Source organism: Panonychus citri, unplaced genomic scaffold, assembly GCF_014898815.1.
Source record: "Panonychus citri isolate SS breed McGregor unplaced genomic scaffold, ASM1489881v1 Contig00136, whole genome shotgun sequence".
NCBI classification, from domain to species: Eukaryota; Metazoa; Arthropoda; class Arachnida; order Trombidiformes; family Tetranychidae; genus Panonychus; species Panonychus citri.
Genome location: NW_026515541.1, coordinates 1,061,722 through 1,340,042, shown reverse-complemented (window position 1 = coordinate 1,340,042; position 278,321 = coordinate 1,061,722). Strand labels below are relative to the sequence as shown.

The window sequence follows — 278,321 nt, the reverse complement described above, 5'->3', positions numbered from 1 at the left end:
AATTATTATCCAATTGATTACTGATTAACTAATTTAATTTGGGAAAAGGGGAAACCTTTTGATATTATCTTATGATATCTTGTAATTAAGTTGGTAATTTAATTTGTGGCTTTGATTGTTAACAATTAACTTACACTTAGAGAATTGTAAAATTAATTCAATAGATTGACATTAAATTGTTATTATCGTTTTCCAATTGATATTATAATGAAAATTAAACTTGAAACTATTGAAATTTAATCAATATTATTATCGGTACAATACCCTGAGGCTATTCAATTGATTTCCCGATGAAAAAGTGGACTGATCAAAGTTAATTATTGAATCAAAAGGCCACCAATGTATTGAATTAATCGCCCACACAAGCAATTGAATTAGTTACAAACAACGAGATGATTAACAATTTTGATTTCATTCAACACAAACTTAGTAATTAAATTGCAACTCAATTGATTTAGGTCAATCTAATCAAGTCTAACAATCAATGCTGATTATTTTGGTTAATCTTAAATTCATTGAATTATATTAAACCAATTAACATTTGCTAACAATATGATTTCTAGTTAATTGTTAACCCTTTCATTAACAAGAAACTGATTAGTGAATTAATTAACAATAAACAATTTGAATTGTAAATTTTTACTCCTCATTCATCGTTATTGTTACTCTTAATTGTAATAATCTAATTATGATTAATATTCACAATCAATCAATACTATTAAATTACTAATTAAATGAATTGAGATTTGTTCAATTATGTTGTTAAACTTCCGATTATTTTTGAAGAATTGACATCAGAGGTGGAAAGAAAAGCTTGGCAAGCAAGGAGAAAACCTAAGGAAACCTTCAATCGAACCATTGAATCGGAAACGGTTAAACTGGACAACAAAAATTACTTGAAACATTTCATCAAGAAAAAGTGACCAGCTCAATGATCAATTTTCCAATAATTTACTCTCTAATTGGATATTTGTAAAAATAATATTAGGTATTTATAAGAATCAAGTTTGTTAAATTAGTTGAAATCAACCAATTCAGTATGGTATATTGAATAATAGTATTTATGTTGACCATAAAAGTAAATTTTAAAACTAAGTCAATCTTTTTATTTACAAAAAAAAGTTGAAGGTTCTATTTATTTACAATTAACTTAATTTTTTCATCATTCGCCTCTGTTTGATTACTATCCTGTTCGTTTTCATTTACTGGACCAATCGCAGTTTCTGGTGCTCTTTGTTTAAAGATGATACTTAATTCCTTTATTTTGGGAATATGATATTGAAGAATTCGTATATATGAGAGAAGTGAATCTCTTGATGAAGTTCCGGTTGCCACTAATCCACAAATTGTTCCCTCTTCGGTTTTATGAAGACCCTCGATTCTTGCGATATGTTCACTTTTAGATAATCCACCGTAAGCGAATAAGGGTAAATCTCTCATGTCCTCGTAATCCTTTTCCTCTTTGACAATCTCTTTAGGAGCAGTGGTTTTCAGTACAAAGTAACTGGTCATATGATCTTTTAACCACATGATATGTGGACCATCGATGAATAAAGGTTCATTTAGACGATTAATTAGACTCTTTTGGACGGGTGACATTGAAGAAACGATCCAAGTTTTGTCGATCGAATCGGGAACACCTTCAGTCTGATGGAAGAAATTAAAAGAGAACAATTTAGAATTTGAAGATTTGAATGTTTGTAAAGTTGGTAAATTTGTAAAATCTTCTCACCGAATATACTGATATTTCAGAATTTAAGTCGAGGCTCATTCGTCGGAAACTGATCTTTGCTAATTCCTTTGGATCTAAGGGGAGGGTATTCGGCATTGGGTAAGGATCACTGTATCGAGCTTTTGTTGTCCAATAGATCATTGAGCCCATTTTCTCGAAAACATGGGAACGTTTACCGAAAATTGCAATGACGGAATCAACTGTTTCCTGATCGGGACAAACTAAATTATGTTCCATTTCTTCAAGTAAATCGATGGCACAAAATTGTTGCTTAGCATAATGAAGGAAACCCGCTTGAATAATATTCTCTGGAAGCATTTTCTCTTTCGGGAAAACATTTAAAAGTGCATTATAAGCACGAGTATCTTTATGTAATCCAAAATCTTTTAATCGTTTCAATGATCCATAGATAAATTCAACTTGACCAACTCTCATTCCAGATTTTCCTGGCTTCTTAAATTGTTCAATAATCTGCTTGTAACTTTCCCAATCCTTGGAATCAGTATCGTAAAAGGAAGCGACCATATTAACAGTTTGATAATCATAATCCTCATTAGATGAAGTAATGGCAATTCTAAAAACGAAACAAAAAAAAGAGAATAGAATAAAAATAAAATAGAATAGAATAGAATAGAACAAAAAAAAAGATAAATTGTTGGTAGAATTTCTTACCTATCAAGAGAATCTAATTGACTAGAATCAGTTGGCATATTTTTCGGTTTTCTTTCACCATAATTTGTTCGAAACCAATTAGTTAAACTTCCCTTATCAAGATCTTTCTTTTTCTTTGAAAATTTAAAAATATTTTCCTTTTCACTTTTAACCTCAACCTTAACCTCACTTTCTTTGATTGGGGTTATCTTTTTATTATTATCACCATCATTGGAACAAAATAAACGACAGGAATCAATCCTTTTACCAGTCAACAATTTGTAACCATTTACCTGCGAAACATTTAAATTACCACAAATACCATCACAACAATTAAGATGAACACAAAGTAATCTATGAACAACAGTTGATGTTGTTAACCTGAATGAGAATAAAAAAACAAACAAACAAACAAAACAACAATAAATTACTACTAAAAATACCCAAAGAGCAAACCAAAAGCAAGACAAGAGTAAAAATACTTACCTAAACATTTGAAAAGTGAATTTAAAAAACAAAACGAAACAATTAAACACAATCAACAGAAACAAACAATTAACAGAAATGTTGATCAATGAGACGAAAACAAATCCAATGGATTTTTTTTGGAAAAGAATCTGTGAGAATAGCACTTGGGCTATTCTAAGAGCAGAAAATGAGACGACCAACTTAACCTGTTGTGATGTGTCACAGACTTTTCAATGTGTTGAAAATGAATTTAAAAACATTAATTGTAGAAATTAATTATCTCACAATTGACAATTTTTTTAACCACAATTAACACTTTTTACCTGTAAATAAGTGTTCTCACCTTTGTAAACAAATCTTGTCTCCTGAATTTAACCTGTGAAATTTATATTGATCACTTTAAGGGAATGAGATGAATTTTTTTCCTAGAGAAAAACAAATTTCATTCATTTGATTTTCGGAATTTTTTTTTGTCTTTTTTTCTTCTTCTGTTAATTCTGTTCATTATTTTTCTTTCATCATGGATCATCATCATCATCATCATCAAGCAATTCCACCTTCAAGTGGTTATAGACCAACTTCAATTGGACCTAATCATCCACATCATCCACAATATTATTACCAACAACAACAACAACAACAAACAACAACAAAAGCATCAGCAGCAATTTTATCATCAAAATAGTCAACAATATTATTATGGTTCTTCCTCAAATCGTCTGGTTGATTGTAATTTACCTTCTATCGATGAATCAAGGGCAAGGTTAATTGTTATGGGTGAAGTTTCCAGGCTTGAGATTCATATTCGCAAAGCTTATTCGTTAAGTAATAATCTTCAAGCCTATGGTGGTGGTCGTCGTCTTTGGAGTAATAAAACAAGTAAACCCGTCATCTCCTCGATTACCAGTGAGACTGAGGAAGATGAAGATACCTTTGTTGATGATCTTGGTGGTTCATCGTCCAGTGGTTCTAATCAACAATTGACCAATTCAATAAGCGCAGCATATTATGGGTTAAAAAAGCTGAAAGAGAAATTGGTTCGAAATTTAAATCCTTTAACCGATGTTTCCTATCTTTTACCTTTTTGTGAGGTGATCAAAGATCCTGATATAAGTGGACCAATTACCGATTTAGCATTACAATCATTGATTAAATTTCTTCACAATGGTATAATTGATCCAACAGAGGAAATGGGATCAGCTCAATTAGTTGGTGATTCTATTATAAAGGCTCGTTTTGTGGCCACCGACACTGCCAATGATAAAATTGTTCTAATGAGGATACTTACCGCTCTTCGAGAAATAATTGTCAGAGGTTTCAAGTCGATTACCAATGATACCGTTTGTGAGATTATGCAATCGTGTTTCAGAATTGCTTTCGAGTCCCGATTAAGTGAACAATTACGTCGAACCTCCGAACAAGCTCTAATGGATATGTGTCGAGTTTTGTTCAGTCGAATCCATGAATTTGATGATATCTCTCCAGGGTATGGAACTGTTGTTAAAATTTCGGGTCCAGTTAAATTTCCAACACTTGCTACAAATCGTAAAATAGTCAACAAATCAAATGAACAACATCAAATTAAATCAACAACAACATCAACAGTTTCACAATCTCAACCAACACAATCAACAACATCTATTGCTCCATCTCCAGTAGCATCACCATCATCAGGAACAACAACAACACCACCACCACCAACAACAACAACAATACCAACATCATCATCATCACCCCCGTTAACAACAACAACAACAACCACTACGACAGAATCGGTTAATCAACCAACATCATCATCATCTGGTCATCAACAACCAGCAGGAACATCAGAGTTTGTTAATAGACATGGGATCAAATTTTCTGAAGATACTTCAATTCCAAGGGCTGGTGATATTTTCTCCCGTAAATTGGGACGTAAAAATTATGACCTTGTCTGTATTCACGAACTATTAACCTACCTAACATCATTAATCAATCCACTTCCCGAAAGTAACAATACCGATGCAAGTGTCAACGTTGGCCTTAATCTATTAACGGTTGCCTTTGAGACAGCGGTAGATGAGATAGGAAATAAACAATGTCTCCTTGCTATAGTTAAAAATGAATTATGTTGGAACCTTTTATTGGTAAGAAAATTAAACCCCAACGATTGACTTAATTTACCAATTATCCCAATCAATCAGAATAATCTAATTTATTTCTCTCTCTCTCTCTCTCTTCATTTAGCTTTTACAACATGATAAACATCTTACACCTTTCTATTCATCCATATGGTTATCATTTATAATATTTAAATATCACCGAATTCACTTGAAATATCAATTAGAGGCTTTAATTGTTCGTCTAATGGACATAATTGTTACCAGTAATTCACCAACTGAATTTAGGGAGATTGCATTGGACAGTTTATATTCATTCTTTCAACATATTCCCCACCTTTGTCATGAGATGTTCATCAATTTTGACTGTGATCCTTATGCATCCAATTTATTGGAAGATGTTCTTAACCTTTTATCGAAAAATTGTTTCACCCCTGCCCTAACCTACCCTGGAATGGGAGGTGGTGGTGGTGGAAGCGGTGGTAATCCCTTACAGCCCAATCCTGCAACTTTTTCCACCATCCAAAGGACTTCACTTTACACTCTCCTGGTCTGTTTACGAAGCTTACAAAGGGTCGAATTAAAATCAAATGAAATGGTCCTTAAATATGCCGATGTTGAGGTGTTACAATTTATTCGAGCAGTTTCAAGAGTAAACGAGCAAAAAATTATCCCCGGTGAACCAAGTGAGAGTATCGATATTGGCGATGTAAACTCAAATTCTCCCCAACATATTGACCTGGGAATCGTTAACTCGTTAAACACAATGGAAACAAACTCTTTCGAGGAACCATTAACTGAAATTGTAGTTGTCCGAGATGAGGGTGACCTTTCACCCGTTAAACCTTCACCACCATCTGAGAAAAATGAAGATCCAGAAGTAATTCCAGTGATCACCCGACGGAAACCAACAGTTTTATATCTTCCCAAAAGTATATCAGAAATTGAACAATTAAAACAGAAAAAGAAACTTCTTTGGATGGCATCGGAACAATTTAACGCTAAACCAATCAAAGGGATTAATTTTCTCCAAGAACATAAATTAATCACCGATGAGAAAGATATTGTCAACTTTATTAGAGACAATTCCCGACTCGATAAGAAACAAATCGGTGAATATTTGGCCAATAAGAAAAATCTTATCGTTCTCGAGGCTTTCGTCAAATCCTTTCAATTTAAAGATTTACGAATCGATGAAGCTCTCCGTCTCTATTTGGAATCATTCAGATTACCCGGTGAATCTCCGTTGATCTCTCTAGTTCTTGAACAATTTGCGCACCATTGGTTTGAATCAAATGATGAACCTTTTGTCGATGAAGACGCTGCCTTCAGTTTAGCTTATGCTATAATTATGTTAAACGTTGAACATCATAACGCAAATGCCAAAAAACAAAAGGAACCAATGACCTGCGAAGAGTTTATCAGTATGTTACGAAAGGTTAACGGTAAACAAGATTTTGACCCTAATCTACTTCGTGATATTTATATAACAATTAAAAACAATGAGATTGTTATGCCTGCCGAGCAGCATGGAATCGTCAGAGAAAAGTATCTCTGGAAATGTTTACTTCGTCGTAGTGAAACCGATTCAGGAACTTATTGGTTTGCAACTGAATTAAAAACAACAACAACAACATCATCATCATCTCAAGAAGGATTATCGTCAGATAATTCAATTATTCGGGATGAAGATCGATGTTTACAATTATCTTTAATGAATGGGCCAATTTTCAAGATCCTTTGGGGACCCGTTTTATCAGCGATGACCTTTGTTTTTGATAAGATTAACGTTCACCAAAATTCAGTTTTAACTCGTAAAATTTTAGGCCAAGGTTTCACCGTTTGTGCCCTGCTTTGTGCTAAATATGGACACCTTGATAATTTGATTAGTAGCCTGTGTAAATTTACAATTAACTCTGCCGGTGGACCGACAAGTCCCTTGGCCTCACAGAAAAGTCAACTAGCCGCTCAGTGTTTATTTAAAATTGCCCGTGATTATGTTAACGAGATACGATCAGCATGGATTGAGATTGTTAAAATGATATTGAATTGGTTTATTGCCAAATTTTTGGAGGAATCGTTGGAGTTTGAAGATTTTGCCCTCGGGGGTAAACGTATCGCCATGAAGAGGAAAGAAAAACCTAAACCGATAAATAAAAGTGCAAATGAGGGTTCATCTAATTTCCTATCATCTTTTTACTCTTATTTTGCTGGTAATCAAGAGGAAACAAGTAATCAATCAGATGGATATTCAACTGGATTTAATGGTTCAAATTTAAAAGATTCTGGTGATTATGATTGTGCCTCACAATCAATTGAAGTAATTAAATGTTACTGTAAACCATTGTCCATAATTGAGGAATCAAAATTTCTACACACTGATTCATTGGTTGAACTAATTAGAGCTTTAATTAACGCTGAAATTGAATTGGAAGATGAAGACGGTGATGATGTGGAAGCATTTAGACTTGAAATGTTATTACAAATTATCCTTTCTAATAGGTAATTTATCATTCGTAAATTGAACAATTTAACAACATTGTTCTCATCAATAATGAACAATCAAATTTTCTAATATTTTATATTTTATATTCAACATCGTTCTAGGGATCGAGCTTCCGTTTTTTGGCCTCATCTTCAATCTTACCTTCAAAGAATATCAAAAATCTGTAATCACAGTGAACTATTTGCTGAAAGATATATTTCAGCAATCTTCAGATTAGCAATTAGATTCAGTCCAAGACCGGATGCTTTCAGTGGACAAGTGAGTGATTTACAATCAATTAATGGTGATTTATGATACTAATTTGTGAATATTATCATTTCTTTCATCATTATTATTCCAATAGATTTATCAATTAATTCAGCTCATGTTAACAACCTTTGAGCCGAAAGTTTTCCAAAAATATTACACAGCGATGGCTTTGCATTCCTTTATTACCCATATTCATTCATCACTAGTCAATGTGGAAAGTTGGAGATTAATATTTGATACTTTACTCTATGTTGGTATTGGTTATAGACCTTCGGGATTAATTACAAGTAAAGGAGGAGTGGGATCAGTTGAATCGATTAATGTTCAAAGTGATAATGAGGAAATTAATCCACGTAATCTAATGAAAGAATCATCATCATCTTTATCTTCCCTTCCCGGTCGTGGTTATACTTCAGATTCTGAAATTAATTTACAAGCTTCGCATAAATCAGGTAGCTTAGAGTCAATTAATTCAGACGGAAGTGGAAGTGGTGGATTAGGATTAGGTGGAGGTAATCCATATAAACTGATGACTGGTGATTCGATAGGAACTGGTAAAGGAAGTGTTTACTCTATCATGGATTTAACAGCATATGAGAGATGTACCGAAATCTTAACTTTGATTATTCGTGAAATTTTACCCAAAAATTTGATTAAGTCAAATGGTCAAGAGATTGATGATTTTAGTGGTTCCGTTACTCAAATGGCCATTGATACATTGAGAAAATTTGTTGAAGCTTCGATTAAAATGAATTCTATTTATAATCATGGTCATCATTCCCATCATCATCATCATCATCATAATTTGAAACGAAGTACATCTTATCATAATAGTGGACAAAGAACTGGTCAATTATCATCATCATCACGATCTTCCAATCGATCTCTATCCAATCGTCGTAACACCTCAGCGATTGGTTCAAGTGGGGCTTATAGTGATTCAGATGAAGAGTTTAGCAATTTAATGGAGGGTATTTCAGAAGGAGAGGAGATTAATAAGCAAAAATTAACTTCATTTACTGAATCATGTTCATTAAAGTTACTTGATTTAATGCATCATCTTCATCTAAACGCTGGTATCGCCAGTGATCATGGTGCCAATGAGTATCTCTGGTCATCTGTTTGGTGTCCCCTTCTCCAAGGGATGGCACTACTTTGCTGTGATTCCCGTAGGCCGGTTCGTACCTGTGCACTTACCTTTCTTCAACGAGCCCTTCTAAATCACGATATGAGAATCCTAAATGCCCACCAGTGGGAAAGTTGCTTCAATAAGGTTCTATTTCCTTTGTTGGCCAAACTATTAGAACCATTAAATACCCGGGATCCTGTGGGCATGGATGAGACTCGAATGAGAGCAACTAATTTACTCTGTAAAGTTTTCCTTCAACATCTTCAACCTCTCCTGGATTTACCCACTTTCACAGCTCTTTGGTTGACCATCTTGGACTTTATGGATAAATACATGAAAGCCGAGATGCAAACTGACCTGGTTAAAGAGTCTATTCCCGAATCGTTGAAAAATATGCTTCTAGTTATGGACACAGCAAATTGTTTCAATTCTACTCGCATCGATCACATGGGATCGTATTCACTGTTTCTTACCCAATCTTAAAGAGGAAATCATGCCATCGCCACCACCGCCACCTCTTCCAGCACCAGAACCAGAAAATCCACCTCAACAAACCACACCCCACAACCACAACCACAACAGCATCAACAACAACAACAACAACAACAACAACAAAACCAACAATTTCCACCACAACAATTACATTCACCAACGTTGCAGCAACAACCACATCTTCCTACTCTACATCAGCCGATAGTTGAACAATAAACTCAGTTGATTTGTATAAAACAGAAAGAGTCTTATTCAATTTTCCTATTATTATTACCAATATAATTGTTATGGCTAAAAAACTAAAAAAAGTTCTTATTACATTACTATTAATGTAAAAGAAAATTAATATAAAAAAATCACAATTAAAGTGAGAAGATAAACGAAATGCGTTTCATTCCAATCGGAAGTTTGATCTACTCCAAGAAATTTGAATTTGTTTAAATAGAAAGAGATAAAATAAATGTACCAACGAAGTAGAATTGTAATTATATTTTTCGAAATTGTTTTATTCTTAAAAAAAGACAGAGAACACAACAACAGTTCTAAATGAAATGCATGGGAAGAGAAAACAGCAAAAGGTTGATGAAAATATCACACATTCAGAATCGAGTATTTGATCTGTTGCATTTCTTTTGGAATAAGAAAAAGAAAAGACTGAGAGAGAGAGAGATAGAGAACTCCAGAGATTGATGATTATTAACATGGTAATAAATAGATGTTGGTGATTAGGATACATGATTAAAGAGATTATATCAGGATGAAGAAACGAATTGTGAGTTTTTATCATTCGTTTCAATTTCTTTCAGTGGTAAAGTTGAAAATTTGGGGTGAATACCGAATAGCCTTTGAGCCCAACATTGGACGGTTAGAATTCACCCTGAAGTAGTTTCAAATTTTCCAGAATAAAAAATGAAATGGAAGCAGAACAAAAGTTGAATTTCCAATTTTGTTGACTAATTTTTCCTTTCCTATGGTGTAAAACTGTTAACATGGACCTTTGTGAATAACAAGAATATCAGTTTGATGGAGACATGAGGCTCTTTTCATTTGGCAATCTGATTGGTAAGTATTGGAATCTGAAGCACAGATAACTGAATAATCCATCAAATCATCATTGGAATCTCCCCCTGCCATGGTTGAATTTTTTCTACAATTAAAATCACAGATACATTGGGCTATATTTCCATTCTGGACACAAACTGCTCCATGAAAACAGGTAATATCATGACAGAATCCATTCCGAGGAAAAGCAATTGAACCTTTGTTTATCATGAAAAAATAATTCCAAAGAAAAAGATTAGTAAAACAGTTAATTACAATGGAGAGAGAGAGAGAGAGGGAGAGAAAATATTAATTTAATTATTCGATTGTTATTATTAAGATAAACCTATTCTACTGAATTTAGAATTGAATTCCTATGTTACATTTGAATCATGGAAAGTTCATTTCAATCACCATTGAATTTGAATGAATATTAATCTTCAACTGTAAAAGGAAAATGAATCAAAAATTCTGTACTGTAACATTGATTATTCATGAGAAATCTGAATGTTCATTACCAATGAACAATACAATAGGAAAACAGAAACAATAACAAAGTTAATTCATTGGTACAATTAATCTCATTGACCATGATGTTCATGATACACTAACTTTACAAGCAACTAATTAATAACAATTAAACCACCAACATGTAATTACCTTTAACCAATTTGCAATTGGACTCGTCTTGATTTTTTTTACTCGAAACAATCAAACCATTTGTTTATTCAGCATTAATGATATTTGTATGCAGATAATCATCATGATACACTTAATGATGATCATGATGATTATCGTCATGTCGATAGAATAACAATTGAGTGAGAAAATGCCCATTGAGAATGTAAAGAATTTCTCCTTTTCTTTATTTCATCTCCCATTGAATTTCATGGTTCATTGGACTTGGAACTTTCTCTCTCTCTCTCTCTCTCTCTCTCTCTCTTTCTCTTTCTTTCATCTCTTTCTACTGAATCATCATGTTATATATGTTGTCTTAAGTTACATGAGAATCTACAATGAGAAAAACATTGTCAAAATAACGATAATAGTTACATGATAATCCAACCTTATCCTTGGCCTTTGCCTGAATCGTCAATTCTGAAACCGATTCTGAACCATGAAGACAAAAGTTCCAAATGTTACCTTGCGAATTCAATTGAGTCTCAATTTTTTCAATTTCTCAGCAATTAAATCTTCAACTTGCAACGATGTTTTATTAACAATTCCAATGAAAAAAAGTTCTAATCTTATTTGTAGATTGTTTTCCAAACAAAAAAAAGAAAACACTTCTATTCTGGTTCATTGAAGTTCTCATAAGAAATTACCCTGAATCCATTGGAAAAAAAAGTAAAAAAAAGTAAAGAAATTGAAAGAAAAAGAGTAACATTGTTTATCTTTTTAAACTTTTCCTTTAAAAGGTAAATTATTCTGTTAAAACAATTCAGTGATTAACTTAATTGTTGAGAAAATAATTAACTTCATTTAAAATGCTTCTGTTATGATGGGTTTAAAATTGATTAAAGAAAATTGTTCATTTAATTGTATATAATTTAAATCGATAGATGAAGAAAAACAAAGGAAAAACACATTAGATGAAAAAAAAAGGAACAAGAAGAGAAAAAGGTAAATCAAGGAAACGGAACTGATGCTGTCAAAAAGTTTAACAATTAACTGATGATGGCGAATGACAAAACTGACGATAATTAGATTAATGAAAGTGATTAAAAATCAATTCAAGTGGAAACTGATTTTACAATTAATACTCAAGCTGTAAAGTTAATCACCATCATTTTGGATTATTCATCGATTTCATCAATTATCACAATCAACTCAATGATAATAAGGAAATGAATGGAAACGGAAGTTATCAATTTATAAGCTTAACCATTTAAATCATCACAATTTCATCTCAACTGCCACTTCCCAACACTCCAACCTTAATTTCATCTGATTTCCTATTTCAAGAGAAAAGCTTTTCTCCCAATTATTATTATTATCATTATTACTCCATAATATTAACCATTGAGTGAAAGTCACAATTTCGCCATTCCCATTGCATCTAGAAGCTCTGACGAACGTGAATAGAATCGTAATTGTCGCTTTAGGAAACTTAATCATCGATTGGAAATTGACATTTACTTTACTATTCATGGATATTATATAAAATCAACTCAACTGATCCGAGAATGGATTGACATGAAAATTTTTATCATCATGTTAGATGATTATGATGACGATGAAACAACGATAAGGAAAAATATATATATTTAAATGTGAACAAGTTCACGAATCAATGGTTCGATCAAGTAGTAAAACCAATACAATAATCAAAGCTACTTATCTTAAAGTTTATTGAGAATTCAAATATATGAAAAAAATTGTTCCATGTTAATATTTACCTTTACTATTCCATGTAAACAATTCATTGAGTATTTTCTTGTAACTTGTTTGTTTGTTTTTGTAACTTTTCGAACAGAAAAGTTCAATCTATTCATATGATTCCCTGTTATCTTAAAAGATGAAACTTACCATGAGTACAACCATGAAGTCCAAGAATTGTGGGCAAATATCACACTTTGGACCTTTGATACGGGAATACAAACACATTTACCTGTTGTTTGTTCACAATCACTTGAACTGAACCAAATTTATTACAGTTACAAGCTAAAGAAAAGGATAAAATGAGTTGAGGTGGAAGGGAAAAGTTCCAGAAGAAGAGGGAAAGTTTTTCTTTATGAAAATAAATTAACATGATCACAGGAGAATCAATTCAATTGAACGAAACGAATCACTGAACAAAAGTATTCATCTTATATTCAGATTTATCATGTTTACCTTTATTGTCAAACTTTATCTACAAAGTACCGTTACCTCATTTCTAAGATGAGAAGGTGAACTGAAAATTTTCCCATGAAAATCTAAAAATTTAGTTGTGTAGTTATCGAGTTCGAGTGAATTGATTAAGATTACAATCACAATTTACTGTTAACTCTAACTGAGAGTGGACAATTTATCTTCATTCACTCATCTTGGTGGAAGAGAATTTGTTAAATAAAACATATTAAGTATAAAGGAAGAGGTAAATGTTACCTGATGTTAGATTTTAGTTTGTATCTGTAGAGTAAATTCCAATTACTTGATTGTTGTATCATTTAGAATTGAATAAACAGTGAATTAGTTTAAGTAAAGGTGAGTGCAGGTAATTGAGAGAGAAACAAGTTGGTTGTAAACAAGAATCCAATAAGAGAAATGAAAAGGAGAAGGAAAATGTTTTCTATCAATGGAAATACAACTTTCGAGAAGTTCATCTCTTCCTTTAGACTATTATCCAATTTAGTTCTTCCATCATCTTCCTCAGCATCCTCATTATCATCATGCAATTGGAATTGAAAATAAAATTCTAATTGAAATTGGATAGACTTAAGTCACCTACTTATCCCCTCGTTAACTGTTACCTGTTCATCCGAATCATTTAAAATTTAGATCCGTTAATCATGAGCTAATTTCATGGGAAGATGATAAAAAATCCTCTGAAGTTTTCATCATCTCCATTGTGATGCTCTCGATTTATAAGATTTACTTTATTATCGTTTTACAATGGAAAAATTATCAACCTCTGAACTGAAATACCAACTTTTGGTTGTAATCATTTCCTTTTCCTTTACCTGTGGGTTGAAGTTTTCGTTGAATAAAATATGCAACTGAATTTCACAGAATTTAAACATTTCTCCCTGTCTAATACGCTTGATAAATGCTGATTGAGTATTTTGTTTTCTGAAACTTGATTCTTACTGCTGATTAAATACAAACTCAGAGACTGAACCGGAAGTGAAACGAAAATGGATAAACAAAAGGAGAAGATGAAAAAAAATAGATAAGTTGAAGGTCTTAAGTTACATCGGAAATCCGTTGAAATGTTACCATGTAAAAAGTGCTAACTATTTAGTGTTCAACATTTTTATTCTCATGATTAATATCATCTGATATTCAGTTGAAATTTTCAAGTATTGAAACTATTACAGAGAGAGAGAGAGAGAGAGAGAGAGAGAGAGAGAGAGAGAGAGAGAGAGAGAGAGGGTGGAACTGGGCTTAGAAATGATAATAATCTGAGACAAAGTAAAGGATTTTGGGAATTTATTATAACGGCAAACAAATATCATGTTATAATGATAGAAAACTTTAGTTACCTTAATGATAATTGATTAAATGAATGCTGAGTAATGAATATTATCACAACAAGTTACAGTTTGTTGATTAACGAGACTAAATCAATAAAAGTAAGTGATGCAAGAAAGAGAAAACAATGATGATGATGATGATAAAATAAAGACATCAACAAATATTAAACTAACACGAATCAATTCAACTGGAATATAATCAAGTTATATTATCATGGTTTGTTTTTTTCTGCTTCATGATTAACTCATATGTGTTCATGTATCTATTCAGTGATTGTGTCAGAACTTTCATTCATCCAATTTCAAAGATACTCCAATAGCTGTAATACTTACGTAAGCATCCGTCTTGACCTTGGCCATATGTAATCCCCAGAAATCGGCCTCACATCGGTTACATTTAAGGCCACCAATCCTGGTTTACATCGACATTGTCGAGTAACCGGATCACATTAGAACCAATGGAACCTCGACGATTACAGAAACATCGTTCTAATGGAAGAATAAAAGAAAAGAGAAAGAAATGTCAGAATTTCCAATGGAAATTTTAATGTAATAGTAATGAAAATTTTCAATTTATATTAACTTGAATTGAAAGTTATTCTTACAGTCTATTTATTCTGTTCATTAGTCTTACATCTTCAGTAAATATTTCTCTGTCAACTTAGAACTTTTTCTATCTCTTGTTATCATAAAGTCGATCGATTTTGAAATTTCACTTTTCACCTTTCTTTTATCCAACTCACCCTTAGGCATTTACAGAGTGTTACTATTAATGATAACAGATAAGCTTTCGTTATTAAGTATATATCATTTATATTAAGTTAAGGTATTGAATGAGTGACTAATTTCAGTTAGAACTCAAGGTTACCATGGTTACGTTCTAGTTTCTTCATTATTATTATTTAATAAAGAGAGAAAAAAATTTTCTCTTCTCATGTGGTTTCAATATTTTTTTTTTCATTCTCTTCCTGTTTTCATCTAATTAATATCATCTTGTCAGTTTCGACTGAGACAGAGAAATAGAGAGAAAGTTTTTTAAATAATTTACATGGAGAAAGAGGATTCAAGTTAATCAGATGATGATGATTCTAATCAACTGGACACTTACCTGGACAACCAAGATAATCAGAACCAAGGGCTTGTGTTTGTCCATCAAGGCAACAACCAAATTCACTTGATTCACACTTCATTTTGGTCTCATGATTAGTTCCTGGAGAAGGTGGAAGGAACAAATTAATTAACATTCATGAGATGAATATTTAAATCTTCATGTTGGTAAGTTGATTAAATTGGAGAAAATTTTCATTATTTTACTTTTTCTTGTCTCTCTTTGAATTTGCATTAGAAATTTGCTATTATAATTAATAATTTACTATTCTAATCAATTAACAATCAAATTAACTTCTCTATCCATCTGATTAATGTCAGGATATTCCATGATAATCAAAAGAAAACGAGAGTAAATGTTCAACTTTCGAAAAGTATGATTGACCCATTGACCATTTTTTTCTCATGTCCTTCAATCTAAACGCAATTAGTTGATTGTTATATTAGATATAAAGTTTAGAGATTAGAGTAATTGGAGAAGAAAAAAATTTTTTCGTTTTTTTTTGCTTCTTTATAGTAATAATAAAATCGATTAGCAAAATTATTTCTTCGATTTTTTCGTTCACCAAAAATTCTGACGCTCAGAGGGGAAATTAAAGTTCGTTTTTTCCTGAACTGTCCATACTCGAGCTGCAAACTTATGGTCATTATTAGCTTGACCTTGTTATCTGAAATCATTTTGGTTCCAAATTTTTTTCTCAACCATGTGAAAGGTGACAGCTCATTGAAACTCAATTGGAGTCAATTTAATCACTGATTTAGTTTAGATGAGATATTTTCAATGGTTTATCTCATTCCAAATCCTAATCAATAATATCATCTCTCTCTCTCTCTCTCTCTCTCTCTCTCTCTCTCTCTCTTAGCTTTTGTTGTTCATCATTTTGTTGAACAAATTTTCATCATGATCAATTCAGTGTCCAATCCTCCAATCAATTGAGTAGGAAAACTTGATAACAAATATTTCTTATTTCATCATCATCATCATGCTCTCAATTTGATGATAATGATGATCATTATTCTGATTCCTTTATCAGGAGAAAAAAAATCTTAACCACTTTCATTTTATCTTCCTCATTATCATTATCATCATTTTATCTTCATCCTCGATTCTTCTTTATCTAAATCGTTCAGAATCTAATTGGATAATGTTAATCCTTCTTTATGAATCTTATCCTAATAATTTCAGATAGCAGATAAGTTTATCATCTTGTACCAATCACTTCATCACAATCATTCATCACTTTTATCATCACAAATTTTCATCATGTTTCACACTCTCAGAGGCAAAACATTTAACCCAATAAATTTACTGTACCACCAAGACACCCACTGGCTTTTCCACCTTCAACCTCCTCCAACTAACTAATATCATTATCGAGTTCATTATGGTTCAACTATCTGATAAAATAATCAATAATCATGATGTATACCAACAATAATCCAAAAGTAATCGTCATTCAGTTCAGATAATTTATGAACTTTTATCTCCAATGAAAATCTACATTAGTACTACATCTTATCAATTCAATTCAATTCCAATAGTGGACAATAATAGCAGAGAGAGAGAGAGATTCAGATACATGAAACTGTAATCACGGAATCTCAATTTTCAGTGGTAATAGAAAATAGAAAAGTTCTAATCATCTTTAATCTCTGAATCAAATACATGGGATAAAAACAAATAGATATATGAATGAATCAGACCATGAAAATGGTTTAGATAATAGTAATTCATCATAACCACTGTGGGATAAAAAGTAAACATTTAGCTGAAGAACAACAATTCAATAGCTGTTGTTATTATTTCATGGAATGAGTTATATTCAGGATGGAAAGCATGATAATAATGATACATTTTCATGAACAATTCAATAGATGAAACAAATTATCATTTAACTTTCGGCTTAAAAATGAGTTGTTTCGTTCTCTTTATTTCACCCAATTTAATCTGGATTGATTGTTATTGTCAAATTTCAGATTCAAGTTGCATGATTACAATAGAGAGGTCATGAGAATGATGAAATTTCACCCTGAATTAAAAATTCTTCTGCAAATGTAACATTATCTCTTATTGTTTTCTATCATTTCAATGGTTCATTGAGTTCTCTGTTTACTCTGTTTTCTGTGTCAAGAACTTTGAAAACCATTAGAAAGGTGAAATCACATGAATCCGTCTATTATTCAGAATCATGATCATCACCAACGATTTCAATTCCATTCGATACTCAGGAAATATTCAATTGATCCATTTTCTTGTTGGTTTCAACCGCTCAGAGTAAATGGTTAAATGTATTACATGAAATCTACATGATTATATATTAATTCAATGAATATTTCCATCAGTTTGATGGACACAAAAGTTAATTAAATAATAGCTGGAAAATTGACAAAATTAAATTGGTTGATATTTTGATCGTTTAATCTGGTAAAAAGTTGATCGTCTATCATGAAATGAATTACTAATTTCCCATCAATGATGTTATTCATTCATGGACATGAGAGAGAAGTGGATTCTCATGAATAATATGTAATCTTTATTTACATATATAACTTTTAATTCATCTATTCAATCATCCTCATCATGATCAAAGCCTCAGGGGAATTCAATTTACATTCAACTATAAAGTTATATATATACTTTATCATATTCATTATGTTATCATATCCTCCCTGAAAATTTTGAGTTACCTTTTCCTGTTCTCAAATCTCAAATCTACTTCATCGTCCTACTCCGGATCTTGTCTACTGGTTAATTTCTCTCTCTCTCTCTCTCCTTTTACTCCTTCAAAGGTATTAGATAAGATTATTCTTAAAGAGATTGTAGTAAAAGTTCATCATGATGTTGAATTTTTATCATGAGATTCCATTAATTTCCTGAATGATTTCAAAGAGGGAGGAGAGAGAGAGAGTCAATTGTCTGTATAACGGAAGAACGGAACAAAATCTGAATCGAGATTAAATCATGATCATGAATTTTCAAGAGTCCATGGTGAATATTAGATGAAAACCAATTGATAAATTACTTTCTCATAATCTTGCATCTATCAACTTTTATTTCACTTTGATTATCAGATGATAAATTGCAAGAGGAGAAAAAAATTCATCAGATTCAGATAAGTTCATCCTTCATCATCAGGAAACACGATAAAACTATGAGCATATCAATTCAGGTAACAGGAAAATATTATTCAGACTCAGAATAATGATGAAATATATAAAGTAAAAGCAATTCAGTTTTTTTCTGATTTCTACTTCTTGTTGCATATTTTATTCATTATCATCATGATGCTTCTGGAGATGATCATCATCTTATCATGTATTATGTTTTCCACCTCCACTGTATATGTATACACATGTAACTGTAAATTCTGTTCATGATTTGTTCCGTTCTTCAGAATCAGCTTAGTACATTTTGCTTTCTTCACTTACAATTCAACGATAATCTTAATGGATTCAAGATTGAATTTTATCTACATCTTTTTATCTGACAGATAAATGATGAATATCATGGAAGAATATCTATAATATAATATTGAACAAAACGATTGATTCATGAAGGAGAAAAAAATGAATTGAAAAACATGGAAAAGGTGTTCAACTAGATTTACAGGGGAAGAAATAAAAAAGAATAAGAAAAAAATAATAAAATTCCAGGTAAAAAGATGAAGATAAAAAAATAGAATCCAAGTTAAATACTCTTTGAGTATTTGACTTTTTTTTTCCTCTTCTTCTCATGTATTATATGAATATGAGTGTTATTATTATCTCCTCATGCTGTCTGATGCAGTTTCAAAAGTGGGTGGTTATTGGTTATCATCATCACCATCATCATGATGATATCATGAAGGTTCAAGAGATAAAATCAGGAGAAAAAAGTTCTAAATCGAGAATAAAAAAAACAAAGAAGATGTTATAAAAAAAGGTTATAGATATTGGGAGGAAAAGTGAAAGTTATTGAGAGATGATGATGATTATTTTCATGGTGATGATGGTGAACTTATATGTAGTCTGAGAATCAGAACTATCGGAGTAAAGTTGAAAATGGAAAGGTGTGTTTGCCCTGGGGCATGAAATTCTGATTTACTTCAAGTGTTTTTCTCGAGGAGAAAACAATTCCAATAGGATTCCAATCAACTCCCAGTTCTCAAATGAAATGAGATAATATATTTTAGAATTTATTCTTTATTCTTTATTCTCTTGAATAAAAAATTCTCTTTCTTGTTCTTTCCAGCATCCTCATCATCTTTCATATCATAACATATATACCGTTAATATCTCTTGATGAACTCTAACAACTTGGAATAGTTAATTTGGTTAATTCTTTGTTATTATTTATTTACTCAAATTGATTCCGAATATTGTAATCTTAGCATTTGGAATTTAAATTCTGTTAGAAATATTTCCGCATGAAAATGATGAATGAATTCAATGAGAATTTATTATGAAAATTATCGTATTTATCTCATGATAGTTACTCAATTAATATGATGAGAGAGAAAAAGTTTTCATTTCTAAAATGAATCAATTATCATGAACATTTGAGATTCGTTGATTATCATGAACGAAAGTTTTCTTATTATAAATTGTAAGATTATTATAATGACTTACCATTAGAATTGGTTAACAATTTATTATCATCAGTATTTAACTGACTGAAACGGAGTTGATTGTTGCTCACAAAATTTATCATCAACAATTGAAATATCTTTCTGTTGGTTACATGATTCCTGTTTATTTGACATTCATTATCATAATATTGTCCATCAGAACCGCAGATTGATTCATGAAGAAGAGACAAAAATAAGTCTCTGATCATTTTCAAAAGCAGCGGAACCGGAAAGAGGAAGAGATGAAAGTGATGATTCATCAAAAGGATCACCTGGTAAGGGTGGGGACGATTGAATGGCTCAGCATCACAGTGAAAGGAGCAATGGCAATATGGATAATCAGATGAATTATATTGACATGAAGCACCGAAAAGGCATAAAAGGTTATCACATGTTGTTATTAAGGTCACTTTAGGATCGCTTATTTGGTTGGGATGATGGTCATTCGTTGATTGTGGTTGTTTGTGGGAGTGATGATGACGATTATGATGGTGATGATGTTGATGATGATGATGCTGGTTCGAGGTTGAAGTTTGATATGATTCTAATTGCGAGTCAATATTATCTAAATCATTGGTCCAATTGAATCAGCACCTTTGAATTCACAACCTGATCATGATTATCGTGATTATTTTTGGCACGATTGGCAGAATTAAGTAAATCATTGATATCATTTGAGTTTTGATTGACAATTGATGAAGATGGTGAAGTTATCGGATCAATGGTAATGGTGGAAGTTGTGATTAAACTAATCATCATTTGATCACATGTACCAAAATATAATTGTGATAATTTAAATTGCTTGCGACAAGATGATTGTCTTAATTCACATTGATTAGCATAGGTAATACCATCATCTCCACAAACTGGTTCAATTGGTTCAATTTGACAATTAAATTGATTGCAATCACAAGATTGACCTTCAAGGCATTTACCAGGTTCATCAACGGTTTTGCAATCAACTGATTTGCATAAACTGGAAACTGTTAGTATATTTTTTTGTTCATTCATCGCCATCATGTTTAAAAGTAAATACAATTTACAGTTAATGTCAATTTAATAACAGTCAAAGACTAAATAATGATGATGATTAACTTTTGGGCAAATAGGAAGTTCAATTGCAAAGGATTGAGGCATCATTATGACAACTTTGGGATGAGATGGTGGAGAAAAAATTGTTTGAATTAATTTCAACAATCAAATAGTAAATTACTACAATTTAGATAATGATGGAAACAATTTACCTCTGTGATCACAATTTAATTGAAATTTAATCATCATTTTATAGCTACGAGTTTCCATTGCTATTCATATGTAATTATAACTAAATCAAAGGTAAGAAATTAATAATTTCTCATCTAATTGATTTCGATTTATTAATAGCTTCAATTTAATTGGGACGAAATTAGAGAGAGAAAAGTTTGAGATGTTAAATCGTCAACATTATTTATTAATTAACTGTAACGTGATTAAAATAAATTTGAGGTTGAAAAGAGTTGTAATTGGAAATTTAATTGTTGACAATTACTTGATCATCTTTGTTTTATCAACCAGATCAATCCTTTGTTTGTATTAATATACATGGATTAGTTAATCAGGCTTATCTCCGAGCAAATTAAACTAACCTAATCATTAATTATCATCGTCATGATCAACAATTTAGTTATATCAGAGTTAATAATCATTTCTATGAATTATTATTATATAAGTTTTACTTTCGAGGAAATCAGATAAGGTTGAATCCAAGCTGAACTCAATCCTTTGGATTCATTATTGTAGCATATTCATTATGAACAAAATGGTTCTGTCTCCATGATCATGGTGATTATCATGATGATGAGCTTGTTTCAGATAATGTTCATGTTGTTGTTGTTGTTGTTTGTAATTTTGTTGTAGATGGTAAAGATAAAGATGAAGATGAAGTTGAGAAACAACAACAACTCCTACTACTGAGAAAAGAGCAACGAGAAAGTGAAAAGGAAAGGAGGAAGATTGGAAGAAGAAGATGATGATGATAATGATAATAATAGTAAATCTTCCCATGTTAGCCCCAAATAAAGTTGAGAGTAACATTGAACTTGGAAGATTTAACTCAGAACTTTTTCTTGCTCGTTTATTCAGAAAACTCTTATCGTTTTTTTTTGAAAAAAATTCATTTATTAGGAATCATCATCATCATGTCAGAATTGTTTTAAGTCAAAACAAAGATGATGAAGATAATAATAATAATAGATTTGATCATCATCATCATCAGCATCCGATATGAAACAATAGGCACCATGAACAAAGATAAGTCAATGGAAACAATTGAACTTTAATGAATCCACTTTTTTCATACTCGATTATCATGATGATGATCATCATTTGTTCAACATTATAATAGACATTTGAAGGCTCAACTTAATTGTCATCAGGTTGATCTATTAATAGGGATAATCATGATTACCAAGATGAGAAAGAAAAACTTTGGAGAAACAAAAGTTTCTCGAAAGAAAAGTTCTAATAAAAGTTTAATTCGATAAAGAAAATGATCAATTTACTTATCGTGATAATTTCTCATCATTAATAATTTGATTGTAATTTTATTTAAATTGTTCAATAATCTGAAAGGATCCGAAAATTTATTCCACTATTAATATTACAATTAAAATAGAACTCGAAACAAAAGTTTAATTGTTTTCTTCTAATCCATTTAATCTCATTTTCCTATTACAAAGTTAATTAATTCTGCAAAATGAGTTAATTGTGAATCATTTTTATCTGACACAACTAATTAAATAATTGTTACTATTGATTAGAATCAAATTAACTTATTAGACTAATTGAATAAGTATTAGGATGAGAATTAAGTTTCCAACAAGTAAATCATATCAAAAGTTTGATTGTTACTTTGATTGTTGTTGTTGCGAATGTGAATTAATTGTCAATACTAAATATTATTATCATCATCATATAGCTTCAAGCTAATTTCAGATAATTGTAATTGTTAATTAGCATCATATGAGAATTACAATTAATATTATTATCATAATGATAAACAATATTCAAATATCACTTGGAGGTCTTAATGACAAGTGTATGGTGAATTTAATATTAACTAATGAATCCGATGATTTATCATTGATTATCATTATCAGAATGAAGGAAAAGTGTCAATTGTGATAATAATAATTATCATCATCATCATCATTAGCTGATTGTGATTAGTTAATACAGATAATGATAATTATATCATGAGCTTTTTCTCATTGAAACATGAATAATAATCAACATTCATGTTAATGTTTACTTTTGATCAATCGAATCACTAATTATTATTATCATCAACATGATCATGATGATCATGATGATTATATAAGAGAGAGAGAGAGAGAGAGAGAGAGAGAGAGAGAGAGAGAGAGAAAAAAATTGTGATTAAGTCTTGTAATTGGTTGATTGTTAATGATGATTAAGGTGAAAGTGTCATTAAGGTGATGAGTTGAGTGGATTGGGGATATTGATTGATTTTAGGAATTGTATCTAATTTAATGATTCACATGGTGGGTTAAAGGGAAAGGGAAGGGAGGGAAAAAAAGTTCCATCAGATTAATGATTACGTGATTACTTACTACAAGAACCATGATGGACAATGGTCAAGTTAATTTTCTGGAGACATGAGGCCATCTGTAATTCACATTCACTCTCATAGTTACGGCCATTTGACCCACAAACGGGATTATCGTCACGAATACAAACTTTTGGACAAACACATTGAGGTTTACTGGTTTCCGGGTCAATCTCACAAACAGCATAATGGGAACAGGTTAAATTTGAGGTATCTGGATTAAAGGATTAAGACATTGAGAGAAGTTGATTAATTTTCCTTTTGCAAAATCTTTTCCTGTTTCTTGAGATAATGTCAAAGGAATTGGGGGAAATTTGAATGCAATCATTTGCATCTAAATGGATACGATAACATGACACGAAACATTGGACATTTAGTTACTCTCGATTCCAATTCTGTAGTATTATCTTTCAATTCATTGCTGGTCAGTTTTCCTATTGCGTGACCAGTGGAAAGTTTTCTTTGTTAATTAATTGAAAAAATATCCCTCAAGTTGAATAAATATACATGCGAATTGAAATCTGATTCTGATTTTCATTTACAATGTTGAAGGAAAATTTAGAAAATTATTCGTAATCAACTTCGTAAAGGGAGTTGGTGATAATATAAAAAGTTCTCGAAATAATAATCATCATGATAATAGATAGAAAAGGAATAATCATGATTCTGGTCGATTCATGGAAATGAACAGAGAGAGAAAAAAGTTACCATAGAAATCATATCAACCATAATTATCGCATCAGTTGCTTTTCGAAATATTTTTCATCTCATCATTTCTTTTCCTTCTTCTTCTTCACTCTCACAAAGATCTCCCTTTGTTGTTTAGGTTACCTTATTATTACCTTGTATTAGTTATTCATAAGTGAAAAGAGGAAGAAAAGTTGAGAGAATAAAATTCATATTGAATTTCATGATAACCTCTTGTTTCATATTTTCTATTCCTTTTCATGAGATCTTTTATCTTTTCTGTTTCTTTCAACGATCATCATCATCATTTATTCACTTTGCATGTTACCCTCAGAGAAAGAGGAAGATAAATCCAAATCTCTGAGTTTTTACTCTGACAAAAGTTCTGATTCTCAGTTTTAGATTCTTTCTTCATGATTGACAGGGTAAAATTTTGACGTTGAAATGTTAACAGAGTAGATTGTGAAAGATGAGGATGATTCAGTGTGAGTAGATTGTCTCATGTAAGATGGAATTGAAATGATATGAAATGTTGGATGAAAAAGAAACAAAAAGGAAAAAAATGGAAACAATAATAATCATGATAACTCTGAATTTCCATGGATGTCAAACGCCCAAAACGAGACCGATTGTAACATTTATGAATGAATTTTGATTCATGATCATCACAACTGTAATCAAAATATACATGAAAATAAATTAATAGTCTTCGTGACTTTCAAGGATAATCATAAAATCATGTCCAGAAGTTGAAATGGTCAATTTGGACAACGAGCATTTCAAAAAGTTCATTTTAATCATAAAACCAAAATTCATCAATCTCTAACAACCAGAGTCCAATTAATCAGCTTCAATTGACTGATCTGATTCAAGGAAATCATGAAAAGTCATTATCATTACATTCATGATGAATACACACACCTTTCAATTCAGAGTCACCATGATATAAGATATATAATATGATACAAAAGCATTCATACTCAACTATCACTTTCAACCATGATAATTTCAACCTGATTCATTGTAATTCATAATTCAACAATACAAATGAAAGAATGGTATTCAAGTATTTAGGTTACGATTCTTTCATTCATTCATCATCATGAATTCATCATGTTTCAAGATACAAACACTTGAAAGGTTGTATAACATTTTGTTGAGAGGAAGCTAAACTTTTCCTACATCACCACTACCACCATCCTCATCCTCATTATCCTCATCATGTTTATCACCACCACACCATGGTTATGATAATCATTCAGCAAGTTCTGATACACTAATTGTAGATTTATACAAATATAAAGTCATCTAAAGACATTGACATTAAACTTTGACCTGTAAACATTTATCTTCAGCTAATGACAATCATGATTGGGATGAAATGCTGAAAGTTATGAATAAATTTGGCAGGAAAAGTTCTTACAATCATCAAAGTATTCATAGCATGGTGATAAATATATGAAAATGTACCTTCAGTCAATATCATTACAAAATAAGAGATAAAATCAGCTATCATCATGATAATAAAAGTTATCTAAATTATTGGAATTTTCATTCACTGTAATTACCTTTTTGTTATCAATTTGATTGGAATCAATTTAAAACCGATTCCTTGAAAATTTTCAATTTCTTTTCTCATGTAATCATGAAATGAGATAATTTTTCTCTGTGGAAAATCAAAACAATATCATTAGAGACACTGGAGATTCTGGTGATGAATATTGAACTGTTGAAAATGAACACAATCTAATCTTAAATCTGATTGAATTAAAATCAAGATGAAACTCAACAATTGAGTGATTGTTAAATTGACAGTTTTAGACGATATCAGAATAAGAATGACTAAATTGTTTTCCAATTACTGATTAGATTATCTCAAATTACCTGAACCATTATCATCGAGAAATCAATCTAATCAACAAGACAAATTGATTGTAATCATTTTGATTGTCAAAAATTAGGTGAAAAAAATCAAGGATAAAATCAAATTGAGTAATCAAGTTAATTGGAAACGTTCAAACTGATTAGACTAACCCAGGCAAGGAAAAAAAAAACAATCAACTTTGAGACCAACAAGTTGTTTTCTTACTCATGATATTATCCAGGATCAGAATTTTTTTCCATGGAAAAAACTGAACTTGAAACTTTTCTCCTGAAAAAAAAGTTCAAGTATTTCAACAACCATCAGGGGATAGACACTTGAAGGACATCTCAAGGTTTGAAACTCTCAATGATGAGCAAATAAAACAGCCTTGTATTCATAATATCAGCTGATTGTTATACTTGATACTCACAACTTTAGCAACAATCAAGGTTAAGATTAATTCTGTAATAATATTTTCATGGTACGAAACAAGGTTAACTTTAAATGAATAGTTTGAAAATGTTCAAGATAATAACACAATCTTTGCATGTGAATATCATGAATGTAAAAAAAAGCGATAAGATAATCATTCATGGTGATGATGATTATCTTGAAACAGCTCCAAGGCTTCATGATTGTTCATGTTGATTGTGTTTATTTATTTCATAATCTATTCGATTATATTTGTAGTGTTTGTAAGAAATTGAAGCGATAAGAAAATAAAGAATAATATTAGTTTACATGAGAGAAAGAGACAACAACATGACTACAGAACTTACTCTCGAACTCCCAGTTCCAACATTTTTCAAAGTAATATCAACATAGAAAAAAAACTAATATAATTCAACGAAAGTGATAATATCTCATGGGTCCTATTCATTTCCATTATAATTTGTCCTTTAGTCTTTTCGTTATCATTATTATCATGTGAATGTCTCTGTCTAATCAAGAAAACGAAGAGCAGAGAGAGAGAGAGAGAGAGAGAGAGAGAGAGAGAGAGGTTCTAACCTTTAACTCTGTTTGAGAAGAAAACTACTAGATTATTCATTTTCTCTACTCAGTTTCAATTCCATTCAGAAAGATTCACAAATCATGCGAAAGTTTTTGCAGGCAGTAAAGAGAGAGAGAGAGAAGAAAACTTTTTATTTCCTGAAAGATAAATCTCAGAACTTGGATGAATCAAGGAAAGAAACATTTTATCTACTTCATGCCAGCATTTGAATGTTGAAGACAAATCTTGACCACTGCAAATGGTCAAGAGATTTGAAAAGTTTCATCAATACTTACGACATGGTCCTTCATATCTTGTGGTAATGTAACGTTTCTCTGTACACGAGGCAGTGGTCAGTGAACATTGACTTGTATAAGTGATTCCATCTGACCCACAAACACTTGACCCTGAGTCTTCACAGTAAGGGCATTGGCATAGATTGACATTGGTACTTTCATGGTGTTGATTGGAATCATCTGAGTTGGTTGGTTTAACAGGAGAACCGGTTGAATCATCTTTATACCTTTTCCATAAAGTTAAAGGTGACCCTTTAGGATTATTTTCACCTTCAAAAGTTGGCGGTATACAAACCGATCCATAATTACAGACGACATTGGCACAAGGGTCAATTGATGATCTATCGATTGGACTTACACAATGACCTCGGTGTTTAATTGAAATATCTAAATTGTTAAGGCACGATGAACGTTCAATATCACATTCAGAGAAATAGGTTTTATTATCAGAACCACAGATAATTTCTTGATTCATATCATGGGCTGAACAAACTCTACAGGTACAAAGAGGTGTCCCAGTAGTGTCGATGATACAATGTTGACGAAATGAGCACCTTAATGATTTCAAGGACCTTAAATTGAAATAAAAGAGAAAAGAAAAATTAACAATTAACTCAACTCAAATCAATTGAAACAAAAATGAGACAAACATTAACCCAATTGATTGATTGTCACATGAAAATGATAAACCCAAACCCGAATGATAAAAAAACTCTTGAATCTTAATCATCAGTGATAATTGTAATCAGGATCAATTGTCCAGGTTAATATTGAATCGATAAAGAAAATGACGAAATGAGCACCTTAATGATTCACAAGGACCTTAAATTGAAATAAAAAGAGAAAGAAAAATTAACAATTAACTCAACTCAAATCAATTGGAAACAAAAAAATGAGACACAAACATTAACCCAATTGATTGATTGTCACATGAAAAATGATAAACCCAAACCCGAATGATAAAAAAAAACTCTTGAATCTTAATCATCAGTGATAATTGTAATCAGGATCAATTGTCCAGGTTAATATTGAATCGATAAAGAAAAGCAATATTATATTGATGAAGATAACGGTAAATATAATGATAACAATAACAATGAAGCTTCATGATTATAATGAAAATAGCCAATGACCACTAAAAGACTTGACAGTTTTATGATAACTCTAATCAGTAAGGCAAAAATAAAGGTACTTGACCAATGGTACTTAAGTTTAACATTCAGATCATGATGCTGAAGATGATGATGATAATATTATTTCAAATATTATCGTTATCATCAAGGTAATCATACTTATCTCATGTTGTTATTATCACCATCACCTCGGTGAGTTAACTAAATAACTGAGATACAATACAATTTGGATGATAATGATTACTTGAAGATTAAATTGAGATTAAATTTACCATTTTATCCTCTTTGTCTAGTTTTTTATGATAAGAATCATCATCAATGAAAATTCAACTGAATTACAATAATCTCGAGCTACAATATTAAACTGTAACTTTTTGCTTCGTAACAATGTTTCATATTTACAGATCAACATCAACTGTCAACTTAATCATTATCAGAATTAAACATCAACAATTTATTCAATGATTTATCTGCTCATCTTTACACGAGAAAATCTTCACCATGATGATGATGATGATGAGAGTCATGATTGTGAGTTCTCTCAGCAAATGAAGTAATATTAATATGAAACATTAGATTATCATGAAAAGAAAATTTTTTTCCTTCTTCCAACTTGAAGTTATGTTCAATTACCATAATTTCATCATGTTGTTAGATAACTTCTTCATCTTCTCCCTGTTTTCTGAACATCTTTAACCTGATAATTCATGAGACATTGATTTCTCAGGATGTGTCATAATATTTATCGATTTTGTCTTGAGCAAGTTGGCAAAAGATGATAAGGTAAATGTTATAGTAAATCAGGATAAATTTACTTCATGGTGAAAAATTTTTCTTCCACCCTTGATGATAAACTTCATCTTCATCTTTAAATTTGGTGACTATCAACTTCACACCCTCATTAAAGAGTAACCAACAACAATATCCAGGTTCTAATTCTTGATTTTTCTTCATCATCTACATGGTAATCATGAGATATTGATCTGAAATGATCATCATCATAACTAAACAAGAATAATAAAAGTTGAATGAAATAAATTCATTGGAAGATAAAATAACCTGATAAGATACCAGTAACTTTCATGGTGGTAAATGTTGGTAATGATCATGAAGATAATGATGATAAATATTAGGAAAAGAATAACTTTTTTATCTTCTTCATATTTTCTGGTACCCTGAGGCGATTCTCTTACTATCTGGGAGTTTTTCCCTCTCTCATTCTAGAAGATCAAAGTAACATCATGTTCATCATGATTCTGTTATCATTAAATTTATCTTCAACTTTCTTGGTATAATATAATAATCTCGCTTGTGAGTATCCAGATGAATGTTATTACAATATCCAGATTCTAATTTTGATTTTTCTTCATCATCTACATGGTAATCATGAGATATTGATCTGAAAATATGATCATCATCATAACTAAACAAGAATAATAAAAGTTGAATGAAATAAATTCATTGGAAGATAAAATAACCTGATAAGATACCAGTAACTTTCATGGTGGTAAATGTTGGTAATGATCATGAAGATAATGATGATAAATATTAGGAAAAGAATAACTTTTTTATCTTCTTCATATTTTCTGGTACCCTGAGGCGATTCTCTTACTATCTGGGAGTTTTTCCCTCTCTCATTCTAGAAGATCAAAGTAACATCATGTTCATCATGATTCTGTTATCATTAAATTTATCTTCAACTTTCTTGGTATAATAATAATAATCTCGCTTGTGAGTATCCAGATGAATGTTATTATTAGTCACTTCTTTAGTTAAAGTCTAGAATTTATTTATTCTTTCCTTGATATAGTTACTCACTCGATGGATTATGTTCACTTTCGATATCATAGAAAAACAGATAAATAGGTTGAAAAAAAGTTCTATTACTTATTTGAATTGGAATTGAAAAGCTCATCTGATATTGAAATTCTGAGCCTTGATTATTATTTACATTTTTCAGTTCGAAGATGTTGATATTGTTATTCTTTCCATCATTTTCATGTAAATGACCATTAGAATGAGATCATGAATTGAGTAAAACATTTGAGAACTTTTGATATTAAGGAGTTAGAATCGAGAGAATGAACTTTTCAATGAGGTTTCATATTGAAACTCAATAGTTTCATCAATATTTCTCAGACTCTTTTATCATCAAAATTTAAGTGTAATAATAACGAACATCTTTTAATTAAAGTTAATTAGGCTACTTCGCTAGTGAATCTTTGTGATTCGATTTTTAATATTGTTTACTAATTAACATAAGTATCAACTTTCATGTGTGTAACAAATTGTTCTGATGTTTGGATTAAACTTATTTTGTTTCCATGTAATTTGATATATTAAGATAAATGTCACCAAAAATATTACCCAATCAACGATAATTATTCAATTTTACATAGATTTATGATGAATAAAAAACATTGACCTTTTATTAGTCATCATAAAATCGTAAGGAAAAACGGACTTTCATCTGGTTGGCCAAATTTCACAATATTTCCAAACAAGAACGAGAATAACTACAATATCTTTATAACTGAGTTGAAGGTGATAAGTTCGAAGGAACAGACACCCAAATCTCTATCAATGATCATTGGATAGAGATTAAAATACTCAGAAACTCGTTTTCTGGGTTAAATTAACTTTGAAAAATTTCCGCCACTAAATTTCAATAGTTAACCTTTAACCTGGTAGAAATGACTAAAGGGGCTCAGCTATTGTTGGGTTGAAAACGGAAACAGGAGATTGGCTTTTTAGACACAAGCTCGCGACTTGGTGGTATGAGTTTGAGCGTGACTCAATTGTCTTAGCAAAATCAAGGCCATTCAGGTCATTTCTAAAAGCGTTTCAAGATCATCTGAAGGTAATATCATTGTAACTATTTCAATTAACATCCAAGGAATGAAATTAAAACAATAAAGCATTTAATATTCAACTATTAACGGTTCTTTAACCATTATCATTAAGCTCATCGCCCTCTGTTAATAATATCAAAATACATTTTATCATTGGGTGATTATTATTATTCATAATGAACGTAACAATTGTAATTGCAACACTTTGTAATTTAATCATTGACCATGATGTTAACTTTTATTAATTCAACGTTAACCTCCTCTGGTCATTTATTTCATTCATCTTACACTTCTAGTACAGTATAAGATGATTCAAAGTAATTCATTTAATGCCAAATTTCCGTATACTGAAAATAACACCAAATGAATGAGACCATGAAAACAATCAACCGCAAATGGATGATACTTATTACCTCATGTAAAGTGATTGTAATAATAATAGTGAACCATTACTGAGATAAAACAACTTACACTGAAACACTTGAAGATGAAATTATCATGGTTTACACTTTACTTTTTTATCATCATCATCAACATCATGAGAATCTTCATGGTTTATTTAATTACTTGATATTCAACTTACAGGGTAGATGGAAAACACTTTGGAGGTGGAACAAAAAATAACATCTTGTTAAGGAGGTTAAAAGGCTTTTTCAAGCTTCAGGGTGGGAAAAGGATACTCAGGGTGGTGTATATATATACACACAAAACTAATACCCACCGACTCCAATCAAAAAAGATAATGAGAAGAGGAAGAGGAGGCGGAAAGGGAATGAAAGAAGTGGATGAGTGGGTGGAATTGAAGATGAAAAGTTTTAACACTGAAAAAAACTAAACGTTGAATACAAAAGACTCATTACATTTATATATTGTTAAGGTTTCCCTTCATGGGGAAAAAAGTATCATGAAAAAAAGGCAACCGATAATAATGATAATATGAACGTTAAGCCAATAAGGACATTTATTGTTATCACTTGAATAATGGTTCAGGTTATATTTTCTTTCTTACCATGAGATTTTCTTGTTCAAGAACTTTATTATTATTATTATTATTTTGTGAATAGTATGAAATAAATAGGTGATAGTGGAGGTGAAAAAGGAAGAGGAAAGTCACTTTGAAAGATGATAAAGTTTCTCATTTGATGATAATAATAGTATAATATATATAATAGTTGAGATAGTTAAATATGTTACTGAGTTTTTTCACCATCTTCATCGGCGGGTTTGGTTAAAACTGATTACTTTTTATTCATGGCGAAAGTTTCATGAGCTTTTGGTTGGTCAATAATTTTATCGTTAAAATTGATAAAATTGTTATAAGTAAAACAAGAGGTTCCATATTGGATTTCAATTGGAAATGTTTCCTTTGGATTGCAGGGGAATCAGAATAATCATCAAAATGTAAACAGTTTTCTTTTTGTTCATGAGAAGGGATTTAGAATCGGCTGGTTGGTGGTAATCATGATTACGATCATGATAATATTATAATGATAATCGTAAATGGTTATAATGTTGAAGGAGTCAATTTATTGTATTTATCACTTTTCTCTGTTTTCTAATTTTCTTTTATCATCTTTTCCAATCTCTTTCATGAGAATGATGATTACAACTGAATAGTATTCATGATGATTACTTTTTATTGTTATTATTATTTTCATCTGATCATTACAATTGAATCTTAATTAAAACCTTTTCCTTTCAGAAGGTAAGTTTGATTTTGTTATTCAAAAACAGTTAATCAATAAAACTTTTCAATTTCTTTTTATCTTATGAGTTTCATGTGTGTTTATCTGAAGAGAAGAATAAAACACAAATTTCTCCATCATTCTCTCTCTCTCTTATCATGTAATTCTCATTATATTGAGACTATTACAATCATCATCATGCTCAAGCAATCAGTTGATTAATTAATTAACTTAATGAATGTTGGCAAAAAAATTTTAGGGAAAAAATTACTGGGTAATCATTCATTTGGGTATTTGATTCAATGTTCTAAGGTAAAGTTGAAACTGTCATGATGATGAACATTTTTACATGATTAATTGGTCTCTTGAACTTTATATTTCCCCCTGAAATATTATCAAGATTCATCTACGATTGAAATTGCGTGATCATAATCAACGAGTGAAAAGTCATCATGCAAGAGGAGGAAATAAATTTCTTATTCTTGAGAAAGTTGAAAATTCAATAATTTAAAAACATTCACCAAGAATTCATTAGATGCTTGATTCTTGAATTATCATGAAACAGTTCTGATGATCAATGAATCAAAATCATGATGATCATGTAGCTTTAGATTGATCAATCATGAGAAAATATCATCATCATGAAATTGGAAATGCTGAATTGTTGATTAGATAGACAATATTCTGGTATAAATTTTCATCATCATGAAATCCATGATGGTGAGATGTTATTATCATTGATTTGTCCATGATAATACTAATAAGGTAACATTGTGATTCCCTTGTATGAATTATGGTATTAAAAAGGATAAGTCAAAAAGGATTATCAGAAGATCAGATTCATTTGGGAATTCATCTTATCTCAGTTAATCTGATTTACCTGGTATCATGTTTTTCCTCATGGAAAAACAAAATTCCCAACATCGAGTCAAACTCTTCATGATGATAACATGAGTGATATTATCTAAATGAAACTTTTAATCTCTTTGGGTTTTAAAAAAATTCAAATTGTATCTGAAATTATCACGAAAGCGGAAGAGCAAAGGTTAATTCAGAAGGAAAAAAGTTCGTCATGAACTTTTCTCATTCAGTTCATAATTTAATCTTCATGGTGAATATTTCATTTCGTTTTTGCTGCCTTTGTGTTAACTGCTCATTCCAATTTTCCTGCGGGTCTAATGTCTAAGTTAAAATTCATGAAATGAATTTTAATCAGTAAGAATTAACTAATTACATTATCATGTAAGTAACTTTCAGCCATTGAGATTTAATCTTAAGCCAGAACTTTTCTTTCTCAACAACTATTCAATTCTAATCTTCACTGAAGAAAACACTTCGAGATTTGTTTTTCCCAATTTTCTCATGAAATTAATCATTGAAAAGATTTTCTTAGAATCTAAACTTTTCAAACTTCGAACGAGACTCAACAAGTATCAACTGTTGGCTAGAATTTCAGTGACAACAATACTTTCTCTCTTTTCTCCATGTTACCTGATTCTCTTGCATGATAATTTCCTCTAATAGTTCAACTATATGTTGTCGAAAGTTTTACGATAAAATTAATTTAAATTTTTCCTCTTTCACCACAATCTTTTCTCCTCTTCCTCATCTTACCTTGTTCATCCACCATCCATCCCCTGATTGTGTATATACTCAACTTTGTTCATGGTTCAAATGGTTTTCTAAGATGTAACTCAATTAGCTTTACAGAATAAAAGGAAATCTTTTTTCAGAAAAAGTTCATTTCATTGAGATTCTTTTCTACTCACAACTCACTTTTTTTTCTTACTTCTTTCAGGCATCTCTTCATCTTCCACCTTCTCATCCTTATCCTCCTTCAGAATCCCAAAGTTACTCTAGTTATATCAACTTTACCCTCTCCTCTCCATGTAATTCCGATGGGAGCTTAATGGAAACTACTAGTATGTATTTTCTGGTTTTCAATTCAACAATGAAACCTATTTTTTGATATCTTGTTCATTGTCTTCATCATCATGATGACAATAGTAATGATAATGTTTATTTTCATTCAAAAATCTATTCACTCTTTCCAGCCCCTCGGTTCTGAAGTTTTATGAAAAATATTAAAATGATTCAATAATTCATACTTCAGATAAAACAATTGGTATATTACAATCTTATGTATACCTTGAACCAGCATGATTACTGATTTATAACCAATTGATCAAGATAACGGTGACTTTATTCATGGAGATTTTCATGATTCATTCACAGATTGAATATGAGATTTGAAATAAAAATGAATCTTTCATTGAGCTCATGACCAATAAGAAATCATTGAGAGACCTTTTTATTTTCAGGATAAATTCTGGTTCAGAAAACATGATCAATTTTCAAATGTTGAAAGATTTTCGTTTTCAATACCATGTAAATTTAAAGTCTCATGTGGTCAGTCAATGGAATCCACCAGATAACTGAATCTAAATGAATGAGAAGCTCAAGACTATCATCACGATCCATTGAATAACAGATTGACCTAATGATAAGATTTATAACTACAGGAAACGAGAAAAGTTCTGAGCATTATCACATGATAAATTCTGGAATATTCAGATTCATGAGTTTCAGTTTGGCTTATAACGAGTAAAAATAGAAACAAAGTGAAATATAAAAAATATAAACAAGAAAAACTTGAAATCTTATTAACAGAAACTAATCTGATTAACTTGGATTCTCTAATCAGTTAACAATTTAAGCTCATCACAGAATTAAACATGACTATTATCTATTATTATTTCGAACTCTGAACTTGAATTTCTCTCTCTCTCTCTCTCTCTCTCTCTCTCTCTCTCTCTCTCTCAGTTTCCTGAATAGTTATCATGGAAGAGTAAAAAGTGTTCTCACCAATATTAACTTTCTCTTACAGAATAAAAAGTTAACAATGTATTCATCCTGAAGATGATGCGGTTAAATATTATGATAATATAACGAATAGAAGCTGTAAGAAAATATTACCACCGGTGGAAAATTTTACCTCCATATTTTCATACTACTTAATCGTCCACACCATGTTAATATATTTACCCTGGAGCTGATTTTTTCAGTCTCATTTGAATTTTATTCGCTCATTATTTCATATCTTTAACTCTGATAATCGCAACCTACAGAAACCACCGGTGGTTCAGCTTGAATATCATGTTTACCTTTCTATTTAAACCTTCACTTTCATTGATATTAAATAGTAAACAGCAACATGATGATGAGAAAAACATATCTCAGGTAACTGAATTTGAACTTTAATTCCATGACTCAATCTTCAGATAAACATTTTTCTCTTTAATCTTTTCAATTGTTTGGTGTATTTCTTTTTCTTTCAGCTCATGTTGTTGAAACTTCATGATGAACACATGAAAATATCATCATCATTTCATGATGATTTCTGAGGGGATAAAACATGATTCCCATTGAGAATTTAATTGTAATGAAATGTTTTCTACTCCCATGAAAACTTATATTCATAGTGAATGTTGAATGAATAACCACCATCACCATGAAATTGCCATGAACAAAAACATGAATGAATATCATTTACATGATCAGATCAGCTTCAATCATGATTATTTAACAACAATTAGGTGAAAAACAAAGCACAAAGATTAACTTTAGTTGTATCAACGATTCCATGGGTTAACTATCATATTATCATAATCAATTGTTAATCAATCATTTGATAAGTCAAACAGTCAAGTATAATTAATGTAATCATTGCAACAATCAAATCAATCTATTAATCATTTAACTTGATTTGGTAACAATATCGATCTCAATTCAAGGTAAACATTTACTTTTTTTTCAATTCTGATATTACAACAATTCATCAAACCACAGATAAGATATCGTTAATTGAGGTCAATCAGTTGATTGTTTCAGTAAATAGTAAACAATTTAATCGTTATCATATATTTTTTCATCACTCAATTACAATGTTATCACAAAAATCAATATCATAATCATTATCATGATGTTTATTTATGATGAATGAGAGAGACAACAAATAACGGTAACAAATTTTGTTTTCCACTTCGATCAAAGTTCTGATATTGTTCAATGTTGTTTCATTGTTCCCATTATCATCTTCATCTTTATCTTTATCTTCATGCTGATGAAGGTGAAGAGAAATATTCGTTGGTAAAGAAAAGAAGAAGAAAAAACATTCTTTTCCTAGTTAATATTCTGGCATTTTCCTTCTCAAACTATTCTGATTAGATTATTGATTTTCCACGCTCCCTTTCCCCACTCACCCAATTCTCTCTCTCTCTCTCTCTCTCTCTCTCTCTCTCTCTCTCTGCTTCTTCAGTCTCTGAGACACACACATACTATTCTTCCTCTGAATACCTCAACCCATCTCTCTCTCTCTCTCTCTCTCTCTCTCTCTCTCTCTCTCTCTCTCTCTGTTCCTCTGTCGACGTCTTTCAGAAGTTCTGTAGAAAATAACGAGAATTCTGTTTATTTTTTTCTTCCTTTCCACCAAAAGCATTTTCTTTCAGGGTTAATTTTTTCTCTCTCTTCCAGTCTCACCTTTTCATCTTCTTCTTCCCTTTCACTCTGTTATCTTATCATTTAATTTTCTAACTGCTCCCAACAATACAGATCTTGAATTCAGGATGAGCATGAGGAAAAAAAATCCCTGTTTATATAACTCAATTGGTATTCAAACCCTGGTTTACATAAGAGTCTGACTGAAATGGCGGCGGGGTGGAGGTTTTTTCATACACTTTCATCAGGTATCGTTTAAAATTTGATTGACAAATTCAACCTGAACAGATTGTTCAATTAAACTTGAATGAAGCCAATTTAGTTGAATTGACTTTTAACATTCCAAGTTTAATATAATCCAATCTTCAATTGATTTATCTCATTGAAAATCATCGTCATCATCATTCTTATGATAGTTTATCATCTTGTTTATCTTTAAATTTTGCTTTTCTTTTATTCCAATATTAAAGTGATCAGCATCATCATCATCTCTTTCATCATCATCTCACTTGAACTAAACCTTTTATATTACCATGAAAAGGGACAAATTCATTTCATACATCCATGAAATCTTGATGGTTACAAGTTGAAGGAACTCTCAAAGTTTCAAATATATTTATTGATATCAACCTGTTGACTATTATCAGGAAAATTTATCAATTTAAGTTTGATTACAATTCTGTAGTCGTTATCATGGAGATTTATATTTACCTGGATATGTATTAAGTATGTGTTTATTTCATCATCTTCACATTATTATCGAGATTTAAAAATCAATATCATGAAGGTAAATGTTTCTCAATTGGAGACTGATTATTGGAACTGTTCTAATTATCTCAATTTCTGTTGAATTCTTAGTTTATCATGAAAGGTTTTTTTCTCTCATGAATATTTATTGCATTTCATGAAATATTCTTGGTGAGAGGTAAACAATTACTCAGTTATGGTTTTTTAGTGGGAATTTTTTGCTTCTTCTGGAGTATGATTATCATGAATGATGAACTCATGGTGAAATTGGATTAGTTGAAATAGTGGATTAAAGTGATTATTATATTCGTCATTATCTCGGTGGCTTTCTTGGGGTTTCTCTCAACGTTGAGATTATTTTACTTTCTGTCTGCTGTTTTTTCATTCCATGAGCTTCATATTCATCTTGTTTCCAGAAGTCAAGGTAGAGAAAATAATCCGGGCTTCGTAGGGAGAATTGGGAATTGGGGAGAGTTTTGGATTCAGAGGGAGAGAAAGAGAGAGAAATGCTGATGATGATGATGATGATGAAAGGATGATACAAGAAGATGATGAAACGATGAGCCTCATGGTGAGTATGACACGTAAAAGACAACAAGATGGGAGAGCTAAAAATGGCATAATCAAGATTGATGAAGTTCTAGTGACTGGAATTCAGTTTTACTCTCTCTCTCACTCTCACTTTTCATATCAATATCAATAAGAATTTATCTTCACCATCATCTTCTTCCATGTCTATTTCTCTTTCTTTTTTGAGAACATTTTTTTTCTTCATCTTCATTAACAGATGATAACAAGTTAATATATTACAACTACAAGCTAATCAACAGAATTGGATCAACATTGTAAATAGAGTAACTTATTCATGAATATTACAGTCTCATGATGATCATCTTGGTGATAATTTTTTCCCTCCTCTCATCTGATTACTTGATAATCTGTACATTGAAACAATTAATGTTAACACATATGTATATTAATGATATTTACCTGGACAGGTATCAAATGTTTATGATAATATAAAATTTTTACTCATTAATACAAACCGAGTAACATTTTATTTGCCATGAAAATTGAATGATAATTGTTACTTTCATCTGATCAAAAAGCTATGGTTACATTATCATTGAAGGTAAATATTAAATATTTACTCTTGATAATTAATTCTGGTACTCATGAGGAAATATGAATTATCACCGAGGAGAAAAAATATCAAGTTAGAATCAACAGTTTCCATCAAAATATCTGATATCATGAAATTATCCACAGGTTATCATGACTTGAGAATATAGCAGATGAATGGATAAACTTGGAGATCGTAACATTTTGACCAGAGGTTTTTGGGTGAAAACTGAGAGACACTGAATGGAGATAAAATTTTGAATTGATCGAATTGAACTTTCTCTTATACTCACTCATCATTAACATTGTTCTAAAATTTTGTTTCATTTTTATGGAAGAAAATTTCGAATATGAAAATCAAATAATGATCATGATCCCAATCTTGAAACCACAACAAAGCAGCAACGTGACAAGATTAACGAGAACCACTTACATGGTGAATTCTGGTTCTATCTCACCTTTAGAATTGGAATATATATTCACATGGAAGAAGAAAAAAAAAGTTTTCTCAAGTATTTTTTGCCTTCTTCTCTTCTCACCAACATAATATCATCATGATAATAAACCTTCAAGATTGAAACTAATAAATCAACTGAAGATGAAGATAAAATTTGATAGCTGATAGAAAGAGAAAAAAGAAAAGAAATGAAATGAAATATTGATGAAAAAAGAGAAAGTATAACGATTTCATCTTCAAATCATGAATTCAGTGGGTGGAGTAAGCTGACCAATCGTGGTGTTGGTCATCATATTTATGAAGAGAAAAGAAAAACTCTCACAATTCAATATCAACAGATAATTTCAATTTCCTCACAACAATGTTAATCTCAATGATATCATAAAATAGTTAACAATAATTTCATTCAATAAGCTAATTTTTCAATCAAACATCATGATAACTTAGATTGATTATCAAAAGTTCAAATTTAATGAGATATAAGAAGTGAATGAATTTAGAGATTGAAACTCATTCATTATTATTATCGTTTATCATGAACATCATATGCACCCTGTTGTGAGAGACAATACTTCGCTTTGAGATCATTTCTACAGAAATGTTCGTTTCAATCAGGTAAGAATTTAGTAAAGATCGACCTCAAAACGAAAATAATACCTTATCCAAGATTTGATGAATTTTTCATTTTCCTTTTTTATTCTTGATATTATCAACTCATCTTGGATTGAACCAGATTTTATATTCAGTTCAGCTATTGATAATTTCACCAAGATTTTTCTAGTTTAAAAAGACTCTTTTTAAAAGAGTAAATGACTAACTATGTAGTTAGTGATCTGAACTTTTCAAAATGTCACAATTAACATGATAGTCAACAGTTTCAACCAGTAGTTAAATAAAGACCTGTTCTGGGACAAACTGTCCGCTCTAGGACAAACATTCTGGGACAAAGTTTCGGTTAATGAATAAATGGAATCCTCTCTCTGCCAAAATTGGCAGTATTTTTCATGTTATGGAATCGTATCCAGCATTGGATGCTTCTGATAGGATTTTGCTTAAGCAAAATATTACGTTACAAATAAAACGACTTATTGACTCTGGTATCACCTCCAAAATGATTGGTTTTCGGGCTAAACTGTATGAGTTGTTTGACCAAATTGACCAAATAATTGCTTAATTTGATGATCTCAAAGAAGTCAATAATAATCTCGAAGAGGAAAACAAAATGTTAAAGGAATTTCTCAAGATCCAAGAAGGTCCAGAAGGCCAGAAAGAAGTTAAATTTATTGATTGGGCACTCAGAAGGCTAAATTTTAGACATGGAATAAAAAGGGAAAAGTTCCCAGCCTCTTCAAGGTCTTTTCAAAATCTAGCGGTCGTGAAAAAATATCACTAAAAAAACTCATCAAAAAAAGTTACCCCTGAAATTTTGTCACAGAGCGGACGGTTGTCCCAGAACAGGTCTTTATTAAACTAATTTAACTGGAAGTAGTTGCTGACTTGCTGACATTGCAAGAATCAATTCGGAGAACACTTTAAGAGCCAAGTTTATAAGAAAATTTTGTATCTCAGCTGCCTTTTGACGGAATATCATCAAACCTAAGACTTAAGTGTAACTTTTTGTGTTCTTTCACAAGAAGACCTAAAAATACACTTAAGACTTAAAATGACCTTTAAACGCTACCTTCGGAAAATGACCTCAATGACCAGAAGATGAATCAAAACAAAAGGTTAATATTCTTTTTCTTTTATTAAGCTTCTTAGCTTTTTTCTTTTAAGCTTTTTATTCTTCATATTTTTTTTATTTTTCTCCGTTTTTAAGTGATCATTTTTTTGTTTCATCTTTCTTTTTTGTTGGTGATTTTCGATTTGAAATTTAATACCTTTTTTATTTCATTATGTTACATGTATACAGCCACAATGTTCGTGGTGATGCGAATCATTGCCAAAACCCGATTAGTTTCTTAACAAGCCGAAGAAAACAATTCATTTGTGGATTTCAAGAAGTGGCTGCATCTTTTGTAGAGATGAAGTTAAATGGATTTGGTGCTTCACCACAGTTCGGCTCCACAAGAGGCTATGATTTGCCAAGAACTCATTGGTTTGGTTCAAACAGAACGGCGACGGCCCACAATATGAAAATATTAATTTCCGAAACAACCTTGTCTCCTCAAAAAGTTGATATTGGGCCGGAGTGTTTTTATAACGCTGCAATTTTTACTCTTGGTAAATTTAAATTAGGCAACATAAATACTTACCATAGGCCAGACCTTCTGTAATGTAATTATTACATGAATATTAAAAAAGGGGTTGAATTGATTCGAATTTAGCACAATTAATGATTGTTTTACTTTTTTGTATAATTTAACCTTTTAACTTTCACTGGTTATTGTAGATTTTTGAGACTCAGGTGAAATCCAGTCTTCACTGACTGAATTGATTCACCTGGTTAATCGATCAGTCTTCACTGACTGAATTGATTAACCACTGACACTTATTATTGGCCTTCACTGGCCGTTTAACTTTTTCACAATATAATTTGAATTTTACATAATTTAAAAACAAATTTAGTTTTATTTAATCACAATAAAATGATGAAGGGTAAAGTTTGACTTTGGTTTGATCTTCATTGATCAAACAAACGAATCAATCGATCTTCACTGATCAGACTTAATTAACAATGAAAAAATTGTTTTTATATTGATCATAATTTATCTATTTATGAATCTAATTGAGTACTTTGTTTTTTTTCTAATTGATTTTATCTTTGTTCATTTTCAACACTTGAGCTTGTTACTCAATATTGTAGCACCTTCCATGGTATGAATGGCTACCAAAAGTTCATGCAGGTCTCGATTTATTGACCTTTGGAGGTTACGACCAAAGAAACCTCGATATCAAACCAGTGAATGGTTTGATTTTGGTCGGCGACTTCAAATTGAAAATACGTTTTTTAGTGAAGATGGTGGTGCTCCGAATTCGAAGCGTTTAAACTTCATGTTAAGGGATTTCGGAATAATACACTACCTATCGACTCAATCGTAAGGTCGAGCGCTTCAATTCTGTGCAGTCCTCTGGTCAAGTCTGACATTCACATGAATTTTAGTTCTGGAGATATTCAGTGTCATACCCGTAGTGGATAAAAAAACGTTCTGTATTGGATATAAGATAAATATTGAAAATTCGGAATCACTCAAAAACACTGGGGTCAAGAAAAAAGTTAATATCGTTGAGTTGTTCATAAAAAGGTAAATATGGATTAGTAAATCGAATGAAAACATCGTAAAGAATATTACAACATATTATAACAATGATGAACTTAGAATGATTTTCTTTTTTCTTATTTTAATCTCCTGGTAGATGATCCAATCTGATACTGTCCCCAAAACCGACATCAAGATCAATTGTTAACTCCCAGACAATCAATGGGAATAAAAAATTTGTTAAAGGAAAAAGTCATTGTTTTGTGCGAAAACGATCATATCAATTACGAGATACGATCAATTTAATTTGGGCAGTTCACATCGGATCAAATTTCTTCCACTTATGGCCATAACAATTAAATCAACTAATTCACAGAATTAGAATAAATTTACAATCAAATCAAAACAAATCTAAATTCCAAATTAGTCTTTTGCGCGGATATACTTATTATCGTTCTATTTGTATTATTTAATTATATTTATGAAGAGCAAATATAAGTATTGAAAAACTGGAATTATTCAAAGACGCGATGTTCAAAAAAAGTTATTGGTATCATTGAGCTGTTCATGAAAACTAGGTCTAGAAAAACAGGTCTGATCGGTGCATCATATGGTCCCAAAGAAATGCCACCGCTAAGTTTAGTTTGTTTCAGGGAAAAAACGCGGAACTTTACAAGTAAACTGATTACACCGTTGAACTTGTCATAAAAAGTTGCATCTAAAAAATTGGGTCTGATTGGTACATCATGTTGTCCCAAAAAATTTATATTTAATCCCCAAGGGAAAAAGAACTTTTTTATTCTAATCAGACTGTTCCGCTTAGCTCACTGAGAGCTTTTGATTGATACCTATTTCATAAAATTCGGATTCATAGGCCATTCTGGCTATCATCCTTTGCAAGATTATCTCTCCTAACAATCAAATAAAATTTAATTACTAAGAAATAAGTTATAATAATATAAGTTGTTGATATTTGATATTATTGATTAATTGAGTGATTATATTAATCGTACTTGAAATATTGCAATCAATAAGTTAAATATTGAATCTAAAAATTATTTTTCTATTTAGCTAATCAATAGTAATCAAGTTAACAATTATCATAAAATTTTTGACTGTTTTTCGTTCAATAGTAATTGTTAGATATTTATTTTTGAGATAAAAAAAACTTTTCATCCTAACAATGAACTCATAATCATGAATTCATGTGTGCAATTCTGATAAAGATGAACTGGACTCGACAAAAAAAGGAGGAAACAAGAATAGGAAAGCCTCAAAGCAAAAAGTGCACAGGAAAATAACAAAATTAAACGTTACATTGAAAAAGATTATGTTTTCTGACTAAAATCAATTAACTGTTACCATAATTATGGTAGTTATTACTTACTTTACGATCAAGATGAACGTTTTGATAAAAAAAATCACAATAAAGCTGAGCGGGAGAAATGTTGATAAAGTTATCAAGTTTGTTTCGTTGATTCTAAAAATGAATCAACCTGAAATTATATTTATCAGATGTCAGGTCACATTCTGGTTCTAAGGTAGAGCTCATCTTGGTCTTGAAGAAGAGTAAATTTGATTTACTTTAAGACTTAAGTTTCCGTGAGTTTTAGGCTAATCGAACCTAATAATTTGTCTAATCTTTCTTTATCATTTGATTATCGAGTCTTTGCTCAATAAGTTAAGCCAATCAATCGTTGGGCTGATCTTTGTTTTAATTGTTGCAGTTAAAGAGGCCTTACCTTTATCTGATGACGATCCCGCTGATGTTAAATCATTTGAATCGTTTGCTGAAGCAATTGAATAAGCAGTATCTATAAATGAAAGAAGATACAAAGAAAAATGTTAAGTATTGAAATGAAATTCTAGTGAAATTTGAAGAAGTTCATTTGTGATAATTCAATGGAATTTAAATTGAAGGTTTCAACTTAATTGATTGTGATTCTGGGAAAGGTGAATATCTCTTGATGACAATAACCAAAGATTAGCCTGAAGGGTTATCATTGCTCGGTTGGAATCGCTAGAGAATTTTGAGTTTCCAAAGTTAATATTGAAGCGAAAGTTTCAATGAATATTTCATGATAAACTATGAAAATTATGAACTAACATGATTCATAATTTAAGGTACAAAATTTGGCTACCCTGCTTTTAGCATGTTTCATGTGAATATGATGGAAATTTTCATCAAGAAAATGAAACAACAAGAGATGAAATTAGGTCAAAGTTGAACAAGAAGAAAACGTATTGAAATAAATGATAACCCGGAATTCATGGGATGAAATTCAATTGAAAACAATGTGTATCAGAATGATTAAGTTTACATGATTTTGATCAACATGAAAAATTTTGTTTCTTTTCTTTATTCAATATCATTGTTTCTAAAATGTACTAACCATTATTATCATGATCATCATGGTGATTATGATGAATGAATGAGTTGGTTGAAAGTTGAGTTGGAAAAATATAATATAAAGAAACTTGTTATGAAGAAAAATAAAGTTCAGGAGTAAATAATAAATATCATGTTAGTTAAGGTCAAGTATTCACAATGGTCAAGAGTAACAGTTTTCTCATCCTATTATTGTCTATTTACCTTGAATGATACACATACAATGAAGATGACAAGAGGAACCATTAAATTTGACTGATTGATGATGAGCCAGAGAGAGAGAGAGAGAGAGAGAGTGGGAAATTCAATGAATGGATGTGAGTGGGTGGTGGTGGTTGAGGAGGTGGAAAAGGTCATCATGATAATTGAATGTGAATCTTTAACTGACCAAAGGGAAGGTCATTCTTACCTCTTGGACAATTGAAAATCTGAATCTTAAAAATCGGTTGAATTTTCTGATAAAATTATCGGATTAATTTACTTTCTGTTATTTTTACTTTACTTTACTTTTATCATTAGAGAGCTTGAAAATTGATTGTTAATCTGATAATGATCATGTTAATGATTTGATCATGTTGAACATCAACATGATGATAATTATTAGTTTTACTCTCGGCTGTAAATTGTTATTAATTGTTAACATTAATTGAAAATGATTATTATGTTATATATTTTGTTTTGTTTTTTCAACTTCTCTTTACAAAAGTTAAACACTTTAATCACGCAAATTTAAATCATCAAGATAATTAATTGCTAACCCATTAATTGTATTCACTATGATAATTATTTTATGATCAATTTTACCTTTGATTTGTAAATACTATTTATTATCATCTACAATCAATTAGACTGAGCAATTAACTTATATACATCTGTATCTGATAATTTTCATTGATTGAATTTTTAAATTGAAATTTGAAAAAAAGTTCATTCAGTTGAACTGATTTATCTTAATTGTAACAACAAAATTTTATTTATATAATTTATTTAATTTCCTCTTAAGTTGATCTTCAATTTGATATTTAGCATTCATATTGAAAAGTTTCATGGTGATTAACTGATCATTTCCAAAGCTGATGATTAAAGTCTATACCCTGATTGTTTATCATCATATGAATACTTAGCATGATGTTTTAAAATTCACTCCATCAGTCATTTCTCATGGGAAATTGAATGTATATTCAGAGTTGAAGTAAAAAAGGTTTACCTTCACTTTCAGTTGATCACAAATTTCAATTCAGTTCAGAACTTTTTTTCAGAACTTTCTCTTTCTCCTTTCCTTTTTATCTCTGTCAATTCATTGGGGGTTGATTGAACGGAAAAATGTTCATGCAATTCCGATGGATGAATGATTAAACTTCATGAGAGATAAAATTATTCATGAACCAAACTGAATATTTAAGTTGATATACAATGGAAACTGAATAACAACAACAACAAAAAATCAGAATTGAAATATATTTTTGATATGTAAATTTGAAAATCTGATAATCAGTTAATCAACTGAAGGTGTATATATATAAATTATTATTATCGTTACTAAATTATCTTTAGGTGATAATTAAACTAATGAAAAACTTTTCTAGCGAAAATTTCAATATCATGAGTTTATCTTTTCGGTCTAAAGATTCGTGATCTTTGTTTTTATACTATAACAATTTAAACTGATTAATCACTAATTCAATTGGTCAGATTGTTAATTCTATTACCGTCAATTGTTGTTATTTATTATTCATTGAATAATTGAATATAATGCTTCATCAAGATCATCATCATGAAATGAATGTGTTGTAATAATAATACCATGGAAATCATCACATGAAAACCTGAAACTTTGGTTAAGTTTAGTTTGATTAATTCAATCGGAAAACAACATTGCGGCTTAAATGATGATAACAGTTCATTTTCAATTGAATGAATTACTTTCAGGTTGATAGAAAATCAATTACCATTGGTGATAAGGTGATGAAGATGAAGATGAAGATGAGGATGAGGGTGAGGATGAGGATGAGGATGATATCTGTAAAATAGACTATGTTAAGGTTAAGAAAATGATGAAATATTGATTCCTCTGAGAGTTGAATTGTAAATAATCAGCTTAATCAGTGGAAGAATGAAAATGATTATCATGATATTTTTATCACCAATGGTCAGAATTTTTTGTTTATCTGGACAGTTGATTGTTAGTTGTTATTTTCTCAGCTGATTAATCAATTTCTTAGTGTATATATTGTTGATTGTGATAGTAATTTTTATCTGTCATCCTCCTCTTCATCTGATAATAATCAGTAAAAGGGGAAAAAGTGAAATGTTGATTGTTGTTGATTGAAAGCCCTTTGTTTCATATTGATTATAGTGATAATCATGATAATAATAATAAAGATAATCGTAACAATTAACAAGGAAACACGAGGAAACTTGATTCATGGTTTGCTGGTTCAATGAGTTTATCATATGTCTTTGTCTTTTTTTTGCTCTCAATTCTCAATGTTTGTGTATCATCATGATTACTCAATGATATTAACTCAACCAACCATGAATTCATTTTATTGGCTATGAATTAACAGTAATCAGCTGATTCTTTAATTGTGAGTTAATGGTTGGAGAGATTGGTTGTCTTGGCTTTCGTCTAATTTAATTGTTATATTAAAAGGAGACTGATTATTTGACCGATATGAAACTGGACAAGGAAATTTACTTGTTCAGGTGATCAGGAAAGTTTTGGTTCTGTGATAATTATTTAATTGAATGTAGAGCTTGATTTGTGTGAGTGTGTCTGTGTGTTGATTGTGTGATTGTGTGATTGTGTGATTGGATAATTGTTTACACAGTTAATTGTGACTCTTAATGATGCAATTAAAAGGCTTTTGGGTTTGTTGTGTGTAAATATTATGAAAGAAAAAGTTGATTTCATTTCAATGAATGGAATCGTCCACATTGAGTGACAGATATTTGTTGGTTTTTACGATTATTATGAAAGTGAAAATTAGCCAAAGGGTAAGATGAAATTGGTGAATGAAAGGGTAAAATAAACAGAGATTAAGAAAATGAATGAAATTGTTAATTCTGATTCATTGAGAGAGAGAGAGAGAGAGAGAGAGAAAGAGCAAAGAATTGTCTCAGTAAATGTCTGAGAATTTGTGAGATATCAACTGAATACTCAAAAAGAAATGAGGATGGACAAGAGAAAACAGAGACAACTAATAAACAAGGGAATCGGTCAGTTATTTGGAAGAGGATGAGGGTGATAAGGATGAAGATAATAGGAATTAAATATCAAGGTAGAATGATGATTACAGAGGAAAATACAGAAGATGAAACTCAAAAAGTTCTGAGGGTTGGATAAATTTTTCCAAGAATCAAATGTTCATGGGGAAGAAAATGATGATAATAATAAGAGAAGATCAGTTATCAGTTCTGGGAATTGAACAAAACTGAGCTTTTACTAATACAAACCTCTAAATGTATCATGATGATATTTATTTTCCCCTGCAAAGTATCTCGATAGATAATTCTGATCACATTGAAATCGGATTAAATTGACTCTTGATAATACTAATTAGAGATCAATGTTAATTATTGTGAACCTTTCGAAAATTAATTCAATAATTTTGTTATTATTTTTCTTTTGCAAAGTATTAACTATTACATTATACTGAGAAAAAAAATAGTTCTAATCACTTTGATAATAAACTTGTTGATTGGGTAAACTTTTTATTTGTATTAATTAAAAGTCAGACAATTTAATAAGTGACCAATGAACTTAAACTAATTAGAATCGGGCAATTAACTATTGATCAGTTGATGGAAAGCAAATGAAAAGGGAAAAACCTTGAGGGAATGAAAATGAATCGTAAATGCAATGAGTAAATAATAATGAATACAAGGTAAGTATTATTTTTATCCGTTCCAATGAATGATGATCATGAATTTATCATGATAATCACCACAAAACGAACAGTATTGAATTAAATTAACTATCATATTATAAGTAAACTTTGAGTAAAATGTTACAATGGTTAATACATATACTAAATAATAACAATAAAAAAAGAGTTCCAATTCATTAGGCTGAGAAATGAAGCTTAAAATAAACTCCCAACAATTTGAATTACAAGAGGAAGAAGAAAAAAACTTTCCCATTTAATTAATCAACATTAAATTAATTATTCTATTGCCTAATCATCATCACAATCAATTAAATTGTTTACCTTTCTATCAACAAAGATAAATAATACAAAGAAAAAGTTGAAGAGTAAAAAAAAAAGTTCCAATTTTTTTTTCTCTACAATTCCAAGTTGATTGTTATCTCCTCATGAAGGTAAATGCATGAAGATGAACATGATGATTATCATAAATTTACTCACCATTCTGATGTCCAATTGATAATGATTGTAATAGTAAAACGATAACAGTTATACCGAGAATGATGAAAATGATTATCAAACAAAGAGCGACATTATATTTAACATCCCAATGGAAAAGCCTTTTGTAAACTGAATTAGTATTATCGTTTTGATGATGAGGATGAAGATGAAGATGATTTTGTTGTTGTTGATGATGATGATTATTAGCATTATTATTGTTATTTGAATCTATTTGAACAAATTCTGAATACAATGGATAATGAATTGATCCAGTTGTTCCCATTGATTGAGATGATTTCATCATGATGGTGTTATTATTGTTACCATTATGAAGATGATGATGATTACCATTGAGTATCATGTTGGTATTTGCATTTGAATTTGATGTTATAAAACCAGCTTTATAATCAAGGGTAACATCATCATCATCCTCATCATCACCATCATCACAATCATCATCATCATCGTCATTGTTATTATCACCATTTGATGGTGATAAAAGTTGCTTATTTGTAATCATCATTCCTGATAATGATGATGATGTTGATTGACGTTGATTGTGATGGGGACGAGAGTGATTATTGGCATTTGATTGATAATGATTAACATGTTTAAGATGTTGGTGTTGTTGTTGTTGTTGATTAGGTTGATGATTAACAGGATGATTAGATGATGATGAATATGATGAATAATGATTTGAACAATTTCCATTAATTCGGATTACTGTTGATTGACTTGTTGAATTGTGACTTTTGTTGTTGTAAATTATGTTTCCATTGGTGTTAATTGTTGCTGATCGACCGGTGATATTGGGTCGGTATATTGTTCCCGATATTGGTGGGATTGGAGTTGAGGTTGGTGTTGGTGTTGATGATGATGATAATTTGTTTAAATTGTGATTTGATTGTTGATGAAGATGAGATGAAGATGATGTTGATATGATGAACTGATTTGGACTGATTATCCCACTCTCTTCAATTGAATACCCACCCTCAGTTTCAGTTGGTGTGTATGTAGATATTGTTGATGGTGGTTGATAATGTTGCCGATGGTGATGATGAGGTAAAGATGATGATAAATGATGATCAACATTTGATAATGAATTTAATAGTTGATTGGAAAAGTTTGACTCGATCAATTGATTGGAAAATAATAATTCATTGTCTCCATCTGAGTATTTGTCAGTTGTTGATTGTGGTGAGTAAATTTGATTGTTGGTTGAATTTTTGTATCGTAAATCAGTTGAATCAATGATAATATTATCTGATGGCATGGTGACAATTAGTTAATTGCTAAATGATTATAATTACACAGACAAACACTGATTAAAACACTAACATCAACACACAGAAAATAAAACAAACTTTTCCATTTCAATTGAACTAATTGTTGGGAGTTGAAATTATTTTTACTACTCTCGTTAATTGTTACAATCAAATGGTATAAATTGATGATTCTCGTTCAATCCTTTATTAACAATTAATGTAAATAATAACAATTTGATTTGATTAATTGATTGGGATTGGGAGACTTGATTGATTAACATTGATTGGAGTAAAATTAATTGTTGGCTGCAATTAACTCTATGAAAGCAATTGATTGTCAACAGTAATGATTGATTGTGAATATTTAATTGTTCTGGTAAATAAAGTATTCCCTTAATTGTGAACATAATTTGATTACTTATGTAACTGTCTTCTCATTAAAAGTCAATAAGTTTCTCAATGTATTGATATTTATTGTGAAAAAAAAGTTCTGATTGAAAATTTTTTATTTCAAATTTTTGTTTTTCTAATAAAAAAAAAGTTCTGATCTCATCAATTCTGTCTCAGTGTTTTTTCATGGTAATAGCATAGATCATGAAAATATCATGAAGATGTAAAAGTAATAATATAAATATACTTAAGAAGAACAAGAAGAAAATAAAGTTCAGTTACAGAATCGAGAAGTAACTGTTTCTTTCAGGTAAGAAAAGAAGAAAAAAAAAGTTCGAAAAGAAAAAAAAATCGATATTAGAAAAAGATAAACAAATGAAATTGAGAGTAACTCATGTGATTATATGAATTAAATTCTAGTTCCTATTCAGAGGAAGGAGGAAAGTGGGTGGATGGAGGTGGAGGTGATGGTAAATTGTGGTGGCAACGAAAACAATTTAATGATTGTTATCAAAACGATTTAGATTTAAATGGATTTAAATATCAACAGGCTTTCGGATTCTAATCCTTTCAAAGTTTCAATTCTAAACTGATGATTAGCTAATTACTAACTATTAGGTGACTATCATGTTATGTTGGTCGCTGATTTAAACATGATTATGATCAAATTAAATTGTCATTATCATTGAGATAATTGATTAAATTGTTGGTCATCTTTTTTTTTTGGTATTTTCGGTTTTTTTTCTTATTCCAATAAATCTGATTGAAGATTATCGTTAATTTGGTTATGTGTTAATTAGTATTTGCTGTTTGATTGTTTTGCTTGGTTACACTTGTAGTTAATCCACTTGATTGTATTGTTGATTAGGTTTTGATTGTGAACAATTAAAAACAAACATACACAGGAAATTAACTTGTATCAAAAATTAGGTTGGAATCATTTCCGTTTGGTTAACTTGAAATTGGATTAGTTTTTCATTTACTTGAAATCAAACAATTTAAATCACCAAACAATCAACTTGATTATGGTAATGACGTTGTACTGTTGATGTTGATGATGATGCACTTGTAATGTTAATCAGTTGAACAATTTAATTCAGACTCAGGAATTAAAAATAATCAAAATTCACAGTTTGATATTATGTTTATCGGAATAATAATCAATTGAATTTGTTGAAAGAAAACTTTTTTTATCGATTTTGTCGATTAAAGTTGTTCCAAGCAAATTGTTCTGATCAATTAGATATGTGTTGTGATTGCGGTGATTAACTGAGGAATCAATTAACATACAAGTTGATTTGATTTTCGCTTAAATAATGATAATGTTAACTGTTATCTTCTCAATGGCAAACTGTTTCACTCCAAGTGATAAACTAACCCGAGTTCAGATTATTTCAGAACTTACACTTGCGTGGTTAGAACTTTTTTTCATCAGAACTTTCTCTCTATCATCATCTCTATCATCATCTCTATCATCATCTCTATCATCATTTCTATCATCTTCATCTTCATTGTATTCCATTGACTCAGATCAAGTCGATTCATTAACCATCTTCATCATAGTCTTGGTTCATGGTTTCTTCAATTTTTTACTGATCTCAAGTTCATCATCATTATCATCTCTCTCTCTCTCTCTCTCTCTCTCTCTCTCTCTCTCTCTCTCTCTCTCTCTCTCTCTCTCTCTCTCTCTCTCTCTCTCTCTCTCTCTCTCTCTCTCTCTCTCGTCATTTCATCTTCGAAATCATTTATAATAACGATAAAAACTCGAGACGGGAGAAGAGTCTAAATGGTTTCCCAAAAGGTTCTAACTCGAAAGTTAGAACTTTTTTCTTAACCAGTTTTCCATCATTACCTTCAACTGTTGGTTAATTTATTTTCCTTAATTTTCCAGGTTGGTAGTTAATTTTTATGTTCATCTAACATGCTTTTTGTTTTAATCAATAATAATAATCATCATCAAGAGCTGATTATTAATGATAATTGGTTCAAGTTTACAGTCTAATTGTATAAACACCAGTGTTATTAATCAAAAACTAATCTAAATTGTTTGGGTTAATCGTTGGTTGGTTCTTGGTTCCTTTGATTATGGTTTGTTTTCAACACTGCTACTTGATTGATTAGTTTGATTGTTTAGACATGTATATGTAAGATCATACTGTTAGCTAAATTATTTACAAGATTAATTGTAACACTTGATTCCAAGCAATTTAACATCCTAATTGAACATTTAAGCAAATTATTACTGTGGTAAATGAATTTAATTCAATTACATTAATGTTTTGTTTGCAAATTTTAACAATTATTTGGCTCGAAAAAAATATTTTTCAATCATTTACACATAATTTTTGAATTATTATTAAATTTTTGTGAGCTGAGAAAATTTTGATTATTCAAAATTAAATTGTAGTTTTATACCAACGGAGGCCAATTCAGCGACAAGATAACGTAGGGAATAGGGGAGACTTAATGAACAAACGTGAGCATTTGTATTACAAGAAGTACAATACCAAACTTGATTACAAAGATTGTTCTGATTAGAATCAAAAAGATCCTTGGTAATCGGTGTCGTCGATATGATTGAGCCACATTTCGAGCATCCATAACACTGGGTTATAAAAGAAAGATAAACAATTAGTTGATTTAATGGAAAATCTCAATTATTGGAAAATTGAATGGTTACCTTTGTCTTATCTGATTGGGTGAAAAGACGATCATGAATCAAGAATGAAGCTCCATGAGCAAGTAAGGAATCTCGCTCCATCTCACCGAATCTAATACCACCGCACCTTTTACGACCTTTAACAGGTTGATGGGTTATTGGGTCAATAGGTCCAGTCGAACGGACTTGATACTTATCGCCAACCATGTGACGAAGTCTAATATAATAGATGACACCGATAAAAATATCAGCTCGAAGTGGACGACCATCGATTCCTGAGTACATCATTTCGGTACCGAAATGATTGTAACCCGCTTTGTTCAACATGTCAGCATAATATTCAGATGCTTTATTATTTTCACTGAAAATAAATGGTGTCGCTTCGTGGATTAAACCGTGACATGAGGCCGATTTACCGGCCATACTTTCCAACATCATACCGATGGTCATACGAGAGGGATAACCGTGAGGGTTGAAAATAACATCGGGCACTAGTCCATCGCCCGTGAAGGGCATATTTTCACAAGACCAAAGGAAACTACAAACTCCTTTTTGTCCGTGACGATTGGCAAACTTGTCACCGACCACCGGTCGACGGGGAATGTAAAATGATACGTGTATCTCTTGAAGAATACCTTTACCCTGAGAATTGCCACAAATTTTAACATCGGTAATAAAAGCGGTTTCCATTGAATGGTATTTCTCAAATTTAACCACTCCGGTGGACATATCGATGTAACTACAAATTGGATCATCGTATTCAACTTTAGCACCAATAATTGGTAAACCATCGTCGTCGATTTTATCTCGATGTCTATCATCGGCTGGATTACGGCCAAATATGTACAGTACTTCTGAAGATTCTTTGTCCAATTGACGCAGATCAATTTTCTGAGTTTTCGTTATTATACCAAACTTGAAACCTCTTTCTACCGAGTGTTTATTCAATATTAACGCATCTTCCATATCATAGCCGGTGTATGAAATAACGGCCACAACTGCATTGGTACCTATTGGATAATCGTCCATATGATAAATATCATGGGACTTTGGACGGACTAGAGGAGATTGAGGATAAAGTATGGAATACATTTTGTTATCGCTTCGATATTTTGATGTATGAGTTGCAGTTCCCATTGTTTGTTTGCCCATTTGACAGGCATACATGTTACGTGGACTTTGGTTAAAGTCGGGATAGGGTATGAATGAGGCTAAAATCGATAAGAACGAGGTTTGTTTGACCTCCTTGTGAGTCGTTTTCTCGTGTATTTCACCATCAACAAGAGCAATATCCATGTAACATTGTTCAAAAGTCCCGATAAGTTCAATTTTCTGAGCTTTCAGGTTTATCACAGGTCGTAACATTCGTGTTGGTGTTGTGAAAATGTATATTCCTGGATATTGAGTCGGTGCATCGGTTTTTGGTACGAAACCAATTTCCGTAACCGATGGGATACCAGATTCGGGATTAGTTTTCATAACTCTTATTGTCTCAACAAGTTTTCCTGCTTCACCATAATCAACATAACCAATTTCTTTACCATCAAACAGAACGGAATAGTAATCTGAATGGTCAATGTTAAATGGACAATCTTTTAAACGCATACCAAGTTTAACAAGGGTCGATAATAGTTTATCAACAGGCGGTTGAAAGTTAGATATGAAACAAGCATCGGCTAAGTGATTTAATAGACCACAAGGTGTACCATCGGGAGTATGAACTGGACACATAAATCCCCAGGCTTCTGGATAAAGTTTACGAGCTTCGGTGGTTCGTCGTTCAGTGAAAGCTGATCCTCTGTGGACACAACGAAAATGAGCCAGAAAACGCCAAAAGTTAATCTTTTCACCGACAATTGAAAGACCCGCTGTTTGCATTAATCCAGTTCCAGTTCGAGAGATTAAATTACCAGTACTTAACATGTAATCTAATGGTCGGGTCATTGAAGAATAAGTTGAGGCTAAAACCCGACGAATTGTGGTACTAGTTGGTTTATATTCTTTACCCGATTGAGCTGCTGAATCGATATTTTTCTTAATTATTCTACCGGTCATTTCAAGAAAATTGTCCATCCTCTCCAGAAGACAAGTGAAATAAATATGACCACTAAGATGAAGTTCATGAAACATTGGATTATCGGGATTCTCTGGGGCACAACCTCCTTTAACAAATTTGTACAATTTACGTGTCATATAAATTAGAAGATTAAATTTATCCATATCGTTTTCTAAATGAGTAGCAACACAATTTCTGTAGAAAAGGAGAAAAATGAAAACAAATTAACAATCAACACCAATGAATTTCAATGATGATAATTTACTCACTTTAAAACAAAATCGGTAACCTGTTCATCTGAATACCAATGAGGTAGATTAACTTTAATACGAAATCTTTCACCGATATATTGTTTAACGTGCTGCTGAGTAATTAGACCCTCATTTTGGACAAGTCGTAACATGTTAACGATACAACTTTGATAATAAGTATCATCTGTCCTTCCCTTAATCAATTCCTTGTAAATGTATTGGTCAGTGGAATCACATAAAGCTTTTAATATCATGACAATTGGTAGGAAGACAATTTGCCTCATGTAAATTAGTCGCAATCGAGCTGTACCATTATTGAGATAATGAAGAACCATATTCTAAATTGAGAATAATAATAATCGGTTAATAGTGAAAATTAGTTAAATTGTTGATTCCATTTGTTGGAAAGGGTAAACTGTTGATTTACTAACTGTTGCCATCTCATCTGATCGAACACATCTAACTAGAATACCATATTCGGTGAAAAGTTGACCACTGTCTTTCCATGTTGATCGTTTAATTGCCAATGGCTGAAAGAGATAATCAAGGGAACGATTAGTGATTAGTTATGATTATTTGTTTTCTTCAAGTTTTCTTCTTACATAATTACGTCGAGTTGCTATTAGAAAACGGAGTAATTTTTCATTTCCATTGATTACAAAGTAACCACCCAGTTCTTCAGAATCCTCGAAACGGGAAACCATTTGTTTTGGAGATAATCCATAGAGATTACATCTTTTCGACTGAAAGAATAAATATCAAGGAAATTATGAGAAAATCTTATCAATTCTAAAGAGAATTTTATGATCAAAGTAATAGGAGAATATGAAAAGAAAAATACTTTTAACATCATTGGAATTTCACCGACTATATCGGTAACCTCATCGATTAGTCTTCCGTTTAGTGTTAGAGAAAATGACACTTGTAATGGAGCCTTGTAACTGATTCCTCTCATTCGACACTGAATATGGCGGAGAAAAGAATAGAAAATCAATGATGACTGTTCATTTAAAATTCTGTCGAAATTGGAACTAGAAATTAAAGTCTACCTCTGCAGGGAAAAGCTGCTTCGTCCTGGCAACAGCATCTTTGTGGATCATAGGTTTTCCTACTTCGAATCTCTGAAAAAAAAGAAAGAAAAAATCGGAGAATTAATTGAAAACAAACATGAATTTGGAACGAAATTTACTTTGAATCAAGTCTACAGAAAAACCAGAATTTTATGTCTATTGGTTCAGCTTTTCGGTTCAAATTCACTACTTACGGTTATTTTAATGACGAGAATTTGACCACCGGGAAATTCCACCTCTGCTGGACGTAGATACTAAATCAAAATAAGAAACGAAAATTGAAACAATCAACAAAAAAGACAAATTAAAATACTAATTCCAAAATAATTAACCAAAAGTACTTACCTTTAGCCCATCAATCAATCCATGATCAATCATATAATCAAAAGAGTCAATATGAGCCTTAGAAATTTTTTGCATAACCTAAACAATCAAATAAATCAAAAAACACAGAAAAAAAAATAAATATCAACCACACAATTAAAACAAATAAAATTCCAAAAACTAATCTTACCTCATATTGTTCCTTAGATAGTTGGTGATAAGCTTTTGATTGAATTCGTTTCTGATCAACATTTACATCAAGAGATGCAAGTTTCTTGACAAGATCAATATCATTTTCCGATGAGATAGACATTCTTCATAACAGAAAAAAAAATTTAATCCAGTAAAGAGAGAAACAATTAAACTAATTAAAACCAAACGAGAAACAAAAAAAAATGTGAATCAAATCAACACGAGGAGAAAATGTTGTTTATATTTTTGATTTTTTTTCCATTTCGAGCGACATCTGTCGTTAGAATTATGAACTTTTCTCTGTTTTTTTTTCTCTCTTTGTTGTCAATTAAAAAGCTAAAAGTGATCGCATGTCTGGTGATGGTTCAAATTTTTAACTTAATTGTAATCAACTAATTAATTGATTTCTCTTTTCGATAAAACCTTAATTAGGTAAGTAAACGATTTCTCTGTTTGTCTTTTCATGTCGAACATTTTCAATAGTTAAATGGTTTAAACAATCGAAAAGGTTTCCCTATTTTCCTTAGTGAGAGTAGTTAGTTTTTCACATTGTGAGTGTATCTCCATTGCTCCTCCTTAGTATCAGAGATGATCTTCTTTCTCTCTCTTTCTTTTTCATTCTCTCTGTGCTTCTCTCTCTCTTTCTCTTTCCCTTTCCTGTAAATTCTGCCTTTATCTTTACCTTTATTCCACCATTATTATTTTTCTTCTCTTCCATCATTATCAATGTTACAAAGGTAATTTAGCTAATTGTTATGTTCATCTATTCGATATCACTTTCTCTCTCTCGTTTTTATTAAATTCTCTTTCTCTCTCTCTCACCGTGTCTTTCATTTACTCTCTCTCTCTCTCTCTCTCTCTCTCTCTCTCTCTCTCTCTATTTTGTTTCTGTGTCTGTATGTCTATGTTTTTCTTACTTTTATTCTCTTTCTTCTAATCTTTATATATTTTTTTCTCTCTCTATTTTTCTCTTATATTATCATTTGTCTTGAAGGAAGAAAAAAATTGTCTATGGTTCTTAAATTGATTGACATCCTTGACCAGTGATCTTGTTTTCCATCATCTAGATCAATAGTGAATCCTCTTGATTGGCTTATCTATCTTATTCTTAAAATCTGCTGGTAAAATTTTCAAGAAAAGTGATAAGTTAAATTAAAGAAGGAAAAAGCAAAGGAATTGATCTCAGAGGTTGGATTTCAATGGAGATTTAATGAGGGAGGAAGGTTAACTTAAAGATAAGTTTTAAATTGAAAACAAAATCGTACTTGTAATGTTATGGTGATGATGTATAATGTTCAGTTCCAGTAAATTAACCGAAGAACATCCTGGTTGCATGATGGTTCCACCACCGGTATCTCAACAGTTTTGTCTCAAATGGAATGACCATTCATATAATTTAGTGAAAACCTTTTCATCAATGGCTTATGATCAAAATTTTGTTGATGTTACCCTGGCATGTGAAGGATCATCAATTAAAGCTCATAAAGTCGTTCTATCTGCTTGTTCTAACTATTTTAAGGAGCTATTTCTATCTAATCCATGTAAACACCCAATTGTTATACTGAAAGATATGAAAATGGATGATTTAAAGGCGATCGTTGATTTCATGTATAAAGGAGAGATAAATGTTTTCCAACATCAGCTTGGTGCTCTTCTTAAAACAGCCGAGATACTTAAGGTTAAAGGTTTAACTGAGGCAAAGGATGACGATGATGAGAACAAATTAAACCAAGAGATGAGGGAAATGGATAAAGAAAATGAGCCGGTTAATAATGAATTACCCCGAACTGTTGTTGGTGATCATGCAACTATTTTGACAGAAAATGAATGCCATATGAACGGTGTCTCTTCCCAAGCACATTATCAACCACCAGCTCAACCCCCTCCACCTCAACATCCTATTCAACAAATCTCCCAACAGCAGCAGCAACAACAACAAGCACTCACCTTATCTCAGCCACTCGCGGTTTCATCAACAGTTCAAATTCAATCACAAGTTAATAATAATAGTAATAATAGTAATAATGTTCAACCTCAAATTAATCTGAATCAACAGCAACAATCCCAATCTCAGCCAGCACAACAACAACAACAACAACAACCACAACAACAACCCCAGCAAAATCACCAACAACCTCCTCTATCTCCAATCCAGAAACAACCTACACCGACATCAACACCAACTCCTATTATCCAACCTCAACCTCAACTTCAACTTCAACTTCAACCACAATCGCTCACTCCACCTCTGTCTCAACAATCACCTCCCCCTGCTCCCCTTGTTCCTCAGATTAAACAAGACATAGATGTGTCTCAACAAATTCATACTAATCAACTTGCTGCTCAACAGCAGCAGCAGCAACAACAACAACAACAACAACAACCATCTTTACCCCAAACGCTACATAAACAAACAATACAACCCCGTAAACGACGTCGTAGGAGGTCAAAAAGATCAGTTGATAGTTCTAGTGTTGAAGAAGGGTCTGGAAGTGATGAAGCCTCTGGATCCGCTTCAGGTGACGATGATTCTGTATCAGGTGATAATTCAATATCGAAAAGGTTAAAACCTCCAATACCTCCGCAACAAGGAAACAGTTCAAGTTTAGATCATTCAAATCATTCCTTGACTTCTCGAAGGCGACAACCTTTAGCCCTACCACCACCACCTCCACCGCCTGTAGTTTCATCTGGTTTACAATCTCACAGAGAATTAGTAAATAACAGTGATTATGGACATTTAGATGATGTAAGTGTAACCATATTGCACCAAAAAATAATATGCTTTTTGTAACCATCTCTCTCTCTCACACACACACACAATTTATACTAATAACTTTACTTTTCTCATTTGTCATATAATAATAATAGAGCTCCGAAACGTGGCAAGATGGTGAGCAAATGTCTATGAACAATCCAATGGGAGATGCATCGGAGGAATCAAATGGAATGATTGGTAATTAATTTAATTGCAGTTAATTTATTCTCTCCCTCTCTTTTAATTCTCTTTATCTTGGATTGATAATCAGTGATTTTATTTGCTTTACATTCTAATAATTTTATTTTCCTCTCCATCTCTTATTCACATCGATAGATATCAAACCAATTGTATCATTTGATGAAGGTTCGGTTGGTGCATCAATGAACAATATGTCAGTTTCATCGGAAAACATGATTGTTGCTCATATGGATTATCCTTCATTATCTCCAGGCTCAACGGGATCAACACCATCTAATGCATCCAACACAGGTACAGAACAATTAATGTCACCTGAACACCACTAATCCTATTAATCAATGTTTTTCATTTCTTTTTCTTTATAAATTCATTTCCTTTAGGCAAAATTTGTCGATGTCAACATTGTGGTTTAACATTTACAGCTTATAGTAGCTTAAGGAGGCATATGCAGCGCCACTTTGCTGATCGAGAGAGATATGTTTGTGACATTTGTCTTAAATCATATTCTCGTAAAGATTATCTGAAAGAACATAAAAAATTGAAACATCCAACGTGATAAAAACAAAACTGGGAAAGGAACATCATCATTTCTTTATCTTCCAAGTGGATGTGATTTTTTTGTCTCTCTCTCTCTCTCTTTTCCATTTTATCTTCTCTATATATACATATTATACATCTGAACACTTTTTTTGGAAGTTGTGTTAAAACAAAAAGCAAAGGCGAAACGTCAAGTCAATTTGAAGACAATTAAGGAAATCAATTGGATCTATAGAACTTACTATTTATGGAAGAAAAGACTTAAGAAGATATTACAAAGCAAATCGCATCTTTCATTCACTAAATTCTCTCATCTGATTGGTATGCAACCTGGTTTTCTGATATACGCTTTGCATGGACCTTTTTTTGTGACATGAATGTGCTCTCTTTCATTGAGAGAAGAAGGAGAAAAAAAGCAAAAGGAAAACCAAATGAACACCATCATCATTTCATCTTCAATTTTTCGATTTTTTGTCTGTCTCATTCATCATCTTCATCTCCATCATCATCTGCATTTGCTTTTTTTTCTCTCTCTCTCACTCTCTCTCTTTCTCATTGATTCTTATCACTGTTTTTTTCCTCTTCTTTCGTTCTTATACCACCATCACTACATTATTACAAAGATTTTTTTTCCACCAAGGAAGCAAAAAGATTCTATATATACATTAATTGGTGTTTTATTCAATTAATTATCACCATTTGACCAACGGATACACATACAGAGAGAGAGAGAGAGAGATCACTCTACACCAACGTACACAAAAATCAACAACACTTACATTAACCACATCATATTTATCAACTTAAATTCATAATTTCCATGGAAATCTGCCATGGTTCTATGAAACCTTTTTCATTTTGCTTTAAATTAATGTGGAAAATATTTATTCAAAGAACATGATCTATTCAAATACACACACATATACAACCAGAAGAAAAAGCCACCTTTCCATTTAGGATCCAATTTCATTGACAAGGCAATTTAATAAAACTATTTTGGTCAAATTAAAGTGGAAATTATACAAACGACAATAAGAGTGCATGTCAATCACAAAACTCTTGTAAAATTAACTCTCGGAGAAAGATTCATCATTATTTTTTGCTGTTCTCTTCCTCCTACTATACACACACACACAAACTCTCTCTCTCTCCCCTCCATCTCTTCCTATTACTTAGTCTCCCTCTAGTTAATTTGAAAAACTTCACTATCGATGATTAATTTAACAACTAATGAAAATTTCTTTGTTTATGTATTATAATGAAAAGAGCTCACTTTCATCATCCCTTATATAACAAGTGAATATATATCTCCCTCTCTTCACGAGAAGCTCTCTCATCCCCATTTTCTTTAGCTACCTGAGCCAAAACCTTTAATTATTTCTCCCTCTCCCTCTCCCTCTCTCTCTCCTTTCTTCAAGAAAACTGAACGATATTTTCATTGCGAGTTAAGTTACCAACCATCCGTGTATTTATTTAGCATGAACACCAAAAAGACACCAACACAATATACAACCAAACAAAGAAAGAAAAAGGAAGACGATGATGATTATGATGAACAAAATTCACAGGAAACCAATTATTCAATTGTAAACAATTCTCTTGATAATCTAATTACTCTCCTTCTCTTTACTTTTGTCGTTTCCCTTTAAAATTGAACCAAAGCATTGATTAGACAAATAATTACACAGCAAAAACAAAATGACATGATTATTGATGATCAGCTTAAATTGGTTTACAACAAGAGCAACAACAAATCATCTTAATCAATTTCTTACCCGGTTCATATTGTTACAATTATCATTTAGTCATTGTCGTTGCAACTTTTTCACTCTCACTGTAATACTGCCTTGACTTTAACAAAGAAAACACCGAAGGAAACACTTGATAATTAATTAACTATCAACACACAATTATCACGAAAATGTATCTCTCTTGGTATATTGGGTTTACATTGATTGATTTATTTCTCTATGATTATATTTTTTCAAATCTCTCTCTCTCTCTCTCTCTCTCTCTCTCTCTCTCTCTCTCTCTCTCTTTCTCTTAATCCTTTTTCCTTAATCCTCTTGAGTCAGAACACAAAACAACAACAACAACAATTTACTATCAAATAAATTAACTTGAATGAAGATGAAGAAAGAAATTGTTAATCAAATTTGTTTATTTTACATTTGGAATCCATATTTACACTAATCAACTTAAATCATTTACTCTGCGATAATTTAAATTGATTTGATTTACTTGAATCTTTATATTTAAGTTTATTAGATTCCAATGAATTAACTATTGATGATTTAGTATTTGGATTAGTTGATTGACCAATTGATTTTGATAAAATCGCTGGTGATGATTTAGTCTTTCCAATTGTATTAGTTGATTTGGCAATTACCTTAATCGATTGATTAATTGTTTTGGATAAATTTTGCTGTTGCTTAATTACTTTATCGACAACAATGTTAGTTAAATCTTGTGCGGTTGTTACTTTAATCGGTGATGATTTACCTGGTCGTTGAATTAATGATTCGGGAGGATTTTTAATCAATTTCCGGAAAAGTTGATCACAAAGGTAAAAGAAACAATTAGCAATTCCAATATAAAACAATACAACTACATGGAAATGAATTTCTTTGGAAAAATCAGCTTTAGATGGATTAACCTTGGAATCAACTGTAATTAGATTGGTATTGGATTAGTATTCTGGTCGATTGATTGGATTAATTGTCGTGTGATGATTAACTTGATACTTACGTAAGAAAATATAAGTCATCAGGAAAATTAAAGTCGATCCAAGCCAAAGGCAATTGATCACAATTAACGATATTAAAATGTATCGATGTTTCAATTTTTGATTAATTTCTCCCAAGATTAAACTGATTATGTGAAGTAAACTGATTAATCCCATGATTTGAAGGTGCAGTTTATTGTCGTAGAAAACTGTGGCCACCATGGACATAATTATCGATAGAATTGCGAATAAACTTAAAATTCGACCGCAGAAAATTATTTTCTCATATCGACCTTGGAGTTCGGGTATTATTTGGATTACGGTGAACAATGGATCAGTTGACAGTTTAATCGGTTTAACACCTTCTGAAATGGTTGATTTAATATCTCCAGGTAAATTTGTTCGTAATTTATCCATAACAAATTGTTCTTTGACAGTTAGAACTAAATTCCAGAACAATTCATCGAACTGATTTTCAAGTTCGAACAAGGTAACAAAACAAATTCTTTTCACTTTTCTACCAACATGTTAACCTTTTTTTCTACAACAACAGCCTTGCCAAAGACATACTCTTGGATTAGATTATTTCTCATTTCTTTTTTTCTCTCGTATCCTTCTAATTAATGGAAAAAACTAATTAATTATTTAGAAAGAAAAAAATCCAATTCAAAATGTTACTTTTCCAATCGAAAGATGGAGCCACTTTTTTCTCTTTTTTCTATTTCCAAGTTACTCCGATAGAGGAAAACAATTGAATTGATGTTATGATTTTAATTGAAGAATTTAATTTTTTTTCTTTGACAGTTAATTGTGATTACTTTTTAATTGTGACATTTTTTATTAAATTGTGACATCAACTCTGTTCGTCAATCATCTTATTTTAATTTGAATGATTTAGTGATTAGTTAAGGTAAGTAGAATATGAAGAATCTTTGAAGAGAATTCTTTTTTTCTATTAATAGAATTCAATGTTTTCTTTTTTTCTCCATGATCTTTTTTTTCTCTCTCTCTCTCGATTGAATGTGTTCTCTTTTTCATATTCTCACTCTCAATGTCCATTTAATCTGTAATTCACATTAACCCCATTCCATTGACCATTGCCTAGTATTATGTAAACCGTTTTCTCCAAATCAATTTCGTCTCGTTTTCGTTTTTCATCATGAAAACATTTCCAATAACATTACAATACAATCTCAATAGGTGACTCTGTTGGGAATGAATGAAAGTGTGTGTGTGTGTAAATACAATAACAACAGAAGTGATACTATTACTATTACTGGTTTATTTTTTTGTTGTCAAGTAACAAGTCACTTGGTTACTGGTAACCAAACTGAATACAACTCCATTTTTAATTATTATTGGTTTTCTTTCAGTCTATTGTGTTCATTGTCTTGTTTTTGTGTGTGTTGTATGTTTGTGACGTTCAATTTAAGTTTCGTCTCTTTCCCAATAACATTGTGATTCTCCTTAAATTGTTTTATTCCAATTTCATGTTTAATCAATTATCTTCTCCTTGTTTTCATTATTATATTATATGTTCTTCTTGTCTTTAATCTTCTTCTCTCATTCTAATTACATATATTTTATATATATTACATTCTGGATTATTATTTATTTTTGTAGCTATAATCGTTTTCACCTTTTCACCATTATCACTACCACCTCCATCTCGTCAAAATGACTGCAATGACGCAAGAAGATATCGTTGCAAATACCAAAACTGTGATCCAAGGACTTGATGCTCTGAGAAATGAAAATCTATCCATCCATAGTGGCTTATTATCATCATTAGAGGCTATTCAAAAATCAGAACATTGTGAAAATGATTCTAATCTTAGACTGATGGAAGAGAAGACAGCAATTGTCGATAAAATAATAGAAAGTATTGAACTTGGACTTTCTGAGGCTCAAGTTATGATCGCTTTAGCGGGTCACTTGCAAACCGTTGAAGCAGAGAAACAAAAATTACGAGCACAGGTTCGAAGGTTGTGTCAAGAGAATGCTTGGCTTCGCGATGAGTTGGCTAACACTCAACAAAATTTACAAATCTCTGAACAAAAAGTTGCTCACCTTGAGGAGGAGAAAAAACATCTCGAGTTTTTAAATTCCATTAAAAAGTATGACTTCGGTGAAGCCAGTGTACGTAAATTCATCTAATTTTTCTCTCTCTAGTGTACTCATGTTTTTCTTTCCACTTAGGCCATTAACCGGCATTCGGTTTATTTTAAGTTCTTGTTTACAAAATTGTCTAATTATTTTCCTTCCTTTCTCTCTTTCTCTATCCTCTCTCTCTTCTCTCTGTCTTTTTTTCTTTTCTGCCTATTTAGCCGACAGCCGATGATCCCATGGAAAAAAGTAAAACAGAAAGTGAAGCTCCTCTTGATCTTGGTTTTCCTGATGATGAAGAGGAACAACATCCCGAGGGCTTAACACCAACCCCACCTGGACAAATGGCAGCCGTAGCCAATGCTGGTTATGAGATTCCTGCTCGACTACGAACCCTTCACAATTTAGTCATTCAATATGCATCTCAGGGAAGGTACGAAGTGGCAGTACCATTGTGTAAACAAGCCCTGGAAGACTTGGAGAAAACAAGTGGCCATGATCATCCTGATGTGGCGACCATGTTAAATATCTTGGCACTTGTTTACCGTGATCAATATAAATATCGAGAAGCTGCAAACCTTTTAAACGATGCTCTGGCCATTCGAGAGAAAACCCTTGGAGAGAATCATCCAGCAGTAGCGGCAACATTAAACAATCTAGCGGTTCTTTATGGTAAAAGAGGACGTTACAAAGAAGCTGAACCACTTTGTATGAGAGCATTAGAAATTCGTGAACGTGTTTTGGGTAAAAATCATCCGGATGTTGCTAAACAGTTGAACAATTTAGCTCTCCTCTGTCAGAATCAAGGAAAATATGATGAAGTGGAAAAATATTATTTAAGAGCACTGGAAATCTATGAGAAAGTACTTGGACCTGATGATCCAAATGTAGCGAAAACGAAAAACAATCTTGCCTCTTCCTACCTTAAGCAAGGCAAATACAAGGAAGCCGAAATGTTGTACAAACAAGTCTTAACTCGAGCCCATGTTCGAGAATTTGGTAACATAGAAGGTGAAAACAAGCCAATATGGCAGATAGCAGAAGAAAGAGAAGAAAGTAAAAATAAGAATAAGGATAATACACCTTTCCCGAATGTAGATTCTGGTACCTGGTATAAAGCAGTCGATAAATGGTAAGATATAAAAGAAAATGTTCTGGACTAATTTTTTTCGTTATTTTCTCTCTCTCTCTCTCACACACTCACTAATCATTCTAATCTCTCTTACCTTATCCATTCCCATTCCAAATATATATATTAGTATTATTATTTATGATTCTCACATAATTCTGATATTAATCAACTAACCCAAAAACCTCAAGTGATTTATGATATTGAAACTATTTTTCTCAACATTGACAATTCAGACAATCAAACAATCAATTGAAACAACACTTTTTCTGGTCATGGTAATGGTTGTCATTGATTAACATTACATGTTAACTGTTATTGGTTGTGTTTTTAAATTTAAATTTCCATTTTAAAAACTATTATTTATTAATTGTTACTATTATTGTCCCTATATCACTAATACTATTATTATTATTTTAACGTTTATCATTATTATTATTATTATTATTATAATTTATCATCTATTTCATTTCATATTTTGTTCATTATTATCATTTGATTTAACTCTCATCCCATCACATAAAAAAAAGACTCAAGATGAACCAATTGAAATCTCGTAATCCACAAATTCAATCCTCAGCATGATTGAAATTTACAATTCAGGTTACTGATTGTACTTGTTACAGGGGTTGCAAAAAAAAGGACTATTAATGAAACAACAAGAAGAAGAACAAATTTTACTGAAAATGATCATTTAATTGAACAGCATCTCATTCATAAAAATATATATACACACATACATGAAGATGATAATGATGAAGATGCTAAAGATGAATCAACAAAAATTAAGAGGAAGAGATGAAATCGTTAACATGATATTAAGGAGGGTGTTTGTTGTTACTCTTATTAACCGTTATTTTTTGTTTTCTTTTTTCTTCTTGTCCAAACAGCGTTCACAATGGCTATTATTTGCTTCATCATCTTCATCTTTATATTCATCATCATATGAGAGAGAGGAACAATTTAAGAGCATTTAACACGGTCTCCAATTGCATGTTCCTGCTATTATTATACCTTTTAATTCATTGTGATCAACGAACCCAACCCAATTTTCATTCTGTTCATTTACCTGAATCTTTGATTAGGTCAACAGATTATGTTTTCAATCAGATGATATTTAAGGTGAATAGGAAGAGAAATGAGAGAGATAAAGATGAAGATGAGTTATCATGTGTTCTAATTGTTTATTATGATGATCCACAATTCTGATAATAGAAATCAGTGAAAAGTGAGATCAGCAATTTGTTTTATTCTTGTTGTTGTTTTTGTTTATCCTTCTAATTTGATTAATTGATAATCGAACTGAATTTTCTTTAGGTTAATTGTTTCCTCTCTTTCCTTAATTTTTGCTTCTCTCATTCCTTGTTGTTTCATTTAATTAATTTCTCGATTCATTTTCATGTTTTGTGGTTAATTGAAAATATAATCAATTAGTTGTTGTTGTTGTTGTTGTTTTCTGTAAGTTTTTATTTATATATTTATCATGATGATGATCAGGAACTTACAATTTACTGAACAACAATTAATTAACTAATGTTTTTTAATAATAAAACTATTTTTATGTTAATTGTAGTTTAACTTAACTGGATCATAAGTTTTTACTAAATGATTAAGATTAATCATTTTACTTTTTATGTAGGATGTTAAGCCTTTTCCTCCTTAACAATTTAATCATTTTCCTTAATTGTTTCCAATTAGGTGATTATAATTACTATTTACAGCTATTTGTCAATGACAATTTACGTTTGCTATATAACAATCAAGTAAATTATCAAGACAATTTACTTGTGATACTCAAATTATAACAATTAACAGGCAATAGTAATTTCCAATGTCTCTTGATTAATTAAATTTATATTTTTGTTTAATTAATTAAAAGACAAATTTTATCATCAACTAACCATTAAAATACAGATTAGGATGAGCAATTGTTTGGTGATTGTTTTAATTGTTCAACTGGAAAACCTTCATTAACCCCAACTATCCAAGTGCAAAGACTGTTGATCAAATAATTTTGATCAACAATCAAACTAAATTGTTGTTTGTTTTTAATCAGCTTCTCATGATTCGATGGGAATTTAATTCTTTGCCAATGATTTTAATTGAATTTTTTTTCTCCTCCTTCCCTACAGTCCCACCGTGGCTACAACCTTAAAAAATTTGGGTGCACTGTACAGGCGTCAAGGGAAATACGAAGCGGCGGTCACTCTGGAGGATTGTGCACTACGAGCTCGAAAGGAGGCCAATCTTAATATCAAAAGTGACCTGATTTAATTGGGTCAATATGAGAAAACTACAATGTCGATGATGGTTTTTATATCTACACTAAATTGACCGTATAAATATCACACTGGCTTAATCATTGTTCAAATCATTCCTTGAGATAATCAGTTGAGATGATCGATTATCGGATTAACATTGATTGGATTATCCCATTGATCCCTTTTCCTCATCCTCATCCTCATCTCTCTCTCTCTCTCTCTCTCACTCTCTCAATCTCTTTTATCTTCACATGGACATGATTTAAATCAATTTTATATTTACAATTAACGTTTCCAAATTGCAATTGTTTTCATCTTCTTCTTAATTTTTTCTTTCTTTCTTATGAAGATTGATAATTGATTCTGTAATCATCGCAATTTAACAACAATCAAAAGGTTTAAATCAACGGATCAAGTATCAACTCTTTGGGAATGGCAGATAAACTCAAACGAGAATTAAAATCAACAGAAGAAAAATTGTCTCTAACAATTAATAATAAATGATGATGGAAGGAATTGATTATTCTGATGATTGGTCTCTCTTTCACTCTCTTCATCCATTGGAAAAGTTAATTGTTATGATTAACTTTATTTTCACGTTAATTGTAAACTCGAAAACCACTTCATCTAACTTTTTACATTCACAATCAATAAATAGTCTCATATGTATGTTATAACTAATCAGTGTTTTGATTAAGTTTCCGAGCAATTTGCTGATTGTTTTTATCTCTTAATCTCATTGGATTATAATTGTTGATTGTTTACGCTTCGGTAATTAAATTGATTGGGAATCTCTCATCCTTTCGGTGTCTGATTAGTTGAAATTCACTTCTCTCCACCATGGAAATTGATTGTTCCTTTCAACTGTAGAAATTAATTTCTCTTGATGGTTGATATCCTCTCCATCACAAGTCAATGATTTGTATCTGGATCACTTGAGGTCTCATTGAGTTTACAGGTTGATTAACTTTAGATTATAACAATCAGTTGATTCTCACAGAGGTGCAAACGGAAATAATCAAAACACCAGGTAAGTTTCAAGGGGAAATCGAGATTGTAACGAGATAAACTCGATAGGAAATGATATGTTTCCCATTTCCATGTTAAAACTTTACAATGGACAAAAACTCTGACCTGTTTAAAGTTCATTCCGAGATTTATCATCTTGATCGGTTTAATTTCCAATCCCCTGCCATTGGCAATTTGTTAATTCGACAGGGTGAAAGTAATCATAATCTATTTACACCTTAATCCTTAATCTTTTTCATGGATAGTTGATTGTTGTTGTTTCTTTCAAAATGAATCATCATCTTGTTACTTTCTTTTAAACTTGAAAACTTTCCAGTTATCATTTCCTATCATCTTTTATCATCCTTAGCTCCCTCCTTCCTCCAACTCCTTCAAGGAATTTCTTATTATCTCCCTCTCTCTCTCTCCTATTTTACATTATCTCCACTCACTGAATATACATTTGAAGTGAATTTTCATCTCACTCGTGGCACAGAAACACAAAAAATTCAGTCAATCGAATCAGTTTAAGTTCTAGTTCAATGTGACAACTTTTGCCAATTTCAATTCAATATTATTCTAGCTGTTTGTTTAATCATCATCCTGATCACATCCTAGTAAACACCATCAACTAATTATCTCGGAATTAATTAAAAAGCGGTAAATTAACAATCTTTTTCTTCCCAGAATCAGGTGATACGTTTTTTTATCAAGAGAAACTCGTTTTCGTTCATCAATTAACATAATTATTTCACTCACTCACTTTCGTTTCTCTCTCTCTCTTTCTCTCCCTTTTCTCTATTGCTTTCAACTTAATTGTCGTATTTCATTTATAGTGTGTCCAGTTAATTGTCCAAGTTGATTTCCTTGTAAAGTGATGAGAAAATGGCTCCAGTAACTCAAACCAGCTTAGTAACAACACCAACATCTTCAGTGATTAATTCTGATGATAAATCATCGATAAAACCAATTGTCATGAAAATAGATGAATCAAAATGTTTAATTGAATTTCGTTCACTATTAACCTCTAAAACTAAATTACGAGATTATGATCTTGATGATGAAATTATCTTGAAGTTTCTGCGTTCTCGTGATTATGACCTTCGGGAATCTCATAAGGTTTTATCAGGTTTCATTTCAATTCTTGAAGATCGACCTGACATATTTGCCTGGAGCGATTCAATCAAAAAGGTCATCTCATCCGATATGTACTATCACTATCCGGTCAAAACACCAAATGGATGTAAATTGTTGATCAGTCATCCAGGTCGTTGGGACACCCGATCGTTCAACATTGAGACGATCATCACAACCACCCTGTTCTTTGACGAGGTTTCCCTTCTTGATAAACAGGTACAAGAAAATGGTTTCATCGGTATCATCGATATGAGAGGATTGGGCTGGTCACAGATCTACAATGTCGGCATTACCAACGCTAAACTGGCCTCCGATTTGACCGACAAGTATATTCCCTTCAAGTTGATTAATCTTCACGTTATTTACGAGAATCGACTCACCAATTTGGCCTATTCGCTGTTCAAACCGTTTCTTGATGAGAAATTAAAAAATCGTATCATCTTTCATGGTCACAATTTAACAAGTCTTTACAATTATGTCCCAAAATCTTGTTTACCCGCTTCGTTGGGTGGCACTAATATTGATTATCCTTGGGATCATTATAATCAACAATTAGAATCAAAAAAGGATCAGGTATTAGAGTTATGGGAATTAATGAAAAAGAAACGTATCAATAACAATTGATTGTTAACAATTAATTTCTCTTCCAAGGTGACAAATATTATATCAATTGCCAATCTCATATATAAATTTTTTTCTTCTCTTCTTGTTTATCTCTTATCAAGCAATTAAAATTAATTACTTTTCTTTTGTAACCATTGATATTAATTCGCAATTTAATCCGATTGAATGAATTAACATGTCAATCTGATTGTAATAATTGACATTAGATTTGTTGGTTGTTTTATGTTGAGATCGACTCATTTTTAGTCAACATTCAATAGGAACAAGCAAAAGTTGACATACAATTTGTGTCGATTAGGTTAGTGTTAATTGTCATTACATACTGATCACAGTTTGTTAATGGTTGTTTGTGATTTAAACGGGTTTTTGGAAAATTAACTCAACTTGATTATTTTTGATATACATAAATTGTTGAGTTGATTGTTGGTGAAAGCAAAAAAAAAAAGGGAGAAAAAAATTGATAAGAGTAAAAACCAAGAACAGGCTCTTATAAACACTCGAGTTAACATTTCATAAATAAATTAGCTCGTTGTGAACAATTAATTAATGGCTTTAAGTGTATAAATCATTGCTTTTCGAGAGTGTAGAGTAGATGATGCAAAAAGACAAGACTTTTGATACTGGTTGTGTTTGTGTTTGTGTGTCGATGAGTTTGATCTGGTCAAATGTTAAATGAATTCATTTATGGTCCAGTTGGTGGTTTAATGTAAAGATGTAATTTTCCTTTGATTGTTTGTTTATCTGGATTTAATTTCTTTAAAATATGAGCTATTGTTTGAACTAAATCGTGTCCTCTCAACGGAACCTTTCGTCCTTTGAATTTTTGTAAAAGTTCAGCAGCAGTCATTGGCTTCCTCATTAGATATCGTCGAACTGCCTCCTCGCTAATTGCTTCACCTCCAGAATCACTTGTCTTTGATTTTTTACTAATAACTGGACTATTTTCCGCCGAGGGGAATTTCCTCTTCACCGAAGACTTGGAATCTCCGTCATTATTACCAACAATAGAACTGGTACCACTTCCGTTACCATTTTCACCATTAGAATTAGTCTCTTTGTTGTTACCATTATTCGAGGTGCTATTGGATTGACCTGGTTGATCGGCCATGGGAGTACTCGACTTAGAGCTTGAAGATTTTTGCTCTGATTCTTTTTTATTTTTCGACGCAGCTTTCTTTTGTAAGAACATAGCACTTTGGAATTTGGAATCATCTAAATCTGAGTCATCTGAATCATCCGATGCAGAAGTATCAGAATCAGCTGAGGAAGAGAGAGAAAAAAAGAAATGAGAAAGAGAATGTTAAAATTACCGGTTATGTTTACGTTACATTTTTATAAATATTTCGGTTTATCAACTGAATATCAAAATTAACGCAAATACTTACAACTTTTTTCTTGTTTAACTTTAACTTTACCGTCTGAATCATTGCCCTTTGGGGCATCTTCTCCATTTCCTTTATTAGTACCGGCTACATCTTCTTTTGCTTTACCTTCTTCCTCTTCTTCGTCATCATCAGAAAGTACTAATTTTCTAAGAGCATCTTCATCTTCAACTCCTTTTAACTCTTTGTTCAACTTTTCTTCTAGATCTTCTGCTCCTGATTCAGACGAAGTGTCGGACATGTAATCAACTTCTCGAGCTTCATGGTCTCCCTCGTCACTTTCTTCGCCTGGTTCACTATCGTCATCATCATCATCTGATCCTTTTTTCTTCTTTTTTCCTCCTTTCTTTTTAGCGGCTCCTTTGGCTTTACCTTTACCATTCTTTTTGGTATCTCCATCTTCTCCTTCTTCATCACTACCTCCACCTGATTGATCAGAGTCAACCCAGTCATCAATATCAGTTACCTTGAAATCTTTCGATTTTTTAACATTCTTCTGTAATTTAGTCCCTGTTTGCTCGGCTTCACCACCTTCGGTGTTTTTCCTGGAGGCCATCACAGCGAAATGATTGAGAATCTTATCTCTCTCTTCGTATCTTTCCTCAGCTTCCTCAGAAGTTAATGGTTTGTATCTAGGAATTGCCGTGAAATTGTACCATTCACTGACCGGAAAGGCTTCAAACGCTCCATCATGGGCTTGAAAAAATACATAATACGAAGTATTCTCAGTGACACCTCCTTCACGGGTCCCTTTAAATCTAATGAGTAACACAAGAAATGTTTAGAAATAAACTAATGACCAACACCTCTTAATCTCTTTCAACTAACTTTTTTCCATTTTTACCACCAACTCTCAAAGTCCATGGACAATCATCTTTTTTCTTTGCATATTGTCCCCATCGTCTTCTTCTAGCCTCATCCTTAGCATCTTTACCATATTCCGAACCAAAGCCAAATTTAGGTGCCTCTTCAGTAACCGCCCTTTCAGCTTGTTTAACATTGTTTCGTTCTCTTTCCATTCGAGCACTCTTCCATTTGGTAACATCAACATTCAATGAGTTGGCAAATCGCATAACATTGAAACGTTTACTGTTTTCACTGTAGAAAACAAAAAGTGAGAGAAAAAAAAAGTTAAACATTAATAACCAAATATTCGAAAGATAAAATGAATGACAAACTACCAATCTCAACCGAAAGCTAATTACCGCCAAAGATCAAGTTATTAAAATCTCAGAGAGTGAAAGAGAAACGGATGAAAAGAAATACAAATAAAGAGATAGGACAAGAAGAAAATCATTAATAGAGATCACTTACTTTGGAGCTCTGACAACATATTCTTGTGAAGCACCAGCCATGATCAACAGATTTAATCGGTAATTGTCTCAAAAGAGACTCCAACACTTACTAATTAATTTATATACAGAAACAATTAGTAATTATAACAATTTAACACGATAACAAATAAATTTAGTTCCTTGATAAATTAACTCCGATTGAAGAAGTGAACAGTAGCTTATATAAGGAATCACCTGGTGGAGCTACTTGACTTTGTTTCTTTTCAAAACTCTGACACATGCGCAGTACCAATAGACGATTGAAAAAAATTAATTGTGATTAAGTTAAACTTTTTTCTGACAATTAAACTTAGATAACTTAAGTGATTACCTTCAATCAATTTATCTTGATTGAGTTCCATCATTGATCCAGAAGTGGTAAATAGTTTTAAAGGAAAAAAGTTTGAGCCAATTTTAGAAAACAAAATGTGAATTTTTGTTTCTGTGACAAGAAAATTTCAAATTTTGACACTTGGAAAATTTTTTCCAATCACCTTGACCATGTCATGAAACTAAACACTTAAAAATGACTTTATCTCGGTTGTAGAAGTAATTTAATTCAAACCAACACAGTGGTTGCAATTAAATTCTCGATGGTAATTAAATCATCTAAAGAGAGGAAGAAAAAAATCCAAAACAAAAGCGAATAGAAAACGAAAGTGTCGCCACCATCAGAACGCAAAGAGAATAGAATAAAATTTTATTCTTTTGTAGACAGAAAAGTAGACAGAGAAAAAGTAAGAAAAGATCAACTGTTGCTCGGCAACATAAAAAATTCTCTTTAATTTCGATTGTGAATTAAATCAACAACAATTTTTTTATTCTTCGTTCTTTTCTCTACTTCACCTTCTACATCTACTTGCAAATCGTTTACTTCTTCACCTTCATCGTTCATTTTCCTTTGCTGTTCGTGTTGGTCAAATGTTCTCACCTTTCTTCTTATCATCTCTATTCTTTCACCCAGTATTTGTGTTCAGGAGAAGACTTAATTTTATCGTTCAAAATGGAAGCCAAAGTAAGAACAGTTCGTTATTAAAGTGATTACAAAGATTCCATCTTATAATTTTGTTCTGTGAAACCAAAGGAAAAAAAGAGAGAAAAAAAGAGATATTCATCAACCATTAATTCTCTTGAAAACCCTTAACAACAGTCACATGTTTCCAAATTGAAAAATTGACTCAAATTAATGAGAATGCGCTGTCACTCTTAAGCCTAAGCGTAATTAGTGATTACAAGTTGACATCAGTCATAAACACTTAACAAATTCGGTGTGAAAATGATTCTAATTAATAATTTAATTAATCAATTAATATCCATCATTATCAGTGAACCTTATTATCTTCCGATACGTTTAAGAAAGTCCATAAGATAAAAGAAATTTCCAGTTTTTGTTTTATTTGCTCTCTATTTTTTTTGGTGCCATTGATAATCTTACTATTGGAATTGTCTGAATGATAATTGTTACTATATCTGTTTAAATGTTCAATTTTTTCTTTTCATCATTTTAATCTGATTCCTGCCATTCATTGTAATCCACGTTCATTATTTTCTTACTTCAATTGTTTTTATTTCACATTTTCTGCTGATATTTTGTTATCTTACTTTTGTTCTTTGCCACTGTTTGTTTTGAGTCATATTACTAAATTTTTAGTCGCTGTTAATGATGAATGGATCACCGACAATTTCTTCTTCATCTTCTACCTCATTATCCTCAACAACAACTACGCCTGCTACTAATTCTTTAGCAAGTTCATTTGGTGGAAAAAAAGGACCCAAAAGACTCATCGGTTCACTTGGTTTGGGTGCTAATGGTGGTGCATTCAATTGGGAGATTCCACCATTTCCAGGAGAATCAAAGGTTGAACCAAAGGTGGAGGAAGAATTTGAAGTAAAACTTTTATGCAATCGTTCAACCCAAGTTGAAGATCGAGATTGGGCTTTATTGGAAGTTGAGCAGAATGGGTTTGCTTTTGATTTAGGCGCTGATGAGATTGTATATCCAAGTGTATCTAAACCTGATCATGATGGTGGTTGGTGTAATGGTGTTGAGACAACTATAGACGACGATGGGATTGTTTTCTCAAAGGAATATCTTAGATCTCGATGTGATCCCAAGATTGATCGGGGTACATATTGTGAAGGATTTGCTGGTTATCTTGGTTACGATGAGAAGGTGGCTAAGCTTTCTTATGATTTCCCGCTTGCTGAATCAACCCACATTGAAGAAGTACTCAATGCCTGTCACGGTGATTATCAATGGGCCTTTAATTTGCTAAGTCAATTTAATGAACAACATTTCACCACGTCTTCTACAATGGGCAATCAGGTTAATGCTGCCAATTTTGATGAGAATATTCTAGAATCATCGTCTACAACTTCATCACCATCACCATCAGCTGAGGAGTTCAACTCTTGTCAATTGGAAAATGATGCGTTTGACATTGCAAATCAATTAGGTTTAGGAAATTTGGATCAACAATCTGCTCAATATTCTTTCTATCTTGATCCTGCGTTTGCTGTTGAATTGCAATCTTCATTCGGCCAAGTATTGAAAGAAGGCGAAATTGATGAGAAATACCTTAGAGTGAATTGTAGTAAAGAAGTGGCCCGATTGATTCACTATCTTTGGATCAATGCTTACAACTCACAATCAAAAGATAAACCCGCTCAATACGTTAACCCTTTCAGCTTTTTATCGTTTAACAAACCTTCGAGTGCCAAGGTAACCAACACTGTCAATACAAATAAAAAGGAATCTAAAGCAAATATAAGTAAAGAAGCGCCTATTGAGCCTAAAAGTGCCTTTCAAGAGATCATGGATCTAGAAATGGCCATCAGTCTTAGTCGGAAGGAATTTAATTCATCACAACCAAATCAAGCCAATTCTAAACATGCAATATCCACAAAGTTGAAGAGAGAAGCATTGAAACGTTCATTTCCAGGTTTGGACGAAAAAGCTTTGGAGGAATTGTTTGAAGCCAATGCTTACCGAATCAAGGAAACAATTGAATGCATTGAAGATACTTTAGGCATCCAGATTACCATAACTCCCGAAGTTGATGCCTTAATCAAGGAAGAAACTGGTTACGTTAATGATCATGGTGAAGCCACTTTTTACATCAATTCACAACGATCATCATCACCAAGTGGCTCCTTTAATGCTGGCGATGTGATCAGACAATTACGCGGTGAAATTACTCAATGTGTTGACAAAAAGAGGGAATTTTCTGAGAAAGGAAATACCGCCTTCCAAGCAAAAATGTACGCAGTTGCGAGTTATTATAAAGGACAAGCTCAGGAATTTGATCGTAAAATCTTACAACTACGAAGTCAAGTTATCGAGACTGTTGTTCGAGCTAATCCAGCAAATACTCTTGATCTACACGGAGTCCATACGAATGAAGTATTAACAACACTTGGTAGTTACTTGAGCAATAAACTTGACGAATTGAATCGACGTAAATTGAATCGACTTCGACTTTTAATCATCACTGGCCGAGGAGCTCATAGTGTTGCTGGTCCTCGATTAAAACCTTTGGTCATTAATTATCTTAAACAGAAACATTATCGTTATGAAATCATTAACCCTGGAGTAATTTCCGTGACACTTCCCTAACCAAACCTAAACATATCACTTCAATTTATACTTTTTTCTTTCTATTTCTGTAAATCTTCACATGTTAACATTAATTTAGCAAGACAAAAGAATATATTTTTAGTAACAAAGGTAATCAAAAATGAATCACAACTGATTTTGTTTTCATTTTCATCAACTTTTCAGATCAATTGTATGGCAAATATTTCCAGTATTAATCTTGATCGTGTTAATATTTATCTTTAGGTATCCATCCATTAGTTCCTGTTGATGATAACGAAAAGTAAAAATAACTTATGAATGTTTGACCAATTGAGATAATTAACCAATTCACAGGTACTTTTAACTTACATCTAATTGTGTGATTAACTTTTTGGCTGATTCATTTGATTCTGGTGAACACCAAGCAAGACTAGTATGGAAAGTGAACTCATCAGTTTCTGAGTTATCACTTATGAAACGTTCATCATCACCTGTTGATATTTTAACTGCACTTTTAAATTCATCCAATGTTTTCATAATCTTATCACGAACCAATCGAGAATTACGACAATTAGTTGAATCAATTTGTAATTTGGGCTCACAAAGGCACACGAAAGATCTGGTACCTTCATCATTGGTAAATAATTTGAAAGTAGATAAATAAACATCGAAAGATTGACAATTAGACAATCTATCTCGGAGAGATGATATAAAAGGAGTAATTTGATGAAAAGAGAGAGCATGATGACCTCTAATCAATGAAACATGAATATCATCAATTAGATCAATATTATCACCATAATCAGCGATATAATCAGTTAAATGAATGAGTGAATGACAAGGAACTAATAAGAGAAATAAACAAAACAATTATCCATTAGATTGAATAGAAAACGATTAAGTCACCAAATGGAAACAATGATTTACCTTCACTGTAGATGAATGTTGTCCATTGACCTCGAACATGAGGATAAGATCGGACTCGACCATCAGATGTAACAATAGATGAATCATCGGGTTGTTGTTTATTCTCATCATCAGAAATAAATTTAGGCAAAGGTAACCTGAAGAAAATGAGAAGAAAATACACACAAAATTAGTAAAAATTATTCGAATTTGAAAAATGAACAACCAAATATAGTTACCTTGACGATGTCATGATGATTAACACTTAATATTCAAAAAATAATCAAAATGTTAGAGAAAAGAAAACTATGACAACCGATTGAACAACTTGAAGTAAAAAAGAAACATGAGACTTTAGATTAACAGTAAACAGATTACTTGAAAGTTGATTAAATGCCAGACAAGAATAAGAAAATGATAAACAATTAACAATTAACAAGAGTCAATGATAAATTGTCTAAATCAAGAGATAACAAAAAAAAACACCAACAACAATTAGTCACTTCAACGATCGGTCATCAACATTAAAATCCTTTCCTTACAAAGATAAAAACAAACAAATCAATGACCTTTAAGATTAAGGAGATGATCGATCATCAATGTTAAACAAGTAATTAAATCACACAATTAGCAGAAATTAAGAAACATAAAAAAAAAACGAAAACGGGAAAAAACAACACAGTAGCTACAATCAAATTCTCAATCAATCATAATTAAATCATCAAAAGAAAGAAAAACAAAACCAAAACAAAAAAGAATAGAAAACGAAAGTGGCGCCACCATCAGAACGCAAAGAGAATAGAATAAAATTTTATTCTTTTGTAGACAGAAAAGTAGACAGAGAAAAAGAGAAAAATGAGATAAGAGGAAAGAGGAAAGAGGAGGAGTTTCAGTGTTAAGCTTCTTGTCAACCAACTGTCATCTAAACGGTAAGTCAAGTTAACCAATTTAATTAACCTTTTTCTTGGTGATTGACTAATTGTTATCCAATTAATTAAGTGAAACAATCAACTGTGTCCACTTAAATTGCATCGCTATCAACAATTTATTCTGCTGCCCCATTTCTCAGTGAATAACCTGATTAACTTTTTCTCTCTCTCTCTCTTTTTGTCTATGAGAACCTTGTTTATACCAACCTCAGAATATTTTTCTTCTCTCTCCTCTCTTCCAGTTTTCGCTTTTTTTAACCTTTTTCCCTCTCTCTTTTTTCTTTCTCTTTCTCTCTCCTGCTCTTTATTTTGCTTTTTCTCTTTCTCTAATATCTTTGGTTGATTCTCTGAGAGAATTTCTCTCTATTTTACCTCCTCTGTCCTTTCATTCTATTGTGTGAGAGTATCTAAGCATCTTGAATTACATAACTGCTGCTGTTGATTGTGTTTTCATCTTTCGCTCCCTCTCTTTTTTTCTGGTTCTCTCTTTCTTCTATCATCTTTGTTTTGATTCTCTTACTTTATTTGCCACTAGTGACCAATTGTGAACAATTTTATTACCTCTAGTGTTTACTGTTCTCACTCACTTTGTCTCTCTCGCTCAATATCTGCACTCAATCTCTGAGCAACATAAAAAATTCTCTTCAATTTTGGCTGATATTTCCTTTCCACTGTGAATTAAATCAACAACAATTTTTTTATTCTTCGTTCTTTTCTCTACTTAACCTTCAACATCTACTTGTAAATCGTTTACTTCTTCACCTTCATCGTTCATTTTCCTTTACTGTTCGTGTTGGTCAAATGTTCTCACCTTTCTTCTTATCATCTCTATTCTTTCACCCAGTATTTGTGTTCAGGAGAAGACTTAATTTTATCGTTCAAAATGGAAGCCAAAGTAAGAACAGTTCGTTATTAAAGTGATTACAAAGATTCCATCTTATAATTTTGTTCTGTGAAACCAAAGGAAAAAAAAGAGAGAAAAAAAGAGATATTCATCAACCATTCATTCTCACCTCTTGAAAACCCTTAACAACAGTCACACATACATTACAATATCCTTGTAACAACAACATAAAAAAAAGAGGGAAGAAAATGAAATTACTGGAAAGTACTAAATTTGAAGCTCTCAATTCAGCTTTGAGAATTCATACCGGACAATTTACTATTGTCGGACGAGTTGAAAGCTACTCTTGCAAACTTGCTGGTAATGATAAAAGATTATACAAAACAATGAGAGCCGAACCTGGAACAACCTTTGCAGATCTTCACGCTCTCTCTCCACCACAGAGTATACAATCTTTTTCCTTCAGTCCAGCCCGAAGTTTGAGCTACAGTGATGATGGTGGTGAAGGTAATGGTCACCTTTGTGATACAATATCTCGTAAAACCTTATTCTATCTCATCTCTACGTTGAATTCATCATTTCAACCTGATTATGATTTCAGTGATGCTAAAAGCGATGAATTTAGTAAGGAACCAAGTTTACGTTGGGTTATGAGTGCTGTTGATTCAAATTTTTTATCAACTTCGGCTCATCAAGCATTTGCTGCCATTCGAAGTCAACTTTGGTCTGCAATTGATGCAGAAATAAATTGCTCCGAGTGTGAAATTTACAGTTACAATCCTGATTTAAGTTCAGATCCTTACGCGGAAGATGGTAGCCTCTGGTCATTCAACTATTTTTTCCACAACAAAAAGTTGAAACGTATTGTTTTTTTCACATGTACGGCTTACCGAGAACTGAGCGGAAGTGAATCCGATGAAGAAGGGATTGAAGACATGCATACAATTGATTTAAGCGATTAGTTGGACAAGACCGACAGAAATTTCATCTACCTATGAGGGTAGTAATACATTAAACAATATCCAGTAGTCTATGGATACAATTTGGATGTGTGAACATAACTAATAGTTTCATCACCTGAACAAAAAGTAATCATTTTCTTGAAGGAAAGTCAACAAAAAAAAATTCGTCATAACAACAATAACAACAGAGATAAATTAACATTAATTGTTCCTCCAACTTGATACCCCATCACGATTCAATCTTTAAGGATAATTAAATGTTCAATGAAATTTACTCTTCACCTTCATACATCTTTAAAATATGCACAACATCAACAACAACATCAACCTTACGTAATAATAGTTTCTTATTTTTTAATCTCTAATGTTTAGTTTAACTTCAATCTCAGATTAAATTAACACAATTTATTTTTCTGATTTTCTTAAACTTCATATTGTATAACTCATACAACAACAACAACAACAAAAACAACAAAGACCAAAACATAATCTTCATTAATCAACATTTCAACAAACTCTCTCATATTACCCCTTCCCAATACACAAACATATTACTTATCTAACCAAAACAAAATCCAAATAATTTGTTTATTATCTTAATTAACCCGGTTGACAATAATTACAAATCCTGCAAACTCATATGTGTACCAATGTTGATTTAATTGTTAATCATCATCATGTTTATCATCAATATGTATACCCATTAATTTGCTTTCTCTGGTCTCATTTAACAAACGAAAAAAAAATAATGTTGATGTTTTATTTTATTCATTATTGTATTTACCTCTAGTATCAAATGATAATCATTAAAATGACAAATTCAAGAAAACAAAAAAAAATCGATTCATCGATTATTCAAGAATTCAATTAATCTCGAAAAAGTTTTTTTTCTCCCCATACTTTAGTTATCTGTTTACGGGACTTTCCAGAGTTCGAACCAGCGAATCGAGAAATGGACTCAGAGCGTACATGTAGGCCTTGGTTTCCCACATCCCGTTTACGATTTCGATATCATCGGTGACATTGAGCAGCAATTCCTCGGACATCGGTGGAGTTAAGCGGTAATAGGGAATGGACAACGAACTGCACCAAGCTTGAGCTCTTTTGTTGACATGACCATCGGTTTGAAGGGTCGTCGTAATCATCATGTGTACCAATTCTTGAAGAGAAAGAGCGGTTTTGAGCGCTTCTGGTAGAGTAAATATCGACGAGGCCATAATTGGTCCAATGTCAACAAGATGCGCTGGTAAAATCGGTGCTTTACCTGTTCCCATGGACAGAACAAGAGTTAATTGTTGAATTTCCGTTTTCTTGTTGACCGTTTCAAGAGCTCTATTGTATTGGAAAAATTCACACATCCCGTCAAGGGTCGGGTTATTGGATAAGACTCCACCGTCGATAAAAGGTCCAAAAGCGCTGAAATAACTCGGTGCAGCACCAGAGGCTCGACACGCATGCCAGATCAAATGATCTTTATAATTACAGGCTAAATTGGGTAAACTGGCATTTGATTTAGAGGACGAAGGCGATGATTTTGGAGGACTAACGGGCTCTTCGCCAGGATTCAATAGCTCAGTCGTCGACGGGATGTTACGGAACATGTAAAGTTCAGCCGGATTATGATGAGTCGTAACTGCCGTGATCAATAATCTTTTCCCGTCTTTGATGTCATCCATTTTCGTTGAAGGTCCCATCCGCTCCTTCATCAACTTTTCGAGAAGCTCCGAGTTGTATGGCCTCGGACCCGTGAAAATTTTGTCCTTCGTCTGATAGTACATTGATCTGATCTGATGTAAAGGTGTTCCGAGTACAATTAGCGAAGCAATCAACGCACCCGAAGATGTACCAACCCACCATTCAAAGTATTCTCGAAGTGGCTTTTTCAATCGACGTTCAATCTCAATTAGAGCGCAACAAGTAAATAAACCTCGAGTTCCACCGCCGTCAAGGCAAATCATTCGAGCGGGATTATTACATTTACTTAATTTCCTTTCGATTTCAGCTCCTCGAACGTTCATAAAATCTTCGTACGGTGATTCGTTTTCATAATTAACCCATTTTGGAAACGATGTACCAATACCTGAACGAATTGCGAAAGTAAATCAAACTTTAATTAGGTTGAATTACAGGTTTTGATTGTGATCAGTAAATTGTTTTCAAATTGGTAACAATTATCTAGTTAATTGGTTTTAATGATTCAAGGTAAAAGTATTTAATTGCTTTGTTTGTTGTCGAGGTTTTTTTATGCTCATTAACTGTTTGTTAATTGTTGCGCTTAATTGTTGACTAACCTTTCGCTTCGTGTGCACAATCATCTTTACACTTTTTCCTACCCGGAGGGCATCTTTTGGCTCCCACTCGGTGTAAAACATTAACTATAATACTTGACACAGCTGAACCTTTGGTTGCCGCGATGTGTCGAGGGGTTTGACGGCGATTGTTAAGGCCATTTATATCTGAATCGAAAGCGATCAAAGCTTGGACCATAGAAATATCCTCTTTTTGTACCGCTCGATGCATCGGAGTGTTACCTTTAGCATCTTGAGCGAGTACATCGACACCTCTTGATAATAAAATGACCGCACATTTTAACCGACGTCTTCGAGTCATCACATGAAGTGGAGTTTCTTGTTTAAAGTTGACCGCATCAAGCGGGATGTTGGTATTTTCGAGAAGGTTTTCCAATAAACGCCGAGTTTTGGCCCAATGGATCGGTGACCCGCCAAGCATCATCTCTGAAGGGTCAAGATCGGCGATCATCTCAGAAGTGAATACTATCTTTTCATCGTTCGCGATTGTCATACAGACCATAACATTACGCTCAGAACCAGAGGAACTTAAAGTACGCGAATAGTGACCTTGCTGAGCACCAGTCCCATGAGAAGTGTTAGTAACTTCCGATTCCTTGTAATTAATAATTCCAGTTAAGTCGTCACTTAGTGAGTTACATTTTTTGACCTTATTGTTGGATTTACTCTTAACTTGTGGTTCAAGGAGTAACAGGGATGACGGAAGTGACAGTCTAAGCAGATCACACATATTCTCAACGTGACCTGAGTAACAACACCAATGAAGCGGCAAATAACCTTTATTATTACGACGTCTTAACATACTAAGCAAATTGTGTTTCGATTTCACCCGATCCAATAAGTACTTAAATATAATATTATTCGATAAAGCGGCATAATGAAGAATTGAATCTGAACGAAAATCGGTCAGCAATAAACTGGCCCCAAGATCAACGAGCAGTTTAACAAGCACAAAGTTCTGAGATTGAATCGCAATCATTAAAGGCGTTTGTCCGATGGGCTCAACACGATCGTTAAGATGATCGATTACAAGTTTATTTTTAGCATTAAAAACTGGCATTAGTTGGAGCTTAGCGGCAACATGGGCTGAAGTGTAGTTCGGATTATCACAAGTGACTATTTTCATAATGTCAGTCAACATCCGAATCTCAGTCAGGTAAAGGTAAGGTTTGAGAAACGGTAAAAGTGCGTTGATAATTGAGGCCACTTGATCCCAGATTTGATTGACAATCGTCTCGTCCGAATCACGGAAAACCGTGTAAACGGCTCGTAATTTTCGGGCTGGAACATTAAGGTTGGACTTTGATCGACGGACAAGCACATGGTACATGGAATATTTAACCGAATGTCCAATGATCACAATTCCCTCTTCTCGAATAACATTCAACTCTTGATAAAACTCCCAAAGTCCAAGTCGAGAGACCGTTGAACCTTTCGAGTGTCTCCACGGGTAAATCGTCGATGTCACTAAAGGTCGAAATATTTTCCAGGTCGATCGGCAACATTTAAACACGCAAGATTTAGATACCGAATTAGATGACATTTTAAATTGCTCAAAGATAATTAGCTCTCCAATTAATCTAATCAAAGGATTCTAATAATCATTCACTTTCAAATTGAAACAATCAAAAGAAAAACTCAATTTAATATCACATAAAATGTTTACAATTAAAGTATCAAAACTTTTCATCATTAGTAAATCACTTGATCTCAAATTGAGACAATTAAACATGTTAATTAATAGACTCAATTGAAGGAATTGATTGTTAATCAATGGGAACCAACTCCATAATCGAGCCAATCTTGAACCTTTTTAGCAGCTTCTTCTGGTACAATCCTGTTGAACAATTAAAAGGATAACAATTAGTTTAATTTGATTGTCACATCAATTGATTAACTTACTTTTCTAATCTGTAAATTGCCATTGCTGATTGAGGAACTGTAATTAAGGAATCATTTTGAAGCATTGATTTAATTATGGTCGATGCAACATCTTCAGGTGAACAGATTGGCAATAATGAAGAGAAACGGGTTTTTGGCCTTTTGAACATTCCGGTGTTCATGATGAGCGGACAAACGGTTGTAAAATGGACATTGGCATTTGCTCCGCCAATATGCATCTCTTTCTCGAGAGCGGTCATTAGTCCGTTGACCGCAAACTTTGATGAACAATATTCAACCACATTCGGAGTGCCCAATAGTCCGGCGATTGATGAAATGGCCACAATGTGACCTTGATCCCGTTCAATCATCTCCGTTAGGACAGCAGATATTGTCCAGAAATGAGATAAAGTGTTCACCTCAAAGGTTTTCCTTATCTGTCCAGGTGAAAGGTCAACGAAAGGTGTACAATGTGTTATACCTGCGTTATTGATTAAAATATCAACAGGTCCAAGGTCACTTTTGATTGTCTCCATCACTTGTTTTACCATTGATTCATTGGTTACATCACATTTGTATGCGAAAGCTTGACCACCGGTCATCATAATTTCATCTTTAACTGAATCAATTCCAAATTGATTTATATCAATTAAAGCAACTTTAACACCTTTACGAGATAATTGTAGTGATAATTGTTTACCTAATCCATGTCCAGCTCCAGTGACTACTGCCACTTGACCAGATACATTTTTCTCAGGTTTACCAACAATTAAATGTATCAAACTTTTGATATAAATAACAAGTATTGAAACAATTAGTGTAACAATTTCAATCACAATCATTGTTACCTTTCTGATGATTTCATTCAACTTTGATGGTTCCAAGGGTTGACTCATTTTCAAGCCTCTTTTTTTTACCACAAACTTATTAATTATCTCTTTGGATTGATTGATTGTCCAGGATAAAACTGATCACAATTAAGAGAGGAAGTTGATTATTATCAGATGGGAAAACAAAACAATTACATATTTATTGTTGTTTTTTGTTTGGTACAATTTTCCTGGTCTTACAATTAACCAGGTTAACATTAAGTTTAATACAAAAATAGGTTGACCTGTTGAAGATGATGAAGATGAAGATGAAAATGAAGATGAATATGATGAGGATGAGGATGAGGATGAACTAAGGGCAAACTGGTATTAGAATCTGTTGACGTTGATCCTGTTATTTACTTGTAACAATTTAGTTTTTTCATTTGATAGTAAAACTTGATTTCAATAAAGTGAAAATCAACAATTAGCATCATAATTATTTGGAACGATGATTTTTAAGTCAGATTGTTGATTAAATGCTACAATTAACACATTGCTAAGCTAAAAAGTGATTTTCAGATTGACTTTACTGTCGATCTAGTGATTATTTAGATATTATATTAATGACTTATATGAAAAGATCACTATTGTTTATCACTCGAAATTTCATAAATGTTCACGAATTCAAATCAAATTTAACCAAAAGGGTCTCAAACTGAAAATCAATGCAACTCGATTTGATTTTTAAACTCTAATGGATTAATTAATTGAATTTGAAGTAAAGTTACTATAAATCAATTTATCAATTCTCTCCAAACTAAGTTAACGTAATCAGAGGTTTATTATTTTATTCAAGTCAAAACTAGTCGACTGGTCAGAAAATGATTGAAAATCAGCTGATTGATCAGAAAAATCGTTTCCTCGGATGTGATTATCATCTTCCTGTTATTGAAATTATTTAAATCGACCTTGAATTGATCAATGACAAGGAAAAACGACCTCTAATTAGAAAGGATCGTCCATTGAATGGGCGAAAAAATTAAATTCAAATATCCAGTAAGAAGGAAAAGTAAGGTCAGATTCGATAACGAAGTAAATTTGATCGTTATTAAGAAAGTTTCTGCTTAATTTTATTACAGTTAACACAATTAATTACAATCTTTCAAAGTATGTAATCATTTTTCTATGTTAACTGTGAATTTATCGATTTTATCAGATGAAAATCAACACATGTTATAATTTAATTAAAATTATCTAGTGAACCAGTTTTCTAATTCAATTGAATTAATCGAAGAAAATTAAGTTCCAACTTAATCATATCGCCCATTTCAAGCTTGTTGTTAGTTAACAATCAAGAGTTAGCATGTCGACAACCTGTATCTCTAGTGATTCAAATGAGAAAGTATTAATCGTCAATCAATTTTTGACCAATTTGCCGTTTACGGTGAAAATGTGACTGTTAATCTTGGTTCAACTTCGAGACCAAATTTTGTGCTTGATAAATTGTTCATCTCAATTCCTAAGGGTTGTATCTATGGACTGATTGGTCCATCAGGTTGTGGGAAGACCACTTTACAACGGACGATAATTGGCCTACAAAGACCAGATTATGGTTCGTTGAAAGTGTTTAATCAAACTCCCAATTCCAGAGGATCAAATGTTCCTGGTCCATTAATTGGTTATATGCCTCAAGAAATTGCTCTCGATGATGAATTAACTGTCAGTGAACAATTAACTTTCTTGGGTCGATTAGCTGGACTACCAATTGAAACAATTAACTCTCAGTGTTGTGAAATATTATCCATCATGTCGATTGATGATCCATCGAAAAGGTCAACACAATTTTCAATTGGACAACGAAGGAGAATCTCATTGGCCTGTTCGTTGATTCATTCACCTGAATTGTTACTTCTTGATGAACCAACCGTCGGCTCGGACATTGTCCTTGTCCATAAAATATGGACTTATTTGCGACAATTAAATGAAACTCTCGCGACAACAATTGTGATTACAACTCATTATCTTGAAGAGGTAACTAAAACTGATCATTTCGGTTTCATGGCAAACGGTCAGATTAAGTTCCAGGGTGAACCAAAAGAGTTCATGAGGTCAGTTGGTGCGATCACTTTTGAAGAAGCGATTCTGATTAAATATAATTTACGAAAGAAAGAGTATCAAAAAGATGAGAAAATCAGTGAAATTGATTACTATCAAGTCGAACAACAGTCAGAAAAATCTTCATCAGTTTCGTCATCACCGTTCACAGTCCCATCGATTTCCGTTTCATCGTCAACTTCATCGGAGCCAAAAGTGAACTTGACCAATAATAGTTTACAATTAGCTCTTCTATTGATGTGGCGATATTTACTCCGTTGGAAAGTGACCTTACTTGTACCTTTTATCATACTAGTTACATCGGTAATATTTGTCGGCTATTTTATGACCAATTTCATCGGCCGCCCAATGGTTGACCTTACATTGGCCTACGTTAACTTGGCCAATTCATCGGAATACATTTCCAAGTTAACTGATCATTTGACTGCTCATGATATTCATTTAGTTAATGTTTCCGATGAGATTATCGGACGGAAAATGGTTGAAAGTGGCCAAGCTTCCGCCTATTTTATTGTCCCACAAGAGTTTGACCTTGGACTTGAAACTCGAGTCACTTCTGCTCTCAGCTCAACAACCGATGAAGCTCTGCAACTGGCCGGGCGAATCACAATGTACCAAGATAACTCACATGCGATCATTTCGTCAACAGTAGTAAAAAAGATCTACGAAGCTTTAAATGATATTATGAATTCTATAGTCAAATCGAAAGGACTAATCGGTAATCGACTCGAGTTTATCAAAATTCAAGGAGTAATCAACCGAACCGATGACCCAGAACTGTTCGTTTCCATGCCCTTGTTTCTGATTCGTTTAGTGACCCTTTTTGTTGAAACTTACCCGATGTTATTAACAACCTATTGGATAACCAAGGAAACGCACGAACCCATGAACGAGCGACTGGCCTCTCTGGGTATACGACGATACCACCTACGAACCACCGCTCTAACTTTGGCCACTTTAATCGTAGTTCCCGCTTACTATTTGGTGTATGCAATTTTCATCCCCATTTTCAATATTCCATACAAAGGTCATTTAATATCAATTCTGCCGATGATATTTGGCTGTGTCGTTTGTGGCCTTTGTAAGGGAATCCTATTGGGGTCGCTAATCAAATCCGATGTGACCTGTTTCATAATCAACTTGTTTTACTCTGCGACAACTTATGCCTATGGTTGCATCTCTTGGCCTTACGAATCGGTCGTTTATTTCATTCAGCCATTGACCTACTTAACTCCTTGTTTCATTCCGTCTGAGGCCATAATCAGAATCATCATGTATGCAGATGACATCTCTCATCCAATCGTTTTCACAGGCTATTCATATATAACCATCATGGTTTTCATTCATATCATTCTGGTCTTGATGGTAAATCGTTGAATTTATAATCACAATAATTGTTATTCAATGTTAAATATCAAGATTATTAATGTTAATAACTTTAACTTTCTTGCACAAAGAAAATCAATTTAATCTGATCAGGAAAAACTTTTTTTTCCTTCTAATTATATGTTATCCTTAATTCAAAAATCCTTGAGTTTTATTATTATCAAAATCGGTTTCATTTACATGAACATATTGAACACCTGATGAATCGCCTCGGGCAATGTTCATTTTTTATACAATGTTAACACTAACCAACTTTCATTGACTGGAGTAAATTTTTAACCTTAAGATTTAAATTTTACTTGGATTTTAAGGATTAATTAATTGGTTACATCACACTTAAAGCTTGACCATTGGTCATCATAAATTAAATCCAAATGATTGACACAATTAAATTAACAGTTACAATCAGAATAAATTTTCTCGTCATTTCGTTTAAACCATTTACGATCTTCTTTTAGTTGTCTCTTTGGATTGATTGATTGTCCAGGATAAAACTGATCACAATTAAGAGAGGAAGTTGATTATTATTAGATGGGAAAACAAAACAATTACATATTTATTGTTGTTTTTTGTTTGGTACAATTTTCCTGGTCTTACAATTAACCAGGTTAACATTAAGTTTAATACAAAAATAGGTTGACCTGTTGAAGATGATGAAGATGAAGATGAAGATGAAGATGACGAGGATGAGGATAAACGCAAAACTGTTTTCAAGGTCAATCGTTGGTCATGTTATTTACTAGTAACAATTTAGTTTTGCATTTGGTGGCAAAAGATAGAGTAACAATTAGCATCATGATTAGTTGAGATGATGATTTCAAGTTGAATCGTTGATTTGATACAATTAACACAATTGATAAACTATTAATATTAATAGAAATTGAATCTTTGGATTTGTGGGGAGAAAATAATTTGAATTAATCTACCAGAATAAAAGTCTTTGAGAAAGTTTTATAACAATTAGAGGGAATTTGTCAGTTTGTACTTGATCGTGTATAATAATTTTAACTAATTACATGTAATAATTAATAATTTCAAGAGTATAATAGGAAGGGTAAGTGTTGAGGTGCTTGAATTGTCATTAAATGGAAAATCTAATTCCTGATTGTTTGCAATTTCGTTTAATGAATTTTGATAATTGGAGATAATTGTATAGTTGATTAGTAATTGTTGAAAGTGTTAATTGTAAGTCATCAAGTCGATTAAAGTTGAGATTCAGTAGAAAGCACACCAACCAATGTACATCCTGTTGAGATTAGTTTCATTCGTTGCTTCCTGGAAAAGAAAAAAGTAAACAGCAATTAATTAATCAATTAGAAGAAAATTAAATCAATGATTAGCTTACGTCAATTAGGTATTGCACTTGACCTGAAACAGATAACGAAGAAGTAGTTTTAACGCTTCCCTTGAGACGATTCGCAATTAAATCGAGATACTCAACAGCCTAAAAAATATAAACAACAATTAAAATGACTAATAAATAGAAATTGAAAATAGTCAACAATTAAAGAGAAATAGATAATCAATTTTACCAAAACGTTTGTCGTTTCAACGGTTTCTTTGTCATTGGTCGATCCACTTCGAGCGGTCGAATTTCGAGTTCTGGGTTGAGGTTTTTTCCATTCGCAAAGTGGATCATAAACGAATGGTTGTAAGACACTCATAAGCGCTTCTTTCTTTTCTCTCATCAATTTTAAAGTGACCTCACAGGTTCGTCGGAAAGCACCTTCATAACCGGTCACTCCCATCGCGGCGATCATATTATGGGTCAATCTGAATGGTACTCGCTCGGGAACTTCTAGTTTCTCACCGATATTGAACAACATGTTAAAATCAACATGTAATACTTCACCGTTACTCGAGTCGAGTAATAAATTTTCAGAGTGTCGATCACCAAGTCCAATGATATAACCGACAACACTCATTACCGCTGCTGATCGGGTGAAAGCAACTCTTGCCATGTACCATGAAGTTGGATCGGGAAACGTTTGAACATAATAATCGCCCATAATTGGTGGACTGAAAAGTTTCATTACATCGCGAAAATTTTTCACACGAGTTTCCTCTGGACCTTCTTTGGTTATCTTTGGATGCATTACATTTGCGGCCAAATATTGGACATTTGGATAAGGACTCTTTGGGTGACGGAAGATACGAGCAAGGTCAATGGAGTCTTTCAAACTTCTAGTATTATTTACCCATTCGATGAGGCCACAATCATTGTCCAACGGCACAACGGTATAAGTGCGAATGTGAAGACGCCGTTTACGAGTTTCGGGATCTCTCTTTAAAAGTCGATTAATAAGATTGTTAAACTCCATAGTTCGAGCATCTTTACGAAGGTCATCTTTCGGTTTACACATTACCACGTACTTTTTACCATCCGAACAATGGATGATAACTTTTTTCGGCTTCGCTTGAGAAGAAAGTACCTCACCAACGGGGTCGAATTTCAAAATGTAAACCGCATCACTGGGAAATGGTCGAAATGATCCTGGTGATTCGTATTTGTTATTCATACGTACACTCATGGAGGATTGATAAGGTAACATAATTTTACCTAGTTGACCTTTGGTAAGTCTATCATTTAATTCGGGCACCACTTTGTTAACATGAAATGATCGGGCGTTAGGAGGAACTTCATGGTGACACAATTTGATCAACAATTTAGCAAAATATTGCATTCTATGGGTCAAATCTGCTAGTTTCTTGGAACCCGTTACACTTTTCTCGATTTCAGCGATCGCTCTACGGATTATTTGTGAACATTTCTCGGCACGAACTTTATTTTTACCATTCATAAGAACTCCCATCAACATCCACATCGATTGATTTGGATATTCTTGCAGTAAACTCGAGAGTATGTTCATAAGCACTTCACTAATTGCCAAATTGCTGTGACAAATACGAGATAAAATCTGAGCAAATGCAGTGTAGAAAAGGTGTATGGGTATTGACCCTCTCGTTTTACCCATGAACTCGGTCAAATCATTACAGTATTTTGTGTAATCATTTCGTAATGTTTCATTGGCCTTTGCCTTTGAAATTTCTGCATTAGAAGAGCCCAAATCAAACCATATTGATAATAGACGAGGCATCGATTCGTAAACATGTTTCGATCCAAATCTTAATGAAGTGAAATAATATTTCGCTACTTTCATCATTAAAGATGGCCGCTTAGGATTCTTCAGCTCCATGGCCTTCATTAAACTGTCCATGTACCGGGCCACACAGAAATACGGCTCTTCAGAGACCGATTTCAAGTTACGCATGTCATTAATTATATCTTTGTACTTGTCAATTAAAGCATCAGTTTCAAGATTAGCTAAATGCTCAGAAAATTTTGAGAACAATAATTTAATTTTGGTCAGTTTTCCACGATCAAAACCTGGCGAATCACTTATATCTTGAAACTTATCGAGAGCTTTTTTAAGACCTTTATAACAGCGTTCTCTTGATTCTTGGTCCCCTTTACTCCAATTAAATTTGGCCATTTCAATTTCCGAGTGCATAGCAAGGGCAATCGGCAATTTAGCGGCTTTGATTAAATCTTTACTTTCTACAAGATGAGTGTACGCTCGTTGTAAATTTTGGCTTTTTCGTGCAAGTTTAGCGCTCGCCAAGGAAAAGGTCGCGCGTTCATAGCTGGTTTGAACAGGTAGTACGTCTTTCAGTGAAAGTAAAACGCGTTGAAGGTTAAATACTTGTTCTTGACATCGAAGTGAAGATTGGACAAGATCATTACGACGCTGCCAGTCACGAATGAGATTTTGAAAGTCAATGAGACTTTGATCGTTTTTTCTAACATTTTCCGTATCGTTTTCTAAATCAATTTCTAGATCGATTTCCATTCCGTTTTCTTGATAATTTGTTGAACAACCTGGTCTATTAAGATGCTTGAAAACAAATTGAGAAAACATTTCTACATCGGTCAACATGTGAAGTCGTAAAACATGTTGATAACCCCGAATGTAAGCTCCTTGTTCCAATGCACATCCAGATAACGGGTCCATCTCACGTTTACGCATCTCCTTTAACATAAGATTAAAGTTAATCTGATCTTGTTTACGAATCAAATCAATCAGATGTCCAATACTAACACCTAATGAATCACATTGTATTGTTTGATTTTCTTTAAGTATTCCACTTAAATCATCCCAACTATTCAATTTCCATGAAGCTTCAACTGCAAATGGATAAATCGCCTCAAGCCATTCTTTTTTTCGCTTCATTATACCAGTAGCATAATTCAAAGCTGTCGCTTGTTGATCAAGATTCATCAAACATCTTAATAACATTTGAGGATAAACAATATTATCTGGATCCTTTTTTATGGCAATTTCACAACATGATAGTGAATAATGAAGTTCACTATTGGCCTCATGGTTGATTATTGAGTCGACTAGTGAAGGTGGACTCTCCTGATTGCACTGATTCCTTCAACTCCGTCCGGTTCATCGAGAGCGAGAAAATAACTTTGAAAAGACGCGAGTGTTGATGATAACTCGAGAGCTGCACGATTTGAACCAATAAACTCTTCCAAATAAAGCAAGGCACGAGCTGATGCTTGACATTCAAAAGCCAATTCAGCTAATTCAGCTTTGTTTAAATTTTTTTCAAGTAATTCCATTTGTGATGTTGCTTCAATTTCATCCTTTGAGCTTGTTTTTACATTTTGAAACATTCTATGCTTCAATTGAGCAATACTGTCAAAAATAGCGAAAACTGTTCGAGCACATCGAAGTCTAGCCTTTGAGAATTCACTTTTATTCTGTTGTCCATCAGATCGAGGTAAAGATGTAACTGGATTTAGAGTGTCGTTGAAAATGAGTTGACAGTTTTGTGCGTCTTTAGGTCTTTGTTCATATATTGCATCTATTTCACCAACAATGAAAGATTTTATCTCGTCTTCATCGGAATCTAGTAAGGCCATCCAGAAAATGGTCGGTAAAACAAATCGAGCGATAGTTGTATTGTACTTTATAAAGGCTAGACAGGCTTCGAAGGCTCTTTTATGGGTTTGCCGTTTTATCACCTCAATCAGCGCAACTGACCAGCGGTAAACCCATTCCTCGTAAGTTATTTCAGCCTTGAAAACAGGAGATGTGACAGGTTCCCGTTCAACGAAAACATATTTAGTTGTCAAAAAGCGTTTAACATCACGCTGGACATCGGGTGGTAGCTTTTTCCAGATTTGATCGTTTTCGGTAACATCGTAACTTTTAAGCGTTTCTTGGATAGCGTAACAACCACAGTCACGAATTCGGGATTGGTCAATGGAATCCAATGAGTAGGCCAGTTTAGATAATAGAGTAATTGGAAGTTCGTCAAATTCAATCAATCCTCCGTCAACATTTTGACTAGCGGACAAGAGGTTAAGATCAAGACGACCTGGATCGATGGCACCGATTTCGCCAAGACACTCAGCAATTCGTGTCAATAGATTCGCATCTGAGATCTGTGAATTTGTGAGTAACTTTTTTATAATCAAAGTGATCATTTTATCAGTTGAAACTTCCTTATTGGGAACACAAAGGCAGGCCAAAGCTGTTTTACATTCGGTTAAAATTTGTCGCAATTTTTGACAGTGTAAAGCTTTTACATCGGGATTATTGATGTCGAGAAGTTCATCAAAGAAGCGAATATTTTCAACCAAATAATCTTGAGCTTCGACAACATCGCTCGGCGGTTTAGTGATTAGATATTTGTTGAGAACATCATGAATTTCTTTCATACATGGAAGATTAGGTAGAAAATGAAGTTCTTTGAAATGATCCTTCAAATGCTCTTCGTTGTCAATGATTATCTTTCCAAGTATTGAAGCAGTTATTCTGGAATCTACATCAAAATATGGAATCAAATCTTTACAAATGACAGATAGATGAGGACCGATATCATTTGGACCACAATTGTTGAGAAAAATTTGCCACACATTCAATAAAGCCTTTAGAACATCATTATTCCCATTTGCTTTATCAAAAGCGGTTAACAGGATTCCCATGATGTTCATTTTAGCGATTGAAATGGTTCGTGGTCCAAGAATAACGAGTATATCACCGAGACTTTCTATTGCGCACTTTTTGTCCTCATAAAAATCTCCTTGTTTAAGTAGAAATTTGTTCAATGAAACAATTAAAGGAACCAAATGATCTTCCAACTTTTGGATAAACTTTGAATCGATGAAAGTTTTCTTGAACGATCAACACTTTCTGAAATGTAAATTTTGTAGACAACATATGAAGTTACATTTGGATTACGATGATATTCAAGTAACATTGAATACAAGAAATCGCCTTTAAATATTGATGATAAGGATCGATTGTCTTGAATATTCTTTATGAAAGTTAAACTTTTCTCGATACTTTCGAGTGACCGAGTAACAAACTGACGGGGAAGTCGCCCGGTATTAGTCTCAAGTACTCTGTCCAAGTTAAGGTCTGTAGTCTCTTTAACCATAATCTCGAGAAGGGAGCGGGCATGATTATTTGCTCTAAGAATGATCGCTGTGACGAAATATTTCAAACATTCGGTGAACAGCGATGCAAGTTCACTTCGATCATCAAGAAATAGTACCAAGGCTTCTTGAAGGAGAAAAATGGATTCACGTAAATTACTTTCAGGTAGAATTTGATCCATTATCAGGTGGACAATTTTAGTACAAATTTCGGCTTTATTACGGTTGAATAAAGTTCGAGGTTCAATTTGACGGAAAGAGGAAATTGCAATCACTTGACCATGGATGTATTTCATCAACTGAGTATCAGACCAAAGTTTACAGAAAAAAGCAGCGAAAACATAAATGAGTTTACTTTCAGCCAAATGAGTTGCTAGATTGGTTATATTGGCGATTTCGGTTATTTCAATTGAGTAATTGATCTCAGGTCGAATTGTACAGAAAAATTTACTAAAAGTGCTGAAGAAAACCTCATTTTTCGGAACTCTCGAAGATCCACTGCTCATTGGCTTTATGATGAGCGGTAAAAAGACCGTTCGAAGAGCTTCAACAACTTCTTTGTCCTCGATTGAGAAAAGTTTGAAAAGTGAGGTGATGAAATATCGATCGAAGCCACAATGACGAAGAACTCGAGATGCGCTCCATTTGCCTAGAGTCGTTAGTAGATTTGACTCTTGGCTCTTAATTAGTTCGTGAAATATGTCCATTATTTTACATTCAGCGTCTTCCGACAATGATGTCTTTTGGTGCGACGAATCCCAATCAGCGCAACCATTACACTGAAAGGTTAGGTGACACCTTTCGAATGGACCTTTACAGGAAAAAGAAACATTTCTATCAGCTGAACTTAAGAAACATGTAACTAAACCGATACTTCGAGCAATAAATGGCATATTATCACGATCTTCGATAGCGGCGAAAACTTGATTAACCAATTGGTCATTTTTTAGAAGGACAAAGGTAAGTGTTTGATTAAACATGTAATCATCTCCTTTCCAACGACAAAGTTGAGTGATTAAAATACTGGAGATAAATTTGGACGTTGTTTGAGAATTAACCAAGGCCAATCCATGGACGGATAAAATATTAAGCTCTTCATTTGAGGAGAGATGTTTTTTTGTCCATTCTCGATTAATGGAGGAAAGAACCTCTTGTGGTGAGGTTTCAGAAACATGAGGTAATAGAAAAACCAATTGAATCTTTTGTTCCAAATCTTTAACATCGGTTGGAGCGAAATCTTTGATTGCTTTAAGAATTGTTATCAACAGGGACAGAATAAATTTGAACATTTTTTCATCCATCATATTGGTAACAACAGTATCACAAATCCAATTAGCTAATTTTAAAATTTGGACAAAATTCCCTTGATTTAAGAGGCAATGACCAACCATCCTAAGAGTGGCAATTGTTTCCCATTCGACTGTGTACATATTATGTAAACGACAAATTTCTTCAAGAGATTTGGATGAAGTTATCGATGAAATAATTTGAGTATTTTGAAGGCACAAATTGGTGAGGAAAGTTTCATGTTTACGACTTGAATTGGCCTCATCTTCGAGAAGCTCAATATCAGAGTCAATAACAAAACTATGAACAGAGGAAGAGTTAATTTCCAAATAATTTTTGGTATATAATCTTTTCATTAATGTTAACCAAACACTGTCATGGTTAATTGATGATGAAATTTTATCACAGAATAATGAATGAAGCTCGAAAACATTTATATCGGTAAGTTTTTGCTCCTTCAGATGACATAAATCGAGTAACTTATGAAGCACTTTGGCAATTGAATCAGGAACCAAGTTGGTTGTTCCAATTGGGCTCATTTTACTTAGACAACCAATAACAATTATTATTGCATCGAAATTTCCGTTTATATCGATTGTGTCCTCTCCTTTTTGTGCTTTTTGCAATTCCAGGTCGAAACGTTTTAATAACAAATCCCAACTTTTCTCAACGCAAACACAAAAATCTTTGTCTAAACTGGTTGATTTAAATAAGTGAACTGTGAGCCAACAGATATTATAGTAAAATCCAGCATTTGGATCAAGTTGAATACATTTGACTGGATAAAAAGTGTGAAAAAACTTGAGAGATGCAATAACCATTTTGGGACTTGCAAAGGAGATACAGATAGAGACCGCGTTGTACATCATTTGACAAGCATTTTTCAATCCAATGGAAACGATAACTGGTTTACCGGTAAGTATTAGAATTTCAATACAACTGATGAATAGAGATTCAACTTGATGAATATTTTCCAGAGAGAAATCAAATTCACGGGTTGGATCATAATGTTCTTCTGTTTCTCTCATTTTAGCAGTTAACAGGGCCAATTTTTTAGTCGTTAGATTAAGGATCTCGTATTTGTGGCCGATCCGATTTTGATCATAGAAGAGGCAGAGTTTAGAAACCAGATCTTCAAATTCTTTCATAAGATAATCGAAAAGTTCTCGTTTACTTTCACTAAGACGATTGAAAAATTTTCCAATCTGATCGATGAAAAGTCTAACTGTCTCATTTTCAGTGTATGGTGTTATATGGGAACAGATATGTAAAAGTAAACGAACTGCCCATTCGGTGAGACACGAAAATTCAAGCATAAGCTTATCAATTTGAGTAGATGCATGATCGTCATCTTTGAAATCTCCTCTGCCAAATCACCGAGAAAATTGAAAACAGGATGAGCTTTCTTAGCATGGCAACTAAGCACTGGATCATCGAAAACTTGACCAACTAAATAAATTGAAGGGAAAAGAAAAAGAAAAAGAATAAAAAAGAGAATAGAATAAAAACTACAAATTTTTAAAGAGAAAAGAAGAAAAAAAAAAGGTTTACCTTTCAACGGATTGTCAAAAATAAATTCAAAAAATGAATGCAAACAACTCGCACTCGCAGCCAACCTTTGGCGAATTTTGTCAACATTGTCACTCATCTGATCGAATGTAAATTAATCAACTACAAAAGAAAAAACACCAACATTAATTAACGAAAATGAGAAGAAGAAAAAAAATTAACACTAAACAATCAAAAACAAAATTTTTCTCCATATGATTCACTCGGATCAAAATAAGAACAAGAAAAAGCGGTAAAAATTTCGGTTACCATGACAACCTAAACCCGCTCAACTTGAATTGATATAAATTGTTTAAAAAAAAATGAAAGATTTTTGTGGATTTTATATAATTAATTACTGTCCAAATTGTTACTTGTTAACAATTAAGGATACAGTTAAATTGTTTAACCAGTTTGATTGGGATAGCAAAAAGAGAAACACTTTTTAAAATAATCAGTGAAAGGTGACACAATCAGTATGATTTGGTTGGGTTGTTAATTGTTAGTGGAAAACAGGTAACAATTATTAATTAGAGAAAAATGGAAAACTGTTAATTAGATTAAATTGTAGCCATTTTTCCAGACCATTGAAGCTTCAATAAAAAGAGAGAGAAATTCAATTCCCTGATGATCCAAATAATCCAAATCTATAATGTTGTTTGTAAGAAAATAACACAATTTATAGACAGAAGAGAAAATGAAAGGAACAAGAAAAAGAATGAAGAACAAAACAAAAAAAAAGGTAAACACACAATTAAAAAAGAGATAGAAAAGTAAATTAAATGGTAACTGTTACCATCCCAATCAATTAGATGAACAATTGAAATGAAAAAGAAAAAAAATCCAAGTGAACCCAAAGGCCTAAGGAAAAGCCCAAAGTGAACAACAACAAAACAACAATCCAAAAGTGTATTGATAGAAATGAACTTGATAGTTACACAATTATGGAATTGTAGTTAATCACTAGAAGAAGAAGATGATGATCAACAATTGGAGAAGAAGATAATTAAGACACTTGGAAGAAAAGAAAATGAAACAAATTGAAGAGAAGAAAAAAAGGAAAACCACCAAAGGAGAAAAGGTGAGAATTTGATGAGAAGCTTTTTGGTGGGCGATCGGTTGTTCCATAGAATTTGAAATAATATTCTGAGCCTTTTGGAGCGATTTTGCTGTTCTCATGATGAAAGAGAATAGAACATTTTCGAAAGAGAAGAAAAAAAGATGAAGAGAGAGAGAGAGAGAAGAAAAAGAGAGAGAAAGATTAAAGAGAAAATGTTGTTTAGAGTTTTTTTTTCTTTCGCCACTTTAAGTTTATCTTCGGTTGTGGAAACATCAAAATATCTTTTACCTTAAAGAGAGAAAAACATTTACATCAACTGTTTATTTCTCTTCTCCTTAATTGTAAGTGTTTTCAACTATCAACAATTAACTTTTCTCCACGTTTGATTGTCACAGAATTTTCACTAATTCAACAATCAATTAATTTCTTTTTGTTGTGTATTCGATTATAATTTGAAGAACAAATAATTGGATACAATAATTTTAGAAAAGAACATGGAACAAAAATGTTCTATTCTTTTTTCAATTTTTCTCTAATCTTTTCTTATGTTTTTACATCTTTACCTTTATTTTTTTTACCTTCTCTTCAACATTCTCACCTTACAGTGTGTGTCTTAAATCCACTTTTGATTAACCGTTAATCCAGATTAATATCACCATAACCATGGGTTGTTGTAGAGCTTTTGTTAAACATTTAGTTTGTATGTTGGCTTTTGCTACTTGGGTAAGTTATGGAAATTTATTCTTTTCTCATATTCTTCTCTCCTTTGTTTCCCTTTGATTGTGTGTGTAATTAACTAATTATGACTAATAAGTTTCTCTCAAAAAGTCATAATCCATATCTGTTTGCACCAATTTCTCCATTTTCCCCTTTATCTAAATCTTTCATTTCTATTTCTCTTTTCTAGTTCCTAGTTTTCTCTCTCTCTCTCTCCCTTTTCTTCCTCCATTATTATTTTTTCAAATTCTATTCTATTTTGCTTCTTCTTCCTTCCTTTATATCTCTCATTGGAATAAATAATGTGTTATATGTGTTATATATTCATATTGGTTAATATCTTTCTCTAAATGTTGTTAAATAACTAGTAACCATTTTTGGTAAAACAGTTTCTCTCTCTCTTTGTAATGTTAATCCATTGGGAAAATTGTGATTTACTTGTTGTCAAGATTGAATTTGTCATTTTCTTAATTTTCCAAAAGTAACAACAAATATACCATCTCAATGTCATTTCAATTAACTATCGACACAATTATGATTAGATTCTGAAATTGATAATATCCGTTTTCTATTTTCTATTTTATTCTATTCTTTTTCTCTTTCTTTCTTTTTCTCTTCGGCCTTTACCAAACCGTCAATGGACTTTTCGGCCATTTTTGTTTCTCTTGTTTCTTTTTCTTTTTCTTCTCCTTCTTTCCATCTCTTGTTCACCATATGAGCTTTTCCTTGTATCTCTTTTTATCCATTTCTACAGTTGCACATTCAAGTGTTTACGTTTATTTTCAACAGGTTTTCTTTTCTTTTTTTCTAACATCAAATTGACCAATTACATTTTTTTCTCTAATTTATTTCTGTTTAATTGATTTCTCACTTTTTCTCTCCGTTACAATTTCATATGTTGAACTTTTTTTTCCATCGGTAGATTTTCTGATTAGATTAGTAAGAACTTCTCATGCTTGTGTAGTTGTTGAGTTTGTTGGTTTGTTCAAGAAAACCGAATTAAGTGAAGTTATCGATACGAAAACGGTAAAAACAACAGCTATTAAACTTGGTCCTATTCCAAATGTAATCAACTGATCTGAGACCTTAATTCCAACAGGTAGATGAACAACTCTACTCATGAATAAGGTAGCCTGTAACGGAGATAGAAATTGAAATTAATCAAGATTAAGATGAAAATTATCATGAACGTAATTTAATCAAGGTAATCAGAGCAACAACCAGTTTCTATTTTGGCAATAATTGGAAAGAGAAACAAAATCAACACTAACCTCAGATTGTAATGAATCATTTTTACTGATTAACGTTAATCTATAAAGTGAATTCCAAATTTTCTCTGAATTCTGTGCAGATAAACTTAAATAATAGTTTAGAATTTGAATATGAATGAAGTAAATGGTAATATCAGCTACATGATATAACTTGAACTCCATTTGACTGAACATTATATCATAAATAACAGTTATCCCAATAGGAATAACTGTAAAATAGCTGATGAAAAGATAACTACTAAAAGTGGTATTGATAACATGGATCATTTCACTGAGCAATTCAAACGATTTCCGATAATCTTGAAGCCAAATTGATCCATTATAAGTAAATACTGTAAACAATTTGGGTTCACCTAAATTGTTAGTTTTTTTATCAACAGATTCTAATTGTTTTGCAATATAATTAAATCCTGAAGAGACGAAAATATTAATCACTAGTAAAATGTAAGTTAAATAGATTCGGTATAATTTACATAATTAGAATTATAATACGAAAAGGTAAAAATTAACGAATCAGGATTATTACTGAATGTTGGATAGATTAACTTGATTGCAATTCGAAATGAATATTCAGCTCCATAGCTTAGAGCAAGTATTAGTTTAGCTTTGATTAATTCGATCCGTTGCTCTTTGATTATCGTAGTGTTTTCTATGAACGGTAAATGAAACCAGAGTAAATCCAATGAGCTGAGAAGGAGAGGAAGATTAAGAGATAATCCGATCCAAATTGTTGATACATTGGCTGAATTTCTGAAAAAACTAGTGATCATCATGTTGGTCCTGTCATTCAATAAGTTTTGTCTCTTGATAAAAACTCCATTGAAAATATCATAACTTGTCCTTCCCATTCTCGTTGATGCGATGCTTATTGAGAGTAAATTAATCAATCGAAAGATAATCACACCGAAACGATTAACCTGAAGAAAAGTGATTAACCAACAACAATTAACACAAGTTTGTAACAATGAACGAGGTTTAAATTTACTTTTTTCACTTAATCCTCTTAATCTGATTCCAATGTTGACATTTGGATTAAGCCAAGTGGCTAATTTTGATTGCACCTTTAATTTCAACATTTAACTGTCTCCTTATGATTACCTTCACAATTTAACTGACCAATTGTTTAATCAATTTTTTTTTGTATTCTTGTCAAACACTTTGATTATCTCAATGATTAACTATTGACACAATAGTGACCATGGTGATGATTAAGTAAATATTTATCTCTTGTAATCAACTTGATTGATGGTCAATTGATTAATTTTTTTTACTGTTACAATACAATATCAAAGCTTCACTGTTTAGTTCTGATTTTGTTGATAGTTTTAAATTATTGATGCTTACAATTAGTCCCATCATCAGTTAATTTTTCAAGATTAATTATCATTTGGGAAGCTTTTAATTACCTCTGTAAAGGTTAACCACAAATACTTACTAATTATAAAATCTAATAGTTAATTATCATTATGATACAACTGATTGTTTTACCTAATTATACATAACAACAATTGAACTCTATCCAAATGATTAACAAAACTATTATTTCTTTAATGATTAAGGTAACCTTGTTATTAAAGTTAACGATCATTACAATTGCCGTAAGGCTTTTCAGTCTGATCTTATCTAGATATTGATTTAATTAGAGTATCATCACAATTAACAGTAGCCCAATGTAACCTATCAATTAGTTAATTGTTACTTTGACCAAAATGAAAAACAATCAAAAAGTGTAACCCAAGTCACAGTACCAGTTTAACTCATTGAAAGGTTACGCTCGACTATTCTCAGGCCAGTGTCGGTGTATCATTGTCGATACCCGGCCAAAAGCCGTTAATGACCTGGTTACTTGCAAATTCCAAGTTAACATACTACCGTGAATACGTTTTCTTTTATGCTCCAGGTATCAGGTAGAAGATGAAAGAAAAAAGGTAAAACCAGTTTCATCTTCTTATCGGGTAACTGACCTTTTCCTATTTAATTTTACTATGATTTTTTTACAGTAACCCGAGAAAAATCATCTTCTTTATCATCATCATCATCTTCATTGTTATTATCATTATTATTATTACAATTTAGAACAACAATCAACAATCATTTTCAGTTATATCACTAGAAGAAAAAAAAACTTTATCTCTTTTTGATGTTTCTTTCTGCTAATTGTTATTGTCCATTTTGATGATGTTTAATGACCATTAGTTAATGATGATTGTGATATTTATGATTAACTAGACATATTTAAACTTTTTCCATATAATTTACTTATAATTTATTCATCCAATTTGATTGTTGGTTATGGTTTTCAATATCAACTGTTAATTGTTCATATTATCATCTGTTTCTCACTTTTTTAATCAAAATCCTAAATCTAGATCAGTAAATTGTTTTATAACAATGCAAATGATTTTGCTCATCACCATCATCTGATTGCTGATTGTGAATGTTTAATTGTTGATTGTGATTTATTTTATATAACTTGTATAAATATAACATCATGATTTAACAGTTAACTTTATTGTTACCAAAATAGTTGTTAAATTTTTAGATTGAGCTGATATTCATCATGATGATGGTGATAACTGTTTTCTTACCTTTGATTGTCTGTGAATTGAACAACAATTAAGAAGATTTTTTAAACAAATAGAAACATTCAAGATGATGGATTCATCGATGATCATACTTAACTTTTGAATGAAATTTATGCTAAAAATTGTTAATTGTAATTTCAATTTATCACAACAATTAACTGGGTACTTATTATTTTATCAACAACAAATGATAAACAGTTAAAGTTAATCATGTTAACTTAAAATTTTCCCTTTCACTGATTTGAACATCATCCTGATTATTATTGATTAATTTAGTGAATCTGATATATTTACATCATCATCATGGTTATTCAGGCGATTGGAATTGTTTTGTCAATCGAACCGTTAAAATGGCCTTAACTTGATTTACTTTCAAATGACAATTTAAATCATTTCAATTTATAAACAATAAACTCTGATTATAAATAAAATTAGGTCACTCATTATCTTTGATGATTAACTTGAAATTTGAAGATTTGTTTAATTCAATCAACTCTCACAATCTCATGATAACTAAATCAACCAGGATATACACATACACATATACACACTTTTATTAATCAATCTAACAATATCTACACCCTGATTACAATTAACTATTAAATTTCGTTTGATTAACTCACCTTAATTGTTGAACCTCTTAAATTTTCAATCTAATTTTGTAATAACTTCTTAATTTTTTTCTTCTTCATCTCTTTTACTATTTTAGTTTCTTGGGAGCATCTTAATTGCGTTTACATTATGGATTCTGAGTACATCATCAACAGCCAAGAACTTTTTCAACGGGACAACGGTAAATAGATAATTAAATTATCATCAATCAATTAATTGGTTGTTAAATTTTCATTTGTAAAATTGTATCATCGTTTCGTTACAATTTGTTTAAATTGTTGTTGAAAATACAAATTTAAGGGCACATTGAATTGGACAAATGTAGGATGAATAATCAAAGTGTATCAAGATCAGGGTCATGATGATAATATGATGAACTGAATTGAAATTAACGATAACTTTGAATGAAACTATTAGTTGTATATAATATTTTAGCCTCTCTACGGGGTTTGGTGAGTTTAATGAGTTTTTAATTTACATGATTAACTTGAAACTTTTTACACCACAATTAGATCAACCTTGAATAGCAAATATCTTTCTCTCAATCCCGTTTCATACATAATTCAACTTTGATTATCATAAAACCGATAATAATAATAATGATATTCATATTTGACCCTCAGGTGAAAAGCCAGTCCTTTAAAATTAAGATAATCAACCATTAACAATTAGTTTTTTTTTCTCATTCTTAAACTGATTTGAATGGCTGAAAATACAAATCAAAGTGTATCAAAATTGATTACAATCAATTTCTTATAGATTTCAAGCTTTTTCATTTGATTAGTTAGACCCAAACAATCAACATTTCTCTTACCTTAACTGTTGTTGTAATATTATTTACCTTTGCAATTGTAAATATTAATTATATCTCTAAATACAAGATAACTTTTGATATTTGTTGTTATTGGTTAACTTTCAATTCAATTGGATTGGTAGATGTTAACAATTAACTAATAATAGTTAATAATGATACCACCAACAATCAGAAACTAACAACAATATTATATCAGCTATAGTTGATATAATTGTTGTTCCGATAATAATAAAGCTCAGAAATCAGAATTGAAAAGTTTTCGTGAGTGGGAAAAAAAAGTTGATTAGTTTTCGCTTCCAATAACAATTATTATCAAAAAAAGCGGAAGCTTAATCATTGTTATGAAAAACTGATTCCTATGAATAATCAATCGTGAACATGATTACAGGGTAAGGTGTTCATGATGAGAAAATTCATTTTGATTCATTTTCTTTTTCATATTAATCTTTCAGTTTCTTTCCGAAAAAACGATGAATCAATTACACCTACTTCGCAATTAATGTTTCTAATGGTTGATTAAATTGTCCATCATCACTTGATCAATAATTTAGGATTAAACAATTAATAGGATTCATCTGACAACTTTTGATAATACGATTTCTCCCCAACAATTAACTTTTTAATATTTTATCAATCAGTTAGTTTTCAATCACAATTTAAAAAAAGGATTGGCTTTTTAATAGTTTTATCTGATTATTGACATTAAACTAAACAAAATTATTTAATTGTTTCAATGTGTTAACATAATCAGACAGCCGATAACATAATTTAATTTCAATTATTACTAAATGATCAATGAAATTGTTGATTATATTGATTAACGATGAGGATAAAAAATTTAGTCTGATCCTGAACTTTTCCTAACCCAATTGTTATGTAATTATCAAGCAATCAGTTCCTATAACTACTGACAATTAGTTAATTGTACTTTTGGGGTAATCTACTCACGCCCAGCCTCAAGCGATAAACTGATCTAAGCCCAATTCTGAGTCCCCTGATCCTCCGTCCCGTTCAAAATTTGCTGCTCATTTCAATAGCCTGAGTTTTTTAATATTCATCATGAAACTGGTTTCATGTTTTTAGTTTGTTTTTTTCAATAAAAAATCAACTTCTTTTTTACATTAATCCTTAATCTTGTCTAATGCTTATCCTCATCATCTTAATCCTTTTTTAGCTTTTACTCTCAGGTCAAGTCATTTGAATCCTTGATTTTTACTGTCATTATCAGTTAGATATTAATGACAATCTTTAAGCTGAATTGATTAAATTTAGATTTTGACAATTAAGATTTGGGCTTAAAAACTTTGCTATTTGTTTTTTTTATTGATGCTGATGATTTGTGAAAATATGTCATCATCATCATTACTATGATGACATATTGAATTTGGGTCAAATTTTCATTTCAAGGTCAACATTTGGGATAACTCAAAAATGGACCTTAATCCGTTTATCTTAATCATCTTGATTCCAAATCAATTGTGATTTACAAACAATCTTAAATTTGATTTAGTTGAACTTTTTTTTATTGCTTATCCAATCAACTAATCAGTTAAATTAACTTTTTTTTATCAGTTTGACAGGTAATATGATTTATCTGAATGGTTGAATTAGCGAGATTTTTTATCATTAACTAAAATAATTAACTGTTAATCGTTTGCTTGTTAGTTTTGCTTAATTCAATTTTAATCATTTCCATTTGTTGATTTTACTTGTTCAGACTAAATTGCTTATTGTATCAATCAATATTTTCGCGATAAATTGAGTAAACAATTAGTGAATCATAACTGTAAAGATGATTGAATATCATAGTAACTGTTGTTAATTCAATTGTTACATTGTTAATTTTACCACTCAAATTTGTGATCAATCAACCAAATTAGCTTAGATTATTTCAACAATTTAAAAATAAGACTTGAATTAAACATCTCATGTACTTGAGAACCACAGGATTATTATTTTCAAGGCAATTTAACACAATTAACCTTGATTGTTGATCGCAACGAGTAAACATAACCAAATTTAATGACAATAATAATAATTTAATCATAATAACAATTGACAACAATTGTAAGTTTGATTGTAACATCAATTTGGTTAAAGTATCTGAGAAATTTAATTTAGTTTGGAAATTTTTTTCCAATTTTAAGTTTTCTTTTTCATCAATGATCAAAAGTGATGATTGTATTTCTCTTGGTGTAATTTAAATTCACTTTGATTGTTGTCTCTTAATTGTCACTCTCACCACCCGCAATAGTAATAAAGTCTCATCTCCATTCTGGCAAATCAAATACAATGGAAAGTTAACCATCCGATTTGCGAGTTTGTATTTGTACAAATTGTTCATTGTTGGAATCATGCTGATTACAATTGTTATCGTAACAATTAAATGAATATCAATTTCGTTCCTTCTCAATCCCATGAATTATTTTCATGGAAAAGTAAAATCCTTCTAAGATTTAAACTGTTGATTAACTTAATCATCTTCCGGTTCAAGTGAAAACTTTTGCCAAATTAAGTTTGTTACCCTTTTAATTGTTAATTGTAAACTTTCATTAACAATTACAATTGAAGTTTAAGGTTAATGATTATGTTTGATGAGTTGCATTGATTAAATGATTCATTTGGTTTGAATTAATTTTACCTTTCATGATAATGTTGCCAAACAATTACAATCAATTACTATTATTGTCTTAATTGTGTTGATCAATTTGCTTGATTAAATTAAACAAAGTGACTCAAGTTAATTCAGTTTGAATTTATCAACAGGAAATCCTAAAGTTTGATTAATCCACCACTTTGATGAATCAATATTTGTTCAATTAATATCCTTGATCTTTTAATTGTAATATTTATCAACAGTCATAATAATTAGTTGATTCAAATTATTATTCAATAATTTATATGATGATACATTTTTTCATTCAGATAATTGTAGTTCCGCATTGCTATAAGTTTAATTATCATGCTATTAATTGCTGGAAGATTAAATAATCACCAATCAGATCAATGATTAGTTTTAACTATATTATTATTCCCTAATCTCAAATAGCCTCATTTTAATTTTTTCATCTACTTTAATTGAAATAATATCTTCTTTTACTTTAATCACAAACAAGTAAACAATCAGAGGCCAATAACTTAATTGCAATTAATAAATTTTCTCGATATCGCAATTAAAATCAAAGCAACAATCAAATTTCAATGAGAGCGAGTGAGTTTATGTTATTATTACATTGATTGTTTTGAAATATTTCCAATTCTTTTTCAAACTCATTTTCTTTCATAACAATTAAGTTAATCAACATAAATTACCGGAAATGTGAATTACTCCATGTTAAGGTCATCTTACCGGATAATTAACATTCAACTTTACGGTTTGTTGAGATCACTGGACAGTGTAAACTGACCCTTGCATTCACCTTACACCAATTTCCTTATTTTCCAGGTCAATATTAGTGTTTATTCAAAAACTGATATAATATTGATTGTTAATTACTTTGCTTTTCTCAATAATTAATCACTTTCTCATCAAATGATTGTCTTTATTTTCTCTCTCTCTCTCTCGATAAAACAATTAAATTGAGACTGAAAATTGATTTACCAATTGAACAGAAAAAAGTAAATATCAACAATAAGATTAACTTGGAAAAATCAATTTCACTTGATCAACAATTAAAATCTAATCAAGTTGAAAGGGTTTAACTGTTTTCTTCAATTATGTTTGTATATTTTTATCATTTGCACTCTAATTTTTGACAACCAATTAATTTGATTATCAAAAAATTGATTTATTAATTAAAATGATTAATATTTATTTTCTCTTTTTCTTTAATTATAATAGCCCATCATTTACGTTTTCTTGGGACTTGGAGGTTTACTTTTCACCAATGGTAACTGAATTACTTGATTACTTTCAATATTTGATTAAGATTAATCTTAATTAACACGATCTTTAATTGTTCACCATTAATTATCAGGTCTTCTGGGTTGGATGGGTTCATATAGACGTGGTGGATGTATGTTAAAACTGGTAAGTACAATTAGTTGATTTTGATTGTGGCTAAAACTTTTTAACTAATCCAGTTAAAAAAACTTTCTATTACGATTAATTGTTTGATTATCAATATAAACTTTTAAATTGTTACTTTTTCTGATCAGGACAACTCCCTTTAGGTGTTGTTGTTGTTGATAATCACTTAATCATTTAAAATTAACTTCAGTTTAATTTTTTTTTCTGTTAAATTAATCAAGTGTTGATGTAATTGTGATCTTGGTCACGATGTGATTTTTTAATCCAGTTTGATTTTGTTCAAATTGTTCAATTCCAAAGTTAACAATCAACAGAATTGATAGAAAGCAACAAGTTAATTTAACAAGAATCACGATAAAATTGTAATCACATTAACTGTTTACCTTTTTTTTCAAATCAATTGAGTTTAAAGTGTAAAAGTTGACGATCAGTAAATTGTTTACACTTGTTTCATTGATAATAATTGGTAAAACACTACAATTTAAAATTGATTTGATTGTAAATTTAATTTCTCTCTCATTCTTATTGATTTGCAATTACAGTTTCTATTTTTATCGGTATTGACAATCGCAGCGGAAATTGGAGGAATCATATCGCTATCGATTTTACGTGCTAAAGTAACTGAGATCGTAGAGGAAGGTTGGAATGAGATGAATCAACGAACTCGTAATTTAATTCAATCTCAGGTAAATTGGATTAAAATTGTAACAATCAAAAGAAAATTATTATCCCGAGAAAAGAAATGATTTCATCATTTAAAATGAGACCAATAATCAAACTGATTTTGATTGTTAAATCATCGTGACTTTTATTATTATTATATTTGATTGTGTTTCTAAATTGTTACGGTTATTTAATTTTCCAATCTCTATTAATTAATTAGCTTGAATGTTGTGGATTAACTGGTCCCAAAGAGTTTGCCCATAATACTGAGGAGACCGATAAATCATGTTACTCAATTATCCCCAAAGAATTAGGATTTACTTCATCTCCATCATCTAATCCAATGAGTAGTGAAGCAATTTACCATGAAGTAAGTAATTGTCAACTAATTGTCACCTAATCGTAATTAACTAATTGTATCTTTATCTATCCTCTTAGTCTGGTTGCAAAGACAAACTTGTTGATTGGATTTACAAGCATAAATTGATTTGGATTTCAACTTTTGGTGGATTCTTATTGTTCCAGGTAAACAAGAAAATCTCAAGCTGATTCTACAATTAGTTAATCACAATTTGTAAAACCTCAACCTTTCACAATTCACCTACAAAAATGGCTAATTATATTATCATCAATTGATCACAATTAAACTTGAACTTAATGTTGACAAATAATCAATCAAAATGAGAAACAATCAACAAAACATATTTAAAGTATTTGACAATTGTGATTGACTGATTGTTTATCATCTGTAAATTGTTGGAGTGGTAAAAATATATTAGCTGAAGGAAAAAAAATAGTTAACAGTTGAGGTTAATTGTCACCATTAACAAGGTAAATGAGTTAATGGTTAAAAAATAGATTAACTTGATTCATCTTGAAATTTTTGATTGTTGTTGTTTTTTTTTATTCACCACAAATCATAATTGTGTTATTATTATGAAAAGATTAATAGTCTTACGGTTATTACTCCGTTAGAACAAGTTACAATTAAGTCTCGATTAGGTTGAATTGTGATTAAGAATTGGGTGTTGATTGTAATATATATTTAACCTTTTGTGGGTTACAACATTTTCCAACCATTTTAAGAATTGTCAATTCTAATTGTTTTCATCTTCTCCATCATGATTATCTACAGGTTGTCACCGTACTTTTGTCCGTATCTGCAATTAACAACATGAAAAGCCGAAGCTCGTCAATGGAATCGTTAGATGATCCTCATCATATAACTTACATGTAATCGCCGCTAATTGTTACTGATTTAAATCTCCTTTTTTCTCTCTCACTCTCTCTTTTCCTGGATTTACACAATTACAAGGATTTAAATTATTTTACTCAAGGATTTTACTAAATCAAATCGATGGATGATCCAACTAAATGATTCCTTTTTATTACATTCCCTCTTTCTGGATCATCTTGATTCTGATGATTACTTGATGGCGATTAGAGCTACAATTAATACTATTTACAACCCGATTGCTTTCATGTGCCAATGAGCTGAACAAGATCAGATTGTTTTTATTTTGCTGACCACAATCAACATAAACGATTGACCCACACAACTATTAATACATCATAAAACTCAACGTTTTTCACGTTTTTGATTATTAATCACAAATTTAAATCAAAAACAATTAACTTTCTATTCCTTTTCTCATTTACTTTTTGTGTTCATCTTCATCCATACCCATCAAAATATTAGTTAATTGTTTTATCATCACAATTAATTGTTTCCTCAATCTTTCACTGACATGATAATATTTAAAAACAAAATTTCCCATAACTAAATTGTGAAAAATGAAAGGGAAGAAATCTAATTGTAAAACTCAATCAAGTTGCCCAATAATCTTCAACTTTACCTTAATTGTTAACCCCAATAATCGACAATTAACTTGATTTGACTTTTCTTCCCAATCGAACTACATTTTCGTAAACAATTTTAATCATCATTCTGCATCCCCTTTGCTAATTATCATCTTTTTATGAATCGCAAGTATTAAACTAATTAAATAAATCAATTGAAAAAAAAGTAAATAAAGGATAAAAACAATCAAATCAATTTGATTAATCAATTTATTTCGTGATTAACTTTGAAGCTAAATCGTTATAATGATTTGTACTTTTGATTATTCTTGAATTTTCAATTTCTATTTAAAAACCAAGTTCCATTTCTTTACTCATTGATCATTTTCCATGTAAATGATTGTAATTAAACGACGAACAATTAACTAATTGTTGATTACCATCCAGAATCTCCTTTATCGCCCCAACCAGAAGTCACTGATTTCTCAGTGACTTTACCCAAACTTTCAGTTTCGATTTCCTTTGCCATTGGAACGTCAAAATATTCATACCTAATTGTGGAAAGAAAATTAAATTAACTGATCTAATTAGCGACTAATTTGGTTAATTAATCAAAGGAAAGTAATAGAAAATCAACCAATACCAAATTACAACTTTAATTTCATTCTTATTGTCACAATTTTCACAACCAATACAAAGATTTCTATAAACAGTTGATTGTTATTACATTTGTCTCTTTAATTGTAACGATTTAGATCACAATCAATTAGTAACAATTTACTTACTTGGGTATAACTATCGCCATTGTCCCTCCACCTCCTTTACCTTTCTTACCTTTCTTTCCCTTGCCTCCTCCACCGCCACAATTACCTGGAAACACAATTAACACCAAACAATTAAACTGAACAACAAATTAACCATAAACAATAATTGAAATGAAAACAAGGGTTAGCATTTCATTGAGAGCAATTTAAGTTTAATGAACAAAACAAGATTAACTCTTTAATTGGACAGTTCAACTTGACTCCAATTCAAGAGTTTAATTGTTACACTTACAATTACATGACGATTGTTGATTAGATTGACTTGATTCCGAGCCCCATGAATCTTGAATGACACTTTCCATTGGAAAATCGGCCATTGATTCATCTTCAGAATCTTCACTTTCGTCCTCACCTTTTGAGCTTTTCCCCGAATTCATCATCATCGGCATCATCATTGACCTACGTCGGGAATTGTCCTTAATTAACCAACGGCGAAGATTAAATTGTGCGAAAAAACCCGCGAGAACCATGTTAATTAACAGAATTAAGTTGATCACAATTAGAGATTTTAACATATTTGAAAAGTTGAGATTCTTTACCAGAATTGAAAGAAAAAAAATTATTCCAACTAATTGTTGAAGAAAGTTAATTGTGATGATTGCGAGAAGAAAAAAATTCAATCAAATTAAGTGAGAATCAAGAGAGTCATTGATTGTTGGACTGAATTGGTTAAATTTAATTACTTTCTTATTTTTTATACATAATTTCAGGTCATTGGCATTAAAAGGTAATCATTTTAGTTTTAATTGTAAACATTAATTGTACCCTTCAAGTTGCAATAAATCACCACTGTATTGGTGATGATTGTAATTAATCATAAAGTGTGATTGTTGATTGCTCCAATAAAAGATGAAATTAGCTGGTTTTTTTATGATCACAATTAAGCTAAAGAAAGTTATTAATTAACCATCAACAAAAGAAACGCTTATTCAAGTTCATCTGGGCAAAAAAAGGTTAATCATTTTTGCATAATTTGATTACGATTAAAAAAAGATGATCAAATTGCAGTAAAAAAAAATTGTCTTTGTCTCTAATTGGGGAAAGGTTGAGCTGTCAAGTGAAAGATGATAATCAAAGTGGTGCTGAGAGGTTGTCATAATTGAAACTGATTATAGTTGAAGAGATTATCATCAAGATGAGATTAAAATTAAAATTAATTGTGATCGCTTTTTGCTTCTGTTTGTGTTTTTCCATAACCAATGTAAGTGCTGGTAAAATGGGCAAAGATAAAGGAGGTGGCGGCGGTGGCGGTGGTGGTGATGATTGGGAGGCTTATCCAACCGGTGGAAAGTGTAATTGTAATTGTGGTGGTGGTGGTGAGAAGACGAAAGTTATTGCCATGGAGAAGATAATTAAAGTTCCTAGGATACGAATCATTGATATGGGTAAAAAAGATGATTTACAATATTCAAAGACTAAATCAATGGTTGGAATGGTAATGTCATCGCCAGAAATTGAGATGGAAGATGAGCCAGAGATGATGATGGATCCATGGGGCTTGTGAAGAGACACAATTAACAGTTATCATAGAAATTAGTTGATTGTTTCACCATCGGAACAAAAAGACAAACATTTTCATCTTTGACTTGACAAATAAAATTTTAAACACTCACACATAATATCAACTAATTTTGTTTTTCTCCTCTTCTTCATTACTCCAATCTTTGAATGATCAATATATTTGGATAAAAATGAGCATTAGATTATCACAGTGAACATCAATTCAACATTGGAATCCAATTAATCTTTGATTAACCAAATTTTCTGCGTTTAAATTGTTTGATGTTCTTTCAATTGTTCCTTTCATCTGGTAACCAAGGATGTAATTGACTTGATTCCCATGTAACTATTTTTAGTTGTTAATCTTTGGAAAAGCTAAATTAAATACTAAATAATAAATTATACTTGGCAAAATTTTGATTGTAAGACAAGAAAATTAACTCCAATGAGAGTTGAGAAAAATTTTAGGGTTGACAGAAAATTAGATTACATTCAATTTAAGAAGATGGGTAAACATTAATGATGATTAGGCCACAATATATATAGAGAGATTGAGTAGAGTATCTAATTAGATTTACAAAAGGTTTTTTTTAATCTTGGGAGTGATTCTGATGGTGGATTAATTAATTTACAGGTTAACTTTCATCGGTGGGAACAGCAAATCGCTTCTCAATCAGAGATTCAGCAATACTGATGTCGGTTGAGCCTTGAAGAGTTAACATTTCAATGACATAATGTTGGCGAGGTTCAGTATCTATGTTGATTATTTTGTGAGTTTTTACGAAAACTTTTTCCCAAAGTGAAGTTCGAGCTGTTTTCTTAAAATAGTTAATGGCTTCTTCACTCCAATCACTTGAAATGGGTTCAACGCCAAAAAGTGAGCACTCAATTGCTTGGAAGTTCAAACGATTTAAAAATTCTTCATGAAGGGAACATATCTGCGTCTCTAGAACAATTGACTCATCGCCAAAGTCAAGGTAATATACAGTTACTTCACCTTCATCAGGTTGACCTTTACTATTATCATGAGCTACAATTTTCACCCTGAACCAATGTTCATCACCTTTGAGCGGAGCTGCTACAATATCACCGATTTTAAAATTATTTAATCGAGCTCTAATTTGATTATCACTTTTCTCATAATAATCAGTCATGTCAATCATTAAACGGTCAAGGTCAGCGCTTATTGTACCACACGGCTGGACCCAAAATTTTGACGGACTTTGTACACTGGCCACATAAACATTTTCACAACCATTTGTCACTTCGGACTCGAGTCTTTCAAATTTATCAATACCAACGGAGGAAATATTTATATATGTTGGTACAAAATTAATATAACTTGATGAATCTCCGTTACGGTAATTGTCAATTGGACTATTGTTAAAAGATGGTGATCTCATCGATCTGCTTGATTTTAACTTTGCATTGATCATTTTAACTGCTGTTTGTACGCTAACCGGTTCACCTGAAGGAAAAAAAGGAAATAAAATTGACAAAATGATTAGATGGTAATTTGAGTAATAATGATCAAATCTCTAAATGGGTTAAAAGGGTAAATTTTTCTATAAAAAATTAACCAAACACTTACCTCTAATTTCAATTGCTACATGTTGATTTCTTGATCCTTTGAGATTCTTTGGAATATTAACCTTGGCTCCAGATTCTTCTGAAATTGTTTTAATGGTAGAACCACATTTACCAATGATTAAACCAACCTCACTGGGAGAAATATAAACTCTATGAACAATACATGCCAAGGATTGTTCAATAATGGAATCAATTAACTCATCTGCAGCTAAAGTACCCGAGGGAGAACCTTTAATAACTAATGTACGATCTAAATCATCAACAGTTGAATTGCCATTTGAACAAATGATCTTAGTATTGGTTTTCCTTTGTATTAATCGGATATTTTCACCACCTTTACCAATAACCGATCCAATTGCCTCTCTAGGTATATGTTTATGGACTGTTGTTGATTGTACTGATTGAAATGAAGCAGGTACCGAAGTGGGAGCTTCCAATCGAGGGTCAAGGTCAAAGGTTTCATCTTCCTTCCTGGTTAGCACATAAAAAGCAGCTAAAGCAGCCGAAGCAGCAGCACCTAAACCCACAATCAACCCAATGGGAACTTGTTTCTCTGATCGGAACATAATTCAATCACATTAAATTCCAAGAATTATAATTTACTAAAACTAATTAAATAATAATTTGGTCAACTAACCACGTCAATTAAAAACGAATGTAAAAACAATTAACTACAACATTTAAAGGAAGAAACCAAATTAACAGAGAGAACAAAAAATTCAAATCTATCAATAGAAAAAAAGAGAAAATTTTTGTTCTATTACATGTGTCGCCCTCTGTTGTCTAAAAAGAATTTTAACTTAAAATTTTTAAGTTAATTGTTCTTTTCTTTTTCTTTTAAAATCTCAGTTAATCGTTAATTTGGTTTCTCTTTTTAGTATCTTAATTGTTGGATTAATTTTCTACAACCAATTGAGTATTTTGAAAGCTTAATTAGCTTAATTAGCAACGATATTGATAAAATTTTCACAACAAGGAATCAAAGGTAAGAAAGACAATCTAATAAGCTTAATTAATCAGATTGAAAAGATTGTTATTGTTTATTTTTTTTAATTTGATTCTATGTTAAGTGTTTTTTTTTGTTTCTTTTTTTTTAGTTAATGGAAAAATTTATCTAATTGTTTTAAGGTTGCTATATGGAGATTTAAGAGACGATTGGTAAGTAAACATGGGAAATGAGTGAACCGATTTAAATTGTTACACTTGTTACTATCATTAGAGAGGAAAAGTAAGTTTGAAGGACTGAATCAGATTTTCAGAAAGTCATTACAATTTATTAAGGTATCATTGATAAATTTCATGATTAACTGATCTATAATTTTAATCTAATTTAATTGGTTGTTCACTTTTCTCTCTCAACAGAATATCTAACCTGTTATTCTTACTGGTAGAAACTTTCAGCTTGAGACTGGATATTTTTCCAATGGGCACCAATCAATGAGAAGCATTTTTCCAGAAAAAGAATATCTTTCTGATTTCATTCTGATCTCTGAAATTCTATTCAGTCCATTCTTCTCTCTCTGTCTCCTTCGTCTTCTTCTTCTTCTTCATCTTCTTTTCCGCCATTTGCATCCATTTTTAATCTTCATTGGTATTTAATTTCGTCTCTCTTGCAGAAAATTTTGTTCTATTTACAGTATATTATCAACTTCCCTGTTTAGTATTTACCTTTCTTTATCAATTACCTGTTCCTTATATTTGTCATTATCACAAGAATTAATTAATCACCAATGAATATTTCCCTCTCTCTCTCTCTTTAGAATAACAAAAAATTCTTTTTTCTTTTTTTTCAGTGATTTAGTTGATCTCCACCATGAACAGTTTTTCATTACCTTCAAATTATACATGGGAACCAACATCAAGTTATTTTCTATTCTTTTTGGAATCTGGTGATTTTATTCGTGACAATTTTAACCAATTACTGACCAACTACTCTTTCCCTGAGGATACAATTAAAGATTTAAATAAGTGCTTAACTAACCTTCATCGAAATGATTATCTTCTAATGTTTATCTTGGCCATTTTTTGGACAATTTTACGAAATCAATTGACAAGTCACATCTTCAAGGTACATCAATATTTTCCCTTTTTTCCCATTTGTATCTCAACTGGAAAATCTAATCTCTTTTTGAACTGGATTAATAATCGACCGTTAATTTTTCTCTTTTCTCTTTTAACGACCTTTTCGTCATCATCCCTAATCCACTAATCTCAGCCAATTGCTCGTTACTATGTGTTACCAAAGCAAGAAAGCGATAAGTTACCTGAAAGTGCATGGAAATTCATGTTCTACCTCTCAACTTGGTCTTACTCTGCATATATTTTACTCTGGCAACCAGGAACAAATTATTTCTATAAACCAACCGATGTCTGGAAAGGTAATCATCATGATGAAATCTCTCTCTTTCCGTTGAAATGACGAGGTAAAAATTAAGTTCCGATCAGCAAAAGGAGAGAAAAAAATGAAACTATTCAATAGTCTAGAATTTAGATTTGGAATAATAATTGAAACTAACTCTCAGGTTATTTTGCATCTGATCAACAAATTTGGACCATTTTTACGCGCCAATTTGACAATTTGGTTAATTGTTCTGTTTAATTGGCTTCTTTCAAGACTCTCTGATAATATTGAGTAATTTCCTTTGCTTTGTTTTGCAGATTATTCCATGTCACTTGATATTCCGAAAGAAATTTATAACATTTTCTTAATTGAAATTGGTTTTTATCTCCATTCACTTTATGCAACAATATTCGTTGACCATTGGAGACGTGACTCATTGGTCTTAATTGGACATCATATTGTTGCCTCATTTCTTCTTGTCTTCACTCTATCAATTAGGTAATATATCAACTATCACATTAATAAGAATGGTCATCATCATTCTCTGTCCATTACCAATCTTATATCGTCTTTGTTTCCTTGAACACCAATTGAATAATCATTGATTCGACTTTCCCAATATCGAATTACTTTAGAACTATTATTGGAAGATGAAGAGAAATTTTCATCAATTTTTACGTGTCGATGAAATTTTAGCTCAATTCTCAAGTGATTTTAATTTGCATATCTTTCGCTCGTGTTCAGGTGCCATCGAACTGGTTTAATTGCTATATTTCTTCATGATGCTTGTGATATTATTTTGGAAGGAACCAAAACTTGTCTCTATTTTAAACGACAGAATAACAAGAATATCAATTTCTTTGAGACAATCGCAAATATTGGCTTCTTATTATTTACCGTTACTTGGTTTATTACAAGACTTTACTGGTTCCCATTGAGAAACATTTTCATCTCTTCAATTTATGTTCATCAGAATGGGATTCAAGTTCCATTTATACTTTTCCTCAATTCACTTCTTTACATTTTACTCACCATGAATCTCTACTGGTTCTCGGTAAGTTTTAATCTTGTAATTTTAGAAAAATTAACCTTCAATTTGAGTTGATTGTTCTCTAAATTGTCATTAATTTTTTCTCATTTTCCTCTAGTTCATCATTAAGCTTCTTTTCAAAGTTATCACTGGTCAAACTAAAGAGCTAGAAGATAATCGAGAATATGAACACGATGAGTTCGATAAAACCGTCGAGGAGAAAGAAACTAAAGACAAAAACGAAAGGTAATTATTATTATTCAAGAGAAATTCAAATTCCACTAATTACTCCTCATAATTAATGTTTTCTTTTTCTTTTTCTTCAGTGATAATCAACTCAATGTTTCCTTTGGTAAAGACAAAAGTTTAACTGAATTCTTGCTGCATAAACGAAAAGAGGATGAGAATAGAGGAAGAGCAACATAATCACTATGGAAATTAAGTTAATTGCGTGTTTACGATCACAATTAACTTAAATAAATTCTTATCCAAGAGAACCATCAAAATCATACCAAAAGAATCAGCATAATTTTGTTAATTTACGTTGAAATTTGATTAACAAAAATAACAGAAAAAATCTCATGAAAAACAATCTGATTAAACAAGGAATCAGTTGAAAACAAGCATCAAGCTAATTATCTTGTTAATCACTGAAAAACAATTAATTTAATAACAATTTAGATCAATTAATCAAAGAATTAAATTTATTTTCAATACTTTCAATTTTAATTTCAACAATATTGTTGATCTATTTTTATATTATTAATATTTGTATTCTAATTATTCAACTAATTGTACCTCAATTAATTCAATCCTTTAGAAGCTTAATTAATTATTCTATTGATAAAGGTAAGAAATTAACTCTATAAATTATTCCGAAATTATTTTATTACTGTTAATTGTCACTCGAGAAAAAGACTTGATCAGAAAAGTTTTAATTGTTAATCATCTTTGGATAAGACCGATAATCTAAATAATAGTCTCAGAAGTGATCAAAAGATTTACTAATCAATTGATTTCATGGATTATGGAAAAATTAATCGTTGGATTAATCATTTGATTGAAATGACTTTTCTCGAAGATAAAGAGCCTGAGGCAATTTATTTGCTTATTTCGTTTTTTTAACAAATGAATTTATTTATAAAAGTGAGTATGTTGATTATTTTTCGTTTGATTTGTTTAATGGAAAATTAAATCTTCTAATTGTTTCAAGTTCGTTTGAATTTAATTGAAAATATTAAATAGGATAAAGCGAGAAGCGCAAAGAACCAGAAAGCTGACACAGCGAATCCAGGCCAGATTAACGGGTGGAAAGGAGCTCCTTGTTTTAACATGATCGCTCTCAGCGCTTTAGCGGGTTCGGTGAACGGAAGGGAAATCGACAGGTAACGGAAATAGTAAGGGAGCGACTCTACAGGCCAGAAAACACCCGAAATGAAAAGCATATAGAGAAGTGATCCAAGAGCAACGAAGGCCAAATGTTCAATAGCCGGGAAAACGGCAGCAAAAACCATCCCGTTTACCTGACCTACGAGTGTTTGTAAGAGTAAAAGTGCAATTCCAAGGCCGAAAGACCCGTGATTTGTTACCCCGAAAACAAAGATGGTTATTACATGAACAAGAACACAATTAATGGCCAGATAAGTGAAACGAGCGGCAACTTGAGCAATTAAAAGTTGACCAATTGTTATACCAGTTGAATAGTTACGATCAAACATTTTATCGGCAACTTCAGCGGCCAAACTTAAAGCCGATAAACCTAATGAGCAACCATAAAGCACAACCACCATGAAACCCGGTGCAGCGTAATCTTGAAGGCCGAAATTGTTTTTATCACCTAAATTACCATAAATGGGTTTACCTATTTGAAAGGGAAGTGACCTACTATGGTAGGGAAGGTTAGCCGTCGGTGCGGTTTCATTCATCACCTCAAGAAGAGACAATTGAAGACACAATTCAATCGTGGTCATGGCAAAAGCATCCGATAGATCACCATAGATGTTAATTGTCCCTCTCTTAACGGTATCATCGTCAATATCTTTCGCACTCAAATAATTTAACCTCTCATGAAAGGCCTCAGAAAAGCCTTTGGTCATATGAATCACTCCGTCCAGTTTAAGCCGTCGCACATCCGCTAGACCAGAGTCTAAACTATTGTATGGGATTAGATTTATAATCTGTGAGTTGATGTGGCTTTTCAGTAGATCGGGATAATATGGTATCAGGTACGAATTGAAGGCCTCGTCAAAGTCTTCCGGTCGAGCGTGAAGTGACCCGTACTCGGCTTCTTCTTCAACAACCCAGCCAACGGGTAAATCTTTAGGTGTATGGCCAACACAAATGTACAGAAATCCAAGTGATGTTATCGGAAACAGGAAGAGTAATATCAAAAAAATGGGCTGCCGTTTGACCTGAAGCAAGTAACGTTTATAAAGAGTCCAGGTTGGCCAGAATGCTGAATAAATTGGTCGGGAATCTTGTGGCGATTTGTATGGTTCAACTTTATCTAAATGTGAATCGTCCATTACAACGGCGGAAAGTGACTTTCGTTGGACTGCCTTTCGATTGACCAAAGGTGCGGCTATCAAAGTATTGCGACGTTTTTGGGCCAAACAAATTTTGTAGAAAACATCTTCCAAATTCTCGGCGGAGAAACGTTTAATCATCGCCTCAGGTTCATCTTCTTCCAAAATTTCACCTTTCCTCATGAAACCGACCATTTTGGCCCTTCGACACTCTTCAATATAATGAGTGGTCACTATTATGGTCATTGATTCCTCCCTGGCCAGGCCATAAAGTAATTCCCATATTCGTGAGCATAAAAGTGGATCAACACCAACCGTTGGTTCATCAAGAATCACTAATCGTGGCTTATGGATTATTGTACATGCCAATGATAATCGTCTCTGTTGACCTCCGCTCATCGCTTCAATGATACGCTTTTTATCTGGAATTTCAAGTAGACTGACCAGATCATTGATCTGTTTTCGTATCACGGGAGCGGGAAGATAATACAAATTACCAAAGTAACTCAACATCTCTTCAACCGTTAAATCGGGAAGAAGAGCAACATCTTGGGGCATGTAACCTATTCCAGGGCCAGGGACACCGCTGCCCCGTTCACCTGGTTTACAGCCAAAGATACGAACAGTCCCAGTGTCCGCTCGTTGAAGGCCACAAATTATTTTGAGCAGTGAAGTTTTACCACAACCTGATGGACCAAGAAGCCCATAGATCCCACCAGCGGGAACGGACATCGAAAGGTTATTAAGTACATAGGCAGCTTTCGGACCTGAACCATAAGTTAAACAAAGGTTACGGCCACGAACGGCAAGGTTACTTTTACCCAACGAATTATTTGTTTCACATGTTGTACTTATAGAAATGACTGGAGCACTTAAAGCCGATGGATTATTGTTCGGATCAAATGTAACCATCGTAATTACAATTTAACGAATCAATTAAGATTATAAAGATCAATTGAAAAACACACTCAAAGAAAAAAAAAAGTTTTCCAACAATCAACAAGTTAATTGTTCATTAATTGTCAATTGTAATTAACATTAATAACTAGATCACATCCAGAGGAAATTGGAACCAAATCAAATTAATGAAAGTAACTTGAAGGATAAACAATATGATAAAAAGATGCGAAACTAAAATTAACTGATTGTGATCATTGATGATTATTGATTGTCAGTGAAAGTGTATCCATGAGAGAGGAAGTCACAATTTAGCTGAAGATCATGATGGTGGACAAATCAACTACGAATGTAAACTTATTGTTGATTGTAAACTGAAGGGAGAGAAAAAGTAAATAATTTAATAATTGTAATTCCAATGGATATTTTCCCTTTCCAACCAAATTACTGACCGAACCAGCTAATCATCAGCCTTCTCAATTTCTAAGTAAACCCTTTCCTCTCTCTCACTCTCTCTCATTCTCCTTCTCTCACCCTCACTCAGTTTTCCACCATTATCCCTCCCTCTGGCTCTCTTTCGAAAACCTGTCGTTATTTTTTAGTCTTAATTCGCATTCTTACCTTAATAATCAGCTTAGTTCATTTTCGAAGGACATCAACATCTTCCTCTCTCTCTCTCTCTTCTAATTTATCTTCTCTCTCTCTCAACAGATTCTCTCCTCTGATCATATCCACTAAATAGAGACTTTGAGCTTGGGGCCATTTAAATCACTTCCAAAATGCCCAATGGAAGCTAATCAATGAGAACCATTTTCCAAACAGAATTTGTGTTACCCGAATTGTTGACTTTTTCCTCAATCCTTTTCTCTCTCAATCTCACTCTCTCAAACTCTCTCATTTTCTCTCTCACTCCTTGTTTTCTTCTCTGTCACAATTCGCATCCATTTCCATTTTTTATCCTCCATTGATGTTTTTTTCTTTCTCTCTTGTAAAAGAATTTTTTTTTCTATCTTCATCATCTTATCTTCCCTGTATTTAGTATTTACCTTTTTCCATTACCTGTTCCCTTAATTTGTCGTTATTATCACAACAATTTACTTATTAGTTGATCAACAATCGCCTCCAATTGGTTAACAATCAACCAAATATTCAATTCAAATTAACTACGATTTTCCCTTTTCAATCTCTTCCCAAATTCAAGGATTTCCTTTAATTTCTCGTCTTCTAATTGTCATAACAATTTAATCCCAACTATTAATTTCTAACCTTTTGTTTACGATTCTTGGAAATTAACTAATCAATTTACTTTCTCTTTAATCAATCAATTCGTATGCGAAAAAGGTTATCATGGTAATTTATTAATTTCTAATTGTCAAAAGTTTTAAGGGATAAAAATTTAATCGTAAAATCATCAAAAGGCAATTAAATTGTTACATAAATTTAACTTAAATTGCACAACTTTCAAGTCTCTTAATTAACAAATTGCTACTTATCAACCTTTTGATTACTCGATTGATGAGAAATAATCAAATTAAATATAAGTTAATTGATTGTTTATTAACCAATAAACTTTTACATGCACATGATGAACAATTAAACATTATAGTTGATACAATTTGGTTGATTAAACGATATTTGTATTACAATTAAGTTGATTGTCAAACTTGAATTACCAACACAAGTTAACTTGATTAAGTTGCTTGTGATTTAAGACACAATTTACTAAATTTTATTGTAATGTTGTTATAACAAATGTGCTATGTGATTAACAATCAACTACAATCAATTTAATGATGATTTAAACCTTAAATTGAAGGTTAATAGAAGGTCATTTAAGGCTAATAATGTTAATTGTTGTTGATTGCTGGTTGATGATAATGTTAATTATAATGATATTTTACCAATAATCATCTTCCTATGTTTTATTTTTACATTAATCACAATCAATGAATTTCAATTGTTGATTGTAAATACAAATAATCAACTGATTGTTGTGATTATTTCAATTTTCACCTATTTGTTAATATTGATACACAGAATATGTAATATATTTAACAACAATTAACAAATTGTTGTGTACATTTTGATAATTTTCTGCTTATTGATTTCAATTGATTGATGTTAATCATTGAAACCGAATTAATTTCAATTTAAATCTAACAATTAATATTATCTAATAACAATAATGTAGTTAATCAAACTGGATTAAAAGTTTGATTTCTAATTTAATTGTTGATTAAATAAATTGAAAGGTTATTGATTAACCTTGATTAAGTTGATGATGTTGATGATCAACTAAATTGCAATCAACTGGACAATTTAGGACATGATAACCTTGATTGATTAGAAATTAACTTAATTGTGTTTTCTTTTATTTAGATGACAAACAATTAAAGTTAATTCAGTTTCTCACAAGGAAAGAGGTGGAAAAATATGTTAACCATCAACCACATACACTTATTTATATTGATGAATCAAATCACAATCAATTTTCAACAATCAACAATCAACAATTAACGTTGATTACGATTGACAAGGAAAAGTGATCAATTTTTTTTTCTTCTTCCCAATCACTAGTTAAACTAATTGTGGAAAAAAATTTTCTATGGTTGTAAATGTTTTCTTTACCTTCTAATGATTAACTTTCATTTGGTAATCGTTGATTACAATTATCCATCGTGATTTAAATTGCCCTCGGGCAAATTTAACTCTGTTATTATTAAATTGTGGATGAAAATAATAAACAAATAATTAAGATGATGTCCTTCAAATTTAAGCCGTTTAATTGAATGTTTCATTTTAATTGAATTGATTAATATCTAGTTAATTGTAATAGTGATTAAATTGACTAACTGATTGGTCAGTTAATAACTAATGAAAGTTTTTCTTGATACTGATTACAATTAACCTTTCATTTGATCAATTGATTGTCTTATTTTATTTCAACATCATTGAGATTATCATGAAATGATTAACACGAAATTAACACGAAATTAACTGAATTAACTCATTCTAGCGTTGGATTAATATAATTAATTAATTACTCTTAATGAATCCTTAATTAGTCGCTATTTTTGTTGTTAATCTTCAACAATTAATCAAAGTTTCTTGTTCCAATCTAAATTAAACTAAGTGAATTAGTTAATTTGTTATCATTTGATTTTAGTGTCAAGATTATAATCCAAAAATTGACATTTAATTAACTGATTAAATTGTTTTTCAAGTTAATTATTTGATGTTTTCGTTTTGATTTGATTGTGTAATCAAGTTGATTGTTTGTTTCTGAAAATTTCTATCAATAGATTCAAGTTGTTTACTTTTAATTGTTGAGTTGAAATCACCAATTAACTAATTGTTGAAGATTAAAAGTGAAACTTTAATGAAACTTTGTCCATTGGAGGAAGCTTTAAATTACAATTTAATCTCACAATTAGTTAAACAATTGACGAAAAAGGAAACATTAAAAATCAATCGTTAAATTGGTAAATTTAATCAACGACAAGAAAATCAAAATTTTAATCCAGTTGTTGTTGTTGTTGTTGTTGATCAAATTAACACAAAGTAACAATTGACTGATTGCAATTAGTTAATTGTGGAGATGGTTTGATTTGGACGTGATTAAAGTGTTGACGAGAAAAAAAAGCAAATTATCGTTAATTGTTCATTGGGGTTGTGGTGATGGTGCCAATTGGTGATCATTGTTTATGTGGAAATAATTAATTGTCAGCCAACAATTTACCTTTTTCCATTACCTGTTCCCTTAATTTGTCGTTATTATCACAACAATTTACTTATTAGTTGATCAACAATCGCCTCCAATTGGTTAACAATCAACCAAATATTCAATTCAAATTAACTACGATTTTCCCTTTTCACAATCTCTCCCAAATTCAAGGATTTCCTTTAATTTCTCGTCTTCTAATTGTCATAACAATTTAATCCCAACTATTAATTTTTAACCTTTTGTTTACGATTCTTGGAAATTAACTAATCAATTTACTTTCTCTTTAATCAATCAATTCGTATGCGAAAAAGGTTATCATGGTAATTTATTAATTTCTAATTGTCAAAAGTTTTAAGGGATAAAAATTTAATCGTAAAATCATCAAAAGGCAATTAAATTGTTACATAAATTTAACTTAAATTGCATAACTTTCAAGTCTCTTAATTAACAAATTGCTACTTATCAACCTTTTGATTACTCGATTGATGAGAAATAATCAAATTAAATATAAGTTAATTGATTGTTTATTAACCAATAAACTTTTACATGCACATGATGAACAATTAAACATTATAGTTGATACAATTTGGTTGATTAAACGATATTTGTATTACAATTAAGTTGATTGTCAAACTTGAATTACCAACACAAGTTAACTTGATTGTTGCTTGTGATTTAAGACAATTTACTAAATTTTATTGTAATGTTGTTATAACAAATGTGCTATGTGATTAACAATCAACTACAATCAATTTAATGATGATTTAAACCTTAAATTGAAGGTTAATAGAAGGTCATTTAAGGCTAATAATGTTAATTGTTGTTGATTGCTGGTTGATGATAATGTTAATTATAATGATATTTTACCAATAATCATCTTCCTATGTTTTATTTTTACATTAATCACAATCAATGAATTTCAATTGTTGATTGTAAATACAAATAATCAACTGATTGTTGTGATTATTTCAATTTTCACCTATTTGTTAATATTGATACACAGAATATGTAATATATTTAACAACAATTAACAAATTGTTGTACATTTTGATAATTTTCGCTTATTGATTTCAATTGATTGATGTTAATCATTGAAACCGAATTAATTTCAATTTAAATCTAACAATTAATATTATCTAATAACAATAATGTAGTTAATCAAACTGGATTAAAAGTTTGATTTCTAATTTAATTGTTGATTAAATAAATTGAAAGGTTATTGATTAACCTTGATTAAGTTGATGATGTTGATGATCAACTAAATTGCAATCAACTGGACAATTTAGGACATGATAACCTTGATTGATTAGAAATTAACTTAATTGTGTTTTCTTTTATTTAGATGACAAACAATTAAAGTTAATTCAGTTTCTCACAAGGAAAGAGGTGGAAAAATATGTTAACCATCAACCACATACACTTATTTATATTGATGAATCAAATCACAATCAATTTTCAACAATCAACAATCAACAATTAACGTTGATTACGATTGACAAGGAAAAGTGATCAATTTTTTTCTTCTTCCCAATCACTTAGTTAAACTAATTGTGGAAAAAAATTTTCTATGGTTGTAAATGTTTTCTTTACCTTCTAATGATTAACTTTCATTTGGTAATCGTTGATTACAATTATCCATCGTGATTTAAATTGCCCTCGGGCAAATTTAACTCTGTTATTATTAAATTGTGGATGAAAATAATAAACAAATAATTAAGATGATGTCCTTCAAATTTAAGCCGTTTAATTGAATGTTTCATTTTAATTGAATTGATTAATATCTAGTTAATTGTAATAGTGATTAAATTGACTAACTGATTGGTCAGTTAATAACTAATGAAAGTTTTTCTTGATACTGATTACAATTAACCTTTCATTTGAATCAATTGATTGTCTTATTTTATTTCAACATCATTGAGATTATCATGAAATGATTAACACGAAATTAACTGAATTAACTCATTCTAGCATTGGATTAATATAATTAATTAATTACTCTTAATGAATCCTTAATTAGTCGCTATTTTTGTTGTTAATCTTCAACAATTAATCAAAGTTTCTTGTTCCAATCTAAATTAAACTAAGTGAATTAGTTAATTTGTTATCATTTGATTTTAGTGTCAAGATTATAATCCAAAAATTGACATTTAATTAACTGATTAAATTGTTTTTCAAGTTAATTATTTGATGTTTTCGTTTTGATTTGATTGTGTAATCAAGTTGATTGTTTGTTTCTGAAAATTTCTATCAATAGATTCAAGTTGTTTACTTTTAATTGTTGAGTTGAAATCAGTCACCAATTAACTAATTGTTGAAGATTAAAAGTGAAACTTTAATGAAACTTTGTCCATTGGAGGGGAAGCTTTTAAATTACAATTTAATCTCACAATTAGTTAAACAATTGACGAAAAAGGAAACATTAAAAATCAATCGTTAAATTGGTAAATTTAATCAACGACAAGAAAATCAAAATTTTAATCCAGTTGTTGTTGTTGTTGTTGTTGATCAAATTAACACAAAGTAACAATTGACTGATTGCAATTAGTTAATTGTGGAGATGGTTTGATTTGGACGTGATTAAAGTGTTGACGAGAAAAAAAAGCAAATTATCGTTAATTGTTCATTGGGGTTGTGGTGATGGTGCCAATTGGTGATCATTGTTTATGTGGAAATAATTAATTGTCAGCCAACAATTAACCCAAATGAGAAATAATTTAAAAAATTCCACAGGTTTTAGATTCTCGGAATGGATTCTCATCATAAATGGAACCAGAAACCAGAAAATCATTTTCCTGGTTCTCAAGACAATATTGTTTCAACCTAAAGAGAAATTAAGATAAAAAGCAATTAGATTGATTGTTAATCAAGAACAATTAACAGAGAGAAAATCATATATCATAACATCACAATTACATCTAATTGTTTACATGAAAATCAGAGCAAAATATTAAGATTATCAGTTGATATGAACAAGAAAATCAATGTAACCAAGATGAAAGTAAACACGAAATCAGCTGATGATTGTAACGAGTTAACAATCAACGTAAACATTGTTTTCACTGGTCATTTGATTGTGATGGTGATTAGGTGATTTTCTCAGGTGACAATTAGTAAATTGTGACTTACTCTTCAATCGCTTTTGAAACAGCGATACGATTCATATTTGCTTCTAATCTGAGATGGATTATCTCATTTTTAAGCTCTTCCACTGTTGTCATTATCATTTGGTTGATTGTGATTGGGAACACAATTAAATTAAAAGGGTAAAATGACACTGGTTTAATTGTGAGAGAAAACACAATTAGGTTAATAGTTGAGAGAAAAATGTAAACAAACAAAAAGGTGAAACTGAGACTGATTAACATTAGGAATCGACGCACAATCAATACGATCCTTTTTTCATTTTTCTGTTTGTTCTGAGAACAATTTAATTGTAATCAATTAAGATTGATGATTATTCAATTTTCAACAGAGAGAATTTAATAAGTTGATAGTCATTAATTATTATTAATTGATAATAATAATAATAATTATATAAAAAATTGGTAAATGTTTACAATCACATGACAAGAGTTTGCTGTTTGCTTAATTGTTTTAGGATAATTGTTGTTGATTTGGTGGTTGTTACAAAAGGAAAGGGTAAATAAATAGTTTAAGTGTGTGTGATTTTGTGTTATACAATTTGGAAACACAATTAAGGTAAATTTTCAAGGGTGAAAAAATCTATGGATTTGGGAGAGTTAAACTTTGTTTTTTTCTTTGACGGGAATTGATCTTTGTTGTTGGTGGTGTTTGGAAACCGGAAAATTAACTGGAATTATTTTCTACTTGGTCAATCCATGGTTTTAATAGTGATCTTGTCAATGACCAAAGTTCTTCTTGTTTAGATTCATTGTAAGAGTATTTAGATGCACGGACAATGGCACAATCTTCGAGGTATTTACCGCCAACACCATCGATTTCGGGTGATAGGGATGCATAAAGAACGGTTTCAGCTCCTTCTTTGGGAGTTCGGAAGACCATTGAAGCTAAACCTGGAAACAATTGGACCCACCAAACATGCTCATAGAGAGCAGTCTTGGCCACTCCAGGGTGGACACTGTTTACAGTTACCAAATCATAAGAACCCTTTTCATTAAGGTAACGGTGAAGTTTAAAGGTAAACATTATCTGGGCCAATTTTGATTGAGCGTATGCATGATAAGGTGAATACATTTTAGATCCGTTTAGATCATCTAACCGTAAATTACGAGCATAATGTGTACTGGAGGAAACGTTGATTATCCGAGAAAGATTTCGACTCTTAAATCCAGTTTCATTGAGAATAGGAAGGAAAGCCCAGATTAATAAACAATGGCCTAAATAGTTGATGGACAGATGAGATTCAAAACCGTCTTCTGTCAATGAAAAGGGAGCAAACATAACTCCTGGAAGAGAATAAGAAGAAGAAAAGAGTGAGAGAGAGAGAAATAATTAGAATTCATTGTTAATATTGAATAGAAAAACAGTTTTCTTTTTCTTACCTGCATTATTGATTAGAAGATTTAATCCAAGGCCCGATGATTTAAATTTCCTAATGAATTCTAAGACTGATGTAAGGCTTGATAATTCTAGATGCCAGATATCCAATTTACCGATATAACCATCAATTTGTGGAGACAGGGATTCTTTTAATGAATCAAGTTGTGGTCCCGGCTTAGTTGATGAGGTAACAATAACATGACATCCTTTTTTGATTAAACTTTTAGCTGTTTCCCAGCCGATTCCTCTTCCACCGCCGGTTATTATGGCAACTCTACCTTCCAGGGTACAGGTAACTGCAGTATCCACATCAAAGGTTTTCACTTTGTTAATGAAACCAAATTTACGATTTAATTCAATGATAACATAATAAGCACCCAACAGGTAAAGACAAATGAAACACCAGAGATTGTAAATATTGTGGATCACATTGTTTAGGCCAGATTTGTCCAGAGTCATGATTACATGTACCAGTGAATTAATTATCCTGTTTAATTAAGACTGTAGAGGGAGAGAGAGATGAATTTTCAATTAGTAAATAATAACAAAAGGTAATAAAAACAAATAGGAATCAATTGAAACGACTATAAGGAGAGAGAGGAACCAGAAAGAGGATGAATTAAAAGGATAAATATCAAGATGGAGAGGAAACTCATTGGTTGCTAAGTATTAATTCAACAAATGTTGTTTATTGTTGTTGTTGTTGTTGTTGTTTTTGATTAAAATGATGATGGTGATTGGTGATGATGAGGAAAGATGATGTTGTTTAACTCATTTGGAACATGTTAAACTGGTAAAGTTGATTAACTAGATTCTATTTAGGGTAGAGGTTAAAAGAACATGAAACAAATGATATTCTTTACAAATTTATATCTTGATTGTCCTGATCATCCATGAATCATTTAGATTTCTTGTTAATCAACATTTGTTTTCACCCAAATCTTATAATCGCTCTGTTAATCTTTCGCATTCAATTTGATAGGATCAACAGCAAAAATAGTAACTCTCAGTAGCCTCCATAGGTAGAGATGTTTTTTCATCATCATCATCAAGCTAAACGAGTACAAATTTTCGGGGTTCAATCCACTATTGGAATTAGTTAGTGGTGACAATTAAATGTTGACTAAGAACTGAACATGATTTAGAACTTACTTTGATTTAATTCTTGGAATTACGTAAATTTAGGGTTGAGTTTATTCACTTTCTGGAATATCGTTCTGATCGGTGGAAGGTGGAAATGTAACAAGCGGCAATTAGTTGAAAATTAACTCCAAGTTAATCATTCCCTCTTGGTGAATATCTTGTATAGAAGACTAGTAATCAATGACAATCAATTTAAAGAATGACGATTAACAGCTCAGTTGAAAAGAATTGGAATCTATAGAGAAAAAAAAGAAATACAAGATTATTAACATGATAGATTCTCAAGATAATATTGAAATTCGTTTACAATTTTCAGTCGAGTGATGAATTGTTGTATAATGATGGGAAATGACACTTTAAACAATCAGAACAAAACCTAAATTGATAAGTGTGATCAATGATTAAATTTATAATCCAAATTAAGTCGAACACGTTGACTATTCACTCACAACATAATAACACTTGGTAACAATAAATCAGTGATGAATATACTTACTGCCAACAGAGATTTAGATTAGACAAAAAAAGAATAGAATTAAAATAACTACCACAATACAAACGAAATTAAGAAACAACAATTAAAAGAAAACAATCAACATTAGGAATGTTATGTTAGCAGTTGAATCACAATTCCAATTAAACTCATTGTATCAACTTGCACAATTTAGAACATCAAATTCTCAAGATGATAAAAAAGGAAAAAGATCAAGAATTAACTTGATTGTTACACAATTGAATAGAAGTAATTTCATGATACAATTAAACTAATTAATCAAAAAAAATCACCAATATTCAATTTGATGTTTAATAAAAATCGACCATTGATAACCGGGTGTGGTTCCAAGTTACCTCATAATTATGTCACTAAATGGCTTACCTTTATCTAGAGTATCCAATTCCATGATTCATGATGATTAGAAAATGATAAATTTCTATGAATAAATTGTAGAACTTTAAATTAGAGATAAATTCTGTTGATTAAATTGTTGAGTAGAATTAAAATTCTGAAGGATTTTGTTTTTCTATTTAGTTCATTTAAAGAACGACAGATGGCAGATCAGATTTTCCATTTTTGTTCTATTCTTTTCTCTTTCTTTTTCCTGTCGCATCTATAACTAAGCGCGGTTGTTTCTTCTCTGTCTTTTTTTCTGTTCCGGACTAATTGTTTTCTCCGTTAATTTTGATTAAAATTAATTGTGTCTCTTGATTAATTGACTTAAATTGAATTAATTATATTCTCATCATGCCTAAACCATCTCGAGGTAATTTTCTTTGTTTAAAATTGTTCGATTATTTCGAATTTATTTTTCTTTTGTTCTCTTTTTCTTCCTTTCCTCTGTGGCTTTTTCTACCATTGGCTTTGGATTCTATCATTACATCATGTTTTCTCTATTCTTTTTTCATTTTCTCTCAATTTTGTAATTATTGCTAATGTTTTTTCTTGTTGTTCTTTTCCTTGTTCTTTCTTTTTGCTGTCTATTATCTTTAGGTTCGAAGGGTAAAGCCAGCGACAGTGATAGTAAAGGAGAAGGTTCCGATGTCAGGTTCCAATTGAGTAACAATCGTTTCGTTTCTGTTGGTTCCTTTAAAGGTCGTCTAAGAGTTGATATTAGAGAATTTTGGATCAATGATAAAGGTGAAAAATGCCCAGGAAAGAAAGGATTGAGCTTAAATTTGGATGAATGGAAAAAGTTTAAAGATTGTATTGACGATGTTGATGCTGCTTTAAAAAAATTGGACTCGGATGCATCTGAATCTGAAGAAGATGATTAAAACAAAGGATCGAAAATCCCAAAGCCATTATTATTATCCACCAAATACACATCTACATATCCACACAAAAAAAAATTAAAAAAACCATTAAAAATGGTCCAATTTTCAACAACATGGAAAGAATCAATGGCATTTTCTCAACATGTTCTATCTCATCAAATTTAATCAATGTTTCAACAAAATTTTCCCTTCATCCCTTTTTTCTTTTGTATTAATTTTGTTTCTTCCAAATTCATAGCCGTGAGACACCAAATCACAATTAAAGAAACAAAAGGCAAAGGTGTGCCATTACCATTATCCAAAAATATAACCAAACCATAATTTTTGTAAATCAAAATTCAAATTAACGGAAGAAAATTTTTCCATTTCAGGTTTTACTCTATTGATCACCAGTAGGTGTCAGACCTTTTCCAATGTGAGACTTGAGACTTTTAACTTCACATGTGCTTTTGATTCTCGTTGGCAGACATTTAATTTTGTATCAAAGTTTAAATTCTAAATTGTAATTGATTTCCCTTTGTGTTGTAACTCTAATAATCTCAATTATGTCGGAAACTGAATCATACGACCGTAAACCCCGAGGTGGTGGTGGTGGATTCAGAAGAGGAGGTCGAGGTGGTGGTAAACCTTACGATCGAGATGGTGAACGTGGTGGCGGTGGTGGTTTTCGCCGCGGAGGTTTTTCAAGAGGTGGTGGTGGAGGTAATAGGAGAGGCGGTGGATTCCGTGGTGGTAGAGATGGTGGTAATCGTTTCCAACGAGGTGGTGGCAGTTACAGGTCACAGAATTGGAAAAGTGCTGTTGATCATGGATTAATGCCACTTCCAGATGATGTTGAAAACCGATTAACCAAATTACGGAATTCATTGAATGCCAAAGGAACCGATCCAGAGGAGATAAAGAAAATATTACGAATGGAGAGACGAAATGCCGAAAATGATACGAAAAAATCAGTTAAAAATGCTTGTTTCAGGTGTCGTGGTTTTGGCCATAAGTTAGCTGAATGTCCTCAGGCTAAAAATGATACCATGAGTGATGTTTGCTACAAATGTGGTTCAACTGAACATAAATTGTTTGAATGTAAAAGTAGTAAACCAGGACTTGATTTCGCTCGGTGTTTTGTCTGTTCACAGGAAGGTCATATTGCTCGAGATTGTCCGGATAATAGGAGAGGTGCTTATCCTAGAGGTGGTTCTTGTAAAATATGTGAAAGTATTAACCATTTAGCCAAAGATTGTCCGGAAAACGAGAGGAATGGACAAGATGAAGATGGCGAACCGGAAGAGGAATATACTTTGGACACAATGGGAACCACGGGAAGTGCCGATGCTCAAGATTTTATACCAATTGCGAGGGAAAAGAAGCCCAAAGTGGTCAGATTTTAACGAACGGACAAACACATCTCCCCATACACAAAAATCGATCAATTTAGTTACAATATTGTGTAAATTTTGTCTTCTTACCTCTTCAATCACATGGCGAAAATTTAAATTATTCATATTTAACAAATTGTTATCATCTTTGTAAAAACAAAACCAAAACTCAACGAGTTTCAATTGTTCATATTGAAATTGATTATTTTCCATATCACATGTAATCCAAATCGAATTAAAATATTGACGATTCATTAAAATAATCCACTTTATAATTGTTCTCTTATCACAAATATAAATCAAAATTCGAAACTAATTGTTAATTAGCAACAAAACGAAAAGAAGAAAAAAATTCGAAACATAGTAACCATTAAGTTCTCAGTCTCTTGGAAACATAAATTGTTAACACTGTTCAAAGAAGGAAACCAAATTAGGAATTAAATTGCGAACAATTAAATGTGGAAATCAATTGTTCTCCAAAAAATTAATTCTAATTGTCGCTAATGATTAGAAATAAATTCTCTCAATGGGAGGAGTTTAATTCTAACATGTGATTGAGAAAAATTCGTTTTCTTTTTTTCTATTGACGAGATTGTGTTTACATCTTTTCTTCAATAGAGTTAATTGTTGTTCCTAAATTTTAATCAACCTAATTATGTATCTAATTGTTTCTTTTTACCCATTTAACTACTTTAAGAATAGTGATTATCTAATTACGAGAAAACAATTAATCTAAATACTGTGAATGTAAATGTGAACAATCAACAAAAAGCATAACCGATTTTTTCTCATTTTGTTTACCTTGTGTTTCATTTTCTTGTATTTTCACTGAGACTTTTATTTTCTACCATTTACAATTAATCTAATTGTTACAATTTATTTATCTCATTTTATGTTTAACTAACATCTGCTTTCTCTTATGTGTTGATTACTATTCTAATTGGATTGGATTAATCATCTTCTTCTCCTAGAATATAATCATTTGTGTATATAACAGATAGAGAAGAGACTTTTACTTTTTGCTGATTATATTTTCTAGCAAATCTTTAATCATAATCTCATTACGAGTGATTTAATCACTTGATTGTTGTGTGTATTTGAAGATGGTTTTTGAATCATTAACTTCCAATTTACTAAATACCTATTTAAATGAATTTGTTGATGATTTGTCTGCCAATCAGTTAAAAATAGCTGCTTTTACCGGTGAGTACAATTTTCATCTCATTTTCTGGTAACCTGACAGATTAACCAGAATTTATCAAATTTCCAATCTAATCGAATCTTTTTTCTTTTATAAATATTCTAGGTGATATTGAACTGAACAATTTGGCAATCAAGGGAAATGCCTTTGATTCACTTAACTTACCCTTCAGGGTTGTCTATGGACATATTGGTAAATTCAAAGCGAAGATACCTTGGGTTTCCCTTTACACCAGTCGAGTTGTTTTCTCAATCTCTGATATTTTCATTGTTTGTGTTCCAAATGTTGGTAAGTTTCACCTTTTTCTCTAATCCAATTCAATCATGAATTCTATTCTAAATGTGTATACTAATTATTTCCTAAATTGATCATCTCAATCATTTTTTTTCTTCTTCCCATCCAGAAAGCAAATACGATGCTGAGACTGAAAAGAAACAAATGGAAGCAGAGAAAAAGAAACAATTGAAACAAATTGAAGAAGCAATGAGAACAGCTAATCTAAAAGGTGCTTATTATGTCAATTTAATGTCAACAACAATCAGGAGACAAGAGCAAAAAAAGTCAACAATCATCATCACCATACAGAATCCTTGCCATCAATATGGAAAACAAAATCCACCAAGTTAATTGTAACATTCTAAACAATTTAAAATGCTTTGGTTTCATGGTGATTACATTTGATTGTTGAAGAAACTCCTACCTGATCTTGTTGATTACTCTGATTTCTCTAGTATCCATTTTCCAATTACAAATTGATAATCATGATTACAATTTATCTTTAACTCTTTTATCTCTAATACAATTATACTTCCTCTCTCTCTCTCTCTCTCTCTCTCTAATTCTCTCTTACAATTTCCTCTTTTTTTTCAGGCTCAGAAGATGAATCAGCTCAAGGTGACGATTTCGTCACTAAATTGGTCGCTCAGATTATCCGAAATTTGGAGATTCAGGTTGACAATGTTCACATTTGCTACGAGGACAAATTCACTAATCCTAAGTCACCATTTTCTATGGGTATGTGATAGTTTGTATTCATTCAGATGAATCTGATTACTCACAAATTTAGATTATTTCATCTCCCTATCGACACATTTAATCATTTCAATTACATCATTTTAACCAAACAATCAGTATAAATATTTGAAAAGATAATAACAAGAGGTTATCTTGTTTATTTTTTCCTCAAACAGTTAACCATATTGGGGAAAGAAAATATATTCTTTTCAAATATTAATCTTTCTCAGGTAGAAAAAGATTTTCTATTCATTTGGTTACCTGTAAATTCATCATTATCATCGCTTTTAGGCTGATAGGCTTTTCTTTCATTCTCATTATTACCTTAACTTTTTCTCTTTCATTGTCCATTTCGAGTCTCTTTCTATTTTTTCCATAAACGTGAGTAAGAATATTTCTCATTCGTAACTCAAGTAATTGTAATAACCTTGACAACGAATTGTTACTCTATCACATCAACCAATTTGCTTCCTTGTCATCAAGATTATATGATTAAGAAATAGAGAGAGAGAAAGAGAAAGAGAGAGTCAGTGAGAGAGACAATGTTGTTATATTGATGTTAGAGAACAAATTTCTTCCTTATCATCATGTTTATCTTTCGAGTTTATTCAATTAAGCAGTTGATTGTATTTACTCAATACTTAGAATTTTGAATGATAATTTTCCTTAATTATCTTTTGTTATTTTCTTTTTTGTTCTAAATTTAATATACAATATTCTTTATTCTTTGATCTAATTTTGTCTATTTTCTTCTCCTTCCATGTATCATTTTTTCTCTCTCTCTCTCTCTCTCTCTCTCTCTCTTCACATGGATCTTGGTTCCATCCTACATCTTTTCATATCCAATGGATAAAATGTCGAAAAAGGCTTAACACTGAGTCGATTAGCTTTCGTCACATCCCAAGAAACTTGTACTAAATATAGTTTATCAAATCGAGAGAACTCTTTCCTTAAACATATCTCATTGGAATATTTATCTTTCTATTGGAACTGTTCTGATGATGTCAAATTTATATCCGATTTAAATGAAGACGATATGGATCGTGAATTTCAGTCTCGAATAGCATCAAAATGGAATAAGCCGAAAAATTTAACTTACATTTTAAGGCCAAACAATTTTACAGCTCAAACTTTTATCAATAGAAAACCGAAAGAGGAAGATTTTCAAGTTCCCATGTTTGACATTGATATGCTTTTAGATCAATTTACCTTGGCACTAAATCGAGGACAATTTGAATCTTTTCTACTTCTCCTTGATTCGGTTGACCGTATGAAACTGGCAGCACCTTATCGTCAATGGAGACCTCATGTACCGGTTAAGGGAAACGCATCAGTTTGGTGGCGATTTGTACAAACAGCGATCTTGGAGACTGAGATTCGTCAACGTAATCAAATTTGGTCCTGGTCTTATATTAAAGCTCATCGGCAGTTGTTGAAAGATTACAAAGAGGCTTACAAAAAGTACCTTTTAAACCCGAAGAAAGTTAAACCAGGAATTGTCGATGAATTGGAATCAAAGTTGGACGTTTTCAATATAATCTTAGTACGAAGTCAAGTTGAACTTGAGGTGGAAAAGATTCAAGCGGAAAAGGCTCGATCACAGGAGGTCAAAGGTGGCGGTGGTTGGTTTGGCTGGATTTGGGGATCATCCAAGAAAGATGATGAAAACTCATTGACAAAACCGATTTTGGATGAGATTAAGAAAGAGATGACGACAGATGAGAAATCTAAATTATATGAAGCAATCGGCTACGAAGAATCTGTTCCAGCAGAGTATCCACCATTTTTCGAGGCTTACCTAATTGCAATTAAATTACGAGCAATTCAAGTTTGCATAATTGACGAGAAAAAAGATGTCAACATAATCTCCTTTGGACTTAACGATGTTTCTACCCGTTTAGGTTATCGACCTTCAAGTAATGGCCTTCGTATTGGTACATTGGTCCATGCAATTGATTTAAAGGGTGTTGATGAAAATCAATTGGTTACCAATCAAGTTTGTGATCTTGATTTACTGGAAATCACATTGGAAACAAATCCATTGGATGCTTCATTTGATTATGGTGTTACCTGTAAAGCGAGAGGTGTTGATGTCATGTATCATGCACCAACATTTAACGCGCTTTTGGACATTGTTACACCACAAAGCGATGTATCTCTCGATCAGATTCAAGCATTGGCTGAGATTAAATTTAACCAATTTAAAATGATGTCTGTAACTGGATTAGAATATGCAATTGAACAACATAATACCCTTAAAGTGGACATTGTTATTGAACCTTCTTATATCGTTATCCCTGATCGTGGTTGTGTCAACGATTGTGAAAATGTTTTAATCCTTTCTTGTGGTGAGGTTAATGTTTCCTCTGAATTTACTGACGATTCACCGACCTCATTACGATTAAAATATCAAGATTCTGGAGAAGAAGCTTTGATCAATGCAGTTCGAGAAAGTGCCTATGAAAGATTTCGTTTAAAAGTTTCTCGAACTCAAATAATTTTGACGACCGGTGAAAATTGGGTCAATGATTTAAACGAAACTCGAACTCAGAAAACACCTTCAGTTAATAATTTATTGGAACCTTTTGGCCTTGAACTGTGTTTAATGCGTTCCATCATTGCCGATGATCCTCATATGCCTCAAATGAGAATCGAAGGTACAATCCCTTCGATATTTTTTAAAGCTCGAAACATTCAACTATGCCGATTGTTCAATTTACTCCTAACTGTGCCTACACCTAAAAAATCAGAGACCCTTCACATTGGACCAAAAGTCGAGAGTAGTGAAGTAAACGAGGCAAAGGCAACTAACGACGCTCTCAAAATAGCCCAAGAAACAGCTAAACTTGAAGCTCGATCTTCAAAGGTTCAAATGACTCACCTTGTGCTAAATTTTAAGGTCGAATCGTTAACCTGTGATCTACAAACTGACAATGGAGTTGAACTGCTCCTTCTTTCAGTTAAACAAGTTGGAACGGAAATATTTGTTAAAAGTTTCGATACCATTGTTGACCTTTATCTGGGTCAAATTCTAGTCCAAGTTCACGATCTTGATGTAGCCGGAGCTCCAGTGTTCAAGTTAATCGAAACAATTGAGAATGAAAATTTATTGCAACTTAAATTCCGTTCAACACTTAAAAATGGTCCAACTTTTGAAGATGTTGTCCAAAGTATCGACATTAAAATGGCCCAATGTAAATTGTTCATTGACTCACCAATACTGGACGAGTTACTATTGTACACACAAAAAATAGCAAACAGTTTACCCTCTGCAGGCGATGATGTCGATCGAGCGGTCAATCGTCGTAGACCCTCAGTTTCTAGTCAAATCAGTACCAACCTATTTCCTGGAGTATTGGTTAAACCGAAAAAGAAACGAGAAGTTGAAATGTGTAAAGTGATCAATTTAAAGACGACAATTTTCGTGGACAGTGTTGTCCTTGCCATCGGTGGTATTTGTTCAACAACTTTGGAGGGTTTAGAAGCCGATTTAACAATTTACGAAACAGGTCGGATAAATACTAAAGCTCGTTGGAATGATTTTGCCATAATTAATTGTGTTCGCGATCCTTATAATCCTCGGATCGCAAATCGTAACCTAGTTCATGAAAAAATAATAATCTCTCAAAGTAAACGAGTATTGGAAGTTGAATTAACCATGTTTACACCTTCTGAAACAAAACACTCACCGGGTAACGTTGATATGCAGCTAAATGTACACTTTGGACGTTTAAAGATTGTCTTTCTAAATGAATTTATTGTTCGATTAATGAATTTCCTTGCCGTCTTTGAGACAGCCAAGAAACGCGCTATTGCAGCTTCATCTGCAGCCGCTGGATTTGCCAAACAAACGGCACTTGATGCCTACCAAAATGCAACTAAAATTGGACTCAATGTTATCCTAGAAGCACCATTAATAATTGTCCCTCGAAACTGGGAGTCAAGACATTGTTTATCAGTAGATCTTGGTAGAATCGCTATAAGCAATCAAATTGAATCTTCCCATTCAAAATTATTGGATCACATTAAATGTGAACTAACAAATACCCGAGTCTCTATGACCAAAGACGGAACCGAGAAATCATTGGACAGTATCGTTGAACCTTTAAGTTTTAATCTGTCAGCAACTCGAAATCTTAATTTTGAAAATAACAAAGAAATTCCCGAATTGAATTTAAGTGCCACACTAGAAGAGGTTCGCTGTCAAATATCACAAACCAATTTAATGCTAATCATGAGTATTCTCAATGAAAATGTATCCGCTGCCTATGATATTGATAAACCACTGGCGGGTGAGGATGTTACTTGTTCAGCAATGGTAACCACTTTAGCTGAACCTCGAAGTAAAAAGGTGAAAAGTAAAAAGTTACATCCCTCAAGTACTGAGGTTTCGTTACCTTTAGCGACAACAATTGTCGAGGAAGCGGTTGTCCATGTGGACGCGATCCGAGAGGAAGAGGAACATGATAAAGTTGTCGAAAGGATATTCAATAGATACCAAGTGGCATTCGCAATGCCCAAGGTGGACTTAGTTTTATACCAAGAGGAAGAGAAAAATGTTCAAAATAAGTTGACCAATGCTTACCTAGCAGGATTTGATGTCCAATGTGCAATGAAAACGGACGATTCATTGGTACTCACAATGACCATGAGTGACATTGTTTTATGTGATGAAAGACCTTCCAAGAATCGTCGATTACGTCGTCTAATGTACTGTAATGATTATATTTCAACTTCTGCTGATACCCAAGGGAAAACATTGAAAATTCACTTTAAACGGCAAACCGATACTGACACTTTCGTTGACATTGAAATGTCCGGTTTCACATTGATCTTTGCTCTTGATTATTTACTTCAATTATCAAATATTGTCACCTCATCGTTACAAGGATTACCTAGTAATTCAAATGTTTCATCACCTACCACCGATTTTCAACAATTAACCGCTTCAACACGAGAAGGAATCAGAGCTCGAGTCGCTGAATTATCGCCCGAAAAAATTTACATCACCAAACCCGTTGACACTCCTTTGATGAGCGTTAAATTTACCATGTCCGAAGCTGATATTGTACTAATTGAATCAACCGAGATGGAAAATCCTCCGGCAGTTATTTTCAACAGTTTGATGGATTTTGATGTTAAAATGAAAGACGATGTCATGTCCATTAAAGGGTCAATAGGTCACATTCAACTGGGTATCACAAGCCTTGAAAATTACCAGAAAACCAAAAAAGTGGACAATTATATTGTTCGTCCATTTGAAATTTACATGATCGCTGAAATGAATGGTTCAGCTTCCCAACATATTGACATTGATTTTACCGATATTGGCCTGTTTATCTCACCGAACACAATTCAAATTTTAATGTCCATTTTAAGTGCACTTGGTCAATCTACCGAAGAGAAACCCGATGACCAAGGTGAAGATAAATTGAGAGAGGAATTGGCCATCTTCTCACCCAAACCATTATCGTCAGTGACCAAGTACAGTTTCTTACATTATACAGTAGCACCCGCAATTGAGGCCACAGAGGATTTAGTTTTCGACGAGCCTGATACAAAGAAAGTCGATTTTATTTTACAACAATTAGTTGTTAAAGTGAAAAATATTTCAATTACAATTGAATCTGGAGGAATGGATTCACAGCCTTTAATTAAACTGATCTCATCACATACAATTATCCTTGACAATTGGAACAATTTAAATATGAACTCATCATGTTATATGGATTATTACAATGAGAAAACTTTTTCCTGGGAGCCGATTATCGAAATGATCGATGCAGAACCTTGGTACTTTGACCTGAAAGCGAAAATAATTTCGGAAGAAGGTTCAAATTCAAGGGTAAGCGCGTTTCTAGAATCAAGATCTCAACTTGAGATGACTTTGTGTAAATCGGCAATAAGTGTGATCACCGATCTTGGTCAAGCTTTTACCAATGTTGTTAAACAACCGGACACTTCATTATTGGGACAGAATTTAATTGAGTTTTCAAATTTCACCGGAATGGATTTATCAATTGTTGTTGATACACGTAAATTTGTCCACAATTTAACGGACGCAGTGAAAACATCAGATCACTATGAGAAGATTAAAATAGCCAATGGTCAAGTTGCCAAATTAAACAATCTCAGAGAAAGCGCTTTCGATCACGATAACGAGGTAGTCTGTGAATTGTCCCACAAAGGCCAAACAGTAACCCGACGTTTCTCACTCAGAGGAACCGAGAGAAAGTGTTTCCGTTTCCCATTGTTAAGTTATCCTGGTGATGAATACAAATGGATATTTGATATTGGTCATCGAGACTCTCGGACAAAACGAGTTATCTTTGGGTCAACCGTTGAGATAACAAATCATTTCCATATACCAATGCGATTATATTACATTGATATTTCAGGTAATATGGAGGAATACACTTTCCTCTATCAAATTGAACCAAGTGCATCTTATTTCCTTCCGGTGGATATTGTTTACTCCAAGTACCAGTGTGTCTTTGTTAAACCAAGTGACGATTATTGTACACCAAGAGATGCGATTTGTTGGAAAGCTAAAGAGGTGAAGATATTTACACACTTTTTCTCAACGATAACCTGTGAATCCAAGAAGAAAGATCCCGATTTCTTTATTCGAGTGGGCTGTAAAATGGAAAATATAATCTTCGAGGATACTCAGCGTTCATCACCCGAATGTTTTTGTTACAAGTTCAACATTTATCCGGTTCTCAAATTTCGTAACCTGTTACCTTTTAGTATTACCTATTCCCTTGAATTTTCAGATGAACAATCACCTAAAGAAGGTCTCATTGAACCAGGAGAAGCTCATAATCTATGTAATTTAAATTTAAAATCAAATCGAGTTGTAATTGTACTAAACAATTATCGAGGTAAAAAATGGGTCTGTCGAGCCAAATTTCCGTTTAGATGGATGAAAGATGATCAAATTGAAATTTGGTCTTTCACTCAGATCGATCCAATTGAATCGGGTTCCGTTCCAACCCTTGATCTGGCAATAAACTTTTGCAATTCCGATGAGATCGGCTGCCGAATCGCATCACTATTTTCACCATTTTGGATGCTCAATAAAACTGGATTACCTTTAACCTACAAAATTGGTGATAATTTAACTCATCATCCACCTAATCAAAAAGTTCCCATCTTGTTATGTTTTAAACCGAAAACACTTTTTAGTAAGAAAAAACTTTCCCTCGCTTTTGGTGATTCCCGATTCTCTGATTCTTTCTCAATCGATGCCGTTGGAAACAAAGGAAATGTCATCGCCAAAGGAAAAGATAAACTTAATTATTGTGCTTCCATCGAGATTGAATTAAGCAGCTTCGGATTTACCAAAATTGTAACAGTTTCACCATTTTACTCAATTGTTAACAAATCAAATTTGGACCTCGAAATTAGTGAAGATAATGATGAATGGATATTAGTTTCAACTCGAAGTACCAAATCACTTTGGCCGAAGAGTAACAAAGAGTGTTCACTTTATTTCCGTCTACCCGAACAGAAAACGGAATCATCCCGTCCAATTTCATTAAAAGAACCTGTATCAATGTTACTTCGAGTAGCCGATCGTTTGGTTGTAGTTAATGTCGATATTACCGACAATTCAGTTGTCATACAATTGACAAACTATTTCCCCGGTTCAGCGCCAGTAAGAATATTCAATACACTGGAAGATTTAACCATCGATTTTGGTCAAAATTTGGTACCATATCGACGTCGGATTCCACCTTTACATTGTACCTATTTCACTTGGTACGACCTGTCAGTTTAGTTAAAGGTTTTGGTCGAGGTGTTGTTGGTATTATTGCCGATCCGGCCACGGGTGTTATCGATTTCACTTCTGGGTCACTTAACGCTCTCCAAAGAGCGGTTGATATAAACGCTGAGGCTGAGAAACAACGTCCCTCGCGTCATTTTCACATGGATGGTGTTCTTCGTCCTTACAATCGACACGAGGCCATCGGCAAATCAATCTTACGTGATGTTGACAAGGGTCGATTCGCATCTACCGATAATTATGTCGCTCATTGTTACCTTACCCAAGAAAGTGTCTTACTAATTACCGATAATCGAGTGATGTTCCTAAAGCAAAGTTTCCTCTCGAAATGTTTGGACCTTGAATGGCACGAAGGTTATGATAATATTGCTCAAGTCGAAATAGTTGATGGGACAAATATTTTAATCACTCTAAAGGTAAACAATTAAATCAATAAACTCTTTCAACTTTCATCTATTTGGAAGAAAAAATTTAAACGACTCATCTAATTAAATTGTTACTCTAATCTTACAGGAACATAAAAAGAAACTCGGAGGATTATTATCTGGTGAAGGGACTCATTTAATCCACTGCCCGAAAGTTGATATAGCAAAGGTTAGTTAATTAAAATTAATTCTCGAAACTTTAATTAATCAATTGTTTTTTTTCTTCTCTTTTTAATTTGCACAGGCATTAAGTCAAAAGATTATCAATGTTAAGAAATCTGGCCCTTGATTGTTACCACTGGAACCAAAGAATACTTGTTAATTCAACGATAATTTGAAATTATGGCTTAATTTTTTTTCGCAATTCGCAATCAAACAATTTTTTCAGTTCATCAATCGTCTCTCTTTCTCTCCGAATGTTTAATTCAACATTCCCATGAACTACTATACAATTCAACATTTGATTCAAAAATTCATCTTGATTGTCAATCAATTCCTCCTCTTTCTATGCTATCATAATACCGTTACCGTCCTAAATCAATAAACAATTAAACAATTTTCAATTAACCTTGAAAAAAAACTTCAAACTGAGTTACAATTAAGTTAACTTTCAAATTAATCATCACAGCAAACAACCTAAATAATTGATCATGATCAATATTAGCCAAATAGAAGATCTTAAATATGATTCATCATCAACAATTTACGTCAAGTAATTACAAAGATCACTAATCAATGAATCAAAATGAATATTAATTCATCAATATTATTGCATCAGCTGAATAGCTACTGCGCATGCGCACTGTTCATCTTAACCAAAACAATGAATTTTTTTTCACTTTCAACGATTAAATAAATTGAATGAATTATAATTGATTTTTATCAATTAATCCGTTTCCCTGTTTGATTTAATTTGTTTTCCTTTTTCCATTTCCAATCAGTTAAAAGAACCCAAGTGATTTCCATTAATTGTTCAATCGATAATCAGAGTTTCCATATTCATTTGTGAGTGAAATTTTCGTTTGGATATTAATGGTAACCAGGATGGCTCGAGAAAAAGCTTGTTTCGGATTGGGGTGTTTTTGGCACGTCGAGGCTTTGTTCGGGTCCCAAAGAGGCGTTCTGACCACCAAGGTGGGCTATAGTGGAGGAACAACCAAAGGCCCAACTTACCAATCAATCGGAGATCACGTTGAAGTGGTTGAATTGGTCTACGATGATTCAATCATCTCCTACGAGGTAAATGATGTTTACCTTATTTGATTTTCTATATAATTATTTATTTTTTTTGTTCTAAATCATTTTCTTTACTCTTCTCCTTCTTTTCCTTGCCATCACAATAGAAATTATTGAACATTTTCTGGAGAAATCATGATCCAACTGCTAAACCCTACAAACGACAATATATCTCAGCGATTTATTATCACTCCGAGTTACAGAAAAGTTTGGCTGAGAAAACGATGAAAGAAGATCAAGTTAATCATGGTCGCCCAATCGTCACTGAAATCGCGGCTGCTGGTCCTTTCTATGATGCTGAGAATTACCATCAGAAGTACCAATTAAGGTGTAATCCCTCACTACTTAAAACTCTTGGACTTAATGATGAAGCTCTCAAATTATCGGAAATTGCGGCCAAACTCAATGGTTACGTTTGTGGAATGAAAAATTTAACTGAATTCAACGAGGAATCAAAGGATCTCTCATTAACTGATAAACAACGAAATTATGTCATTGAGAAGATCAAGTCTGGTGTCAAAGCTCATTGTTAATTTACCGATCACTTAATCAGAATAATCATCCATAAATCATGATGATTATCTGCCAATATTCAGAGATTTCAACAACTGGAACAACAATCAAGATATTAAGCCGATTTAAACTCAATTAACTTTTATTATCATTACAATTGATTTATTTTTCTCTCCCCTGTGTCCATTTATCAATCAAATTTAATTAGAATCATATTGTTACCTTCATCTAAGTGCAACTTTTATTTTGATTATTTCATCAAATTTGAATACATTTAGAACCGGAATTGATTGTATTTTCATATCCCCAATAAGAGTTTGAAATATTTACAATTAACCTTGAAAAAAAAAGTTTGACTCTCAGTTACAATTATGTTAACCTTTAAATTGTAATCAAACCAATACCTAAATTACCCTCATCATAAACACTGTTAATTGATTGTTTCACCATCAACAGGAACAACAACAATTTGTTGATGATTATGATTAAAATTGATTATAACAAATGAACAAAATCAACACCATTTTAACAGCAACAAATTATGATTGTTGTAAATTCACTGAACCATTTGGGTTAAATTATCAACAACAAAAGGAAAACCAGAAAATAGGAACCAGAAAATGAAAGACTATCATTAACTACTGACCATCAATTACAATTGATTGTTGATCACAATTTAAATTGAACAACAAAAATCACAAAGGTAAAGGATGTTGATTAACAAAACTACCATTGACTTGAAAGGTATTATTTTGATTTCCCAAGGTTTTCAACATTTAATTGTTTGATTGTCCATTGATTATCAGGTAAAAAAAATCTTCTCATATCCAATGAAACTAACAACAATTAACTTTTTCATATGTAATAAACTTTCACAATTAGAAAAAGTTTACAATCAAGTTTGGCTACAAATCCTTTTCTCTAATAACAATCAACTTAATCAAATTTACCTTTATTCAAGTATTACCTTAATTTTTCAGGCTAATCAGATTAGCCAAATAATCTACAACCATAGCTGATTAAATTAAATTAGTTACTATTAATAAATTTCAATTGATAACAAAAAAAAAATCAACGAAATCATAACTGTTAAAGTGAGTGAACCATTTACATCGTAACACAAATTGTAATATAATAAATTAAATTGATACACAAATCAGTCAATTGTAAATATTAATTTCTGAATTAATGAACAGTTAATTAGTTGATTATGATTAAAAAGATGATGATAATGAAGTTATTGACATGAGAGAGAGAGAGAGAGGCGAAATTAATTCATGTGATAGTAAAAGTTGAGGTGAAATCTGATTGAGACTCATCAATGGAAAACGAGTCAGAAAGTTTTCTGTTGACAAAATTTTCGCTGAAAAATGAATTAAAATTGTAAATTGTATTACTTTTTTTTCCTAATAATTACACAATCAACAGACCAGGTTGATGATAATTACGATGATGATGATGATGATGATGATGAGGATAAATGTACAGGTAAGAAAGAAGAGAGAGAGAGAAAATAATGAACATCCTTTGGTGAATGTGATTGTGACAGTTTCTTAACCTTAATCATTGGATAATTACAAGAAAAATGGATATATAAAAGTTTAACTTATAAATTTCATCGGGCAGCTCGTGATGGTTTCAAGATATCCTCAAGGAAGCGACTCGAAAGGACTGCAATCATCCGGATGAAGACGGACTAACACCGACCCTTTGGGCAGCTTATTATGGTCATCTCGATGTGCTGAGATTACTCATTGGCCGAGGGTAAGTGTCCACTACTACATTACGAAACTATTTGACCGACCAAAGTTTAAGAAAACAAAAGAAGAACCAAAAATCCGATCAATCAAACTAAACAATCAACATGTTAATGTTTCCATTCATTTAAACCTGCGAATTGATTCATTTTAATTGTTAGTAGATTTAAAATTAGCTCTTATATTGTGATTAATTACCCTTTTCGCTTTTAATTGTTAATTAATTCAATCAATACTTTACCTTTAAACACACAGTTGATTAGAATTACTTAAAATAGATTCGATTAATTAACAAAAATAAAGGCTCATCACTTGGTCTTCATTAAGTGTTAGTGGTCAATCTTAAGCCTTAATTTTGTTTACTTAATTGTTTTCCAACTAATTAACTATTTGCGAAAACCAATTAATTTATTAATAGCTAATTAAATCTTATTGCAACTATTAAAACGATACAAAGTTGATTAACTTATTAAATTTGTTCATCATCAAAAGCAATGGGAAAGTTTAGATTAACAATTAACAATTTAAACAATTGCTATTAGTTTTGATCGAGTTGATTAAAAAACCAACCAAATTTAAATTAAACTGGGAAACAATTAGTAAATCAGACTAATTAATAATAGATTATAATTGAGAAATGTATTATTGATAATCTTAAATCATAATCTAATCCCATTCAGATGAATTATTAATAGAAAATCAAATTAACGATTGATTTTTTTTCCAACTTTTTTAGTTAATTTGATTTAATAATAATCACTTTTAATGGTGATGATTATGATTATCATGGTGTTAATCATGATGGTGCAATACTAATTCTGTCTATCAACATACCCAAATGATTAGTATATTACAATTAACTGATTATATGAATAGATAGCAAAATAAAGTAGGAAATGAATTGTTAATCATTAATTCACTTTGGTGATCAAATTGTTAGCAATTAGTTTCAATTGTGAATCGTAATAATATCGATCAATGACTTTTAATACAATCACTTTTAATGATTAAAGAGATGGTTGCTCTTAGAAAAGCATAACAATCAACTAAATTACTCTATTAATATAGTTAATCAAAAAGTTTAATCATCATGATTTAGAGTCAATCAAAAACCTCTAACTGAAAATGTTCATTGTATTGAAATCAAATCACCAATCAAATCAAAAGGATTCAACTGATTTAATTTTAGGTCAAATGATTGAAATTTAGTTATCATATTAAAATAATTCAATTTGATTGTTTGAGGATTAAACTTGATTTTTTTTACCTTTCTCACCAATTTAATTGCTTAAAACGTACAATTAACTGAAGCTAAAAGTCAGTGATGAAACATTTAAATGTTACACTTTCACAGAAACTAAATTAATACTTGATCATGATTACGATTTACGATTTGATTAAATCATTAAAGAACAGTCTCAAGTGCTAAGATTATATCGAAATCAAAATTCGATAGCATTTCAAATTCTGCAAGAATATCATTCCTATGGGATAAGCGGGAGTGAAGATTGGGTTAGGACCATTTACTTGTTCGTATTATTATCGAGGCCAAAACAACAAGTTGGTATTATAAGAAACTCGGTCAAGAGACTAAATCGATTGATTAGAAAATTGGAATTGAATTGAAGTGAATTAGTGATCAGGTTTCAACAGTTAGAATTTCGGAGTTTTTATCACAAACTATGGACTTTAATCCGCTTGCGAATTCAATTATTTCCTGTCACCAACCATTTCCATGTAACTTATATCATCTTTATCCTGGAAGTATCCTGGTAATGGTCGAGTTAGAAGTTCAATTTCGACCTCAGTTGTGTTCGATGTCCCTGATCTGAGTCGATTTGGTTCAGTCCGTTACTCGAAGTAGTCATTGTGTTGGTCCTCATACTCAATAGCTCAGACATCTAATCTTAGTAATTAATCAGTTTGAAAACTGAACTAAACAGTTTCTTATTGTTAATTGTTGTCGTTAATGACAATTAAATTCCCCATTGGACTTTGTAAATTGTAAACATTAATAATAATTATTTCCTTGATTGTTGTATCCTTTTACTCAGTTATTATTTACATTACAATCTACCATTTGTTAATAACTGTATTCTAGTTTGATTTTGAGTTTAATTGTTACTACAATTTACTAATTGCAAAGTCACTGACACTCCAATAAATAACATCGGGTGAGGTTACAAACTCTCATTTAATTTTCATCATTCTCAAGTTGATTTGTCAATCAATCAACTAATCAAAATAAAACCTCACCTGAAAACAAGTTGATTAGTTAACTGTTAATAAATTACAACAATTTAATGATGAGTAGAAAATTTAACTTGACTGGATTAACCTGATATTAGATTGTTATTGTTGATTAAGATATGATTATGATTACCACTAATTCTGTATTAGTTTAATTGTCATTTCTAATCATTTCTCCATCTCCATCAATTGTCAATAATCATCATCGTCATCATTTAACTATTTCATTTAATTCAAGTTAATTGTTTCATCTAAATGAGATTTTTTTTTATATTTTACTTCTTGTCAAACAATTAAGGTTAAGTTAAATATAATTAGATGATGATTAGTTTTGATTGTTCAATTTTTTACTCCAATATAGTTGACAATTGATATCGTTAATTGTTATTTACTTTAATCACTTTCTCTTAATCAAATATTTACCTTAACTTGATTTCATTACAAGGGATTTACCGTTAAAATGATAAATCAAACTTTAGTCCAAGGTTAATCATGATGATTAGTAAGATTTACAATTAACTAAATTGTTGAATGAACAGGAAAAAAAAATTCTAATCACAATTAAATTGTTACCATGCGACTTTGTTTTCACTTGAAACTTTAATTGTGATTGTAATTAAAGTTCAATAATCATGATTGGATTTTGCTTCCATTGGGTAATTAAGCATTTGATTATGTTGTTGATTAGTTAATTCCCTTGTAATTAGTAAATTGTTTGTGTGTGTGTGTGTTTGTAATCAATTGTCTATAAACTAGAGTTTGGGTTTAGTATTAATAAGCTAATTGTTGATTTGCTTGATTAATGATCAAGAACAACAATTAAACTTTCACTTGTTTCGATTCACTTGAAAATCTTGAAAACAATAACAAATTATCAACAATTGTTGACAATCAACAAATTATTTACCATGTTCTAGTTAATTGTTATTTACTTGGTAACAATTAACTGATTCACTGAATTTCAACTGATTGTTTCTCAAAGTAATCAAATTTAATCAATGATCAATTTCAAATCCATCATCATCATCAGCTAATTGTAAACTTTTAATACCAAATCCCTTAATTGTTTGTTAACCTTGTTTGTTAATTGTTAATGTGAAACTTGATGATTGTATTTAAAATCCTTTGGCACCCATTTAATTGTAATCAACGAAACTCAATTGTAACAATTAACAAATGAAAAGGTTAACGTTGAATTGAATAATTTAAAACAATTGAGTTAATCAGTTAACAGTGAATTGTTTTTGCATGGGTTTAATTATAACTTTAATCAGGTTAACAATTAAGGTGAGATACACAATTAAATTAATGTTGATCATCATTGAATTGTTTTGATAATCAACTAAATGGATAAACAATTAACATATACGATGACATGAACATGATTAAAGTTAATTGTCATGTTAATGATTTGACTCTTTCTAACTCTTAATTGTGATCTATCAACAATGTGATCACCAAACCAATTTAATCATATCAGTAACAATTAACTCTCGTTGACCCTTTTGATTGTTACAATTGGTAATTACGATTATGATACTCACACAAAATTTAAATTATCACTTTTAAAGTTAATTACAATTAATAACTTTATTTAGATTTGATGAATTGTAATTTTTACCTTTAATTATTTTCTCAAACTTTAATCAAACTTTTTAATGATCAATTCAACTTTTTGTTAATCATCTGAACAATTTAATTTAATTCATTTCCTAATTTGTGTCTAATTTTTTTATATTTATATAAATTTCAATTGCTCTTCCTTTAACCATTAATTTAATTTCTGTATCAACAATTTAACCTCAAACAATTTAAATGATTAACCATCAAGATCCAGAAAGAATCGTAATCAAAACAATTAACATAACCATTAAGAGCTTAATTTAAAGTCACAATTTAAATTATCATTTAGTTGAGGAAAAAAAAGTTCACTTACAATTTAATCGGATTAACTGATTTAGTAGTTAATTGTTTGCTCTCTTAGCAATTTAATATCAATGAATATTTCACTTGATTAGCTTGATTGTTGAGGATTAGTGGTAATAGTTAATTGTTAATCATAATCAAGTTAATAAAACAAAAGATAATCAAGTGAAAGTGTTTCAAATTGTATTAACAGTTAACTGATTGCGATTAATTTTTTTTTTAATGAAAATGATTAATTTTCAACTACAAGAATCTAATTGATTGTACCTAATCAATCAACGAGCCTATCAATTAGCTAATTGTTTACCGGTTAATCAAGAAATCATTTTCATAGTTAATTGTTGTTCAAATAATCAAAGCTCTTATTATCATCTTAATCAACTTGTTGATTGTACTTTCACCAAATCAATTTTTTTGTTCAAATTTGTTGAGAAAGGTGAATATGTTTACCGTAATTGTTGCACTTAATTGTAATAATTAACAAGTGAATTTACATTTAAATCGTGATTCAAATGAATCAAAATGCGTGAAGCTAAATCACATGAAGCTAAAGGTAATTTACAGGTAAATAAATATCAACAACAATCAGCTAACCAACAAATGTGAACAAAAAAAGGTCAATGTCCGGTTTTCATTCAACTTTCTCTCTCATTTTCATCTCTTACCTGTAATTTTCAGCATCATCATCATGAGCATCATCATGAGCATCATCATGATAATGTTCATCTCCGGAAGGGCGAATGGGAAAATTAGCCTCGGGCGTTACCCTTTTGTAGCATCTTATATATACAAGTTGACGTTTTAATTGACATCATCAAGATAAACTCAACAATCTGCCCACAATTGTAAATCTCAACAAATTGTCAACAATTAACTTTCTCAGAAATTTTTTATTTTCTCCAAGTAATTGTAATCATATGATGATTAACGACAAGACAATCAACTTAATCAACTGACCATTACAGTTAACATTTTATTGTTTTTCTGGATTTGGGTTTGGTTTTCATTACAATGATTAGTTTCAATGTTCATCCTGATTACTGATCATTTTGATTGTTAATCATCTTAATCAAATTAACGGTTCATCTGTACTATGTCAATCATGATTAAAGATTAACTATTAATATTAAGACCATGATGATAATCAGTTAAACATAAATAATGTATAATTGATAAAGGAAATGAAGACAATCAAGTAATCATTGAATTAAATTATTTTGATGATTAAGATGATGATGATCAACATCATCATTTATTATTTGTCAGAATCGTGATTATTTAATCCTGAAAATGTTAATTCTGAGCAGCAAAAAAACAATACAAGATTTAAACAATTAAACCAAAATTTAATTTAATTTCATTGTTACATTTCAATTAGATTGAAGTTAATTGTAGCATTTTCAATTTACACGAACGTTATTAAAGTTAATTGTAAGAGCAACAACAAATCAACTGATCATCACATTGGCTAAATTAATACGAGTTTTAATTGTTGCACTATTATATTGATTTTGTAACAATTTAGTTGTATTTAAATTCAATATAGCATCTAAATCGTGAGTTAATTATCATTTTTACCTTAATTGTGGACAAATATACAACCATTAATAATAATTACATGTATGTGTGTATATGTTTAATCATATTCAACAATTAACCTCTAATCCTGATTAAGATAAACTTTCAAATTTGATGACAACAATTAAGCAAATCAATTGATAATTAACCATAATTTAAAAACTTTTACTTTCTAAATATAAACTGTAATCATAATCTAACTTATTATTAATACAATTGATTGGGTTTAAATGTTGATGGTACAATTTAACTGGTGATTGTTTTAGTTATTGACTATCGGAGTGAATCAATTGATTGTTGAGTTAATTATTGTTTTATTTTGTTTCTCCACAATTAGAGGTGATCCGGATAAATGTGATTTCACCGGTAACACGGCTTTACATTGGTCAGCATCAAATGGACACATCAATTGTGTCTCATTTCTAGTCAATTTTGGTGTTAATTTGTGGTCATTGAATAATGAGTTTCACACGGCCAAGGATTGCGCTGCCGTCCATTTAAAGTCGGAGATACTTGATTTTCTTGATACAACGATGGCCAAACAAAGTGCCCTTAATCCGAAAATGGTACAGAAGCAGAAAGAAAAATCGATAACGGAAGCAGAGAAGAGGATAAAAGCGTTCGAAAAGATTGCCAAAAAAGCTTATAAAAAAGCGGAAAAAGAGGAAAAATCAATGGAAAAATTTCGAAAAAAACTTTTAGAACCAATAGCGTCTTTACCATGTACACTTCGACGTGAACCACATTCAGGTAAACAGATTCGAAACTTTCATTTTCGAAATCAAAACGTAATCAAATTACTCTTAATCCAATTGTTTCTCTCAACAGGTAATCTTGGATCAACGTTTTCCTCGACTTCTCATTTAGCACCAATAACTCCAACCACCGTCACCACCACCCCAACACCGGCCCCAGGAGTGGCTGTCGTTAACGGATCCTTAAGTTCAGCACCAAAGTTTTCCGATATCGTTAACAACGGAACCATGAGTAACAAAAACCGTGGATTCGGTGGTGTCTCTCGAAAAGTTTTACTTCGTAAACAACAATCCGATTCAATATCAACCGCATTCAGCGGTGATTATAAATCTCGAAGTGGATCTGAACCTGGACTCAAAGATTTATTATTAACCAACGGGAAAAAGTCAATAAGATCATTAACCGGGATCAGGCGAGGTGAAGATGTACTTTATGTACGTAAATACGATGTAATTAACAATAAGATAAACACCGAAAGGTCAAATAGCGCTCATCATATTTACGCTTCAATCCCTTGCAAGGAAACCGATTCCCTATCACTTTCAAATGGTTACCTGGATTCAGGTAAATGCAGTGAGATGAGTAATCACAGTATCAATAGTAAATCAACCGCATCTCATCAGATCAGTAACAATAATCATATTAACCATCAGTATCATCACAATCTTCATCTTAATCAGTATCATCAATCTAATCAGAATAATAATAATGACCGATTATATGCTCGACCCGCTCTGAGGGATTTGTTTGGTTCATCTTATGACGATTCATCGACAAACTATTACCATCAGCGGCCGTCAAATGATAGGTCATTTTCACCAAACTATCAGCATTTGGGTGGTGGTAAAATCGGTGGTGGACTTCACCGGACAGTCTCAGAGCCCGATTTCCTTAGTCACATGGCTGATTCTGGATTAGGGGATGAAATGATCTCATGTAACAATGGGCATTCTCATCACCACCCTCACCATCATCACCACGAATCAGGTTCAATATTTGAAAGGCCAGGATTTGGTTCTGTTTCATTTAGACATTCAATACTTTCAGCTTCGAGTCTATTAACACCTTATACCAATTCTAATGGTAATAAATCAATAGATGAAGTTGAAGATGATGATGAGCTGATTAATTCATCATCATCAGGTAATATCGATGGTAATACAAATGGAAACGGAAATGATAATCATTATCATTCACTTGAAGCACTAAGAGCTGCACAAAATGGTACTAATGATAAGACAATCAATGGATCAACAGTCGATGGTAATAGTAACAACGGAACCGGAAGCGATTCAATTGGAAGCGCTGGTTCATTAGCACAAAGAAATGCCTCTCTTTCCGTTATGTCTGGAACCACCAGCGGGTGGGATGAGGATGGTAACACCTTAATCGGTGATTCCGCTTCCGTGACCTCAGCAAAAAACAACAAAAACAACAACAACATCAACATCATCAACAACAACAACAACAATAACAACAGCACCAAGCCCAAATCACGAGCTAGTGAAATTGAAAACGGTGCTATTACCAACGGAGGCGGTGGTATTGTCACCGTGACCAATTGCAAGGTGGACAAAAGCAATGGCCCTGATCCCATGGTGGTACCAACAACCCCACCGGTGGTTTTATTTCTCGCCGCCCAGGGGATGCTTGAATACACTGAAATTTTTCAGAAGGAAAAAATTGATCTTGAATCACTTGCGTTGCTCAATGAAACTGATCTCAAATCACTTGGTCTACCTTTGGGTCCACGGCGGAAGTTAATGTTAGCAATTGAAAGGCGGAAAGCGACATTGAAAGAACCTGGAACAATTAGAGATACAATTTTATAGAAAGACGAACAATTAACCTTCCAATCAGTCCCAACAATCAACTAATTAACTGTATTATCTTGGAAACGGCACCTCATTCAAACCTCCCAAAGTGCCAACAATTTACCAATGGTGTTTACAATCAACCGTCTTCATCTTCAAAAACTTTCTACAATTAATTGTTGGCTTAATTATTTCGCTTAATTTTCAATCTAAATTAATTATTTTCATCATTTAAAACTTTGATTTTCTTCAACTTTTTTTCATTCAATTGTAAATCATTACAATTTCAACTCTCCCCTTAATTTAATTGTCCTCGACTGACAATTAACTTGTAAACGTTGATTTAATTGTATCAACAATTAACTTTTTTTTCCTGATTTTCTTGTAAATAAACAAAATGATAACATAAATTTAATTGTTCACTTAATTGTTATCATATAAATTTGATTATGATACTTTTGTTTCAACTAATTATTGATTGATCATTAATAGCTATTAACAAATGATTAAAAGTGAAATGAAAAGTTTATTGATTTATCTGGACAACAATTTAATTGTTGTGTTAATTTGATTTGGTTAATTTTCTAGACGATAAACAGAGTTGAAATTTGTTATAGTAATTAATTGTTATTAATTTGATTAGTTAATTACATTTTACAAGTACAATTTAGTTGTTGGTTTGTTAATTGTTTTCCTTACTACAAATAATCAATAAATAACAATAATAATCAATGATAATGATAAAATCTTGTCCATTCATTTAGTTGTTGATGACAATTAACTAAATTTAATCAATTTGTAATCAGATTGAAAATTAAATATATGGTTATTATTTATATGAGACTTAATTGTTACTCTAATAATTAAATTGTCTCTTTAAATTGTGATAAATAAAAATTGCATTTCGATTTATATATTTATATATAATTGTCTCTTTCTATTCCTGTAACAATTAAGTTAATTATTAACTCGTTCTCTCGATGATTAAAATTGTTTCTTTAAATATCTTTACCATTAATTAATTAATTATTTACTAATATATCATTAAATTTATCAAGTTAATCCTCTTAATTGTTGATGGTCAGAAAGTCACTTAGGTAATTTAGTAGTAGTAATTAAATCAAAATCAATAATAATAATCAATGAGATCGCAAGTTAATTAAACAATTGATTCCAATTACAAGATAATTGTCAACTAATATAATCATTCAAGTTAATTGTGGTGTTTTTTTTGATGATGATGATGGTGATTAGAAACAAAAATAATTAAGAGGTAGAAACAATTAAGATGAAAATTAAATAAAAAGTTTTCACAATTAATTTACAAGTTTGATTAAAGGATTTTCCAATTGGATTAGGATTAACAAAATTTTCCAGTGGATTAACAATCAGACGGTAAAATGAGTTGATACATTAATTAATTTGATTGATTAAAATTGCAAACAATTAACCAAAAAATTAGAGGATAATGATAACCAGAGGTTGGAATTAAATTAAATTGCTTCAACTATGATTCGGTAATGATTAAGATGAATTAATTTTTGATTCTCTCTTCCTTTTCATTGACTTAATTAACTATCGTTATCATCAACCTGAATTTGGATGATTAATCATTGATTAACAGATGATTTAATTAGTTATGTTAACAATTTATATATATATATATATTTATATAATAATTATGGGTTAATTTCATTTTCGGTAATTAAATTGTAATCGTTGATTTTGGATGATGACGATGATTAAAATCACTGTTAGGAAGCTGATTAGTGATCAAGATGATGATGTTCAATTAAATTGCTTAATTGTAGTAATCCTTTTGATTGATCCAATGTAAGAAAGTGAATGATAAATGATTCAGCTGATTAACAACAATTAAAACTAAATCGATTCTATCATTTCCAATTTCCCGATGATTAAGATAAGATGATAAGTTTCAATATTGTTCAATGATTACATCAATGGGAATGATTAATTTGATTCAGATACACAATCAATATGTTACAATAATAATACAAATAATCAATCCATTTTAATCACTAATCATTTTGATCATGAATAATAACAATTTGACACAATTTTGTTTTTTTAAAACTAATCCATTACAACAGGCAAAGATATTAAAAGATAGAGAGAGAGAGAGAGAGAGAGAGTGAGTGAGTGAGAGTTGATTGATTGTTTGCATGATTGGGATCACAATTAGTTAATCATAATGATAATCAAAATGTTGACCAATAACAACAGATTTCAACAGGGGAAAAGTTTGTTGTCATGTTCATTTTGTCATCACTATCATTATGATTTCCAATCAAATATGAATAACTGAACAATAACTGAATCATCCAAGTGCATAATCATCATGTGAAAGGTGGTGGTGGTGGTGGTTTGAATGTTGATGATGTGTAGGTGTGTGGGTGTCATGATTATCATCAGAACTTTTTCTTTGTTTCCTTTCTTTGTTTTCTTTCTAAAAAAATTGTTCCATCATAAATATTATTATCTTATCGTCATCTTGCTTTCAGTTTCCATTCATTATCATTCCTCAGAATCGGTTGTCATAAAAATGTTCATCATCATCATCTTTTTCACCATCATTCGTCTTCATGGTGATTCCAAATAGGTTACTGATGAATTTTTCATCTCTAAAATTGATACCATTTCTTGTTCTCGTACTTGTTCAACAATTGACGTGATAAATTTCGGAAACCTTCAGATTCATCCATCATCCGAGCTGTCTTGTCTTCCAACTTTTCGAGAGCTTCACCTCTCTCTGTCAATCCCTGGAAGACAATGTGGGAGAACAGGGTGAAAAATGAACAAGAAAATAATAACAAGATTAGTAAATTGATTCAGATGATGAATAATCAATGATAACAATATAGAAACTCAGGTAATGATGAGTGACGATCAATATGATACATTTTTTTTGTAATCGAAACAAACTATTACTTCAATACTCATCATGAGAAAGTGAACCATTAGTGTTAATCATTAGTAAATTGTTGATATCATTGATGATTAAAATTCAAAATGATTAATCAACTTGACCAATGAGAAAATTAGTTAAATCGTTCAGAATATGGTTAACATAATAATTGATTTTCCATTGATCTTTCTCGATCTCAATCTTAATCCTTGTCTCTTAAGCTCAACAAAGATTAATAGTAATCATTTTCTTGTAAATCCATTTTGCTTTTCTTAAATCTAATCCATCATTTGATTAAAATTAACTTATCATATGATCAACTTTTACGGATTCACTTTTGATTATTGTAACAATTAACATGATCATATTATTTTCTGGATTTATTAGAAATCATTAATCACTAAATGAACATGGGAAAGGTTTGATTGTATCATTTTCTTCATCACCAGAATATGTTTCATTACTTTCACCATTGATTTTCATTATTTGTCACAAAAAGAGATAGCGATAGAGATTGTGATGTTTATCAGAATCACAATACAATTACAATTAACCACAATTGTAACTAAAGTAATCTAATAGCATCATCATCATCATCATTGATTATCATCATTAACAGAAATACAAGAATCTATCAGAGCCATAGAAAGTTACTATTAATAAATCACTTGGTTGGATAATTATCCAGCTGATGATTCTGTTTATGAGCCAAGGATGGATATGAAAAGGATGAGGATGAAAAAAGAGGAAGAAAAAAAAACAGAACCAGGAATCTGTTGGAATATCTTTGGCCATTGAATAAGGTTGGACATAGAAAAATTCAAAAGGACAAAGATGATGACAAAAAAATGATATAAGTGACCTTTGAATAGCCAAAAGTGTCTCAAATCTTTTTTTGAAATAATATCATAGCGAAAATTATATAATAATATGTTAACATGTTCAATGGTCAGTAAACTGTTTCATGTTTGTTGTGTCCAGTTTTTTTGATTCTCTTACACAACATTAGCTTCAATGAGGAAAGGATGACTTTCTAATGGCAAATATAAGCGAGCAAAATATTAGATAATGCAAGGAAGATAAGAGAGAGAGAGAAAGAGAGAGAGAGATAGAAAATGGTTTGGAATAATAATCATCATCAGAATATGAACATGATAACCGAATTTATCTTCATGGTAAAGAGACACCTAATAGAGAACTATTATCATCATTGTCCATCTTGAAGATGATGCGAGAAAGTCCGAGAGAGAGAAATGTCATTAAAATCTCAGCGAGATGAACCAGAATTAACCTAAACTATTATTTCAACAAACAAGGAAAGATAAACATGAAGATAATGATGATTATACAAAAGATTTAACTTAAAATGGGAGTGATGGAGAATAAGATGAAGATGATAATGATAATGATGATGTCAAGAAGAAAAACATTTCAAGATGTTGTTTAGCATTCAAAAGGATTGAGCCTAATGTTTTCCTCTAAGTGTAAAGGATAACATTTGATGAAGAAACAAGAACAACAACAAAAAAATGACCAATAATAAATGTACTTGATGCTGACCACTAACAATATGGTTTACGATACAATTTGAAAAATCCTAGGGGATAAATTTTGGGACAAATGAAACAATTTGTTGACTAACCATTCTTGCTTTAGCTAATTCAGCAGCAAGTGACCCAGATTGTAGCTTTGCATGATCCAAACCAGATTGGGAACCGGGAATTAGTTTAGCGACTACTTTTGAACCTTTACCGGATTGAGCTTCACCAACTAGAGGATTAGGATAAATGGGATAATGAAAACAAACAAGATGACAGTTAAAATCAATCAGAAATCAACCCACACACAGAAACGAGGATTATATTGATAATGATAATTACATAATTCCTCTCGATCAAGGATACTTGGTCCACCACTGAATAGTCCCTTGAAAAATGATTGTTTTGGTGGTTCCGGCATCTCTTTGACAACATAAAGGTTACCAACCATATCTGGAATTATATCTCTCAGGGAAGATGCTATTGTGAACTTTTGAATTTCCGAAGGGGATGTTAAATACATTCCATGTCCATTGGTACTAAAGGAAATGGTTCGAGCAATTCTAAAGGTTTCAATACAAAAGAAAATAGAAAAAGAGAAAAAGAGAAAAAAAACAGAAAAACAATCGATTAATCATCTTAAGTAATTAACTGACCATTAGACTTACCTAACATTGACTGAAGGAAAATCTATATCAATTAATTGTTTAAGACTAGGAAGGCTGTAGACAACAATGTTTCCGGTTGCAAGATATGTCACCAAACACATACAGTTACCATTTTCTGGATTGAAGAGAAGGAAAAAAGTTGATGAGAAAAATAAATCAATCAATTGGTAAATTGATTGTTTAGGGAAAAACTGATCAGCTGTTGTTATTGTGGTTTAAAAATATACCTGAAAATTTCATTTGAATTACATCAGCTCTGATTGTGAATGAAGTTTCTGACAGCTCGGCTTTGGCGATACACATTTGGCTTGGTAGACTAATGGTTCGAGCTTGTTTCTCTGAAACAATCACCACGAACTGTGAATCTTTCATATCGGTTGAAGAGGAAGTCGGTGAAACCTTACAACGTGATATATTAAAATTACCAGCACCCGAACTTGATGAACGTGATATAGTTAAAGAGCCAGAACGTTTCTCATCAATTCCAGCGGCATTGATAATACCCGTTACAGTTGTTGATCCCGAACCAGGTAAACCTGATGAACCACCACCTCCGACCCCTGAACCTGGACCACCACCTCCTTTACTTAATCCGGTTGGTGTTGCTGTCTTTGAATCTGTTAGGCCCACTATGGTTCCAGAGTAATCTAAAAATGATATACACAAAATTGATCCCTTGAGTCTAAAAACGTTACCTGTAATTAAATAAAAACAATTGATTAGAAATCAAATTAAACTTAATCATCCACTAATCTCTTGAAAGTTAATCACTTACCACTGGAAACTGCTAGGACTGATTGTAAACATAATACACGATTATCATTTGTTTCAGGAAGCGTAATTGTTACGGATAATGCTGATCCTTGATTGGTACCAACCCATAAACAGGGTCCATAAGATGTTTCTGGAAAACAATTAACAAATCAACAATCAATTAATCACCAATCAATAGAAATCATCAAATATATTATCAAATTATAATCTAATTGTCATCAGTAATACAATTGTAAGAGCTTCCAACTAACACATTAGGATTGTATTATAATAGATTTGATCAATCAAGAGCAAATCAATTACAATTAAACCAAGAATCAGGATCGTAAGTATTAATATAATGATATAAAAAATCAATATCCAAAGTCAATACAATCTGAATAACTAATAAATAATATCAGCATCAATGTCATCAACTAATTAACTAACTAACTAACTGCAATTAAGAAGGAAAAAAATCCATACAAATTGATTAAGTAAACATGAAAGGCAATATAACAATCAATTGATTACAGCAAGTTAATAAAGAGGCAAATTGATTAAGCTAATTAAATTAATCTAAATCAAATAATTTGGTAGAGGTTAAAGTTAAAAACAATTGGAAAGAAATTAAATCAACAGAAATTGATTAGTCTAAATTGGTTATAATGTAAATCAACAAATTAAGTTAATTGTTGACAAAAAAATGGCTTATTTAATTGCCTCTTTGTTTAACAATTTAGATACGAAAACAAAATCAACCCAAATGATGATAACAAACAAACAACAATCAAGAAAAATAACAAAATAATACAAGTAAATTGTGTTGTATGGGATATAAAACAAACATGACAATTACTGGGTGAGTTCACTATACCAGAAAATTAGTTAATTGTTACTAATCAATGTTAATTATAAGAATCAATAATTTACCTGATTTAGTTGCGTACGATTCAGCAAATGTTAGGCACTGGATGGGTTCATTGGAAATATTATCCAAGCTTGAGATACTTGAACTTCTTGAGCGGGAAAATGAGTTATCAATTTTATCTGAAAGAGAAAATGAGAAAATAATTAAAACAATTGCTCAGAATTTCATGATTATCATGGTAAAAGTAATAGTAATCATTGAGAATGTTAATCAATGGTTTGTAAAGTTAAACTTTCACTCGATTCCAAGTTTATCTATCAACATTATCATAGATGAAAAGTTGATGAGATCAACATTTGAGTGTCAATTGAAACTTTCTTGTTATCCTATCAAAATATTTTCGAGTGTATATAATATTTTGTTCAGAACTTTTCAAATTATTCTTTTCATGTGTTTATACATCCAAGATACTTTTACTTCAAGAGATTTATTCAAACTCGTGAATATAAGTTGTTCATAGTTATTACTTTATCTTTCATCCCATGGAAAAAAAAAATGATTGATACATGATGATAAGAGATGAGGATGGATGATGGATATTATCATTATTATTTGTATAAGATGATAATAAATCCGTTTCAAGAAGTCAATAGTAAGAATTGTATGAAAATGATTTACATTTTACCATGAATAATATCAGAGTAGATCAAGTTTAAGATGATATTATATCTCATGAAGAAGGTTACAAACCCCATGAAGAAGAGTAGGAAACAAAAAATTTTGAATAAGACAAAAAGTTGCAATTTGATTCAACTTTATATCTCTCTGTTTATCTGTTTATAATGATATTATCATCACCATGAGAATATTATCTTGAGGAGAATTTTTTTATTTCTAAAATTGTGACGATAGCTTTCAATTAATGGGAGAATAAGTTGTTACATCATTTTCAGGGAATGTTTCAACATTCAATGTGAAAATGTTGCTACTCAATTGAATTAATTTCATTCGCATGGTGCTAAGATCAAGTAGGTGGAGGAAGAGGTGGAGTGTAAGGTGAAAGTTGCAAATGAGATGTCAGTAGATTAAGAATGAGAAGAAATTTATTTTTTTCTTCTTCTTCTTCTCCTCCTCATCTTATCATAATGGTGATGTTGCTTCAGGGGGTTTGATGGGAAGCTAATTTTCTGGGAGGATACTGAACTTTTTGCATCATGATTATCATCATCATAATGAAAATGAATACATGAATAAATGTAAATATGTATATACTTTTTTAAAGGAGCATGAAATTTTTTCAGCCTTGTGTGTGGGTGTAAACAGGGTGATGAGTATTTATATTTCCATTAACATTGGAACCTTGTTATTTTCAAGTTATCCTTGAGTTCAACAACTTTCACCTTTCAACTGAACACTTTTGTTTTCACCATAATTTTTCAATACACTTTTTAATTAGGGTGAAAGTTTAATCAACTAAGTTTTAGAGTCAACTTAATTGCAATTAACTTGAATTAGCTTGATTAACTATCATGGTGACATGATATCAACATCAATATCAATTGATTGATTCATACAAGTTAAAAGGTTAAAGGTAAAGTAAATTATTGGTCACTCATGATTAGATTCTTGTTAATAATCAATCTGATTAACTTGTTATAATCAAACTATCAAAAAATTACTCATAACGATATCGATTGTGATTAAGATTAACAATATAAAACCATCATGATTGATTTATCACTTTAATTGCAAACCTATGTAATAGTAATAATGATCAAAAATAAATCACAATCAAGTCAGAGTAAATCAAAATGGTATCATGATGAAACTGATCAGTTCAATTTAATCTGATATTAATTATTATCAAGGTAAATATATTGACCAACAAGCAATAATTAGCATGTATTTTAATATTATTAATCAATGAGAATTGAACTGATCAACAATTAAAGTAAACAATTAGATTACTTGAGTGATTCTGGTTACATGGGAAAATTGAAATTAATGTTCAATTGGAGAGATAAAGTTAATCAAAAAGATTTTGATAATATTTGATTAAAGTAAATCAAATTAAAGGGTAAACCCTTAAAGTTATAATCAATTCAGTGAAAGGTAAATAGTGAAAATCAAAGACAATTGACTAAATTAGATTAGATTATAACTGTAATATCATCATAATCAACAACAATTTACTGATTGATTGATAATATTTTCACTCAAGGTTAAAATAAATACATTTACTAAACAAAAACGATAACAAGATTGTTTCATTGAAAATGATTCGGAGTTGAGATTTTATTTCACTTTTTTTTTCAGAAACTTCATCTTCATGATAAGATTACCATGTATTGAGAAATGCTCAGAGCAAAGTAGATAAAGATAACCAATGTTTCTCAATGATAATAATTACAAATCTGATCGAGAAACAAGTTATACACAATATAAGGAGAGTAGGGTAAAGGTAAATATATATCAAGGATAATTGGCCTGAGGCGATTCAGAGATGTTTATAATACTTTCATGAAAGAGAGAGAGAGAGAGAGAGTGATGGAGATGGAGGTTGATAAAATGATTCGATATCAGGTTGGGATGGGAAGAGTAGACGGTAGATAAACATGATGAAATGAATACACACCAAGATTCATACATCCATGTATTCAGATGAATGTTGTGTAAGTCATTACACCAATGGATCATGAAGAAAAGGATACAGATGGAAAAGTTTACTTCCGGATGAACAGGAGATAAAAAAAACGATATTATATTATAAATAAACATACACACACATTTATACCCATGATACATGGGAGAGAGGGAATCATGATATTTATCTGAACAGGTCATTGATATCATATGAAATAAGATGAAACCATCATGATTGAATATCATCATGGTGAATCTATTAGTGGATGAAATTTATCAGATGATAACTTTTAACATTCATCTGATGATGAGAATAATTTTTCTTTCCACTTTTCTGTCAATCTTATTTGGTTTTTTTTTCTTTTCCAACTCAATTGAAGAAAAAACGAAAAATTCAATTGAGAAAACTATTTATTTCAATTTTTCATGATATTTATCTTCATGAATTTCATGAGGAAAGATTATCAAAAGGATAAAGATGAAATAAGAGATGAAGAAAGAAAATGAACTCAACACACTTATCCACATTCTTATGAAATTCTGATCATGAATATAAGTGACATTTAACCTTCTCATGTGAATTTAACTCAGCTGAACTTTTACCTGAAAATTTAATCAATTACAATATAGAGACAAAAAAAACATCATATCATCTGATTCGTAGGGATAACAATTTATCTTCTGGTCGATCAGCTGATTAAGTGTTGACAAATTTTGCCTACAATGAGTAAGTTTAATTTGTAATTAAAATCGATTGTCATTTTTAAAGGTTATCAGTTCCATAGGGAAAATTATCCTTCATATTAAATTGTAAATCGAGACTAATTTTAGTTGATTTTATTTTCTCCCTCATGTTCAACAGTAAACAATTAGCTTGATTAGTCTAATTACAATTAATCAAGTAATTGATAGTAAATGTAATTGGATAGTTATAACAATCAATCTGGGAATCAGACCAAATTAACTGATTGTTAATCAAGAAAATCGTTTCATTAACTGAATCCTTAGTACTAAAAATTAAAATTAAAATAATGTAAACATTTAGCTTGTTTAATTGCTGAGTAAATATTGTTTAGTTAATTGTTGGAAACCTTATTATCATAGAGATTAACAATTAGCATAATTAATTAGGTAAATGAATTTAAGCAATGAAAAAAAAAACGATAAAATAAAAATTAACTTCCAAGTCTAAATTGTTTTGTTTAATTAGTAAAAAAATTAATTAACTAATTGAAAGTGAATTTTTTTCAAATCTACCAACAAGAAAAAAGTTTTTAATTGTTTATTAAATTGTGACTATTAGAAACTGATCAAATCAAATTAACATTGACAATTGATTATTAATAGGAAATTAAACTAACGGTTTAATTGTTGACACATGAAAATCAATTTAAAATCTAATAAAAACACAAAGATTAAATTACCATCATGGTTAATCATGATAACAATCAAATTTCAAATTATGTTAATCAACTGATCCACCCAAACAAAGGTGTGTGTGAATGTCCAGTAATCAACTAGAATGACAGTAATCAAGATAATTCAGTTATTAAACAATTAGCTGAAAAATTAACATGACTAGAAAAATGAATTTGAGATGTAAATTGTTAATTAGTTAATTGTATGTGATGACAATCAAGATCAGAATCTAACGAGTAAAATAGAAACAGTCAACTGATTAATCAAATTGTAGACACAGATAATCAATCAGAGCACAGAGAAAGGGATTTGAAATGATAATCCATGATAAATCAACTGGTAACAACATTTCATGATGATTTTCATGGTTAACTCAAGTCAAGATTACACAAGTGAATCAAATTTGCATATCAATTCTGAATGAGAAAACAAAGTCAACATTTCAACTGATTGTTACGATTTTAAATTCTCATGTAAATTAAATAAAATGTAACCAAGAAAATTATACAAAATGTTACAGTTATCCCAAAGAAAGACAATCAAGGATTAGGATAATCACCAGAGTGGTAAATCCTTTTGTAGATTGAAATCCAACAAATGCTCATGTTGTGGTTTCAATTAATCTTTCTCATGATATTTAATATTTACGAACTTGAATTTTGAGAAAAATAAAACTTCATCAATCATGATGAGAACATTGAAATTTTCATCATGATCAATTGTCATCTCAATTCACACCCTTTACCTTAAATGCTAACGAATCAAGAGATACAGTTAATCATCAATTAAATAAAGAGCAAATTAATTATAACAATTAAAGTTACCACTTTGTTAAACTTACAATTGTAATTATTGAATAATTAATGATCTAAACTTTTAATTCACAATGATTAAGTGTAGGTATAAGAGACAACAATTAATTATCCGAAAATTGTTATAAAATGATTAACCTAAAATACATATTAAGGAGTTAACAAGATTTAACTGTTTAGTTGATTGTTTTTTCATTTCAAATATAAATACATAAATTATGTATCATGTTAATGATAATATTTTACCAAATCAAGTGATGATTTAATGATAATAGTTAATCAAACTTGTAAACTATAATTAAGATTGAAAATTGTATTGAAATTGGTGAAAAAAAACAACATTGAGTGAATGAGTTAATCATCATCATTAACAATAATGTATCATGATTTTTGTTAATATAATGATAATATTGGTGAGGAAATAATCATTATAAGTAAAAATGATTTGGTAACATTGATCTTATTTTTTTTATTCAGGGTGATAATGATGAAGATGCTGAGTATCATCATCATCATCATCAAGATATTAGAATCGTTATAATGATGATAATACATGAGGAAAGTGTACTTTCAATGGTAAGATTGTTATTATTATCGTTGTTGATTAAATAACAACTTTCTGTTATTATTTAAATCTGATACACTTTTATTTGCTTGATAATGAAATGAATTCCTGAATCATGAACTTTTACCTCATTTGAATAATAACGATAACAAAGATACACTCAAATAATAATGCATGATAATGATGATAGAATCATGCTGATTAGTTTGAATCATCATCATGTTATCTCAAGGAAACTGAATCATCATTACCATTTCACTGAAACTATTTAATGAGTTAAGGTTCAAGTCACAATTAGAGTTGATAATCATTCAGATTATTTTTCATCAAGATTCAAGATTAACTCTGAGAGAGAGAGAGAGATATAAATACACCAAGGGAAATAATCACCTTTATCACCATGAGATGAGAAAAAAATTCATTTCCATTCTGAATACATGATGATAAACTTTTCGTATTATTTTGCATGATGAGTATTTTTTTTCTTATTAGTCAGAGTAAAAACAATACTTTATTATTATCCTTTTTATGTGAATAAAATGAACTTTTCATCATGAAAAATATTAATACTTAAGATACTCGATTAATTCAGAGATCAATCTAGTGCGAAAAAGTTAAATACGTAAGTTTAATCAACTGTATAATTTTATATTAAGAGTAAAAATAAAGTTCATCCCAAGAAAACTCATGTTTACCGTTATCAGGATACACATGAAATGAAAGGAAATCAACAAAACAATCATGAGGGTAATTATCATCATGCTAATTATAATTGAAGATACAAATTCTGTCTCAGCATTTAGAGAGCCAAACAGAAGGATTGAGTTGATTTGTTACAGGGAGCAACTGAATCTATTCTGTTAAAGTTCAAAGGACAATGGGGAAAAAATTTCGTGTATTTTTAGGGCCATGAATTGTCCTTAACGAGTGAATGGAAATGAATACATGATGATAATGAAAATTACGAAAAAAATGAATTGAAGTTAATATTCAGGTTTCATGTTACTAATCAGCAACCATGAGATATAAAGAGATATAAAAATCTCAGCTAATTAATTGCATAATTGAAAGAAAATTAGATTAACTTGCCAGAGTAATTAGTGAAATATGATCATCAGAATTGGAAATCAAACCACAATAGACATTAGTAGTTGACCATAACTGTAATTTCAAGAAGATAATCTAACTCATGAAGATGACTCTCAACATTATCTACTGAATTTACATGGTAGATGTGATTATGAATATCATCATCATTATCATGATGATGAGCAGAAAAAAATACTATTAAGATAATTCTGGATTCAGGAAGAGGACAAAGTGAAGTTGATGAATGCACTGTCATGTGTTTTTTTTTACCTTCATCATCTTCATTTTGATGATCCATTTTTTTATTCACTTCAATTTGATTGATGATGCTCATGGGATCAGATTGATCATCTATCGGGAATATGCAAGTTTATCATCACTAGATGACGATTATCATCATCATCAAGATGATGGTGGTTTACAGATAAAAAAGCTCAGTGATTCCGTCATCATCTACCAGCCTCCTCACCAGGTATTCAGAATAATTTATCTAACAGATTGAAATGTTAACGTTCAACAGATTCACATTATCTTCAATATCATCTGATGGAATTCAGATTATGAAGAAGAAAAAAATTATCGAAAATGAATTTTGGTGAAGAAAATGGAAAAGATCAGGAAAAAGGTCAACATGATGATTTTATAATCTTTCACTGTTGATTGTAATACTAAAAAGTAACATTATTACAAAATTTCATCTAAATTCAGTTCATCATCATTCCTCTGACAATAATCACCATGATAGGAAGATCAACCTTAATGTTTGATTAAACTGAGTTAATGATAAAGATGACAGATGATGAGAGAGGAAAAAAAGTTCTGATATTCAGGATATAAACAAATAGAAAAAAAAGAACAACAAAATCTCAGATTTATCATGAATGACAAGATATCATTACTTAATCATTTGCACAAATGTATCTTTATGTATCATGATAATGATCATGGGATGAACAAAAAATCATCAGGTAGTGAAAGAGTCATGAGTTATATATATATGTAGAGATTCATGCTCGGAATCGCAGTTGAATAGATTTTAGCTCAACATTCAGAAAAGGAATTCATTGGAACTTTTTTTTCCTCGAACACAATTGAAACATTCACCTCCCACTCTTGCACATTCTTCCCATTACTCCTACGAGAACATTGAGTAATATTGATAATGCACCATGAATACACTGGCTGAGAGGTCATGATAAACCCGAAAGAGGTAAGAGATAAGAGATTCACAGGGAATGAATAGAAATATATAATTCAGAGTATATCCAACAAGGAATTGAAACATTACGATCAATTCAAGTGTAATTCAAGATAGTGAGTTGAAGGTTATGAGGGGAAAAGGTTATGAGATGAGAAGATAAGAGAAAATAAAAGAGAACAATCGAAAAGAACTTGATAATAATAAATTTTTTAAGAAAAGTTCAAAACTGAACTCAATGTGAAATGAGGTTAAATGACAGAAGATGAGAGAGGGAGATATATAAAAGAAAGGATGCTTTTCATCATCGTCATAATGATAAAGGATGAAAAGTGAAGATGAAGATGCAATTGGTTAGGTTGAAATAGTAACTGTGGTTACTTGAGAGGAAGAAAAAGAAAAGGAGATGATAATGATGATGATCAAGATGAAGATGATAACAATCATCATAGAAAATAATCATTGACAATAAAAGATAAAAAATATATATTCAAGATGATAAAAGATGAAGATAAACATTATTGGGGTGTAAGTGAAGAAACAAGTCAAATCACTTAAAGTGATCGATGATAAATACGTTGGTGATCATAATCATCATCATAATCATCATAATCATTATTGTTATTGATGAATAAAAGTGAAAAAACAACTTAATTTCATGATAATCATTATCCTCCATCTTGATCCGCATCCTCTTATCCTTTTATGATTATTTGGCTGAAGGAGAGATACTGATCGAGATGATGATAAATATTTCCTTTTTTTTTGATAAAAAAGAAAATATTAAAACTAAATCAGCTGAATAAAGTGTTATAATATATTAAGATGAACAAATATCAATAGTTAATTTGATCATATTTGAAATGTTATCTTCATCATCATCACTTTTCAGCACCATTTCAGAATATCAACAAAATGAAATTAAATGTAATTTCAATTCTTCTTATAATCTGATTAATATATTATTTTCTCTCATCATCATTTAATTTTGATTCTCAAGACGGGTAAGTGAGATGAGGATGATAGCAGAAAAAAAAGAGAATAGAAAGAAGAAAAAACTCAATTTACTTTGAATTAGAAAAAAAAGTTGAGAAAAAGATAATTTCATCATCATATCATGATGCATAGAGTATATGAGAAGAAAAATGAAAAAAAAAACTCAGAATTCAAATGGATTGAGAGACTGAATTTAATTGTGATCAAGATGAAAATGATGCCTGTTATTGAATTATTTTGATTTTTCTCCATCATCACCATGTAAGCTACAATAAGAAGCTTCTGTTATCATGATAATTCATGATGATGAAATTCATAAACACCTAAGAATATTCAGTCCCAATCCAATCAAAAGGATAACATTTACCTTTATTCAACAAAGTTTCATCTTTGATATTGTCTCATGAGGATCATCATGTAAAAAATAACTTGAAGATTTTTTTGTGAGCAAAAAAAAGACACAAAGATGATGAAGATGAAGATGGAAAGAAAAAAGTGGAAATATCAAGGTTAGTAGAGAGAGAGAGAGAGAAATGCAAAGTTGATAAAAAAAGTAGCTGAAAGGTATTTAAGGTAATGAAGGTAGAGAGAAATGATAAAAATAGAGTAGATTCCGAGAGAATCATGGAGATGATGAGAATCGAGGAATAGGATTGGGAATGATGATTACGATTTTATCGACCCACTTGTTAGTTCATTTCTTATCTTCATCATTTCATCAATTTATATTAACAGAGAGAAAGAGATTAGAATCAATATTGAGCAAGGAAAAACAGCTACAATGGTAGATGCATTGATTTAGCTCAAACATCCATGATGAATCATCATGAAACTGAATCAATTGAATCAGCGATACACGTTGTTGGTAAATCATCCCAATCCTTTTGATGAAAACAGGGAATAAGAAAAAAAAACGTTCAATAGGAAACCCAAATAAACATGATAACTAATAGAGAGAGAGACTATGATAATATTACATCCTCATGGTGTTGAAATTGATTCAAGATGAATAATCAATCAGGAATCAATAGATAAACAAAGTTGAAAACCTTACTGATATTGTGTTTGTTTTCAAATAAATAAGCTCAATATCTCCCATGTAATTGCATTGAAATTGATCAAGAAAAGATCAGAAATCAAATTGATTTCAACAAGACCATTGAATTAAACAATCAAATTAGTGAGATTTAAAAAAGATAATCAAATTACCTTTAGAATTAATTAATTAAGATAATATTAAACACGGAAGGATAATGATTGATTGTTTCAATTCAAATAAATGATTACAAATATTAACCAGAAATGGCAAGAAGATCAACCTAATTTCATGAACTTAGAAGGTAAAAAAAAGCAGAATAATAAATTCTGATTAAAATTAATCAATTGATGATAATGATGAATCTTTGACTGATTAAACCTGCAAGGTAATTAGATAACTAACTAGTGAACCAATAATCTATTCATTAATCATTCCCAGCGTGTGTTTATATATACCAAACTCAGGTTGATTAACTTGATTACTTTGATTTTTACATGAAACAATATCAATCAAACAATTGGGTGGATAGTATTATAATTGCTGATCAAGATCGATTAACAATTAGTTACTGAATAAATTGACAGTTAACATTGAGAGAGAGAGAGAGAGAAGTTGAAACAAGAAACCAGGTAAAGAAATTTCAATAAAAAAGTTCTGCTAATGAAAATTCTGTATGTATTCATGATTAAACGTAATCAACAATCATGATCATCAATTGAGCAATTGAATTTATTGTATTGTTGTAACTTATAAATTAGAAATTAAATTATCAACAAATAAAATTATTACTGTTATTTCAATATTGAACTTTCTGCTCTTTTTCATGATTCAAATAATTTTGTTGAAGGGAAAAAGTTACATGAGAGTAAAACGAAAGACAATTGAAATAAATTGAATATTATCATGATCAGAATCTGAGCATGAATGAGAAGGTGGATATTTATAGATAACGATGGTTTTAAAATGAAAATAATGGATAATATCAGAATCGATTGTGATATAAATCAATTGATCAATAAATTGTTACTCTTAATTTAGTTCAATATCATTCAAGATCATCTCAAATCCACTTTACTTCATCACCAACTCCACCCACTCACTCAAATCATTAATGAATTAACAGAATATGACAAACTGATAGAATCAAAACTTTTTTCTAATTCACACACAATTTGATAACTGAATTATTAATGAATCATATTGTTATATATTCATTATGATAATTGTTCAAATTAAAAGCTAAACAGTCAATTCAGTAGCCGATTCGTGTAGTGTAGGCAGACAAGCGGAAGTTACAGTTTGTAATTTCATTTCCTGAGAATCCACAGTTGAGATGATAGAGAGAGAGAGAAAAAAAATACACACAGAATTCTGATATTATCTTAAGAATACCTTTTTTCTCTTTAAGTTTGGGTGTCCAAGACAATTTATTGCCATGAGATAAGTTTTTAATATTATCTCATGGCAAGTCAACCACATTTCATGGTCCATGGGAGTTCAATTGCTTTCTCAATTTGGAACAACTTTTTTTTTCTTCATCTTCCCTCTGAATTTGTCTCAGAATTGGATTCACAATCGATACAGACACTCACCAAGAATTTTGTTTGATAGAAAGAGAAACAAAGACTTTCACAGGTAAAGAGATAAATGTTCATTGGGCTTAATGGTGAAAATATTGAACAGAGGATATAACAAGGGTATTTATCATTATTAATAATCACATTATCGATTTGAGATAAAGTCAGTGGAGAGAGAGTGGTAAATGCAAGGTGGGAATGATGAAAGGTAAATCAGAGACAAGTTCAGTGAAGATGAAGGAAGTGAAAGAAGATGAGAAAGAGGAAAAAAGGTAAAAATTGATATGGATCAGTTATTCTGGGGACAATGATGAAATTTCGGGTTTTATGATGATGAATTAGGATGACAACTACATGGAGAACTTTCTTTCTTTCTTTCTCGACAGTTTTTGCCCCACAAAAGTCAGATGAATTAAAATCATCATTTGATTCAGTTGATTGATTTGATTACTTAGATGGGAGCAGTGAGTGGGTGACAGGATCTTGTTATTTGGAGTGAAAGTTATCAAGTAATATACTAGATGATTCTAAAAATTGTCCAACCATCAATGGTCAAGGTAGATAAGTACTTATGGTTTGTTGGGTTGATGGTTCAAGTTGATTGTCAATTCAATTGGGATCATTTTTATTGATAAATGTTTAAAGATGATTAACTAAATTGTCCATCAGATTAAATGATAATATTATTATCATAACAATTGATTAATTTGATGGAAAAGATAATTAAAATTGATCAATATTATAAATCATTTACCATTGTTCAATTGCTATTAACAAGATTTCCCAATAGTCATATGAACTTGAAATTGATTCTGTTTTTATGATAAATTTTTACTGATTAATCATGATGATGGAATTTTTTTTCACTCCTAAATTTTAGTTCTGAATAAACATGATAACAATAGGAATATAAAAAAACTGAGACTGTAAATGCTGATTGGTATTCTGAGAGAGAGAGAGAGAGGAAAAATCAAATTGATTCCAAACGAAAGTTACATTCCCAAAACATACTGAGTGTAAAGATAAGGGTGGGAAAGTTGATGGTGGGTATTACGGTGATGCAATTGACTTGAATTTCACAATTTATCACTCAGGCTCAGCATATACTCAGAATATATCCAGACTCACCATGGACAGAAAGGTAATAAACAAACATTAGGTAATTAAAATGGTAGCAAATCATGATTATCGCTCATTGAATATACTCTCTAGATGATATTGAATTATAATAGGAATCAGAATTAAGTATTTGCCAATTTATCTCTCATCATGAAGATGATGATATCACTGTGAATGTAAATTCGACTAAGTATCCAATAAAATAGTTCGATTGACTCCCGAGAATGCTGATTAAGTTGCAAACATTCAGGAAATTCTATTCTTCCAGGAGACTTTTCCACAACATTCAGGGTGAATTTCAAAATCTCACCCAAAATAATAAACAATAATATATTGGAACAATTTGAATCAGCTGATATACTTTGAATAACTGAATTATATTGAATCATCATGAACCCTTTAGAATGAGATTCGAGAGAAATAAAAAAAGTACTAACATTAATTATCTTGTTAATGGCAATCAATGAAAAACAAAGAGTCATGAGATGGATTAATGATATTTATTGTCTTTTTTTTGCCAAGAAAAAAGCAACAAAAATGAGCTTGACAAAGATGATGACGATGATGCGATTCACGAAAACAGGTCAAGCAAAATAATTGGCTGGTGTTGATAGCCTACAGCATGAGGATGAATAACTCTCATGAACTTCATGAGACGAAAATACAGAGAAAAAAAAAGTTTTGATCATTTTCCTCATCCATATCATCACCATCATCATCATAAGTCTGACTGATGATGATCACCTCTGGATGAGAAACCATGATGAAAGTTTTATGGTTACTATTGATTAGATTCAGTGTTCATGAAGGTAACAACATTGATGATCTTGATGATATAACAATGATTATAATCATCATTTTGATGATTACAATAGTTAAAGATGAAGGAAACGTAAAGACATAAATAGACAAAACGGAAATTGATTGATTTCCATGACAAAAAAAAATACCCTGTCTGATATTCAGGGGATGATGAATTAACTGAAATCTTCTTATAAGCAGACATATCTCCATGTAATATAATATCAATTTCTGAATGTTATCAAGATATTGTATACAAAAAGAAAGGAATCTTTTTGCTCTATCTCAAGTAAATGATGATAATCATCTCATCTTCCATGAACTTATCATCATAATCTCATCTATTGGATGAATCAGAATGGATCACGTTCTGATAATATCACCTTCATGTTCACCAAAAGCTCAGTGAAATAAAAATCTGATAATCATTTCATTTCACTTCATGAATTCAAGTAAATATATAAAATCGTACAATCATTTGAGTGGGAGAAGAAAAAAGTTATTACAAAGAAGCAGAAAATTACATGGTAATTATTGTGATTACATGAACAAAGTAATAGGAAAAAAATTCACAATTTCAAGTCTGAGATTATTATCAGCAATTATCCTTCAAGATAGTGATTATAATTATGATTACTAAGGAGATTGATTAGATTTTCATTCATCATATCAAACGGAAAATAAAAGATATGAATGATTAACTAACTGGTTATTAATACAATCAGATTTGAGTATTAAATATTTTCCCAGGCAACTTGGTGAGTTTTTCATGATAAATTGAAGCAATTGCTCAGATAAATTGTTCATTTGAAGGATTGATCATAATTTAATAACTGATTAGGTCAAGATGGAACCAATTTATTGAATGGTTAATCTTAATCAAAAATGATCGTCATTATAGTTATCAGAATTATCATTAAATTATCATGGTAACTTTTTATTTGTCAGATGATGAAAAGTAGATTAAGTTATCTGCATCAATTCAATCAACATCATCATCATTACTTTAATCTAATTTGATTCATCTTCTTTTTGAAAATATCATCACGAAAGATTATCAATTATCAAAATAAATGATAACCCGGAACCGGAAATATTGAGGATGAAATGTCACTTTTTATTATGACTTAATGGTTATAGTGATCAAAATCAGTCTTCATGTTACATAGAGTCCATTAAATGATATAAATGTAATCATCATCAAAGTTCAAAACTAATAAAATTTGATTGTCATGCAATCAAATATCACTTTTCATCAACAATCAAGTGAATCAGGTGATAATAATAACAACAAATGTTATATTTATATATTACTTTTATCATGATAACAAATAGTAATCGTTTAATTATTTACAGAATCATAAGAATCATGACAATGAATTGATGACAAATTTAATTTTGATAATGAGAAAAGTAAACTATCAAAATTTCCCAGCATTTGGCTGGTGGAAAAAATCAATAAAATGATGCTAATTATGAGATAATAAGATGAAAAATAAAACAATTGACCTAATTAATTGGACGGAGGAATGAGAATGGAGAAGACAAAAAAAAGTTCTGATGAAAACAATCAATGAATGGTATTCAGTTAATCCGTTGTTGATTTAAGGAATCAATCATCTTCCATGTTATCACAATTTTTTATTGTTGTTCCATCATCAGCAAGATAATCTCACATTTCTTTAGGAGATAATCCTAAATGATTATCTCAAAGTCTTAATGAATTGAAATGGTATCAATAGAAATAGAGGAGACAACGACACAGAACTGAATCTAGGTTAAGAAACACAAAGTATAACATGATGATAACACCATGAAAAGAAAATAAAATGAATTTAATGAGACTCTGAACATGAGGGAAATATAGATTGATATGAGAGTGGAAAAAAAGTGTAATATCACTGAGATATTAAGAATATATCAAAGAAAATTTTCTAATATAAATATACAAGTTTAACGAATATTCCTCACTCCCTCTCTCACTCACACTATATGTATTGAATAATATCATGTAAAAGTTTCAAAAAGATTTGTCTTGTTTTGTTAGTTCAATTTCATGGTAACGATAACGAAAAATGTAAATGACAATCGCGGGGTAAACTGTATACACTTAAAGGGTTGCAAATCCTAATAGATGGGGTAGTCACATAGCTGAGAAACTAAATTGGCTCACATTTTGACAATGAATCTGATTATAATTGATAGTTTACATCATTTACATTCTTGAATTAAGATTGAATTGAAAATTATCCTGAGAATTGAAACTTGGTATAACATAGACTCAATTGTAAATCATATACTAAATGAATATAGTGGAGAGAGAGAGAGAGAGAGACAGGGAATACTAAGTTAACGAAGAGAAATGTTTGCGTGAAGATACATGAAATGTCAGAAAAAAATCGTCATCCATCATCATCATCATGAGCAGAATATGATTGGAAGTTACAGAATTTTCAGCAATAAGAATTGAGAAATACCTGTGATCATAATAACAAGAAGTCTTCATGAGGAATCAAAGTCTTTAGGTGGTTTGATTGTGTGGAGAAATGGATGGATAGAGGAGGGAAAATGAGGGTAGGGTGATAATGTTTTACTTTATTCAACTGTGACTTCAATGTAATAACATTACTGTTACCATGATAATCACCATCATCATGAATGGAATTGAAAAAGAAATGGTTGCCAATTGCTTGAGAATAACAATTTTCCCAACGATATAAATATAAGAAGGATGAAAAATAAAAAGATTCCAATTGTAAATCAAATCAAATCAAACCATCATCATCATTATCATGATTATCATGAAAATATATTTATATTGGAAAATGTTGCTTGACCCTTTCACATTAATTACCAAATTGGTTAATCAATTGAATTGTAATCACAATTGTTACTTTTATGTATGTGAATGAATGATGAAAATCAAACTAAACTACATTTAATTTACCAGATAATCATTCAAGTTAATCAATTGTATTATCATCGTTCAATTGAATGATGTTGAGAAGTTTTTATATTAATCAATTTCAATTGAATTGCATTGCACGAATTGTATTAGACATTTATATAGAATAACAATTAATCAAACATTCAAAACACGAATTGGAATTAAATATTTAACACAATTAACATCAACCTCTCCCGTTGATTGTTACAATTCATCAATGATAAACAATAGAAAATAAAATATACCCGATTTCCTCTGATAGGAAATAAGGTAAAAAAAATCACCAAGAAGCAAGAAAAAAATAATAATAATAAATATCCAAGGGAATCCAATCAATTGTGAACAAATAATAATTAGAAATACAGGAAACTCATGAACATCATGCTAATCAGAATATCATTGGTATTAATTGTAATTAAGTTTGATTATCTAGGAGAAGAATGAAAAAAGTGTCATTGTCAATTGTATCAGATGATTGTTAAGGAAATTGAATATCAATCAATAACAATTCAATTCAGATCGAGTAACTTAATTAGTAATAATTGATCGTCAAATTTTCCCTGTTTTATATCATTACCATTGTAATTGTATCAATAATTTAAATTGACTAACTATTAACTTGGATGGTTAAATTTTAAATATTAAATGATGTTAATGATTGACTATTTACTTATAATAAATATGATGAGTTACATGGTAAGTTACATGGTAAGTTATATGTTTAAATAGCATTATTATCATTTCAATTTTGAACTTTTTGTTTTCGTTTCATAGGAAATCAATTGATCTTCTAGATAATGATAATCACCAGGATATTCAAGCTTATTCTTGTAACGTTTACATGGAAACAGGGAATGAAAATATTCAGAATTCATGGCAACTTTTAGATCTTTTCAAAAGTTTCAAAAAGTTAGTTGGAGGTGAAAATTCTGGCAAATGATTTTTGTTTTTTCGTTTTACTATTTCGTTGATGAGAAACACTTTCTAACATTTGATATAAACAACATCTAAACAAGAATAACAATGTTATTCAGCTGACAGATGATGATTTTCGGTATCTTAAAGATGAAGATGATCATGATGATGAGGATAGATAGAGAATTGAGAGTGGGAGTAAAGATTTGAAGCTTCTCTCGCTTTTTTTTATATATTCATAGTTTGGATAAAAACAAAAGTTACTCGTCCATGACATTTTTATGAAAAATCATCAACATTTTATCAGCAACAACAGTTTTTACAAGAGCCTCATCTTTTGTATCATCCTCATCATCCTCATCTAAAGCATCTTCATCTATCCTTATCATCATGATAACATCACTATTCATGAACAGTATGCAAATGAATTGAAGTAGATGTTGTTATTTTTTTTTGTGTTGTTCTTGTTGCTTTTCATTTCTGTAAGATGATTACCAGAATTGAGATGAAATTGTAAATCATTTCCAGGCTTATCTCTCAAAAATAATGTTCAGACACAATAATAATGATAATCATGATGACAATCATTAATAATGATAAAGATAAGCTCATCATAGAGGTTTAATTAATTAATCTTTCTTTGGAAATTCTCTGAACAAGCAAATCTTCATGATGAATTCAAAGTATCATGAAAAAAAAACTTTTCTCTCTTTTTTTCTTCTATTAGAACAATTGTTTCGTCCAAGATAATTTGACCCGCTTAATTAAACTGACCATCACCTTTATTCATCATTATCATGATAATTAAAACTCAATGAGATCATGATGAATTAACCCAATTAAGATTTGTAATCTAGATTTGAACAAAAGTGATTTATAATGAATGAAAATGGGTTAGGAAACTTTTTCTCGTAAAACTGTAAGTAAAAACAATAATAGAATTTAATTAATTAGAAAATTAATCATTTTCTAATCTAATTAGCCTTCTAATTGTGATAATCTTGACCAGAGCCAACGAAAATAATTATATAGATTATATAACTAACCTCAAAACTTTGGTTACAAGGAGAGGAGTTCAAAGCCTCGAGTTCTAATAAATATATCGATCAGATTATTGATCGATAATCTTAATGTTGAATTAATTTTCATTCTCATCTTTCTCCAGGCATAATCATCATCATCATCATCATCATCGAAATGTAGTCATGATAAAATTAAAGTCATTCAAAATGATCTGATTAATTTTATCTCTACTTTGATTGCTCCAGTAGATCATGAGATTAACTTAATCCAATGGATTAATTTAATAATATATAATAAAAATTATATAATTATCATCATCTTTTCAACCAATTAATGAACATCATGATGCTTTTTTTTCAGTATAATAATTTTAATTACACAAAAATTATCATCAAAATAAATCAGCTGTAATGATAAATAGGATAGTTGATTTATCCTTTAATCAATAATCAACAGATTATAAAGTCAAGTATTATCCATGAATTGGAGTGATAAATTTTCACAACGAGTAAACTGAACATCCTGATCAAGATAACTATTAACTAGGCAATTAGAGACATAAAACTGAGTCATTAATTGTTCATCGTGACAATTTATCTTAATCTTTGGGTATAATTTATCAAAATCCAGGTTCAAATAATACAATACCCACACTCATACACAAAGGGAGGGGGAGAGAGAAACACCAATGGTAAATAAAAATGTCAACAAAGTGCTAATAAGGATAATGATGAAAAGTGGTGATCGATAATCCATTGGAACTTTTTTTTATCAATATCTTCCTTACAATTCCTTGGTAATATTTCAATTTAATAGGTTTTTTTGTTCAACATGAACAGAATTTACTATTCAATGGGAAGGAGATAGAAAAAAAAAATCTCATGATACAACAAAACAACCATGATATTGATGAGTAATTTGTTGTTACCAAAATTCAACATTAAAAGGGTGAGTCTTTTTCCCCTGTAGACACACAATTCATATGTTGTAACTCAGAAAGATAACAAAAAAATCTGAAACCTGAATAGATAGATGAATGTTCAGTTAATTTTGATTAATCTAATCAATTGGATTCAAGGATTGAATAAAGAGATAATTAAAGTTTCATTCCCTCTGGAGGCTTATCATCATTTTCATAACTTGATAATCACCATGAACCAGAAAAGTTTAAAACAATAACTAGAAATTAATTGTTTTCATGATGATGAAACAAAAGTAGAGAGAAAGAAAGATAAAGTTCAACAGGGAATGAGTTAATTACGTGTAACATGAAGGATGGAAAATAGGCAAACAATTAAAATGAATTAAAAGACGTAAAAGGATTCGAAAAGATCGTATCGAATTGTTATAATCATAAATTAAAACTTTTCGAAACTTTTTTTTTGGCTTACAGTTGATGGCACGAATGTTAGGACTTGGTTCTACCAAGTCGACGACAAAGAAACGGTTCGAAAACACTGAACATACCTCGATATGATTTGGCTACCGACATGATCGTTTGTGATGCAGCAACCAAGGGATTAACCAGATTCTTGAGACGGAGTTTTTCAGACTTTCTTAACCAATTAGTTTCTCTCAATTCTGTAGCTGGAAAACAAGTAAATCTAATGAGACTTTTATTGTGTCTAAATTGTGAGATGATAAACAGAAGAAAAAGAAGAAAAAAACAAACGAATAAAAGAAAAGGTAAAAAAGAAGAAAAAAAAGTAAAATAAAACGATAATAAAACGAATAAAACAAAATAATAATAATAACTGAATGAACTTAAAAGGTTAAATAACGGAAACGTAAACAAAAACAACAACAACTTCAAGTCTCAGTATAATTGTAATCAAATTAAATCGTAAAAAAAAATATACAAACTCATTGAATATGAGAGGAAATTGTGAAATAGGAAAATATGTAGACATAAGTGAAGTAATTTTATGCGAAAAAATATTTACCGTTATATTATTGTGATGATGATGATGCTTATATTTGAATACATAGATAGGAATATGATGAGAGAGAGGGATGGAAAAGGTTTGATTGAGCATCAATATTCAAATTTATCTCATGATAATCATCATTATCATGAGATTGAAATAAAAATGCTTATCCTTGATTATGTCTATTTCTGTGTAATAAATTTGGTGGGAAGAAAAAATTTATCTTCAAATGCAAATCACTGATAATTGCAGACAATACAGCAAAAATAATCACTGTGATTGGATGATAAAGGGAAATGATGATGATAATGATGATGATCAGAGTGTAGATAAAAGGAATTCATTTATAAATGTGAAAATAGAGGCCGCAGGGTGGAGGTGAGAAATGGGAGGAAGGAAGGAGAAGAGGTTAAATAAAAGAGATGTGGAAAATAATGATAGCCTGGAAAAAGCATCTTCCATTGTTGTTTCATGATATTTTCCAATGAAAATGCGCATAACCTGAAATTCTGATATTTTTTTTCTTCTTCTTTAACTTATGTTAATACACGAAATCAAATATAACACATTAACCACACACACACACACAGACACACGTAAGCACATTGAATCAATGAATTCACAATGTGAAAGTGTTAGATTAGTGTGATAGTCATGGTGTTGACGAATGGGAGGGAATCAAGGTATATCTCATTTGAAATCTTTCTCTTGACTGAGTTTTATTGGGTCAGAATTTTCTACAGGGAGTGAATGAGTGGCAACGAGAGAGATGATGGAGATAAAATAAGGTGTGTAATGTTTCATCGTGAGAATTTTTTCTTTTTCTTATATTCTCCACTGAGAAGTTTTAAATTCTGTCAAGACCATGTTGTGTATTCGTCATTGTATTAAGTTGAGCATAGAAAAAAAAAATTATATGATAAAGAATAAATTTCAACCATCACTCACTCATTCGCTCTCCCTCAATGATGATAACCATGATGATAAGAAAGAAAAATGTCCTACTTTTTAGTTCATACTCGTAAAGGGCAAAATTTACATGGAACATGAATTATAAAAGAGATATTAACTTGAACAGTTCAGAGGTTAAAATTTGGAAAAAAAAATTAAATATAAAATAATGAGATCAGAATTTTCTTGTCTCTTTCCAAAATTCAGCTAGAAACGATAGGTAGATACATGTATGAATAGCAAAGTAGGGGAAATTGAAATGATTCCAGTATGTGAATAGATGTTTTCATGGTAATATTATCAAGGTGTAGCAGGGAAGGTAATGCAATAACATGAATTTGAACTTGAATTTTCAAGGTAAAATAGAGTCTGAATGGTTATCATGTTGAATGTTGATGGTCAAATCATGTCAAAGGTAAAATTCAGCAAGGATACCAATAAATTACCATCAAGATAAGATGATAATAATGACCAGAAGTCATAATACTAGGAGGATAAGATAAATTATTATATCAAATCCAGAGAGAGAAAGTAAAATGAATCTTATTTTTTTTCCAGAAAAAATATACATAAGAAAAGAGAATCAATTGGAAATTTAAATAAATCAGCTGATTGCAAATACAATTTCAATGTGACAATTGAATTGAAATCTAAAAGCATAATAATAATAAATGCATAAAGATAAAACTATTACCATTAAATAAGAGGGTAAAAGTTAAGATAAAAAGTTGGATAAGAAGATGAAGCAAATAACCAGAGGGTAAAAAACCTATGGAATACCTGATAAATGAAGATGACATTGAGTAAAAAGTAAAGGGAGGGAGAGAGTAAGAAATGAAGAAGGATAACAATTTAGAAGAGAGGGAAAAGTTTGGAAGACAACAACAAGATGACAAGAGAAAATGATGAAGAAAATGATAAAAAAGACAGGAGAAGACAGGAGATAGAGAGAGAAGATTCTTAATACTGAGAGCTATTGATCGATACTATTCTGAGTGTTTTAATATTATTTTCATGGCGCAATAGTAAAACCAATATCCTCCTCATCATCTTTATCTTCATCCTTTCATTTTTTATCTTCATCATTTTCAATCATTTTGCAGCATTTTGTACACTAAAAGATCAGCTTATTATGTATGTGAGGGAACAAGAGGACATTCAATATGGTTATTCCAATGGAAGATGTAACTCAGCTTATCAACACCAGAAACCGGAACAAGTTCATCTTACAATCAATTCCATGAGTAAATCAAATCAACTTATTGAGTAACATATTTTTTTTACACCAAAAATTATAATTTCATATGATTAACATTAAGCTTGATTAAGAAATCGAATGAGATTTAAACAAAATGTTAATATTACTAATATCATTAATACAAGTCTAATGTTCATCAATAATTAACTTGATCAATATTGAATAACAGTGAGAGTGATGAAAAATTTGTCTGCAAATGATTAGGAAAACATTAACCTTAATCAACAATCAATATGATTGATTATTGGGAGAAAAATAAACTTCTCAATTAGATGCGAAAACGTAACCAACAAATAATTTATTCAACTAGTAAATCATTGATTTGATTGGTCATGGTGATTGTAACGTTTGATAATAATAAGAAATAGTTGAAACTTTAAAGTTGTGTCAGAAAAGTGAAAATGATTAATACAACAATTAACTGATCATTTCCTGTTTTCATATGATCTTCAGGAGATTCATATATTGTTAAATAATCTATTTTTATCTTACTAGTATTGATTATCTATCCATTATATGTCAATGTAAATTATCATTATCACCATTATGGTTTGTCATTATGTAAATTGAGGTTTAGGGTTGGGTGAAAGGGTCAAGTTGCAATAGAGTAACACTCATAAAGTGAGAATTGGGTAAAAGTGACCAGAAAGATAATGATAATAGATTGTGACAATTGATCATCAACATGATCCATGATCCAGATCATCATCTGTTAGGTTTAATCAAGCAAACGGACCAATTTCAAGCAATATGTTCAGACATGTATAACTTTGTTATTCATCATCACAATCATCATATATACATGATGATTGTAATGGTTATAAGAGGTTCAGTTTCATCATGATGAAAGGAGTAAAAATTGATTCAATCAACATGAAGATAAGCAAAAAAAAATATATATTAATGTATAACAGAAAATGGTCAAACAAAATGTTATCTATTCATGATCATGTTAATTGGGGAAAAAGTCTTTCTCATCAAAGTAATCAAAATATTGGTCACTTTGAATGATTGAATGAACATCTAATGAATGAAATGTGGGTGTGGACTTGATGATGACAATCATTTCAACAGCGTCATCATCATATAGTAAATTAAATTGACACCATGAGGTCAATTTAACCTTGACTATCATAATGAAATGATAATAATGAAACTATTAAAATAATAATTTCTGATCAATTTCAACATTCAACTTGTCCAAACAACATCATACTCATGAAATTTATTGAAATTTTTATACAAAACTCACCAGAATAATCAATAACTTCATGAGTAAAGTGAGTAAGTGAGTGAGTGAGAGAGAAAACGATCAACCATGAATGATGGAAAATTTTTCTAATTCATTGGAATTCAACCATTGAGTAGAAAATAATATGAAAATAATATTTAAATCGTATGAATTGTTGATACTATTAAAAACATTTTTTTCTTTTTTTATACTGATATTATCATGGGTAATCAAGATGATCACATCATGAAATAACATCATCATTTTTACGGTGTATTCGAGATGGAAAGTCAAAAATAATGCCTAAGGTAAATTTCATGGTAAAATAGCTCATGAAAATTTAACAAAATTCATTGGAGAGACATGAACAAAAAAAATACACACAAATTGAGGTAAAATTATCAATAATAATAAAGTTTATTCTCTTCTTGTTCATCGTCATGAATTTCATCGTTATTCCCATGAGTTTTCATGGGAACATGAAAAAAGATGAAAACAGAGACAAAATCATAATCATTATCTTCCAAATAATCATGATTATTCAGTGTAATACAATATTTTTTTTATAAGAATGAAATTGAGATAAGAATTGGAATGAAACAAGATCAGGAAACAATGAATTTCAGGATAAAGTTCAGAGTAAAATGATAACAACAGTTTTGACGATCCTTAATGAACAAAGACTCAAGTTAATCACTAGAATCATGATAATGATAGTGATAACAACTACGTTGATAATATTATCATTATCATCATAATATCAACAAGAAAAAAAATTTGATTAAGATGAAGATAATTCTATGTAGCCATGGTGACGATACAACTGAATAAATGACGCAAGTAACAATTTAAAAAAAGCTATTAGACTGAAAATTGTAAAGGTAATCATAGGAAACAAAGATTCACCATCATTTGAGTGAAAACATGATAATATAACAGGAATATTCATAACATGGTGAAGAAAAAAAACCAGAATATCAATCAAAATGTAATGATGATTAAAGTGCAATTAACTATTACCAGTGTTAATGATACAACAGTAAATAGATTAAAGTGTGATAATAGGAACCAGGGTCAGTATTAAATGATTGGAATACTGGAATCTGAGAGGAAAACAATCATCATGAAATTTGAACTTTTTTTCTTTCGTAAATGATTCAATCTCATGATAAGTATCTAAAAATTCTGGTCTTTGAAAAACTCGATTTTAGAATTGAATCATTTTTTGTATTGTCGATCTCATCAATCAAATCTATGGGATGATTTTGAAGATAAAAGAGAGAGAGAGAGAGAGAGAGAGAGAGAGAGAGAAGAAACATCATGTCAGAATTTTGAAAAAGTTCAGATGTATGAATATCATCCAAAAGTAATACGTCAATTATCAGAGTGAATCAAATTCCCAGTCAGTTAAATCTGACAAGGAGATAAAATTTTGACAAAAGTGAGAGTGAGAGAGAAAGATTATCATCATCATAATGATGATAGTCTTCTTCATCCTCATCATCAACAATAAAACTTCATATTATTATTGAAAATCAGTCAATGAATGAACCTGAAAAATAGGGTTTCAAATTCATGATGATGATGATAGCCTATCATGATAATGTAACATCACTAGAAACCAATCAACCTTAAATCAGAACAGGAGCAATTTCCTTGATGAGCATCGGGATGAGGAAATAGCAAATCATCAATGGGATTCAGGCATATGATGAAATGAACAAGAAAAAAATAGTATTACAATGAAAAAAAACTCAATAGGTGAGATAACAAAACTTTTTTGTACCACACAAACGCTACCATGTTTCAGATTATAAGTTACTGTTTCATGAGGAAAAAAATTCAGGAACCATGAACATTAAATAGATGAGAGTTAATATATGCTGATGATTGGTAAAAGATGATCAAGTGATGATGATCATGAGAGAGGAGGGAAAACAAAGGTGACTGAAAGAAGAGGTGTCGTGGAAAACGCCCACAGGGGATTTTTCTTTATCTCTCTCTCTCTCTCTTTCTCATTTTCTATGAATCTTTTGTTTCTTATCAATATTTTCATCACTTTTATCAGCGATTTAGTTGGAAACATTGGGAGTTAATGAATATGTAAATCAGACGCAATCATTTTCCATCATCAATAACTGAACAACCGTAACAAACATGATATTTCATGGGAACAAGTTAAAACTTTATCTTCATCTTAGTTAATGTTAACATATCCATTGGGATAATTTCTTATATTTTGTATAACACCTAAAGTTATCATGTCATCTTTGTTTTCATGATAAACATTGAAAATCTTGGTTAAGAATTGAATTTATACCTCAAGGTAGAGAATAGGGAAAAAAGAAACATAAGAATGAAATAGGAGAAATTCAGTTTCATCGATAAACATTTTCATTCATGAGATTCAGGCTCAACTATTTTTTTTATTCTCATTAGTTTTATTTTCAAATTCCTCCCTGGTGAATATGAAAATAGAAGGGAAAATCAAACTTATTCAAATTCCAATGAGAATGAAAATTCTGGTTGTTGTTTTCTTTTCACCATAGTTTATATTCAATTCATTGATATTTAAAAATCTATACATCATCATGTATAAATTCTGGTGGTGGGCTGAAGGTTATCATATGAACTTTACCCTGATGACGTCTTTAAACATGATATCATAAATTAAATTGTTATTGATAAATTTCAGAGGTAAGAGTTAAGAAAGATGAAGGAAACAAAGAGTAAAATCTTTCAAGATAATCAAGTTAATCTTTTGATGTAATGATGAAAATAAATCAACTGGATGAAAATGTTACAATCGGTTATCCTGTTGATTTGAATTAATGGAGATGAATGTCAATCTCTTAGATATAAATGAATGAACTCAAGCTAATCCAGTAGAAATGGATCATCCCACAAATACACTAATCTCTATGAGAAAAGTCAATTAATGGTTAGTGGTTAAGGTAAAGTCAGAATCATTTTCAGGGTGAAAAATATCGGAAATCGAATATGGAATTTCTCCCTTTTTCTCTCTGCCTTTTGTTAGATAAAAACAGAGTTTTTTCTTGAACATTATCATGAGAGAAAAAGGCAACTGATTAGTATTGAAGAGAAATGATTATCAGATTATTGATATTCTCTGATAAAAACATGATGAATACTCAATAGGAAAGGGAAACAGAATTAAGGTCACAAGATCATGATCATCAACAAGGAAAATAAAGTTAGATAACATCAGAATGTCTTAAATTATGTTTACTGTTTCTCTCTCTCTCTCTCTTTTTATCTTCATCATCCTTTTCATCCAATCATTTTCTTCACTTTGTCATAATCACTATCTTCATCATCATCAAAGTATTTTTCTTAATTTTTTCTTCTTCTTCTTTTCTTATTCTTTTACTTCATTTGTCATACCTTCATCTCACTTTGTGACCACCATCACCATTATCATCAACTTCACACAGACTCAATTGAAAAATAGCCACTCGAACCAGGTTTTCGTCATCATCACCATTATGTTTATCATCATTATCATCATCTAATGAGCCTCGATTAAACTGCTCAAGTCAGGATAACAACTGAATCCTACTGAACTTTTTCTCTCTCCCCTGAATAAGACTCACAGTTTATTGTTATAATAACAAACTGGTTTTCGCTGGTTCAGTCACATAACATTTACTGTTATCTATCACCCGCATTGTCTTAGCACGAATAAACAAAGACTCACTCACCAGCTCTCTCTCTTTCTCTCTATTGAGAGCATATCCTTTTCTAATTAGATAATAAACTTCCCTGTCTTATAATATCATATCCGAGATATTATAAGCTCACTTAGGATAATAGTCGGATAATGGATGAAAATACTAATGGTGATGAGGATGAACATGATAGTTTTATGTTTCAATTTTCATCCTTCCAACTCTTTACACAATCTGAACAAATTCAAATGATGAATTTAATAAGTTCTCATAGTTTTATATCTCTGAAATTTCAACAGATATTGGAAGTATTAAGAAGAGGAAAATTATTTTCACCATGAAAGGTTACAAATAATCTAAGGTAATAATAAGATTCACTCATCACCGGCATCTCCAAAGTTTCCAGCACTCTTTCATTGCAATTTGAATACATTGAAAAAAAAGTTCTGTTATTGTCATCATTTGATAGAGAAAAACAATTTGCAAATATGAGCATCATAATGATAGAGTGTAACTTGGATTATGAGAAATAAATTCAACGTAAATATCACTTGAAGAATTTGAAATATTTCAATGATGGATAATGATTATTATTATCATAATCATAATCAATTTTTGGAGTAAAAGTTGAATTATCAAAACATGAGTGAAAAAGATGATGAAATCTTCAGATCTGAGTGGTAACGATTTAATGTAATCATGTTAAGGCTTTGAAAGTGCCAATCAATTAAAATGAAGGTAAAATGATTATGATTTTTGTTAGAAGGAAATTTTTTCCTGTAGAATATTTTTCAGGGAGTGAATTTTCATGATAAACTAAACCAATGGAAATAAATCACATAGAACAAGTTTTTTTTTTTCATCAACTTGAAAATATAGTTTAGTTGTTACTAATAATCTCAAGGTAATTTATTTAAACAGTGATTATATCAAGTGAGGAGAGAGAGAGAGTAACGATGAGGATATGGATAAAGATGATGATAGAGGAAGCGAGTGAGTTTATTTTGTGTTTTAAATGAGCCAAGAAAAGTTTATAACCATGAGGCTTTTGTTGAATTATGAATTGAAGTTAAGCTTTTTCAAGGGAAAATTTGAGCTTCCAGTTTCAAAAGAATCAAGTTAAATTGGAAAATTTTTAGGTGCATGGGGTGAGTTCGTATACATGTACATGTATATGCCAAGGTGAGGTCCAAATGGATAGTGGAAATCAAAAGAGAGAGACAGAGGTAGTGAGAGTAAAGGTAAAACAATAGGAAAAAGCGAAAGACTCATAGGAATAGGATAGAAAATATAAAGAATCATTGAGATTCTGGAAAATGATGATGATAGAAACTGAAAATCGATTGAATGAGTAAAAAAGTATCTAAGAAGATTCTTGATGCATTAATGTTCTTACAATGAGTTTTACTTTCTTTTTTCCTTTCTATTTCAGCCTCTGGTAGGGTGAATTCATGAGAGTATGTTGTTGTTGTTGTTGTTGGTAGTGGTGACGGTGTAGACTATTTAAAACGCATCATTAGTTCTGGTCACAGGGATAAAACTCAGGAACATCAGCATCAATGTACATGGAAAAATATACTTAGCCTTTAGGTTTATTTTGTTTTCTTCTGTTATTTTGTTTTCCTTTTCCTCTCTCATCCCTAATCATTTCAGGTAAATGATGTTTCTGTTGTGTGTGTTTACCTTGTACCAGATTAATAACTTATTAGACTGAAAATCTATGGTCATCATTAATATGATGGAAAACAAAATGTAGCATAATTGTAATAATAACAATGATTTAGATGCAATAGTGATTATAATGGTTAATGGTGAATACTTGATACAAATCATCTTTGTGTTACAACTAATAACATGTTTGTTATTAATTGTAATGGAAAATTATTTCATCGATTATGACAATTCAATGCTATTAACTAATAGTAGTTTTTGATTAATCTATTTGGATAATTTTTTTGGATGAAAGTTGAATTCGAGCCTGAATTTGTATCAAAATCAATAAACCATTAAGGTGAAAACATTTTAAAAACTGTAAGTATTGATTGATTTGCATTGATTTTGCAGCTCTCAATTAAATAGTTAAAACTAAATTGTTCTCAATTAAAGATAATCAATCTTGTTAAATGAATTACAAAGATTTTACTCTTGGTTGATTTTATTCTGGTGCATCGAGAGAGAAAGAGAGAAAGAGGCAAAAAAATCTGGATCTAGTGTAACTAACATACCCTAAGGGTGAATGAAATCAATTTCAAATTGTTGTATGATAAAATAACATATTAAACCTTTGGTATGATAATAAATCATACCAATACAATGTTTAACATGCAAAAAATTGTTGATTAATAAATTTTAGTTTATCAGGAACTTATAAGGTACCATGAGGTTTGGAAATCTGGTTAACAATCTGAAGATGTCTGAAGTTTACATGAAATTTTAATAAGAATCATTAATATTAAAACCTGATAAAAAGTTTTCTATTGTTTATACAATTGATGATACGATAAGTATTTTCATCGATAAGAGTGGGTGAGAAATGAGAGAGAAAGAGAGAGAGAGAGAGATTAAAGTGGGAGTTGATTGGATTGGGTTGAGAGAACCAGAAAAAAAGTTGTTACTTTGTTGCAATTTCGGGTACAGGGAATGCATAATAGATAATCAATCTGATTGCTATTTCAACTTAATCCAACGTATTTAGCTAATGTACCATGTGTGAGAATGAGTGAGAATAGAATGTGAATGAAATTCAGATAGAGAGAGATTGTGAAGGAAAAAGAGGAGGAGGAGAAAAAGAGGTAAATAGAACAGAATTTGTTTACATGGAAATTAATTCAATGATTCAACGTTGATTACCTTGCGGGTTAATTAAATTTAATTTTTGATTGATACGAAAAGTTTAGCAATTAGTTTAACTATTACATGTAGCAAGTTGGAAAATTAATCAATGTTTAAAAGTTGATTATAAATGATGAAAGTTAATCTAGTGAATAGTAGTAACTTTAATCTTTGATATAAGAAGATACTAATGTCCACATGGGTTAGAGGTAAGAAAGTGAAAGGACATGTCAAGGTAAATCAGATAATTTTGATTGGTAAATGTAACTTATTTCATCATGATAAATATGATTGACTGAAATAAATGTTCAATCAAGTTCACTGGGTTAGCTCATGGGAAAAATAATAATGTATCAAGAGAAAGTAAAAATATCAGGTTGTCATCTTATCTCATAATATCAAGGTTAATACATTGATGATTACAATTGATTGCCAGTTGATTGCAACTCATTTGTTTCATTTCATTGATTTCATGATGGTCAATGATTGTTTACTGTTAACGCATCTTCGAGTCACATTGCGCTGAATACCCAATGAATATAATCAAATTTTCATTAACATCATATTATTTACTCGAGTGAACTTTTTATTCACGTCAATTAATGATAAATAATCAAAGTTATTACAATTGGAAAAATAAAATTGGACAATAGTTCAAGTATCATCCTTTCAATCAAATTCAATGGACTTTAACATTAGACCAACTCAACTAACAATTACTATTATTTTAACTACTATTATTGTTATTGGGATACTATTTAATGAAATGTCAAGAGAGATTCAAGTAAATTATTCACTTACCATAAAGATCCGCTGTGGCAATGTTTAAAACCAAAGATTTCTGAATTAAATCCACAATTATTAAACCATTTTCACTACCATAAGCGATTCTGTTGAGAAATAATTAATAATATTGTTGATTAGGTGAAAAATAAGATAGGAAAGGGTTGTGATAAATGTACAACTTACAGAGAGTAGGAAGAGTTAACAGCAAGAGAGGTTATTTTAAAGGGAGGAGTGTTATCGTCGATCCATGGGGTAAGGCACACCAATTCTGGTTGAAATCCGGGGACTCGTTTGTGCTGACCTGACCTGACCAGTAAGGGATAGAATGTATTTCTAGTTGAGTTACCATCGTCACCAGATCCTTGAGGTCGGAGTAATCCACCGATTCCTTGAGTAGTTTCAGGATCACCAGATTCATCATGAGCGTTAGACGATTCATAATTCATTATCACTTCAATAACCTAATAATATATGGAAATAAAATTGAATTTAATTAACAAACAAAAAAATTCACTTATTGTTGTAGTGAATAAAGTTAAATTATAAGTTTACCGGTGTATCTGAATGAGCCTCTTGTTTATTGAATTTAAAAATCATAATATGGGAACTTGCCCCAGCCACACAAAGTAAACGACTTTCAGGACAAAATTTGATCTGATCGATTGCAAATGGATCATCAGGTGATTCGGTTGATTCATTTGCTGATGAATTTTCATTGGGTCGATTTCTGGGTTTCTGGAACAATTTGGAAGTTTTCATTTTATAAAGAATGTGCAAATTAACTGTAAAAGAAAAAAGCAAAACAAGATGAGAATAAACAAATTATCATAATTTGTTCAGATTCTTTTTTACCTGAAGATGTATCCCAGAATTTAACGGTTCCATCAGCATGCCTATAAGAGAGAGAGAGAGAGAGAGAGAAAGAGAAATTCTACATGAGAATTTGTGTAACCATATGAATACCTCCATTCTCCATCACCTCAATATATTCCCTCTCTATTATCATCACTGAATTTATCTAATAATATCTATCTAAACATAATTAGTGATACATATCTGGTTCTAGTGAAAAAAGTAGAGTTTGCCTTTTGTTTCCTATTGCAATATCATTGTTATTCATTATTATAATAAGTTGTAATAGTATTATGACTTTAATAATAGTTTTCGAAATGATGATGATCGTAACAATGTCAATTTGCTGTCATTATTGTTATTTTCCGAGTGAGTTGGTCATGTTTTTTTTATCCACAAGGATGAACAAATGATGAGGATTGAAATGAATGAATGAATGAATAGGTAAAATGAATATTGAGGTTTGGGTTTGTATGTTATTTATAATATTATTCTTGGTAATAATATTATTATTGTTTAGGATGAACCCAATGGTTATATTTTATGTTAAATATTCATTACTCACCCTGTAATTATTATTTCCGGGTAACTTGGTGTTGCTGTTCCCCATTCGCCACCGTTAATTGGCCATTCTTTTTCTGAGATTCCTGGTCTTTTTGGGTTTGTTTTAAAACCAACTGAATAAAAGGCGGGTATCAGGTCCGTTGGGCAATCAGCGAAATAAGCGCAAAAGGTTATGGGTGACTCATGAAGATCCATTGTATATGGATTACGGAAACACGGGTAACCTGGACTGGTAAGGTCAACAACGACCAGATCATTTGAGAGGAGAACTAGGATAGCATAGGGATCACTTGGTTCAGCGGGACATGTTCCCGTTGATAGAGTAATAAAATCGACAATATTATGCTCCATTTCAAGGACTGTAGTTGTCTTACCATGAATAACTGTAAGACTTTGAGTACCACTGGTCATTGAATCAGATGATTTATTTGATTCTACTTTAATTCGTGACTCAGATCCAGAATCAGATGAGGTTGAACCAGAAGATGCTGATATTAGAATATTTTCTCTACTATTGGCTGTGGATGAGGTGGTTGTTACTGGTGGGGTTGATGCGGATGCTGTTGGTACATTTGTTGAGGATTTAACATCCGCCAAGGAACTAAATGGTAATCCACCGGAGAAAATGATAAATGAATCAGCATCTCTAACGGTTTTCCATTCAACCTTATAAATTGGTCGACATGGTTCAGGTTTCAATTCTTTGGTAACTTGCTTGGCATGAGGCAGTGTCACCGAAACGGGTCGAGGTGCTCTAACATTCCAAGTTGTTATCGAACCATCAGTGTGACTGCAAAGATATTGACGTCCCTCATTGTGCCAGGAAATACTTCTCAATGGTTCAGTATAATTAACCCGAGAATCAGCTGATTTTGAACGTAAATCCCAAAGAACAATAGTTCCAGATTCATAGCCGATCAACAATTTACTTGGATCAATTGGGCAGTCGGAAAGGTGTATCACGGATCCAGGATGAGTTTTTCGAGATAATTCAATTGCTTTATTCCAGTTAATAACATAACCAGATAATTGAAAAGAATCTATGTTAACAATATGTACATTTCCTCTTTCCGTGCCAACGTATAACCATTTCGAGGAATAGGGTAAATGGGCATAGGTGATCCGTTCTTTTTGAAATTTAAGAATATTAACTATCGATGGGGTTTTCGTTTTAATTGACCACAAGTGAATTGAATCATCGGCACAAAGAGTAATCAAATTACCCTCATTAACTAGAAAAATTATCTGGATAACAGCAAATTGTCCAATATGTTGAACATTTATATCAACTCCTGGTCGACCAATTATTCTTAAACAACCATTACGAGTACCGATGGCAATTAGCCGTTGAATAGGATCAAAGGCAACGCAAGTTGGATTATGAGGAAAACCATGTCGTACAATCTAGAAGATAATTAATAAAGAAAAAAGAAAATCATAATTAAATCAAATGAATTGGAAACAAATAGACATAATTACAAATCAATTTAGGTGGTAATATGAGGAGAAACAATTGAAATTGATTTAATTATATTCGGATAAATAGATAAACTAAAAAGTATATACAGAGTGTGTGTGTATATACTTTAATTATATGGTTTATAATTGAATGACAATTGGAGTTACCATTTGGTTGACCAAAATAACATTAACTTTGGTTGACAATAATAATAGTGGATAATTATAATTTGCAACAATCAATAACCATTACTCTGATTTAATTTGCAATTGCAACTCGGATTACATTTACTATTACAATTAGTAATTGGAGATATAAACACACACTCAAATAAACAACCTGTAAACAGCTGGTCCAATCTAATCAACCATATTAATCAAACAATTTAATATTAATATAAATGTGTCTCTAATGAGTGTATATAAATTATATGATATTTGTTGGTTTGTTTGTTGTATTATATGTTTGATAGTTGGGTTAATATGGATTATTTTTGTATTTATATTAAATTGATTGATTTTCTTACCTCACTAAGGAGAAAATGTTCCGATTTTAAATTATCCTCATAATCAGCTAATGGAGAATCAGATTTGGAGGTTGATTTAGAGTCATCACGAGATGAATGATGAGTTGATCCTGATTGTGATCCTAATGATGATGATGAGTATCTCCAATTGTCTAACATACCCCGAAAGAATCCTCCTCTTTTCATCTTATCCATTTCTTATTAATATTGTTGTTGTTGTTGGTGATGGTGGTGATTTTTAACACATAAACTGGATTAAGTTGATTGTTGAGGTGTAATAATATTATTATTAATCCAATAATGGTCTATAAAACAAACAAATTACACACAAAATGATTAAAACCACACTGGAATTTACATAGAAAATTGAAACCAATCCATAGAATCTAATCACAATAAGGAACCATTTTATTCACCATGGAGATTAACAGATTACACCAAAGGTTCCTGAATGTAATATATATTCTGGAAAATATTTATGCTGAAAGAGAACGAGATAGAAATAAAAGAGAGAATGAGATTATATTATTTCCTTTAACATAAATCCATGAGATTGAGAAGAAAGATTGAAATTCTATTGAGAGAATAATTATAAGGAGAGAAAAAAATTAATTTCGATCACATTTGAGACAAATACACTTTTCTCTCTCTCTCTCTTTCTTTCTCTCTCTCTCTCTCTCTCTACCCTTTTAGGCTTAGAGATTTAATACCCAAAGCAAAATTGTGAATATAATTTAAATTGATCACAATTTGTGAGATCAATCTAATTGGTATTGGATTAACGGTTTAACTACACTAATATTTGAATGATGGTAAGGAACACAATTAACGAAAGACACTCAAACTCCCCTTTTACCAATAAAAATATGGATCCAAAATTACACAATAGGAAACAAATGTCAATTGGTTAATAATCAAAACTAATATTCATTTTGATTGGATTATCGTTATTGTCTTGATAACTGATGACAATTTTCAATGATAATGACGAGATGACGATGGCGAAGATGATGATTTAGGTGTAGAGAGAGAGAGAGAATAAGAGTGAAAGTAGAAATGATTACTTTCTCTCTAAAAATGTTATCTCATCAATTCTGTTGAAAAAAAACAAGATGGTAAAAGTAACAAGCTGATTTTTTTTGTTCTCTCTCAATTCTCAAGGTATTTTTCTTCTGATAATTTGTTCTTTTTTCTCTTCGTAACTTACTTGTATTCGTTGATTAAGTATTTATCTAGATTGAGGTGATTCTCTATTGTTATTGTTGTTGTTGTCTCTCCTTGTTGTTGTGGTGATTGTTGATTCCAATGTTTAATATTAACTAAAATACACCATTCAAATGATATCAATGAAGAAAAAAGAGAAACATAGTCTCGTTTTGATTTGTTCTTTTCTCCATTTTTGTGGAACAATTAAAAGCTAGAAGAAGGAGAAAAATGACCAACTCTCTGTCAGAAGAAAGTCACTTATGTTGGACACTCAACACAGACACAATGAAAGATTCAAACAAAATTCAATGAGAAGAAAAAATTTTTTTTTTCTCTTTCTAATCACATTAATACTTGATTCCAATTGGAAACACTGGGGGAGAAAATTACTACACTTATACAACAATGGATCAATTTTAATTGTTTGATGATAAAAAGAGGTGATGATCAATTGGGAGAAGAAACCATTAACCATATGAGAGAGAAAAAGAGAGAGAAAATATTAAAAAAACAACCAACACAGAAAAATATCTAATCACTTTTCTCATCAAAATCTCAGAACAAAATGAAAGAGAAACAGATTAATTCTCTTACCCCCCAACGCCACCTACAAAAGAATAAAAAAATGTTCTTTTTCATCTCTTACGTAATCCAAGAGATGGCGATAGTTACATAGCTACGAATTTAATTGTTGGTTCATTTCCATTTTCAAAGTTAATTCGCATTTTTTTAATCCACTTCAAAATCTAAATTGATTGCAGGTTTGATTCTCTTTAATTATTGAGAAAAAGTAAACCAACAATTTGATTAACTGAGTTTCTTTCCGATACAAATGGAAGAGAAAAATCAAATCGAATTTAGTTCGTATTAATCTCGCTAGATGGCAGTTTGCTCGCCGGGAATTTTTCGTTAATTAATTAAAATTGAATTTTAGTTAATTTGATTATCATTTGATTGGAGTGGATTTATACTTGGATTGTATTAATTGGCATGAAGGATTTACTTAAAAGTTCATGGAGGGTTTTAAATGAGAAAGAGAATTGAAATCAAATTGGAAAAGAAGAAAAAAAAAAGTTTTTCGATTTGATCAATTTTCGTGGTAACAATTAGTTGATTGGAATTTAGAAGTTTGTTTCGATTTTTTTTCTCAACTTTTCCATTGTAATTAAGAAATCAATGTGAGTTTAGAATAATTTAAATTGACTATTGAATTTAAATGAATTTGGGTTGGAAAAAAAGAGAGAGAGAGAGAGAAAAAATTAATCCAAATGAATAATTAATTACGTTGAAATTAAATTATTTGAATAAATGATTAGTTATGTTAATCAATTGTTGAAAATCAAATTATCAATATCAATGAAAATCCCTAAAGGTCAGTAGTCCTTTTTTTGGGGTCAATATTTAATTTAGTTGGCATCACAATTAAGGAGGAGGGACAATCAAGGTAAACAAGTAATAATAAAAAGTTGGGTCAACATTTTTTTTTGGAAACAAATAAATAACTAAATTATTAATCATAATCATCATCCTAATGATAACAATTTATATTCAAAACAATTTAGCTACGATTTATATAAAATATATACTTATACAATTAGATTACTTAAAGTAATTAAAGTTTGAACATGTTTTGTTTTTCAAGAGTAAACAATTTTAAATGTTTACAAATTTTTAAATTGTTTACAATCAACTGATTGTTAATGTTGACTGATTACTATTTTTTTCACAATTATTATAATATTAATAACTGTTAACTCTTATCATTATTATAATTGTTGAGTGTTTTTAATCATGATGAACAATTTACAGTTGTAAATGAACGGTCAACATGATTCAATGATCATGATTTAGTTAATTTAGTTCAAATTGTTAACTGGTCAATCTTAACCAGACAATTTAACCGGATTTGATTGATTGATTGTTTGAATTTTTCTCTCTCTCTCTAAATTATAATTTATTGATTATTTGTATTATTAGTTGATTTTCAATGTTCGCATTTAACTTGATTGGTTAATTGTCTGAATTTAATTGTTGTTGGAAAAATTTGGAAACAAAAGTTAATTGTTATTTATGTGAATTCACACCAACACTTGATATTATTTTCATTAAATTGTTTCCAATCAAATTGATTAACAACTAAGATTTCTAGCAGTTTAATATGAAAATTTAGTTAATTGTTTCAATCTTTTCAGTTAATTTTGAAATTCAATTCTTTCAATGGTTAATTATCACAATCAAAGTTCACTAATTGTGATGTTGAATCATTTAATTTACTTGATGACTTAATTGTTACCTAATTTTTGGTGTTAATTTAGTTTTTAGTTTTAATTTATTTCAAGTAAATTAAACTTGATTGTGATTCTAATTAATTTTTCACTTCCAATTTTGTTTTGTTTCTGATAATTAAACGAAAGTTTTTTTGATTAATTTTATGTTAATTGTAGATAAATTAGTTGATTAAGTTTAATTTTCTTTCTCTCTCCTTCTCTCTATTCAATTTAATTGTAAATGGTCACAATAAAATCAATCAGAATTAAAATTTAGATTATTGGGCCAAGTTCATGTTCAGTCTGATTATCAATAAATTAATTGTTGATCAACAATTTACTAAATCATTTGATTTAAGAAGCAAAAGAAAAATCAAAATAAAACCAAGTTAATAATAAACTTGATTCTAAATTGAATTAATTTTCACAATCAAATTGAAAAAATTCACCATAATTGTTACAATTAAAGGTCATTTTCACCTTAATTGTTACACTTAATCATTAACAATTAGATCAGAATAAAAGAAATGTTATTGATTTAAAAATTAGTCTTTAAATCCTGAATGAGATGTTAAATCATTAGCTAATTATAAATTTGCAATGAAAAAGTTAATTGCTGTAAATGTAAACAATCAATTTACCAAAAGTAATTTAAAAAAATTAATTAATTAATCGTTGGTATGGTAATTTTGAAACTCGCGGTTAAAATTGAGCATTTTGATTGGAGGAACAAAATTAGCGCAAATTTTAAAATTAGTCTAACGAAACGATTTTTTCACAATTAACCAACTAATTTAATCAATTGAATATAATTAAGTCAATTTTTTTTAAAAAAAAAAGGTGAGTCAAAGTTACTTTCAGTAGCTGAAGGTAAAGAAAATAGATTGACCTTGATTGTTTCACGATTCAGGTCTTATCATGTTGGTAAATCTGAATAACTGTAGTTAAATTGTTGATAATAATGTTTATTATCTTATCAATAATGATTAGTATTATTAACTTTGATTTTGGGTTGGGTGGTTAAGTAATTAATAAATTAGTGGAAAAGAAAGAGAGAGAAAATTTCGAGAAACAATAACAATTAGAATTGATTGTAATGCAAAAGAGACATTAGAGTGAAAATATTGCTCTAAATTAAATTTCATCTTTTCTGAAACAAGGAAAATCAATTGATGAAGATAATTGTTTCCATGATGATGAGAATTAAAAATAATTGTGCTGACGATGACAATGAGAATGATTAGATTGACGACAAAAAGAAAATAAAGAAAAAAAAATCTAATTTCTTGAAGAATATTTTTTCTTTCTCTTGTAAAAGAGAATCAGAATAAATCAGAATTTCTTTTTTCTTTTCGTTTCTTCCAATTTCTCTTAATATTCTCATCATCATCATCACCATCATCAAGTACCTTCCTTCATGATGCTCATCATTTTTACGATAAGATGAAGAATCAATCGCAAGGAATCAGCACAACAGGAGGTTATAGACCGGAGGCCATCATCGATTGATTTAGGTTCTAACGAAGGGCTCAAACGGGTTCCATGAAATGGCCGCAAGACAACATAACATTTTAGAGAAAGAAAGAAAGAAAGAGACGAAGAAGATGAAGAAGATGAAGAAGAAGAAAAAAATGCAATGATAAAGAAAGAGTTACGGTGAAAAAGAAAGAGAGAAAGAGATGATGATGAGGTAGAGAAAAAAGTTGAAGGAACATGAAGATAAGTATGTGTCTGTCCGTAAGAATTTTTGACTTCCTCCGCCTTCAGGCCATTTATATTTCCACCTTAAAGAAGTAGAAAATTAGACAGAGAAGAAACTTATTCGATAGAGTAAAAAAAGACAGACAAGATAACCGAAAGAAAGAAAAGAAAGAGAAGAAAACAAGTTACTAGTTCCTCTTGTTTTTGGCATTTGGGGAAAGAGGAGAAAGAGAAGAAAGAAAGAGAGAAAGAGGAACCATCACTAGGTAGGAAGATGAAGGGAGGGATTTTGAACAGGTAAGAGAGAGAGAGAGAGAGAGAAAGAGGAAGACAAGGTGAGAGAGAGAGAGAGAGAGAGAGAGATGAAGTTCTTTAGGAAAAGTAGCCAACTCGGCAAAAGTTATTGAGACTAATAAGTTTAGTGTCAATTAGAGACTTTGGAAAACATTTACTTCTAATTGTTGAATTAACTAATTTTCGTCTTAATCATCACCATAGATGTGCCTTTATCTTAATTGTCTTTGTTAATTAACTCATAGGAAGAGGAAGTAGAACAGTTAATTTGTCTTTTTCTTTCATCATCAAATTGACTCGAGATTTTTTTCCGTTTGTTGTTTTTTCATTTGTTTTGTTTTCTTTTTTTTTCCTCTTCATCTTCTTCCTCTTGTTGATAATATTTTCATGTCATCATTTGTTAATTGTTTAAATTGTTGTTATAATTATTATACTTTCTATATCATTGTTATTAACAATGGTTTCAATTGTTGATTGTAATGGTCACCATCAAATGACCTGGAAATGTTTACAAACTGATTAAACTATCAACAAGTCACCATTTTGTGTGTTCAATTTTTCAGTTGTAAGTAATCATTAATTTCTGATCATTTTGATTGTTAATCATCATCACAATCAACCTGTTGATCAACCTAATCAATTGTGTATGTGTATTAATCAAAATCGTAGTGTAAGTTTTGATTATCAATTGATTTGGGTAACAACAATTTGCTTAATCAATTAGGAGATATTGATTATTATTTGTTTCGTTTCATTTTTCCTGGATCATCATAATCACTAATCTGATTATATACACAATTAATTGATTGATTGATTGATTGATTGGTGTGTTTCTGCTTGTGACGATCATGATAATTAACTTGACCAGTTGACCTTAACTAATATTTTTCACTTTTCCTTTGTGACCTCTATTTTTTTTTCTCCAGGAAATCGTAATCATCATAAGTGTCGAACTCAAATTTATTAGAACTTTTTGTTTTCTTATATTCTTTTCATCGTCTCGAGAATTGTTATTATTAGTGTTAATTTGATTATCGAATTGTAAATCATTCGTCTATTGTCATCATGGGTAAAGATCGTTGTCCAAATGATGGGACTACACCAATTTGCCGATGCCGTGTCATGTATTTGGGCTCATCGGTACCACATGCAACGAAGGACGGACTTCAAGGTATCCAGGAGCCTTTGCGTGACCTTTACCCTGAAAGTGGACTTGTCGATTATGGTTCCGCTGGAATTGATTCTTGGATAAGTGTTTGGTCAAACGGAATTTTAATTGAAAACGTCGACGATTCCGGACGTGAGATGAAACGATTTTTTCCCATTGAATCTCTACATTACTGTGCTGCGGTTCGATATGTTGTTATACCATCGATTTCAGGTCAAAATAATAGTACCAATATGAGTACAAGCGGTAGTGGTAATAATAATACAACGTCATCACCCAATGGAGTATCAGTTACATCAAATTCAACACAGCAACAACAACAACAACAACAACATTCATCAGGATCTTCATCAGTACTTAATCCAACTTCAGGCCATCAATCAAACGGAACCAATGGTGTTAATCATGTGAACAATTCCCCAACCACCTTGACCAATGGTGATGGAGATAAAAGTTATGATAAAGTGGCCAAATTTCTTCCCCTTGATAGTCCCTTTCTAAGAGGTGCCGATAACGGTCACCCGCCTTTGTTTGCTTGTATCTTACGTCGTACCACTGGTATTAAAGTGTTAGAGTGTCACGCGTTCATTTGTAAACGGGAACCTGCCGCTAATGCGCTGGTTCGTTGTTGTTTCCATGCTTATGCCGATTCAATGTATGCCAAACAAATCGAGGAAAATCCTTATTCGCACATTGGCTCCGGTGTGGGCAGTGGCGGTGGAGGTACCAATGGAAGCCATATGACAACGAAAAGATCACGATCCATTTCCGCTTTAGATACAGTTGATAAAGCCGATGGTAATTGGAATGACTCTCAATCTCGTGATCTCCTTGATGATTTACCACCACCTCCTCCACCTCCACATCATCATGGTACCAATGGTCATCACCATCAACACCATCATCAAGCACCTTCTGAAATTGGTGCAGGTTCAACGGTTAGTCAATCACCTGATGAAGATAATTACAAGATAACTTGGCCACCCGGTGGTCCACCTCCACTTTCAAGTGGACATTATATTCGTGAGGGTCCAATAAACACCATGAGACCAGGAATGATCGGTAAACCTCGTCCAATGATCATTCACATGGGACCACCGCCCCATGGAGGTCCTCACCCTCATCCAGCCATGATGACCAGTAATCATCCACCACCATTTGGAATGCCGATCGCTCTGAATGACCATCCACACGCTGATAAGATATTGAAACATTCATTGAAAAAGAAGAAGAAAAAATCTAAATCAAAAATGCTTCTAAACGGAAGTAGTCTACTCATTGGACCAGGTCCAGGTCCTTTTCCGGTTCCAGTAAATTTTGTTCAAGTGCCACAAATATCACCCCAGGGATCTGGTCATCATCATCATCTAATTCATCATCCACACCATCATCAACATCAATTACCACCACCACCTTCCTCCCACCACCATCATCCTCATCATCATAATACAATTTATGGACCTTTACCAATCCCACCCTCAGGTGGACAACAACCTCCACCTCCACCAGGATCAACAGCATATTCAGTGAGAACACGTTTAAGGCGAGGTCATCCCTCGGGTGGTGGTGTTGTTGGCCCTCCACCGCCCGGTGAATATCCAATAATGTTCACTGGTCCCGGTGATGAGCCCATTTACATTCCCCCCATGAGACCGTTAACACCCTTAAGCAATTATCACGGCGGAGGTCACCAGCATTCAGTTCACCCTCACCATCAACCCACCGAGTCTCATTATGTCTCCTATCCGGTCACATATGGAACTACACCAAGGCGGGAAAAGTACCGAAGCAAAGATCGGATCAATGGTGTTAGTCGATCAGTTTTGGGAGGTAGCAGTGGGATTAACGGTGGACACAATGGAGGAAGTGGTGGCGGTGGTGGAACCACTGGGGAAGATGAAACTGAAAGAGATTCATCACCTTCAGCGGTGGGTTTATACAAGAGAAAAGGTCACCTTAATGAACGAGCCTTTTCCTATTCAATTCGACAAGAGCATCGATCGAGGTCAAACAGTTTGGCAAATCTTGCAATCGATGATTCAATTCCGGTTGGTAGACCAATAAATGGTTCAGCTGGTGGATCAGGTTCATCGGGCGGTGAAAGAGGAGATGAAGATCATCTTCACGATAATCATCATTCTCATCATCACCAAAATCATCTTAATCATCATCATCAACATTCATCTTCTTCACATCATTCATCTTCCGTTCGTCATTCAATTCATCACCATGATTCTAGAAGAGGATCATCTTCCGCTTTCGGTGATCGAGAAAGGGAAAGATCGTCCGCTCATTCATCAGGTCACTTTGACAGATCGAACCATCACCAACAACAACAACACCATCATCATAATGGTCATTACGATGGACCAAGGGATAGTTTCATTGAATATCGAGAAACCTCTGGACGTCAAAGAGGAAGTTCCGGTGAAATGGTCAACTCGTTGTCCACCTCAATGGCCAATCTCAATGTCAATGGTCACTCAAGTTTAGAGTCCAAAAATGCCCCAAAAACGGCAAGTATCAAACGAAGCTCAAAACAACGGAACAGCCTGGGAAGCAAAGGAATGCCCATAGTCCCACCCTTACCACCGCCGACATCATCGCTTTTAACCAACGGTAATAAATCAGAATCTAAATCAATGAGGAAATTGTGATAAATCACCAAAACAATTAAAGAGTAACAATTAAACGTTACCGAAAGTAAAACAAGTAAACCTCAACTACGATAATAATAAGAATAAGCCAACAATTAAATTTTCCCCTCAAAAATCAATCAATTTGATTACAATTAATTTGCAATTTACAACGATAAATATATTAACCTGAAAACCTTAATTGTTCACAATTTAATTCAAACAATTGTAATAATTTTTTTCAACATCGACTTTTTTTCATATATAATTTTAATATACAATTTTGATTATTATTATTATCATCATCTAATTATTGATGAATTTCAATTAATTAATTATTTATATAATAACGATAATATATATTTGATTACACAATTAACAATTTCTCAACAATTAACTTTCAATGTTTCCCTTTTGTCACAATTTTAATCACTTAATTATTGATTTAACTTTAACTGTTCACATTGTATTACAATTAACTTATCGGATTATAAATAATAATATATTTAAATTGTTCAATCAGAAACAATTAACTGATTAACCGAAAACATTGACAATTTAATTAAATTAATCAATCAACTTGCAACTTGCGGAAAAACAATTCAATCAAATCAAATTTAAAACAGCAACAATTAAAATGATATTTAATTAACGTTAATCTTAATCATTTGTTAATTATCATTTATAATTAGCAAATATTAATACAAATACAAGTTAATTAGTAAAGAAATTAGTTAATTAATATTAAAAAAAAAAGATGATCATCTTTACTATTAATATTATCATGATTAGTTAATTCATTTGATTATTAAAACAATCAAGTTAATCATTATAAAAAGTCATGATTGTTTAGTTAATTGTTTTAAATATAAACATTTCCATTGTGTTTTTTTTAAATTGTTTGTTGATTATGAAAAATTCAAACAAATTGTTAAAAACAAACAAACTCTTGCAAATTGTTAAAACGTGAATTAAATCAAAAGCAACAACAACAATTGATTAATTCACTCTCACTGATTGTTGATTGTCTAATTTATTTAAATTCATCGAGTCCCTTAATCATCACAGATTAATGACCTTATCATGAGTGTTGATCATCATCATGTTTGACCCGGAATAAGAGTCGGAACATGAAGACAAGATGATGATGATGATGATTTAAGTGCAACCGTTGTTATTGACTCATTGTGATTCGTGTTCACTATTAACGTATAATCATCATCACCATAATCATTGATGATAGAGGGTGATGAGGATGAAGATGAGGATGAAGATGAAATTACAATGAAATTTTGACTGAAAGCGGCAAAAGATTGTAATATATTGACCTTTTAATTGGTTTGAAAGGCTTAAGATGATGTTAAATAATTAGCAGAGTTGATGATGAAATTCCGACAAGATGAGAGTATCAAGATGATAAGATGATGATCATTTCAATGAGAAACTTGAAATTCATAGAAAAGGTTGAAATTCTTGCCTCCCAGGCAAATAGTTCATCTTTTTTTCTCTCTCTCTCTCTCTTCTTGGCTTCTTTTTTTCATCTCCTATGTTTTCCCATCTTCTCATAAGATGATCATACACTTAGTACCTGTGTAAGACCCGCCGTGCCCGTCAATCTTGGCCTTAAGCCTCGCCCTCACTTGCTTGGTGAATCAACTTTAAGGAGGGTGAAAATAATTATGATTCTGACTAGTATCATGTTCATACGAGTGATAATCATGTTTTCGTAATCATTTTTTTTTGCTTCTTGTTTTCTTTCAGGTTTTTTTTTGTTCCTTGGTGTTTGTTGTTTGGTTACCTGTTCAATTGATTGTGTTGATTGAACGATTAGATTAGTTTCTTTTGGTTGGAAATAGAGTTTATTTTTTATATCACAATTGAAAAGATTTTTTCAGGTAAGTGAGAGAGAGAAAGAAAGAGGGAGGGAGATGGAGAGGGAGAGTGAGTAATAGGTAGGGAGATGTCAACATTTGGCTTAATGTAATTTGTATGAAGGAGTAGGAAAGGGTTGAGGGTATGGAGATAAAGGTAAACAGGGAAAAGTGATCTGAGAAGATGAGAGAGATAATCTAATTTAAATACAGAATAAGATTCAACATCGTATGTATGGTAAAGGTAAAGTTTTTACAACGAAATTCAATCGATTCAGATGAGATGAGGGAGAAACATGAAATAAACACATCAAGTGATGGCGGTGGAGAAAATTGTTTTCATAGTGGTTTCAGAATCGAGGGAGGGATTAACAAGATTAAGAGCATAATATTAATAATATTAATTATGATAATATAAAAAAAAAGATATTGGTATCAAATGAAGGTGGAGATGAATATGATGATGAGTGAGCATGATGATGATGATTGAGAGAGAACAGAGTGATCATCAGTCTGGAAATGGAATATGTTTCTCCGTCATCCTATTGGTCATCTTTCTTGTCATCATCAATTGGTCCGAGTTAATTTAATCAGGTAACTAATTTTGTAACTACTTTCCGGAAGTGGACAAAATTGAATGTTGATCAACATTTATCTGGTTCAATAATGAAAAGAGAGTAACTTTTTTAGATGAAAAAAGATGCTGAGAGAGAGAGAGAAAAGGATGAGAAGGAGTTGGAAAAGAGGGAGATGATGATGATGATGAAAGAGTCAAGAAGAAAACTTTTCACTTCCTATTAACTGGAAATTGTACTTTTTGTTCAGTCTCTATGAGAGCTGAAAACTTTGTTTTCTCACATGTTTGTTTACAATTAATGATAATGTTACAAACTAATAATAATTATCATCATGTTGATGTTAACTGATGATAATATAATGCATTCAATCATCAGCCTTTTCCTTATCATCATCATGTTTCAGGATTAACAGAAAACCATGTATTCTCATGATATTGAAATATTATCATTAAAGATCATCATGGATTCACAATTAACTAATCACAGTTAAAGACGTGTTACAATAAATGTGAAAATCAATTGAGTCAATTAGCTTTCATCTATTAATAATTGATATAACAGTTTGACCAATAAAATTAACTAATAGATCAGTAGTTTGATAATAGTTTTTTTTGTTTCCTCAAAATTGTTTCAAAATACTGATCATGATTAACGATCATAAGGATGGACACTTAAAATCAGTAAATAACTGGATCGCTATCAAACTTATATACATAGTATATTGTTAATCGTTTATATTATAATTTTTACGCAATTATCATCATCAAACTTAAATGTTTTACTTCCTCTCTCACAAATCTCTTTCTTTTTCATCTTCCATCATCTTTTCCAGGTAAAACTGGCTCAATTAAGAAAATTTTACACATGCCTAAAGCCCGAAAACTGGTTCTAAATTGGACAGGTCACGTTGTCCATCTTATTTTATATTTACCTCTCTCTCTATCTCTCTCTCTCTCTCTCTCTCTCTCTCTCTCTCTGTCTACTGGTTTTTGATATCTTTTTCCTTGCTACCTGAGTATTTTTATTCCTTCTGATGATGATATTACCTTGGCTCTTCCTCATCATCCTCAGAATCTGGGTGATCCTTCTGAATACTAAGAAAGAGTGGTAAAGATGATAATGATGGTAAGCTAAAAGGAAAATGATGATGATGATGATGATGATAAGGGGGTAATTTCATCTCTTCTCGTTGATTTCTCCTTTGTGAAATTTTCATCTCCCTCTTTTGCTCCTTCTCTTTTTCTCTTACATAATATATTCAAAAAAAAATAACTGATGGAATTTGTTTGTTTGTTATTGTGATGATGATGATGATGATAATTATTAAGATGATGGCAATAGATGAAAAGAGTTTAAAGACGGCGAGATGAAGATGATGGTGATAATTATGATGATGATGATGGTAATGACGATGTCAACAATGATAGTGATTAATTTCATTTGTGATGATAAAAAAACTATGATCTAAATTAAATTCTCCTTATATGAAATACGATGCGGCACAAAATACAAATGTAAATGATGGATGATTAAAGTTACTATCATTATCAACTTTCTTATTATTATCTTGTCTTTTTGTTGACCATCGTCCATTTTTTGTTTGATCATTTATGTAATTTCAATAGTTCTTTTTGTTGTGAAGTGAATTAGCTTGAATTTAAAATTGATGATTGAGAAGATAATTAGATGAAATAATTAATTAAACTTTAGGTGCTGCTAATGAAGCGCATTCTTCAACATTCTCAGGCCAATCGCAAACGTTTTCCTTTATGTTGAATACAAGATTCTGTGGACAAGGCATATGATGTTTCCGTTTCCCTTCACACATATAATACATGGTACAGTCTTTTTTATCCTTATGATAACTAATGTGTCCATCCTCCTCTTCACAAGAAACTTCATCTTTATCTAGAGAGAGAGAGAGAGAGAGAGAGAGAAATAAAAAAAACAAAATAAGATAGTAAATAACATTCATTGAATAAGTTATCGTGACATTAAAAAACATGATCATTGATTAAATTACCTAATTTTTGGCCAATTGCATTATTTAAATTGCTGCTTGAGGTTTCCAGGTTAGCAACTCGATAACCTCTTAGCTCTTCCTTTGCTGCATTTATCAATGGGTAATTGAAACCCATGCAGGTTCCCTTAAAATCATCCATGTCAATAGACCAGATCATTATGCCGCTGTAACCGGCTTGTTTTAACCATTGAACCTTTATAATCAATAAACAACAAGTTGAGATTAGAACATGAATAAATCAATTGAAATGAATATCAGATGAACAGGGTGAGAAATAAAGAGGAGTAACAAAAAAAAGAAGAATAATATAAATTATGATGATGAGAAAAGACGAAGAAGAGATATGACGAAAAGATGATGATGGATAAACAAAAGTAAGGATGCTAAAGGAGAAAAAGATAAAAGATGATATATCTTATCATCTTCCGGTAAATCAAGGTTATACTCGGAGAAAGACATTGACCTGACTTTTCTATGGGCTCAGTTAACTAACGATAAGACACCAAAGAGTAAAAAAGATGAAGATCGGGTAAAGAGGGAGATGATGATGATGATGATGAGAGTGTAGTGGGGAAGTTGATAGTATCTGTAGTAAATGCAGTGAGTGTGTGTGTGTATTTTCAAGTGAGTGAGTGAGTAAGGAAATTAGTAATTAAATAAGTTTTACAAACTGTTTTTGCTTCACTTTTTTTTGTTACTAAACGGAAAAAGTATATTGACCCTTGATTGTAATGAATGAGCAGTGGAACTTGATTTTGTCGAGTGAAAGAGATGAAAAAAATGAGATCTTCTAATGAGAAGATTTCAGTAATATTGATTAGCGGTGATTCTGATCTGGTTACATGTAATGAATGTTTCAAGTTTCATATATATACACACACACAGTTAGATCATATCAAGGGTTGTAAAGGTACAGTGAAGATGCTAATACGTGTGTGAATTTATCAATATCATGATGAAAACAATCATATAATTAGAATGAAATAAATCATCAATTATTGTATCATTTTTTTGTTCTTCTTCAAATTTTCCACAATTACCTTAATTTTAAAACTACGGAGATCATCAAATCCAACCCATTGGTCATCTTTATATGCATAAGGAACCATTTGTTCATTGTCCCAAACTAAAGTTGCTCCTTGTTTAAGTAAATCACAGACCTGAATCAGTTGGGAAAGTAAATTAACAATGAAACAATTTGATTAGTAATGATTAATTTACATGGAGATCAACAGAAAAGGAAAAGTGCAGTTGCCATCAGCTGGACGATTTAAATTGCATTTTCACATCCAACTGATTGATTTATTTACTTCAAAGAATGAAAGGAATCCAGATTCACGGGTAAATTGACCTGGTAAACCTCCTTTTATTGCCGGTGCTCCGATATCGGTTAAATTGGATGATTGGAGTGTAAAGGTACGTCCATAAGTCGGTAGGCCTACAACCAGTTTCTCCTTTGATGCTCCTTTGTTGACCCATTCAGAGACACTGAAATCCTGTTGTTTACAATTAAATGATGATAATTAGGAAGAAAAGAGAAATCAGAATTAGTTTAATCATTATAATTATGATGATGATGATGATTTAAGTCGAGGTGGTTGGTGATGAGAGGATCAGGCTGGTTGGATGAAATTAAAAAAAAAAGGTAGACATAATTAAGACGAAATATAAATCATCGGGTAGTTGAACTTAATTAACTTGATAAGTTTAAATTGTTAATTATGATTATGTTATTGATTTCACTTTGTATTAATTGTAAATTGATGATAATTTAACCTTTTAGGATTAAAGGTTAAACTTTCTTTGAGGGAAATGGGAAAGGTGAAGAAAAGTTTCCAATTGAAATTATCATTGGATTAATTAATTGATTTGTTTATGATGATTTGTTGTATTAAAAGATTCAGGATTAAAATGATGGATTAATTTTTCCATCATTTAACTTTAGATTGATTAGATTAAATTATCAGTAGGTGTGATTAATGAGAATACGTTTGTAATTAGAGATAATCTTGAACTTTTTTTCTTCTTTTATCAAAGTTAATTAATCTAACTAATTTCGCACTGAGGAGGATTTAATTTTCTGTGAGAAACAATTTCAACCCAAAGTTAATCAATTTAAATTCACCTTAAACATATGATTTCTATTGGGTTATCTTCATCATCTTTTTTTCCAGTTAAATGGTCAATCATCTAATTAATTATAATCATTAAAGTCTTTAAACTGTTTGGGCTAAAAATCTCATAAATTATCGCCCACTACTATTAATAGAAATTTCAATTTTCTTATTAGTAATTAGACATTTAGATTGTTAACTTTTGGATATCTGATTGAAAATCATCAGTAAATCAGTGGGAAAATAAATACAAAATTGAAAAAACATTAATGATCAGGGTTAAGGTATTAATAAGGTGATTGCCCTTACGATAATTTAAGTTAATACTGGAATAGTATATTCAATTTAATCACATTAGTTTTACCAATTAAGCTTTAATTAGTATTCTGATGGATTGATATGATTGTATCTCGACAATCGAGATAGTTAATTTTGATATGAAGATGATTGGTAATGATTTTTTTTAGGTTTGGAAACACATAAACATGATAAACATAAATCAGGTGATGGTGAAACAAACTGGATGATAACATTGATAAATATTGAGGAAAAAAAAAGTTGTGGTTCTCATGATTTAATCATGGAGACATTTAAAAAACACTCACAACTTTAACCTAACCTTGATACTTGTTGAACTTACCACTGTCAGCTTCTTGTGGTAACCAGTGGCACTATTTAACGGGAAAAGTGGACTATTGTGACCAACTGCGTGTTCCCAATCTCCATGGAAATCGTAAGTCATCACACTCATGTAATCCAAGTAACTGAGGGAATGGAAGAGAAAAAGATGAGTTAGAATCGTAAAGGGTAATTGATTGAGAGATTTATTTGGAGGTAATTGTTTGGGAGTGTTCAAGTTTTGTCCGTGATAAAGGTTCGTACTTGTTTAATTGTGGGACATCATATCCAGCGGCAACGGCTTCGAAACTGGCTGGAACAGCGGCACTTAATAGTAATCGAGATTTTTTAGAACCTTTTGCTTCTCCCTCAAACGCTTCTCTCAATTCTTTAATCAGTCCGGTAAATTTGGCCTTATCGTCGGGTCCTCGAGGGAATTCCCAACATAAGTCTAACCCGTCGAAACCGATTTTTCTTAAAAATTCAATGGTGCTAAAGGTAAATGAGGTTTGACGATAAACGTTCTCGGTTAAAGCTTTGAATGGAGCTGGACCGACCATCCAACCACCGACGGCTAATAATAATTTAAGGTCAGGGTTTTTCTCTTTCAGTTTGACCAATGAAGCGAGAATCGATGGATCTTCGGATTCTTCGTCTAATTTGTGATCTTTTAGTCCGGTGAAAGCATAGACAAGGTGGGTGCATAGGGTTGGATCAATGTTCTCAGGTTCAAATTTACCAGCACCGGGACGTTTTTGTGACCATTTAGTGAAATAGCAAATTATCCGAGCATTAGTTGAATTAGGATCGATTTCTGATTCGGTTATTGCATTATCTGGAAGTAAAGTTGTTCCAATATCCGATTTTTTCTCAATCAAATTAGTCTCAGCATTGGGGGTTGTTGGCTTAGGTGAGGTAAGAGGACGAGCTGAGGCGCGTTTAACAACGGCATTAAAGGAAGATTGTGGAGCTGGTCGACCCATCAACTCTTCGGTCATGATACCAATCAATGGATATTTAACACCAGTACATCGGCCTGAAAAATCATCCATATCAACAGTCCAAACCATGGCTCCAGCATAATCATTATCAATAATCCATTTCATCTTATTACGAATTGACCTTTCATCATCAAATCCAACCCAAAGATCACCATTAACCAAGTAGGGGACCTTTTGCTCATCATCCCAAAGGTATGTTGCTGTACCATCTTTGAGAAGGTCACAAATTTCATAGAAAGCCAAGAAACCCGCTTCTCTAGTAAATTCACCGGCTTTTCCTCCTCCTGCTGAAGGTGCATTCATCCCATGGTGTTCAAGCGAAGCCAAGGTAAAACTACGTCCATAAGTGGCCATTCCAACGACAATTTTCTCCTTGGGTGCTCCCAATTTCTCCCATAATTTGACCCCATAATCCTAAACACAAACAATAGAAAATGAGAAGAAAAATTCAGCACCAAAAGATCAGAACACAAAAAGAAAACAACAACAACAAAAAAGATTCGAAACAAAAACAAAACAATAAAAGAACTTCAACCAAGAGAATTAACTTAATTCCATAGACATAAAACTATTACCTGAAAGGTTAATCAATCAAAATTAATCTGAGAAAAAACAATCAAGATAAACATCTAATTGTAAACAACCAAATTAACTAAGAAATTGAGACGAAAAGAAAAAAAATTTTAATCGAAAACGAAAAAGTTAAATTCGCTGACACCAGATGGCGGTAAAAGCTTCGAAAAAAAATTCTATCAAATTTTTCTCTTTGATTGTTAATTTGATTTTCAATCTTTTGGTGATTAACTGATTTCTCCTTTTCGCTCATTAAATTTTAGTTAAATTGTAAGAATTTCAATTAGTTGATTGGAAAGTAATTCTCATCAATCGGCTTTTTCTTCTGTCACCAGTCATCAATTTTTCAATTGGTAAGTAATTGAGTTGAGTGAGTAAATTTTTTCTCTTGATTGTAATCTTAATATATTCAAGCAATTTAATTTGTTCTTTTTTTTTCGCACTAATTATCTGTTAAATTTGATTCTTTAGTTAACTGGACAAGTGAATTAATAGTGACCAGTCTTGTGACTTATGGTGTTGTCTTTAGTTCAAGGTGAAAAGAACTGTTCGTTTGGTCAAGTAAATCGGTTTTCTCATTTATAGTGTTGGTTTTGTTTTCTATTCTATTTTAACTCTTTACGGTTAATCTTTAGCCTTCTTATTTTTGTTTTCTAATGTTAACTAATTCTTTCTTTCTCTTTTATTATCTTTCATTTGTTTCTCTTCCATCACCATCCAGGTACCACATTCATCAATAGTTAATCTGTGTTGAACCAGTTTTCAGTTGTAGAAATACAGTTATTTATGCTTGGATCACACCGCTAATACACTACATGTATTAACTACTGACATGTATCACTATTGGTTTTGAGAGAGTTCAAGATAATTTCAATCGTCTGACATTGAGACCAGATATATATCATAACATGATTGAAGAAAGAAAAAGAGATAAATGAATTTCTCATGAAGATTTGATCTTCTCAAACAACAAGAATATCAGTTGAGTTTTCCTGAGAGTGGATATCGGTTTGGATTATTAAAATTCAAAAGAGATTAAGTAATCATGGATGTGTCCTTCCAGTTTTCAGATTGTTGATTGTGATTACAAGATTATGTTCAATTTTTAAACCATTTTCTTTTTGCTCTTTCTACTGTTAATCACAATTCATCACAAATCAATCACATTCAACTTACTATGGAAAGCATTTTTCTCCATTCACTTTCATTGGCTTGGGCATAAAGTGGAGCATTGTGACCAGTTTTACTTTCCCATTTTCCATGGAAATCATATGACATGATGTTCAAGAAATCAAGATATCTAAGGAAGATAATCAAAGGATTGGAGATTAGAGAAGAGAACAAAAATGAAGAAAACAAAAACCGGTAAACAAGTTAAACCATTAAATCACATATCCATTTGATGGCGGGTATTAAACTCTCCATTAAATTGGATTTTGTTATGGTTTAGAAAATTGGTAACTTAAAGTGAAGATTAAGAATCAACAACAATCTAACAAAGTGCTGGACTAATTTGATATGGATGCAACTTTTAATACTGATGAATGGTTTTTCTTTTACTGTAAAAAAGGATTATATTTGTTTACACGCTTCGTTTTACCAGGTAGATGCTGTTAATTGTGTCCTAATTGTATCTTGTTGATGCTGTTTGGTATTCATACTATTGTCGATCTTTGAATAATCAGATGTTACAATTTTTCTTTCTTTCTCTCTTTTCAGGTTCATACAAATTCATGGTAATTGATTGGAAATTAACTTACGCAGCAACAGCGGGTACATCATAGCCTGATTTTATGGTATCGGCTCCAGCGGAAACTGCCGCGGTCAGTAACAGTCGAGGAAGTTTTTTTTCCTTTGCTTCCGCTTCAAAGGCTTCTCGCAGTTCCTGATTGATGATTCAAGTTTGAACGGAAAAGTGAACCAAAAGCAATTTTATACAATATTTGCAGTAAATTTAGGAGAAAAAGAGAGAGAGAAATAAAAAAAACGGTAAAAAATATCAAATTATTGAAAATATATTGATAAATGATGGGATGGAACTAGGAAGTGAATCAAGTGGATACAGAAAATAAAAGAAAGAAAGGGAAGAAAGACCGACGTAAAAAAGGGATTGGACTTTGGGTGGAGTCGATGATTGGAAAAGGAGAAGAGGATAAACTGATCAAGTGATTGGTCAGAAACAGAAAAAGAAACTGGTGTAGACTGTTGTTTGGTTTTAAGGAAATTAGAGGAGAAAATGTCTAATTACTACCAACCTTTACAAGTTCGACGAAATTTTGTTTATCATCTTTTCCTCTTGGAAATTCCCAGTCCAAATCTAAACCGTCAAAGTTTCGTTCTCTCAAAAATTCCATGGCACTGAAGATGAATAAACGACGATTATAAGCATTGGAGCTCAAAGTTTTAAATCTTTCGGTTCCAAATGTCCAACCACCTAAATATTGACCAACGAAACGTCAACGGAAAATTAATAAGTCATCTTTAAATTGTATTAACTACGATAACTTATATCATTATCTGGTAATATGATTGTATCATTAGTTAATTTGCTTCCGTCTTAATCTCTCTCTCTCTCCCTCTCTGGGTCAAGGTTACAATCCACTTTTACCTGGATGAATTGACGACTGATGATCAACTTAAATACTACCATTAACTGTTACTAAATCAAGTTAATTATGGTTGTAAATTTATTACTTTCTAATGTTACCTGTTGATACTTAACTTTTTTTTTTAACCTACTATTTGCAACTATATTATTATTATATTTGCAAACTCATTTTCAATTAATGGTTTAAATGTGATACATTTTAATTAATATTAATCATCGTTATTATTTATAAAGAAATGTAAATTACTGGTTATCGAAATCAAATCAAGTCTTACTGGTGGTACAATGAAATTGGACCTGATATTGGTGATGGTTAAATAATACAAGGAAAAACAAGTATCAAGAATGATTGGATAACAACAATTAAGTTTAATTTACCTAATGGCAAACGATAGCGAGATTAATTAATGGAAAATAATCAATTGGGTGCTGATAATGATTAACTTATCGTTATAACTTAAAGTTAATTTGGTGAACAAACTTATGATTGAAAGATTAACCAATCGTCATAATGGTTATTAGAGTAATACAATTTAAATTGTTATTGTATTATTTAAGTTGATCACAATCACGCAAATGAAACATTAATTGTTGTGATCAATTTTTTTCGTAATTTTCAATCATTTACACTTACAATTTAAATCAATATATTTATCAATGGATCAATGGAATAGGAATCGCCGGAAATTTTTTCGCTCAATGGTCAACCTTAATCTCGGAGATTTAATTATGAAGAATAGAATTACTTTAATTGTTGGAAATCTATCATAAAGTAATTATCTTCTCAAATGGAATCCACCCTAATTTAAATCAATGGAATGACCATGAGAGAGGAAAAGCGATTAATAAGGAATCGACTTCTCCCTTAATCAAGGGAATTAACTAACTAGATGTTACTATTTTCTCCTCCAATGATTAACTAATGTTCCATATAAAATACTCAACTAATCAAGGTAATCAAATTTTTAATTATCAACAAGAAAACAAGGTTAATCATAATTGGAATAAGGAGAAGAAAAAAAAAAGAAAATCAAATGAAAATGATTTAATGAAAGGGCGTAAAGTTATGGGTTACCTAGTTAATTATCAAGGTTAATCAACAAATCATTTGGATTTAATCAGATTGGAGAAATTAACTAATTAGCTGACTGTCTGTGAATGATTTAATTCTCAACGATTTAAGTTGAAATAATCGTAATCCGAAACAATCAACTCATGAAAGTGAATTATTTTCATTGATCTGATTAGAAAAAAAAATTAATTCCTTGATTTGTTTGTTGTTGATTGTTCGCAATTAAAGTGAATTAATTTACCAAATTGGTAACAATCAAATGAACGTTGATTTTTTTGATTAACAATCAACTTTTTTTATTGATGCTTAATTATTGTGAGTCGATAACATTTAATTAACAACATTACTAAATGAAATACAATTTACCTAAGGTAAGATTTAAATTAAATAACTGTTTTAATTGTTGTTGATTATGATTTAATTGAATCAACTGGTTGTTTCATTGAATTAAATACTCATAACAATTAACAGGGTTAATCAAATTGTTGCTTTTTGAAGGTTTGATTATCAATTTGAAGGGAAATTAATGAAATGATTTAAAATTGGAAGCAATTTGATGTGAAATTAAAGCTTAATGATAATTTAATTCTAATGATTTAATTTAATTGCGAGAAAATTTAAACTCTAATCATCTTAATTGTTGATTTAATACAATTGGAAAATAATCACAATTGAGATTTAAAATTTTCGCAATTCTCATAATAATAATCATCTGTCTCTCTCTTAATTGTTAACAATTTATTTACTAAAAAACGAGTAATTTAAACACAATAGGAACACAATTAACAACAATTAGGAAAAGTAAACTAATCACAATAAATGGTAACAGAAATGTTTGAAAAGTTAATCAAGTCTTGATTGTTGTTTAAGGCAATTTGGTTAACCTGATTTAATTTTAATCAAATTAACTAATGATTGATTAAAAAATCAAGATCAATACTTTTCAGTTTCACAATTGAAAGTGTCAAAATTTAATTAATCAACTAATTAAAACTTGATTTAATTTTTAACATAGATTGTGATCTAATTGTGAATTAATTTTTACCTTTAATTGTAATTAACTTTTGATTAATTGGAAAGTAACAAAAGTTTTTTAACTTGATTCTTAACCAATTAAACTAAATTGTAACTTTTAAATTGTAACTTTTAAATTGTTCAATATTAGAATGTTAATTTGAAATGTTAAATTGTTAGTAAAACAATTAAGTGTGAAAAGTATATTAACTTGTTGATCTAAATTCACATTAATAATTTCAAATCAAATTAACGAAATTGATTAACTAAAAAAGAGAAAATATTTTTTAATTGTTAACATTTCTAATAAAATACAATCACAATTAACTGATGAGATGAAAAGTTATCACAAACCTAAGGTGTGTAACCGAACAATTAATTGTTAAACTTAAATCATCTTCTTAATTGTCGACAATTAAGTTGATTTAATTGGATTCGATTTTTTTTCTTTAATTTAATCAAAGAGATGGAGACACAATCGATTAGAATTTCAAATTCTCATTTGTTTTTATTTCTTTTCCTTGTTAATTGTTATGTTAATTTCTTGTTCTCTGTTTCTTTTAATTAATATTTAGTTAATTACTAATTTCAGGTTAGTTAATCAGATGGAAATTAGTTAATTTCTACAGTAATTAATTGATTGTTCGGTGATTGTCTTTTAACTAATCTGTTAATTGTTTGTTTTGTTTCTGTTTTTTTTTGCTTTTTATAGTTTCACTTTGATGAGTAACAATTGACTAATTTTAGTTAACTAATCAAACTTAATCAATATGGTCAATTGTGATTAGTCTTTTAATTGTCATCGTCTATTTGTTAACATGTTGTCGTAAGTTAATATATTGTAATTCTAACAATTAATATTGTTTTTTTCTTTTGTTTATTTTCTCTTTTTCGCTCCAAAAACAAACATGGCTTCTCATCCCTTCCCCCTTCTTTATCGTTCTTCTATTGTTTTCTCTTTGTCTTTCTACAAATTTCCATGTACATGGTAACAATTAATGACAACTTTTCTATTCTCTTTACTCTTATCAATTTTAGATTGTCCCAAAATGGAAAATGATTAATTTCTTTATTGACAGAATTAACGAGTTTCTCCTTTTTCTATATGTTCAAAGTGTCAACAACCAAAAAGGCCTAACATGTAATTGCATATTCTTTTGGCGATTTAAATCATTTAGTATTCTTGCTAATTAGCCACTAATTATAAAAAATTTTCTTCGTCTCTTTCTCTTTGTTTATAGTGAAAATACCCAATAGACCAAGAAGATTTTTGGTTTTAATCAATCTCTACAATGAATCAACGACTGAACCTTTTCCGTTTTGTTGGATGATTTTTAATATTTTCTTTTCCTGGTAATCTAATTGTTTACCTACCGGCCAACAAAAATTTTGACATCAACTTATTGGCCTGACAATCTATTTAACACTAATTTTCTGGTCCTCTGATCCATTAAAACTAACATTTTAATGTTCGTGTGTACGGAAAATTTAATGAATGACCTGAGTTATATGTTATCCGGTGATAATTGGGATCGTAATTGAAAACTGTAACAACAACAGGAGCAAAAAAAAACAAGATGACAAAACTCAAGATGAGATGGAGAGAAAATTAATTTGTGTCCAAAAAACTATAAATACTATCGGTACAATCTAATAATTTGTTGTTGATTGTAATTGAGATATTAGGTAAGGCCGGTTGGTTAACTGGTTAAACCAACCTTGGTTTCCAAGTTAATTATTTTGATTTGTATCAACATTACAAGTCCAGATTTGACCTGAAGAGATAATATCGATTGTAAAAAACACGTAAACCAATTTACCTTATTAACTGTTGCGCCTGCAAGTTAATCGTGATTGTGTGTGAGCGTTGCTTACATAAATCACTGGAGATGCAAGTAAATTATTAGTTAATCACAAACCCGAAATCATAATCAAAATAAGGGTTAGGTGTTTGTGTCAGTGAGAGAGAGAGAGGAAAAAATTAATCCGATCACACGATTAATTGTACTTCTTAAAATCCAATCCCAGTTACTAGAGTTAATCAATTAGCGTGACAACTTTAACATTCAATTAAAGAGACTAATTAACAATCTTTTTCTTTTAGTTGATTACATGAAGACTTCAATTAACCATCATCGCGATCACTGGACAACAATCAAAGAGATACAAACACAGGATTAATTGGTTGGAATCTAATTGTTAATGGGAACCGGAAAAAGTTTCAATTCCATTTTGGATTAATCAACGATCCATGAGTGTTATGATTGTTTTTATTAATCCTCATTCTTCATCATGAAAGTGATGAAAAAAAAAATAGATTCACATGATAAACGTTTCGTTTGCACTGAAAATGTGATTTGATTCAATTTCTCACATAATTGAATTAATATTCAATGTTTACTTTTAATTATCTCTTATTGGTGTTTGAGCTTATCATGGAATTGGAAATTTTTTCTGCCTCTCACCAGAACAACCGTTGATTATCCAGGATAATTATCTAATTGTGGTGGACATTTTTTTATTACCTTGTCCATCAAAATGTTATGTGGTTAACAATGTTTTGAGAATTGACTCAATTATTTGTGGAAAAGATTACTAATTGTAAAGGAGCAACAATCAACCTCTTCCGGCAACCATTTCATCAACTTGTCTTTCATTCATCAGGTAAATAATTACAATTGATTGTAAAACTATCCTAAAATTGATGAATACAATCAAATTGTCTCAATGAGGATTAATTTTTTTTCTTCTTGATCTTTCACTAATCTCTTAACAGTTGATTCAATGGAGACTTTTTTCAATTATGGTTAAAGCAAAAATCAATCACTTTATTATATAGTTAATTTGGACTCTAACAATATGGATGGACAATCAAATGATTAAAAAATTACTGATTACCATTGGAAAAGAAATTACATTAGATACAATTGAATTTAAATTGTCTATCATTGGAAATTTACTCTAGAGTTATACCTGTTAATTGTTACCACTAATTTGCTCAACAATTGATGGCACTTTTGACCATCATTAAGCAATTATAAGGGTATTTATGTGTTGGTTGGTTAAACATTTTCTGCTTTGGTTGATCAAATGGAACTTTAAATTATTCTTAACAATTTAAATAGCACAAAATCAAATGAATACATACTCATAATACACACTCACACACGAGAACAAGATAATTCTGATTGCTGACAATTTCATCTTATTACAGATTGAGATCAGAAAGATGTATCAAAACGTATTGGAAAAGGAAGGAGTTGAGATGTCAAAGTTAAATGCCATCAGCAATCAGTGAACTGAAAAGTTTCCTGTTCAATCAGTTTAATCGTCATTTATTTCAAGTCAATAATGGTAAAGATGAAGATGATGAGGATGGAGAAGAAGTAAAAAAGATGACGATAAATTCAAGGAGGAAGGAGACAGAAAGTAAAACATTGATGATGATGGAGCGTGGCCTTCCGATTGGGGTGAGGTGTTGGTGATGATGATGATGTGGGAGAGAAGGAGCTTCAAGTTTCTGCAAAAACGTTTCATTGATCATCCTCATCAATCTTACTCTCGACTCATATTCTTACAATCAAAACGTAAATTAACTGTTATCTGTTTACTTGATTTTCCGTTTCTTTCATCAAGATTATAAACAGTAACTGTTAATTTAGATCAAATTAAACCAGTTGTCCAGTCAACAACTACTAATCAAATTGTTTGCCTATCACTATCAAGGTTAATTGTTGGTTTAGGTAATAACAATCTCCATTGTCGACAGTTATCAATTATGATGATATTGAATTATCATTTAATTGGTTTGATTGTCAATTTGTTTTAATCAATTCTTTCAGAAACAATTATTATTATAATAATTCAAAAACGATCAACTAATTAACTTTTTGAAGGGGATTTAATTAAAAGTTGTAACCATTATTAATTAAGCTCAAGAATATTGATTTAAACGAGATTGAAAACCTTGTTTAAATTTGATTTAAAATTAATTGTTGATTATAATTATTATAAAACTTTAGAGGTCAGTTAATTGTTTGTAGTTTTTTTTGCTTCAAAATCAATGAAAATGATCAGCAATCAATTTAAATAATAATAACCAACGTTTGAGTTGATTAAATGATTAATTTACTTCACACTTAATCCCCTAATTTTATTTGCTACAACAATTAACTCAATCAATGAATTTGATGATATCCATGGTATTAATTGTTAACTGCAGACAAAAATCATTATTGAAACAATTAAAAGTTAATATAATGAATTGTTATTGTTGATACAATTTCAGTTCAACCCAGTGAAAGTTAACAAACAAAAAGTTAATTGAATCAATCGGCTTAATTGTTTACTAAAATCATGAAAAGTAAACACCAAAACAAAACAATTTAAATTGTCACAAATGTGAAAAATTTTCATTAATCTCAGGAATTGAGGGAAAAAGTAAATTAACAACAACAATTAACGATTGAGATCAACAATCGACCAAGAATTTGACCAAATTATTAAGGAAAATAGTTAATCTAATTTTCGTTTCGATGAGGATTAAGATTAAAATGATTAAGAAAATCAGATAAACAAATTCTCAATGATAAATCACCTTAATCTTGATTCATCTTAATCTGATTATCTCGTCATTATATCAACAATTATCTTCTTAATCATGATGATTACTACAATTATCTTTTCATTTCTCTTTTTCTTTTGTCATCTGTTTCCTAAAATAAGTTAATCATCAATTGATCCAGTTACTTGGTTGCCCTTACATATAAGTTACACCTTAATTGTAATCAACATCATCAACAATTAACAGTTAAAAGTGATTAGAATCACTTTCTCCTGAATCAATGGTTGAACATTTGATTGAAATCCTGTAGTAGAAAAAAATTAACATATCAATCAAATTATCTTGATAATCAAATTAATCCACTAACAATTAACCATGATGAATGCGATTCGATTATAATAATGGAACCACAATTGAGATGATTAATTAAATGGCTGAAAAGTTAATGAACAATTAGAGAAAAGTAGTAGATTCAAATGGTTGATTTCTATTAATCTATTCCAAGAGATTCTAGTTGTTACAATTAACTTATAATAATATTCGAGAAATTGTAAAGAGGAAAATCGATTGGTAGAAAATATTTTATTCCTTGACCCCGGAAACGGAAATGATGAAGATCACATAACTAATATGAAGGTAAAGATGATTAATTACTTACCGATCGCAAGTAGGACTTTGAGCTTGGGATTTTTGAGCTTGAGTTCGGTTGTCCGTTCGTAGAGTCCTTTTTTACCCGCTTTGGTCTCGTCGGTGGGATCGTGAGCCGATATTTTCGACTTCTTCAGCCAACCGAAGGCGAAGATTATGTGAGTACAAAGTTCGGGGTCAATATCTTCAGGCACGAATTTACCTTGATTGGGTCGATATTGTGACCAATTAGTATAATAGCAAACCACTTTCTTGTTTGGATTGGTCAAGGTTTTCGCTTTAAGAAGAGCTCGTCCATCTGATTAAGTTAATTGTTCCCCGATAATTGGCCAAGATCATTGATTGTAATCCAAACAATCAGAAAGAGAAATTGAAACAAAAAAAATGATTAGTGATTGATACAAATTGATTGTTCCTTCATCTCATTGATTGTTTATTATTCAGTTTTTTCAACATTCGTTTATCCTTTCTCTTTAATTGTTTATTGATTGGGTTGAGATTAAAATTAATTGTTCATTTTTGGAAGGTAATAAAAAAAACGCTCTGACATTGGAGTTGATTCTTGATTCTAGATTGTTTTCATTGATTGGGAAAATTAACAAATCCAGTTCGACCTTTAGAACTTATTTAAAGATGATTGAGAACAAAATTAGTTGATTATTAATAAAAAAAAAAGGCAAAACTTTCAATCAATTAACAATTAAAAGACTCAAACAGTGATTAAATTTGATTGTTTGGTTTAGTTTTGTATTTGTTTTGTTCATGAATCAAAAACTTACACCGCCTAATGATTAATGTTTAGTTGTAGTCATTATTTTTTGATCTTGATTGTTTATATTTATAAATAAATTGCAACAGACGTAAAGTGAAATAGTAAAAGTTAATTGTGATTAATCATTGATTGCAAAATGAAATATATATGAGCAATACAAGTAATTAGGTTTCGTTAGTCAGGTCATCAATTGTAACGATAGAAACAACTACAAACTATTGGTCAAAAGTTTTTCTCAAACGTTAATTTAACAAACGTTTTCGTTACCAATCATCAAGATTATGATAATATAATAGTTACGGGAGGATGAAGATGAAGATGATGATGATGATGATGATGTGGACTTTGTGCTAAATAACGGTTCTAACACCACCCAAACCAACCCGAGGAACCGGGCTAAGCGGTCTTACCTGGTTCCTAACAATTTGTTGATTGTTGATTGGTGTCAATATGAAAAAGCAGCAACAATCAACAACAGAATAACAATTTAGATAAATGGTTGACTGGATAACATTAGCCTCGATTGGTTGAGATCTAAAGATGGCAAATGGTCCTAACGGTCAAGGTAAAGGTAGGAAAAAGGTAGCAAATGATGATGATGATGATGATGATGATGATGATTAAGATGATAACATGATTTGTATTTCTATTAAAATGATTTAACTTGATGATGATTAAGTGTCCAGGATAAAATTCAGGTTAAGTTCACAGTGAATTTTTTGCTTTATTTTCATCATGATGATGATTACGATGATTAAACTTTCATTGGGAAATTAACAAACAAGTAAAACAATAAAGTTAATTACTGTTGATGTAATCAAACTGGACTATTTATTAGCATTTGCTGATTAACTTTACCTTTTTTTTAATTGTTATTATTATTGTTACTTAAGTATTATTATCATTTGTATGATAAGGTTTTCACACTTTATATCTGTAGCATCATTATCATTATATGCTCATCACCATTGATTGTTGTTGTTGTTGTTGTTGTTGTTGATTGTTGATGAATCGTCACAGACCAAGGAATCATGATAATAATAATCAACATCATCATCATCTTCATGTTACTTTTTTGCATTGGTGAAACATGATGATGATGATGATGATGAAAGAAACTGATCATCAATTGTGTTTACTCAATTGTTTACCTTTTGTTACCTGTTGATTGTTGATTACCATTTACACCATTATTGTAACCCTGTAACCACTATTTTTAGGTTGATCATCATCATCATCATCATCAGTAGCATCAATTCATCTTCCATCTTCATCTTGATCATCATCTTTAATCACGATTCTTATTGATAAAAGTTACTCGATAATTAGAAACCCAATTTCATGCTTTTTTGTCATCAACGATTATCATTCAATTTTGGATTCATGATTGATCATAATTGTCTGTATATACTAATTTAGTAATCACTATATCTAATTGTGAATAACTTTTTTTTACTCGAAATTTTTTTAATTTAGTTTAATTTTGTTTCTTTCGTCAAAAATTATTATTATCATCATGTTAATAATTGCGAGTCAATCAAATCAAATGAAGAAGCTAAAGTTTCATATATTAACAAATTGTTATTATTGATTCACTTTCATGGTGATCAAGATGATTTGGTTAATTGTATCATTGATGGAAAATAAATTTTAATTTGTAAATAATCAACTAATCTTTTCATTAGATTGAATAATTAATAATAATTGTTAACAATAAGCCAAACATAATAACTGACCAGTTGATTGTTTGATATAATTATTTAAATGTAACAAAAACCTTCAAACATTGTAAAAAGTTTTTCTTACAATTATAACAATTAGATGATGATGATGATTAGCTTTAATTGTTAATCACTAATTCATGATATACATTTTTCAAGGATGAAAATCAGTAAAACTTAATTGTTATTATTATTTCATCTCCATCGTCATCATCATTCATTATGAACTTTTCTGGGTGTGACCAGTGTCCAGTTCAGGAATATCATGTTATTATAACGTTTCTGACCTCATCATCAGGTGATCTCAGGTCAATTGTTGACCACAACACGATCTTTTAATAGTTTTTTGCCTCATTCAAAATCGTTCACAATTAACTAATCATCAAATTGTAACTCGAAAAAAAAAACAATCAAACAAAAAGATTTAGCAAAAATTTTCTGATAATCAAAGAGACAATTAACTAATTAACAGTTTTGTCACTCGTTTTAATTTCTGTCTCTAATGATTTAAGATTAATTAATTAATTCCCTTATCAAGTCAATTCTCAAAACAATTAAGAAACTACTTTTTGTTTAATTGTTCACAATTTCAAGCCCAATGATTTACAATAATTTACTATTAACTTAATATAGTTTTTTGTTGTTCTCATATTTAAAAAACTTTTTTCATTCTACTGGTTAACTTTTAACAATCAAATAATTGTGATTAAGCTTATTAACCTTACCACCTCAATTTATTAATTGTGAACCATATAGTTAACTAATACAATCAAACAAGTTGCTAATCACAATGATTTTAATCAGGTTAACGGTCAAATTGTATTATAAATGTTTCCTAATCAAGGTAAGTTTTTTCAACTCCAATCAATTTGAATAATAATTAGTTAATTACTTTCATGTTGACAATAAATAAAGCAAAAATTTTTCTGTCACAATTTAAAACTAAATCAATTTGAAAGGATAAGAATATTAAGAAAATTAAGGAAAATCAATTGATTATTGAATTTAACTTACTTGATAACCTTTTGGATTGGGCTAATTGTTGATTAAGGCAAATACTAACAATAAAAATTAATAAACATGTCCTAATTGTTATTAACGATGTTGATGATGTTTTCCCACTCATAATTGTTAGTTGATTCACAACAATTAAATGGGTAACAATTGATAAACTAAATAAGAAACAGGGTTACAATTTAAAAAATGAATTACAAACAATTAAAAAACTCCAATAGGTAACAACAGGTAGAGATCAATATAATCACAACACTTGGAGAAAGAAAAAGTTTTCAATTAGTTGATTAACTTTTCAAGACAAACAATTGATCAACAGTTAATTGTTGATTGTTTCTATGGTTCCAAACGATTCTAATTGTAACAATCAATGAGCAAATTAAATCAATTAAAAGGTAATTTTTGTGTTAAACATTCGACACGTTGATCATCACCATTAATTATATTTAACGAAAGAAAATGATTTAATTTGATTGTATCATTTGTTACGAAAACTGGATTAAAGGTGTTTAACTTGAAACAACGTCTTAAACATTCAACACTTGAGGTTGAAATGATTAACTGAACGTTAATTCAATTCAAACGGCAATTTGATTCATCAGAACCATCTAACGATTAAACAACGTAACTAAATTAATATATATAAATTGTTGATCCAATTTCCAACTTTCCTTTAGGTTTAACTGATTAACTGATCTGGTAAATTGTTACAACTCCTTTCTCTGTGGTAAATTATTGATTGTTACAAATGATTTACAGTTGGAAATTAATCTAATTGTTGGTTTACACGATTGGGAATCGTTTACATGATTTAGTTGATTGTGTTTCTTTTAAAAGGATTCGTTTTCTTTTGCTTTTTTTGCTTCTCGTTAATTTAATATTCCAATTACACCTTAATCATAAATTCACCAGGAAAATTAATGGGTTATAATAGTTTGTTTTGCTTTGATTGTTGCATTGAAAGTAAATTTTGGTTATACTTTTGTTTTCATTTGAAAATTTTCATGTTTGTTTATCTTCATGTTAATTTTGTTTTTGCATTTATCTTTCCTTGTAGTAGTTTAATTATCAGATAAAATTAACTGATTGGTTCCAATTTTGTCAAGGTTTTCCTATTGGTCTTGTTTGAATTTGAATGCATATACATTTGTATATATAAATATATTGATGGTTTGGCTAATTAATTTCGTCGATCTGGATCATAGGGTTCAACCAAATTTTTCGAGAATTCAACAATTTGTTCAGCACCACGAACTTCATGATCCAAAAGTGGTAATTTAACAACATGAAAATCCTCATAAAGATCCATTATCTGTTCTAAATATTTGTTCTGTAATTTAATCCGAGCGGTGCACATTGGACATGGTTTATCATCGGACTTTTTGGGAAACAGTAATTGATTGACCACAATGTTATGAGTGTCAATTGAACATTTAGTTAATTCTTGGACCAATCTTTCCGTTTCATAGAGGGATAAAAACTCGGGTATACAAATACAGACGAAAGTTGTCAGGCTGGGATTACGGAATTGTTCATTAACCGTTCGTATGATTGGTAAAATTTCCTCAATCTTGGCTGACATGGCATCGGGTGAGAAATCAGTGAGTCCCAAAAGACTAGCGAAATTAGAAATCATTGGTGATAGATGAGATTGAAATCTCAACAATTTACCTAAACCTTTTTCAACCATAGCAGGAAATGATAGAAGTCGTAGAGTGTGACCAGTTGGAGCGGTGTCAAACACTACAATTGAAAAGTTCATTGAATTAACCAGTTTCATCACTTCAGCATAAGACATAGCCTCATCTATACCAGGTAAAGCACCGAGAAGCTCAGAGATAACGGATTTAGATGCACCTCTTAAAGGATCACTTTCTTGTAAAAATTCATCAGGTAATTCAGCAACTCCAAGGTTTGGATCGATTTCCATTGCATGTAGATTGGTAAATCCTTTTACCAATGTTGGTACTTTGGAAAATTTTTGATTAAAAGCATCACTTATATTGTGAGCTGGATCAGTTGAGATGATTAAAACTGATGGACGACGTTTAGCCAATTGAACAGCAAGACTACAAGAACAGGTAGTCTTACCAACTCCTCCCTTGCCACCGACAAAAACCTATCAAATTGAAGAGAAAGCAAACCATAGGTTAAGAGAAGAAGATAGAGAAAGAGAAGAATAAAAAAAGCCAAATTAGAAGGAAGAATAAGATGAAGGAGATAATACAAAAGAAAAGAACAAAAATTAACAGAGAACAAAATGAGAAAAGAAAAATCCATCAAGAGAGAAAACGATAACTCACCCATTTCAATGATTCCAATTCTAGAATATTTCTCAATGAAGGTTCAAGCATCTCTTCGTCTCCCATGGAATCTAAATAAGCAGCCATGGTTAATTAACTAATCAGATTTAAAAGAGAAATGAAAAAAATAAATTCCAACATTAAGGTAAACATATGATGATGATGAAGGGAAAATATAAAATTGGAAATCGATTGATTCAAATTAAAGAAAATGTTCCAGAAAAATAAAAGAGACAATCAATTTTACTTACTGATTTAATCGAAGTTAATCAACAATTAGAAATAATTGATTAAATTGCAAATAGAAAAATAAATGACAAGGGAAAAAGATAAACAAAATTTTTCTCCGAAAATAAAAATCCAAATGAAGAGAAACAGAAAAGAAAAAAAAAAGAAAACAATTATCGATGAATCGATATAAATGGTTGACGCCTCTCGTAAAAATTTTAATTTCGCACAATTTTCAATTAATTTTATAATTTGTTTACATGTCGATTATTTAACACCTTGTTACAATTAATTTTCGAGAACGATTAATACAGCCTGTGATCTTGGATTAATCATGATGATAACAATTGATGATTTCGTTTTTTTTTGTTGTTGTTGGTGAGAGAAGTGAAAATGAATGATTCAGTTTTCAATATTGTGTCTTTGTTGATGATTAGTTGATTTTTTTTTTGTTTCTTTCTTACAATCAGTTCGTTTACTAATCATCGGATGGAGATTATAAAGTGATGTTCGATCATGGGAACTGTTTGTGGTCACTATGGATTTCTTTTTAATGATGTTATCCAACGTTTTCTCTTTGGTCTTTCTATCTCTCTCATAACTGGACAAAAGAAAATAGCAATTAAAGAGAAAGAGAGGAAAATCAGTTTTTTTTGGAGAGACAACAATTAAGTGGGATTTTGTTTGTTCTCCTTTGATGATGTTGATGATGATTACGGTTGAGATGATGTTTGGATTTGTGATGATAATTTTTTTTATGATGATGAATTTGATAAGATAAAGGAGAATTGGTCTTGTTTCCGTTTTTAGATTAAACCCTTTTTCTTTTTATATTCTTCCAGGTTTAATGATCGACGATTAGGTGCCGATGGCCTGGAAGATGATGAGGTGAGTGAATGGGAAGGATAAAGTGGAGAATAAGATGAACTTGATGAAGCATTTGAATTGTTCATTGTTCCTGGGATATTAAATTCAATGTGAATATCGAAATTATGAGCAGAATAAAGATCATTATTTTCAGGTTCATTTGGCTTAGGTGATCCACCAGGATTGGTAATATCTTTTTCCAATTTGATTCCTTCCTTTGATGGAGTTAAACCAGGTTTGGGTACAATTGAGTCTAAAGTGGAAGACGATTCAGAATTAACTGGTGTCGAGGCATTTGCTCCGCGGCCGAACTTATGTACCAACATTGGTGCACATTTTCGCCTTCTAAATGGATCGTCAACTTGTTCCTTTTCCTTTTCTCTACCTTCCAAAATTGCCTTTTCCGCTTCAATTATATTTCTCATTCTATTTCTTTCATTAATATAACTTATACCATGAATAGTTTGTGTCCTTTTTAAATCTAATTCTTTTGCTTTACTTTCAAGATCTTCAATCTCATTGGAAATTTTTTCAACATCCTCTAGGTTACCAAGTTGCTCGGCCATTTCTTTTTGTTTAAGAAGTTCAGTCTTTTTAACAGCAAAATTAACTGGTGTTGATTTGTATTTCTCTTTCTCTTTGACAATCGCCTCAATGTCCGCTTCTTTGTAGCTATAATTGATAGCGTTTTTAATCTCCGTCTGTTTCTTGGTGATAAAATCTTTACCGGGTAATTCAAGTCTCTCACGTTCCATACGGAATTTCCATTCGTCAAATTCAGTTTGGCTGAATGGCTTATCTGAGAAAACTTCAAATCTAAATGTTTTCAGATCACCAGCATGTCTTACTGACGCTGTCTTATTGGTCAAAGTGTTATCCAATTTGTAGGTTTTTGCACCATCCAGAACGTTTACAATTTGACAAATTTTATAAACAGGAACTTTCTCCTCTGTAGTGCTACGTTCTCGATATCCAATGAAAACTTTTACAAAACAGCCAATAATTGTATCTTTAAAGAAAGGTATATGACACCATTCATGTAATCGATAACGACTAAGCTTTATCTTTGACAATTCTTCCAGAGTTAAGATGAAATCTTCCACCTTTTCCTTAACTTCTTCATCACTATCATCACCTCCATCACCGTCTTCATCGTCTTTATCACTACGTCGTCTTCCTTTATCATCATCACTTTCATCACTTGAACTAGAACTGGATGATGATGATGATGATTTCTTCTTGATGGGTTTCTCGTCATCATCGTCACCATCGGAAGAAGATGAAGATGAATAAATGTCGATAGCACGTAGACGTTGTTTCTGTTTCCTTTTCTCTCTTTGTTCTAAGAAGAAGAGATATTTAAAATCATTAGATCGCAAGAAATTATAACATAAACTCGCTCAAAATTATCAATGATTAATAAAGGGTAAATGAGCATGTTAGAAATAAATCATCCTTTGGATATTTTCTACTTGAAGAAAATAACACTCGGTCATTTTTGGTATACCTTTTAAACCTTTGATCGCGTTTTTGACTTTTCTTTTTTCCTCCATGTTTCGTCTTCTTTCATTGCTTCGCATTTTGGTTTGACTTTGCATCATTTCCTTTTTCTTGGCCATCCTCAATTTCCTTTCTATCTCATATCTAGTCTTTAGGACTTCTCTTTTCTCGGATCGAGCAAACAGTTCCATTTCTCTTTCCTTTTCATTCATATTGGCCAATCTCATTTGATCCTCTTCATCACCGATCAGATTTTCATCATAACCATCATTAAAACCTTCGGAATCTTCATCATCGTCCTCATCCTCAACTTCTCCTTCCTCTTTTTCTTCTTCTTCTTCTTTGGGAATTTTTTTAACTCGCTGCTTAGGCTTACTCTTGGCATGACCTGGAATAAAAAAGAAACAACAAGAGAGGAAAAAGAAAAAAGACAAAAGAGAAAATGAGGGAAAAAATAGGAAACAAAGAAAATGCCAGGTTAGAATAAAAGGCTTGAAATGATTTATAGAAACAAATAGAGTCAACAAAATGATTTCTAAGACCAAAGGCAAAGAAAAAAGAGTAAAGAGAAATACATGTTTACAAGTATAATAGAATAGAATGGAAAAAAAATGAAGGAGAAAAAATGTCTGCCCGGTTTATCTCTTATACTCTACTTACTTTTACCATTTTCTTGCCAATCTTCGTCCTCATTTGAGCTTGAAGAGATATCGGAAGAAGCCTTTTTCCTTTTAGCCATGGTTTTAATTCACCAAAGATGAGAACAATTTATTCAAAAAATATTGAGAACAAAGGAACAATTAAAAGTAAAGGTTAATTAGGAAAATGGTGATGAATCTCCACAATCATCAACAAAACAAAAATTCTCAATTGAAGCTAAAGTTTCACCGAAAGAAAAAAAGATGGCGCTGATTGTGTAGAATAAAAAGTAATCGATATAATCGAATCGATACTATCGAAGAATAAAAAAATTCTCATTAAAATTTAATTTTCTTTTTGATCAATTTAATTTTTCTTCAATTCCTTAAATCTATTCACTGATTTTACCCTTTAAATCATTTGTGTCTAATTGGCTTTTAATTAACTTGCAAAATAATTGTTCTTTTCTCTGTTTTATTTTGGTTTCTCTGTTGTTGCAACAATCTTCTAGCGCCTCTATCATTGTGAAAGTAAATCAAGTTCAAAGTGTTGATCATTTTTTCGTGTTTGTTTACAATTTTATTTAGTCTTTTACTTGTCTCTTCTTGTTACTCATTATTTTTCTTCTTTGACGTTTTCTTTTTTTCTTCTTCTTCTCTTTCTCTTAAATTTGTTACCTTTTACTCTTTCAATAGATTTATATTTAAAAAAGCAAAAATGAGTGGTACATCTGTAACTATTACTGCGGTAACTTCTGGTCAAATGCCACCACCTTCGGCTACTCCTTTCCACAATAATAACAATGATTCGCCTGTTACAATCACTCCAGTTTTCACAAGTATTACCTCTGTAAATTCAGCTTCTACCAATTCATCTACATCTTCTAGTAGTGTCAACAATGACATGAAAAATGGTACCAATTCCAGTAACAATACTACAACAACCATCACTCCAAGTGATGATGTCGGTGGTGGTAAAGATTCATCAAATGTTGTGGTCCTTAATAAACAGCGATTACAAGAATTGGTTAATGAGATCGATCCTAGAGAACAACTAGACGAAGAAGTTGAAGACCTTTTGCTCAATATAGCTGATGATTTTGTAGATAATGTGGTTACCAATGCTTGTAAATTAGCTAAACACCGAGGATCTAAAACTCTGGAAGTGAAAGATGTTCAATTAACTCTTGAAAAAGATTGGAACCTTTTCATTCCTGGATTTGGTTCTCTACCTTTGGCCAATGAATTTAAACAATTGTACAAAAAATCTCCAGCCATAGAAGCTCATAAACAACGATTAGCTTTAATTAAGAAAACGCTAAAAAAACTTTAACATCTTATACATAAGACACACACACACACAACAACTCCCTTAATCACATCAATTTCTGCATCATCTCTATAATATAAATTTGAAAGAAGAAACCCAAATAATTCTTATTGTTGCTGATCTGCCTTTTTATCATGTAACTAAATCAGCTGACAATTTAAATCAGAAAGGAAACAAAATCAACTCTCTAAACGAAAAGAGGACTGAAATTATTATCTCCGTTTTGTATCATTTCAGTCTTGTTACTAATTAATTCATTAACCAAAACAAAATCAATAAACCAAACCTAATTGACAATTAATCTCATTGAAAAATGTTTCTTATTAGAAATCTACAATCATTTACATAAATAAGAAAAAAAAGAAAAATTCGAATAGAAAAAAAATCGAAAACTAAACAGGACAATGAATAGAAAAATGATTAAAAGTGTATAACTGAGATGAGCGTTTGTGATTAATTACGAATGTGCATAAAGAATTAAATACAAGAAAATTAATCATAACAAATACGAATAATTATAAGTAATAATTGTATTTATATATGTGTGTTCATTGTCTAGTTAATTGAGATTGGAATTAGAGGAAAGTGAGAGAGAGAGAGAAAGATAAACATGATCAATGTTTGTGTTTGGCTGAAGATTATTGATTAACTCTGTTCATCTTGTTGGGATTCTTGTTGTTGATTGTCTTTGATCTCGAACAGATCAACAACACCTTCGCCTTTGTCCAGATTGAAACAATAGTCTCTTCCTGATGGCGGTGGACTCAATTTCACCAGCGGTTGTAATACATCAGGTATGATTTCTTGATACTCAAGAGGAGTTTTGATTCGTCGTCGAGTTGCCGTCGGTGTTTTATTAATATTAACAGGAATATTTTCGGTGTCTTGACTTTTGGCTGTTTCGTCGTTTTCGGTTTCGGTTTCAATTGGAGTAATTGTTGTACTTTGTCTGCCTCGACTTCGAGTTCTGGTGGTCAATTTTTCTAACGGTTCTTTTAGCTTTTCTTTTTCTTTGATTTTCTCTTTGGTGGTTTCTTTAGAAGGAGATATTGTAGTTCTTTTCTCTTTCTCTTTTTCCTTTTCTTTTTCTTTTTCTTTACCTCGACCTCTTAGAGATATTTTTCTCACAGGTGAGGCTTCTTTCTTTTGAACGGCAACTTTTTTACCCTTTTTATTTGTTTCTCTTCTGGAAGAGATGAAAAGGTGACGTTGGGCAGCTTTACGTGGAGATAATTGTCGAACGGGCTGTGATCGGGTATTGTGAATTCTTTCCTCCTCTTCCGGTAAGTCTTCCTCCATTGATTCTTCTTCATCATTTTGATCAACTGGATCATCTTCGGCTTGATCATCTCCTTCTTCTAATTCTTCCTCTTCTTCTTCTTCTTCATCTCCTTCAGGTTCCTCTGGTTCATCTTCTTCATTTGCCTCTAATTCTTCATCTGCATTTCTATCGCTCTCTATGAATTCCATTTCATCTTCAGCTTCTTCATTTGATGATCCAGGAAGATTTACAATTTCTCGATTTGATAAAGATATTTCTTGAGGTTCTTGAGTTTCCGAATACTTGTTAACGAGAGAAACTTCAATAGGTCCATTTTTAGATTTCAAATGTAATTTAGCTTTTTTAGGTTCACCAGATTGTCGAGATGCATCAGGAAGATGTACCTCCAACTGTGTACCAACAGGTCCTTGTACTAATAGTAAAGTGTCACCAGAAAACGCATCACAAAGATCATGATGTTTAACCCAAGAATAAACTTTATTACTTGTATCATCCATAATATTGAAGATAGACTGTTTCGCCCAAGAGAAATGTTGATCTAATTCCATTTCCTTATTCTCAAGTTCAATGAGCTCCTCTTTAAGCGCTAAAAGTTGATCAGTAATTTCTCGTGTATTACAACCAGGACCAGCTCCAAGCCATTGAATCGAATTCTTAGACTTTTTCTCTATAAGTCCAATACCTTCTAAAACGTTAGTTATATCATAAATACGACGTTTCTGTCTCACAGCCAAAGTATCAGCCGCCTGTAAACAAGAAAAAAAAGAAGAGAACAATCAAAATGAAAAAAAAACAACCAACATACACACACAGTAAACAAGAACGGAGCAACACAGAGACACACCAAACAACCCAATTGATAGATGACATTTAAATTAAACTTCAACACCAATTAGGCTGAGAAAAAACTGCGATTAATCAACGTACCATTTTTAAATCTAAGATTCCATCCTTGGCGTCTTGTAAAAGTGATACAAATCGTGTGGTTAAAAGACCTAAGCTTTTTTCATGCCGAGTTCCAATCTCATTAACAAAGCTATTAAGGTCAGACATGATCAACGATTAATTTGAACAACTAAATAAAGATAACTAGAGAAAAAAATTAATTTTCCAAACAATCAAAATAATAATAAATATAAGGCAAGAAAAGTAAAAAACAAAATTGACTAAATGTGAAAACAAAATCAAATTTGTCAACATGAATTCAATCAAACGGTTTAATGGGCGTGGCTTCGGTTTTCGATATATCGATTGTTTCGATCGATTGTTCTTTCTCTCAATTTTTTTTTCTGTTTTCAATTTCTGTTGATTTTTGTTGATTGTTGCTGATGTGTCTTGATGAACAGATTAAGTAAATTGTTTAATCGTTTTCTATTTTTAAATAAACAATTTAAGATAATGAGTGAATCATCTGCGTCCAGTAATTTGCCTTCAGGTGAATTTAAGGTTAATAAAGAAGAGTTGAAAAGTCGACTAAGTGAAATTCAATATAGAGTAACTCAGGAAAAAGATACTGAGTTACCTTTTTCTGGTGAATATTTGAAATTAAAAGAAAATGGTAATTATCATTGTCTAGTTTGTGATGCTGATCTTTTCCCTTCAAGTACTAAATATGATTCAGGTTGTGGTTGGCCGGCGTTTTTTGATGTCAATAAGTTTGCTGTTAAATTGACACCAGATAATTCACTTGGTATGAAAAGGATTGAGGTTACCTGTTCAAAATGTGATTCTCATCTTGGTCATTTGTTTAATGATGGACCTAAACCGACATCTCAACGTTATTGTATTAATTCAGCTTCATTGAAGTTTAAGAAAAAGTGATTAACCAGAACAAAAAAAGGGAAAACAAAAAGAATGGAAAACAATCTTATCGGCAATATTTTCCTTCATCATTTTAAAAAGTTTCAAATCCAAATTCATCGACTCAATCGATTGGCAATCAAATTAAAATAAACAAAAATCGCTCACTTTTGGCCTGATATAATCAATTTAGATCCAGTTTACCTGTTATTTTGCCTAGTTGATATCTAATTGTTCAATTGGATGAACGTTGATTGCAATTGATTGTAACCAAATGCAATAAAATTGATAATAACGAAAAACAAAACTTTTTTGTCGTTCCATCAACTCTTTGTGGTCAAAATTAAATTTGATCATAACAATCAACTGATGAGAACTGTAATCAAATTAGGATGAGAATCTCCCATTCACCAGATTAATCTTGATGAGTAAATTAACAATTAACCGATGTTAATTGTAACAATTTAGTCTAAATCTCTTTTTTTTCATTGAGATGCAAAAATAACAACTGAATTAGATTTGAAAGAAACACAAAATAATTAAGTTAATTATTTTAATAATTAACGTGATGTTGACATAACACATATCAGAAAAATTGAAACAATCAGATGAGAAATTAAGTTAATCATAACAAATCAGATTAACTGTTAATTGTTTAACGGAAAATTGTTGATTTAGTTTGTTGATTTTGCTTCCTCCAAGTTTCCCTTTAATTGTTTTCATTTAACAAATTAAATTGTTCATCCTTTTTGATTGTTGCTGCTGTTGATCGTAATCATGATTAAGGTGAACGACAAAAGTGAAATTAAAAAAGTTAAACAATTAATTGATTAACCAACGATTATAATTACGATCAATGGTGACTTGAAAGACGAGATGAACAAAAATAATTACAATTGAGAGTTAAAAGTTTTGGGCAATTTAAGGCAATTAAATCAACTCAATTAATGTCTTTCAGATTCAATAATTAGTTATTACAAGTTTCTTATATAACAATTAGTTAATTATTGGTAATGATTAAAGTATTGATTGTGATAATAATAACAAAATCATAATTGTATTTGTTTTTTTTTCAGAGTCAACAATTGAAAAAGAGATAAAAATTTAAGGTAATTTAAATTAGTTGATCACTTTGATGATTTCCATTGATTAACTTAATTGTTAATCAATTAACACTCGACAAACATTTACAAATATATTTCTTTTTTTTTGATTGATTAACTTTCAATTGTTTCCATAATGTTATTACCATTACAATTAGTACAAATCATTGACAATAAAAAGGAGTTAACACAATTTTCTTAATCATTGATTCACATTTCAATTAATTAAATTGTTTGTATATAATTAATTATATATATTAATAAAATTTTCTCTTCCTTTTTGATTAACAATATATAGTTTACTCTTTGATGATTATGATTATGATGATAATGATAATTGGTTGATGATTAAACTTTTATCCTGATTTTCAGAGGGTTAATTTATCTCACTTTCTCACTCCAAAAGTTTCGTTGTAATTAACTAATTGTTTCAAATTTTCTCAATCATAAGAAAGGTGAATTGGCGTTTAAAATTTCACTTAAAAAATTTGAATCAGGACTGATTATCGGCCCGGACAGATCTCTTGATAATAATGGATTAATTGAGTTAATAACAGAGTTTGAAGTTGATTGATTGTTGATTGTTGGTGATGAATTAACAAAATGCTCATTGATCAGAATCTTTTTGTAAGGTTTAGCATTGAACATATCAGATTTGTTCAATTTAATATTGTTTATTGTCGCTGTTGTTGTTGATGATGAGGAGGGTGATGAAGATGAACGATTTCCTTGATGATGATTGTTATTATAATGATTATTGTGATGACCATGATGATTTTCATCGTGATTCAAATATTTAATTGAAACACTTTGGACATTATCATCATCTTCCCCGGACACTAATCGTTTACGGTGAAATGTAACATCAATTGGATTCGAAGTGGTGTTGATAGAACCTTCACTTTCCTCCTTGTCCATCAACACTCCACCGCCTCTTGACCGTCTCTCTTTTCGGTTACGACGACCAGCAGATTTATTATTGGTCAAGTTGGGAGTCGACGAATGGACAATATCCTCAGAATTGTGACCTGATTTGAAAAAGAAAACAAAATTTAATTACTTTAATCAAATTATCTAAATTAAGTTGGGGAAAAAAATCTCAACATCAATGATTAGATCAAAGATATTGGTAACTTTTTGACTGATTAAGTTATGAATTTTTAATGATAATCGAATGATCAATAATTGATTAATCGTGTTTTCTATCATTAATAATTAATTCAACACCTTCACGAGCACAATCCTAATCGTTACACACAAAGTTTTCAGTTATAATTACAGCCACGATCATTACCTTTAGCTATTGATGCGGTCGTGGTGGTTGATATTGTTGTTGTTGTTACTCCACCTTCATGATCATCATGATTACCATCGTTTCCTCCTCCTCCTTTATCATTAGTTTGACTAATCTTGGACATCATTTCAGCAAGTCGACATCTAACTGGACCAACATTTTCCTTGACCACGACAACATTGGCCTTTTCATCAATCGTCGGTAAACAATAGGTACATTTACCACACCTTGCCGGAGGTGGTGGTGGTGTTGCTGGTGATCCCATTACGGTAACATTATCATCTCCATCTCCATTTGAATCTTTAATGATATGACTAACACCTACATAAGGTCCAGACAAAAGTAATTCAGGTGAGGTTAAACTGTAATCACCTGAATAGAGATCATTAAGATCATCATCACTTCCCCGGCGAATAATTAAATTATCATGATTAAAAGGTCGAGTTAAATCTCGCCTAAAATTTATCGATGTAGTTAAAGAAGAAATTGCTGTTGATGGTGCAATTAAATCGTAATCATCTTTACGCCGATGACTCCAAGGATAACGTGGACCTAATGAGGCATGTGATAGACTTAAGTGACCACTGCCAGGTAAGAAAGACGATCGAGAATTGGAAGTAAAATTACCAAGTAGACCGGAAGAAGAGAGATCAGACCGACGTCCAGAGGTGGTTAAACATAAAGGTTCCGTTAAAAGATGACCACCACCACCACCAAGAACAGTTGATGAATGATGACCACCATAAAGTGAAGATGAATGATATTGCTGATTTTGATGTGAATGATGAAGAGGATGATGATGATTATGATGAGATTGATATTGAGGATGATGTTTATCTTTGATGCGATTATTATTTCCGCTCAGACTGGTTGAAAGTGGAATGCTTTCCCCTGGATGAGTCGATCCATTATTGTTGTTTATCAAGTTTCCTGGTGTCGTTGTTGTGGTTGTTACTTGGGTTGATGAAGATAAAGTTGATGTGAATGATGATGACGATGATGATGATGATGATAATGTTGACGTTTCATTTTTGGGTTTCCTTTTACGTTGAGGAAAGGGTAACGGTGGTGGTGATATTGTTGTATCACAGCCATTTGATTCAATTCGCTCAGAAAGACCTGATTGATTGTTGGAAGATTTTCCGGTTCTTCCTTCACCTTCACCACCACCACATTCCCCACCATGTAATAATCTGATAGCTTCTTTACTCTCTCCTGTTTCTCCTCCAAAACCTCCTCCGACCCCTTTCTCACCACCACAACCTCCAATGGATCCACTACTTGTACTAAGATTGTTATTACATTCAGAATTCACTCCACCCTCAGATTCACCATCACCTCCGCCTCCTCCTCTCTCAGAACCATCGCCGATATCGTTAGTGCCCAAAGAAGATCCAGAAGAATCGGAAAACTTTGGAGCATAATATTTATCGATTGCAAGTCTTGTCTCTGAATCGAGTATGAACTTTTCCAGGCAAATCTTTAACCAACAAGCTTTACACCGATTAACTGAAACTCCTCTGGGTTCTTGTTCACCTGACGGTTTCCCTATTGTACAATGACCTAAAGAAACGGATGATAAGGAAGATAAAAAGCAAGATTAGAACGTTGAAAAATATAAATTATCCAACAATTAGGATTTATCTTCATTGATGATAAGGAAACTGTTGATTTCATGGTAATCATGATAAACCCTAATAAGAGAGACAAGTTAAACAGGTTGGTAGGGAAATGAGATGATCAAGATGAGAAAGTTGATTAAATTATTATCATCAACATGATTAAGTTAACAAGTAATTGATTGTTTTCAATTCAATTCAATCATTAAATCAATTTTTATGATTAACATTAACATTAACATTTCCAATTGATATGATTAAGTGTAAAGAAAATGAAAAGGTAAAAATTATTCATGATAACCAATAATCATCATCACCGATAATCAAACAGTAATTAAGGCTTGATTAACAATAAACTAGTAATGATAACGGTTTAATAGTTAAATCAAACAGATTGATTCAATTCAATTCAATTAACACGGAATCAAAGTTTCCGCAGTTAGACATGATCATCATTTTAATTATATGATGATTTTAATCATTTGAATGAGAAAAAAATAGAGAAAAAGTAAAATCTTAATAGCGTGAGTTTAAATATGAATAATACCAAGCAATTAATTGATTGAATCAAATTTAATCAGGACAAGAGAGATAGAGAGAGAGAGAGAGAGAGAGAGAGAGAGAGAGAGAGAGAGAGAGAGAGAGAGACTAATGAAGATGAGGATGTGACAAAGTGATGATGCTGATGATGATTATCAAGATGATGAAAACTGATTAAGGAAATGATGATTAGGACATCAAGATTAATTTGTTTGACCTTAAAAAAAAGTTTCAAACTAATTGTAAACAAAATGATTACTATAAATATAATTAGATTAACTCATTGAATAGATTGAAAAAAAACACAAAGTGTTGACTATTGAAATTAAGGTTATCAGGTAACAATTAATCAAAACAGTAATAATAATGAGGTAAGATAATAATAACCCGTAGACAAGTGAAACAAATGATTAACTAATCCAGACAATCAGCAGTTAACAGTAATTAACATGAAAACCTTCATAAGCCAGATTTTGATTAATCATAACTGTTTAGATTAAATTGTCAAGCAACAATTTAACTTTTGTCAAGTGAAAAGTGATTTCTAAATTAACCCAATCCAATTGAAAGAAGTAAAAAAAACAAAAATGTAAATCAAGTGACAGAAAAAAAAAGTTACAAATATAATTAGTTAATTAAAGATGATTAATAAATCACTGTGGCTTATGTTGTCAATTAGATTATCATTCAAAGTGTCAAACAAAAAGATATGGATGAGAAGATGAGGAAAATATGAAGATGAAGATGAAGATGATGAATTAAGGAGAGATGAAGATGGAGAGTAAAAAAAAGTGATGATGTCAATTGAAACTAATTGATAAACAGTCAAGTTGTAAAACTAAGACCAAACTGCTGACTAAAAGTGATTAGCATGGTAATTTAATGTTAATCAGTAAATTGTTTAAGCTTTTAAATTGTGTTGGTGACAAAGTAAAAGGTGCTGATTGTTTATGATGAAATAAATTGTTACCTGGCTCGACCTTTAATTTAGATAGTTAATAATTAACACACCCTTTCTGTAGTTAATTATCATTACTATTGATTAATGAAAATAAAGTGATTAACTTTTAGTTTTTTTCTCAATAATAATAACAATTAAAAGGGTAAAAAAAAGTATCAAGGAAATGAATCAAAAAGCTAAGATGAATTGAAGTAAAAAATGAAACATCAACAGATGAAACATCGTTCTTATTGATTGTTAACTATCAACAATTTGAGGAAAATAATCAATTGTTGACATGACAACAGGTTAACAATTGAATGAGTACTGATAATCGACAGAATTGAATATTTAACATTCGAAAGAGTTAATTCTTACAATTAGAACAGGTGAAAGTAGGTAAACCGATGAGAGACCGATTTCATCTTCATCATCATCATGTATTTTTCATCAGTTGAGCTTCAAGCTGATGATTTATTAATGTAAATCAATGTAATTATTATTTTCTGTCATGAAAACAATCAATTCTTAGCATTGATCGAGAAGAAAATGATAAATATTAACAGAATTGTTTAGTCTATCAATCTAATGAATTAGTGGGTATGGAAAATTGTAGCCTTTTAATTGTGATAAGATAATCGTTTCAATGATAATTAATGATGAGATTAACATGATAAGTTTACCATGAAAATCAGAGTGAATCTTAAAGAAAAAAAATTTATAGATAATATTAATGATAGAGAGAAATCATTGATAAGGTTAATTCTTGCTCTTTGTTTTAATGACTAATTAAGATGATGAGGATGATAATGAAGACAGAGAAGAAGCTTGAAAAGAAAGGGATGAAAAGTGGGTGGATGATGAGGGAGCGATAAAATGATAAAGATCAAGTTGAATTGCGTGAGTTTTTCAAGATTGATTCAGTCGATATGAGATTTAGGCCGATTAATTTAATTGTAGACAGCTAAACTAACCAAAATATAATCAACAAGACATAACAATTAAATGCTCTGTCTGTGCAAGTTAACAACAATTAACAACATCAATTGACAACAATAAGCAGACAAATACTACACAAAATACAAATACAATGTATTCAATAAAAAGACATCAAGTTTAAATTGCTGATGATGATTAAACTAAATATTTTAACCATCAACAGTAATCAATGAGATTCAATTGACAAATTTTCTGATTGTTTCAAATCAATACACAAACACAAAGTCAAAGTGATTAAAAAACAAACTAACACAAGCAAAGCAAAATGATTCAATTAGTTGATAGTGTGAACAATTAATTGTTGTTCAAGTAAGGTAAACAACAACAATTGATTAATAATCACCATTAAGTAACTAATCATGGTTAGATAATTAAACATTCTGATTAGAGTCTAGAATAGTAAAAAGAAAAGCATAAGCAAGGTTAATGTTAATTTAGTTTCAGGCCTTTTGTTATTGATTAATAATAATGATAAAATAAGAGACATAACAATTAAGGTTATTGATTGAAGATAACAATCAAATCAAGCAAATTAATTAAAAACTTTCATTAAAAGGAAATAAACAAAAGCAAAAACAACAACAACAAAAGTATAACTGATAATCAAGCTAATTGTCAATGAGTAATTTTCTTTCGTAAATTGAACAATTTAAGAATAAGGAGATTGAGTAATTAACATGATTAAGATCATAATAAATTACCATTTAGAGGTAGAAACAATTAACACAGAAAACAAGCAATTAATTCAGGATGAAATATATTGTGTATTGATTAATCAAGTATGCATATAACATAAACCCCTTGGAGGTGATGTAAACAATTAAATATTATGTATTAATATTTGATGAATACCTGTAATAATAATGATATATAAATATCTTATAATAACAAGTACGCTTGTAAATTGTTAGTTGCGTGCTAATGTAATTTAACTGTAATCCTTTGCTTACGGCGAGAGCATGGATTTGATTAGTGAATGAAAACTAAATCAAGAACGAATTAAGAATTAAAAAGAAATGAAAAGAATCATCATCAAGTTAATGATGAAGGTGAGGTAAGAACGCAGTTGATTGAGTAAAATAGAAAAGAAGAAGAAGAAGAAAAATTAAAAAAGTTCTAATCATTTTGAATGAGCCTTGATCGCTTGGAGGCAATCAAACTGAACGAATCAGAAAATCATGTTAAATAGAAAAAGATTAAGAAAAAGAAAAAGGTGAATGAAGGGTAAAGATGTTGGTGTTTATAAGAATCTCATCATCATCATCATATTACGTTGATTTTGATATGATTACAGTGGTAATTTAGTTACGTTAATTTCAATTGTCAAGGAAGATCATTAATGTTGATAGGAATGAAATGTTTCAGGAAGGGGAAATCATTAGGAAAGACTCATGATATTTTCGTAATGTTAACTGTAAATGATAATGATGATGAGTAGGTTTTTTTTATATATATAAGGAGCATCTTATATTAATCTAAATGATAAATTTAAATTGGAAGATTTGAAAATTAAGAAGAAAAATAAAATAATAAGAAAATTAGAACACAGAATAATGATAATCAGAAACCTGATCCGATAACAAGGTGCATCAAGGAATAGTAATTATTTATATGAAGATGTTGGATGATGATTGGAAGGGAATGATTAAGATGAAGATGAGGATGAAGATGAAAAAAAGTATATAAAATGTTTCGCAAAAACCTGGAAGCCAACATTTTATTTTTCTTTCGTCTTGCAAAAAGATTGATGTAAAAATAGGGAAATGGCGAAAAGTGAGCATGAGGAAAAAAATTAGGATGATAAGGATAATCATGATGATAATGATGCTCATGGCATTAGGTATTTGAAGATAGAGAGAGAGAGGGAGAGATGGATGATATTCGTGTGAGAGAGAGAAATCGAAGTGATAAATGAGGGGATTGCGAAAAACTAGGAAGCTCAAGATTGATAAAATAACATGGAAATGATGAGAATGTTACATATTAGGTAGATGGAAATAGAGAAAAGTGAGTGTATGTGAGAGAGTAAATGTTATTTATATAACATGGTGATGATGGAAAAAGTTTCAAGGTGAAATTAAAAAGTAACCAAGAATGTAAATAAGTGTTACATTTAAAATGAGTGAGTGAATGAATGATTTGATGATAATATTGATGGTGATGATGATAAAAAGGCTTCTCGAAAATAGTTGTCTAAAGGGAGAGAGAGAGAGAGTGAGGCAGAAAGTTTTGCATAAAAAAATTGAGGTAAATTTTACTGATTGAGTTCGTTGAAGTTTCAGCAAATTATATGTTCATTCGTATGATGATGGTGAGAAAAAAAAAGGTTAACTTGAAGTGAGAGTGAGAATAAAGAGAGAAAAGATAAGGTAAAAAAAGATGAGCCAAAAAAGATGAAGGTGAAGACAAGAAAGACAAAGAAGAGAGAGAAAGAGAGAGAGAGAGAGAGAGTGAGACGGAAAAAAGGATGAAAAGGATGAAAAGGCTCAGCAGACTTGAGAAAAAGTATGTTGTTGTTTTTATTGTGGAAAAGAATCAAGAACGATTTCAAGAATCATCTTCATGAAGAACATGATGATGAAATAGAGGGAAAAGGTTAGTTAGAAGAAGAAAGATGTCTGGATGATGAAGAGCCGGTAAAGTAAAAAGAAATAGAGAGAAGAATATTGAAAAGAAGGTAAGAAAAGGTGAGAATGGCGAGTTTTGATTCGAATTTTATGTTAATGAGATCATCATTCTCTCTCCCTCACTCATTTACTAACAAGTGAGAGACGAAAAACTGATGATGAAAATAGGTAAACCTTTTGTTTCTAAAGCAAATGAGTCTTTCTACCTTGACTGATGGAAAACAAAAACAAAACCAATTGATGATCATAATAGAAAATTAAATGATGATAATTTGAAGGTGGAGGAGAGAGAAAGAGAGAGAGAGAGAGGAAAGAGGAAAAGTGCAAGGTGTTCGAATAAGTAAAATTAATGCCAACCTTTTTGTGAGCAAGTAAATATTTTTGGATCTCGAAGGAAACGCTTCATAAACTTAGAACAGGGCTCACAAGAGTATTGGCCAAAACGCCTTTGAACGTGTGAATAGTATTTCGTTGCGTTACATATTGAACAGGTAATGAAACCTGGTCGTCTGCAGCTCATACCTGATGATTGAATGAAAAAAAAAGATCCAAAATCAGGTGAATTGGGTGAAAAAAGTAATGACCATCGGGGGTTATGAGATGATTATCAATTATAATCCAAATACAGGATTGATGATGAGGATGATCCAATTGATGAGTATCAATATCAACACACACATTAAGAACGATGTTTCAAAATGATTTCATTATAATTTAAAGACACACATTCCCAAGTGATGATGATGTAAATGAGAATCCATGAGATATGATTAATTAATTAATCATTTTGTTTGGTGACAATATTTTCATTCACAATCATGATCATTTTGTTGTTTATATCCAATGGTTGATGATGTTAAGATAAAGAAAAAAGGAAAAAGAGAAAAGAAAAAGAAAAAGAAAAAGTTAATGATTAATGTTTTTCTAATTAAAGGTAATTAACAATTTAAAAACATTGTTACTGATTAGACATAATTGTTGGTAGACAAGGTAATTAACAAAATTTTTAAAATTAGAATTTAAAAGTAACCGGTATTATCATTAACATGATATCATGAGAATATATCAAAAAGAGATTAAATTACCAAGTAGATAATTTCAATCAGATTAATGGAAAGTTAATTGTAATTGATTCAATTAGGAACAGATAAAGAGAGAGAGAGAAAGTTCAATGATGTGATGATCATCAGGATCATTTGATGGAAAAGAGTATCAAACAAAAAAAAAACTATCGGAAACGCGTATTAGGAGTGAAAGGTAACAACAAAATTAGCGATATTAAATCACAACAATCAAATAATATCTTATAAAAGTAAATATATTTTCAATTGGAGTTACATATGAGTTGATCGATTATGATCATCATTGAGATTATTGTGTAAGAAAAAGTGTCATGGATATAAACTCATTGGATGATGATAATATTTTCAAGTGCAAAGTGATAATTATCATTAAGAATTGGTAACGCAGAGAGGAGGAAGAGGTAGAGAGCGGTGGTAGTGGTGGTGGTGGAAGACACGAGACGAAAAAAGGCCTTTGAAAGAAAGATAAAGATGAAAAAATAAGAAGATAGAGATCGAGATGAGAGAGAGAGAGAGAGATTAACCAGTAAAAGAATTAATTAATTGAATGGATTAAATAGTAATAATATGTGCTGTTGGCTGATTAAGATAATCATTATCATCATCATCTTTTAGTTTCATCTAAAGCGAGAAAAAAAGTACATGATGACCTGGTTTTCTTGGTGAGCACTCACACACACACTCTTACATATACAGAAAGTATTAAAACCTGAGTCCTGCAAGTAGATTGGGTTAAGTTACTATGCAGCGTGAACCGTAGTTATTAGATTTAATTGTAGAGTGAAACAAATATAACTCTGTGAGAAGTACCTTGGAAACAGGAGAAAAGGAGTCATTAGGATGGTAGAAAGAGCAAGAGCGAGAGAGAGAGAGCGAGAGCGAGAGATGGAGAAATAGAAAAGGAAAATCAGAAGAAAATCAGCGAAAAATAGGACAATGATTAGTATATATATCTGATGTTTGAGAGGTCAATCAATTTCAATGGGTTCACCACCTTTTGTTTGTCCACTTGTTGATGAACCTACGGTAGTTGATTTATTACCGAGAGAAAAATCTTGTAGTTTAAGTTGCTGTTGTTGTTGTTGTTGTTGTTGTTGTTGTTGATATTGTAAATATTTTTGGTGTTGTTGTTGGTGGTGGTAATGTTGTTGATTTAAATGTTGTAATTGTTGTAGTTGTAGTTGATGCTGGTGGTGTGTGTATGGGTGATGTTGGTGTGGTTGTGTAAACGGTTCTTGCTGATTTTTTACTAAGGACAATGGTTTACAATTATTTATTGATGAAGATGATGAACTAGTTGCACTTGGTGTTGCCCTTAAAGTAAAAGGAAAGTGGTTATGTTTGGACTGAAGGCTAAAACTATTTAAACGATTGTTAGTTAATTGGTTGAAAGCACTTGTTGCTGGTATGGTTGCTACTAAATCTTTAGTAACAATTTTCTGATTAAATTGTTGATGTTGACGGTGTTCATTATTATGCTGGTGGTGATGTTGACTTTGATAATCTGATTTGATTCTTTCTTCATTTTGATTATTGTTTGGTAGACTTGAGATTTTCCGTTTCTTTAACGGAATTGAACAGGGAATGAAAGATAAATCCAAGGCTTCTGAGCCACTTTCATCAGGTTTACTTGCTGCTCCTTTAATTTTCTCATCGTTATTTGTATCATTCAAATGACCAGGTTGTTGTTTAGTGTTAACATCATCATCATCAACAGCCATTGACATGTTACTTGTATCATCTTCATCTTCATCTACCTCATAGAAATCTTCTTCAACGATTATTCGACTCTCTATGTTAATCGCTTTGATCGATTTGTTTAATTGTTTCGTTACTTGGCCTTTATCATCTTCTATTTCTTCCTCAATGACAATTTTTCCACCGGTGGATCCTTTCGACATTAGAATTTTACCAAAACACCAAAATGAATTAGTCTTCCAAAGCTAAGCTTTCGTTTTCCCAAATTATTCCAAAACAATTAATATTTATAAACAACAATGATCTCTCTTTGTAAGAGTAAATAGATCAAATTGTATCAATAGGACAAAAAAGGGTAGATCACAATAAAAAGGATTCAACAGGTAAAATCTTTTTGAAAGATTTGTAGCAGAGAGAATCCAAAATGGCTGAACAAGTTTCTCTGGATTATATCCCAAAAATTATGGAGAAACGAATATTAATATTATTCGGTGAAAGACAATTTCTTTAATGGATGAAAAGGAGATCAATGGTATCACTTTCTTGCCTTCTTTGGTAAATCAGGAATAATTTAAAGTCATGGAAAATAAAAGAGAGAAAAAAAATCACAATTAAATTAAATAACAATATAAAGAGATAATAATTGATAAACAAGAATAGGTATTGATTGTAATTGGGAGAAAAGGTGATGATTATGATTTGAGATTGATTAGTATTGAGATTCTAATTGTGATTGTTGGCTATGAAACAAGAATGGACATACAGTCACACACACATAGTATCAACAATCCAAATGAAATTTGGGTCAATATGCCAATGAGAGGAGAACAACAAAAAATGTGTAATGACTGTTACACTTATTGCTAATCAAGTTAGTTGGGATATATAAGCAAAAAAGAAATAAACAAATCACAAGGATGCTAATCAACTGTGAAAAAGCAAGGTTAACATTGAATTAGGGCCAAGACTTAGAGAAAAGGAAAACACAAAGAAAAAAAGGAAGATATGTAAAGTGGGAGAGAGAGAATAGATGAAACAAAATTATGAGAAGGAAGAGAGAGGAGAAACGAAGAGATAGAGAGAAGAGATTAAAGAAAATGGGTAAAGCGAACAAGGGAAGAAACAGATGATACCATGAGAGAAAGAAAAAGCTGAGAGAGAAGAAGAAGATGATACAATTTAGAAAATACAATGGTAATGAAGATGAAGAAGATCGAGAAGATAATATTTGCTTGGCAAGGTAAATGATAGAATGATAATCATCAAGAAGGGAAAAAAAGGATGAATAAGATATTAAAAGAGAGAAAAGGGAGATGGAGAGAGAGAGATTACAGAAACCTGAGAGAAAAAAGAATGGAAATTGATAAAATATTAAACATGGAAAGAGATTAAAAAACAACATAGACAAAGGATTAGATGAGTTTCTTAATAAGAATAATATTTCATCTCTGAATAGAGTCGATGATGATGATGATTAGATTATAAGAGATGATTGGTAGCGCCCTGATATTAAAACATTAATCAGAACGAAATTGAAATGATGGAATCGCCTCATCTAGAGCTCTTTGTATTCAGTGAGAGAGACTCAATTCACTGATTGTTTTTGTTTTCTATTGAGTAAGAGGGAATTTAAATCATGGAATAAGGTAAATGGAATAGATTTAAAAGGAAGAAGGAAAAGGAAAGGAAGGGAAGGGAAAAAAGAAAATGAAGATTTAAATTCTTACCTGTATTTTTAGTTAATTAGAATAATTTTTTGCTTCTTCTTCTCTAGTCACATTAATTGAGAATATCACTTAGAATTAATCACAGCTACGGTTTTATATTAAAATTGTTCCATCGTCTAATTGACTTGAATGGGATCTTGGCCACTTGATGATGTTTGACTTGCCAGAGTTCACCCTTGTTGGTAATTGAGTGATGAAGATGATGATGATGATGCCAGATTAAGGGATCTTCTTTTCGTCTTCCCATCAACACTTTGGCTTTTGTTTTGATTTTGATTTTTCTCTTCAATATTAGTTGGTGAATTTGGGGATTTTCAAGGAGCAGAATATGACCAGGGACCAATGTGTGTGTGGATTTTTACTTCATCAGATTGTTTACTTTTAGCGATTGTTTGGTGTAGAGGAAAAAGTGCCGATGTGGATGGTTTTTGTTTCTATGGGATGGATATTAGTTTTTTTTCTCTTATTCTTTTCTCTTGATGAAAGTAGTCGCGATAAAAGAGAAAGACAAGAGAGACAAGGAAAGAGATAGAGAATCACCACACAAATCACCTCACAAGTTGAAGAAAACACAATTATGAGAGTTGAAAATGATCATTGAGATTGTGTAACTAATTTAATATCACCGAGATTATTAATATGTAAGAAAATTATTTCTTTTTCTTCTGATTTTACAATAGGTGAAGAAAAGGGGAAATTGAAAAGAACAGAAATGAAGATAGAAAAGAAATAAGCAGAAGATGTAGACAGACGAAAGGATAGAGAGAGAGAGAGAGATATTGGGAAAAGAAAGAGTAAATTAAAGGATAGAAAGAGAAATAAGAATAAGGAGAAAGGTAGACAAAATGGAGAAAGAGAAAGGAAAGGCCGTAATGGAGAGAAAGAGGGAAAAAAGGAGACAGATAAATTAGAACGATACTGTAGCAAAGAAGGTTGGACTACATTATTATCACAATTAACATGGAGATCATCAAGGTGATGGTCGAATAGAATAGGAAATGAGAGAGAGAGAGAGAAATCACTTTTGTTCCAACAAAGACACTAAAAACACTCTAGGAAGAATTAATTAATCCAGTAGAGAACAAATTAGAAACCAAGAAAATGGATTATCACAGAGAGAACACACCGATATGAAGAAAGGATAAAATTTCCATTAAAATGTCAGTTTTATGTCCGAATTGCCAACAAACACAACCACCAAAAAACAACAGAACAGTTAAAGGGTTGAAAAAGAATATCAGTTAATCAACATGATGATGGAGAAGAAAAACTACAACAAAATGTATTGCGAAAAAGAGAGAAGGAGAACATCATCATGAACGGAGAGAGAGAAGAAGCAGTTTTTTAAGAAGAACGAAGAAAAAAGAGAGAGAGACATTAACGAAGAGAATTGTAAACGTCAAACTGGGTTAGAGAGAAAGAGAGAGAAGACAGAAGAGAATATTGAAAAAAGAATATGAAGACAGACAGAAAAAAGAGGGAGAAAATGAAAACCAGGGAGAAAGAGAATGAAACTGAGGAGGGGGTAGAATAGTTTTGACTTCTACCAAACATCATCTCCTCCTCTCTCTCTCTCTCTTTCTCTCTCCTTCTTTCAACATAACAAAACTAACCTTCCATGTTTATGTTATGTTGGCAAAAAAAGAAGAAAAAAAAATTCTTCAATAACTTCAATTCTTTTCTCTCTTCACTCAGAGAATAGAATAAAACACACAAATCGAATTTCCCATATTCTCTGAGAGAGAGAGAGAGGAAAGAAAAACGGAACAAGTGAAACAGGAGAGAGAGAAACGAAACTCAACATCGGGCGAAAAAAAAGAAGGAATGAAAAATTATTCTAAAGAGAATAGAATAAAATGTAAAAAAGAACAAGTTAATTAACCCAAACGTCTAATATTCACTTAGAGGTAATATTAAAAACCAAACATTTCACCAAAACAGAGACAAAATCACTTACCTTTCAATTGGAAGATACAAATTAAGATGAAGATAAAGGTGAGTTAGTGAGAGAGAATAAGAAAATTAATTAAAAACAATAACAAGAATATAATTTAACCAGAAAAATATATAATCATCAACAATGAATCCTTGAGACGTATGTTTAACCGCGGATCCGCTTTGATAGCCGGTTACCGGAAAAAAGAAACAATTAATTGACTAATTGAGAAGTGGAAAATTAATTAAAGTAATTAAAATGAAAACAAAAAATGGAAAAAAATAAAAACAATTAAATTAAAGAGAAGAAAAAAAATAAACTAAATAAGGATATTCATATTTACTGTTGTCTCATCTACTCAGTTAATTTGAGTGATGATACGTTACATCATATGATCATCATGGTTACTATGGTTACGGTTTTCCCGATTAATTGTGATTTTTGTTGCTTTTTTTCATTAAATTGTTAATTTAATTTCAATTGTTAATTGTAATTAATTAATCACAATATGTTATATATGAAAACTATATACACTTGGATATGGTTTGGTTACTTTTTAACTGTAACTTGGGTTTGAGTGTTGACTTGTTGTTGTGGTTGTGATTCTGATTGTGGTTGTTTGGATTGAGAGATTGAAACAATTAACCAAAGTTGTTAAGTTGATTGTTAATATTCTCATTGTTGGTCAAGTATTTTGATTAATATGAGGCTGGAATTCTAGAGATAGTGATGATGATGAGTTGAAATTATTCCTATCTCTATGAGAAAAGTATTATCAACTTTGGTTCCGGTTAAAATATAACCTCCGGACCCAGACATATTCATCTCTGGTCGGGTTCGGCTTTCTAAAACTTGAAATCGGCGAAACCAGGTTTCAGTTATTCGCGAGTTAATTGCGAAACCTTTTAAACTTTGATAACACGATAAAAGTGGATCAATTGATAAACTGAAAACAGCAAATGGTTGAGAAGGGCCAAGAAAACGAAATAAAAACATCAACAATTCCGTTGGATCGTAGGAACGAGTAACAATTAATAAACCATCCATGTCTCGAGTTTTGATTGAATTGATTGCTTTCTCTTCTTCCCGTCTTCGATTGGCTTTTCGTCGTGATTTATCATCAATTTTTCTCTTTTTCTCTGGATTATCTGAACATTCAATTTCATCATTAACCTTATCACTTGTCATCGGTTGACTAGAATCACCATAACCACTATTTTCCATGGTCTCTTTATCATCATCAGTACCAAATTCCCATTGGTAAAGTTTTCTCAGATTAATTGATGCTAAACATTTCTCATAGGCAATGGAAGGTAAATTAAGCGCGTCAACTGATTGCCTCCAACTGGAAACTGGAGCATCATCAGTGAAAATTTGAACACATTGGCCATAATTGGTATTCTCAGGTGAATCAGTAAATAAGGAACCATTACCAACCAAACGGTCAAGAACAGCCGCTGTTAAGATTCCCATATTTGTGTCGATAACCATGAATTTGGCACCAGAACGAACATTACATTGGGTCAACATTTGAGCCATTGAATCGAATCGTAAATTGTTTATCTTCATGGGACCTTGTGAGTAGTACATTTCCGAGAGTAAACTTGGAGTTGGCTTGAGGACTCGAAATAGGTTGGAATATTTAGCTTGTTTCTTTTTTAAATATTTCTCTTGGGAGAAAACGTTTCTAGCAGCAAACGTGCCACTATTTTGAGCTAATGTCTTTATTATCTCATCACCAGTAGCTCCTTTTGTTTCATTTTCTCTATTTCATCGCGATCCAATTTTTGGGCTGACCCATCATCCATAATGGTGCGATTGTCTTTAACATCATTTTCAGAGTTTAACTCGGAAGAGGAAGAGCTTACATCTCTTAAAATGTCTCTTAATTGATGATGACTTAAATCAGCTTCTTTCAATTGACGAGTTGAACGGTCCAATTGATGGATAGAATTAAATTGATGTCCAATCAATGTTCTGAGGTTGATTCGCTCCTTTTTGAAATGTACATCACCAGATTCTTCAATTTTAAACAATCTACTGACCTTTTTCCCCAATAATAATTGCAATACAACGAAATTGCCAATTTTAATTACTTTATCAGTTAATAAATTAGCCATGATGCAAAAGGAAGAAGAAAGAAAAAAGAAGAAGGAACAAATGAGAAAATGAGGGAAAAATAGAAAACAAAGAAAAGGTTAGAATAAAAGGCTTGAAATGATTTACAGAAACACATGTTTAAATTTACAATAAAAAATGAGGGAGAAAAAATGTCTGCCCGGTTTATCTCTTATCTCTTACTTACCATTTTCTTGCAAATCTTCGTCCTCATTTGAGCTTGAAGAGATATCGGAAGAAGCCTTTTTCCTTTTAGCCATGGTTTTAATTCACCGAAAGATGAGAACAATTAATTCAAAAAATATCGAGAACAAAGTAACAATTAATAGTAAAGGTTAATTAGTAAAATGGTGATGAATCTCCACAATCATAAACAAAACAAAAATTCTCAATTGAAGCTAAAGTTTCAGTGAAAGAAAAAAAGATGGCGCTGATTGTGTAGAACAAAAAACAATCGATATAATCGAATCGATACTATCGAAGAATAAAAAAATTCTCATTAAAATTTTCTTTTTGATCAATTTAATTTATCGCCTTCAATTCCTTAAATCTATTCACTGATTCTAACTTTTAAATCTTTTGTGTCTAATTAACTTTTAATTAACACACAAATTGATTGTTCTTTTCTCTTTTTTATTTCGATTTTTCTGTTGTTGCAATAATCTTCTAGCGCCTCTATCATTGTGAAAGTAAATCAAGTTCAAAGTGTTGATCATTTTTCGTGTTTGTTTACAATTTTATTTAGTCTTTTTCTTGTCTCTTCTTGTTACTCATTATTTTTCTCTTCTTTGACGTTTTCTTTTTTTCTTCTTCTCTTTCTCTTAAATTTGTTACCTTTTACTCTTTCAATAGATTTATATTTAAAAAAGCAAAAATGAGTGGTACATCTGTAACTATTACTGCGGTAACTTCTGGTCAAATGCCACCACCTTCGGCTACTCCTTTTCACAATAATAACAATGATTCGCCTGTTACAATCACTCCAGTTTTCACAAGTATTACCTCTGTAAATTCAGCTTCTACCAATTCATCTACATCTTCCAGTAGTGTCAACAATGACATGAAAAATAGCACCAATTCCAGTAACAATACTACAACAACCATCACTCCAAGTGATGATGTGGGTGGTGGTAAAGATTCATCAAATGTCGTGGTCCTTAATAAACAGCGATTACAAGAATTGGTTAATGAAATCGATCCTAGAGAACAACTAGACGAAGAAGTTGAAGACCTTTTGCTCAATATAGCTGATGATTTTGTAGATAATGTGGTTACCAATGCTTGTAAATTAGCTAAACACCGAGGATCTAAAACTCTGGAAGTGAAAGATGTTCAATTAACTCTTGAAAAAGATTGGAACCTTTTCATTCCTGGATTTGGTTCTCTACCGTTGGCCAATGAATTTAAACAATTGTACAAAAAATCTCCAGCCATAGAAGCTCATAAACAACGATTAGCTTTAATTAAGAAAACGCTAAAAAAACTTTAACATCTTATACATAAGACACACACACACACAACTCCCTTAATCACATCAATTTCTGCATCATCTCTATAATATAAATTTGAAAAAAGAAAAGCAAATAATTCTGATTGTAGCTGATCTGCCTTTTTATCATATAACTAAATCAGCTGACAAATTTAAATCAGAAAGGAAACAAAATCAACTCTCTAAACGAAAAGAGGACTGGAATATCACTTCAACAATCTAATATTTTCGAATACTCCCTTATGATAGATTATATCATTTTCTTCATAAGCAATTGTTCTCAAGTCCATTTGATCAAATTTTTAATTGTTATGTTATCGAAGTCATTTTATATTTTTCTAATTTCAGATCATAGATTCACAGACTTTTCAAGAAAGAAATGTTTTGAAAGAAAATCTAATTGATTTTCCTGAGTATTCCGTTAATTCTATTTTGAATATCCTAAGTATTCATGTTCCATTAATCCGTGTGGATTAAGCTGTTTCGTCTGATAATGAGGAGACGATAATTGAATGAGTTAATCATCTTGAAATTCTGAACTGTTGCCCGGACGATTCCCGAGTGTCGTTAATTTCATATGTAAAACGAAAGTTTGGAAAACATTTTCATCCTTCATTTTGAATCTCACAAAATTTGACACTTTGATTTAATTTCAATTTATTAATCAATGAAAAACTCTTGCGAGTGTGTTGGTTAAATTATTATCTTAATTGTAAATGTTAATTCAACTAACAATGATCAGATTATGATTGTTATTACTTTTTACTTGCTTCTATCACCTTAACGCTTAAGGCGATCAGTTGATTTTCATATTTATTATTGTTAACAAAAAAAAGAGTAAATTTGATCCTCTCTTAATTGCAATTTAACAAAATTCACAACTAATCTAAAATTAACACTAAATTAATTCAACTTATAAATTTATCGAAGTTGAAAGAAAAGTTTTTACCATCGAACTGCCATCAAGAAGGGGAAGAAAAAAGTTCTAAAAAATTCCCCCAGTTAACTCTGAGGTTTTGTCACTTAACTGTTGAACAATTAACATGTTACTTGATCAGTTGATTAACTCACCTCATTGACTTAATCAACAATCAAGGGAATTAATTACTTCCTTAATCACTTGAAAGAAAAAAGTTGATTACAAACAAACAAAAAACTAACAATCATCTTATTCATTGAGCACCTTTTGTAAATCGCTAATTAACATCTTTGCATCTCATCAACAATTTAATCAGATTGATGAGAGGCAATCCATTAACAGAACCATCATCATCAAAGTTAATCCTAATTAACGTAATTTTTTATCAACATTTGATTCCCTCCTCTTCATCATCATTTCCCTTTCCTCTTCATCCCTCAAACATTGTATCAAATTCAATGGACCTGATGTTGTTTAACTAATCACCTTTCATTAAGCTGAATTACAAAAAGCACTGTAACAAAAACCCAACAGTAGTTAACAATTTAATTAGATTAAACAATCAACTTAAATTATGCAAAAAAAAGCTCCTCTGATTACTCAAAGGAGAAAAAAAAACTTTCGAAAAGTAAAAAAATGAACCATTCGATTTAATGTCAGTTCGATGATAGAATCGAGTTCTAATGTTCTAAATGTTCAATCGAGAACTCGAATGGTCCAACTTCGAACGGACTTTCGTATTGACCTTCGGTTGGATTTTCCTTCGTAATTTCAATTGTAACAATTAACGAGCGCAATCAAAAATTTGATTCATTGTACAATCAAAATCTTTCATTGAAATTTAGTTGATCAACTACTCCATCAAATTTAGTTAATTAGTTTAAAGATTAATCTTATTAAAATTAGAAATTAAAATTTGTCGATGATCAGAAATGATAGTCATCGACTTAATTAGTTAATTGTAAAATTAAAGGGAGTCTAAGTTAGTTAATTATAATTGGAAAAGTGAAAGGATTAACTTTGTTAATCACATTGAGACAGGGAGTGAAGAAAAGTTAATCAAAGAACCTTAATTACTGATTAAATTGTGGATTTAATTGAGTTGATTGAGATTTCAAGTGTATTATATTATTGTGACCTTGTTACACCTTGAATATAATGAAGATGATTATCTTAATCATGATAATCATTAGACGAGTGAAAATATTCATTAACAAGTTAATTAGTATCTTGACAAAAATGATCATCTTAATCAGTTAAAATGGTAACAATTAAAGTTAACAAGAATCAGATAATTAAGATGAAAATAAAAACGTGCTAAGAATCAGGAGTGACAAGTAATAACAATGAAGATGAGGATGAAGATGAAGATGAAGATGAGGAAGATAATTATGATGAAGAAACCAAATTAGTTGTAATACTCAGATTACTCCAATTAACTCATCATAATAATGAAGAGAGACACAAAACTGATGATAATGATGATGAAGATAAGGATGAGGATGAGGATGAAAAAAAATCTCCGATGAAAATGATCCCAGTGATGATCACGGATGGTTGATTGTAATGATTTAAATTAATTCAGTTACATTGTTAATGAATGATAATGATGACAAATTTCACTAATTGTTGAAGGTAAATTTGATTTTGCGTTAATTAATTCACTTTCATCTTAATTGTAACAAATTAACATTACCATCTCAATCTAATTCAATTGTAATCATTTGATAAAATATCGTAGTCAATGTGAATCTTTGTTAATTATTGATCAACTTTCAATGCAATTAACTAACATTTATAATCATTAAAACTTAATCATCATTATCTCAGTTAACTAACATTTAATGAATTAATGAATACTCAATTAGCCATCATTGATTGTAGTTAATTTTTTCATCTTAATTACATTAGAAATACAGAGGAAAAAAACTAATCATCATCAATACAATTAAGATTGGAAACAAAAAAGTTAAATCAATCAATAGGATTGAAAATATGGATTAACAATTAATTGATTGTTACCATGATGATGATTTCGTTTCATGTTTGCTTTTAATTGTGAATTGTAATTATCCCAATAGTAAATTGTGAAATGTAATAATTATCAACATTGATTGTTGACAATTTCCAGTATTTTCTTGACAATTGATTGTTACCATCACTATCATTATAAATATACCTTTAGTTTTGATGATGATTAAATTATTATTGTTACAATCAATCAGTTAATTGTTATTATGTGTTTAGTTAATTTCTAGTTGTCATTTAGTTGTTATTTTTTTCATTCATCATTTCTAACTACAAATTAAACTTAATTAACCTTCATTTCACCATTCATTCAGCAATTAAATTGTTGATCGATTGTAATTACATCTCTCTCTCTCTCTCTCTCTCTCTCTCTCTCTCTCTTGTCTTAATAATTTCAACCAGGTGGATAAACAAGTTTATCCACCTGGTACCGTCATCATCATCAACCAAATTTTTCCCTCTTTCTCTCTCCCTTCTTCCTCGCTCCCTCGTCACTATCTTCATCCTCATCCTCCATTTTTGAAAAAAAAGGCCAGTTGGCAACAACCCAAGTATAGATATACTTCAAAAATTAATAATGTAATTTCGTGTCATTTCTAAGAGTTTTTATTAAATCATTTAAATGAAAATTAATTAAGGTGTTTTGTTGAAACAATTATGGTGACCCCAGGACGTGATTTTTGTTAATCATATAACATCATATAAAATCAATGATTAGTCAATGATTATTGTGAATTTAATAATCAACTTTATGGGAATGACCCAGTAGTGCTAAGTTCATTTGAGTTCATCTTAAAATAAGTGAAAATTACTATCCATTAATTACTTGACCGTAATTTTGCTGTGTCCTCACACCCTTTAACCCTATTTAACCCTATTTATCCCATTTTATTTCTCGAGCTATTCTCCTTCTACTCAGCTTTATCTTTCTATCATTTGTAATTTCTCTCTGAAATAATCTTGAATATACATTGTAAAAGGAAAAATAAAATAAATATAACCAACAAAAGGAAGGAGGAAATTGGCGATTGGTGATCATCAAAATAACATTAGCCGATAATTCATTTGGAAAATTGGCCACTACTGTAAGTGATAACAATAACTTTCGTTTTACCATATAAAGAATCGGTGAATTATTGAAAAATGCAAATATCTTATGGAACGACAAAAAAAAATCGTCTCTTTGTTTGAAAATCGATTTTTATTTAAATTCGATTATTAGATAATTGATATTTGAACTATCCCAATGAATGAAAATCGATGATTGATTGCACACTAATCGATCATTTTATTAGCAAAGAAAATCCACAACATTGTACGATAAGTATTAAGAAAGAAAATAAGTTCAAGTTCAGTTTCAAGTTATCACACATCAATGAATACGCTATTGATGATATGAACAAGTTATATTAAGATAAGTCTGAAATGCAACAATAGATGAACAATCACCAATTTTACTAATGTGTTCCAAATATAATAGTGATTAATTTGTCGAAACAATTGATTAACTTAGTTATTAGTTACAATTGTGTTTCATTTGTGTTATTGGTGATTAATTTGTCGAAACAATTGATTAACTTAGTTATTAGTTACAATTGCGTTTCATTTGTGTTATTGGTGATTAATTTGTCGAAACAATTGATTAACTTAGTTATTAGTTACAATTGTGTTTCATTTGTGTTATTGGAGATTAATTTGTCGAAACAATTGATTAACTTAGTTATTAGTTACAATTGTGTTTCATTTGTGTTATTGGTGATTAATTTGTCGAAACAATTGATTAACTTAGTTATTAGTTACAATTGTGTTTCATTTGTGTTATTGGAGATTAATTTGTCGAAACAATTGATTAACTTAGTTATTAGTTACAATTGTGTTTCATTTGTGTTATTGGTGATTAATTTGTCGAAACAATTGAGTAACTTAGTTATTAGTTCCAATTGTGTTTCATTTGTGTTATTGGTGATTAATTTGTCGAAACAATTGACTAACTTAGTTATTAGTTACAATTGTGTTTCATTTGTGTTATTGGTGATTAATTTGTCGAAACAATTGATTAACTTAGTTATTAGTTACAATTGTGTTTCATTTGTGTTATTGGTGATTAATTTGTCGAAACAATTGAGTAACTTAGTTATTAGTTCCAATTGTGTTTCATTTGTTATTGTGATTAATTTGTCGAAACAATTGAGTAACTTAGTTATTAGTTACACTTGTGCTTCATTTATCTTCGTGGTGATTAATTTGTCGAAACAATTGAGTAACTTAGTTATTAGTTACACTTGTGCTTCATTTATCTTCGTGGTGATTAATTTGTCGAAACAATTGAGTAACTTAGTTATTAGTTCAATTGTGTTTCATTTGTGTTATTGGTGATTAATTTGTCGAAACAATTGACTAACTTAGTTATTAGTTACAATTGTGTTTCATTTGTGTTATTGGTGATTAATTTGTCGAAACAATTGAGTAACTTAGTTATTAGTTCCAATTGTGTTTCATTTGTGTTATTGGTGATTAATTTGTCGAAACAATTGATTAACTTAGTTATTAGTTACAATTGTGTTTCATTTGTGTTATTGGAGATTAATTTGTCGAAACAATTGAGTAACTTAGTTATTAGTTCCAATTGTGTTTCATTTGTGTTATTGGTGATTAATTTGTCGAAACAATTGATTAACTTAGTTATTAGTTACAATTGTGTTTCATTTGTGTTATTGGTGATTAATTTGTCGAAACAATTGAGTAACTTAGTTATTAGTTCCAATTGTGTTCCATCTGTTTATTGAATGTCAAAACTGTCAATCACAGGGAAAAAGGTGATCATTCTTATCTTACTATTGTTACCATTCATTCTCATATTTATTTGGTTCATAGTTGAAATTTATAAGTTTAGTATCCTTGTTCGACTCGATGCATGATATATTAAAGATGTGCAAAACTTTTATGTTAGTGATTTGTTTAATTATCTTATTCTGGTAAACAATTAATATCTCTAAATATCATTCGATTTAAAAATTGGTCTCTGCTATTTCTGTCTAATTGATTAATCATGAGTGAACCATCAACCCTAAACCCTATTGGGAAAAGCGAGAGAAGTAAATCTAAATCACCCGTTCGAGATGTAGTAAGGAGAAATTATTCAGATACCCTTCTGAATAATATTAAAGACTTTAATGGAGTTAATAACGAAGTCGCTGAATGGATTGATGAATTCGAACAAATCACCGAAGCTGCTGGATTAGACGATATTGACCGATTCCGACGATTACCTTTATATTTAAAAGGACCAGCAAAAGATTGGTATACCGGGAGTATACGTTCTAAACCCATTGGTCAAAGACCAACAACTTACGATGACTTAAAAGCAAAATTAATCTTAGCTTTTAAAAAGACCTCGTTCCGAAGAAATACACTCAGAATGAGAATCGAAAACAAAAAACAATCTGAAAGTCAAGATGTCCGATCATACATATTTGAGATGATAGGCTTGTGTGCGAAACTTGATGCTAATATGGAATTGGAAGAAAAAATTCAATATATTAAAAATGGATTGTTACCCGGAATACTGAATTATATTGCGTTGACCAAAGTCAATTCTTTGGATGAAATGAAAAATTTGGCCGAAGAGGCTGAGTTTTATTATCAAAAGAACAAATTCGACCAACATCGGAATATGAGACCAAGACAAGGAAATTTTGATGAGAAATTAATAACCTCGAATCCAAATTCGAACACCTATTTCTACAATAGAAGAAGATACCCTGGCTACAATTTTAACAACCAATTTCAACAACAAAACCCACAAAATTTTCAAGCTTTCAATAATCAATTTCAACAACAAAATTTACAAGGTTTCAACAATCAATTTCAACCACGTAATAGTTTCCAACAGAATTATACGAACTACAATGATCAGAGTCAACCGATGCAATTTCAAAAGAATAATACGAACTCAAATGATCAAGGACAAAATAATCAATTCCAACAACAACAAAACACACAAGGTTTTCATAATCTCAACAATACATTTAGACCTCAGCGAAATCCACAAGGTTATAGAAACAAATTGCACCCTCAAAATAATCAAGCACAATATCAACAACAAGACTTTAATAACCAACAAACCCACCAACAAGGTTATAATTTTTCTCCTTTTGATCAAAATCAACCATCGACCTCTCAACCTTTCGATCCAAATGAGATCTATTGTTACTATTGTAAGGAGCCAGGACACTACAAATCAAATTGTCAAAAATTAATACAAAAATATAATCAAAATAGAGATAACCAGAATAAACGAAACTTTGTAATAACGCAAGAAACCCAACAAGAAGTTGAAGAAGCGTATAATATAGAACCTGAAACAGACGATTGGACCCCTCAAATTACTAGTGCTTCTAGAACAATAAATATCGTGGTTACCAACCTAGAGGCAGAAAAAAATCGACTAATAATAATTGAGGTATTGGTCAATGGTCAAAAAATGAAAGCAATGGTTGACACTGGGGCTGAGCTATCAGTTATGACTTTGAAAGCGATATCCAAGCTTGACGTTGAAATAAAAAGATACACTGGTCCACCCACAACCGCTGCGGATAATAAGCCAATAAAACCTGTGGGGCAGGCCAAAGTGGACATTAATGTAGCCGATGGAGTGAGTAATGTAAACATTAAGTCTAATGTGATGGTGATCAGTGAATTACCAGCTGATGTTGACCTATTGATTGGTCAGGACATATCAGAACTTGCTGACTTGATAATTAATGTAAAAGAAAAGAAAATTTTCATTGCTTCAATCCCAAACGATTATGAATCTGATACTAAAATTTTAACCGAAACTGGAGAACAACTTGTAATAATGAACTTAAATTTTGAAAAATCACCTGAACCAATTTCGATTCTCGAACTCAACGTTGGAAAGTTGAAGAAAGAACATCAGGATCGATTTCAGAATTTGGTGAATAAACATAGAAATGTTTTTGCTGTTTCCGATCATGAATTATCAACAACTGAACTGTACGAACATAAAATTGACACTGGTGATGAGCCACCGATACACGCAAACCCTTACCGTCAGTCCATCGCATTGAGAGAGAAGTCGCAAGAAATTATAAATAATCTACTCGAGTGTGGATTCATCCGACCATCTTTCTCTCCTTGGGCATCACCTGTAGTAATTGTACCGAAAAAAACTGGTGAATTAAGATTCTGTGTTGATTATCGTAAGCTCAATGCAATAACAAAACGAGATGTATACCCAATCCAAGATATTTCCTTATCTTTAGATTCTTTGGCAGGAGCGAAAATTTTCAGCTCATTAGATCTACGTTCTGGTTATTATCAAATCAAAGTTGCTCAAGAAGACATTGCAAAAACAGCATTTATCACAACAGAAGGAATATGGGAATTTGTTCGAATGCCATTTGGACTTGTAAACGCACCCGCAACCTTTTGCCGAACAATGAATACAGTATTCTCCGGGATGAGATATTCTAAAGTTCTTGTTTACTTAGATGATATTGTCGTCTTTTCGAAAACAATCGAGGAGCACTTCGATGATCTACAACAGGTTTTTACTAGATTAATTCGAAACAACTTAAAACTAAAACCGAGTAAATGCCATTTTTTCCAAACAAAAATACTGTATCTAGGCTTTATAGTTGATGAAAATGGTCAACGGCCTGATCCAGATAAAGTTTCGGCTATTAAGCTTGCACCTCAACCAAAAACAATAACCGAAATAAGATCATTTGTTGGACTTTGCTCTTATTACCGTAGGCATGTCCAAGATTTTTCAAAAATTGCTGAACCTTTAACAAGATTAACGAAGAATAATGTCCGATTTCTTTGGACAGAAGAACAAGAGAAATCTTTTCAATTGCTAAAAGATTTATTGATTTCCGATCAAATTTTATTACATTTTGATCCAACACAACCCACTCAACTCCGTACAGATGCTTCTGATGTTGGATTAGGAGCTATTCTACTCCAAAAGTCTGGAGAACATTTCAGACCAGTCGCTTATGCTAGTAGGCTCCTTAGAGGAGCCGAAAAAAATTATGGAATCGCCGATAGAGAATGTTTGGCTATAATCTTTGCTGTTGAAAAATTTCGACAGTATCTTGAAGGAATTTACTTCGAAATTTACACTGACAACTGCGCCCTTTGCTTTCTTAAGTCAAAAGCTAAATTGCCCCCACGATTAATGAGATATACACTCTTATTACAAGAATTTAATTTTGATGTTCTTTATAAGAGTGGTGCAACTCACAGAGACGTTGATTGTCTCTCTCGCTTTCCAATTGACACTTCAGTCAATGAAATCAAACACCCCTTAGAGACTAGAATACTAGTCATCAACATTGCCGCCTTAGTTCAGGACGAACAAAGTGAATCAATTGCTGTTGCTCAAAAAGAAGACCAATGGATAAATGTGATAATTGATCAACTGAAAAATTGGTCAAAATTATCAAAACGAGCACAGAGAAGATTAAACAAATATCATCTTGAAGATAACATATTATACAGAAAAATGAGAGGAAAATATCGAGAATATTTTGCCCTTGTAATACCAAACAAATTAAGATTGGAAATTTGTAAAAGATACCATGATGATGCCACCGCTGGTCATGGGGGCATACAAAAAACATTCGCAAATATCTCACAGAAATATTATTGGCCCAGAATGTCTAGTTTCATTTCAAAATATGTCAGTACTTGCGAAAGCTGTCAATTAGTTAAAATTGAACACATGTTACCCAAGGGCCTACTCAATCCAATAATAACCACAAGACCATTCGAAAAAGTCGGCATTGATTTTGTTGGACCATTTAGAGATGTTGCCCCTGGTGGTGAAAGATACATAATAGTTTTCGTCGATTTATTTACTAAATATGCTGAAACTGAAAAAACGGTTGATTGTAGTGCTCGGACTGTGGCTATTTTTCTTATGGAAAAAATAATCCTCAGACATGGAGCACCGGAAATGTTGATTTCTGACAGGGGAACTGGGTTCCTAAACAATGTTATCGCTGGACTAACGTGGCGGTTAAATATGAAACATGTGCATTCCACTGCGTATCATCCAAAAACTAACGGTCAAGTAGAAAAAGTCAACGGACTAATTACAAATATTATCACCCATTATACAAAGAGGCCCACAGAATGGCATAGTTATTTGTCACTCGCCACCTTCTGTTATAATATTTCAAACAATAAAACTCTTGGCTGTTCCCCTTATTTTATGTTACATGCAAGGGAACCAATCATGCCGAATGACTTTAACGATATTCCTAAGACAAAATATCGCGACCTGAAAGACTATGACAAATTGTTACGCGACGAATGGCCAAAGATGAGAGCATTAGCAAGACAATATGCAGAACACGAAAAGGGGAAACAAAAAATTGAATATGATAATAATCATCGTGATGTTCAATTTAACATCGGTGATTTGGTACTTGTTCAGATCCTCCCAAAACCACAAAAGTTTACCCAAGCTTACCGAGGACCCTACAAGGTTACACGAAAAATCGGAAACAATAGTTATTTTGTTAACGATTCAAGCTTCGAACCTTACAATGTAGAACGACTAAAAAAATATGAACCGAGGAATCTTCGAGACTTAGATGTACCTGATCCTTTTGGAAATTTAGTCGATTCAGAAGCCTCAACTGAACCAGAATCGACGGCGGAAGAAATGTCAGACGAAGAGCTGCTCGATGGTGTCTCTCACAAACGTAAATTAACTACAAAAAAAAGTAAACATATCAACTTTTTAAATCACAAGAAAAAGTTTTCGCGGTTAAGTTGTATATTCACATCGCTGTTACTTCTCTCGTTTCGTGTGCAAGCAAAAATGAACTTTGTCCCTTCGAGTGATTACGTGTTAAATTATTTAGACACCAAAGTAGAAATTGGGCGTTCTGACGTCCAACACATACTTGTGATTGTCGATCCATGTGAAGCTCTTTTCCCTAATGTTTCGTATTCAGCTGATGAACCCAAAGAGACAAATAAAAGATCATTAACTCAAGAATGTTTCTATGATGCTACAATAAGTAAATTCAGTTACAAAAACGAAACAATAAATGGATTTCAATCTCTTAATCAACATCAATGTCCACCTACAAAAGAATTTTGCAAATTCTCCCCTTATTCTTGCATTACTCTGATGAAATTCTTGAAAAAGAAACTAAACAACAAAGCGCCAAATATCCAAAATGACGAAATATATACTGACTTTGTAACTACGGTAAACCCGATCTTTCAGCTCAACACTCAAACGTCTAAAAAGGCAGAAATAGTATCATCGCTAAAACGAAAATGTAAAACCATGTACGATGAACATTTTATCAGACCCGTCAAAAACCTGTGTAAAGAATACAAACAAACTCGAAAGAGAAGTGCCTTTTTAGCCTCCTCTCTGATATTCGTTGGTGTATCGTTAGTTGTACCATCAATCGTCCAGATTTGGAGTGGAGAAAAAACTTCAATTTATAGAAGCGAGATCTCGTCCGTCCGTAATGACATCTTAAGAACAGCTAATGCTACGAGATTCAACGATGAATCAATTTCAAAAGTTGTTAGTAATATAACAAAGAATATTCACACTATTGTTGAGAGTTTAGAGAAATTAGAAATGAGAGTGAATAGATTGGAAGAAGTAATGTCAACCCTATTCATCGATTTCATTGAACTTATCCAACGGTTCACTCATATCTCTAGAGCAATAAGTAATTTCAAAAGTACTGGAAATCTAAATGAACTCTATAATTCACTAAAACTAGATCCACCTTGCAAGAATCGATGCCCGGTTCTAAAAACAAAGACATTCAGTTGTAATCATAATAATGATAATTCAATAACCCTTGACTATAGTGTACCAATCATAAGTGAAAACAAGACTTTTGTTGAAATCGAAACATTCAACAAATTGGTTAAACTAATTAATCAATCGTACTGTATGGTGGATTATATTGGCCCAAAAACATTCTTGTTAGATTTATACTCAAAACAATTGTGTCCGGTACAAACTAACAAAATCAAAGCTGTATCTGCTCCAGCCCCAACTGATGAGTACTTTCATTGTGATGAAGCTGAGACTTTGCAAGAAACAAATGCTTATTGGAAAATTTCTGACTGCTCACCTACGAAGCCAAAACTTTCGTTTTCTCAAGTAATCTTTGGTTACAAAAACATCCATATTTTTTGTATCAATCGAAATATAACGATCGATGGAAAAAATTATACTTGTCCAAATAATCCATTCATCTTGTCCCCATCAGAATCATTTTCTGTTGGAAATTTTAATTGGACAAGAGATCGACTTCAACTCAAACAACAATATACATTTGATATAAAAGAAAATTAAGATGAAACTGATGTCCCAGCTTTTGAAATTGAGCTTGTGGACATGCAAGAGATCGAATTGCAACAAATTAAATTGGAAGCTAAAAGCGAATATACGTATTCATTTTTGTATTGGTTGGAAAAGAATTGGTTCTCTTTCATATTTCTCTGTGTCTTAATTCCAACTATGTTATACATATTGTGTGTTAACCATTTGAAAGCCCGTTCGGTGTATATACCAGTAGCGCCAACAATACAATCACCACAATTAATTTCAGCATTCTAATCATTTTAACCAACAATCATCATCATTATTATGTTTTATCTAATCACTTTATTATCTTACTAATCGGTTATTTTATTTCTTTATTATTATTTCTTCCCTTAATAAAAATTTCCATAGTTATTTGGAAATTTAGGTTGTTAAAAAAAAAAACAAAACAAAAACAAAACAAATATTCAACATGAACCGCTGGCTCCAGAAATTTGATGAACGAAATAATCGATGCAAACCAATGGCGTTCGTAAAATCGAAAGAACAGGCGAAGGAAAAGAAGAAAGTCGTACACGCTAGTTGGAAGGTACCGTCACGTTGGCTGGAATCAGAAAACATCCGACCAGACTATTTCAAATTTCATACAATCGAGAAAGAAATTACAGGTATTTCACTACTGATCCGTCTTTCTCGAAATTCGTGAAACTGACGATACAAGCCTTTGGATTCTCCACGCTGATCGAAATGAGAAGTAAACTGTTCGAGGAAATGAATGTCGCTAGACTGCCGGCAAAAGAACGAATTAATATTGGATATCGTCATTGCACCGCTTGTTACGGTAAAGACCACAAGCGAGATCAGTGCAGAGTTTGCTCTTACTGTTTGGAACTGGGGCATATGAGAACTGTTTGCCCAGAAAATCCCAAAAGGGATAAAACCATTATGACTATTGCGGGAAATCTAGGTGAATCAAACAGCGTCGGTCGTAAATGTTTCACGGTCTATGAAGGTAAACCCTGGTTCCGAAGAAATCATGAGTTCAATCCACAGTATTTATCTTTATTAAAACCCATTGGACCTCCTGATGAGAAGATTAAAACGGTTGCTGTCGACGTTGAAGGTTATGGTGGTGGAAGAACAGTTGGTTGTGTCAATGTAGTTGGATGGGTTGGTTGTAATAAAGGTCAATGTCACGATCTTTATTTCGCGTCTATCAAAAATTGGACAAGAATGAAAGATCCGAAACAGCCATCACCGGTATCCAGATTGAGGATTTTGCTGATGGAGTTCCTTTAACTAATGTCCAATCGAGATTAAAGGAGATTCTGGCTCATAAAGAGTAATCGTTCATGGTGGGAATGATCTAGAGCATCTAGGAATAGATCAAGGATTTATTTTCATTATGGAATAAAGATTGTCGATACTGCAACGATGTTCAATCAATCGTTGGATAAACAACCAATCGCTCTCCAAATTGGTAAAATTTTCACTATTAAATTCTGGGATCGAGATAATTCAAAATCGTTGATACAAGGCCATTCATCTGAAAGAGACGCTCGAGCAACGCTTAAATGTTATGAGAAAGCCACGAAACTACTTTTGACTCATGGTAAAATGCCAACGAAGGAAGAAATCGAGGACTTTATCTCGGTTGATAAAATTGGAAGGATTGGAAAAGGAACTGAACCATCTTCAGTTATTCGTCACGTATTCCTGAACTAGAAGGTCTTGATTTATATGCACTAACTTCCGATGAAAAAGCTTTTCATCAATTATTTGTTTTTCCAACTGACCCTATTGAGAAAAGGTCGTATACTCCAGTTTCGACATGGGATTGGTCTGAGTTATAATCAACCATATTAAATTTATTTTACTTATCATATACATTGGGTATTATTGGTGTTGGGAAACAAAAAAAAAATACACAAAATGAATTAAAAAAAAAAGTACTTATACAATTAGTTATTATTGTCATAAGTCAAAAAAAAAAAAATCAACACAAATCAAATCACCTAAATCAATAATCAATTAAATAATTATAACCAGTATATTTTCTTCAATATTTTATATGTACTCTTTGGTAATCACACATGGAACAACCTAACTGCAACCTTCGATATGGAATTTGGACTGAGTCGTTTGGATCGTGGTTATCGTAAAAGGGACTTTACGAGGATGGCCGCCGGAAGATGTCTTAATAATTTCAACCAGGTGGATAAACAAGTTTATCCACCTGGTACCGTCATCATCATCAACCAAATTTTTCCCTCTTTCTCTCTCCCTTCTTCCTCGCTCCCTCGTCACTATCTTCATCCTCATCCTCCATTTTTGAAAAAAAAGGCCAGTTGGCAACAACCCAAGTATAGATATACTTCAAAAATTAATAATGTAATTTCGTGTCATTTCTAAGAGTTTTTATTAAATCATTTAAATGAAAATTAATTAAGGTGTTTTGTTGAAACACTCTCTCTCTCTCAAATACACAATCTTTCATTAGATTGTCAGTTAATTACAATTTAATTTAATAGCATAGAAGCAAAAATAAATTCCTATTCCAATAACAATAAAAACAACTAATTAAAGTTAATCAGAAAAATGAAATATGAAAAATAATTAAGATGAAAAAACTTTTTTCTTCCCAACAACTAATCAACAATCAACAAAGAGGAAAACAACAAAAACATGACAACAAATACAATCAAAGTTAATTAGATAATCTAATCAACACTGACACAATCAAAACCATAATCACAAATCAAACTAATCCAACAATCAATATGAATAACTAACTAACCCACTCACCATTTGATTAACCCTATCCCATGATATTAGATGAGATGAAGCAAAAAAAAACCGTTTTCACTGATTAAATTAAATTAACAATAAGAAATTAGTTTTTATATTATAACAGTTGTAATCAACATGATAATGAAAACAATAATATAAAAAGCTAACGGTAATAATAATAAAAGTTAATGATGATAATAATAATAAATGAAGTAGAAAAAAAAATTAGACCCTAAGATTTGTAATTGTATTTAATGATAATAATAGTGATGAGGAAAGTTAAAGGTTGCCCCTCAAATTAACGGTAATTTACTGATGATGTTATGTATTAAATATATATGTAAGCATATTATGAGTGAAAAAAAGGATGAGGATGAAAAACAATCAAATTAATTAGCACCATCTTTTATAATCATAATGATGATTAGATTTTTTTCTTTCTCTCTCTCTCTCTCTCTCTTATATTTTTGTTAATGTTTATTAAGGAAAAGTAAATTATCAAATGGGATAAGGTCTCTCTCTCTCTCTCTCCCCTTTTCTGTAAATAATATTATATAAGAAATGAGTACAATTAGTAAAATGATGAGGGATGAGGATGCTGAGGATGAAACTGGTTGTATAGATGATGATTTAGCTCAATCAATTTGCTTGATGAAGCAAAACCATTTGAAAGAAGCAGAAATTAAAGAGAAATAAATTGATGAGGATGAAAAGTTGGATGAATGCTGATCATCATCCAAGGGATTGTCTCTCTCTCTCTCTCTCTCTCTCTGTTTCCCACCGATGATAAAGTTAATAATGAGAGTGGGGTGGAAATTGTAGTTGGAATCTCAACTTTTTAATGAAATATTACAGATGAATAATATTTAACTCTTGGCTTGGAGTGGGTGGTGGGAAGTGGGAGAGGTTCATGGTGGGTGAAAATGAAAAATTTTCTTCTCAAAAATTCTGGCCAATTATAGAGTTTCCAAAGTTAATGTGAGTTTTTCCCCTCTCATTATGATGATGATGAGATGATAACTAATTATGATTAAGAAATTTTTTTCTCTCTCTCTTATTGTTAAAGTAGAGAGGAAAAAAATTGATCTGAATTAAAAGTTTAAATGAGGTCAAAGAGTAAAGATAAATATCTTAATGAATATTAAGTTAATTGTTACATTAGAAAACTTTTCAAATAATCAATTTAATCAACTAGAATTTAATTATTTCTATAAGTAAACCTACAATCAAACTTTCAAGCTAATCATTCAATTGATTATAATCACAGAATTGGTATCAAAGTTTTAATTGTCTCAAGTTAATCATATACGAATGAAACTTGATACTAGTCCAGTGTAATCATTTTATCATCATCATCATCATCATCATCATGATAATCAATTTGAACCAACTTATTATCAACTAAAGCACTTGATTATCATCATCATTTTAGTGCAATAATTATTTCTGCAAGTAAAAACTTTTCCTCTACAAAATTTCATCAAATTTATCATCATAATTGTCTCTCTCTCTCTCACTTGAAATTACAGATTGTTCATCTTCATACACCTCTTGCCATAACCCACCCTCTCCTAATTTACCCACCCCACTCTCATAAGCTCCTTGGGTGAGGGATTGACAAAAAATTATGTCCTCCTTTTCATGGGGCTAAGCTGATGAAGTATTATTTACAATGGTGATGAAGATGAAGAGCTGAAAGATGAAGATGAAGATGAAGAATAAAAAAAACTGCTGAGTGATGAAAAATGATAAAAAGGGAGAGAGAGGGTTTTGGATGATGGGAGGAGGAAGATGAATATTACCTTGCCTTTTAATCAGATTTAATTCTACCCAAGTAGATCATTGAAGAGTGAAAAAAAGTTGCGAATTAGTCTTTGGCTCCTGAGTTCTCATCTCCTTCTCATTTTTTTGCTACTCTTTTTTTCACCCACCCCACCCTCTCCTCTCCTCACTGATCCAGGGAAGATTTATAATTATACCCTCCCTATGCCTAGAAGGACTCATTATGATTATTATTCATTTTCTTCATCATCATAATCATCATCTCTCTCTCGCACTTATA

At 31.2% G+C, this 278,321-nt stretch overlaps 36 protein-coding genes, 1 long non-coding RNA gene and 1 pseudogene across 49 annotated transcripts; 19 read left to right on the top strand and 19 right to left on the bottom strand.

The window, feature by feature from the left end:
- Positions 1-1,079: 1,079 nt before the first annotated feature.
- On the bottom strand, positions 1,080-3,009 carry LOC128392672 (evolutionarily conserved signaling intermediate in Toll pathway, mitochondrial-like). The gene is made up of 4 exons (XM_053352733.1): positions 2,870-3,009; positions 2,405-2,764; positions 1,733-2,306; positions 1,080-1,647 (listed from the first exon to the last, which is right to left on the bottom strand). Exons 1-4 carry the CDS (start codon positions 2,875-2,877, stop codon positions 1,132-1,134), a joined length of 1,458 nt encoding a protein of 485 aa, XP_053208708.1. The 5' UTR covers positions 2,878-3,009; the 3' UTR covers positions 1,080-1,131.
- Positions 3,010-3,496: 487 nt separating this feature from the next.
- Positions 3,497-9,711, top strand: LOC128392664 (Golgi-specific brefeldin A-resistance guanine nucleotide exchange factor 1-like). The gene is given in 5 exon segments (XM_053352723.1): positions 3,497-4,977; positions 5,078-7,452; positions 7,558-7,714; positions 7,800-9,259; positions 9,261-9,711. Coding segments are annotated over 5 exon segments (5,616 nt in total). The 5' UTR covers positions 3,497-3,624; the 3' UTR covers positions 9,532-9,711.
- Positions 9,712-9,966: 255 nt separating this feature from the next.
- Positions 9,967-53,262, bottom strand: LOC128392473 (uncharacterized; annotated as a pseudogene).
- Positions 53,263-54,041: 779 nt separating this feature from the next.
- LOC128392666 (DNA-directed RNA polymerase I subunit RPA2-like) lies at positions 54,042-58,575 on the bottom strand. Its single transcript, XM_053352724.1, has 10 exons — positions 58,356-58,575; positions 58,187-58,264; positions 58,036-58,095; positions 57,821-57,892; positions 57,613-57,732; positions 57,374-57,514; positions 57,203-57,301; positions 56,790-57,109; positions 54,486-56,715; positions 54,042-54,410 (listed from the first exon to the last, which is right to left on the bottom strand). The coding sequence occupies exons 1-10, from the start codon at positions 58,476-58,478 to the stop codon at positions 54,192-54,194; spliced, it is 3,462 nt and encodes a 1,153-aa protein (XP_053208699.1). The 5' UTR covers positions 58,479-58,575; the 3' UTR covers positions 54,042-54,191.
- An 80-nt stretch (positions 58,576-58,655) lies between these two features.
- LOC128392669 (protein abrupt-like) lies at positions 58,656-63,555 on the top strand. 2 transcript variants are annotated; one of them, XM_053352728.1, is made up of 5 exons: positions 58,656-58,789; positions 59,352-61,106; positions 61,229-61,313; positions 61,452-61,607; positions 61,697-63,555. In XM_053352728.1, exons 2-5 carry the CDS (start codon positions 59,649-59,651, stop codon positions 61,870-61,872), a joined length of 1,875 nt encoding a protein of 624 aa, XP_053208703.1. In that variant the 5' UTR covers positions 58,656-58,789; positions 59,352-59,648; the 3' UTR covers positions 61,873-63,555. The 2 variants fall into 2 exon arrangements, with proteins under 2 accessions (XP_053208703.1, XP_053208704.1); XM_053352729.1 differs by lacking the exon at positions 58,656-58,789 and adding an exon at positions 58,910-59,094.
- Positions 63,556-63,738: 183 nt separating this feature from the next.
- LOC128392677 (uncharacterized) lies at positions 63,739-65,228 on the bottom strand. The gene is made up of 2 exons (XM_053352742.1): positions 64,602-65,228; positions 63,739-64,520 (listed from the first exon to the last, which is right to left on the bottom strand). The coding sequence occupies exons 1-2, from the start codon at positions 64,993-64,995 to the stop codon at positions 64,057-64,059; spliced, it is 858 nt and encodes a 285-aa protein (XP_053208717.1). The 5' UTR covers positions 64,996-65,228; the 3' UTR covers positions 63,739-64,056.
- A 109-nt stretch (positions 65,229-65,337) lies between these two features.
- Positions 65,338-70,872, top strand: LOC128392671 (kinesin light chain-like). Of its 2 annotated transcripts, none has more exons than XM_053352732.1 (4): positions 65,338-65,488; positions 66,202-66,717; positions 66,906-67,816; positions 68,050-68,282. In XM_053352732.1, coding segments are annotated over exons 2-4 (1,374 nt in total). In that variant the 5' UTR covers positions 65,338-65,488; positions 66,202-66,255; the 3' UTR covers positions 68,051-68,282. The 2 variants fall into 2 exon arrangements, with proteins under 2 accessions (XP_053208707.1, XP_053208706.1); XM_053352731.1 differs by lacking the exon at positions 68,050-68,282 and adding an exon at positions 69,946-70,872 and having other exon boundaries at positions 65,340-65,488.
- Positions 70,873-71,531: 659 nt separating this feature from the next.
- Positions 71,532-72,974, top strand: LOC128392676 (alpha-tocopherol transfer protein-like). Of its 2 annotated transcripts, none has more exons than XM_053352741.1 (2): positions 71,532-71,742; positions 71,919-72,974. In XM_053352741.1, exon 2 carries the CDS (start codon positions 71,968-71,970, stop codon positions 72,841-72,843), a length of 876 nt encoding a protein of 291 aa, XP_053208716.1. In that variant the 5' UTR covers positions 71,532-71,742; positions 71,919-71,967; the 3' UTR covers positions 72,844-72,974. The 2 variants fall into 2 exon arrangements, with proteins under 2 accessions (XP_053208716.1, XP_053208715.1); XM_053352740.1 differs by having other exon boundaries at positions 71,532-71,775.
- Positions 72,975-72,977: 3 nt separating this feature from the next.
- Positions 72,978-75,758, bottom strand: LOC128392670 (general transcription factor IIF subunit 1-like). The gene is made up of 4 exons (XM_053352730.1): positions 75,540-75,758; positions 75,054-75,323; positions 74,229-74,983; positions 72,978-74,103 (listed from the first exon to the last, which is right to left on the bottom strand). The coding sequence occupies exons 1-4, from the start codon at positions 75,578-75,580 to the stop codon at positions 73,526-73,528; spliced, it is 1,644 nt and encodes a 547-aa protein (XP_053208705.1). The 5' UTR covers positions 75,581-75,758; the 3' UTR covers positions 72,978-73,525.
- Positions 75,759-76,190: 432 nt separating this feature from the next.
- Positions 76,191-79,301, top strand: LOC128392668 (NEDD4-binding protein 2-like). The gene has a single exon (XM_053352726.1). The coding sequence runs from the start codon at positions 77,220-77,222 to the stop codon at positions 79,173-79,175; it is 1,956 nt and encodes a 651-aa protein (XP_053208701.1). The 5' UTR covers positions 76,191-77,219; the 3' UTR covers positions 79,176-79,301.
- On the bottom strand, positions 79,250-80,738 carry LOC128392680 (U6 snRNA phosphodiesterase 1-like). The gene is made up of 4 exons (XM_053352744.1): positions 80,282-80,738; positions 80,064-80,200; positions 79,506-79,981; positions 79,250-79,418 (listed from the first exon to the last, which is right to left on the bottom strand). Exons 1-4 carry the CDS (start codon positions 80,293-80,295, stop codon positions 79,329-79,331), a joined length of 717 nt encoding a protein of 238 aa, XP_053208719.1. The 5' UTR covers positions 80,296-80,738; the 3' UTR covers positions 79,250-79,328.
- Positions 80,739-80,893: 155 nt separating this feature from the next.
- LOC128392681 (repressor of RNA polymerase III transcription MAF1 homolog) lies at positions 80,894-83,614 on the top strand. Its single transcript, XM_053352745.1, has one exon. It carries the CDS (start codon positions 82,064-82,066, stop codon positions 82,775-82,777), a length of 714 nt encoding a protein of 237 aa, XP_053208720.1. The 5' UTR covers positions 80,894-82,063; the 3' UTR covers positions 82,778-83,614.
- Positions 83,471-86,629, bottom strand: LOC128392472 (85/88 kDa calcium-independent phospholipase A2-like). The gene is made up of 2 exons (XM_053352499.1): positions 85,069-86,629; positions 83,471-84,857 (listed from the first exon to the last, which is right to left on the bottom strand). The coding sequence occupies exons 1-2, from the start codon at positions 86,627-86,629 to the stop codon at positions 83,683-83,685; spliced, it is 2,736 nt and encodes a 911-aa protein (XP_053208474.1). The 3' UTR covers positions 83,471-83,682.
- A 73-nt stretch (positions 86,630-86,702) lies between these two features.
- LOC128392675 (17-beta-hydroxysteroid dehydrogenase 13-like) lies at positions 86,703-88,304 on the bottom strand. Its single transcript, XM_053352739.1, has 2 exons — positions 86,989-88,304; positions 86,703-86,923 (listed from the first exon to the last, which is right to left on the bottom strand). The coding sequence occupies exons 1-2, from the start codon at positions 87,861-87,863 to the stop codon at positions 86,857-86,859; spliced, it is 942 nt and encodes a 313-aa protein (XP_053208714.1). The 5' UTR covers positions 87,864-88,304; the 3' UTR covers positions 86,703-86,856.
- LOC128392471 (ABC transporter G family member 23-like) lies at positions 88,288-91,459 on the top strand. The gene is made up of 2 exons (XM_053352498.1): positions 88,288-88,298; positions 89,183-91,459. Exons 1-2 carry the CDS (start codon positions 88,288-88,290, stop codon positions 91,269-91,271), a joined length of 2,100 nt encoding a protein of 699 aa, XP_053208473.1. The 3' UTR covers positions 91,272-91,459.
- A 342-nt stretch (positions 91,460-91,801) lies between these two features.
- LOC128392470 (serine/threonine-protein kinase ATR-like) lies at positions 91,802-100,394 on the bottom strand (the record flags this gene model as incomplete). Its single annotated transcript, XM_053352497.1, is given in 5 exon segments — positions 91,802-92,555; positions 92,626-92,724; positions 92,813-95,700; positions 95,703-97,487; positions 97,490-100,394. Coding segments are annotated over 5 exon segments (7,737 nt in total), but the record flags the coding sequence as incomplete, so codon positions are not given.
- Positions 100,395-101,853: 1,459 nt separating this feature from the next.
- On the top strand, positions 101,854-114,373 carry LOC128392678 (CD82 antigen-like). Its single transcript, XM_053352743.1, has 9 exons — positions 101,854-101,970; positions 102,235-102,352; positions 106,912-106,995; positions 111,470-111,518; positions 111,606-111,658; positions 112,201-112,344; positions 112,542-112,691; positions 112,760-112,846; positions 113,457-114,373. Exons 2-9 carry the CDS (start codon positions 102,293-102,295, stop codon positions 113,556-113,558), a joined length of 729 nt encoding a protein of 242 aa, XP_053208718.1. The 5' UTR covers positions 101,854-101,970; positions 102,235-102,292; the 3' UTR covers positions 113,559-114,373.
- On the bottom strand, positions 114,374-115,491 carry LOC128392682 (uncharacterized). The gene is made up of 3 exons (XM_053352746.1): positions 115,178-115,491; positions 114,907-114,991; positions 114,374-114,672 (listed from the first exon to the last, which is right to left on the bottom strand). Exons 1-3 carry the CDS (start codon positions 115,458-115,460, stop codon positions 114,558-114,560), a joined length of 483 nt encoding a protein of 160 aa, XP_053208721.1. The 5' UTR covers positions 115,461-115,491; the 3' UTR covers positions 114,374-114,557.
- A 106-nt stretch (positions 115,492-115,597) lies between these two features.
- Positions 115,598-118,743, bottom strand: LOC128392673 (tudor and KH domain-containing protein homolog). Of its 2 annotated transcripts, XR_008326027.1 has the most exons (3): positions 118,037-118,743; positions 116,559-117,913; positions 115,598-116,442 (listed from the first exon to the last, which is right to left on the bottom strand). XR_008326027.1 is itself a non-coding variant. In XM_053352734.1 (2 exons), the coding sequence occupies exons 1-2, from the start codon at positions 118,599-118,601 to the stop codon at positions 117,081-117,083; spliced, it is 1,398 nt and encodes a 465-aa protein (XP_053208709.1). In that variant the 5' UTR covers positions 118,602-118,743; the 3' UTR covers positions 115,598-117,080. The 2 variants fall into 2 exon arrangements, 1 of the variants encoding a protein (XP_053208709.1); XM_053352734.1 differs by having other exon boundaries at positions 115,598-117,913.
- Positions 118,744-118,884: 141 nt separating this feature from the next.
- On the top strand, positions 118,885-122,129 carry LOC128392674 (ceramide synthase 1-like). Of its 3 annotated transcripts, none has more exons than XM_053352737.1 (9): positions 118,885-119,020; positions 119,133-119,193; positions 119,398-119,626; positions 119,829-120,103; positions 120,251-120,413; positions 120,694-120,874; positions 121,121-121,430; positions 121,525-121,652; positions 121,733-122,129. In XM_053352737.1, the coding sequence occupies exons 4-9, from the start codon at positions 119,849-119,851 to the stop codon at positions 121,830-121,832; spliced, it is 1,137 nt and encodes a 378-aa protein (XP_053208712.1). In that variant the 5' UTR covers positions 118,885-119,020; positions 119,133-119,193; positions 119,398-119,626; positions 119,829-119,848; the 3' UTR covers positions 121,833-122,129. The 3 variants fall into 3 exon arrangements, with proteins under 3 accessions (XP_053208712.1, XP_053208711.1, XP_053208713.1); XM_053352736.1 differs by having other exon boundaries at positions 119,133-119,263; XM_053352738.1 differs by lacking the exon at positions 119,398-119,626.
- Positions 122,130-122,476: 347 nt separating this feature from the next.
- Positions 122,477-125,324, bottom strand: LOC128392667 (ABC transporter G family member 20-like). Its single transcript, XM_053352725.1, has one exon. The coding sequence runs from the start codon at positions 124,841-124,843 to the stop codon at positions 122,615-122,617; it is 2,229 nt and encodes a 742-aa protein (XP_053208700.1). The 5' UTR covers positions 124,844-125,324; the 3' UTR covers positions 122,477-122,614.
- Positions 125,325-130,910: 5,586 nt separating this feature from the next.
- LOC128392517 (dehydrogenase/reductase SDR family member on chromosome X-like) lies at positions 130,911-135,234 on the bottom strand. Of its 3 annotated transcripts, none has more exons than XM_053352544.1 (5): positions 135,094-135,234; positions 134,226-134,451; positions 133,076-133,574; positions 131,679-132,979; positions 130,911-131,372 (listed from the first exon to the last, which is right to left on the bottom strand). In XM_053352544.1, the coding sequence occupies exons 3-4, from the start codon at positions 133,530-133,532 to the stop codon at positions 132,360-132,362; spliced, it is 1,077 nt and encodes a 358-aa protein (XP_053208519.1). In that variant the 5' UTR covers positions 133,533-133,574; positions 134,226-134,451; positions 135,094-135,234; the 3' UTR covers positions 130,911-131,372; positions 131,679-132,359. The 3 variants fall into 3 exon arrangements, with proteins under 3 accessions (XP_053208519.1, XP_053208521.1, XP_053208520.1); XM_053352546.1 differs by lacking the exon at positions 135,094-135,234 and adding an exon at positions 134,713-134,854; XM_053352545.1 differs by lacking the exon at positions 135,094-135,234 and adding an exon at positions 134,524-134,598.
- Positions 135,235-135,324: 90 nt separating this feature from the next.
- On the top strand, positions 135,325-136,286 carry LOC128392520 (activated RNA polymerase II transcriptional coactivator p15-like). The gene is made up of 2 exons (XM_053352549.1): positions 135,325-135,478; positions 135,706-136,286. The coding sequence occupies exons 1-2, from the start codon at positions 135,460-135,462 to the stop codon at positions 135,987-135,989; spliced, it is 303 nt and encodes a 100-aa protein (XP_053208524.1). The 5' UTR covers positions 135,325-135,459; the 3' UTR covers positions 135,990-136,286.
- Positions 136,287-136,394: 108 nt separating this feature from the next.
- On the top strand, positions 136,395-137,625 carry LOC128392518 (zinc finger CCHC domain-containing protein 9-like). Its single transcript, XM_053352547.1, has one exon. The coding sequence runs from the start codon at positions 136,535-136,537 to the stop codon at positions 137,372-137,374; it is 840 nt and encodes a 279-aa protein (XP_053208522.1). The 5' UTR covers positions 136,395-136,534; the 3' UTR covers positions 137,375-137,625.
- A 145-nt stretch (positions 137,626-137,770) lies between these two features.
- On the top strand, positions 137,771-148,354 carry LOC128392521 (intermembrane lipid transfer protein Vps13-like). The gene is given in 8 exon segments (XM_053352550.1): positions 137,771-138,565; positions 138,669-138,851; positions 138,967-139,068; positions 139,434-139,577; positions 140,444-147,345; positions 147,348-147,782; positions 147,880-147,960; positions 148,036-148,354. Coding segments are annotated over 8 exon segments (7,992 nt in total). The 5' UTR covers positions 137,771-138,465; the 3' UTR covers positions 148,081-148,354.
- Positions 148,355-148,607: 253 nt separating this feature from the next.
- On the top strand, positions 148,608-149,772 carry LOC128392519 (peptide methionine sulfoxide reductase-like). Its single transcript, XM_053352548.1, has 2 exons — positions 148,608-149,030; positions 149,135-149,772. The coding sequence occupies exons 1-2, from the start codon at positions 148,824-148,826 to the stop codon at positions 149,558-149,560; spliced, it is 633 nt and encodes a 210-aa protein (XP_053208523.1). The 5' UTR covers positions 148,608-148,823; the 3' UTR covers positions 149,561-149,772.
- Positions 149,773-151,020: 1,248 nt separating this feature from the next.
- LOC128392468 (uncharacterized protein DDB_G0283357-like) lies at positions 151,021-160,046 on the top strand. Its single transcript, XM_053352496.1, is given in 5 exon segments — positions 151,021-151,028; positions 151,141-151,175; positions 151,178-151,304; positions 157,389-157,801; positions 157,880-160,046. Coding segments are annotated over 5 exon segments (2,343 nt in total). The 3' UTR covers positions 159,640-160,046.
- Positions 160,047-161,622: 1,576 nt separating this feature from the next.
- LOC128392516 (syntaxin-binding protein 5-like) lies at positions 161,623-202,367 on the bottom strand. Its single transcript, XM_053352543.1, has 15 exons — positions 201,804-202,367; positions 200,597-201,077; positions 198,613-200,015; positions 198,048-198,088; positions 197,748-197,977; positions 197,379-197,656; positions 197,211-197,299; positions 185,988-186,107; positions 166,440-166,556; positions 165,529-165,657; positions 164,981-165,448; positions 164,754-164,868; positions 164,428-164,648; positions 164,190-164,317; positions 161,623-162,401 (listed from the first exon to the last, which is right to left on the bottom strand). The coding sequence occupies exons 2-15, from the start codon at positions 200,789-200,791 to the stop codon at positions 162,264-162,266; spliced, it is 3,672 nt and encodes a 1,223-aa protein (XP_053208518.1). The 5' UTR covers positions 200,792-201,077; positions 201,804-202,367; the 3' UTR covers positions 161,623-162,263.
- Positions 202,368-206,157: 3,790 nt separating this feature from the next.
- On the top strand, positions 206,158-210,352 carry LOC128392380 (uncharacterized). The gene is made up of 2 exons (XM_053352398.1): positions 206,158-206,629; positions 206,991-210,352. Exon 2 carries the CDS (start codon positions 207,130-207,132, stop codon positions 209,887-209,889), a length of 2,760 nt encoding a protein of 919 aa, XP_053208373.1. The 5' UTR covers positions 206,158-206,629; positions 206,991-207,129; the 3' UTR covers positions 209,890-210,352.
- Positions 210,353-213,586: 3,234 nt separating this feature from the next.
- LOC128392467 (uncharacterized) lies at positions 213,587-237,839 on the bottom strand. Its single transcript, XM_053352495.1, has 16 exons — positions 237,618-237,839; positions 236,965-237,345; positions 235,399-236,799; positions 234,363-234,433; positions 233,273-234,178; positions 232,060-232,225; positions 228,563-228,850; positions 220,902-221,080; positions 220,407-220,531; positions 219,823-219,946; positions 217,337-218,487; positions 217,095-217,218; positions 215,651-215,836; positions 215,381-215,500; positions 214,341-214,533; positions 213,587-214,225 (listed from the first exon to the last, which is right to left on the bottom strand). Exons 1-16 carry the CDS (start codon positions 237,694-237,696, stop codon positions 214,017-214,019), a joined length of 5,703 nt encoding a protein of 1,900 aa, XP_053208470.1. The 5' UTR covers positions 237,697-237,839; the 3' UTR covers positions 213,587-214,016.
- On the top strand, positions 223,623-228,238 carry LOC128392438 (uncharacterized). Its single transcript, XR_008325998.1, has 6 exons — positions 223,623-223,932; positions 224,053-224,166; positions 224,379-224,481; positions 224,582-225,026; positions 225,445-226,004; positions 226,117-228,238. It is a non-coding gene; the product is annotated as an uncharacterized LOC128392438 (long non-coding RNA).
- LOC128392434 (ATPase ASNA1 homolog) lies at positions 232,914-235,390 on the bottom strand. Its single transcript, XM_053352466.1, has 3 exons — positions 234,614-235,390; positions 234,363-234,459; positions 232,914-234,178 (listed from the first exon to the last, which is right to left on the bottom strand). Exons 2-3 carry the CDS (start codon positions 234,447-234,449, stop codon positions 233,240-233,242), a joined length of 1,026 nt encoding a protein of 341 aa, XP_053208441.1. The 5' UTR covers positions 234,450-234,459; positions 234,614-235,390; the 3' UTR covers positions 232,914-233,239.
- A 217-nt stretch (positions 237,840-238,056) lies between the features above and the next one.
- LOC128392435 (transcription initiation factor TFIID subunit 12-like) lies at positions 238,057-239,226 on the top strand. Its single transcript, XM_053352467.1, has one exon. It carries the CDS (start codon positions 238,314-238,316, stop codon positions 238,926-238,928), a length of 615 nt encoding a protein of 204 aa, XP_053208442.1. The 5' UTR covers positions 238,057-238,313; the 3' UTR covers positions 238,929-239,226.
- A 211-nt stretch (positions 239,227-239,437) lies between these two features.
- Positions 239,438-241,397, bottom strand: LOC128392433 (transcription factor E2F4-like). The gene is made up of 2 exons (XM_053352465.1): positions 241,135-241,397; positions 239,438-240,953 (listed from the first exon to the last, which is right to left on the bottom strand). The coding sequence occupies exons 1-2, from the start codon at positions 241,258-241,260 to the stop codon at positions 239,571-239,573; spliced, it is 1,509 nt and encodes a 502-aa protein (XP_053208440.1). The 5' UTR covers positions 241,261-241,397; the 3' UTR covers positions 239,438-239,570.
- Positions 241,398-241,495: 98 nt separating this feature from the next.
- Positions 241,496-242,314, top strand: LOC128392436 (peptide methionine sulfoxide reductase MsrB-like). Its single transcript, XM_053352468.1, has one exon. It carries the CDS (start codon positions 241,546-241,548, stop codon positions 242,026-242,028), a length of 483 nt encoding a protein of 160 aa, XP_053208443.1. The 5' UTR covers positions 241,496-241,545; the 3' UTR covers positions 242,029-242,314.
- Positions 242,315-242,543: 229 nt separating this feature from the next.
- LOC128392432 (uncharacterized) lies at positions 242,544-258,327 on the bottom strand. 5 transcript variants are annotated; one of them, XM_053352461.1, is made up of 6 exons: positions 257,594-258,327; positions 255,637-256,111; positions 253,206-254,459; positions 251,487-251,651; positions 244,405-245,967; positions 242,544-244,138 (listed from the first exon to the last, which is right to left on the bottom strand). In XM_053352461.1, exons 3-6 carry the CDS (start codon positions 254,110-254,112, stop codon positions 243,555-243,557), a joined length of 3,219 nt encoding a protein of 1,072 aa, XP_053208436.1. In that variant the 5' UTR covers positions 254,113-254,459; positions 255,637-256,111; positions 257,594-258,327; the 3' UTR covers positions 242,544-243,554. The 5 variants fall into 5 exon arrangements, with proteins under 5 accessions (XP_053208436.1, XP_053208437.1, XP_053208435.1 ...); XM_053352462.1 differs by having other exon boundaries at positions 255,637-256,070; XM_053352460.1 differs by lacking the exon at positions 257,594-258,327 and having other exon boundaries at positions 253,206-254,456; positions 255,637-257,383.
- On the bottom strand, positions 258,290-260,063 carry LOC128392466 (tRNA (adenine(58)-N(1))-methyltransferase non-catalytic subunit TRM6-like). The gene is given in 3 exon segments (XM_053352494.1): positions 258,290-259,323; positions 259,326-259,667; positions 259,878-260,063. Coding segments are annotated over 3 exon segments (1,449 nt in total). The 5' UTR covers positions 259,951-260,063.
- Positions 260,064-260,258: 195 nt separating this feature from the next.
- On the top strand, positions 260,259-261,384 carry LOC128392396 (transcription initiation factor TFIID subunit 12-like). The gene has a single exon (XM_053352418.1). The coding sequence runs from the start codon at positions 260,565-260,567 to the stop codon at positions 261,177-261,179; it is 615 nt and encodes a 204-aa protein (XP_053208393.1). The 5' UTR covers positions 260,259-260,564; the 3' UTR covers positions 261,180-261,384.
- The last annotated feature ends 16,937 nt before the right edge of the window (positions 261,385-278,321 follow it).

What these genes read in the sequence shown, in the direction of transcription:
- LOC128392672 (XM_053352733.1), bottom strand. An exon ending in CAATTAGATTCTCTTGATAG is followed by an intron (nt 2,307 to 2,404) that starts GTAAGAAATTCT and finishes TTTCGTTTTTAG; the next exon opens with AATTGCCATTACTTCATCTA. An exon ending in CTGAAATATCAGTATATTCG is followed by an intron (nt 1,648 to 1,732) that starts GTGAGAAGATTT and finishes TTCTTCCATCAG; the next exon opens with ACTGAAGGTGTTCCCGATTC.
- LOC128392666 (XM_053352724.1), bottom strand. Translation starts at nt 58,478, where the DNA reads ATGTCTATCTCATCGGAAAATGATATTGATCTTGTCAAGAAACTTGCA. An exon ending in TATCTAAGGAACAATATGAG is followed by an intron (nt 58,265 to 58,355) that starts GTAAGATTAGTT and finishes TTGATTGTTTAG; the next exon opens with GTTATGCAAAAAATTTCTAA. An exon ending in GATTGATTGATGGGCTAAAG is followed by an intron (nt 58,096 to 58,186) that starts GTAAGTACTTTT and finishes ATTTTGATTTAG; the next exon opens with TATCTACGTCCAGCAGAGGT.
- LOC128392669 (XM_053352728.1), top strand. Translation starts at nt 59,649, where the DNA reads ATGTTCAGTTCCAGTAAATTAACCGAAGAACATCCTGGTTGCATGATG. An exon ending in GGAATCAAATGGAATGATTG is followed by an intron (nt 61,314 to 61,451) that starts GTAATTAATTTA and finishes TCACATCGATAG; the next exon opens with ATATCAAACCAATTGTATCA. An exon ending in ATCTAATGCATCCAACACAG is followed by an intron (nt 61,608 to 61,696) that starts GTACAGAACAAT and finishes CATTTCCTTTAG; the next exon opens with GCAAAATTTGTCGATGTCAA.
- LOC128392677 (XM_053352742.1), bottom strand. Translation starts at nt 64,995, where the DNA reads ATGGATAAATTACGAACAAATTTACCTGGAGATATTAAATCAACCATT. An exon ending in GATGACTTATATTTTCTTAC is followed by an intron (nt 64,521 to 64,601) that starts GTAAGTATCAAG and finishes ATCTAATTACAG; the next exon opens with TTGATTCCAAGGTTAATCCA.
- LOC128392671 (XM_053352731.1), top strand. Translation starts at nt 66,256, where the DNA reads ATGACTGCAATGACGCAAGAAGATATCGTTGCAAATACCAAAACTGTG. An exon ending in ATGACTTCGGTGAAGCCAGT is followed by an intron (nt 66,718 to 66,905) that starts GTACGTAAATTC and finishes CTGCCTATTTAG; the next exon opens with CCGACAGCCGATGATCCCAT. An exon ending in TATAAAGCAGTCGATAAATG is followed by an intron (nt 67,817 to 69,945) that starts GTAAGATATAAA and finishes CCTTCCCTACAG; the next exon opens with TCCCACCGTGGCTACAACCT.
- LOC128392676 (XM_053352741.1), top strand. Translation starts at nt 71,968, where the DNA reads ATGGCTCCAGTAACTCAAACCAGCTTAGTAACAACACCAACATCTTCA.
- LOC128392670 (XM_053352730.1), bottom strand. Translation starts at nt 75,580, where the DNA reads ATGGCTGGTGCTTCACAAGAATATGTTGTCAGAGCTCCAAA. An exon ending in TATGTTGTCAGAGCTCCAAA is followed by an intron (nt 75,324 to 75,539) that starts GTAAGTGATCTC and finishes TGTTTTCTACAG; the next exon opens with TGAAAACAGTAAACGTTTCA. An exon ending in AGTTAAACAAGAAAAAAGTT is followed by an intron (nt 74,104 to 74,228) that starts GTAAGTATTTGC and finishes TCTCTTCCTCAG; the next exon opens with CTGATTCTGATACTTCTGCA.
- LOC128392668 (XM_053352726.1), top strand. Translation starts at nt 77,220, where the DNA reads ATGATGAATGGATCACCGACAATTTCTTCTTCATCTTCTACCTCATTA.
- LOC128392680 (XM_053352744.1), bottom strand. An exon ending in AACATTCATCTACAGTGAAG is followed by an intron (nt 79,982 to 80,063) that starts GTAAATCATTGT and finishes TTCTCTTATTAG; the next exon opens with TTCCTTGTCATTCACTCATT. An exon ending in AGTTAATCACACAATTAGAT is followed by an intron (nt 79,419 to 79,505) that starts GTAAGTTAAAAG and finishes TATCATCAACAG; the next exon opens with GAACTAATGGATGGATACCT.
- LOC128392681 (XM_053352745.1), top strand. Translation starts at nt 82,064, where the DNA reads ATGAAATTACTGGAAAGTACTAAATTTGAAGCTCTCAATTCAGCTTTG.
- LOC128392472 (XM_053352499.1), bottom strand. Translation starts at nt 86,629, where the DNA reads ATGTCATCTAATTCGGTATCTAAATCTTGCGTGTTTAAATGTTGCCGA. An exon ending in TTGTGCACACGAAGCGAAAG is followed by an intron (nt 84,858 to 85,068) that starts GTTAGTCAACAA and finishes CAATTCGTTCAG; the next exon opens with GTATTGGTACATCGTTTCCA.
- LOC128392675 (XM_053352739.1), bottom strand. Translation starts at nt 87,863, where the DNA reads ATGAGTCAACCCTTGGAACCATCAAAGTTGAATGAAATCATCAGAAAG. An exon ending in GCAATTTACAGATTAGAAAA is followed by an intron (nt 86,924 to 86,988) that starts GTAAGTTAATCA and finishes ATTGTTCAACAG; the next exon opens with GATTGTACCAGAAGAAGCTG.
- LOC128392678 (XM_053352743.1), top strand. Translation starts at nt 102,293, where the DNA reads ATGGGTTGTTGTAGAGCTTTTGTTAAACATTTAGTTTGTATGTTGGCT. An exon ending in GTGGATGTATGTTAAAACTG is followed by an intron (nt 111,659 to 112,200) that starts GTAAGTACAATT and finishes TTGCAATTACAG; the next exon opens with TTTCTATTTTTATCGGTATT. An exon ending in GTAATTTAATTCAATCTCAG is followed by an intron (nt 112,345 to 112,541) that starts GTAAATTGGATT and finishes TTAATTAATTAG; the next exon opens with CTTGAATGTTGTGGATTAAC.
- LOC128392682 (XM_053352746.1), bottom strand. Translation starts at nt 115,460, where the DNA reads ATGTTAAAATCTCTAATTGTGATCAACTTAATTCTGTTAATTAACATG. An exon ending in TCAACAATCGTCATGTAATT is followed by an intron (nt 114,992 to 115,177) that starts GTAAGTGTAACA and finishes TTGTGTTTCCAG; the next exon opens with GTAATTGTGGCGGTGGAGGA. An exon ending in ATGGCGATAGTTATACCCAA is followed by an intron (nt 114,673 to 114,906) that starts GTAAGTAAATTG and finishes TTCCACAATTAG; the next exon opens with GTATGAATATTTTGACGTTC.
- LOC128392673 (XM_053352734.1), bottom strand. Translation starts at nt 118,601, where the DNA reads ATGTTCCGATCAGAGAAACAAGTTCCCATTGGGTTGATTGTGGGTTTA. An exon ending in TGTAGCAATTGAAATTAGAG is followed by an intron (nt 117,914 to 118,036) that starts GTAAGTGTTTGG and finishes TTTTTCCTTCAG; the next exon opens with GTGAACCGGTTAGCGTACAA.
- LOC128392674 (XM_053352738.1), top strand. Translation starts at nt 119,849, where the DNA reads ATGAACAGTTTTTCATTACCTTCAAATTATACATGGGAACCAACATCA. An exon ending in ACCAACCGATGTCTGGAAAG is followed by an intron (nt 120,414 to 120,693) that starts GTAATCATCATG and finishes TTTGTTTTGCAG; the next exon opens with ATTATTCCATGTCACTTGAT. An exon ending in ACTAAAGACAAAAACGAAAG is followed by an intron (nt 121,653 to 121,732) that starts GTAATTATTATT and finishes CTTTTTCTTCAG; the next exon opens with TGATAATCAACTCAATGTTT.
- LOC128392667 (XM_053352725.1), bottom strand. Translation starts at nt 124,843, where the DNA reads ATGGTTACATTTGATCCGAACAATAATCCATCGGCTTTAAGTGCTCCA.
- LOC128392517 (XM_053352544.1), bottom strand. Translation starts at nt 133,532, where the DNA reads ATGACTCTGGACAAATCTGGCCTAAACAATGTGATCCACAATATTTAC. An exon ending in TCTTCTAATCAATAATGCAG is followed by an intron (nt 132,980 to 133,075) that starts GTAAGAAAAAGA and finishes ATTCTCTTCCAG; the next exon opens with GAGTTATGTTTGCTCCCTTT.
- LOC128392518 (XM_053352547.1), top strand. Translation starts at nt 136,535, where the DNA reads ATGTCGGAAACTGAATCATACGACCGTAAACCCCGAGGTGGTGGTGGT.
- LOC128392519 (XM_053352548.1), top strand. Translation starts at nt 148,824, where the DNA reads ATGGTAACCAGGATGGCTCGAGAAAAAGCTTGTTTCGGATTGGGGTGT. An exon ending in ATTCAATCATCTCCTACGAG is followed by an intron (nt 149,031 to 149,134) that starts GTAAATGATGTT and finishes CCATCACAATAG; the next exon opens with AAATTATTGAACATTTTCTG.
- LOC128392516 (XM_053352543.1), bottom strand. Translation starts at nt 200,791, where the DNA reads ATGGATAAGATGAAAAGAGGAGGATTCTTTCGGGGTATGTTAGACAAT. An exon ending in ATCGTACGCAACTAAATCAG is followed by an intron (nt 165,658 to 166,439) that starts GTAAATTATTGA and finishes ATTGTTTTCCAG; the next exon opens with AAACATCTTATGGACCCTGT. An exon ending in AGTCCTAGCAGTTTCCAGTG is followed by an intron (nt 165,449 to 165,528) that starts GTAAGTGATTAA and finishes ATTTAATTACAG; the next exon opens with GTAACGTTTTTAGACTCAAG.
- LOC128392380 (XM_053352398.1), top strand. Translation starts at nt 207,130, where the DNA reads ATGGGTAAAGATCGTTGTCCAAATGATGGGACTACACCAATTTGCCGA.
- LOC128392434 (XM_053352466.1), bottom strand. Translation starts at nt 234,449, where the DNA reads ATGGCTGCTTATTTAGATTCCATGGGAGACGAAGAGATGCTTGAACCT. An exon ending in AATTGGAATCATTGAAATGG is followed by an intron (nt 234,179 to 234,362) that starts GTGAGTTATCGT and finishes TCAATTTGATAG; the next exon opens with GTTTTTGTCGGTGGCAAGGG.
- LOC128392467 (XM_053352495.1), bottom strand. Translation starts at nt 237,696, where the DNA reads ATGGCTAAAAGGAAAAAGGCTTCTTCCGATATCTCTTCAAGCTCAAAT. An exon ending in AAAGAAAAAGGGTTTAATCT is followed by an intron (nt 234,434 to 235,398) that starts AAAAACGGAAAC and finishes CTGCTTATTTAG; the next exon opens with ATTCCATGGGAGACGAAGAG. An exon ending in TGCAATTGGCCAAAAATTAG is followed by an intron (nt 214,226 to 214,340) that starts GTAATTTAATCA and finishes CTCTCTCTCTAG; the next exon opens with ATAAAGATGAAGTTTCTTGT.
- LOC128392435 (XM_053352467.1), top strand. Translation starts at nt 238,314, where the DNA reads ATGAGTGGTACATCTGTAACTATTACTGCGGTAACTTCTGGTCAAATG.
- LOC128392433 (XM_053352465.1), bottom strand. Translation starts at nt 241,260, where the DNA reads ATGTCTGACCTTAATAGCTTTGTTAATGAGATTGGAACTCGGCATGAA. An exon ending in GAATCTTAGATTTAAAAATG is followed by an intron (nt 240,954 to 241,134) that starts GTACGTTGATTA and finishes TCTTGTTTACAG; the next exon opens with GCGGCTGATACTTTGGCTGT.
- LOC128392436 (XM_053352468.1), top strand. Translation starts at nt 241,546, where the DNA reads ATGAACAGATTAAGTAAATTGTTTAATCGTTTTCTATTTTTAAATAAA.
- LOC128392432 (XM_053352461.1), bottom strand. Translation starts at nt 254,112, where the DNA reads ATGTCGAAAGGATCCACCGGTGGAAAAATTGTCATTGAGGAAGAAATA. An exon ending in AACAAGTGGACAAACAAAAG is followed by an intron (nt 251,652 to 253,205) that starts GTGGTGAACCCA and finishes TTCAATCATCAG; the next exon opens with GTATGAGCTGCAGACGACCA. An exon ending in GACCGCATCAATAGCTAAAG is followed by an intron (nt 244,139 to 244,404) that starts GTAATGATCGTG and finishes TTTTCAAATCAG; the next exon opens with GTCACAATTCTGAGGATATT.
- LOC128392396 (XM_053352418.1), top strand. Translation starts at nt 260,565, where the DNA reads ATGAGTGGTACATCTGTAACTATTACTGCGGTAACTTCTGGTCAAATG.